The sequence below is a fragment of the Nelumbo lutea genome, chromosome 1 (genome assembly GCF_056320005.1).
Source record: "Nelumbo lutea isolate HS-2025 chromosome 1, American lotus-T2T, whole genome shotgun sequence".
In the NCBI taxonomy this organism is placed as follows: domain Eukaryota; kingdom Viridiplantae; phylum Streptophyta; class Magnoliopsida; order Proteales; family Nelumbonaceae; genus Nelumbo; species Nelumbo lutea.
This window is the reverse complement of record NC_142684.1, coordinates 3962549-4250906: the sequence shown is the minus strand read 5'-3', so window position 1 is coordinate 4250906 and position 288358 is coordinate 3962549. Positions and strand designations below refer to the sequence as shown.

General features: G+C 39.3%; 5 protein-coding genes, 3 long non-coding RNA genes and 1 other non-coding gene across 41 annotated transcripts in view; 5 read left to right on the top strand and 4 right to left on the bottom strand.

Annotated features, from left to right (window-relative positions):
* The window catches only part of LOC148873253 (protein VERNALIZATION 3-like), a 5513-nt gene extending 2454 nt beyond the window's left edge, over window positions 1–3059 (top strand). For both annotated transcript variants that reach the window (XM_088965425.1, XM_088965427.1), the window contains exons 2-5: window positions 1808–1988; window positions 2150–2211; window positions 2329–2369; window positions 2658–3059. In XM_088965425.1, coding sequence (XP_088821551.1) covers window positions 1808–1988; window positions 2150–2211; window positions 2329–2369; window positions 2658–2881 — 508 coding nt within the window. In that variant the 3' untranslated portion in view covers window positions 2882–3059. The remainder of the gene's footprint in view (window positions 1–1807; window positions 1989–2149; window positions 2212–2328; window positions 2370–2657) is intronic.
* A 2558-nt stretch (window positions 3060–5617) lies between these two features.
* Window positions 5618–15005, top strand: LOC148873252 (uncharacterized). 7 transcript variants are annotated; one of them, XR_016105264.1, is made up of 7 exons: window positions 5618–6226; window positions 6366–6435; window positions 6592–6652; window positions 6797–6883; window positions 7090–7187; window positions 14375–14464; window positions 14577–15005. It is a non-coding gene; the product is annotated as an uncharacterized LOC148873252 (long non-coding RNA). The 7 variants fall into 7 exon arrangements; XR_016105263.1 differs by having other exon boundaries at window positions 5624–6226; window positions 14415–14464; XR_016105266.1 differs by lacking the exon at window positions 7090–7187 and having other exon boundaries at window positions 5626–6226.
* Window positions 12876–24980, bottom strand: LOC148873251 (linoleate 9S-lipoxygenase 2-like). Of its 5 annotated transcripts, XM_088965420.1 has the most exons (9): window positions 24173–24964; window positions 23836–24084; window positions 22951–23231; window positions 20675–20915; window positions 18459–18803; window positions 16860–16945; window positions 16011–16390; window positions 14516–14779; window positions 12876–13889 (listed from the first exon to the last, which is right to left on the bottom strand). In XM_088965420.1, exons 2-9 carry the CDS (start codon window positions 23999–24001, stop codon window positions 13121–13123), a joined length of 2532 nt encoding a protein of 843 aa, XP_088821546.1. In that variant the 5' UTR covers window positions 24002–24084; window positions 24173–24964; the 3' UTR covers window positions 12876–13120. The 5 variants fall into 5 exon arrangements, with proteins under 5 accessions (XP_088821546.1, XP_088821547.1, XP_088821548.1 ...); XM_088965421.1 differs by lacking the exon at window positions 14516–14779 and having other exon boundaries at window positions 24173–24980; XM_088965422.1 differs by lacking the exon at window positions 23836–24084 and having other exon boundaries at window positions 24173–24963.
* A 6893-nt stretch (window positions 24981–31873) lies between these two features.
* LOC148873250 (FAD-dependent oxidoreductase family protein) lies at window positions 31874–71279 on the top strand. The gene is made up of 9 exons (XM_088964142.1): window positions 31874–32714; window positions 47305–47454; window positions 64074–64288; window positions 64376–64446; window positions 64522–64684; window positions 65331–65520; window positions 69929–70087; window positions 70260–70348; window positions 70940–71279. The coding sequence occupies exons 1-9, from the start codon at window positions 32297–32299 to the stop codon at window positions 71036–71038; spliced, it is 1554 nt and encodes a 517-aa protein (XP_088820268.1). The 5' UTR covers window positions 31874–32296; the 3' UTR covers window positions 71039–71279.
* A 5014-nt stretch (window positions 71280–76293) lies between these two features.
* Window positions 76294–195518, bottom strand: LOC148873248 (calcium-dependent protein kinase 24-like). 20 transcript variants are annotated; one of them, XM_088966744.1, is made up of 13 exons: window positions 194830–195463; window positions 154372–154489; window positions 143437–143560; window positions 143172–143315; window positions 142836–142988; window positions 126809–126924; window positions 126527–126694; window positions 115560–115793; window positions 115351–115449; window positions 94194–94309; window positions 93911–94079; window positions 76666–76882; window positions 76294–76552 (listed from the first exon to the last, which is right to left on the bottom strand). In XM_088966744.1, the coding sequence occupies exons 3-10, from the start codon at window positions 143558–143560 to the stop codon at window positions 94274–94276; spliced, it is 1074 nt and encodes a 357-aa protein (XP_088822870.1). In that variant the 5' UTR covers window positions 154372–154489; window positions 194830–195463; the 3' UTR covers window positions 76294–76552; window positions 76666–76882; window positions 93911–94079; window positions 94194–94273. The 20 variants fall into 20 exon arrangements, with proteins under 20 accessions (XP_088822870.1, XP_088822858.1, XP_088822867.1 ...); XM_088966743.1 differs by lacking the exons at window positions 76294–76552; window positions 76666–76882 and adding exons at window positions 93243–93691; window positions 154630–154742 and having other exon boundaries at window positions 194830–195479; XM_088966732.1 differs by lacking the exon at window positions 154372–154489 and having other exon boundaries at window positions 194830–195486.
* On the bottom strand, window positions 97637–97744 carry LOC148873249 (small nucleolar RNA R71). Its single transcript, XR_016106059.1, has one exon. It is a non-coding gene; the product is annotated as a small nucleolar RNA R71 (small nucleolar RNA).
* Window positions 195519–210620: 15102 nt separating the features above from the next.
* LOC148873247 (putative E3 ubiquitin-protein ligase ARI8) lies at window positions 210621–241484 on the bottom strand. The gene is made up of 15 exons (XM_088963528.1): window positions 240881–241484; window positions 239782–239906; window positions 239112–239220; window positions 238906–238996; window positions 232105–232277; window positions 231884–231988; window positions 231699–231787; window positions 229463–229570; window positions 228121–228211; window positions 227914–228003; window positions 219401–219448; window positions 216487–216558; window positions 214629–214728; window positions 213588–213714; window positions 210621–211313 (listed from the first exon to the last, which is right to left on the bottom strand). The coding sequence occupies exons 1-15, from the start codon at window positions 241034–241036 to the stop codon at window positions 211058–211060; spliced, it is 1740 nt and encodes a 579-aa protein (XP_088819654.1). The 5' UTR covers window positions 241037–241484; the 3' UTR covers window positions 210621–211057.
* Window positions 241485–255055: 13571 nt separating this feature from the next.
* Window positions 255056–271643, top strand: LOC148873245 (uncharacterized). Of its 3 annotated transcripts, XR_016105668.1 has the most exons (10): window positions 255056–255579; window positions 255918–256202; window positions 267373–267764; window positions 268095–268287; window positions 268443–268498; window positions 268822–268888; window positions 270254–270349; window positions 270474–270518; window positions 271003–271124; window positions 271459–271643. It is a non-coding gene; the product is annotated as an uncharacterized LOC148873245 (long non-coding RNA). The 3 variants fall into 3 exon arrangements; XR_016105670.1 differs by lacking the exons at window positions 270254–270349; window positions 270474–270518 and adding an exon at window positions 268960–269064; XR_016105669.1 differs by lacking the exons at window positions 270254–270349; window positions 270474–270518.
* Window positions 256297–257752, top strand: LOC148873246 (uncharacterized). The gene is made up of 2 exons (XR_016105671.1): window positions 256297–257200; window positions 257316–257752. It is a non-coding gene; the product is annotated as an uncharacterized LOC148873246 (long non-coding RNA).
* Window positions 271644–288358: the final 16715 nt, after the last annotated feature.

The window sequence follows — 288358 nt, the reverse complement described above, 5'->3', positions numbered from 1 at the left end:
TAATTCATCTTTTTGTTTACATTTATTTATGCTTCTTTAATATTTTTTTGCTTTAATGCACATATATTCTAGAGAAAATGTGACTTAAGAGACTTGAATTTTGACCATTTATTTTACAAACTTAAAAACAAGTCATCTATCCACTAGCATATTCCTTCCATTGTCACTAAAGGCATATCTTCCTGCCCACGAGGGTGAGTGTGGCATTGGGGCTTTTCTAAGACGACGAAGAAGTGCAGAGAAGAAAGCTACGATGGTTACAAATTGAATGAAGTCCAACTCAAAGTTCACTATAAGTGAAAGTTTTCTCCGGATTATAAACCACAGGCTTAGAATTAGTTATATTCTACATTTTGTAACAATGTTTTAAATTGACCTAGAACCCGAACCGCTTTGGCCACTGGTTTTCTGGGTCAATGTTTCGATCGTCTGGTTTGAATGGACAACCAGTTGTAATTAAAATAAAAACTGGCCAAAAATTGTTGTCTGGGTTGAACGGGGTTAACAATTTGATCACCTAGGTCAATGGATTCTTGACTAAGTCAATGGTTTTTGGCCAAAGAACGGGTTAAGGGGGAAATAAAACTGGTTGCCTGAATGGCTTCCTGGCCGAATAGTCCTAGGGCTTTTGACATGTTGGTCTAATACTTAGGAGGAGAGCTCCCTCCAGTAGCCCATGAAAGATATCATGGAAAAGGCTATGTGGGTTAGAGTGGGATCTAGAGAGCTGTAAGAGCACTTGCTAAATGGAGGTGGCTACTTTTCAGTAGAGATATGCTAAGAAAGGAGCTAACTATTTCTATAGTTAGAGATGATATCCACCATGAAAAGAGCATTCCCTCATTTTTTAAACGAGTCAAGAAAAAAGTTAATCTATTTAGGCCTCATTTATTTTTCAAAAAGCTATTTACCTAGGTAATAAGTGAATTTACCTATGTTCTTTTAGTTTTTAGGTAAATTATACAATAACTCTTTTATCCATAAAATGTAATCATTGAAATGGATAAAATTGTTTCTATACATTTTGTCAAATGCAAGAAGAAGATCTTCATGAACAAAGATGGAATTAGATCTAGTGAAGAAAGCCATATTTAATAGACCATCCACTACCTGGTTGCCTTCCCAAAGGATATGACTACAAGTGAAAGAATCAAGTCTCTAAATCGTATTATTTAGTTGTTCATACCAACCAAAGGTTACGTTGCAAGGGAGCTGTAACGAGCTGTAACTGAACCCAACAAAGGATCCAAGAATCAACATAACCCTCACTGCGAAATATACCAAGAGCCAAAGCCAAATCAATGCCCTCAAGAAGCTCCAAGGCTTCAGCTAACAAATTCGAGGAGTCAGCATAGAAATTTGCCAGATATTATAAGGGCTTGTATAGATAGACATAGAGTATAAGAATTGTAGGTCTCTTGCCAAGTACTTGCAAATATATTATGGTTCGTGAGAAATTGGATGTTTAGACTTAAAGCCATATCTCTAATAGATTGGCAAACTATCTTTCAGGTATATATTTGAACTCTATATAAGTGGTTGGTCCCAATTTTCTATTCACCATTCTCAGAATATTCATAGCACACACTTTTATAACCTATATATTATTAGGGTATGCTAGAAAGTAGATTCCTATTGTGAAAGAAAGGTAAAAGAAGCAGATTCCAGCATACATTATATTTGCCATTGCTAACAAGAAAAGAAAAACCAAAAAGAAGACTTTTTGCGCTATATATATAGCTACCACATATAGCCATGGATTGTAAACTATTCAGTATTCAGTTACAATGTCTGGGACGGGGAGAAGAGATCCTTTGGTCCTTAGTCGTATTATAGGGGATGTATTGGATCTTTTTGAAAGGTCCGTATCTTTTAGAGTCTCATACAGTGGTAGGAATGTCAATGGACGTGAGTTTAGGCCCTCTGCTGTTGTTAACCAGCCTAGAGTTGAAATTGGAGGCAATGACCTAAGAAAACTTTACACACTCGTGAGTATATATATATATATATATATATATATATACATATATATATAGTTAACCTGCTTTAATCCATGCTTTTTCTTGTTCTGTTTTAATTCAAGCAAAAATTCCCATTAATTTTCAAGTAGGAATTGCTAGCTGCATTCTGTGGGCTGATAATTTTGCAGGTAATGGTCGACCCTGATGCTCCAAATCCTTGTGATCCCACCATGAGAGAGTATTTGCACTGGTTATGTTCTACTCTCTCTCTCTCTTTTTTATATATATATATATATATATATATATATATATATATATATATATATCTGTGTGTACTAATTAGTTTCTTGTTCTTGTTAAATTCTAGGCTGGTCGTTGATATCCCAGAAGGAACTGACGCAACTTTCGGTACGTTAAACAAGCGTTGAAAATGTACCTAGTATTCGTTTAATAAGGGGCTCTCTCTCATGCATCTAATGCACGTGAAATTAAGCGCCGAACTCGAGAACAAAAACCTGTTTTATTTATGAAAATTTACATCTATCTTAAGTTATATATTACTTAATACGTCCATTTTTCTACCACTAGTGCATTGCTACTGAGCCTATATTTTGCACCTCGATTGCTCCACTGCATATATAGTTAGTTTATTAAATGGAGCCACAAGTAAAGCAGCTTCTGATCTCCTGTTTTCAGGCCAGGAGATAACAAGCTACGAGGGTCCGAGTCCAACAATTGTTGGGATTCACAGGTATGTCTTCGTGTTGTTCCGGCAATCTGGCAGACAGACGACTGGTGCTCCGGGCTGGCGCCAGAATTTCTGTACCAGAGACTTCGCTGAGCTCTACAATCTTGGACTGCCGGTTGCTGCCACTTACTTCAACAGCCAGAGGGAGGGCGGTTGGGGAGGAAGAAGGTAAATGACCGAGTATTTATCTATATAGATATCTACTGTTAAAATAATTAAATAAATGGATATATAGTTATACATATGCCTGGAATATTATACTTATGTTTAGCTCATGTTTCCTTCTTCGTGCACTGGCTTTTAGAAGGCATGAAATCTAAATATATACATATGGATCGATGTATGTATTACTTTCCATTTCACTTTCTGATGATCCCCTGTCTCCCTTACTCTTCACTGTGTTCTATCTGATATATAGCCCTTAAGGCTGTGTTTGGTTTGAAGGAAAAGGTAGGAAAAGAAAGGAAAAGGTAAGGAAACCTTTATAAACATTGTATAGTTTTCTTAACTTTCCTTTCTTTTCCCTACCTTTTCCTTCAAACCGAACATAGCCGAAGAGAACTCTGGTTTTCTGGGTTGCCTAGCTAACGGGATTTCTTACTCTATCCGTCCTAAATTGCAGCCATACAACACTCTCAATTCATAATAAAGATGTGTGGCTGCAATTCAAGGCGGATAGAAAGTGGGTAGGAAAAATGAATAGAAAATCTGGGTTCAAATTAACATTCGCCAAGAATTAGAATCCGAATCTTCTGCCCACGTTTATTGCAGTCACACATAGAGAACATCTCATCCTCTGCATAATATTGTGCAGGGGGAGATGTTCAATTCACAGGGGGTAGTGTGTTGTGGGTAGCGTGGGCAGTACTTCGTTATTCAAGGGATACGGCAGCACTGCTTTTATTGACCACCCCTAACTGTGACTGTTTTATTAATGAACTTATCTTGCCGAATAGCAAGTAAAGAGAAATATAAGAGGAAGAAAGAACAGCACGCACAGAGAGATTTACGTGGCTTTGTTTCTACGTCTACAAGGAGAAGAAATCCATCAATGAACAATAAAGATTTATAGTTATAGTGTCCACAGCCTCACACCAAGTCTCTCTCTCTCCCACGATTGGCAAGTAAAGAGAAATATAATAGAAAGAAAGAACAGCACGCACAGAGAGATTTATGTGGTTTTGTTTCTACGTCTACAAGGAGAAGAAGTCCACCAATGAACAATAAAGATTTATAGTTATAGTGTCCACAGCCTCACACCAAGTAAAGAGAAATATAATAGGAAGAAAGAACAGCACGCACAATAAAGATTTATAGTTATAGTGTCCACAGCCTCACACCAAGTCTCTCTCTCTCTCACGATTGGCAAGTAAAGAGAAATATAATAGGAAGAAAGAACAGCACGCACAGAGAGATTTACGTGGTTTTGTTTCTACATCTACATGGAGAAGAAATCCACTAACGAACAATAAAGAGTGTCTACAGCTTCACGCCAAATCTCTCTCTCTCATATCAGAACACCCAAAGTTCCCTCTTCCCTATATCTCAGACACTCTCTGGTTCACTTTTCGTAAGTCCTGGCTTTGACTACGGTATGATTTTCATCTGATTTGTGATTCCAAATACTTGCGATTTCCACCTGATCTAGGATGCAATATCCAAGTGATCTACGATTTCGGATACTTGCAATATCCACCTGATCTGTGATGCGATATCTAAGTTCAAATGACTCATCTTATTGAATATAATTCCTTCCGCTTTCACCATAGATGATTCTGAAATTTTGCCTATGGGGTTCTCAATTTTATTTGGGTCTGGTCATGGAGCGGATTTGCCAATCACCAACACAATAGTACCTGTTCATAAAGAGAGGAAGCTCTACGAAAAGTTTACTTTCAAAAGCCTAAACTCAATCGAGTTTAATCTTAAATGTGGCGGGATTACTAACTTGTGAACCCAATTAAAGAAATTGCTATTGATTTTAAATTTACATTTCATGTTGAATTTCTGAACAAAATTAGTCCAAAATGTAACCTTTTCTCATCACCTCACCTCAGCCACCAGTAGACCTGTTCATGGGCCGGGCCTGGCCGGGCTTTTAATCTTTATAAATAGGATTTTGTTAGGTCCAAGCCTGACCCTGGCCTGACCAATGGGTCTATAACATGGGCCTGAGTCTAGCTCTAATAAAAAGCCTGAAGCCCGGGCCCAGCTCAAAGACGACTGTGAACAACCATATTGAGTTAGAAATTCATTTCATGGCTAAAAATGGATTGGAGCCGCTACCCATCAAAACAAAGAACATAAAAGTGATGGGTCTCCCCTGTTTAAGAAAACAACAAGAAATGACTCGCATTGAAAAATAAAACTAATTTAGGTACTTTATAAGGGAGAGATGAAAGGTATTAGGCACTCCTCTCCCACAATTGATAAAAAATACCATTTCCCTAATTTAGTGAAAGAAAAAAAATAAACAAAAATAAAAACTAGAAAGAATTAAGTCTACAAAATGTTAGTGATTTTATGCATGAAAGATGGGGATTATCATAGAAGAGTCTTGTCTCAAATGACTTAACCCTTTCATTCTCAATTTGGGTGTGAAAAACCCTTGAAGGAGCAAAGGAATTGGCAACTACATGCCACTCTCCTTCTTTACCCAAGGTTCTCATCCTTACAAAGCAAATGGAAAAGGAAAAGTCACAAGTGATTCAATCCCCTATGAAAATCCCTCCTTATTGTTATTCCCAATATAAAAAAAAAAAAAAAATTCAAGAAAATAAGTTTTAACTTAGACTAAATCAAATTGAAAAGCCATGAAAGTGAATAAATTTCAACACTGAAACAAATTCAAATTCAACTCAAAATAAATACTACAAGGCATATTCATTCAAAGTGATTAACAAATTGTTCTAATGATTCCACATCTCCCCACCATGAAACTATTCAAAAAAAATTACATAATATCACTTAGATGAAAAATGTTACATGCGAAAATTAGAAAATGCATTTCTATTTTTAGAGGCTCTTCGCAGAGGCAGTCAAGAAAATCTGCCTCCATAACATATTAAATGAGGTAGCTTTAATGGATTATTACATAGGCAATTTTTAACGCCTCTTGACGTATAATTTTGGCCTTTCAATTTTGGCGGACAAAAAAAAGTAGTCGCTGATTTTAAGTTTGGCACTCAAAACCCATTATGCGCCTACACCCAAATCTCTCTCGAACGAATCTCTTAGTCTCTCCCTCAAAAGCAAATCCAGTTTCCTCTTTCATTTCATTCTCCTCTCTTTTCTTGCACGAACAATTCTTCACTTTCTTGCTCTAAGCAAAACCTGGGTTTCAAGTCGGCACAACACTTGGACTGGATATCTCCCTCGCGCCTCTTCCTCTTCGGATTTTCATCCTCTTCCCGCCCACTCTGTATTTCATTCTCTCCCACAGTCGTCTCTTTCTCTCTCTTATTCAAACTTCTCACAACCCTCGTGGACGGAACCAGCGGACGGCATCTAATCACCGGTAAATCTCTATCTATCCTCTCTCTCTCTGTATTCATCTCATATTTAATTTTCTTTGCCCTCTGATGACACCAACCAGCGACTTTATTCTCATTGTTTCGGTTGATGGGTTAATGTTCCCTGTTTTTTCCTTGTTACAGAAGCGTTCGGGAGTTTCTCCCCCCTGGATTCTACCTCCTCTCCACCTCCTCTGTTCGATGGAACAACGAGGTCGGTTGTATCTGAATTCATTCTTTTATCTTTCTACCCTAGTTTCTCATTTCTACAGTTTATTCTTGACTTAAATGTTTGTTGAATATTTAAGGAGAAAAATTGCCCTCTTTAGGTTATTTCTTGGTTTTCTGATGTTGGGTTTATTGCTTGAAGGCTGTATATATCTTACACATGCCCATATGCCCAGCGAGTGTGGATTACTATGAATTGCAAGGTTATTTCTCGGTTCTCTTCACGATTTGTTTTCTATTGGTTCAATTTTCTGGGAGTCTCGATCTTCAATAAAGTATTTGGCATAGTTCTCTGAGCTTTCCTCTCTACAGTTTTACTTTTTCTATTATAACTTTTCGATAAATAGGGATTGCAGGAGAAGATACAACTGATTCCTATTGATTTACAGAATAGGCCTGCTTGGTACAAGGAGAAGGTCTACCCAGCAAATAAGGTGACACGCTTTGAACCCATACATGATAATGATATTACCAACGTTTTCTAGACTTAAATAAGACTGTTGTTTCTCTCTTTCTGAAACCTCGTTGATTCTTGACTTAAGTTACATTACATGAAAAGTTATAACTTAAAACCAGTGCGTTCATGGGGTTAAGCTGAGAAGTCTTTTTATATTTCCTGTATTTGTTGTATTTGTTGCAGGTGCCATCATTGGAACATAATAATTAAGTCAAGGAGAGAGTCTCGATTTGATTAAATACATAGACAGTCACTTCGGAGGACATCCAGTTTTTACTAATGTGAGATTGAGATAACATATGTTGATACCATTTATGAAAACCCTTTTTCTATAGCTTCAAATTTTTAATAGAGGCTATGCTCAAATAAAAAAAAAAAAGAACGGTGGGATTCAACGAAGAAAAAGTTTGTTGAAGAGGTCAGGAACATTAGAGGATAGTCGATGAAGAGGTTGGGAAGTTCTTAGCGTCAGAATTCATTAGGGAAGTCCATTATTCGAGTTGGGTAGTTAATCCAGTTCTAGTAAAAAAGGCCAATGGCAAATGGCGTATATGCGTCGATTATACTGACTCGAATAGAGTTTACCCAAAAGATTGCTTTTCACTGCCCAAGATCGATCGTTTAGTGGACACGACCTTAGGGTATGAGTTGCTGAGCTTTTTGGATGCATACTCTAGTTACAACCAGATCAGGATGAACCCCGTTGATGAAGAAAAGACGGCATTTATAACTGAGCTCAGATTATATTATTACAAGGTCATGCCCTTCGGATTAAAAAATGCCGGGGCCTCGAGTAAATGACATGGTCGTGAAGACCCAATTTTCAAAATTTTTGTTAGACGATTTGCAAAGTGTTTTTGACATTTTACGAAAGTATAATATGAAATTGAATCCCAACAAATGTGTCTTTGGGATCACCTCGAGTAAATTTTTTATCTACATAGTCAACCGATGCGGCACCGAAGCCAACCCGGAAAAAATAAAGGCCATCTTAGATATGAGACCACCCCACAAATTAAAAGAGGTTCAGAGGCTGAATGGCCGGATAGCCGCTTTATGTCCAAATCGGTAGATCGTTGCTTACCTTTCTTAGCTAGTACAAACATCTAAGATAGATCTACTTGACCTGAGGAAGGGGATATTTTAAAGTTGTACCTCTTCGCAAGTGACGAGGTGGGTAGCTCGGTACTGATCAAAAAGGTAGATCGGGTCTAACAATCCATCTACTATGTTAGCAAAGTTTTGTAGGATGTTGAAACGAGGTACCCGGAGATCGAGAAGCTGGCATACGCGCTAGTCATAGCAACTCGCAAGCTTTGTCTGTACTTCCAAGCCCACACCATCATCGTCCTCACCAACAAACATCTAAGATAGATCTACTCAAGCCTGAGGTGTTTGGCAGATTGACGAAGTGGGTTATCGAACTCAACGAGTACGACATTCGATTTCATGGCAGAATGTACATTAAATACCGCAACTCTCGAGCTAGTCGAGCTCGAGCACACGGTGGAAGTTTCAACCGGTGCAACACCAATCCTGATTAGAGCGGGTCTGACCTGGGATGAGGAGCCTTGGATCCTCCATGTTGACGGCTCGTCCAACCAACAAAGAAGCGATGTGGGAATAATTTTGTACGGTCCAAGCGGGGTGATGTTGGAATACGCACTCCAGTTCGGGTTCCTAGCATCGAACAACGAAGCAGAGTACGAAGCATTGGTTACTGACTCACTCTAGCAAAGGAAGTGAAAGCTAAGCACCTCGACATATGCAGCGACTCTTAGCTCATGGTCAACCAAGTCAGCGGTGAGTATGAAGCCCGTGACCCCACCATGGTTGTTTATTTGGCCAAAGTCAGGGAGGTCCTGAGCGGCTTCATCTCTTACTTCATCAGACAGATCCCGAGATCCGAGAACGTTGAGGTCGACGCCTTGTCTCGATTAGCCAGCACAAGCAGCATTACCATGCGGACCGTGTACATAGAGGATTTACCTCGACCTAGCATTCTCGGGGGGGCAGGAGAGGTCACTCCTATAGCACAAGCAAAGCCGAGCCAGATCGATCCACTCGTGAGTTATCTGCTTCACAAGACCTTCCCTATAGAACGTAATGCGGCCCGAAGGGTAGAGCGCCAGTCGACTAAGTATGTCATTATAGACGGACAATTGTACAGAAGATTCTTCACGCTCCCCTACTTGCACTGCTTACGACCCTTAAAGGCCGAGTTCATTCTCCACAACACCCATGAAGGCTTGTGTAGCGGACACTTGGGGGGCAGGGCCTTCGCCTGGAAGGTGTTACGATAGGGCTACTACTGGCACACGATGAAGGCAGACGCACTCGAGTTCGTCAAGAAGTGCGATAAGTGTCAAAGGCACGCTAATATCCACCACCAACTTGCTACCAACCTAAAAATACCTCACCAACTTGTGGCTTTTTGCACAATGGGGAATCGACATAATTGGTCCATTCCCGCCAGCGACAAAACAGAAGAAGTTTCTAGTCTTGGCAGTAGACTATTTCACAAAGTGGGTGGAAGTTAAACCTCTAACAACAATCACAGCCCGCAACATACAAAACTTCTTTTGGAAAAACATAGTGTGTCGCTTTGGGCTACCTCGGGTGCTCATCTCTGACAACGGGAAGCAGTTTGAGGATATAAAATTTCAGAATTTGTGTGTTGAAATGGGAATTCAACAAAATTTCACCTCGGTGGCACACCCGTAGGCGAATGGGCAAGTGGAAGTCACCAACAGAGCCATACTCTACGGACTGAAGGCTCGCTTAGCTCGAGCCCAAGGATTGTGGGTAGACGAATTGCCCAGTGTACTCTAGGCCTATCGAACCACCATCAAGATTGCCACAGGTGAGATTCCTTTTAACCTCACTTACGGCACAGAAGCAGTGGTCCCAACAGAGATCGAGGTGCCTACACTACGCTTTGGAGACTACGACGAAGAGACGATGATGACGAGCTCCGTACTAACCTAGACCTGGTGGAAGAAGTACGAGACCTAACATACATCCGGACTACAGCTTACCAACAGAGAGTAGCTCAGTTTTATAATGCCTGAGTCATGAAGCGACACTTCCGTGTCAACGACCTGGTTCTTCGGAAGGTTATAGTACCTAAGCTCGATGTCGGTAAGCTCGGACCGAATTGGAAGGTCCATACCGAGTAAGATAGGGTATATGGGGAAGGTACGCACGAGCTCGAGACTCTGAAAGGGAAACAAGTACATCGAGCGTGGAACATCGGCAACCTAAGAAGATACTACTTGTGATCACCGAACTGGAGAGAGGACTGTGAGTCACTCCCAGAAGCCTAAGGGTCATGAGGCCGAGCTAACATAAGACCTCGGCACTACGATAAGTCTCAATCACCTCTTCGGCATGGGCGAATAAGTCCAGTCACCTCTTCGACATGGGCGGATTAGTCCTACTCACCTCTTCGACATAGGCAGACAAGTCCTAGTCGCCTTTTCGGTATAGGCAGACAAGTACTAGTCGCCTCTTCGGCATAGGCAGACAAGTCCTAGTCGCCTCTTCGGCATAGGCAAATCGGTTTTCATGCCCAAGGCATAGATAGCTCGAATACAAACCCTACGACGTCTAGCCCGCCTTGGCATACAACAGGTTGATCCCATTTGAGGTCAGGCCCGACGGCTCGACACTAAGGGATAACCAACACCTAAGCAAGTAGCCCGTGTGCAGACAGGTCAGGTATATACCCTACAATGTCCGCCCACCTCGACGTACAATAATGCGAAGTTACCCCTACTCGGAGTCCAACTCGTTAGCTCAACAGTTCGGGGTAACCAACACTTAGATTATCCCTACTCGTAGTCCAGCTTGTTAGCTTGACATTTCGGGGCAATCAACACTAACAAATTTTGCTCCTATGTGGTTTAGTTCGTCAATTCGGGAGTTACTTACACTTAGAAAGTTTTCACACAGAGATAGTCAAAATGCTTGCATTTCATTGACATAAAATTTTGAGTACAAAAAGGAAGAAACAAGAAAGAAAAAAAAAACTTTCACTATGAACTGAGCTCGGAGGCTCGGGGTATACATCATAAAGACCCAAGAGAAGACAAGACTCATGTATCCGAACTACCGGGCAGGTCAGTCTCCATGCGATCTTTCTCTGCGTCCTCTCGACCTAATGGGCCCACCTCGGGGACTTCATCGTCCTTTTCCTCTTTGGAGGAGCCAGGTTCTTCATTCGCCGCCTTCGCCACCTCGGGAGTAAGGTCAGACATAGAAACAACTCTGATGTCCAGTTTGGGAAACTTTTGCCGCATCAGATATTTACATAGCTTGAAGCCAGATTGGTAAGAGCTTGATTCGTACTCGACATGGAGATTGTAGAACTCTGGAGACTCCTTGAAGCTTTCGATGGCGCGCTCTTTCTCTTCAGCTCGCGCCTTTTGAATGGCGGTCTCAAAGATCTCAGTGCGCTCTTTGATCATCGCTTCAAGGTTCTCGTTCTCACGTTGAAGCTTCTCCTTCTCCTCAGTCAGTGCCAGGATCAGCTCCTGTTGACTCTGAGCTCCCTTCTTAGCCCTAAGAACCTCACCTCGAGCTATGTCCAGCTCGCGGTAAAGTTTCTATGCATTCTCCTCGGCTTCCCGAGCTTGCTTCAAGCGGACCTCGGACTGGTAGACCAACGAGTGAATGACGGAGTTCACCTAGCAAAAGGAAGCAGAGGTAAGTACACTTAAAAAGCAGACAAGGAAATGAAGTATGAAGTTAGAATACTCACCACCATACAATAACTGGCAGCCCGGCCTTTGAGTTGGCTTGTAGGCATGTCAGCCCACTTCGCGACCTCGACAGGAAATACGGCATCCTTACTCTTGGGGAGCCCGAGCCAAGGGGTCATTATGCTCTCCCTCGGGAGCTGAGGCTCAGGCGCGGTAGTGCTCTCTGATTCGCGAGGCGGAGCACCTTCGTCCTGGTCTTCGTCCAAGTACACTTAAAAAGCAGACAAGGAAATTCTCAAGTAGTATGCATGGCCTGAGGGTGTAAGTTGGGTTTGGTTGAATCTTTTATAAAACTTGTGTGTGTTGTATTTTCCTTTGTATTTTTTAAATCTATTACACATTATTATTCTTGCCACATGACTCTCTACATTATTATTTCCATAATACATCTATTTCGTCTATATTCCAAGTTTTGAAAAAATAGATTAGTTTGGATGGAAGCGTGTATAATCTAATTCACCCCTTTTTTGGGTTAGGCTACTTAGAGAGAGGATATAATGGTATTGTTGGTACCTAAAAAGTTTAATTGTTGTAAAGGTTTTCTTATAGTATTTAAGAAGCCCAACTAATTAGTGGAAATTCTAGAGGATGTAGGCTAGGTTTGATTCAATCTCTATAAAACTTGTATATGTTGTGCATTTCTTAATATTTTTGTATTTGTTACACACATTATTATTTTTATCACATGACTCTTTACATTATTTCTCTCTAGAACATCTGATCAATATTCAAAGTTTTGAAATATTGGGAAGTAAGAGTGTAAAACCCAATTCCCTATGAAGCAGCATACTTATTTCCAATAGCGAAGCAAATCCGCCATTGAGATCTTATAGTGAAAGAAACAAAAGACATTGATTGATGGTGTGATACTTGAAGAAATCTTAGGGTCCGTTTGGTTTGCAGGAATAGGGGTCTAGAATTAGAATTAGAATGAGCTATTCCGATTCTAACTGTTTGGTTGGGCAGAATTGGAATCCTGTTCCTATTCCTGCTGGAATGACATTCCCCCATTTGAGGGAATGGCCATGTCCTGCCCCTCCCTTGGGAATGAAATTCCATTCCTGCTGATTTTAATTCTTATTCTCATTCTTGTCTAAACCAAATAGATTATGGGAATGGACCATTCCAATTCCGATTCCATAGGATTTCGATTTCGACTACAAACCAAACGGATCCTTAGTATATTTAAGTGCTTACACCATGACATCAAGGTTTAAGAGTGTTTTCCATTTTATATATGAACATGGAAAGCTTTAATACATCATAGAGTCCCTTCTTTTTCCAATTTTGCTCTGTATTGCATGCAATATGGGTCTCTAGACTAGTATTGCGAAAAGGAGAAGAAGAATCATAAGTGGAAGAAGACGACCAAGGTGCCAATCTTTAGAAATAGTAAATGAAATTGGAAGCACTGAACCAACATAACACCAGATAGGAAAAAAAAAGAAACACTAAATAGAAACACTATTTGGGATGCCCTTCCCGGTGATTCCCCATGTTGAGCCCATATTCAGCGTATCAGGATACAACAATGTGTATGGAATCTTTGCAGGTCCAATCCTATTCTTAAGATTCGGATTTTTATTCCTCTCCAAGATTCTCTTCTCCACCTCTTGGAGATGCTGCCTGAACGTTTCAAATCTCTGGCGAATTTCTCCGCTATCTGTCCATTCCAATGACCGTCCCTGACCCAAGTAAGCCTCATCAGAAGTATGCCTAGAGAGGACCTCCATCAATGCCACACCCACCGTCATCTCAAATCTTTCCGGTAGCATCTTTAAAAAGTACTTATCTGGGTTCTTAAGAAACTCAGCGTATTCAAATGTTCCTTCCTCGGGGATGAATTTCTGGCAAAGCGTCGGACGGTTTGGTGGGTAGCCACCATAGTCGTATTGCCCAAAGTTCACAGAAGCATGGAGAGCCGAAGCAATCCATATAAGAGTTGTTAGAGTCTCCACCAGATCAGAGAGGTTGTCCATTTTGTACCACCATGTCTCGTTGCGTTTGTCACCGTGACCCACATCTCTAATCTCTGACCACCATGCTTGGATTTCAACGTCAGAGAGAACATCTTCATCGCTGCTATAGAAGATTGAGCAGAAATCCATTACCCATGTCTTGACTGCAGCCCATATCTCCAGGCCATCGACACCATATGGGTAGTCTTCAAAAAGGAGTCGGACCCCGTAGGGATGATCTGGGTCTTCACATGCCAAACCCCTGCAAAGTTTTCAGATGAGTCACTCAGATTTTACAAGAATTGGCATCGGCGCCCACACATCCCACAGTACATCTCAACCATGTATGGAGACATCTCACCCTGACAAGTACGGAAGATGTTCCCAATGCACATTAAGATGTGCATGTGGGGCACGTGTGGGATGCGTTAATTCTGTGGAGTATCAATTTGAACTCATTTTTTGCTATAGAGATAAATTGAGTATAATAATAAGGTGAATGGCATTTTCATTAAACAATTTGACTTTTAAATTTGCTCTTCATATCAATCTCTCAAAGGTAAATGTTCAACTTTAAACTCTTTTTTTTTTGTTTGTTTGTAAAATCTCTATTATTTATTCAATAAAAATCAATCTCAATTATAACTGTATGGATATTTTAGACATTTTTGTGCCTTTTGTTAGAGGATTCTAACAGAAAATATGTAAAAAAGTTAGTAAAAGGTAATTGCCATTAATAAATTTCAGTGAAATGTTGATGGATGGAATTTGGTTATGTCTTAACCAGCCGAACCGACCCAACCCAGCCCACAAATTGCACAACAATGCTCAATCAAGGTTATATTTACAAATGATCCAATCTCAAAGTCAAGGGAGAACAACAAATACCTTTTAACAAGATCAACAGGAAGTGCTTGTTTCCTGAAATTCCAGTTTCTGTATATTGCAGATGACAACTCCATGGAAATCTTGCCTGTATACATCGTCTTCTCTAGAATTCCTCCAGCATTTATGAGAATGCTCCTAGCTAGAGCATTTGTGTGCATGGTATCCTTGAAATGTGGATGTAGCAGTCGGTAAACTGGGTGCATCTCACTCAATTGCCTTCGCGTGGCGATAATGAATGGCTCGATGATGGCGTGAGTCTTTAACCTAGTTAAAAGAGGTAGCACAATATATATATATATATATATATGGTTTTTTATAAGTAATTTATAGTTTGAGGTGGATGTAAATACTGTTAAAGGTTCAAATCATCTTTGAGACACCGAAATGCTAATTACACAGAGTTAGGACATTTGGCCACTCTTAAGAGTTAATAACCTTTATAGAGATGTACTAAATCAATTCTTAAAATCTAATTAAATTTTAATCTAAATTTAATGCTCATTTGAAATGCCCGATATGATTAAACCATGATAATTATAGCTGAGCTAGGGCTGCAATCAATTTAATAGAAATGGAAATAGGTGGATCTAGATTTGATTTATTTATATTCGAATTCGAATTGGATGCATAAAATTCAAGGCAATCTAGGCAATAGGTGCTTTTGTCCCAATTCAGTTTGGAAAGAGTACAAATATGTATAATACAAATACATATAAAATAATACAAAATATAAGAATTTGCACTCTACATACTCCACATATTTGTATTTGTACTTCTTCCAAATGGAGCTTTTTGGAAGGAGTACAAATACAAATATATACAATACAAATATATATAAAATACATAATTTTGCACTCTATATATTTGCGTTTGTATTCTTCCCAAATTGAATCTTACCTTATATATATCTGCATTTATGCTCTTTCTAAATTGAGCCTTAGTCTCCTAAGAAATAAGCACTTTTATAATAAAAAATATAAATCCTAGGGTAATTCCCTCCTATGGGCTTGGGCCCATTTATGTTTCTCTTACTGTTATGTCTTATGTTTTATTATTTATTATTGTCTATAGTAATTGGATTTAAGTTATTAGGCCCATTAGTGCCTTTAAGTGATGAATCAACTTATGTCACTAATCAGGCAATTTAAACCAATGTTTTAAAAACTAATCTGGAACTGGAACCGCTTTGGCCATTGATTTTTGGATTAGCAGTTTGATCATTCAGTTTGAACGAATGGCCCATTCTAATTTAAAGAAAAAAAATAATTAAAATATAAAATGACAAAAAACTATTATTTGGATCAACTAGATTGACAATTAGACCACCCAGGTCAATAGGTTACTGATCATATCAACAGTTTTTTGTCAAGATTTGAGTTAAAAATGAAACAGAACAAATTGCTTAGACGATTTCCAGGCCAAGCGGTCCAACCATACAGGTCAATGACAGATTGAAAACCATGCTTTAAACGTTAATGCCCATGAAGATACTCACCAGTGGCTTATTAAGTGATGGTAAACTGAGTCATTAACAGCGACATGAGCTCTAGCAAACTGCCATAATGCTGCTTCTGTACCCATTGTTGCAGGAAAAAGCACCCTACTACTGCACCCAGGCAAGCTTAGTTCTATTGCTAGTGGCTTAAGCGTGTCATCGTTACTCCGAAACAAAAGCGTCCGGGATGCGTAAACGGACACCCCCTCCGAGTTGATTATTCTGGTTAAAAATGGCATGAGATAATCATGGTGGTCCAATATGAATAGCCTTCCTTGCAACCGTGCTGCTTCTAGCGTTAGACCATCCAACTGGGTCTCCTTTATATCAGAAGTCTTTATTGAATATATGTAGCCACTTCCATAGCCTCGAGGAAAATTCTATAAAACATATGAAAGATGTTAATTAGACAGGGGGAACAATTTGGCTGTCTTAAATTTGACAGCCTAGGCTGTCAATAAAACCATTTTTGCCGATTTCAGATCTGCTCCTCACACTGACTTCACTACACATTTCAGCTGTGCACTAAGGACATATTGTGAGGTCAGTGTGAAGCACGCTGTGTGAGGAGCAGATCAGATCTCACTTTTGTTATACTATGACAAAGTTTTAGTCAAACTTGTCTTATTATATTTTATAAACTTTTTTCCTAAGTGTAAAAGTTATTTATCCACTTGAGATTGACAAATTTTACTTGGGTAAATAAAATTGACTTTACAGTAGGTGAGGCATAATAGTTATTTCAAAAAGAACACTATAAAGTTTGTCGATGGGAAAGAGATACCCATTGACCAACTTTTCCCCCCTTATTTATCGGTAAGTAATTTTCCTTCCAGTTACATCACTCACCCACATGCATTGGATCAAGGAGGCATTAACGCCTGCAAGCATTTCCCGAGCAAATTCCGCATCATCCATCCATGCCAACTGGTTTCCTGGTTAAAGCAAATAATAATAAAAATCAAAGAAGTTTAAATGGAAAAAAAAAAAAAAAGTAGATGACCCAATGAGCATTATAAATATTTATTATGTCCCTATCTCATGTTTTAAGTGATCCTTTGACATTTGAGGTTTGAGTTGTATATTTTTAATGAATCCTTGTTATATTTTGGTTTTATGTAAAATGGCAACACACATGCTAAGAGGCTATGGCCTTGTATTTTAAGAAGCGTACACTTCTGAATCATTCCTCAAATTGGTGAGACGTATGCCTCACTAAAAGGAAAATTAATGAAAATTTATTATCTATAATACACCTCAAAGTTCAAGAGATATTATGAGTGATTTTTGAGCTTAAACTGATTTTGTTTTATGTATGCCAACCAAATAATTAGGCTCACTTTGGAAGGAGTACAAATACAAATATGTAGTTTAAGCTCAAAAATCACTCATAATATCTCTTCTAACCAAACATATCCCTTTGATTTTTTTTTTTTTTTGTCTCTTACTAAATATACATGTTAAAATAGCATCTCTATTGTACCACATGTAAGAATAGCATCTTCAATCACATGTTTACACATGACACTAATAGTAGGACCTACTAATTTACAAACTAAAAATAACATTTATAATTTTATTTAGCAAAAAAGTAAAAAAAAATCAATATAACAAAAATTTAATAAAATTGTTAATTAAATTATTTTTATCTGCACTCAATTATATATACAAACCGTTTAATTTAAATAAAGAAATTGTATATGATGAAAAATATACTAGGTTTCTTCTTGATGTCCAATTCCAATTTCAATTAAGTTGAAAAACTTCATAGATCCTCAACCAAACCTCCACCCCCCCTAAAAAAATAAATAAATAAATAAACTTCCTTGTTGATCTAGAGGCTCCAACAGAACACCCCCTTTTTGTTAGTATTAATTATTCATTGTTTATATTGTAAAAAAAATATTAGAGTGCATGTAGATAAAATCAAGGTATTATTTTATCCTGGTAGAAAAAAAATTATAAATGTAAAACAAATTAAAATAATATATTAAAAAGAATATAAATTAACTATGAAAGAAAAAAATTGTATCCAAAAATGTACAAAGAATTAATTATAATAAATTTATTTTGTTGTGTATATTGGAATCAACTAGGACCATGTGATTAATTAGATGGATCATTTTATTAAGGTAAATAAAAATTACACATAAAAACTAAAATTAATGTACACATATACATACATATGTCTTATGTCTTGTGTATTATATATATATATATACTTTGAGGCTAACACCTATATACATATATACGTAACAACTAAAAAAAATACATTATGAAACTCGAACCAATGAACCTTTGGTTGAAACACAACAACAAACCAACTATATGAATATATAAGCATATGCATTAAGATTGACCCATATTCGATCCAGTTATAAACAGATTGAATTCCGATCACCCTTACAGGATTCAACTAGAATTTGGTTAAGTGATATATGTACTCACCTTCTATGATCTGAGGCAGTGGAAATTTTCTTGGATTTTCTTTGCTTGCATGATTAAGTTCTTTGACAAAGTCTTGGGGAAGCAATGTTTTCATGCCCTCTTTCACCCATCCCTCTACAAGAAGATGACGATTGCTGGAATACAAATCCATTAACTGGGCGAATGATTCGAAGCTGCCAAAATCTTGGTGGAACAAGTTCTTTGCATCGGGGAGTATAAAATTCACGATTGCTTGGATCGAATTTCCGATAAACTCTGACATTTTCCGAGGACTGAACCTCTCGTCGGGAGGAACATAAACGTCTAATAAACCCCGTAACTCAGGTCGACTTTCAGTCAGTGGATCTAAACATGGGAAATATCAAGTAAAGAATGGTAAGTCATGGTAAATTCATCATTGTGAAAAAATTAAAAAAAAAAAATGGCCGTCTTATGTTCGACAGCCTGTACTGTCTATGTTTAACAGCTTGGGTTATCAACCACAGGGCTGGTTGTGCGTGTTTGTAAACATCTTTCTTATCCCACTAGAATCCTATTCACACCTACCCACAAGATAGTACAGCCGCACATATGGTAAACATCTTTCTTATTTGCATGTATTTATGGAAAGATGTTCCTAACATACGATTGTGCGTAAAAGTTAGGAACTTACCCATAGGACACTATAGTTGTACATTAGGAATATCTTTTATATTTACATATTATCTTTCATGGGAGATGTAAATATTAAAGGTGTTTCTAATGCATAGTTATAGTGTTCTGTGGGTAGGAGATCCGGATTCAATAATTAGTTCACCCAGCATGTCATAGTGCACTATGAGGTTGGTGTAAGGAGTGTATGAAGAGCAAATCCAAATTCTGCCATGCATCGAAAGCTTTGTTAACAGCTCACTGGGGATGATCATTTATGACCCAGCCCGGTCTGACTGTGCAGCCATATTTTTGTCAAGTCTGGCCCAGCCCAAACCTACATCAAGCCCACACATAATGTGGACTGGTCCCGTGTCAAGCAAGCCTTAGGCCTGGCTGGTTTGGCCATCTTATATAAGAAATTATATGACTCCGGAAAGACATGATATCAGAAATAAAGGTTGTGATCAATCAAAACTCCTCATAAATTTTGATGAATATCCACCTGATTGGTTACCACTTTTGTGACGTCGGTTGATTGGTCATAACTCATAAGAATTTTAGTCCAATACATCTTACATATATATATAATATCTTATATTTTTTGGGTAATAATGTATAATCATACATATATGTATAATATTTTCCTATATATATATATATATTTATTTATTTATTTAAATTGGCATGCATATATGCATATATGATATTTATTATATTTTATCAAATATATTTGACAATATATATGGTATTATATATTAATACATAAATAATAATTTTAAATATATATATATATAATATCTTATATTTTTTGGGTAATAATGTATAATCATACATATATGTATAATATTTTCCTATATATATATATATATTTATTTATTTATTTATTTATTTAAATTGGCATGCATATATGCATATATGATATTTATTATATTTTATCAAATATATTTGACAATATATATGGTATTATATATTAATACATAAATAATAATTTTAAATATATATATATATATATATATAATATCTTATATTTTTTGGGTAATAATGTATAATCATACATATATGTATAATATTTTACTATATATATATATATATATATTTAAATTGGCATGCATATATGCATATATGATATTTATTATATTTTATCAAATATATTTGACAGTATATATGGTATTATATATTAATACATAAATAATAATTTTAAATATGATTTTCTCTAATTATATATAGAAAACTAAAATTTTAATTTTAATTCATGCAGGCCAGCCCAGGACCAGGCTGCTTGGACATGTAATATCAGGCCCAGGGTGTGGGCCAGGCCAGGCCCGACAAGGCTTAATACTGTTGATAACCTATAAAAACCCGGTCCGGCCCAGCCCAGCCCAGCCCGGGCAATGATCATCCCTACAGTACAGCTCACTCTATTACAGGCTGTCGAATGAGAACAGACAGTTTTTATTTTATTTTATTATTTTTTTTTTTTGGGAAATAGAGAAAGAAAAGTACTTAGTTGTAACCAATTTTCAAGAGTAATCAACTACTTTCTTCATACGACTAATGAGAAGAAAACCCATGACAAGTTATACCTTGCTTGCTCGGAGGACGTCCTGTTCTTCCCCTACGTGGGTAAGGGTAAGCTTTTGATCCACCAAGAACAGGTCTCTCGTATTCCAAACCTTTATCAGGATTTCCGAGATCATTGTAGCAATCGTAGTCATATATCCGATCCCATTCTTTCCTTTCTCCGGCCCCATCCCCTCTCAAGCTGGCAAGCTCTTCTTCCCTTAACTTTTTTAGTGCTTCTGGTGTAAGGCTTGGAAGATAAATCTAGGTATTATCACCAAAACAGATTTGTCATAAATATAGGTCATTAATGGACTATTTTGTTTACCCTATTCTATATTTACTTCAACGGGTTCTCAAACTCAAAACTCAAGAAATTGGTTGGTTTATGGGGTCAAGCTTGCATGGGATGTCAATGGGGTTGGGTTAAATGGTAAACTTGTAATGACCCAATGCTATTGAGTTCAAAGTCAGGTCAATCATAATCAAGTTTTTGGATCAGGTTCAGATTAAAGGTTGATCAATGCTAAACCTTATCTGTTAATATTGCTGCAGCATTGAAAATATACATTTGTTCATATAGCCTTGGTTGGGTATAAATGGTACCATGTACCTGTTCAATAGGGTTTTTTTGTGGAGTTTGGATCTGCTCCTCACACAGCACTCCATACACAGATGCCATAAGCATATCTCATCATGTATCGGGAACATCATGCGCATATGATGTGCATTCTGTGCATTCAGTGGATTTTGGATATGTATGACGGATTTTGCGAAGATTGACACTACCCCTCAATTTTCAATTGTGACAAGACGCATCCTGAAGTTTCAAATTTTAGCCCTCTGCACCCATCAATAGTATTGCAATCTTAAAAATAAATAGATTTTCATGGGATTTTTGTATCAGATGACACTTGAATTTTGCAAAAAGGCCACTTTTGACTTTAAAGTTTCAAAAAGGCCAATTTTCATCCTCAAATTATAGTGTCAATTTAAGGCAAAAACACACGACCGTAGAAATGTCATTAACAGTTCCGTTGGACAAATAATAAAATAATAAGGCCTGCAAATGTGACGCTATTTAACTAAAAAAATGATTTGAAGCTCTTTCAACATGAATAATTTTAAGGGAAAAAACAAGTGGGTCTCACTTAAAATAATTATTTTATTTAATGTTTAATTAATAATAAATTATTAATAAAAATAATTATTTTGTTTCTATTCTTGGTCACAAGTGAACGTGGGAATTTTATGTAGGATCTATGTGTAATTTTTCAAATAATATTTTCACTTGAAAAACCACACCACCAAGTCCTATTATTTTATATACATAAAAATATAAAAATTATAGAAAAATTTAGAAAATACATATTTCGACTATCATGATCTAAAATTGTCCTGAACAAAACACATACACACTTGCTAGTTATCCAAAAAAATATAAAAAATATTCCAATTAAATCTGAATCTTATCAAGCTCCATGGAATTCAAATCTATACAGGATCCCTAGATTCAATCAGATTTATGTTTCAATTTTCAATAATCAGAACGCATTCGGATGTGATCGGATCCGATCCAAATCAAACCTTTCACAGCCCTATCTCAGATGAAAAGGTGCATCAAAATTATCTTAAACCATTGAAAGGCTAACCAGTGAAGACACCCATAAGACTATATGATGAAATTGTTTTTATGTCTTTTGTTGTTGAGCTAACCCACATTCCTGGGTTGCCCAGGTCAGTTGGCTGGTTTGATCAGAATAAACTAAATGCTCTGACAAGGTAGATATCCTTTAAAACGGTGTATATGCCCAAACGGGATTTCCTGTTCACTTTTCCTATCTACTCTCTAAGGTTCAAAATATCATCATATATTGGCCTGTACCAGCCGATACATATCATATTGAAGCCTTTTTGATATGTCCCTACAAAGGGTGTTTTGGGTCGGTGAGTGATTTAGGGGGTAGACCAGTCTTAGATCGGCCCTCTCTGAACCAGATTTAAAAAAAAAAAACAGTACCATGTATCGATATTTTGAAACTTGCTACTCTCTACCTACCATGACTTACATTCATACATCTCTATTATGAATTAAGAGATGTGTAGTTGCAATTCCATTGAATTGGGTTCGCATATGCCATTTCTGGAAGGAACATTTCACCAAAATTTTATCAAAGTGATGAATTATGTTGGTGATTCTATTGCAATATAATCAAAATGAGAGGAACAAAAAAGCCTACCAGAATTGACTTAACAAACACACCTACAAACTTTAGCAAAATGAGAGGGAAAAGCGTACCGTATTGGAGAAAAACAGGCGATCTGCTTTTGTTTTGCTATTTGGATAAACCCACGAGTTGCACTCGAAATGAACGATCTGATTATCGCTTAGTTGAAGAGTTGCAAACATCAGGAAGAATTCGTGATTATTCGGATTTTGTATAAGGAATGCTCCAGGAACTCCAAATTCCGGCAGAACCTCGAACGATGTACTGTAAGTAATGGTTTTCTCACCATTATGTTGGGTTTTCTTACCATGTTTGAGGTGTGCCTTCTCACTTAGTTTCCCTTTCCCAGTGTCTGAAAGCAACAGAACTGATCAATATATACCCTCTAATCTCCTTGTAATCCTAAAGGAAACAATTTTAAATATATCATGTTATGTGCCTCTGATTAAGTCTGGGGGGGATGTTTTTCCGGTATCGGCATCATAGTTGAACCGTCTTTAATCGGGAAATATATTATGTCGGAAAGACACCATACTGAAAAAGGCTTTGACCGATCACAATCCCGTGTGAGTTTTGGTGAAAACCCATCTGATTGATTCTTACAACTTAAATTGTATTTCTTGTTACTGGGCTCAAAAAACAAAACAAAACCAACTGGTTTGAAAACATATTGATTCTTAAAACTAAAACACAACATATTATTGGTATTCCTCGTTTCTTTGAATTTCTGGTATTTAAAAAACATGCTCCGATCATATGCTTTTCAAAAACAAAATCACAGTTAAAAACTTCAAACAAATGAGAACAAAACCATTTATATGCTGTACAATTAATACCCCTAAATCAAATAGCTCATATGTCTGAATTAATCGAATTAATCCTCTAGGAGAGTAGAGGGCATATTTATTAACAATAGCATAGCAGTAACTAATCATATTTCAGCAAAATATACATACTTGGATCAAATTTAGTGGCACTATAGAGCTGAACTGAGGCTGATTTTCCAGGGCAACATCTGCCTACAATCTGGCTAATGACAAATGTCCCCTTAAAGGCAGGTGATTGTGCTGCATGAGAGGAGCTTAGGTATTTGGAAAGGCTAGCAAACCAACCTTGACCCATTCTATTATTATTATTTTTTTTTTGTAAGTACAGGCATAGATCTCTTGAACTCTATCTCAATGACCTTTTATTTGTGCTCATCTCTGTATGGAGAATTTGGGTACATCAGGAATGCTTGAATGCAAAGAAAAAGTAAAACGAGATCTATGGAAAAGAAATAAATGTTCTTGCCTTAGACATTGGTTGTGCATCTGATTCCATTTCTTGCCGGTTACGGCCCATGCTCAGGCTTTAGAGTGACTGAAGATACGGAATACAAAATCCACGTGAAACCATACCCTATCTTAGGCCCAATCCCATGAAAAATCTTATATGTAATGAAAATAGACCTATCCATACACTAAAAAAATAAAATATATATATAGAAAAATTGGGTACATTTACGATATTTTATATTAATCATATTAAAGGAAAAGCATGATAAATAATTATTATTTTTATTAATGATAGATATGGAATACAAAATTTAAAATCAGTTTTGATGTCATAAAATATCTCTCTGGTTTTCCCTCTCTATGCTCAGAGAGAGTCTTCATCTTAGGGTTTCTTTGGTTACTTCTCTTCGTCCACCCTCCGTCGTTCTTCTTTTGTCTTCTCGTTTTTGGAGTGATTCCCCTCGTGGAGTTACCCCTATCCCCTTTCTTTTCTTCTCCCTCTCCCCCTCTCTTCTCCGCTCTTCTCCATGTCTTCCTTTCCCTTACTCCTCTCTCTCCTTGATTTTCTTGTTCCACTTCTCGTTCTTTCCTTTCACTCATTTTCCTCGTTTATCTTTTGTTTTTTTTTTGTTCTTTTATACAGGGATTTTGATATAAGAGGTTGACTCTTCCTTGAAGAATTTGGTGTTGGGCGGTGGCCTTCCTCGCTTTGTTGGCTTTCATCGCCAGTGGTTGTTTCTAGAGTGTATTTCACCGACGATTACATTTCTAGATGATTATAGTTCCAACGGTTACATTTTTAGATGGTTACAGTTTTGGCGGTTCTGGCGGTTATAGTTCCAACAGTTATAGTTTTGACGGATAGAATTCTGCCGGTTACAGTTTTGGGTAGCTTTAGTTTCTTGGTATGAATCATTACTATCTTTATCCCTAACTTTTGATGGTTGGAGATGCACTAAATTGTTTCTTTTGTTGGTGATTCTGCCTCGCCTTATGTTGGTTGCAGGAGTTCTTTTTTTGTTCTCCTTTATCCACAGCTTATATTTTGTTCTTTCTAAGGATTTGTTTCTGTGCTTTTTTGCTTGGCACTATGATTACTTCCCTGTGTTCATACAAGTTTCTTAGTTTGAACGAAATATGATTCATGCCTTAAAAAAACTTTGATGTCATAAATAAATAATAAAAATAGAAAAAGATAAAAAAAACATAAAAATGAAATATTACATAAATTTTGCAAAAAAAAAAAGCTTGGGCACATCTCTATATTGTATAGTTATCATATTAAACAAACATAATTTTGATAAATAAAAATCATTTTTATATACATCAAAATATACAAAAAATGCAGTCTAAGATAGTGGATTTGCACAAGTACATTAACATAACTCTACCAACTCAGCATAGGTTCAAGTTAAATTGGACCGTTTCATGCCAATTAGCCACTTAAACAAAACTACTTACAAATAATTCAAGAGTTAGAATTTACTAGAATAATAGCATTTAAAAATATGATAAATTTCTTAAACTGCCCTTATGATTTAGCTAATTGACTAAGTGTACCATTATTGTTTGAAAATTGACTAACGCTACCTTTACTATTTTTGACAATTGACTAACTCTATCCTTATCGTTACCATTTGTTAATACTCCTTTATGAACTATGCACATGTGACCTATAATTTTTTTTCGAAACCCAATATTACCCTCGTCCCTTAACCCCCACTCTCTCCATTCTCAGAACTCTCCCTCCGCCTCTGGTCTCTCTCCCCTTCTTTCTCGGTTCGGTTTCAATTAATAAAAACGTAGGAAAAAGGAGGTTTTCTTCTCCACGAGCGATCACCCCCATTTCTCTCTCTCTCTCTCCTTCTTAGTGTTCTTTCCGTACTTTGCTTCTCTAATTGAAACAAGGTGGCGAACCAGCTCACTATCGGTCTCTCCCTCCTTTTCTTCTTCTTCCCCTCTCTTCTCCTTCTCTCCTTTTTCTTCCTTCGTCTTTTATCTCTCTCTTTCTCCATTCTCTTCCCTTTTGATCGAATGAATCAGAGGACGTAAGAACTAGTCACCGTCAACATCTCTGCCCTGTTTTCCCTTCCTTTCTTCTGCTTCTTTCTCTTTCCTCTCCTACTCTTTTCTTCTTCCTTCCGCTTTCCCTCTTTCTCCTCCCTCTCCATTTCATCTCCTTTGGCTCCTCTTCTCCTTCTACCATTTATCCGCTCCTTTGTCTCCTCTCTCCTTTCCTTCTCTCTCTCTCTCTCTCTCTCTCTCTCTTGTTTCAGTTCATCTCTACCGTCAACTAGGATTGAGACCATCATCACTGAACATAACCCCTGCTTCGATTTCATTGTTGTTTCATTGAAACCAATCCAAACCCGACCTACCCATCCGTGTCTTGGTTGGGTGCCAATTCCTTGCTCATTGATCAAGTTCGAACGTAAAACTCAAACTATTGCAGTCCCGTGGTGCCTCTCACCCAACCATCGATGAAAAGGCAACATGAAGGGGTGTATTAGCCACCCTATCTTTCTTTTTCTGTAATGACAGATCGTCAAAGGAAGCCAGTTAGGGTGATTATGCTAGTTGTGGAAGCCTCCTCCAACGAATCGACTGGTTGGTTCTTCTTTTACTCTAGTTTGGTATTCCTTATCCTAATATCCTTCTATTCCTAGTTTATCTCATTTTTAACTGGTCGGAGAAGGGTTAAATAATAAAGTTGGCATTATCAAGAGCTCGAATCCGGATTTCATCCTCACAATTCGAATATGGATTTCATCCTAAAAAAAATATTGGTCCTTGCACTATCTTCACAACATTTTTCAACCGTGCACTGGCATCACAACTCCCAATTTCATTAAGGTTTTATGCCTCGAGACTGAGCAGAATGGGGGGAGAGAGATAACGAAGGGGACGAAGAGAGAAAGAGAGGGAGGGAGAGAGGTACACAGCTGCTGCGGCGGTGATAAAATAGGGGTGAGAGGGAGAGAGAGAGAGAACGAAGGAACAAGGAGAGAGAGAGAGTTGTAGAGAAGATTGGACTATGGCTTCATCCCTAATTTCTTCGGTGGTTCCGAGAAAAATAGAAGGGTAAAATAGTCCTATTATCTTATTATTAACGGAATATTAAGAGGTATTAACAATAAGGAAAGTATTAGTCAATTGTCAAAAACAGTAAGGATAGCGTTAGTCAATTTTCAAACTTAGTCAATTAACTAAACTATAAGAATAATTTAAGAAATTTACCCTTAAGAATATTCAAGAATAACAATTAAATGCATTTGCAAGGGCAAAATAGATAACAAGAAAATATGAAAAAGATTCTAGAAATTAGAGGTTTAAAATACTATAAATAGGACATATGGGGACTTATTATTAAGAAAACAACCCATTAACCATTATAGAGAGTGGAGCTATTCATGGGTAAAACTCGGGCTTGGCTTTTGCCAAATTCTGAATGGACCCTATTATTAAGAAGACAGCCCATTAATTCATTATCTTCTTCCTTTCTCCCTTCTCTTAACAACTACCACAATTTTGGATCTTTAAAAGTCAATCACCTTAAAGGCATTTGCAAGGGCAAAATAGATAACAAGAAAATATGAAAAAGATTCTAGAAATTAGAGGTTTAAAATACTATAAATAGGACATATGGGGACTTATTATTAAGAAAACAACCCATTAACCATTATAGAGAGTGGAGCTATTCATGGGTAAAACTCGGGCTTGGCTTTTGCCAAATTTTGAATGGACCCTATTATTAAGAAGACAGCCCATTAATTCATTATCTTCTTCCTTTCTCCCTTCTCTTAACAACTACCACAATTTTGGATCTTTAAAAGTCAATCACCTTAAAGGCATTTGCAAGGGCAAAATAGATAACAAGAAAATATGAAAAAGATTCTAGAAATTAGAGGTTTAAAACACTATAAATAGGACATATGGGGACTTATTATTAAGAAAACAACCCATTAACCATTATAGAGAGTGGAGCTATTCATGGGTAAAACTCGGGCTTGGCTTTTGCCAAATTTTGAATGGACCCTATTATTAAGAAGACAGCCCATTAATTCATTATCTTCTTCCTTTCTCCCTTCTCTTAACAACTACCACAATTTTGGATCTTTAAAAGTCAATCACCTTAAAGGCATTTGCAAGGGCAAAATAGATAACAAGAAAATATGAAAAAGATTCTAGAAATTAGAGGTTTAAAACACTATAAATAGGACATATGGGGACTTATTATTAAGAAAACAACCCATTAACCATTATAGAGAGTGGAGCTATTCATGGGTAAAACTCGGGCTTGGCTTTTGCCAAATTTTGAATGGACCCTATTATTAAGAAGACAGCCCATTAATTCATTATCTTCTTCCTTTCTCCCTTCTCTTAACAACTACCACAATTTTGGATCTTTAAAAGTCAATCACCTTAAAGGCATTTGCAAGGGCAAAATAGATAACAAGAAAATATGAAAAAGATTCTAGAAATTAGAGGTTTAAAACACTATAAATAGGACATATGGGGACTTATTATTAAGAAAACAACCCATTAACCATTATAGAGAGTGGAGCTATTCATGGGTAAAACTCGGGCTTGACTTTTGCCAAATTTTGAATGGACCCTATTATTAAGAAGACAGCCCATTAATTCATTATCTTCTTCCTTTCTCCCTTCTCTTAACAACTACCACAATTTTGGATCTTTAAAAGTCAATCACCTGAAGGGATGGGAGATCCATCATATGGATGGCCGAACCTTACAAGAAGGTTGAGTGAAATTTCAAAAATTTTTTGACTCTCATCCGGGAATTCTATTCCCAATTTAGAAAACTGCATTTTCAAGGTTCATTCTTGTAACCAAACTGAACCAAATCTGAAACCAAAATTAAGGAAGGATATACCTGATACGAAATCCACGCAAAAAGCTCATCCCAACGTAGGTGTTCACGCCCAAAAAGTGTACCAAATCCTCCCTCCATTGAAAATGACACAACTTAGGATGAGGCAGGATTAGTAGGTAGTTCTTCACCAAGAACTTGTGATTCTTCAGCAAGAATCGAATGGGGTAATGAGCACAACTTCAAAATTATTTCTTCTAGCAATAAACAATATCAAGATCAAATCTTGATTAGATCCAAGAACTGGAGACCGAAGAGGGTAGAGTGGCAAGAGCAGGAAGAAAAAAGAACTAAAGGCAAGATCAGTTTAACTGAGTTGTCTTCTCTCTATGTTGTGTTTGGTGTCTTTTTCAGGTCCGTTCAGCTCTCTATTTATAACTTTAAAGAGACAACCTCCTAATCTGATTAGGAGTTTCTTGATCCAAATCTTTATTTGGATATTGACTCTTTAAGTGATAAGGATAATTCCTAATCTTATATGCGGTTCAAAATCAGCTTATTCCTAATCAAATTTCGAGTTTTCTGATCCAAATCTTTATTTGGATATGGACTCTTTAAGTAGATAAGAATTATCCTCTTATCCTACTTTACTGATCCAAACCCAGATCTGCCCCTATTTAATTAATCCAATTAGCCCAGTTCGAAATGGGCTTTTAGGCCCATTAAGCTTTCAGACTCACTTTTTTAATGCTGATTAGCTTGGCTCTCTTTGTATGGCGTGGGACCCTAACATTGATCTACACATCAGCCACATGGGTTCAACATGGCCGAATTCACTACTGAATACAGTGAACCCCTGAGTCCATCACTATGGACTCTTAATAAACCCAACATTTACACTAAATGGTTATTGGGTCCAACCATCTTATGAAAGCCCAATAACCCTCAATGGTATTACACTTAACCTCTCAGACCTTAATGATCAAACATTGCCTGACAAGAGAGGACCTCTCCCTCAGCTGCAAGGTACAGTGCTGCACTCTCTACTCACATGGATCCCAGGAATTAAAACATCTTACATTTTGAAAACCATAATATATATATATTGCAAAACCAAATTTCAAATACATTTGAAATCCACTGCTAGCAGTTTAGGTTTCCATCAGAGAGAGTGCATCCCCGATCATTAATTTTGTCCGACAAAGGGGCTGATCCTATCACTATGATCACCTACTCAGATGAATTCTTAGACTGTCCCAACATACCCAGGTTTTGGCCTTATCTAAGGATCTCACTGATTGGCACATCAAAGACAGCCTAATCTGACACCTAGTGTAGTATCATAATCGAGTCTAGGGGTCAAGTGTAACATTCTAGTTTTGCCCGTTTATCTCCAAGGTCCAGGGCAATATTGGAATTTTGGTCCGATTAAGGGTTTCAAGAAAACCCACACTACATGTACCTTAAGTCTCACCCGACAAGCCACCCCAACCAACTTGATGGCACATCAGTGTCAGCCTTGGTAGGATAAATCTCCCGAAATCTATCCAACGGCTGTGAAGATTCTAAACTTACACGAATCTCATTAAGTGTCCAGAAACACACACAAAAATATGAATCAAATATGTACTTTATTCATTTACAATAAATGTCATAATGTACATCATGCTGATTGAGCTAAGGGCATACACCGTCTAACACCCCCACCATCACCTTACCATATTTAGTGGACTTACATGTAAAATAAATAAATACAAGTATAAATGAGCTTGATGAACTTTCTTCTAACTAAATACTTTTTTTTTTATTTAATCATTTCCTAATTCAAGTGCAAAAACATATTTTGAATTATTACTTGTCACCTCATTCAAATTCTTCCTATTTGGTCATATATCTAGGGCATTAACTTTCACTCTCTCATGATTTATATCCAATACTATTAACAATATGAATTTTATGTTATTTTTTAAATGATAATTGATGGATAAACATTTAATGGGGTTATGATTTCATATTATAATTAAATAATAAAGATTAAAGATAAATGCATAAATAATTATGACAAACATACATAACATTTGTAATGTACAAATATTAATATGATATATCGAAAAGTATGGACATGCCCAATGCGGATAGGGGTCCACGGTTAATCATAGTTCGGTTTTTCGATTTTTTATGTACTTAAAATAAAAAAATAACTAAAATTGTCGCAATTGGGGGTTGCTGTTGGTGCCGGTGGTTACTGTCGGTGCCGGACTGGTTGGTGCCAGTGGACTAGTGGTTGCTGTCGAGTGTCGCCTGAAGTAAGAGCTTAAGACTTGAGAAATGGTGCCTGCCAGAGATGGCGTTGCTAGTGAGACGACGATCGGCGTTGTCGCTTGGTGCTGTTGCCTGCCGTGCTACTAGTGGTTGGCACGAGCCACACGGTTGCTTGGTGGTTGTTGTCGAAGAAGGCAAGAAGTTAGAAGAGTTAAGAGAACTGAGACCAAGATGCAAAGAGGAGAAGTGAGGGAGAGAAGAGAGGTACAAATGTCATTGCCAGTGAGCTGGTGATCGGCGTTGCCGCTTGGTGCTGCTGGTGGTTGGCGCGGGCCACGTGGTTGCCGTCGAAGAAGACAAGAAGTTAGAACTTAGAAGATTTGAGAGAGATTTAAGAGAGTGAGAGAGAAAGGAGAAAAAGTGACTAAGAGGGAAAAAAGAGAAGGGTAGTTTGGACCCTAGGAAAAGACAAGACTGCCAGAAAGAGAAGGGGCAGCCAGTATGGGGAAAAGACAGACTGCCGATATTCAAAAAAAATAAAAAACAGTTGTCAAATTCGATTTTCAAAAAAAATAATAAAAAATTAATATATATATATATATCGGATAATTTAGTTAACCGCCTATTTTTTTAAATGGTTAACCAAAACTGAACCGACTGGTTCAGTTAACCATTTTTCGATTCGATTTTTCAACTTTTTTTTTCTCATCCTAAATGTAAATTTCTGAATTTCAGTGCAGATATGTAAACATTCAAAATCTTAAATACCCACACACACTATATGCACCAACGCCTGAGTCGTCATTCTCCCTTCTTATTTATAAACATTATTTCACGTACACATTTGGCAATTACAAATGTTCGAATGCTGCAGCCTGGTCGATAAGGTCGGGTCAATGCGGGTGTACCACCTAATCCGAACCACTTATTTCCCCTCTAAGAAGTTTCAATTGGACTTTTGGACTTCTGCTGGTACTGGTAGCAAGTGATGTCCCCTGCGATTAGCTGAAGTGCTGAACTGAGCTTACTTACCGTACAAAGAAGCTAATGGCGACTTTGATCGGTTCTTCAGATCCTAACCTTAGCATAAGCAACGTTTTCCCTTCTCAAACACCGAAAGCACTTCGCCCTCCTTCCGCCTTTAAATCTGTGAAACTTCACAACTGTACATTGTTTGATGGTTACGGGAGTACGATCAGACGATTAGGAAGAAGAGATCATTCATCTCAATCATTCATTCGTCGTTTTTGTCATCGAAGTGTCGTTTCGGGACCCAACCTGGCTTCATTGTCATCTTCTTCTTCTTTAAATCCGATCGTTGCTTCATCTTCGTTTGACTTCGATGTTGTGATCGTCGGTGCCGGAATCATAGGTTTGACTATTGCTAGGCAATTTCTTCTCCAATCGGATCTCTCCGTCGCCGTCGTTGATGCGGCTGTGCCGTGTTCCGGTGCTACCGGTGCTGGTAAGCTACATTGATATTTCTATCTTGTGAGTCCAGAGCGATGTTTCTTCTTCTTCTCCTCCTCCTCCTCTTCCTTGTCATTTATTACTGATCAAACAAAAATAAAACAGTAAAGATGAAAAGGAAGAGGATATTTGCACTGAGGCCAAGCTTAGTTGGTGACCTCGTGTGTCATATGATTAGTTTTAGGATGTCTGTTAGGTAGTTCTTTGATTTTGGAAATTGATAAGTAACTTGGTACTTTGTATTTTTGGTTTGTTTGCTAAGTGAGAACTGACGAAGAGTTCCTTATGATGATTAAAGTAGATGCAATTTTTATATATGTATTTTTTGGAGATGGTATTTGCTTATTGTCACCTATTATGATCACCAAATCGACAGGATATTTTAGGATGCCTGTTAGGTAGTTCTTTGATTTTGGAAATTGATAAGTAACATGGTACTTTTTATTTTTGGTTTGTTTGCTAAGTGAGAACTGATGAAGAGTTCCTTATGATGATTAAAGTAGATGCTATTTTTATATATGTATTTTTTGGAGATGGTATTTGGTTATTGTCACCTATTATGATCACCAAATCGACAGGATGCTTTAGGATGTCTGTTAGGTAGTTCTTTGATTTTGGAAATTGATAAGTAACTTGGTACTTTGTATTTTTGGTTTGTTTGCTAAGTGAGAACTGATGAAGAGTTCCTTATGATGATTAAAGTAGATGCTATTTTTATATATGTATTTTTTGGAGAAGGTATTTGGTTATTGTCACCTATTATGATCACCAAATCGACAGGATGTTTGTATATGGCCATTTTCTCATAAAGAAAAAGCGGATATTGGTGTTTTATTGAGTCTATTGACCACAAAAAATGCTGCATCTTTTCAATGAAACTCACGATGATACAAGCGAAAAAGACAAAAAGGGATATCTGCAATTTAGAGACCTTTGGTGGAACTCAAATTTTCATCATGAGGCACCTGACTGACTTCACCAGCCCATTAAGGGAAATTTATTACGAAGTGTTAAGTGGTCTTGATGCTAGGTTTCATTTTAATAAATTTATCATTTGAAGAGAGAAAGAGAGCTAAATGTGGGACCCCCCTCGCGGATGAAACCAGACTGAATTTTGATGATTGTAGTCTTGGTAACCCAGAGGAGTCAGTGTCAGCTGGTTGTAGATGTTGATGACTGCACTAAAATCTGCTTCCATGGCAATGGTGATGGACATTACTAAGTGGATCTGATTCCTGCAGCAGTAGTGCAGACAATCTGAAGATGGTTATGGAGATTGCTAAGCAGAGGAGATTCCTGCAGGTTGAAGCTAAGAGTTTTTCTATTTGAAGAGATGAGAGCTAGAGTTCAGAGTGCTCTGAAAGTCAGGGAAATGAAGATGGTGATGGTGTTGCAAGTTGGAAAAGAAGCAATAGCTTGGCTCAAGAATTCTGTAGGAGCAATTAGGTCTTGGGATGAGGTGGAATGGAAGAGTACACTTGGTGATGAAGGATATATCATGTAGAAAGGAAGGGAAGTACTAGAGGGGGTTTCTTGGGCAACTATGAATATTTTGGGAATGGGAGGAAGCAACTAATGTGCCTCCCTGAAGAGAGAAAAGGTGAAGGGTGGGAGATTGGATGATTTCCTCACACTAGAAAAAATGAAGATACACAGAAGGAAGCATTGGAAAATTTAGCAAGGAGGGAAAGAAGTACCGTTGGAAGGAAAGGCAGATTGGATGATTTCCTCACAATGGAAAAAATGAATAGCAAGAGTAGACTTGTTGCCATGACATAGGTAGAAGAATGGGAATGGAGCTTGGTGATTGAGGTGAAAGAACAAGTGCAGGGCTGGAGGAAGATTATTGATAACTTAAAAGGATGCTGATTGTTACTCCATTTGAGAAGCAAAAGGTTGTGCTTGATTTGGTGGGAGTAGTGATTTAAAAGGTGCGCCTAGACACTCAGGTGAGGCACATACCTCAAAATATGCCTCGCCTAGGCTTTTGGCACAGCACTTTCAAAAGGTGAATGCCTGGTGCACCTTGTGCTTCAGCCCTACCATGTGCCTTTTTTAATTTTTGCGCTTTTGTTCTTTTTTGAACCTAGTAGCTGGGTTGGGGGCTTTGCCCTTGGATCCCTGACCAAGCCCAAACAAGTCCATGCTAGGGTCTTAAATTCTTAATCTTACACAAAAAAATGATTTCATAATTTTAATTGCCTTTTAAGAAGATATTTTACAAGGATGAATGAATGAACAACATTAGCAAATAGGGGGGGGGTTCTCGAAGCTTGGTACATGGACTTGTTTTTGTAAGGATTAAGAATTTAAGACCCTAATATGGATTTGTTTGGGATTGCCTCAAGGAGCTTGGTACAAAGGCGGCTCATAGAATCAAGAATGCATAATGTTTAACATCATGTTAGCTATTTGAAGTAATGCATTTGTTTGGGATTGCCTCAAGGAGCTTGGTACAAAGGCGGCTCGTAGAATCAAGAATGCATAATGTTTAACATCATATTAGCTATTTGAAGTAATGTAATTGGGAAAGAAATAAAGAGATTTAGAATTTACATGCTTGAATATGTTTTATATGTTATGCTTGATTTTATTTTTAAATTTCCATTTTAAATATGTTTTATATGTTATGTTTATATGTTTATGTATTTTAATTTGAGACAATATGTTTTTTAAAGCATTTATTTTAAAATTTAAGTTTATATTTTTATTAATAATTTGTTTAATGTTTTAATAATTTGCATTTTTAGATTTTTTTTTTGCATTTTTGCACCTTGCTTCAAAAAGGTGCACGCTTTGCCTTGCGCCTCTGTCGCAAAATGGCCCTTGTGTTTTTTTTTTGTGCCTTTCGCTTTGTAAACACTGTTTCATCCAACCAAAGGTACAGTACTCATGTCCCACATCCCACATCAAATCTAGTAAAACTAATGAAACTTGGGTACTGTATTGATTTCCAGGGACAAAGTACTGTCTAGGAAGAAGCTGCTTTTGCATCCCATTCATTATTCAGTGTCCTGTGAGTGCTTGCAATTACCTTATGCCACAGCTTGTTGCTCTCCAGTTGGCCCACTTTTCTTCTGAAACTGTAGGCTGATTGTGAAGTTTCCACTTTCCAACAATGCTCTTTGTCATGCCAGTCCCCACAATAGGAACATCTTAATTTCCCTTTGTCCACCTTCTCACCCTTCCCTTTAGCATCCCTATATGGAATCGATATAGATCACTCTAAGGATATCATACCATACTGCTGCGTAGTGATCCTTCTACTTTCCTCATTGAACTTGGGCATACACTTGGTGTAAAGAAGGTAGCTCATCCCTACTAAGCATTTGAACCTGAACTAGCTAAAACTCAGGATTAAGACTAGAAAGGAACTCAAATATGCAAGTTCCCTCTATCTTACTCTTATATGCTACATTATCAGTCTTACAAGCTGGGATACATGAGTCATGATAGTGTAGCTCCTCCCACAGATGCCTTAATGAAGCATAGTAATTTGCAAGAGACCTCTCTCCTATTTATGATGGGAAATCTCTTGACTAAGATGATAAAATACTGGAAAAATTCTTGACTTAGGAGTATGTTTCTGCAACTGCATCCCAAACTGCTTTGGAAGTCTTCATGAACATAAAACCACTGCTAATATTTGGCTGCATAGAGTTCAACAGTAAGTACATGATCATTAGATTTTCTGCTTCCCATGTGCCAGGAATTGGATCATCTGCATCTTGATCAATTGTCTTCCCATTGAGCTATCCAAGTTTTCCTTTACCACCAATAAGCATCCTCATAGAGTGAGACCATTATCCCACCGAGTTTCATATTTATAACTTATAGTCCAATGTTTTCCAAAGTAGAAGAAAGGACATTAACATTCCTTAAGACCTCTCTGGAGGTAGAGCTATCTAAAGTACCACATCCCACCATATCAATAGTTCAAACTTTTCAAAAAAGTGTTTAGCTCCTGTAACCCAAGACACCAATAAGGGGAAAAAGCCAAATAACCAATCTTGGGAAAAAATGAGGCACAAACAGTCAAAGGGAAGGTTGCTATCTGATATCTTGCTACAAAGATGCTCTGAAAATGTTTAATGACTGAAATCAGTGAAGGGATGAGATATCCATCGTATGGACGCCCGAATCTTGCGGATTAGAATGGGCAAATTTCAAAAATTTCTCTCCATCCTACTTGGAATTGTATTCCCTATTTTAGAAAAGTCATATTTTTCAAGGATCAATCTTGAAAGATCTGAACAAAAGTAGTAGGAGAGGGATATACCTAATACAGAGAAATAGTATCTTCCAATGGAGGTGTTCACGCCCAAGGAAGGAACAAAAAACTGCTCCCACTGAAGATGGCGCAGTGCAGGATGGAGCAGAATCAACAGCGTTCTTCAAAAGAACCAGATCCTTCGCAAGTATCAGCTGGACGGCACGTGGGAACTTCTTCCAATCAGCCATTTCTTAAAGGACTGATATCAAGATCCAATCTTGATCACTCCTACTGACAAGAGGAGATCTAACTGGCAGATATGGTGGCGGCAGGAAGGAGGTGGCAAGAGAGATTTAGCGCAGTGATGCTGAATTCTCTCTTCTGTGATTTCAGCTCTGAAGAGGATGTGAATATGAATGTCTTCTAAAGGCTGCCGCCCCTCCTCCTTTTATAAGCTTAAAGGGGTTAGCTCCTAATCCCATTAGGAGTTGCGGATCCAAATCATATTTGGATCAGAATTCCCTTTAAGTGATAAGGGTAAACCCTTATCATATTTGTAGATTAGATCAGCCCCCTCCTAATCCTATTAGGAGGTTTCTAGATCTGAATCACATTCAGATCTAGAATCTCTAAGTGGATAGGGTTAAGACCCAATACTATCTGCCAATCTAATATCAGAATTCACCCCTCATTTAACTGATCAAATCAGCCTAGTTCGAAATGGGCTTTAGGCCCAATAAGGTTATGTGCTCACTTAGCCTTCCAAACTGCTGCCCAGTTGTGCTTCCTTGTATGGTGTGGGACCCAAACATTGATCTACACATCAGCCACATGGGTTCAACCCAACCTTTGTTACAAGGCCTGGCCGAATACACTGTTATGGACAGTGCACCCCATGAAACCCATCACATGGGCTCTATGGGCCCAACACTTACCTAAGTGGTCCTTGGGCCAAGCCACCTTGTAACACCCAGGGACTGTGGGTAGATGCACGATTAGCCCATCAGGTATTACCCTCAATGGTCTTACACTTAATCTCTCATCCCATAATGATCAAACACTGCCCGACAAGAGAGGACCTCTCCCTCGGTTGCAAGGAACAGTGTTGCACTCTCTACTCACATGGATCCCGGGACTTAAAACCTTTTTGCAAACGTTTGGAAACCATAATATATATATGTATATTAGTATATATTTTGCAAAACAAAATTTCAACGATTGAAATCGGTTGCCGGCAGTCTTGGTTTCCATCAGAGAGAGTGCATCCCCAATCATTACCTTTGTTCGACAAATGGGCTGATCCTGTCACTATAATCACCCATTCAGATGAATTCTCAGACTGTCCCAACATACACAGGTTTTGACCCTCTTAAGGATCTCACTGATTGGCATATCAAAGACAGCCCAATCCGACACCTAGTGCAGTATCATAATCGAGTCTAGGTGTCAGGTGTAACTTTCCAGTTTTGCCCATCAATCTCCAAGGTTCAAGGCAATACTGGAAATCTGGTCTGGTTCAAAGGTTCAATTAATCGTACACTGCTTATGCCTTGGGGCTCACCCTGGCGGTTGAGACAGACCACCCCAACATTTGGCAGCACACCAGTGTCAGCCTTGGTAGGATAAATCTCCCTAAACTTATCCAACGGCTGTGAACATTCTAAACTAACACGAGTTTCATAAGTGTCCAATTTAAGGGTATTACACAGAAACACGCCATAGGAACATGAATCAAATATGCACTTTATTCATTTACAATAAATTCATAATGTACATCATTCTGATTGGAGCTAAGGGCATACAACTGTCTAACAATCAGATCTTAAACACCTCAAACATAAATAGTCTTCTCCTTCCAAATATCAAAAAAGGCAATAGCACCCTCTCAACATTGTTCAAGACTGATGGTACAGTCCAAAAAAGGGAAAAATTGGTCTGGGCAATAAAATAGGAGAAAAAAACCATTAGAAATTCCAAATATCTCCAAATAATGTCAAACCACTTATGGTTTGAAGAAAATTTTGCCACACATCAACCATATCAAATCTCAACATTAAAAAACTTCCCAATCGAGCCCTGGAGGGACTTAAACACAAAACTAAATTTCTACAATTTTCCATGTAAAAAATTTGGAAAAATACCAACCTTCATATGATAGACATGAAACATACCCCAAAATACTCCATAAATCCTACTCTTATCAAGTGGTGATATTCCCTTCACTTAGTAGTAGGTCCCTGTACGACCACTGATGTCTTTCGTATGGCCTAATGACATTAGTAGGTCATATAGGTTTGAGAAAGCGTCTCCAACTCAGTGCAACACTGCTTTGATACCAAATTAGATTTGTTAGGTGTTCTTGAATTAGTAATTTAGGGCTCGAGTGCAAGGAAAAGAAAATAAATAAGAGAAAAGTAAGGAGAGGAAGAGTAGGGTTTGATGGGTTCAACCCAACCCCCTCAGTATGTTTTGTTCTAATTAAGAATTACATGTAACAGACACAGTACAACTCTGCCCTTACAATAAGAGATATATTTCCCCCTCAGCCCATTAAACATGAGATTGCCAAGATACCCCTTTTATACTAGAATACAAGATTCCCCATACTCCAAAAATATATTATCCCACCAGATGGGAATGTTGTAAAATGTAATGTATATGCCATAGGGGTATTAATGTCTTTTTGTCATTCATTAGGTTCTCTTACAATTATTGGCCCTTTCTGTTTTCTTTGGTCTTTCTTTTCTCGTGTTCCCTTCCTTCTCTAATTGACCGATTGCAAGAAACAAGCCAAATCCCAAAAACTAATGACTGCTTGTACAATTAGAGAGAAGAAGAGAGGACTTGTTGCTCACCTAGAATCAGTATAGAGTTTATAGGTATCACTAACCATAAGTACAATGTGCAAAAAAAATCATTCATCATGTTTTTAACTTGAAAATACATATTTACACTATAGGGGTAGCCAATCTTGATATAATTAAGAAAGGTAGAAATTACAGAATTCTATGATGCATTTCTTTTTACCGTGCTTTGATAATTTGGAAGGGAAAAAAGAACAATGCTTTTTCTTCAAGGAATAGCCTACCTCCAATAGATTTAGAGAAAATTTAGATGACTATCTGATGGTCTCTCATTAGTGTAATCCTCCTCCATCTACAGGGGGAAGGAAGGTAGCTCTTTGGACAACAACTCTAGATGCAAACTCTATAAAGTTAAGACTCAGTGGTTGCAGTAGGGGCAACCTAGGAGAACATGATGACACTATGTCAATCTCAGCAGAACTTCTGGCAATATTCCAAGGCTTGAAGTTGCAGAACACCCTAAGCCTAAACTACAAAGACATAGTAGTGGAAGGGGATTCAAGAACTATCAACTACGGTAGCGTGGAAAAAACAGCAAGATGGGCACATGACAGTATCAATATATACTGAAAGAGGTAAGAAGCCTCATGATGGAGTTAATAACATCAGTCAATTGGGTAGAGAAGTCAGCAAACTGTGTGGCAGATGCAATGTCCAGGAAAGGGATTGACTGAAGCTATATTGAGCACAACTTATTGTTTATTTTTCTTTCTATTTTTTTTTTCATTAGTTAGGCACCTATTTTATATCAATGTTTAGAGAACCAGACTGGGCATAAAACCAGAAAAGGGAGAGGTTCATGGGTCAGATGTTTAATTGAGGGTCACATATGTACTATATATGATATATTTTACAAATCATATCATACTTGAATGTGGTGGATAGATGACTAGTTTCCTAATTTTTTAAAGCAAATACAAGGGTTCAAACCTCTCAACTCACGTTTATTTGAAATACATGTGTTTAAAGCACTATATACAGTTATGAGAGAAAACTGTCGACTGATATTAATTCTTTGCTGAAGTCTGAAGATTGACTTCTGGATTGCTTTTCTGTTCCTCTCTTAGTGTTTCAGCAAAAAAGGACTCTTCTTCTTGAAGTTTTGTGACCTATTTTCAATCTACATAGTATGGAAAGGGTTGGAAGTGAGGTGAAAACACAAGGGGAAGGTTTTGGGACTGGTAACATGACTGAAAATTCATTCCAGATTACTACTGTTAGGTTTGATGGAACAAATACTTGGAATGAGCCCAATCGACAAGGATGGCCATTGGGGGCAGGGTAAAATTAGGGTATGTAATCGGAGACACAAAAGAACCAGCCAAAGAAGATATATCTCACCCAAGATGGGTCAAGAGAACTACTTGGTGATGACCTGGCTATGTAACTCCATATAGCCCCACATTAGCTGAAATTATCTCTGGGCAAAAACAGCCAAGGAGATTTGGGACAGCATAAATGAGACTTATTCCCATCCCCTCAATGTTGCTAGAGCTTATGAGCTAAAATGTGAGGTGAAAAACTTCAAACAAGGAGAGAGGCCAGTCTTAGTATACTTTTCTACCCTGAAATCCCTTTGGCATGAAATTGATCACTTGGAAACCATTGAATGGGAGAGTTAGTAGCATGCAGCAAAATATAGAAAACTGCTTGAAACAAACAGGGTTTTTGAGTTCTTAACCAGCCTAAACTCAGATTTTGATATTACAAGACAACAACTTCTCACTAGGGAGAGTGTGACCCTATCTCAGGCCTACTCATTAGTCCATAGTGAAGAAAGTAGGAGGAAGGTAATGCTATCCTTCCAACCCACATAAGCAGCCTCGGCAGCAAAGAAATTCAAAACTGGAGGAGAAAAGGAAAAGGAAGTTAAGAAGGAAGACAAATGGGATATTTTTTGTGATTATTGCAAGATGCCCAAACACACTAGGGAGACCTGTTGGAAGTTGCATCCGCACCTAATGCCAGCTAGACTCGGAAACAAGAAGGGAAGTGCTACTAATACAACAACTAATACTGACAGTGCATCATCTTCCAGCACAAGGACCACATCCTTGGATGCCTTGGCAGTTGTTCGAGTTGCACTGACACAGTTAGAAAAGGAAGTTGGTATTCCTGGATCTTTAGCTACTACACCAGCCCAGCCTACTTCAGCCCTTGCTCATATAGGTAAAAGAGCTATTGCATGTCATGCTTCTGTCCTAGGTGATACTAGATGAAGAAATACTTGGTTAGCCACGAGTGTGGGGTTCCATACCCACACTCAGGCTCTAGTGTGTGTGGTTTCATACCCACACCTAGTTGTTTCTAATTTCTTTTATTAGTAGGTTCTAATTTCTTTTTAGTAGTTTTTAATTTGTTTAGTTTATAATTTCTGTTAAGTTGGGCTGGCTGGCCTTATTGTCTCTATTTTTTGTTTATTTCCTATTCTTGTAAGGATCCTAAAAGCTATAAATAAAGGAGTGTATGGGGCAGAAGATCATTCACCATTGAACCCCTTCTTTCTTTTTTCCTCTCTCTCTCTCTCTCTCTCTTTTCTTCTCTTCAAACCTGTAATACAGTAAACAATTCTTCTTCTTCTTTCAAGTTGGTATTAGAGCCTTAGATCTAGGGTTTCTCATGTGGATTTAATTCAGCCGACCACATGAGAATTGTTTAGGGCTGAAAGTTCAGAAAGATCCTTATTTCGACTGATTCTTGGAGGTTGCAAGAAGGCTTTAGCAGCTGTCCTAAGATTGGAGAGAGCTTGTAATCAGGAAAAATCAGGCAGGAATTGAGTGATCAAGATCAATTCTTGATCAAGATTGGAGGTGCCGATCAATTTTTTTTTCTTGTTTCTTTGATCAAGATTCAAGTTGTTGACAATAATCAATTGATCAAGTTTGAAGACTGAAGGTAGCAATCAGTTTTCTGGGCTTTTTTCTTCATAAAGTAAGTACCTTTTCTTGAGATTGATACTCAAAAGGACTTTGATATTCATTCAGAGAGGTACGGATAGAAAATCTCAGGACTGATATCAATCAGTCCAGGACTGATATCAATCCCAGGATAGTAGTTGACTGTTTTCTAACTGCAAAATCATTGTCCTAGGTTGGCTATTATTAGCCTTGAAATACAATTTTTTTTCTTGTCACAGTAGTTTAAAGCCTCTTTTTAACCTAGAATGGAGTACAAGAACCAAGGGGAAGGTTCTTTTGGGACTGGTGGTTCAGGTAATATGATTGGAAACACCTTTCAGATTACTTCTGTTAAGTTTGATGGATCAAACTACTTGGAGTGGGCCCAATCAGCCATGATGGCTATTAGGGGTAGAGGAAAACTGAACTTCTTGCTAGGGGATGTGAAGGAACCCTCCAAGGTGGACCCTACTTATGCTAGGTGGGTCCAAGAAAATTTTTTGGTGATGACATGGTTGTGCAACTCTATGCAGCCACACATTGGCTGAAACTACTTGTGGGCCAAAACAACTAAGGAAATATGGGATGTTATGAAGGAAACTTACTCTCAGCCTCTTAATGTTGCTAGGGCTTATGAGCTAAAATGTGAGGTTAAAAATTTGAGGCAAGGAGAGAAGTAGGTCTCTGTTTACTTTTCAACCTTTAAATCCTTGTGGCATGAAATTGACTATCTTGAAACAATTGAGTGGAGAGTCAGAAAGATGCACAAACATATAGAAAGCAGGTTGAAACTAACAGAGTTTTTGAGTTCCTAGTTGGTTTGAACTCTGAATATGACATTGTGAGACAACTGTTGTTGACAAGAGATAGTGTGACTTTATCACAAGCCTATTCCCTAATGCATAGTGAAGAAACTAGGAGAAAGGCTATGTTGCAGCAACAACCCTCCGAATCAGCCTTGGTAGTATTTAGACCTAAATCTGGTGGGGATAAGGAGAAGAAGGAAGCTAAGAAGGACTTAGTATGTGAACATTACAAGAAACCTAAACATACTAAGGACACCTGTTGGAAGTTGCACCCTCATCTAGTTCTAACAAAGTTGAGAAATAAGAAAGGGAATGCTAATATGACTATCAACACTAATAGTACAACTTCATCAGGCATAAAAGGCACTCTTCTAGATACCCTAGTTGCAGTCTGAGCTGCTCTGATTCAGCTAGAAAATGAATTTAGTAATTCAGCTCAGCCTACATCAGCTCAATAGCCTACTTCAGCCCTTGCTCATACAGTTACAAGAGCTACTGCTTGTCATGCTTCTATCCCAGGTAATACTAGACCTTCCTGGGTAATAGATTCAGGTGCTTCAGATCATATGACTAGCATATCTACTCTATTTAACACCTATTGTTTATCCTCCAGGAGAGATAAAGTTTCTATTGTTGATGGCTCTCTTGTACTAATTTCTGGCAAGGGAGACATCAGATTATCAGATACCATCACCCTCTCCACAGCTTTGCATGTTTCCAAGCTTAGTGCTAACTTACTTTTAGTTAGTAGTATTACTAAAAGTCAAAACTGTTCAGTAACCTTTTTCCCTAGTCAGTGCATTTTTCAGGATCTGGAAACGAAGAAGGTGATTGGGATTGGCCATGAGATGAATGGAGTCTACCTACTGGAACATTCCCAAGGGGAGCAGAGTGATGTAGGGAAATTGTTTATTTCTCAGTCTTGTAGTAAGATTATGCTTTGGCACAACCGCTTAGGTCATTTATCTTTTGGGTCTTTAAAGAGTCTTTTTCAAACTTGTTTGAGTCAGTAGAAGTGTCTTGGTTAAAATGTGAAAGTTGTGAACTGCAAAATATAGTAGATCATCTTATCCTTTAAGTAATAAAAGAAGCAACCTTCCTTTTGAAATTGTGCATACCGATGTTTGGGGGCCCTACCATACTCCCACCATGGGGTGTATAGATATTTTTATTTGTTGATGATTATACCCATTTTTCATGGGTCTATCTTATGTACTCTCGAGATGAGGTCCCCTCTTTGACCCAAGCTTTCCATAAGATGATCCTAACTCAATTTGAAACCAAGGTCAAGAGTCTTAGATCTGATAATGCCAAGGAATACTTTGCAAAACCCTTGGCATCCTATCTCCTTGATCATGGGATCATTCATTAGAGCACCTGTCCTCACACACCTCAGCAAAACGGGGTTGCTGAGAGAAAAAACAGACATATTTTAGAGGTAGCCAGAAGTATCATGCTCAACTCCAATGTTCTCGTACGTTTCTGGGGAGATGCAATCCGTACAACCATATACCTCATTAACTGGGTTCCTTTATGGGTCCTAAACATGCATTCCCCGTTCAGTCTTCTATATCTCGATAAGGACCTATTCACTATTCCCCTCAAAACTTTTGGGTGTACTTGTTTTGTTCAAATCCTTGGACCTTATCGCTCCAAGTTTGATCCCAAAGCCACTAAGTGTATTTTCCTTGGGTATGCACAAAATCAAAAGGGATATTGCTGTTATGAGCCAGCTTTAGGGAAGCACTTTGTGCCCATGGATGCCACCTTCTTTGAGGATATGCCCTACTATCATATGGCTTCTCTTCAGGGGGGAGAATAGTGAGGAAGGGATTTCAGTTCCAGCTCTAAGAGTTCTTTTACCTATCCTGGTTGGGGGGGGAGTTGCGAAGAAGGTTGTCAAAAATGTAGGAAGTTGAGGGTGTATCACAGAAAGTGGTGGAGGCAGGTTGATTCTCATACAGGTTCAGTCAGATCACACTCTCTTCTTTAAGAAGACAGGTCCTTCCCTGACTCTACTTGTAGTCTTTGTAGATGACATTGTGATAACAGGAAATGACACTAGTGAAATTGAAACCCTTAAATAACACCTTCACAAGAAATTTGAAGTAAAAGACCTAGGGAAATTACACTATTTCCTAGGAATTGAGGTCGATCTAAGCATGGAATTTTCATCTCTCAAAAGAAGTATGTTCTGGATTTATTGGAAGAAATTGAAAAGTTAGGAGTGAAACCTGTTGATACTCCCATTGAGCCTAACCATAAGATAGTGTAGAAAGTGGAGAATTACTTGAGGATAGGGCTATGTACCAAAGGTTGGTTGGGAAACTTCTTTATCTCTGTCTAACTCGGCTAGATATTTCATATGCTGTTAGTATTGTCAGTCAATACATGCATTCTCCCAGGACCACCCACCTCCTTGCAGTAGAAAGGATTTTTGCCTACTTAAAGAGATGTCTAGGGAGAGGTATAGTTTTCAAGAATAATGGTCATATGAAAATAAGTGTATACAGATGCGGATTGGGCTGGATGTGTTGATGACAGGAAATCTACCTCTGGATATTGTGCATTTGTGGGGGGAAACCTTGTTTCCTGGAGAAGCAAGAAATAGAATGTTGTTGCTTGCTCCAGTGTAGAAGCAGATTACAGATCCGTGGCCAATGGTGTCGTAGAAGAGTTGTGGCTGAAATCCTTGCGTAATGAGTTGGAGATTGATTATGAGAAGCGCCTAATGCTATATTGCGATAATTAAGTTGCAATTAATATTTTCCCCCCAATATAGCATGATAGGACTAAGCATATCGAGGTTGGCAGGCATTTTATCCAAGAGCGAGTTGCATCTCAAGAAGTATGCCTTCTTTACATTGCCTTAGACATGCAGTTAGCTGATCTCTTCACCAAAGCAGTCACAAAAATCAAATTGGAGACAAATTTATGCAAGTTGGGCATGACAAATATATCTACTCCCAACTTGAGGGGGAGTGAAGAAATTAGTCACGAGTGTGGGGTTCCATACCCCCACTCAAGCTCTAGTGTGTGTGGTTCCATACCCACACCTAGTTTCCTAATTGTTTTTATTTTTCTTTTAAGATTGGGCCGGCTGGCCTTTTCATGTTTATCTATATTATATTTTGTCTTACTAGGATTAGGACTTAAGTATTTCTGTCCTATTATTGTAAGGAATTAAAGGTTATAAATAAGAAAGAATTTGGGGCAGCAGATATCAAGAACCTAACCCCTTTCTTGTCTCTTCTCCTCTCTTCTCTTCTTCTTCTTATCCTCTACTCTTCTTTTCTCTTTTTCTCTTTTCTGAATTACATTAGAACAGAAATCTACTTGTTTTATTCAAGTAACTCCATGCATGACTGGATAATATCACACCAATTGCCACCACCATTGTTTAACTCAATGAAAGTTCAATAACTCCTAAAGTAATGATTGTCATTTTAAACACAACTAAACTATGAATAGATGAAGCAAACTCTTAAGGCCAGAACCAATGGATACTATATAAAATGACTGAAACACACCTACTATTTCTAAGAATACAACAAAAAAAAAAAAATCCCTAGAACTTCATACCCGAGCTTCTTGCTCCTGCATCAAGATGATTCAGTGATTTCTTTGGAATCTTAGTTATGTTCATGGGTGTAACTCACTCAATTTGTGGGAAATCATAAGGAATTTGGTGAGTAATTGTAGACTTTATCCTTTTCTTCCTTTGAATGTTTTCATTACATTTCATGAACTTTTTCCTGCTTTAGGATTTCCTGACTTTCTATTTTTCCTTTTGAGCTGATGTCAGGCCAGGGTTATATATGGATGATCCACAAAACACCTGGAAGTGATATATGGGAACTTGCAATGAGAAGCAAGCAATTGTGGGAAAAACTGGCAGATAGTATACAACATCAGGGCATGAGTCCATTAGAAATATTGGGTTGGAGGAAAACAGGTACTACTGCTTTATGCTATTCTATAAAAAAAAAATAATCTGATTATTAATCATCTTATTACTTTTTTGGGAATTGTTTATGGAAAAAATGCCTAATCAGGTTGTCTGGATTTCTTTTCTATACTACCTATTGTATTTTCTGGTAGATTGTGCTGCAAGGGCACTATTGTAATTTTCCTTAATATTAGTTGTTGCCGTATTATATTTTTTGATGGGTAACAGAAAATATTTCATTAAAAAGCCCAATACTGCTCAAAAGCAGACAATAAGGCAAACTGGTTCAAAGTACAACCATCCAATCACCATGCCAGGTATCACACAAACATTAAAAACACAGAAAAAACAACTGATATAATTTTTTTGTTAAATAACAACTGATATAATTTACAGCTTATAAATTAGCACCTGACCCTAGACAACCCCATTCTTTGCATTCCCTACCAATCCTTGAGGTTTAAAATGTTGGCATCAGTGGAAATCAGTCATCTAAATATAGGAACCATGTCAGAAATATCATATGGAAATATTGTAAAATTTATTGACATGGTGGAAACATTCTAAAATATGCTAAAATATAAAATGCTACTTTATGAAATGATAAAAGAAGCATGGTCACACTTTTTTTTGATAAATGCATGGACACACTTTTTTAAATTATTATCTTGTTCCAAATCATTAAAAGCTTAGAAGCTAAGGTTATAGGCAAAATGAATACGTTCTGAAGTTGTGCTGTAAACCTTAAGATTTTGAAACTACATGATAGAATGAGTTAAAGCAAAAGTTAACCTTATAGAAAATGCAAATGACTCTAATAGATTAACCAAATAATCTATTATACAATGAAAAACTATTATTTAACTTAATGTATGAAATGAATATTGAGCTAGCTCAAAGTTTTAATCATGTAAATTAAGCGGGTAGTAATATTGCTACTCCACATATCTACAATATTGTCATCAACCTATGTTATAATACTATCTCTTGTACTCCACATAGTGCCGGTAGTCTTCACTGGGGAATATGAAAATTTTGTGTCAAACCATGTTGACAACAAATATTCTGTTTGTTGGAAGTCAGTGGTAATCTCATAGGTTTGCTTTGTTCTTGGCTGGGTGTACATAGAATGTTTCAGGCAGTGGCGGAGCCAGGAATTTTCTTTTGGATTGCTAAGTTAAACAAGCAAATGAGTTGGGGAGGAGTAGGGTTTGGGGGAAAATGGCCTGAGAAGGTTCTGGTTTATTACAGATTTTTTAAAGAAAAATAAATAATTTTTGTTTTTTAAATTTTAGGAGTTGGAGGAGCCTTAGAGAGTGATCCTTTACAATTTTAGTTCCTTTTTTTGTGTGTGTTGGGGGGGGGGGGCAAGAACCCACTTTATTATGTTTCTAACCCAGCCTCCACTAGGTAACCATGGTTTTAACAAAAAGTTTGGGTGACCAAGGACCCCCCACCAATATACTTGGCTTCTCCCCTGGTTTCAGGGTGTCCAACTAAGTTCTTTATTGCAAGCTTTCCCTTTTTAGGGATGACTCTTCTTTGTTTTGTATATTACCAATGTACGGGTTCTCATTGTACATGAGCTGATGTATTTTTGCTCTATAGTAAATCAATACAATATTGATACTTAAACCCTTTTTAAAAAAATAATAATTACTTCACCTGTTCAAAAAACTAAAAAAAGAGTGGGCTGTGGGTGATTAAATATGAAGGATATGTGAAGAGTCCCGATGTTGTACTATATTACTGTAGTCCCTGTTGTATGCTATTCTTTATTTGTTTCTTTGTTTTCTTCTACTTTAGCCCTTAAAGGGCTTTTCTGTAATTGTACATATATTGGCTCTTTTGGGGTGGGGTCGATTCATTCTGTGAAACACCCCTGATTTCTGGTGCATTCTATCTAGCACGCACTGGTTATGTGACATGGTATCAGAGTAGGTCGTGGATATCAGGTTGTAATCTCAGGTTCTTTTTCCAGTCTGAAGGGTTTTCGTTAGGCTTTCAATATCCATCTTTGAACCTTTGGTTGGAGGTCATTTGAAGGCTGTTTTGATCAGCACAAAACAGCACAGTTTTTTTCTAGAGAAATCACATAACAGGTTGGTGAATCCCCTTTTTTCTCAATCAGATGTTCCATTTTTCTTGGGACCCTAGATTTGGTGTCACCCTAGGGTCTTCTTGCTTCTCGGTTTCTTGGTTGAGGTTCTAAATTGGTTCTAAAGGGTTTTAATCCCTTTTCTTAGTTCAACAGTCCTATTACCCTACTGGTTTGGACTGTCAACACTAAGTATCAGTTGGTTGGAGCTGTTATGGTATTTTCTTGGAGGATTTCAATTCCTTTATAGGGTAGAGCATCTCTGTGGCTTGTCGAACCGAAGTTGATTGATTTCATTACTTTTTGGACTTGGTTTATCTTGTGTTTCTTGATAGTATCTTTTTGGCCTTGCTGTCAGGGGTTCTTTTCATGAGAAATCCCATTGTTTGGGTGTTGTGATATTGATTTCAGTATTTGGAGTGTTTCTTGATCAAGTTAAGTGATTAACAACCTTGAGGAATCAGTATTAGTGTTGTAGTTGGCTCCTACCAACTACGACACAGATGAAGGGAAGCGGGAGTTACAAAGAATAGTAAAGATAAAAAAAGAGGGAAAATGGAAAGAATGACAGAGAAGGATATAATATTACACTGTATGAACAAGTTGGGTGTTGGAATTTTTCAAATGAATGCTTCTCTACAAAGTCCTTGCCGCATGTAGAACTAGATGTTCGAATGAACAGGTGAGTAAAGATCAAAAAATGAAGGGAAATGTGGGATTTACAAATGAAAATAAAGATAAAAAAAATGGAGAGAATGACATAGCGGGAGGAAAGAGAGAAGGCTAGAATCTTACCTTGTCTTCCATTGATCGAATGAACAGGTTTGGTCTTCGGATGTTGCGTGGAAAATAGTGAGTAAAACTGGATGTTCGTCTTCTTCAAACAAACGCCAGTGAATGGAAGAAATGAAGAAGTTGGGAGGGGAGAGAAGATTAACGCCGTTGGGAGGAGATAGAAGATTAACTGTTTAACCGCGACGGAATGTTAGGGGTATTCCTGGGTTTCTCTATAGAGGGTCGAGAGTCAAGTGGGTATCAGGGGTATTTCGGGTATTTTTATAATATGACAGGATGTTGGGGTGACGTGGGTGTGGGTTAGTGGAGTTGATGGGAATTTGTATTTGCAGGGTATAAAAATTCGAAATTTCTAAAGTAATACATTGCTTTTGGAGGTATTTTTTATGCCCCTGGCTGGGCAGTAAATTTGCCTTTTTTTAAGTAAAAACATGTATCTTAAGGTAGTTCCCTAGGTTCCATAATCATATTTCCTTTATAAATATCCATAATTTTCATAAGAAAAGTATAAACTTCATGTTATAGAAAATCAACATATTCCAGCATATTCATTAGAAGAAAAAGAAGAAAGAAAAGAAAATTCGAAAAATATAGGTATAGGAAAGAAGAAAAGAAAAGGTGGAAGAAGAAGAAAAAATTAGTATACAAAAGCACAAAATTCGTAAATAAAAAGAAGAAAATGTGTTGATTGGGCAACATTTTATTTTCTTACTTATTGGTTCAGGTTTTGAAGTCTTTGACAGTTGAATACAGCATTTATGAATGTTTGTGTTGATTAAACCCTAACAAATAAGAAAATAACAAAAAGAAATTAGTATATAAACACACAAAATAATATTTTAGTTTAAAAATGTCTATTTTATAATTATAACCTCAAAAAATTAAGAATATAGAAGTTTGTTATAACATGCTATAGAAAACTGCTTGGCGATTAGGCAAGGTGAGACTCCAACGGCACCTTGTCGCCTAGGCAGGTCCCTAGGCGTCACCTTGACAACTATGATTCAAACACTTGGTTATCCTCCATGTTCAAACCCACAAGGCAATTCTTGTCGCAATTCACTTTCAAGTTTGACATTCTCTCAAATAAGATGACAATTCTCCTATCACTCCCATCGCAAAACAAAACGGTGTCATCCGTAAACTGAAGATGAGTGATAGGGATCTCTTCTCTACCAATCAGCCCTCACATCTGCAACCAAAGTGAAAAGAAAGGGGGATAGCGGGTCACTTTCTCTAATTCCCCTAATAGTTGGAAAGTGATCCAGTACAACAATTAACCAAAATTGAATAATGACAAGACATTAAATAACCTGAAATCCAACTACATCACCTATCACCAAAACCAAAATTCTTCATTACTTCTAACAAAAAACCCTAAGCAACCGGGTCATAAGCCTTCTCCAGGTCCAACTTGCAAACCAACCCCTTCCTTAAGAAGATCTCCTTTTGTCCTCGCCACATTCATTAGCAGTTAAGATATGATCAACGATTTTCCTATCTTGAACAAAGGCTCCTTGAGTCGGATTAATCAAAGAAGGAAGAACAACCCTAATTCTCCTGGATAGAACCTTAGCAATGATTCTATACAAGCTATTGATTAGATTGATAGGCCTAAAGTCCTTCGGATGCAATGCTTCAAACTTCTTGGGGGTGAAGTTAATAAATGTGGAGTAAAGCTCTAGATTGATAATACCTCTCCCAAAAAATTCAATTAACACCTTCTGCAAGTAATCCCTTAAAATTTCCTAGCAGTCTTGATAAAAATCCTTAAGGATCCAGGGCTTTGGATTTGAACCCCTTCCATCCAATCAGCATGCTTTTCTTCAATAGATATTGTTGAGGAGAATGGCCACACAAGATTTTCATTACAATCCTGAACAATATTAAACCAATCAATAAAGTCATCATATATGAATTCATTTGGATCTATACTTCTATGAAACTCTGGGAAGTCATTCTGGAGATTTGTTTCCCACTGCTTTGGGTTACCACTCGCAACTACAGCTACCTTAGTTGCTTCCTTGATGATTGTAAAGAACAAGTGAAAGAACCTCCATGAAACTTTGGGATCTCAATCTTGAGACCCATTTCCTGTCATTTCTTGTCACCACCCACAACTACAACTAATCTGGTTGCTTTCCTTGATGATGAAAAGGAATGAGTGGAGGCACTTGTGTCGGAGTTGCTATCCCTTGTTTCAGAATGAGAATGTAGCGATCTTAACTCTTGAGCAAGTGTGTCGACTTGTCTTTGTTGGACAGTTTTGTATGCCCTTAGCTTCAATCAGAATGATGTACATTATGAGTTTATTGTTGTTAGAATTAGCCGAATAAGGGTAGATTAGTCATCTCACCTTGGTTAAGTTATGAGCTTATGTGGCAGTCTTATTAGAGGTTCTCTGTCCCATACTTAAGTAGGGGCAGTTTAGTCCTTGCACATTTAATTAGAAGCCTAATCACTATTAAGAGGTCGACTGATGGGGTTTAGCTATCAAGTTCGATAGTTCTTTCATCTTCTTCTTCTTCTCTTCTCTTTCTTCTTCTCCTTACTGGTTCGGACTACAGTAGCTACAGTAGCTACAGTGCTATAGTGAAAACATGGTATCAGAGCGTGACAACTTCAGTTCGTGACCTGTTTCAGTTCGTGACAACTTCAGTTCGTGCTTCAATTCTCTCCTTTTCTTCTCTGGGCTGTCAATGGAGAAAAGTAATTCGTCCCAGGCCTGAAACATCACAGCTCTTTTTTTTTCTGGTGCACAGAACCTTCTTTCCTAAGAAAACAACTTCAGCAGTGAATGGTTGGCTGAAGCTCTCAAACGAAGGTTGGTTATCTCTCCTCTGTGTGCTGTTGGTATTTCTGGGTTGAAAATCTTCAAGAACTTGAGAGGACTAATCAGAACCTAGAGAACTAGGTTGGTTGTTGCCTTGGTTCTGGGAAAAATTCCAAGAACAGACTGTGTTTACAGTGACCAAATGGTGTAAGGGTTGCTACTGTAGGTGGCCGAATGGTGCAAGGTGTAATGCAATGGTACTAGTTGAGTTTTTGTTGGTCTTGTGGTGCCCTCTTAAAAGCGTTAAAGCAGGTTTGTATTGTGTGTGACAGCTATGGCTGTGTGGTGGTGCTTGTAATGCACAAATTCTTGACAGCAGTAGTGGTGTGACAGCTAGTTGAGTTTTTGTTGAGTAGTTGTAAATGAGCTTGCATGTGGTTAGTAAGTGCTGAATTAATGTCGGTGTAGTCTGTGTTTTTTTTTTTGTGAAATCAGTAGTGGTGTGGATAAGAACAAAGGCGTGTGTATCTATCATTGTGTTTAGGGACTGCTGTAGGTTTTGGAACATCAAACTCTTGACAGTAGCACTTAGTTGGTGATTGGGAATTCAGATTAGAGGCAGCATTGAAAGAGTATCATGGCAGCAATGGGAGATGGCTGTAGTGATTAGAAACCTAGTGTGGTGGTTTCCTCTGACTATCTAGGTGTATAGATGACCTCAATTAAACTGAATGGTGAGAACTATGTTCTATGGGCCAAGTCGGTGGAAGTTTTTCTCAAGGCAAAGAGAAAAGTGAAGCATGTGAAAGAAGATAAACCACCGGCTGACTCTCCAGGGTTTGATGATTGGGAACAGGAGGATGCTCAAATCATGACATGGCTATGGAACAGTATGGAACCCAAAATAAGTGCCAACTTCATGTTCTTAGATACAACTAAGGACATATGGGAACATACCAAGAAGCTGTATTCTGGGCAAGATAATACTACAAGGGTATATCAGCTCTATTAGGAGTACTTTGGTCTGCAACAAGGAAATAAAACCCTAGAAGAGTACTATTCCAGTATGAAGAACCTCAGAAATGAAATCAATGTCTATCATCCTCTCATTCCAGATATTAAGGTTCAGCAACAACAGAGGGAACAACTAGATGTCACAAGGTTCTTAGTGGGGTTGAAATCAGAGTATGAACCAGTTAGAGCCCAAATATTGGGGGGCTCTACCCTTTCTACACTTGAGGAAGTGTTTGCTCGGCTTCGCAGGATTTCTTTGGGACAGATAGAGAATCCCACACAGTCTGATAGACCAGCTTTTGTAACAGCCAGAGGAGGTGGACGTGGTACGAAAGGGGGAGGACATGCCTCCCGAGGAGGTCGTGGTGGCTCCATATTTGGCCGTGGTGGTGGTCGTGACTCAGGGGGAGGCCGTGGCAAAGAAAAAGGCAGCTCTCGAAGGAAGTGTACCCACTGTGGCAGGGAAGGACATTCCGTAAATTTCTGTTATGATCTTCATGGCCGCCCTCCCTCTAAATGGGCCAATCATGCTATTGCTGGTGGGGTTGATGTCAGTGATAATCAACAGGCAGACCTAACTCCTTCCACATCTACATCTGTTTCCGGAAGGGAGATGGTGAGTGTACCGCGTGATGAGTATGAGCGGTTCCTTCAGTCCACTTCACAATACACTACTGCTACTCTTGCCCACTCAGGTATAGCTTGCCTGTCATCTAAAACCTCTCCTTGGATTATTGACTCTGGAGCCTCTGATCACATGACCGGGACTCCAGGTGTGTTCTCTTCTCTCTCTGAAACTTCCACATCTCAAACTGTTACCCTTGCCAATGGTTCCTCCTCTCCCATCTGTGGTGTTGGCAATGTTGACATGGCTTCTCTTTCTTTGTCATCTGTTCTATATGTCCCTAAGTTTCCATTCAATCGTTTGTCTGTAAGTAAATTAACCAAGACTCTTAATTGCTCTGTTACTTTTTTCCCTTCCTCTTGTGTTTTTCAGGATCTCAGGACGGGGAAGAAGATTGGTGGGGGGCATGAAGCTGGTGGATTGTATTACCTTGACGGTGGTGGATCGTCAGTTGCACTTCAGACTTCACTCACTCCTCTACAATGGCATTGTCGACTGGGACATCCTTCTCTCAAGGCACTCAAGATACTAGTTCCGTCTTTGAGTTATTTGTCAGTGTTACAGTGTGAGTCGTGTCAGTTTGGGAAATACGTACACAATTTGGTGTTCCAATCAAAGTTCTTCGTTCAGATAATGGTCGTGAATATTTTCTAACTTCCTTTGAACAGTATTTAGAATAGCATGGCATCATTCATCAAACTTCTTGTGCATCCACTCCTCAACAAAATGGGGTGGTTGAACGAAAGAACCGTCATCTCCTTGAAACAGCTCGGTCTATTCTTCATCATATGAGTGTTCCTAAATGGTTTTGGAGTGATGCTGTACTTACTGCGTGTTTCCTCATTAATCGGATGCCCTCCTTTATTCTTCATGGTTGGTCTCCCTTCTCTATCTTATTTCCCACCTTGTCTCCCTTTCCATTAACACCTCGTATCTTTGGCTGTGTGCTTTGTTCACAATCTGAGTCCTGGAATAGACAAGTTGGATGCACGCTCCATTAAGTGTGTCTTTCTTGGCTACTCTCAGACTCAAAAAGGGTACAAGTGTTACAATCCCATTACTCGGAAGTGCTATGTCTGTCCTGATGTCACCTTTTTTGAGTCTGTTCCCTTCTTCTCAGGAACTGAAGCATCTTCGTCTCCACCTTTACTTCCTCTTCCTCTTCCGGTCAGTGATCCCGTTCCGGGTGTTCCTGTTGGAGTTGACTCGTCATCTCATCCAATGCAGATCCCTACTGAACGACCACCAATTCGGCAAGTGTATACACGTCGAACGACACCAGCCCCTCTTCCAGCTTCTACCTTGTCCGCGGATCCTGTCGTTGCTCCTGTTGCTGAACCTTCAGGACTTGACCTACCCATTGCCTTACGGAAAGGTAAACATAGTTCTACTCTCCATCCCATTTCCAATTTTGTTTCAGTATCTCGCCTTTCTGCCTCACATCGCCAATTTGTTTCACTATTGTCATCTATTTCCATACCTTACAATGTCCAAGAGGCTCTTAGTTCACCTGGGTGGAGGTAGGCAATGGAGGAGGAACTCTCTGCTCTTCAACATACTCACACGTGGGAGCTCACTACTCTTCTCTCTGGTAAGCATGTTGTGGGTTGTAAATGGGTGTATACTGTTAAATACTTGCCAGACGGTAGTGTGGAGCGTCTGAAAGCCAGACTTGTTGCTAAAGGGTATTCACAGTTGTATGGAGTGGACTATATGGAGACCTTCTCTCCAATGGCTAAGATTAGCTCTGTTTGTGTGTTAATTTCCCTGGCAGTTATGTATGATTGGCCCTTATTTCAACTTGACATAAAAAATGCCTTCCTTCATGGTGACCTTATAGAGGAGGTATACATGGAGCAACCACCTGGGTTTGTTGCTCAGGGGGAGGTTGGTAAGGTGTGCAGACTGAAAAAGGCAATTTATGGGTTGAAACAATCGCCTCGTGCTTGGTTCGGGAAGTTTAGTGAAGTGGTGAAGAATTTTGGAATGAAACAGTGCCAGGTTGATCACTCAGTGTTTAGCTATGACTCAGAAGCTGGAAAGATTTTATTAGTGGTCTATGTGGATGATATTGTCATAACTGGCAGTGACAAATTGGGGATCGACAAACTCAAGGTCTTTTTGCAAAATCATTTTCAAACAAAAGACCTTGGGACATTGAAGTATTTCTTGGGTATAGAAGTTGCTAGATCAAGACAAGGTGTAAACCTGTGCCAAAGAAAATATGTTCTCGATCTATTGGACAAAACATGACTGTTAGGTGCAAAACCGGCTGAGACTCCTATGGAACCAAATGTTAAGTTGAGTGGTGATACAAGGGAAATATTTGATGATCCTGGAAGGTATAGACGACTAGTGGGGAAGTTGAACTATTTGACTATCACGAGACCAGACATCTCCTTTGCAGTCAGTGTGGTGAGCCAATTTATGCAAAACCCTCGTATATCTCACTGGGATGCAGTTCTTAGAATTGTAAGATATTTGAAGGGAGCTCTAGGCCGTGGGCTATTGTATAAACCAGGAGGAAAACTTGAAGTAGTTGGGTACACGAGTGCAGATTGGGCGGGCTCTGTGTCTGATAGAAGATCTACTACAGGTTACTGCACATTTCTTGGAGGAAATCTTGTGACGTGGAAGAGTAAAAAGCAGACGGTTGTGGCTAGAAGCAGTGCTGAAGCCGAGTACAGAGCCATGGCACACACTACATGTGAATTAGTGTTGTTGAGGAATCTCCTACTAGAAATCGGGTTCCACATGGATAAACCAATGAAGTTGTACCGTGACAATCAAGTTGCGCTCCATATCTCATCCAACCTTGTTTTTCATGATAGAACAAAGCACATAGAGATTGATTGCCACTTTGTGAGGGAGAAGGTTCTTACTAGAGAGATAAGCACAAAACATGTAAGCTCAGGTGATCAGTGGGCAGATTTGTTTACAAAAGCCTTAAGCTCAGGGAGAGTGAACTATATATGTAACAAGCTGGGATTATATGATATATATTCTCCGGCTTGAGGGGGAGTGTTAGAGTTAGCCGAATAAGGGTAGATTAGTCATCTCACCTTGGTTAAGTTATGAGCTTATGTGGCAGTCTTATTAGAGGTTCTCTGTCCCATACTTAAGTAGGGGCAGTTTAGTCATTGTACATTTAATTAGAAGCCTAATCACTATTAAGAGGTCGACTGATAGGGTTTAGCTATCAAGTTCGACAGTTCTTTCATCTTCTTCTTCTTTTCTCTTTCTTCTTCTCCTTACTGGTTCGGACTACTGTAGCTACGGTTTAGCTATCAAGTTTGACAATTCTTTCATATTCTTCTTCTTCTCTTCTCTTTCTTCTTCTCCTTATTGGTTCGGACTACTGTAGCTACAGTAGCTACAATAGCTACAGTGAAAACAATTGTAAATGAATAAAAGTACATACTTGATTCCTGTTCCCTTGGTATGTTTTTGTGTAATACCTTTAAACTGGACACTTAATGAGACTTGTGTTAGTTTAGAATGTTCACAGCTAGTGGGTCGGTCTTGGGAGTCCTATCCTGATAAGGCTGACACTGATGTGTCACCAAGTCGGTTGGGGTGGCCTGTCTCAGCTGCCAGGGTGAGACCCTAGGCACATGTAGTGTAAGATCAATTGAATCTTTGAACTGGACCAGATTTCCAGTATTGCCCTGGACCTTGGAGATTAATGGGCAAAACTGGAAAGTTACACCCGACCCCTAGACTCGATTATGATACTGCACTAGGTGTCGGATTGGGCTGTCTTTGATGTACCAATCAGTGAGATCCTTAGCGGGGGTCAAAACCTGGGTATGTTGGGACAGTCTGAGAATTCATCTGAGTGGATGATCATAGTGACAGGATCAACCCCTTTGTCGGACAAAGGTAATGATCGGGGATGCACTCTCACTAATGGAAACCAAGACTTCCGGCAACCGATTTCAATCGTTGAGATTTGTTTTGCAAAATATATTTTATATGAGATATATAAGTATATATATACATTATGGTTTCTAAAATGTTTGCAAAAGGTTTTAATTCCCAAGATCCATATAAGTAGAGAGTGCAACACTATTCCTTGTAGCCGAGGGAGAGGTCCTCTCTTGTCGGGCAGTGTTTGATCATTATGGGTTGAGAGGTTGAGTGTAAGACCATTGAGGATAATACCTGATGGGCTAATCTTGCATCTGCCCATAGTCTCTGGGTGTTACAAGGTGGCTTGGCCCAGGGACCACTTAGGGTAAGTGTTGGGCCCATAAAGCCCATTTGATGAGTTTTAGGGGGTGCACTGTCCATAACAGTGTATTCGGCTAGGCCTTGTAACAAAGGCTGGGCTGAACCCTTGTGGCTGATGTGTAGATCAATGCTTGGGTCCCACGCCATACAAGGAAGCCCAACTGGGCAGCAGTTAGGAAGGCTAACTGAGCACATAACCTTAATGGGCCTAAAGCTCATTTCGAATTGGACTGATTTAATGAGTTAAATATGGGGCGAATTCTGAGATGGATTAGCAGATAGGATATGGTCTTAATCCTATCCACTCAGAGAGTCCAGATCTAAATGTGATTTAGATCTGGAAACCTCCTAATGAGATCAGGAGAAGGCCGATCTAATCTGTAGATAAGATAAAGGTTTATCCTTATCACCTAAAGGGATGTCTGATCCAAATATGATTTGGATCAGCAACTCCTAATTGGATTAGGTGCTGATCCTTTAGGGTTACAAAAGAAGGAAGGGGCGGTAGCCTTTAGAAGACAGATATTCACATCCTCTTTAGAGCTGAAATCACAAAAGAAAGAATTAAGCAACCTTGCAGAATTCTTTCTTGCTGCTTACCTTGCCAGTTCGATCTCCAGTTCAGTGGGAGAAGTCAAGATTTGATCTTGATATCAGTTCTTTGTGAAAGGACTGATAGGTTCTTGGAGAAGAACTCCGTTGATTCTGCTCCATCCTGCACTGCGCCATCTTCAGTGGGAGCAGTCTTTGGATCCTTCCTTGGGCGTGAACACCTCCATTGGGAGATATTACTTCTCCGTATCAGGTATAATTCTCTCCTACTGCTTTTGTTCAGGTCTGGTTCAGTTTATGGTTCAAGATTGATTCTTGAAAATATGATTTTCTAAATAGGGAATTCGATTCCCAGTTGAAAGGGAGAGAAATTTTTGAAATTCGCCCACCTTATTCTGCATGATTTGGGTGTTCATACGATGGATCTCTCATTCCTTCAGTCTTCTCAACTTTGCCACATCTTCTTGTGTTTTATTGTTGATTTCCTGCTCCATGATGTGAGCTGCTTGTTTCTTCTTAGTAGACCTGTTCATGGGTCGGGCCGGGCCGGGCTCGGGCCGGGCTTTTACTCATCATTAATGGAAATACGCTAGGCCTGAGCCCGAGCCCGGCCCAACTAACGGGCTTATAACTTGGGCCCGAGCCCGGCCCTGATAAAAAGCCCGAAGCCCGACCTAATAAAAAAAATTACAATTTTCCCTATTCAAATTAGAATTAAAAATTCAGATGGTTTTTTTTTTCTTATTTAAATGAATAGCGGGCCTACAAGATGGTTTTTTTCCCTTTCTTTTACGTTTTAAAACACAGTTTTACATTCTTAAATAAAAAAAATTATTCAAATGGACATAATCACATAACCCATTTTAAGTTTAATTTTAGGTCGGGTCGGGCCGGGCTATTTTGACAAAACCCGAGCCCAGCTCGAATTTATTGCAGGCCAGGCTTTTTGGCCCGAGTTTAAGCCCGCGGACCTATAAATATGTTCAAGCCCGCCCGGGGGCTGGGCCGGCCCGTCGGGCCACTCGACCCATGAATAGGTCTACTTCTTAGGAACCTCAATCCAAAGAAGGATTAAACTTGTGCTATGATACCAAATGGCGTAGTTTTGAAACAAATCACGTTTGGAGAAGCTTCAAAGAAAGGAACCAAAGCTGAAAGAAAACATGAGAAGAACAATTCTTTGCTGAATAATTAAGAGAAAATCAACCAAAACACCCCTAGCTTTGGTCTAGCTACTCTTTATATAGACTTCTTTACACCTTTTGCCTCCGACAAGAAAGTTTCCTAATCTAATTGAACACTCCTTATTAAAATGCTACTAAATCTCTTCTAAAAAGAAAGTGATAATTTAATACAAATTCGGAAATCTCGTTGAGATGCTAACTTGGTAAATGCGAATCAAGATAGATAAATCCAAAATCCTACGGTGATGCTATCTTGGTAAATACGAACTAAGATGAATTATCGAACTAACCCAGTAAATGTTTACTCAGCTGGGCCGAATCCCATACTGCATCATCAACCCCATTTGACTGTTGTCCACTGGATTATTCACTATGTTTGTGGTACTTTATCATAGGGACTATTTTTCTGTTCAGCCTCTCCTGTCCAATTGAGGGCCTATGCTGATGTTGATTGGGCAGGCTACCCTAACACCCGACCTTCCACAACAGGGTGGTGTGTCTTTATGGGTGCTTTCCTCATCTCATGGAAATGCAAGAAACAGCAAACTATCTCTAAGTCATCTACAAAAGTACAGTATAGGGCAATGTCATTGTGTGCAGTGTGGTTGTTTGGCTTCAATCACTATTTGAGGATCTTGATCTCCCTCTCTCTACGCCTATCCCTGCTGTAAAGATATGCAGGGAATGTGAAGTCTTGATGTTGATCTTCCTCTCACTATGGCTTCACTCACTATTAGATATGCAGATGAGATCTACATATCTATTTCTTGTAAGCAAACTGATGCTAATGAATTTGCATTAGTTTGAAGGGGAATGTGAATTCTTGATGTTGTATTGTGTTATATAGTCCCTTTGTATGCTATTCTTTATTTTCTTTTGTTTTCTTCTTCTTTAGTCCTATAAGGACTTTTCTGTAGTTGTACATATTTCATATACACAGACACACTGGCTCTTTGGGTGGGGTTGATTCATTCTGTGAAACACCCCTGATTTCTGGTGTATTCTCTCTAGTACAAACTGGTTATTTGATAAATTAGGAAGAAGGAGGTATGATCTTGCATTTAGAGTAAACAACAAAGAGTCAGATTGCTTAGAAGAAGAGAACTAAGAGAGATGGGGGAAAGAGAAAAAATTTTGGCAGCAACCAGGATTTTATAGACTCAACTTACTAACTCAAATGTCCCTTTACAGACTCCAATTTGGACTAGGAAACTGACCCAAAATCAATTTCTAAGCTTTGAAACTAAGAGAAATCCACAATTAACCCACACTGACTTAAATAAGGACTCCAACTCCTAAACAACTCTAATAAAACTTTTCTAATCCCACTAACTTAATTTTTTTTTGGTAAAGACATCAGAAATTACTAAAAATAGTAATCCATAGTTTATTAAAATATTAATTATGAGAATTGCTATAATTAGTAAGCCTGAAAATTATCATAATTAGTAATTTTCATTTTTTCATATTATATCATTAAATTTCACAGTTACTGATTAAAAAAACTTCTCTGGCAAAATTGAATTTCTATGATATTGGAGTCAGCTTTTATTGGTTTCAATCAAAATTCTTGCAGCATTGACTTTTTTTCCATATTCTGTTCATTTGATCTATTCTTCCAAACTTGCAGATTTTACCTCTAATAGCCCTGAAAGTTTGCACACACCTACATGAAGAGGAATGCTATTATGTTGATCGGTTGATCCATAAGAATTTCCTCCCTGAAAATTTTCTAACCATACCAGCCAAAAGAAACCAATGTCCTAACTGAAGTTGAGGATATCAGTAATAGCCACTTTCCATGGCTAACAGTCTCCACCAAATCTATATTGTCAAAAATGAACATGAATAACCCTACCTCACTATCAGTATATGCCTCTTTCCATGTGTAACACTGTAACCACCGAATCTATATTGTCAAAGATGAACAAGAATAACCGTGCCTCACTATCACTATCAGAGATCCTTCCTGATCCCATTCCTTCACAGCCCATGCAAACTTTCTATATCTGGATCTGCTCCTATAAACCTGCTGATCAAACAAGCATCCAGTAACTTGAGTCTCTAGCTTTCCAACATTACTTGCGATAACCATTGAAATTGAATTTTGCAAAACTCTAGGCTGATAGGAATCTTCCATCAGACCTCTATGGGGGCCAGAATTTAATCTTCCATAACTCTTGCCTAATGAACCTTGGTGGCTAACAACCTTTTTTTTCAAGGAATCTTGACGGAAGAAGAAAAGTATTTTTTGTTTCTTTTGGTGAAACCTTGTCACCTTTTGTAAAGTTTGTTTATGGGTTAAGGTTTTGTTTTGTTTTGGCTGCTTTTTTGGCTTTATGTTATGGGGGTTGAAGTTTGATCTTTGGTGTCTGGTTTTGTTTGGTTGGATTCTCTCTTGGGTGACTTATGGACCTCTTCATTGTATCTATTATTTTTTTTTTCTTTTAGTAAATTTTTATTTTATTTACCAAAAAACTAACCTTTAAGTATACTGTTCTTATGTTCTTCATATAAAATTTTCCCATTATTATAAAAGAAAATTCTTAGACCCGGAGAAGAAGGGTATGCTGTCAAACACAACCATCTGTGTTCTTTGTCAGAATCAGACCGAGTCAGTAAACCACCTCGTACTCCACTGCGTTTTCTCCTGTGAGGTCTGGAACAAAGTCAAGAATTTATATGAGGTGAACAGTTGCTGCCCTGAATCAGTGGCAGACTTTGTGAAGAGTTGGAGAGTCAAAGGTCTAACTAAAGAGATACATAAAAAAAAGGTCTAACTAAAGAGGGCAAATTGGATTGGAATCTGACTCCTGCTGTGGTTTTCTGGTGCATATGGAAGGAGAGGAACGCAAGGATTTTCAAGAACCAACACAGCTCCTCAGATACAGTATTTCAGAAAGTTGTGGGAAAAATGTTTCGTGTTTAGCAGTAAACAATGTTTTCAAGGACAGAAATTTTAATTCCTTTTTTACGGTTGGGAATCTTTTTGTAAATCGGGGTTTGGGGATCTAGCTCTGCTGGTGCAGTTTTTGTAAACCTCTGTGTACAGCTCCTTGTTGTACATGTTTTGTCTTTCTTACTTTACCTATTTCAAAAAGAAAAAAAAAAGAACTTAGACCTGAAGTTACTGATTCCAAAATTGTGTGTTTGCATGATTTTGATCAGCTGAACTTAGCATGCTTGAGTAATCCAGTTGTTGTAATATGTTGGGGCTTCAAAGGAACAAATTTGAGAATGCTTAATAACGACTTTCTTAGATCTTATAATGCTTTCTTATTTAATGATCTTTTTATATCCTTCAATACCTATAAAAATAGATGATCATGATATGATATTCTTAATTAATAGGAAGCTTGTTGATTGGTAGAGCACCGGAAGAGCTAAACATCTTAAAAGGTAGGGTGCAGCAATTAGCTGAGGCTGGTTTGGAGGCAGAGTACTTGTCTGGTCATGCATTACTTTCAGAGGAACCGGCACTTGAGGTTGGGAAGGAAAATGGAGCTGCATTTCTACCAGATGATTGTCAGTTGGATGCTTATCGTACTGTTTCATTCATTGAAGAAGTACGTTGAGGTTATAGCATTTGTTTAATTGGAAATGTACAGCCAACTTAGTGTTGGTTTTGCTAATGTAGAATGTTTAATATGTAGGGTAACAGGCATTTTGCCTCAAACGGCAGATATGCGGAATTTTATCATGACCCAGCCACTTATTTATTAAGGTCTGTTAATATCATCGGAGGTGATTTGAGATTGAAAATTTTCATTTGAGAGTGTAATGTTCATGTGTTAACCAGATCAGGTTGCAATGGAGAGATTCAAGCAATTCAAACATCAAAGAACACATTGTATTGTAGGAAGGCCATTGTAATTGCAGCTGGTTCTTGGAGTGGGTCTTTGATGCAAGACTTGGTTAGAGGATCAAATGTTGTACTGGACGTCCCTGTAAAACCTCGCAAGGTTAGAGGATCAAGTGATTTCTTAAAATGGCATTTGTCAAATGGACTTCTAAGCCTGTGAATTACTTCATTTATATTTTTTCTGTATTGAGGTTATAGCTTTACACTGATAAAATAAATTCCAGTTTTATAGGATATTGATGGAATCAATCAATGATTCTTATAAGTGTCTGTATGTCATTTTCTGATTGTATTATATGTATGCTATCATTTTTTCTGCTTTTACTTTTAGGGTATTCTGTTTGCTTGTCCTTGTGTGTGTTCTTATTATAGTACCCTAGAGAGATAGGAACTTTCTAGGGTTTCAATGAGCCAATTTTAAGAATCAGTTGCTTCTTTTACTTCCAAGAAGATAAGGGAGTCATTTCCATCCGATGGTAGAGCAATGGGTATCCAAGCAACCAGACCAATCAACATAGACATAGACTCTAGGAAAGAGGGAAGGAACACCACTCTTGATTGGGTTAAGAAGAATGGGAAGGAAATAAAGTTAGGGAAGCAACATCTCATTTTCTGTAGTGAAAAATGCCTCTTGGCAGACAACATAAATGCAAAGTGAAAAATGCCTCTTTGTAGAACTGTGTTGCATGAATAGTTTTCAGTTAATATCCTAGCTAAGACCATCTTTTGTTTTCTTTGCATCATAGGGTCACCTCCTTGTGGTTGAGAACTCCAACATGCTGCAACTGAACCATGGTCTGATGGAGGTTGGATATGTTGATCATCAAATGGTTTCTCAATGTTATACCAATAATGCAACTAAATTTGTTGACCATGATCAGACCTTGTCTATTTCAATGACTGCCACAATGGATGCAATGGGAAACCTTGTTCTGGGTAAGTGTTTTACCTATTGAATGTATTTTCTTTCAATACTCTGTGGTACAATAAGCTTTTTTTGACAAGTAGCTTAAACTTTATTGCTTTAACTGTATGTTGTACAAGGGTATATGCAGACTGTTCATATGTGAGTTACATAGAAAAATATGCCCCAGCACCCCTATCTTGGTTGATCGACTGGAAATAGAGAATAGAATGGGTTGAAGAGTGTCCTACATGGACCTAGATATGAGTCAGACCAATAGAAAATAGTAATTTGATCTGAAATTAGAAAGAAAATAGAGAAGAAATAAGAGAAACCAGAAGAGGAAGAAGAAGACGAGAGAAGAAGGGAGAAGAAGAGAGTTCTATCAGTCCTCTTCTTTCTGCTAATCACTTTTATTAATCTAATCTCAATGCCCTTATAACAAAGATGCCCTTAATGGGGCAACCAGTTCATAAACATAACTTAAAAGAATGAAAAATAGTTAACAGGCCCATATGGACAAGGCCCATTAACATAAACATAACAATTAAAATAAGACAAGAAATAAGAAGAAACTAGGACCCATTTGGCACAATCTCTCTACACTCCTCAAGCTAAGCATAGATGTCAATTATGCTCAGCTTGCTTATATAATGCAGTAGCTTCCGTTTTGAAACTCTCTTTGTCAAGGCATCTTCTAATTATTCTTTAGAATCAATAAATGGCAAGCAAACTTTCCCTGAAGCAACTCTCTCCCATATAAAATGTCTATCAACCTCAACATGCTTTGTTCTATCATGTTGGAGAGGATTATGTGCAATGCTTATGGCTGCTTGGTGGTCACAATATAACATCATCAGCTTCTCATAAACAATGCCCGGTTCCTCCAAAAGTGATCTAACTTAAAATAACTCTGAAATTCTATGGGCCATTGTCTTGTATGCTTTCTCAGCCGAAGATGTAGCCACTTCTTACTTCTCCATGAAACAATGTTCTGTACCACCATAGCATAGTTACCCGAGGTGGATCTCCTTCCATCAGTACAGCCATTCCAGTTTGCATTTATATATGCCTCCAGTTTCATATGCCCATGTTTAGTAAAAAGAATGCCTTAGCTTGGAGTATCTTCAGGCATTGTATTGAAAACTGGACTGGAATGGACAGTCAGACCATTTGACCTGGGAACTGGTCATGTCATCGGTTCCGTTTTGGCCCTGAACCTATCTTGAAAAAAATGTTGAAATGGTCAAAAACTTCTGTCCCGGGTGGTTGAACTGTTGATCTGTTCAACTCGGGCAATGGTTAGCAGTTTTCATTTGAAACTAAAAGAAATGAAAGAGACCTAAACACGGAAACACCTATTCAATAATTAGCCTAGGGTTTGTAGTTTTCTCAAGATTCTCGAAATCTGAACTCTCAAGACTCTCAACAAGTAACAACTCAATGGCTGGATTTGGAGTTTGCAATTCATTGTCGACAACCACAACTTGCAACAATGATCTAAAATTTGACTTTTTGTTCTTTCTCAATTCCCTGTAATTCAAAGCCTGTAACAGTGGAATATGATCTTTGCAACTCAGGGTGCGCCAGCAACATTAACCCTGTTGCAGTGGTGATTGAATCGACAACTACCACCTGCTCAAGATGCCTTTTTCCCTTGTCCTCACTTTTTTGGTTGCTATCAGACTTTGTTCACTGACGAAGACAAATACACAGCAGACAATGCAAAAGGATTGATGAGGAAGCTTATGTTTACAGGCTAGACGGCTCACTCATCTCTTTGGTTTCTACCTGAAATTGCTCATTAGTCTTTATAGATCACTACAAGGCCAGAAAATATCAACAAATCAAATCTATTGTCAGAACAACACACATTGCCATCATTAAGGGGGTAGGTCTATTGTTCCCCTTTTGTTCTGACAATCAAATATAGTCATTACAGATCACTACAATCCGTCTTTCCCTTTTGATTGGTATCCAGAAAAACTGCATCTATGCCACGTTCTTTCTTCTAATCAAGAGAGGCCTGAGTAAGAAACCGAGTTTCCTCTATTAATAACTCTTCAAGGATCATATCTGGGTCAGGTACAGTCTCGCTACTGAGTACGTTTCACCTTACTGTCTCATAATTAGATTGGAGACACACAACTTTCCTCTTATCAAAGTTCTTCTTCACGAAACCAGCATAGTACTCCTGAATCTGTTTCTCCCCTTGAGCACAAGAAAATATATGTAATTCAATCTGATATTGCGTAGACATGTTTGACTGTTAATAGACCTTTTCAAGGTATTTAAACATGTCATGTGCGGTTTTGAGTCCCCTCATTGATATTGCAACATCAACAATGACAGAGAATATGTCTAAAGCTAAGAGAAACTGATATTTGAAATCACAGTCTAGACGAGGAAAGTAGGTTTTCTTCCACCCAAGAGAGATGAACACAACACCTTCAGCACTTACCCCAAGCTGATGAAACTTCCAGAATATGAAGAATAGGACCAGGTGATACTTCAGTTGAAGTTTTATCACAAATTGATGTCTTTCAAGAGAGATATAATGAGATTTCTCTTGCTGGTTGCACAGAGTAAAGGAAGACAGATTGATCTGAATGTACTGAAAATAAATTAGAGAATAACCCGCTTTGGTACCATGTTAACCTTGAAGAGAGAGGGAAACAAGAAAAACTCTAAGATTGTTAGGGTTGATCTAACATCGATCAAACTTAAAAAAGATATATTTTTATTAAAAGATGAATGGATAAAATTTTCCTTACAAAAGAAATAAAGTACAGAGCTATTACAAGGCTGTACATTAATATACATGCCTAATAATATACATACAAAGAAGGTAAAGAGACAAAACTAGCCCTTCTCTTCTCTACAACGTACACTTCAGGCATTTAAATAAAACATGCCATAAGGATGAGTTTCCCCTGCTCAACATAGAGCTCCTCATATATTGTACAAATGTGCATGAACTCTATTCCTTCTTGGATGCATATAATGGTTACAATCAGATCCTTATGAACCCTGTAGATGGTTACAATCAGATCCTTATATGGTGATGCCTTTCAGGCTTAAAAACACTGAAGCCACTTACCAAAGAACTATGACATGTATCTTCCATGATATGTTGCATAAGAAGATTGAGTGCTATGTGGATAATGTGGTAGTGAAAGCTAGGCATAAAGGTCATAAAGGTTTTGAGAAAGGTGTTGGCAGTATAACCCGAGGATGAATCTTGTAAAGTGTGCATTTGGTGCAAAATTGGGCAAACTTTTAGGGTATTAGGTATACTGCTGCAGAGGAGTCCATCATGATGAAGCTAAATTTAAAGCAGTAGTAGACATGCCCCACCTTACCAATGAAAAGCAACTCTAGATATTCTTAAGTTGCCATATTTATGAAGATTTATACATGTACTTGCAGTGACTACAGTTCTACTAATGAAACTAACAAAGAACACCCTTTCCAATGGGCATTGAGCATGAAGAAGCATTTCAACAAATTAAACAAGCCCTAGCTAAAGCGCCAGTAATGGCATCTCTATTAGAGAGGAAGGAGTTTAGGTTGTATATTGACACGAGTCTTGAACCTGTAGGCTGTTTATTGGCCTAGGAGAATGAGGAGAGGCAGGAGTGCCCCATTTATTATGCTAGTCAAGTCTCAAAGGATGCTGAGCAAAACTACATAGATATGGAGAAGCAATGTCTAGCCTTGGTATTTGCAACACTAAAGTTCAGACTACCATTATTAGGATGAGTAGTTAAATAGCTCATGCAGCTTAGCGAGTACTCCATCAAGTGCATTCAACCTAGAGCTATGATCATTACAGAGGAGATACCAAGGGAGGTTCCATTAGTTGCTATGGTGAAACCACGGAAGAATCATAGTGGTTATTATATTTTGGTGGGTCTTTTACCGCAGTTGATGAAGGAAGTGCTAGAACAAGAATTTGATCTATAATTTTTGGTTCCAACTTATAAACCCGACCCTTTTTACCATTTGTTTTCATGTCCTGAACATGCTCATTGGCAATAAGAATTTGATTTGGTCTATAATCTTTGATACAATAAATATCTTATCTTGTTTTTATTACTATTTTTTTTCTTCTTTCAAGTAGATCTATCAGTATAGAGCATGGATGTCAGAGTCAGACACATTAAGAAACTTTAATGTGCAATATTAATATTACATTTTTTCAATAACAAAGATTTAAGAAAGTATGAGATTTGTCAGTACCCAACAACCAGATAGATCAAAGGAATCCTATCATGGCTTAATTTCTTTAAGCTACAAGATCACTTGTATGCCATACTTGTAAGGTTGCATGCATCAGTATACACAACATAGACATGGAATATGGCTGCCTCTCCTTATTCATGCTTGTTTCTTGTGCACTACTCTGCTCATTCATCTCCTAAGAAATGTGTTTTTCAGGGAGCAGCCGCCAATTTGCTGGATTTAACACTGAAGTAGATGATGTCATCATAAACCAAATTTGGTCACGTGCTGGGGAGTTCTTTCCCTCTATAAGAGAACTATCCTTGGCTGACTTCACTAAGAACAGGAAAGTGAGAGTAGGACTGCGGCCTTATAGTAAGTATCAATTATCAAGTTCCTTGTTGGCTTGCTATAATTGGAGAATTGTATCCATTTTTTATTAGCTTTTATCGCCTTTTCTCTCATATTGGAGAAAAGGACATGGTTTGTCTTTTCAAATATACCACTATGAAACTGATGAAGTGGTGTACCCTTACACTGATTTTAGTGCCTGATGGGAAGCCAATTATAGATACTGTTCCTGGTCTGCCAAAGGTCTTAATTGCAACAGGACATGAAGGTGGAGGACTTTCAATGGTAATTTTCTTATCCTTTGTTTCCAAAATATGCATCATCCTTGGGCAGGTTGACACACAAATGCAGGTAGGTTACCCTTTTACACACTTGAATTGAGGTTCATGTTGCAAGCATGAAGAAATTACTATTGGTCAGTGTTGCATGGACTCTTCTAAATGGATGAAAATGAAATGTTCATGTTGGAAACATCATATTCTAACACTCTTTGGGTTATTGAGGGTCACTTAAAATAAAATTTTTGTATCCTAATTTAACATAAATGTATGCCACCTTTCCTACAGAACACTATAAGCATTAGACAACAAATATAAAATTGTAGACCATTTTCCATAGGCACACGATGTTAGAATTAAAAAATATATGGATTTTTTATTACTGTATGCTTTTCTTTGGGTGCATCAAGTCTTTTTCTGGTCTTGTAAGTCAAACTCCTGGACATGATTGGCTTGTGACTCCTGCTATTAGCCCTAGTGATACATATGCCAACCTCTACTAGGTGACAAATTATTCAGAGATTTGGAATTTAGAGTAGCATTAGTTCCATTTCTAGTTGTCTTGTTAATTCTAACATATTTTTACCCACCTTTTCAGGCACTGGGAACCGCTGAGTTGGTTGCTGATATGGTATTGGGCAACACATTGAAAGTTGATAATGCACCATTCTCTTTTCAGGGTCGATGTTGTAGGTAAACATCGTGGTTCGTTTATTCTAAAAAAAACATCGTGTTTCCTTTGGGAGAGAGAGAGAGAGAGTTATTCATGCTTTCACAACCGACCAGGCGACCATCAGATAATGAAAATAAAATTATTGGAGAAGCAAGTTCTTGTCATGGTTTAAATGCTATTGTCAGCCAACTGCGTTATGGACGCATGCTGTGTAAACTTAAGCTACGCTTGATTTGAATCTACTTTTAAAATTTTGGTTTTTTTCCCCCAGGACCCCTTTTTATTTCTTCAGGCTGTCTTTGGTTTGAATGAAAAGGTAGGGAAACCTATACCAGGTTTGTACAGGTTTCCCTACCTTTCCCTTCCTTTCCCTTCCTTTCCCTACCTTTTCCTTGAAACCATACACAGCCTAAGGGAATTGATTAATGACCTGTGACTTGTGAATCCCATATGCACAACATTCAACTTATAGAATATAGGCGTGGTTTTGTATGAAGTGGCATAGAGTCATAGACAGGTCTTGAACCTGAGCAGTGTCTTTAAATCTCAACTTTGCGATGGTTGCAAGCATTAAGTAGGCATTTATCAATGGATCCAAAATGGAAAGAAGAAAAATAACGTGAAAAATAACTGGCTGGGTTTTGCATGCCCTGTCCCCAACCCCGAACTTAAATACCCTGCCCGAAAATCCATCAGTCTCCACAGAGAACTCGGATCTTTGAAGTTGTCCCACCTTGCCCCTGTTACTCTTGCATATTTGTAATTTTATTTTTTGAAACCTAACTAAAACTATTTCATATATATAATATAATATGTTATAATATAATATATAATATATTATAATATAACATAATATATATTAACATGTATTAACAGTTTTATATATATTATGTCATATAATACAGTCAAGGCGGGTTTGGGGTGGGGTGGGGTGGGCAAATACTATCCCTGCCCTGCCCCCGATCCCCAGATTCTTGGGTTTTCTGAAAACCCGCTCCAAACCCTGATGAGTGGTCAATAAGCTCACCCCAATCGGGGCGGGGCGGAGTCCCACGGTACAAGTCAAATTGCCATCTCTAGGGTTTTGTGTTTTCCTTGTTTCTGCTTTCCGGTTTATAAGTGATTTGAGTTGCCTTGTTTTAATTGCAGCTGACACTATTCACCTTTAGCATATGACAATGGCGTAGTACCAGCTCCAGAATAACAACTTTGCCCTATTTTCAATTCTCCATGTAACGCTTTTATCCCTAACATTTCTCACCTCCAACCAATGAAGATTGTCTATGCCTTGGTTTTACTCGCACAAGTGAGAAAACACCTGCGTTAGTGAACCACTTTCACTTTCCATTTTTTTCTCTCGGTTTTCCTCAGTTTACCTCTCGAGATTTTTTTCTGGAGTCCCTTCCCACCCTCAAACTTTTATTGTCATTTTCTTTTTGGGGAGCCCCACTGGGGCGATTCCCCCTCCCAGCGTCCTGCTCCGCCCCCCACCCTTCCCCTCTTCTACTTCATTTCATCTTTTTTTTTTTGGGTTTTTCCCGTCCTTATTCTATTCTGCTTTAATTTCTTATCTCCTTTTATCCTCTTGATACTTTCTTGTCATTTATAGTTTTCTTCCTCGTCTACTCAATTTCTCATCTTTCCTTCCCATTTTCCTTTCTCTTCTTCCATCTTTTTCCTTTTTGTTTTCCATCTATTTTCTTTTTGTTGTTTAATGTAGGTGGTTATTTCTCTATTTGGTGCTATATTTGGTGGATGGTTTGTTCTATTTGCTGCTGATGCTTGTGATTTCTATCGGTCATAGTTTCCATATTGCTGAAGATTGGGATTCACCGGTCATCTTTTGTACCGGCGGGTGGTTGTATTGCCCTTTTGTTTGCTGATTTATGTGGGCATGGTCCAACTTTTTCAGCCAATTTTGGGTTGTGGCTGGTTTGGTTAATGCCTTTTAGAGTTCTACCTTTCTACAGTTTTTTGGGTCTCTACATTCTTGTGGTTGGAGTGGTGCTGATTTATGCATCGTCTCTTGGTGGTTTGAGTACCACCACTAGGCATACCTCATGCCTCATGTGTATGTTGCTTGCAGGAGTCTAGTTTACTATTCTCCACCATTATGTTTTTTTTTTTTTCTTTTCAAGAATTTATATTTAGGTTCTCTTGCTTAGCAATTTCCTGCCATTTTATACTTGTTCTTGGATGAACGAAATCTGCCTTTAGGCCTTCTAGAAAAAAAAGGCACCTAAATTGCAGATGATATGATGGTAGGAAGAAAACATATAAGGTCTACTTTACATGTATGTAGATTCTCTTTTGAGCAAGGGTTTCCTCTTTTTTATTTTGTATTTTTTTTGGGATGTTACATTATGCACATTACAAGGGGTTCATGGGGTGGGGGCAATTAAAGTGCATTTTAGGAGTGAACAAATGGGTTGGTTCTACCCAGAATCAAATGAAATTGGCCTCGAATCAACCCTACCCCCACCCTGGTTGGTTCCAAGGGTTGGGGGCTACCCTACTTGAAACAATCTGAAGAATCGGCCTTGATTGACCTTGGTCGGTAATTTTCTTTAAAATAAATCCCAAAATACTTTGAGGATGTGAACATTTGCACCCGTGCACTCCTATATTTACAAAGATCATGGTTTCACTTGACCATTGAGCCACTAAAGTGAATTGATAATTTTCTTCAATTTAATATTTAAATATGTATATAAGTAATGTAGAAGGTAAAATTTACAAAGTTTAAATTATAATGTCTATACTATTGTAGAGTCATTTAAAATTTACAAACTATATATTATTATGATTACTATAAAGTCAAGTTTAAACATTTTATGATTGTGATTTTTAATCAGTAATATATCTATACCATTATAAAATAGATACTTGCCCTGATTTTGGTACAGATCATAAAAGTTAAATTTGAATATATAATATCAATTTATATCTTTACCTTTTACTTGCACAAGTTTCATAGAACATGCCACTACACTAATATTAATGATAACATTATCAATGATGCAATTTGTGATTATGTAATTATGTCACAGTTCCTATTTTTACTGTTAAGAATTCCATGGTAGGCCTTGTAACCACCAATGCCAGAACCAACCCTAGGAACCCACCCTAGAACTGATCTTGATAGGGTAGGTTCTAATTCCAAAAACTTAGAATCAGCCTATAAGGTGGGTTCCAGGTTCTACCTTTGAATTAAACCGAACTGACAATGCTTAACCCCAGTGCACGTAAGGTCCACCAACCTTAACATGGAGAGTGCGTATATGTGGGTTTGATCCTGCATCTCCTCTGAGAGGATTGCCAAGTGACCCACTAGATCATCAGTAGTAAGGTTCAAGCTCTAATGTTGTATTGGTTAGTGTTTTAAAAACTGACCTAGAGGGTGACCCATTTTTTCTTCTGGGTGGTGGGTCAGTAGTTCAGCCTTTTGGGTGGATTGACAGGTTTGGAGTTGAAGTAAATTGCCTTCCCTCCAAACGACAGGTTTAACAATTCGATTGTATGGGTCAATGACAGGTTGAAAACTGATGCTGTGTATTTTTTAAATGCATTTTTATTTAATTGGGTAAAAGACTTCAACCTCGAGAATTGTTATAAATACTGAAACTTATAAGGGGGTTAAAAATGGACAGATATTCCCCCCTCGAGATGCATGACTTCATCCATGCATTCCAGCATTGAAGCGTGGGGCTAGAAAATCCATCGAAAAATAAGCTAACAAGGCCAGCAGTTGTGGGAATGAGGGAAAACCTTTCTCTAGTATTCTCTGTTAACAGTCGTGGCTTTTAACGGACTGCAAAACCAATAACTCCATGTTTGCATAAAGTTAAATGCCAAAATTGATGATGCGACACAGCATACATAGATAACATTTCCACCAGAACTGCAAACTGGTGGATCACAAGCATTTGTCACGATGGTGTCTGAGTGTCTGTTGTTTATTGTTTTTTTTTTTCCAATGTAACAAGCGTTTACAGAAAGATTTGGTGGCGGAGATGGTCTAATCACAGGGGCTGGTGTATTTGATCTTTAGATAGACGAGAATTGAGCCAGCAATAAATAAATAGTTGAGGACATTCGCTGCATATCTAAGAATTCACGGTATTATTGAATCAAGGTTTTTAAAACCGACTCAGACAGCGAGTTTGTCAGAGGTTCGATTCCCATGCATGGCCCATTTTAACAAAAATAAATAAAAAATAAAAATCAACCAAACTGTTTAGTCGTTCAAATAGTTCGACTGCCCGTATCAGTAATTTGTTGATCAAATCAATAGTTTTGGATATATAACAGTTCTAGGGTAAAACACTGATCGGTTCTTGATTTTTTTGGTCTAACCATCCGGTCCAGTATAACAATGCCTCCGTTCATATGCATATATAAAGAACTCTCCGCTAGAGTTCACCTTAATTAAGATAAAGAAAAGCAGACCATACAGTAGCTAGCAGAACTAATGGCTACGTTATTGTAGCCTTGAGATCGAATCCCACCTAGGTTGGGTGGGGGGTTTGGGATTGGGGATGGACTACCCCTGTTATGTAGCCCCTTGGAGCAAAAAACAATGGCTACTTTATTTCAAAATCTTATGACCCTCCGGTGTCCCGACCCAAACCGGCATAAAATCATACCTTGACTCTTTTATCCATCCATCAAGGATTTTGATGGATATTAAGTGGAATGGATATTAAGTGTGTTTTAGTCTCCAACAACGTGGCCATCAACGTGATCAACGAATGGATATTAAGGGGTACTCATTTACTTAAAGAAATGGAATTACAGATGTTTGATGGATATGGGCTTCTTTGTTAATCGAGCTGAGCTTGAGTCCAGTGAAACTTGGCTCGTGAGGCTCATGAGTTTAATCGAGCCTAGTATAATAAATAAATAATTTTTTATTATATACATAAATACGTATACATATAAATATATAAATATATAAATAATAATTTTTATTAATAAAATAACATTTTATATATAATATTTTTATTTTATGTATAATGTAATTAATTTTTATAATCCTTATTTTTGTATGTAAAATAAAAACATTTTTATATGAATATATTTTGTTATTTTTTATATGTATAATAACAACTAATTTTTATAATTTTTAAATTTTCTATGTAAAATAAAATAATATTTTTATATGTATAACTTTTATTTTTTAGAAAAAAACTTGGCTTGCAATCGAACTCAAGCCGATCCGAATTCGAGCTTGAGCCCAACACAATTTCAGCGAACTGAGCTCAAATAGCCAAGTATTTGGCTCGAATCCACCCCTATTTATGGATATATGTTCAGTTCTAATATTAAGGTTTCCGAACGTGATGGAAGAGAACATCCACAAGAGGATTTTGGAATACTTCCAAGACATCTTTATTTTCTCGATTGCAATAATTCATCTATGAACAATTTGAGGCTAAGTGTATTTAACATTGCTCTTGAATATTGGTGAGATGACTTTTTCCAATCCATACCGGCTTTCATCATTGCCTCGAATTCTTCATAGCTGATTCGACCATCCTACAAAAATCAATAAATCAAACAAAACAAAACGGATGTAACCTGTCAGACAACAAAGAACTTTGCACGAGATTGTTATGAAGAAGATGTTTAACAGATGTTTCTAGATTCACCTTGTCTGTATCAACATCGGAGAGTATGTCTCGAATCACCTGCTCATTGTCAGGGCCAAGGTCATCCTCTAGTAATGCTTCTCTCAATAAACCCACTATCGTTATTGTTGAACAAATTAAAAGCTGCGTACAGATGTTCTTTACTTCTAATTCTTTTCAGGTGAATGGAGATTGTGACGAACTCACAGTTCAGAGTGCAACTCCCATCAATGTCCGCCTATGAGGATCATGACAGTGATTACTCAGGGTGGATGATAGATGATAAAAATATAGCTAAGTACAAGAAAAAGAAAGGTATTGCACAAGCTCCTTCAATGAAAAACAGAAAAAAGTCAGTATGGATGGCTTATAGAATCCCAAGTAACCAAAATGTGTAATGGAGTCTGAGCACAAGAATGTCAATTTAAAAAAGCCCACCATGGAAACTCGTCCAAGTTGCATGTGTTTGTGTATCACATTCGGTATCTAATGAAAAGGGGATGGAATATTCAATCTGTCCACAACTTAATAGAGTAATCTAGGGTTCAAAGCAATGGCACCAAAGATTTTTGCGAAGAATCAACAATGGGTCAAACATGGCACTCATCTCAATCCCATTACTTGATGAACAATGGTCCAATAAGTAGAGAATAGCGATGGGAGTTTTCATGCAGGGATCTTATCAACTTTCAATAATCAATCAGAATAGTTAATTATACAAAGGGGGAGATAAAGTCTCTTAACTCCCCAGCAGAGGCATGAACCCCCACAATGAGAAAACCAGAATTACAACTGAGCCCAATATATAGATTCCTTGTCCACCCCAAGCTTAGCTAACCCATCAACAAACGAATTAGCAGATCTCTTCACCCAACTGAACTTTATTTCCATGTCCTTAACTAGCCATCTGAATTTTCTCCTTTCGTTGTTGTATTTCCATAATCCAGCCTTGTTTTCTTGCAGCCACCCTACCACCACCTCTGAATCTCTTTCAATTTCAAGCCTTCTAATGTTCATATCCTTTGCTCTTTGGGCACCTTCTAAGACTGCAAAGATCTCAGCCCTGAGAGAGTCACCGCTCCTGATTGGGCCTGAGAATAGAGCTAAAACAGTCCCATTCTCATCCCTAAATATGCCCCCTATGCCTGACTACCCAAGATTCCCTCTACTACTACCATCAAAGTTCAACTTTATAAATCTAGTGGGGCAGGGGTCCAAGAAAGACTTTGTAGAGAAGATGAGCCGAATGGCCCATAAACTATCATTTCATGTTATGTTATGTTTCTCTCTGTTGTGGGCCTTATTCTGGGCCCATACTCTGTAATATTCTGTTTTTTGTATTTTCCTACTCACTCAAGGGCCTCTCTGTAATTTGTCAAAGATTAACTTATTAATAAGATGTTTAGAGTGTTAGAGAGAGGTTATGTTCGAACTTCTTACTCTCTAACACTCATTGCCGCCAGCTCTCTCTTCTCTTCTTCTCCTGTTTGTTCATTTTCTGGTTTGCATCTAATCTCAAACAGTTCCATACATCAAGTGGGCTGTTTTTCAACTTGGTATCAGAGCCAGGTTATTGCTTGGCGGGTCCCTCATGTGGTTCTAGTTCAGCCAACTACATGAGGAGGTTCTAGGGCTGAAAGTTTACAGTCATCCGCCTGGTTCTTGGAGGTCATTGGAGGGTGCCCAAGTTTCTATACACTTAGAGAAGGGTTCGGTGACCAGGAAGAATCAGAGAGCAAGTTGTTTGGTCTGATTTGAAATCAGAGAAAAGGACTTTCGAAGTTATCTTAGAGAACAAGTGTTCGGCCTGGTTTATAGTTCAAACCAGAGACTCTCTTGCTGTAAGTCTTTTCTCAGTTCTTTGCTGAGTTATTTTTTTGTTATTTGGGAGGACTGTTAAAGCATTCAAAACACCTCCATTCGGCGCACTGTTGCTGGACTGATTTCTGGGTTATTCTGGAAGTGTGGTTCGATTGTTATTGGGCTTCCAAACTGCCAAAAAACTGATCTAAATTGAGTGGTACAAGCCTCTACTTTAGTTCAGCTGCTTCTTGGACTTAGATAAAGTGTTATTGAAGTGATTTCTACTTGTTAACAGTGAAGTGTTGACTGTTGCATACATAGTGTTTGTAAAAAGTCCTCTTAGGTACTGTGGACTGTTTTCTTTGTTCTCCTTGGGAAATTATTGTTGGGAACCAAGAATACATATTGTTTGGAGGCCTACTGATTGTTCCTTGAAGGCTGAATCAGAGTTTCTCCTTTTTGAAAGTGCTGCCACCGAACTTGGTTCTCACGGCTGTCAGTTCTGAACTGAGTTTGTGTGTTGTTGTGTTTGCTATTGTTTCAACTCAATCTGAGTTCTTTGAAATCAGATCACTTTTAAAGGCCTCCCGAAACCCTAATTGAAGTTGTTACATAATGGACTTCTCAGAAATTGAGAACAAGAGCACTACTGAATATGGACATAATTTGGGAACTACAACTGATTCCTTGTTGGCTGTAACTACAGTTAAATTGGATGGAACCAATTATTTGGCCTGGTCACAATCCGTAAAAATTCATATTTGCAGTAGAGGAAAGTGGGGGTTTATCTCTAGGAGCAAGAAAGCTCCCCCAGAGGAGGATCCCTCTTATGAGAAATGGGTGCAGGAGAATTACACAGTGATTGGGTGGCTTGTGAACTCAATGCAGCCACAGATTAGCCAACATTACTTGTGGATGAACTCGGCTAAAGAAATCTGGGATAGTGTTGCAGAAACTTACTCCCAGAAGTTGAATGTTGCCAGAGCTTACAAACTGAGAAGTGATGTGAAGAATCTAAGACAGGGGGAGAAGTCACTTGCAGCATACTTCTCAGCCCTAAAATCTATATGGCAAGAGATTGATTTGATAGAGGCCGTGACATGGGATACCCCTAAGGATGCTGAAACATATAGGAAATTGGTTGAAAGGAATAGGGTCTTTGAGTTCTTGACAGGGCTGAATTCTGAATATGACATTACAAAGCAAAACATCTTGTCCAAGGAAGATGTTTCATTGTCTCAAGCATATGCTTTGGTCAGCAGTGAAGAAAGCAGGAGGCAAGTGCAGGTTCAAGGGGTCAGTATCAATGATCATTTTGCAAATATGGGAATCAAACCCAAAGGGATTACAGGAGCCCCCAGTGGCACAGGAAAGAAGGAGGTGGTGTGTGAATATTGCAAGAAGCCGAAACACACTAAGGACAAGTGCTGGAAATTGCATCCCAGTCTTGTCCCTATCCGATTCCAGAAGAAGAATGACAGTAGAAAGACAGGAAGTGCACATGCAGCCACAAGTACAGATGAAGAGTTTGAGTCTGCAAATGCACAATTGGCAGCCATGAAAGCTGATTATGAGAAGTTTGGAAGGATGATCAGCCAGCTTGAAGGTGTAACTTCATCATCCAACCCTTCTGGAAGTCCAGCCACCTCTGCATTTGCTCACTCAGGTATAAGGGCTTCTGCTAACCATGCATCTACCTCAGGTAATCCCAAGACCCCTTGGATCATTGACTCAGGTGCTTCTGATCACATGACCAACCTTTCCACTTTGTTTGTGTCATATGATTTGCTTCCTGGTCGTGACAAAATCACCTTAGCTGATGGTTCTCTTGCCCCCATTTCTGGCAAGGGAACTGTCAAGCCTACAGGCTCTTTACTTTTATCTTCCACTCTTCATGTACCTAAGTTAAATACCAACTTGTTATCTGTAAGTAGCTTGACCAAGTCATTGAATTGTTGTGTAACCTTTTTCCCTTCTCATTGTGTGTTTCAGGACCTGAAGTCTCAGAAGGTGATTGGGAGTGGCCATGAAGCGAATGGAATATACTTGCTCGACACCCCTGGCCAATGCTTTGATCATCCCAAGAATGCTGCTTTTGGTTCTACTTCTTCAGAGTCAGTCAGTCAAATTATGTTGAGTCATTGTCAATTGGGTCATTTACCTTTTTCTGCTTTAAGTCATTTGCTTCCCAAACTGTTTAAGGGAGTCAGTGTGTCCAGTCTCAATTGTGAGTCATGTCAGTTGTCAAAGCATTGTAGAAAAAATTACCCTGTGAGCAATAAAAGATCCTCTTTTCTTTTTCATATTGTACACTCTGATGTGTGGGGGCCTTACCACTTATCCTCTATGGGGGGGTACAAATACTTTATCCTGTTCATTGATGACTTTTCTAGATTCACTTAGATATACTTAATGAAATCCCGAGACGAAGTCCCGAGACTTGTGAGGCAATTTCATGAGCTTGTTTTGACTCAATTTGGTACCAGAATTAAGGTTTTCAGATCTGACAATGCAAAAGAGTATTTTGAGAAGAGCTTATCCTTGTATCTCTCTGACATGGGGGTTATTCACCAAAGCTCCCGTGTTAGAACCCTTGAACAAAATGGAGTTGCTGAGAGAAAAAATAGACATATTGTTGAAGTTGCAAGGAGCCTTTTATTTGCCTCACATGTTCCCACAAGATTTTGGGGTGATGTTGTACTTACTGCTACCTATCTCATAAACCGTATGCCATCTAGGGTTTTAGGGTTTAAATCCCCCTTCAGTCTTCTTCATCTAGATAAGGATCTCTTCCCAATTCCTCTTCGTGTGTTTGGTTGTACCTGTTATGTTCACATTCCAAGTGTGCAGAGACACAAGTTTGAACCAAAAGCCCACAAATGCATCTTCCTCGGTTACTCCCCCATACAAAAGGGTTATTGTTGTTTTGATCCAAAGACTGGCACCAGACATGTCTTTATGGATGTTACCTTTGATGAACTTTCTCCTTTTTATGGTTCCTCTCAGGAAGGACATTGTCAACAGGGGGAGAGTCTGTCACAAGTTTTTTCTCTTCCCCTTCCTGTCCCAGTTCAGTCTCTTGACAAATCTGTATCCTCACAAAATGAATCAAAGGAAGATCAGCCACTTCATTCCTCTTGTCCTAGTGCTCCTATTTCTTTACCTCCTCGTCCTACCCATAATCCCAAAGTGTATCAAAGGCAGAGATCCAGGAATGAGCAAATGGTTTCCCTTACAACAGATGAGGCTCATACCCTTGCAATCACAGATGAGATAACAGGTATTGCTTCAGCTCCCTTGGAATCCCCCTTCCCAGATCTTGATGTCCCCATTGCTATTAGGAAAGGAAAGCGGAAGTGTACTGCACACTGCATTTCCAAACACCTTTCTTATGACCTACTTTCCCCTTCATATTGTGCCTACCTCTCTTCAGTTGCTTCTAACCCCATTCCTAGGTCTGTATCAGAAGCTCTTGGGATTCCAGAATGGAGAGATGCCATGCAGGCTGAAATGGATGCTCTACATGAAAATGGTACTTGGGAGGTGGTGGATTTGCCTGAAGGGAGGGATCCAGTTGGATGCAAGTGGGTTTTTACCATTAAATACAGGGCAGATGGGACTATTGAGAGGTACAAGGCCAGACTTGTTGCAAAGGGCTACACACAGACATATGGGATTGACTATCTGGAGACTTTTGCCCCTATTGCTAAGATGACATCTGTGAGGGTTCTTTTATCTCTGGCAGCTCACTTTGATTGGCCTCTCTATCAGTTAGATGTAAAGAATGCATTTCTGAATGGTGACTTACATGAGGAGGTCTACATGTGTCTTCCTCCAGGAATGTATGGGAAAGATATGCAAGGAAAGGTATGTAAACTGAAGAAATCTCTTTATGGCCTCAAACAATCTCCTAGAGCCTGGTTTGAGAGATTTAGAGCTGCACTTGTTAAATTCGGCTATGTTCAGACACAGTCAGATCATACTCTTTTTGTGAAGAAAAGTGGGTCTCTAGCAGTGTATCTCATTGTGTATGTTGATGACATTATAGTGACTGGTGATGATGCCTCTGGCATTCTGGGCCTTAAGTCTTTCCTCCGTATAGAATTTGAGATTAAGGATCTGGGGGAGTTGAGATATTTCCTTGGCATAGAAGTTGCCAGATCCAGGGATGGGATTCTTATTTCCCAGAGGAAACATGTCCTTGATTTGTTGTCTGAAACTGGAAAATTGGGTGCAAGACCAGCTGCAACTCCTATTGATATGAGTCACAAACTTTTAGCTTCGGATGGAACTTTGTTGGAAGACAAAGGGGTCTTTCAGAGACTTCTTGGGAAGCTTTTGTACCTGTGCATGACTAGGCCAGATATCGCGTATGCTGTCAGTTGCATTAGCCAGTTCATGCATGCTCCTAGAGATACCCATATGGCAGCAGTAGAACGGATTTTGTGCTATCTGAAAGGCTCTCCAGGAAAAGGAATTCTATTTGCCAAACATGGTCATCTGAAACTTGAAGCTTATACTGATGTTGATTGGGCTGAAAATATTGATGATAGAAGATCTACTTCAGGGTATTGCAGTCTGGTGGCTGGTAATATTGTCTCTTGGAGGAGTAAGAAACAAACACTTGTGGCTCGATCCTCCGCAGAAGCAGAATATAGAGCCATGGCACATGGAGTCTCGGAATTATTGTGGCTAAGGTCCTTAATGGAAGAACTTGGGGTAGATCATGACAAACCCATGATGTTGTACTGTGATAATCAGGCTGCCATCAACATTGCTCACAACCCGGTACAACATGATAGAACCAAACATATTGAGGTTGATAGACACTTTATTCGTGAAAGAGTCTCCTCCGGTGAAGTGTGTCTTCCATTCATTACTTCTGAAGGACAACTGGCAGATTTTCTCACCAAGGGCATTTCCAAGGCAAGGCTTCAACATGACACTGGCAAGCTGGGCATGATTAACATCTATGCTCAGCTTGAGGGGGAGTGTAGAGAAGATGGGCCGAATGGCCCATAGACTGTCATTTCATGTTATGTTATGTTTCTCTCTGTTATGGGCTTTATTCTGGGCCCATACTCTGTAATATTCTATTTTTTGTATTTTCCTGCTCACTCAAGGGCCTCTCTGTAATTTGTCAAAGATTAACTTATTAATAAGATGTTTAGAGTGTTAGAGAGAGGTTATGTTCGAACTTCTTACTCTCTAACACTCATTGCCGCCAGCTCTCTCTTCTCTTCTTCTCCTGTTTGTTCATTTTCTGGTTTGCATCTAATCTCAAACAGTTCCATACATCAAGTGGGCTGTTTTTCAACTGACTTAAACCCGTTTTGACCTGGGCACTGCTAGCAATCTCTCTCCAATTCCTTAGGAGATCATCCACAGTAAAATCTGTGAATAGGTCCGGTGATTTCAGCCACTGAACTACCCTGATGTGAATCAGCTCTATCAAATTTTCAAACTGACTAGCACACCGCAGCCCTTAGACATCTCCACATAGTTCTGCCCCTTTTCAAATGCCACCTGATAAAAGAACAAAAAAAGTGGGATCTCCTCCCTTCCTAACCTCCACCCTCTTATTAAATCCTTTGAATCTACTCTATGAATCAATAGTCTTAGAACCTCAGCAATCAAGGTAAACAAGAATGGAGAGAGTGGATCACCTTGCCTTATTCACCTTATAGCTGGGATGAAATCTACCATTATCCCATTTACCAACACAGAGTAATGACAATTCCTAACACAACCCATGATCCATTTACACCATTTTTCCCCAAACCCAAAATTACCCATCACTTACTTCAAAAAAGACTAGTCCACCAATTCATAAGCTTTTTTTAGGTCCAATTTGCACACCACTCCCTTCTTTTTGATCTTTTTGAGATTTTCCACTCTCATTGGCAATTAATATTTGGTCAACTATCTGTCTACCCTTCACAAAGGCTCCCTAGTTAGGTGCAATAATATCAAGTAGAGCTTGCTTTAACCTCAAAGACAATACCTTTGCAATTACCTTATATAGATTGTTTACCAAACTTATTGGTTTGAAATCTTTTGGATGAGATGCATCTTTATTCTTTGGGATCAGAGCAATAAAGGTGGAATTCAACCCAAGATCAATTATTCCCCTCCTATGAAATTCATCGAACACTAGCATGAGATCCCTTTCCAAGATTTCCCAACAGTCTTGGTAAAAGGCCATTGTGAAACCATCCAGGCCTAGAGCTTTTGTTCTATCCATAGAAAACACAACTTCCTTTATTTCCTCCATTTCAAACCTCATTTCCAACCTTTGTCTATTTTCTGCCCCAACATCTAGCCACTCCAACCCTTCTAACCACACCCTCCCACTTAAAGGCCTTTTGAAGATGGATTTAAAGTAATCCGTAAAGGCCTTTGCTATCTCATCCTAGCAGGTCAAAATTGACCCCTCAACATCCAGTCTTGAGATAGAACTCTTTTTTCTTCTACCATTTTCCACCACATGAAAGAAGCCAGTATTTCTATCTCCCTCCTTTAACCACTTGCATCGAGATTTTTGTTTCTAGCTAACTTCCTCCTTGTAAAGACAATCCTCCAACTGCATTCTCTACTCCCCTCTTTGTTCCTTGTCTCCCTCTTCACATTCTCAATTCAGAGATGCTCCCTTCAAAAGCTATAAATAGAGGAGCAGGGTGAACATCCAATATGCAATTCTCAGTTCAGAGATTAAAAAGAGAGAAGAACCTGCAATTCGACTGCTCCTGCCTTCTGCTCTTTCCTGCTCTTGCCGCCATACCAGTTCGATCTCCACCTGTGGGAGTGATCAAGAAGTGTTTTTGATATTACCTTTTGGCAGAAAAGGTAATCAGAAGTTGTGCTCACTAGCCCTCCATCAGATTCTTGCTGAAGAGACCATCCTGCTGATTTTGCTTCATCATGCGCCGTGTCATCTTCGGTGGAAGCAGTCTTTGAATCTTTCCTTGGGCATGAACACCTTCATTGGAGGTTATTGTTACTTCGTATCAAGTATAACCCTCAACTCCCTTTTGGTTTCAGATCTGGTCGGGTTTAGGTTCAAAATTGATCATTGAAAATGCAGTTTTCTAAAATCGGGAATGTGATTCCCACGTGGGAGAGAGAAATTTTTTAAATTTCGCCCAACCTTCTTGTAGGGTTTGGCCATCCATATGATGGATCTCTCATCCCTTCAGTGGTATCAAAGCTAGATCAAATCTTGAACCAAAATTAACCAGATCTGGAACTGCGCAAATGGGCAGAAGGCGTTCTACCCGATTTGCACAGATTAGCGATTTTTTGGAAAATCGGTTCCCAGATTTTGGGCGATTAATCTAAAATTAAATATTTATAAATCTGAATTATATTTAGAATCATTCTACATATTTTTCTTGATTTATGGGTTGTTCGTACGGTGGAGATCGAAATCTTTAATGGCACAAGGAATCTGCGTTTTTGCTGTTCTTTTACATTCTTGGTCTATAAATAATTTTTTTTAGACAAAATGTATAGAAATTCAATTTAAATGTAATATTAATAGAAATTAGGTTTTCTATTTTATTTCATTCGAAATTGAAGCAGAAAATGCAAGGAGGATTTTCGCAGATTAGGGTTTGACTATCTGTAATTTGCAGTTTTGGAAACTGCATGCTGCAATCTAACTTTTGTTTTGCAGGGTAGCAGTCCTACGAACAACCCTCATACTGATTCTTGAATGTCTTGTTTCAGTAATTTAATTTCAGATCATGTTCTTAAATTAAATTTTGAATTAAAAATCAAACCCTAGACCCATTCGCACTAGATTGGACCAAACTGGTTGGACCGAATCAGTGGTTCGATGGGGGCTATTCTCAACCCTATTTTTTCACTAATGGGTCCAGGAGTTGATGGCTAATTGCAATATGCAATTCAGCCCACACCTGTAAAACCCAATTTTAATATGTTAAAACTGCTTTAGCCCATTTTCAACATACAAGCTATATGGGCCAAACTACTTTCTGCAATTCAGCCCATATACTTAGATAATATTAATCAGTAATATTATGAATCTTTATGGGCTTTAATTATGGGTTTACAGTTATTAATTGATTGGATCAATTATGTTGTTCCTACATGTGATGTATGGATGTGTGATGTGCAACGTTCATGGGCCATAAGTGCTTGGCCGATGTTGAAACGATAGTGGCTCTTGCACACACCATGGCTGAATGCACATCATTGCCATGGTGTCCTTAAGATCATTGGATGATCTCCCTTCGTGGTGGGCCCCACACAAGCTTCCTCCCCAAGAGGAACCGTGCGGATCCTTATCCGTTTAGGACCCATCTAAATCTAGCTTTATGAAAGCCAGTGGGAGCCACTCTGGTTATACCTAAATTAAACTAGGGTGTAATATTTCGTTCCCTCCACTGAAATATGAGTGCATGTGATAGGGAAATTCATATGATGAATTCTCTAAAGGCCTTCCATCATTCGCATGAAGATGGGTCATTCAGTAATGAGGAAATACACCATAAAATTAGGCTATCCATTTGTTGCTGGATCTGTTGGATTGTTTCATAAGATGATAGGGGCATCATAGACCGATGTGGGAGGGGCCTATCCTAAAATGGATGACGCTCTCATGGTACTTTGGCGTTCACGAATATGATGGGTGAGCTCTCACTGGACAGAAATGTTTAACCTAAAATGGCAATGAACCTTGTCTGACAGAAGCCAAAGGGAAAGCTCATAAGATGAGTGGATATGATCCTTCACAGAAAGGTGATGGGGTTATGCAGCTAAAACAATTGGCTCCATGCACCCTATATGATTTCCCACATTTCAAGAGACATAATTCGCAGTCTCCGTCACTGAGATAGGAGGGAAATCTTGGAGATGAATAAATGAAAATGGAACATAGATTAAAAGCCATATCTATGTAGATAACATGAATCAAATAAGGTTGTGGACTAATATTTGCTTTTTATCAGAAATGACAAATAGACAATTCACTAAATTGTTGGACGACAACAAACTTAAGGGCCCAAATTACGCTGATTGATACTGTAACCTTATGTTGGTCCTGACGTCCAAAAAATTGGACAAAGTAGCTACAAACCCTGCTCCGGACCGTCCAGGTGATAGGGCTTCTGAGGCCCATAGGAGGGACTATCAAGAATGGGAAGAGAAAAACTCCTTTGCCCGCTGCTACATCATAGCATCCTTAGACAATCCGATACAACGACAGTTCGATCAGATCGAATTGTCCAAGGATATCTTGGACAGTCTGAGGACGATGTATGAGGAGCAAAATCGTTCTACTCGTCAGAAGGTCTTGAAACAGTTCATGACCGCACAAATGTCACAGAACTAGCAAGTTCATGACCATTATCTTAAGACGATGGGATACATCAATGAACTTGAGGTTTTTGGATCCGGGCTTGATCATGTCACCAAGGTTGATGCCATCCTAAATTCTTTGCCTCCTTTCTTTAATCAGTTCATCATGAACTACAACATGAATAAACTAAATGTTAGCATCCAAGAACTCAACAATATGTTGCAGAAGGCCGAGGAACTGATAAAGAAGGATGAGCCTATTACCATGCTTGTTGAAGCAGGCAAATCGGGCAAGAAGAAGAGGAAGGCAAAGAAAAGGCCTTAGAAGAAAGCTACCAAATCCAAAAGGCAGAGGAAGGACAAAGCATCAAATGCTTGTCACTTCTGCAAGCAGGCCAATCACTGGAAGATGAATCGTCCTCAGTACCTGGAGACCAAGAAACAAGGTAATTTCCAATCCTTTGTCATAGAAACCAATTTGTTGGTAACTTCTGCTTCTTGGTGTATTGACTCCGGGGTTTCAACTCATGCGTGTAACTCACTACAGGGGTTCAGGACAAACAGAAGACTGAGTGACGGAGATGTGACTCTTTACTTGGGGACTTATGCAAGTTTTGCAACTACAACTATAGGAACTATAGAGTTAGCTTTCAGAGAAGGAATTATTGTACTGAAAGATTGTCTTTATGTAGCCACTTTGAGAAGAAATTTGATTTCTGTTTCAAAACTGTGTGTGGATGGATATTATGTTCTCTTTAGTAATATAACTACTATTAAAAGAAATAACAAATTCCTTGCATACGGGAACTAGAGAATGGTCTCTATGTTCTCCATCATTCTCTGTAAACTAACATAACTAAAATTATGTCGGATGATATCCCCAAGAAAAGAACCCGTGATACAGTTAATCCCACGTGCCTGTGGCATTACCAACTTGGCCACATCAACATAGATTGTATCACAAGGTTGGTAAATGATGGTCATTTGGATTTTCTAACTGTTGAAGATCTTCCAACCTGTGAACCTTGCCTTTAGGGTAAGATGACAAAGCGACCATTAAAGGGTAAGCCTGAAAGATGTACATGCACGCTTGACCTTATACATACTGATGTATGTGGTCCCATGAGTGTTAGAACATGTAACAACACGTTTATTTCATAACATTTACCGATTACTCACCGTATGGTTACGTGTACCTAATGAGACACAAGTTTGAATCATTTGAAAAGTTCAGAGAGTTCAGACAAGAGGTTGAGAAGTAGTTAGGGAGAGAAATTAAGACCCTTCGATCGGATCGAGGTGGCGAGTATCTCTCTGACGAATTCAGAGACTACTTAAAGGACAATGGGATAGTATCACGACTAGCTCCTCCTGCTACACCACAACTAAATGGTGTGTCAGAGAGGAGGAACCAGACTTTATTGAATGTGGTCTGATCACTTCTCGTATACTCAGAGCTACCCACATCTTTTTGGGGTTACACATTGGAGACTGTGATATACGTGCTGAACCGGGTTCCAACCATATCAGCTCCGAAGACTCCCTATGAGCTTTGGACCGTAAGAAATCAAGTATAAGACACTTGAAGGTTTGGGGTTGTCCGACACATGTTAAAAGAACGAGTACGGACAAATTAGAATCCAAGACCAGCCGTTGCCTATCCATAGGCTACCCCGAAGGCTCTGTGGGTTACTTATTGTATGACCCAGGAGAACAAAAGGTGTTCTGTAGTCGAAATGCCCATTTCTTGGAAGATGATTACATCCTGAGCAATCACCGTCAAGAAGTTGTTCTTGATGAGGAGAGCTCATGGGTAATGGGAGATGTCCCACAAGCTCCAGTTAATCACCAACCTAGAAGATCTACTCAGGTTTCCAGGCCTCCAATCCGTTTTACTTGGTGGAAGCCACGACCAGTGAGGAGGATCCTGTGACTTATATGGAAGCTATGTTGGACATAGATTCCTTAAAGTGGGTAGATGCCATGAGAGCTGAGATAGACTCAATGGAGACCAATAGAGTTTGGACTCTGGTAGATCTGCCCCTTGGGGTAAAAGCAATTGGTTGCAAATGGATCTATAAGAGGAAGAAGGGTCTCGATGGTAAGGTTGAGACCTACAAGGCTCGCCTTGTGGCGAAAGGGTATACTCAGAAAGAAAGAATCGGTTATGAGGAAACCTTTTTGTTGGTGGCCATGCTTAAATCCGTTAAGACCTTGCTAGCTGTAGCATCATACCATGATTACGAGATTTGGCAAATGGATGTCAAAACTGTGTTCTTGAATGGAGATCTTAGTGAAGATATCTATATGCAGCAATCGCAATGCGGGTCAAGAACACGTGGTATGTAAATTAAACCGATCCATATATGGACTTAAGCAATATTCTAGGAATTGGAACATCCGGTTTGACTCTACTGTCAAACAATTTAACTTTGAGCAAAATCCGGATGAACCCTGTGTTTATAGGAAATCTAGTGGGGATAATGTTACGTTCCTGGTTCTGTATGTAGATGATATTTTACTCATTGGGAATGATGTAGAAATGTTGACTATGGTGAAAGTATGGTTCTCACAACAATTCTCCATGAAAGATCTTGGAGAAGCCTCCTTACATACTGGGTCTTCAACTTTATAGAGATAGATCGAAGAGGATAATAGGATTATCCCAATTTGCTTATAGTCACAAAATAGTCAAGAAATACAGCATGGAGAACTCCAAGAAAGGAAATGTTCCTTTCAGGCATGGAGTCACTCTCTCCAAGGGTATGTCTCCCAAGACTCCCGAAGAGATTGAGGGCATGAAGGACGTTCCCTATGCCTCAGCCGTAGGGAGCATCATGTATGCCATGCTGTGCACTCGTCCTGACATCTCTCAGGCAGTGAGTGTGGTAAGCAGATTCCAATCAAACCCAGGGCAAGAGCATTGGACTGTTGTGAAAAACATACTAAAATACCTTCAAAGGACAAAAGAGTTTTGTCTATTATTCGATGGTAGTTCACTACAGATTCAGGGGTATACTGATGCTGATTTCCAATCAGATCCAGATGATAGAAAGTCAACATCTGGTTATATCCGCACGATAGAATCGCATGCTATGCCTGTTAGTTGGAAGAGCAACAAACAAGGGTCCTAAGTAGTAAAAATAATAGTCCACAACCCAAGCCGAACACATTTCCGTAAGTGAGGTTGCCTAATGAATGAAGGTGTTCATTCTTGAATTTGGAATTCAACACATCACTCATTCCACTGTTGTGTGGCAACACTGGATCTACGGGAGATTGATGTTAAAAGGTAGCATCAACGGAGAATGTGGCAGACCCATTGACTAAGCCACTAACATAGAAAGTGTTTGATAAACACGTGGAAAGTCTGGGACTTCGGCTTATACCCGATTGGACCTAAGTGCAAGTGGGAGGTGTTAGATAGTGTATGCCCTTAGCTCCAATCAGAATGATGTACATTATGACATTTAATGAATAAAGTACATATTAAATTCATGCTATTATGGTGTGTTTTTGCGTAATACCCTTAAACTCGACACATATGAGACTCGTGTTAGTTTGGAATCTTCACAACCATTGGATAGATCTGGGGAGATTTATCCTGCCAAGGCTGACACTGATGTGCCGCCAAGTTGGTTGGGGTGGCTTGTCTTATCTGTCAGGGTGAGACTTGAGGTACATGCAGTGTAAGTTTTCTTGAAACCCTAAACCGGACTAGAATTCCAGTATTGCCCTGGACCTTGGAGATAGATGGGCAAAACTGGAATGTTACACCTGACCCTTAGAGGGGTGATCATAGTGACAGTATCAGCCCCTTTGTCGGACAAAGTGAATGATCGGGGATGCACTCTCTCTGATGGAAACCAAAACTACCAGTAGTCGATTTCAACCGTTGAAATTTGTTTTGCAAATATATTTATATAAGCTATATATATTATGGTTTCAAAATGTTTGCAAAAAGTTTTAATTCCCGGGATCCATATGAGTAAAGAGTGCAGTACTGTACCTTGTAGCCGAGGGAGAGGTCCTCTCTTGTTGGGCAGTGTTTGATCATTATGGGCTGAGAGGTTAAGTGTAAGACCATTGAGGGTAATACACCTGATGGGCTAATCTGCCGATAGTCCTTGGGTTTTTATATGGTGACCTGACCCAAGGACCATTTAGTGTAAATGTTGGGCCCATTAAGAGCCCATGGTGATGGACTAAGGGGTTCACTGTCTCCTACATTGAATTCAGCCAGGCCTTGTAATAGAGGTTGGGCTAAGCCCATGTGGCTGATGTGTAGATCAATGTTTGGGTCCCACGCCATACAAGGATATCCAACTAGACAGCAGTTTGGAGGGTAAGTGAGCAGATGGACTTAATGGGCCTAAAGCCCAATTCGAATTGTCTTAATGAGATTAATTAAAATGGGGCGGTTATGGAATTTAGATAAGCAGATAGGATAAGGGATTGTCCCTATCCACTCAGAGAGTCCAGATCCAAATAAAAATTTGGATCAAGAAACTCCTAATTAGATTAGGAGGGTTGATCTTTATTTACAGATAAGATAAGGGATTATCCTTATCTCTTAAAGAGAGTCCAGATCCAAATACAAGAATTGGATTAGGAAACTCCAAATGAGATTAGAAGATGCTCTCTTTAAAGGCTATAAATAAAGGAGCAGGGCGAACCTCCAATATACAATTCTCAGTTCAGAAATTAAAAAGTGAGAAGAACCTGCAGTTCGATTGCTTCTGCCTTCTACTCTTTCCTACTCTTGCCGCCATACCAGTTCGATCTCCATTTGTGGGAGCGATCAAGAAGTGTTCTTGATATTACCTTTTGGCAGAAAAGGTAATCAGAAGTTGTGCTCACTAGCCCTCCATCAGATTCTTGCTGAAGAGACCATCCTGCTGATTCTGCTTCATCCTGCGCCGTGTCATCTTTGATGGAAGCAGTCTTTGGATCTTTCCTTGGGCATGAACACCTTCATTGGATGTTATTATTACTTCGTATCAAGTATAACCCTCCACTCCCTTTTGGTTTCAGATCAGGTCTGGTTTAAGTTCAAGATTGATCATTGAAAATGCAGTTTTCTAAAATAGGCAATGTGTTTCTCACGTGGGAGAGATAAATTTTTGAAATTTTGTCCAACCTTCCTGTAGGGTTCGGCCATCCATATGATGAATCTCTCATCCCTTCAGGGGTCAGGTGTAACATTCCAATTTTGCCCATCTATTTCCAAGATCCAAGGCAATACTGGAATTTTGGTCCGGTTCGGGGTTTCAACAAAATACACACTACATGTACCTTACGTCTCACCCTGACAGATGTGACAAGCCACCCCAACCAACTTGGCGACACATCAGTGTCAACCTTGGCAAGATAAATCTCCCAGATCTATCCAACGACTGTAAAGATTCTAAACTAACACGAGTCTCATATGCGTTCAGTTTAAGGGCATTACACAGAAACACACCATAATAACATGAATCAAATATGTACTTTATTTATTTACATTAGATGTCATAATATACATTTTGATTGGAGGTAAGGGCATACACTATCTAACAAAATCCACACAAAATTTTGCTGCTAGAAATACAAGTACAACATCGATTTGATCCAAATACTAGACCTTAGTGCTACAACACAGAAAGATCATTCCAGACCTACAAAAATCATATAAAAGGATCACACGACCGCACTAGGAGGGGTTGGAAGCCCTTTAAATTCTTCACACCATTCAGCCGAACCAGTTACAAGTATTTTTCTTGGTACACGACCAAAAGATAAGAGGAGAAGAACCCAAAAAATTCTCTCAGACCCGTCCGACAGAGTTTCTCTGATCTTTACTCAAAAAAGGGAAGAAGGAAATAAAGAATTCAGATCGATCTTGTTTTCAGGTCCAATAGACTTGTTCTGATACCATGTTAACCTGAAAAGTAATAAGAAAAGACGAGAACATATGGTGAGAGAAAAGACAGGGGAGAGAAGAGGAGAGAAAAGATTGAGGCAAAAAGCATGCTGGCAGTGCCAGCTCTCGTACTTCTATTAGGGCATCCCAAACATTAATTAAAAATACAAGAAAAATCAATAATAACCCTGCGCCACTAATTACATAAAAAGATAATTTTGCGAATTGGAATACACTCACAGCATCTATTAAGATCTGAACATTTGGATCAGGAACAGGTTGCCCAATCATATGGAGTCCATCCTTGACTTCTTCAAAGGTCAAATTTCCATTTTTGTTAGTGTCCATCATATGAAAGATCTTTTTAATACCAGCTGTTTTGATCCATTGGCAAGATATCTGCTACAACCTGTATAATGTAAACTCAAAAAGATTACAAGCCTTGCATTACTAAAAAATTTAATCAATAGAACATAGACAAATAGAAAACAACTTCCACGAATTCACTGAAGCTTTTACTTACTCTTAGAGCTCTCTTCTTAAATTTATTCATCAACGAGAACTGCTTAATCTTTGTTGTGACACATTCTCCTAGAGGAACATTCAGTACCTTATTGGCATTTTGCAGCCATGGATGTTCTTCATATAACATGTAAGAAAAAGAATTAACTCATTTATCATACAGTGTAATTTCACTTTGTGTGAATGAGAAATTGGGATTAGCAACAAATTCAAGTGTGGACTGATACCAAAATCAAAATAAAACTAAACTAAGAAAATAATTGTCAAAGAAGTCCTATTTGACAATATATGAAACATTTCCCAAAGTGTAGGAGATTTTCCAAAAACATTTTTGTTCCTCATCTTACCAGCACAAACATAAAATATTACCAAAAGATTTAAATTAGGTGAGACAGAAGCTAGGCGTCCATGATAGAAACTAAAAATAAACAAAAACTATGCTTGAAGAAAAGAGGTCTTAATAGAAATGTGATCCAGTCTGAAAATAGTTGAGATTAATAATAAATAAGAGATCTGTCCTGGTTCAAGTGAAAGAAGAGAGAAGAGGAGGGAAGAAAAGGACTGAAAACAAAGAGAGATCGACCAGAGGCTCCCCATCACTATCAGAAATCTTCATATTATGATCTATAAGAGTATCTACTGGTGTTTCTCCTAATAGACCAATTTCTTGTAAAATGACTACATCTGCTTGTTCTTTTCTTAAAATATCCTTAATTACTGATCTCTTCCTTGCACTCCCTAAACCTTTTACATTCCAACTTAAAATTCTCATCTCACCTACTTTAGAGACCCCTTTCTTTTTTAACCTTCTTCCTCGATCCTCTTTTCCCTTCCCTTCCTCCACTAAACTCTTTATTCCCCTCGATATCCCTTTTCAATCTTTCCACCTCACTTAGCTTTCCTCTTTCTTTCTTTCCCCCTCCTTCAAAGTTCCTTAGATAAGCTTTCAGGTCATTGGGATCTTCAATTCTACATCCAAGTTTCCCAAAAAGTTCAGCTACAGAGTCTTCTGATTCTTTGCTGCCCCCCTCCCAACTTTATTATTTTTTTCTCTCAAAGTAGTACCATTATCCACCCCTAAATTAGCTCCCTGCCACCCAAATTTTCTTGCAAACTTGTCACTTCTTTATCTTTTAAGGCCCCAAACAGGCAACTCATTAGCTCCCAAACCTTCTCCCTTCTTTCCTTTTCCTCTTCATCTACTCTTACCAACCCCACTTCCACAGGCTCCTTGTTACCAACACCTTTGCCATCTTTAGTAGTAGGGGTTCTGAGCTCAACAGAGTGTGTAATCACTGGAACACCTGTTTCAGGCATAGAAAAATTATTAGTTCTGCAAACTGAATTGACAAGAGTACCTGAGACCGAGGGGAAAAGACACGACTCCACCAAGTGAGCACTCTTTGTAGTCCCATCCAATTCAAGGATAGAGTTGCAACCTTCCAATGCGATTTGTTTGCTCTTGAGAGGAGTTGACATGTCATTATTCAACCTCTGATCACTTCAAAACCTCTCTAGTTCAGCCCCTAACGAAAGCATGAAAATGTATATCTAAAGTGTGCTCAACAATTGACATTTGTAAAGTAAAGAGATTAAAAGTAATATTTTTTCATAATAGTTTTATAAATATCAATTTTATTATTTATGCATTTTTTATGCTTAAAGAATTAATAATTGAATGGAGGAAAGCCCAAACATAGGTCCAAGAAACCCAAACCCAAATTCCATGACCAGGTATGAGTGTTGATTCGTTTCCCGCTTTACTCTGAATAGGGTCCGTTATTTTGGGCGTATCTTTCTCTACAAATGTCAAAATTCAATGATTCTTGAGGCTATGGACAGATAAGAGATAGGGCTATAACTCATCTGTTGATAACTTCCTCCAAATCAATCTCTATCCAGGCAAAAATTGGGGGATAAGACGCAGATCTGGGCTTAACAGATTGAAGAGCTTGACATCACAATAAAAAGGAAAAATCTGACCAAAAAGGGGGACGACTTGCAGAGATTATTTTGGCATTATTTTCTCAGTCTTTCACAAAGGAGAAGAGGGAAGAATGATGTCCAAGCGCGGCTGAAACTTCAACAAGGCTAGGGAGGATCTTGATCGATGAGTTTTACTTGTTATTTTACTTTGATTCCTTGAAAAATTTCAATGTTTAATTTTGTTTTGAGATATTTCTTTTATTATTTTGATGAACCCTGAAGTAATATTTTGAGAGATTTCCATATAATATTAATCATTCTCTTTTTATGTGCAATTTGTTGGAAAATAATTGATTGGTTAGATTTATTTTATGAGTTGATCCTTGACTGCAATACTATCAATCTGATATATTGTCATTCTTGAGTAGCTTATAAGAATAGATCATTATGTTTATTGAAAATTAATTCTCTCAAAACAAATACATTTATTCTTGTCGTTGGTTTCAAAATTATATTTTTCGATTGATTGTTTGGGATGTGAAACTTGCAATTGAGTAATAAATAGGAATCAAAGTCGAAACTAGTTAAGCAAACCGATCAAGTGAATCTTGAAGCCTTGTTCATCACATACTATTTTTCATCCTTTAATCATCGTTACTTTTATTCAAGTATTTTTGTTTTTCTTTTTATTTTTAGCAAATCATTTTTTCTAGGTTATTCACTCTTAGCGATAACTCATTTTGTTGGTTTAATCAACTTCTCTATGGATTCGACACCTAAAACTATGCTTCAACGATCACTTAGCCAAGGGTAATAATTTTGGGCAAGACATAAAATTTGGCACTGTTACTAGGGAAGCCAAACCAACAACTGAGTTTGAACATTCTTTAATTCTCTTTTATTTCCTTTGTTTGTTTCATTTTCTTTAGTTGTATTTTATTTTCTTGATCTTATTTTCCTTTTCTTCTTTTTGTAAACAAAAAAAAAAACTAAAAACAAAAAAATAGGAGTTGAGGGTGTATAAATAGACCAAGGTACAAAAGAGGGAGATTTGCTAGACAAATAAGAATAGACCCACCACCACTCCCTGAAAAAGTAGCATCTACTTCATCTAGTTCATCCTCTGATTCTGAAACCATGAGTCAACACGAGAACAACCCTGTTAGGTCTTTGAAAGACTACCTGCACCCCACCCGGATAGCCACACCATCATGCATCATGTTTCCTCCGAATACACCACAATTTAAATTCAAACCTGGAATGATCCAACTCTTGCCTAATTTCCATGGTTTAGACCGTGAGAATCCATATGTGCACATTAGGGAATTTGAAGAGGTAGTGGCCACCTTTCATAATCGAGCTGATATTGCAGACATTATTAGGCTGAAAAATTTCCCTTTTTCCCTGAAAGAGAGAGCTAAGAGTTGGTTATACTCCTTGAGACCAAGATCCATAGGTACATGGGCAAAGATGACCCAAACTTTCTTTAACAAGTACTTCCCGCACCATAAGACCAATAACCTTAAGAGACAGATCTCAACCTTTTCTCAAAACGATAGTGAAACCCTATACCAAGCCTGTGAGAGATTCAAAGGAGCTATAAAACCTATGTCCGCACCATGGGTATGAAAGTTGGAGGCTAGTTAGTTATTTTTATGAGGGTTTAACCAGCAGGGTGCGCCAATTCATAGAGATGATGTGTAACGGGGATTTACCATCCACTGATAGTACTAATAGGACACGTCCAATTGGAATTTACCATCTTAAGGAGGAAGACAACCTCAAAGCCCAATTAGAAGCTGTAACTAGGGAATTTAAGGCCTTAAAGATGAGAAGTAATAAAATCACCCACACGGTTGCCAGGGTAGAAACATGTTTTGTTTGTAGGGGATTGGATCACTTAGCTCAAGATTTCCCAACCTATGGTGAGACGAGAGAGGTTTACGAAGAACAGTGTAATAACTTAGGAATGTATAGGAAACATTTCTCACCCTATTTAGACACCTACAACCCTAGCTAGAGGAATCAACCCAATTTTAGTTGGAACACTGATCAGAACTAACCCACATCGTCCAACAATAATCAGAGTGTAGAAGCGCAACCATCCGGATTTCATCCTGCATCTCAATACAATGCTCGACCGAATAGGAATCCTTTAGAGGAAACACTTCAAGCATTTATGGAGGCACAGAATAAGACAAACCAAAAATTTGAATTTGTTCCATCTCAGCCTCAAACCAATCCGAAGGGGTCACATATGGTACAGGGATCCACCTCTGATCTGGAGAACATTAAGGGGGTCCACACCATGATTACTTGCAGCGGTAAGGTTTTAGATGGGCCTTTGCCAAGCCCACCTCGCATAAATGTCACTACTTCAAGCAGAACTGAAGATGCCCCCTCAAAAGAACTAGAAAAGGAGGCTACGATCCAAGTACCCTTTCCCAAAGCTCTCAGATCTGGAGGAAAATTTTCAAACCAAGGTGGGATTTTGGAACATTTGAAAGAAGTTAAGATAATCTACCTTCACCAGCTTATGCCAAGGTGATCAAGGATCTATGTACCACGAAAATGAGACACCATGTCAAGAAAACTGCATTTCTGACAAACCAAGTAAGTGCGTTGATTGAGCAGAGAACATTGCCAAAGTACAAAGATTCAGGGAGCCCCACAATTGCCTGCCATATTGGGATATAAGAGTTCGGTCAAGCTCTCTTGGAATTAGGAGCAAGTGTAAATTTAATGCCTTATTCGGTTTACTTGCAATTAGGTCTTGGAGAGATAAAACCCACGTCTGTGGTGTTACAGCTGGCTAACCGTTCTATTCGGAAACCGAGGGGGATAGTAGAAGACGTTTTGCTTCAGATTGATAAATTCTATTATCCTATTGATTTTTTTGTTTTAGATACTCAATCTGTGGTTGATAGTGAGTCAAAGATTCCACTTATTTTAGGAAGGCCATTCCTTGCTACAGCCAATGCTCTTATTAATTGTAAGAATGGCTTGATATATCTTTCATTTGGGAATATGACTCTTAAGGTGAATATTTTTCATGTTGGGAAGCAGCTCCGAGACGAGGACAAGTGCTAATCATACCTACATGATAGACTTGGTACAATTAAGTTTCCCTACTTTGCATTATCAAAAGAAAAAAAAAAGAAAAAAAAAATTGAAGAATACTTGGTACAATTAAGTTTTTCGTCAATTCAAAAGACAAACTTCTTTTCTCGGGAAAATGCTTTTCTCACTAGGTTCAATTTCTATTTATATTGCTATCATATTTGACTAATCGAAATCCTAAAACTGGTTGGTGGTAAGAATGGTGGAGTTCTAAACAACTTTCCTATCTTCTGATCAATGGTCGTTTGTTTGTTTGTCCGTAAATTTGGCATTTTCTTTGAGTGATTATCTGATTTCCAACTCCATGAGAGAAATCCTTCGCCTTAAAACAGTTTACCTGTGAGGATATGGAGTTGATGCTTTTACTTTGATTAATTCTCAATGCTATGTGTTGCGGTTTGTAGTATGAAGGTTTTGCTTAGTTCACACACATTCACTTTTGGATGTTACAATTGAAGTAATCTTGATAGCATTTATGATCTTTTTCCGACCTTTTTGTTTGAAATGCCTAGGGGGTTTTGCTGGTTGGGGGTTGTGACGAAATCATGAAAATGTATATCTAAAGTGTGTTCAACAATTGACATTTATAAAATAAAGAGCTTAAAAATAATATTTTTTTCATAATAATTTTATAAATGTCAATTTTATTATTTATGCAATTTGTATGCTTAAATAATTAATAATTGAATAGAGGAAAACCCAAACACAAGTTCCATGACTTAGGTACGAGTGTTGATTCGTTTCCCGCTTTACTCTGAACAGGGTTCGGCATTTTGGGCATATCTTTCTCTACAAATGTCGAAATTCAATGATTCTTGAGGCTATGGACAGATAAGAGATAGGGCTACAACTCGTATGTTGATAACTTCTTCTAAATCAATCTCTATCCAGGCGAAAATTGAGGGATAAGACACGGATCTGGGCTAAGAAGATTGAGGAGCCTGGCAACACAATGAAAAGGAAAAATCTGACCAAAAAGAGGGACGATTTGCAAAGGCTATTTTGGCATCATTTTCTCAATCTTTCATAAAGGAGAAGAAGGGAGAATGATGTCCAAGCGCTACTAAAGCTTCAACAAGGCTAAGGAGGATCTTAATCGATGAGTTTTATTGTTATTTTACTTTGATTCCTTGAGAAATTTCAATGTTTAATTTTGTTCTTGAGAGATTTCTTTTATTATTTTGATAAACCCTGAAGTTATATTCTTCAATTTCCATATAAGATTAATCATGCTCTTTTTATGTGCAATTTGTTAGAAAATAATTGATTGCACATAAAAAGATCTGATATATTATCAATCGAAAAATCTGAATTGATCCTTGATTGCAATACTGTCAATCTGATATATTGTCGTTCTTGGATAGCTTGTAAGAATAGATTATTCTGTTCTTCATCAAAAATTAATTCTCACAGAACATATACTTTTGTTTTTGTTGTTGGTTTCAAAGTTGTATTTTCCGATTGTTTGTTTGGGATGTAAAACTTGTAATTGAGTAATAAATAGGAATCAAAGCCGAGACGGTTAAGAAAATCGATCAAGTGAATCTTGAAGCCTTGTTCATCACAAACTATTTTTCATCCTTTAATCATCGTTACTTTTATTCAAATATTTTTGCTCTGCTTTTTATTTTTAATAAATCACTTTTTTCTAGGTTATTCACTCTTAGCGATAACTCCTTTTGTTGGTTTAATCAGCTTCTCTGTGGATTTGATACCTAAAGCTACGTTTCAACGACCGCTTAGCCAAAGGTAATATTTTGGGGCGAGACAGCCTCGATTAGAAAATTTATGTTTGGCCATTGGTTATCAAAAGCTCTGTAGAGATAATGGTTATGCTAGTATTTACAACAAAAGAATAAAAGAGATCATTGGGGGCTAAAGAGGGGTTTGGACTCTCTCTCTCTTCTTCCCTTTCTTCCATCTTCTTCCTTCTTATCTCTCTCCCAACTTCTTTAATCTTCTTCTTCTCTTCTGTTTTTATTTTCTTTATTTCAAATTATTGCATGTGGGATCTACAACTTGGTATCAAAGCCGGCCTTCTCTTCTCTTCTTCTTAATTCCATACAGGTTGTAGGGAGAGTTGATTGGTTAATTGATTAACAAGTACTCAACCCAGTTAGAGGAGGTTTTTCGAGAAGATTGCAATGCTGGTTTGGGGCCCAACACAGGTTCTTGGAGGGTTTCCCAAAAACCCTAGCTAACTGAAGAGCCTTTTGATTACAGGGTATAGAGGGAGTCTTTAAGTGGTGCTTGGGATAGAATAGAAGCATTCTAACTATCTTTGAGATTGATCCAAGTTGGAAAAGTTTTTGAAGCCTCTGGTAGGAGCGGTCAAACTTTCTCCCTCTCTCCCATTTTGTCAAGTCCAATGAAAACCCTAATTTGGCTATTTGAAGAGCAATTTTTGACTTAGGACAGTAACTCTTGACTAGTAACACCCTATTTTGATTTTTTTTTTGATAATTGAAATGATTTTATAAAACAACAATAGACAATAGTACAAAGTCCTTAAGGAAAGGTACGAGTTGCAACCTCTCCAGGCTAGTTAAGTATAGATTTCCAAATTAATAACAACTTACATAGAAGCACAAAAAGGATCTTTCCTAGAAACCCCCTGTTTGGTTAAAGCATCAACTAAAGAATTAGTAGACCTACAAACCCATTTTACCTCAACTCTCATATTACTGGTTACCACTTGAGAGTCCCCTTCAACTAGGAGATGCTCCACCCCAAGCTGGTTGGCGATCTGAATTCCTTGTACTGTAGCAAGGATTTCTGCCCTTGTGGAATCCCCCACTCCCACTGGTCCTAAGAATAGGGAAATTATGTTGCTGTCCTTATTTCTCAGGATACCCCCTATACCTGAAGGCACGGGGTTGCCTTGGCTACTTCCATCAAGGTTCAGCTTGATGACACCTTCCAAAGGTGGAATCCATTCTGACAGAATTCTATAATTCTTTGTTGAAGTGTTAGCTATTACTAGCCAATTTCTCCACAAATCATCAAAGGAAAAGTCATCAAAGATATCCACAGTTTTAAGCCAATGGATTGCTCTTGTTAGGATACAACCCTTCATTTCATCTAACCCTCTTTCCTTCTCTAAGAAAATTCTTGCATTCCTTTCCTCCCAAAGAGTCCATAGAGTGGCTGCCACATTTCCACATGACCTTATCTCTTCTAGTGTGCCAAACAAAGACAGATGGGATGAATAACAATCTTAAATTAGAAGGCAAAAACCACCTACCTCCAAATAAACAAAGGCTCCACCTCCATATAACTGTAGCAAAGGAGCAGGAGATTAGTAAATGGACACAGTCCTCATTCTCAGCCTTACACAAGGAACACCAATTTGGGGAAAGACAAAGCGAGGGTCTCTTTTTCTGTAAGTTTTCCAAAGTATTGATCTTCCCATGGAAGACTTCCTAGCAAAAAACAACAATTTTTTGGGAAATAGGTCGCGCCCAGACTTTTTTTACAGGGAATCCTTGGGAAAAAGAGGTTAGAACTGAGGGATTTTAGAAAAGAAGAGCAAGTAAAAGTACATTTTGGAAGAGGAATCCAAACCCTTTGATCAAAAGAAGTGGGGTCAAAGCAAACGGATTCTAGTAAACGAATTAGCTTAATAACACAATTTGACTCACCATTCCTTAACTCTCTACGAAATCCAAAGTCCCATTTTAAAGGTAAGGGGTTTAACGGGCTCGGGAGAAAAGTTGCAATTGGCTCATGTTTGTGAAGGAAAATGGAATAGAGCAAGGGGAAACAATCTTTGAAGGGTTGAGTACCCACCCAAATATCCTCCCAAAACAAAATAACATTACCAGAACAAGAATCATACCTGATGAATCTGAGGAAGCGAGGGAGAATACCATGTATAGCCTTCCAAGATGTAGTAAGGGTAGCTCGGCGAGATATCCCAGAATCCCAACCATTTCCTGCACAACCATGAATGCTTGCCACCACCTCATGCCATAATCTCTCTCTCGGGGCCATCTCCATAGCCACTTCCTAAGAAGGGCTACATTCTTCAGCACTATGTTCCCTATCCCTAAACCCCATTCTTCATTTGGTTTGTTAACTATCTCCCATCTGATCAAGTGATCCTTTTTCACCTCTCCTGGCTCCCATAGAAAGTCCCTCATGATGTTAACTCTTGCATTTTTTTCTTTCCACACTACCTAGATTATTGATACCCTAGCACTCTTCCACATGATGTTAAGTTGGATCAAAGAGACTTTTGATGTTAGTCGGAGGTGTCCACCTGCACTCAAATAAGGAAAAAAGCGATTCCCAAATGCTAGGAACAAATGGACAAGTAATAAACAAACGAAAGCAAATCTCACTATTAGCCTTACAAAGAATAGACATGTGTGGGGAAAGGCACCACTTTTTACCCTTCCTTTGTAGCCAGTCAAAAGTATTTATTCTTTCGTGTACAACTTCCCCACAAAAACCACAATCCTAGGTGGGATAGGCTTTCACAATACCTCCTTAACAGGAAAAGATTGAAGGGGACTAAGGGGAGGTTGGGTTAAAACTTTGAAGAATTGAGTTACAGGAGAACAGATCCGAATAGAAAGGTGTCCAAATTCCTTCATCAAACTTATCAAGACCAAGGAAAGTTCCTTCAAGGTTTTGGATAAAAGAGAGTACACTATCAAAGTCTAAATCCTTCCCCTTTTCACACGCCACCTGAACAAAGAAGGAGAAAATAGGCTCTGCAAATCTGATGGAGGGTTCCACCCGTGCCTAAAGAAAGAAAAAGCCTATTCCCAAATTGACTTTGCAAATTGGCACGACAACAGAAAGTGAAAGCCAGAAACCCTATCTGCTTTGCATAGAACACACCAATGAGGTGATAAGCATGTATTGTGTCTATTCTTTTGAAGCAAGTCACTAGTATTGAATCTTTTCAGATAGGCTTCCCAACAAAAACTACCAACCCTAGGAGATACTGGTCTGCACCAAATTTCATTAACCGGGAAAGGAAAGGATGTGAGATTGGTGGACTAACATAAGACTTTGAAAAAGAAAGCATAGGAAAAGGAGCCCGTGGGAGTCGGGGTCCAAGTTCTAGAGTCCACCTTTGAGGGGTCAATGAAGACATTATCAAGGAGGTCAAGAAGGCTCAAGACACTGTGGAAGTCAGAGTCCCTCACCACCCTCCTCAATTCCAGGTTCCACCCAAACCCAAAACTAGAGGATGAAGGTGTGATGAAAAAAGAAATTAGCTTATTTTTAAACACAAAGAGGGCATACAGGGAGGGAAACAGGTCCTTAAGAGGAACATTCCCCACCCAAGTCGTTCCCAGAATTTTATGCAAGTGCCAGAGTTCAAATCATACCTGATCAGTGGGGAAAAGGCTGGAAGCAAATCATGAATGGCTTTCCAAGGTGAGTTGCTTGTGGTCCTTGCTCTGATTCCAACATCCCATCCATTCTACTCCATCCCATGTATGCTTGCCACTATTCTAGCCCATAGATTCTCCTACTCCAAAGGAAACCTCCACAACCACTTTCCCAAGAAGGTCGAGTTCCTTTTTCCAATATTCCCGAGCCCCAAACCTCCGCAAGCTTTGCACCTAGTCACCATTTTCCAATTAAATCTATGGTCCCTCTTCTCCTCTCCCGGCTCCCAAAGGAAATCTGTCATTAATCTTTCCAATCTATTGGAAACCTTCCCTGGAATTTTCAACACTAAAAGGAAATAGATAGGTCTCCTCCACTAAAGACGACACAGCTTAGGATGAGGCAGGATCAACAGGTAGGTCTTCACCAAGAACTTTTGATTCTTCAACATAAATCGAATGGGATAGTGAGCACAGCTTCAAAATTGTTTCTTCTTAAGATCAAATCTTGATCAGTTCCAAAAATGGAAATCAAACAGGGTAGGGCGGCAAGAGCAGGGAGAGAAAGAACTAAAGGTAGAGATAATCAATACTGTATTTTCTGTGTTGTGAAATTTTCAGTTCTGCCCTGATCTTTATATATAACCTTAAAAAGATGATCTCCTAATCTGATTAGGAGTTTCTTGATCCAAATCTTTATTTGGATCTGAGACAAGCCACCCCAACCAACTTGGCAACACATCAGTGTTAGCCTTGACAGGATAAATCTCCCCAGATCTATCCAACGGCTGTGAAAATTCTAAACTAACACGAGTTTCATATGTGTCCAGTTTAAGAGTATTACACAGAAACACACCACAGTAACATGAATCAAATATGTACTTTATTCATTTACAATAAATGTCATAATGTACATGATGCTCATTAGAGCTAAGAGCATACACGGTCTAACATGTACAACCGTGCTGCATGAATAGTTTTCAATTAACACCCAAGCTAAGACCATCTTTTGTTTTCTTTGCATCATAGGGTCACCTCCTTGTGGTTGAGAACTCCAACATGCTGCAACTGAACCATGGTGTGATGGAGGTTGGATATGTTGATCATCAAATGGTTTCTCAATGTTATACCAATAATGCATCTAAATTTGTTGACCATGATCAGACCTTGTCTATTTCAATGACTGCCAATGGGAAACCTTGTTAGCGTTTTACCTATTGAATGTACTTTCTTTCAATACTCTGTGGTACAATAAGATTTTTTTGACAAGTAGCTTAAACTTTATTGCTTTAACTGTATGTTGTAGAAGGGTATATACAGGCTGTTCATATGTTAGTAACATAGAAAAATATGCCCCAACACCCCTATCTTGGTTGATCGACTAGAAATAGAGAATGGAATGGGTTGAAGAGTGTCCTACATGCACCTAGATATGAGTCAGACCAATAGAAAATAGTAATATGATCTGAAATTAGAAAGAAAATAAAGAAATAGGAGAAATCAGAAGAGGAAGAAAAGATGAGGGAAGAAGGGAGAAGAAGAGAGATGGATCAGTCCTCCCCATTCTCCGAATCACTTTTATTAATCTAATCTCAATGCCCTTATTACAAAGATGCCCTTAATGGGGCGACCAGTTCATAAACATGACTTAAAAGAATGAAAAATAGTTAACAGGCCCATATGGACAAGGCCCATTAACATAAACATAAATAAAATAAGACAAGAAATAAGAAGAAACTATGACCCATTTGGCCCAATCTCTCTACACTCCTCAAGCTAAGAATAGATGTCATTCATGCTCAGCTTGCTTATATAATGTAGTAGCTTCCCTTTTGAAACTCCCTTTGTCAAGACATCTTCTAATTATTCTTTAGAATCAATAAATGGCAAGCAAACTTTCCCTAAAGCAACTCTCTCCCATATAAAATGTCTATCAACCTCAACGTGCTTTGTTCTATCATGTTGGACAGGATTATGTGCAATGCTTATGGCTGCTTGGTGGTCACAATATAACATCATCAGCTTCTCATAAACAATGTCCAGTTCCCCCAAAAGTGATCTAAGTTAAAATAACTCTAAAATTCCATGGGCCATTGTCTTGTATGCTTTCTCAGCAGAAGATCTAGCCACTTCTTACTTCTCCATGAAACAATGCTCCGTACCGCCATAGCATAGTTACCCGAGGTGGATCTCCTTCCATCAATACAGCCACTCCAGTTTGCATTTGTATATGCTTCTATTTTCATATGCCCATGTTTAGTAAAAAGAATGCCTTAGCTTGGAGTACCTTCAGGCATTGTTTTGAAAACTGGACTGGAATGGACAGTCAGACCATTTGACCTGAGAGCTGGTCATGTTATTGGTTCCGTTTTGGCCCTGAACCACTATCTTGAAAAAAATGTTGAAATGGTCAAAAACTGCAGACCCGGGTGGTTGAACTGTTAACCTGTTCAACTCGGGCAATGGTTAGCAGCTTTCAATTGAAACTAAAAGAAATGAAAGAGACCTAAACACGGAAACACCTATTCAATAATTAGCCTAGGGTTTGTAGTTTTCTCAAGATTCTTGAAATCTGAAGTCTCAAGACTCTCAACAAGTAACAACTCAATGGCTGGATTTGGAGTTTGCAATTCATTGTCGACAACCACAACTTGCAACATTGATCTAAAATTTGACTCTTTGTTCTTTCTCAATTCCCAGTTATTCAAAGCCTGTAACAGTGGAATATGATCTTCGCAACTCGGGGTGCGCCAGCAACATTAACCCTGTTGCAGTGGTGATTGAATCGACAACTACCACCTGCTCAAGATGCCTTTTTCCCTTGTCCTCACTTTTTTGGTTGTTATCAGACTTTGTTCACTGATGAAGACAAATACACAGCAGACGATGCAAAAGGATTGATGAAGAAGCTTACATTTACAGGCTAGACGGCTTACTCATCTCTTTGGTTTCTACCTGAAATTGCTCATTAGTCTTTATAGATCACTACAAGGCCAGAAAATATAAACAAATCAAATCTATTGTCAGAACAACACACATTGCCATCATTAGGGGGGTAGGTCTATTGTTCCCCTTTTGTTCTGACAATCAAATATAGTCATTACAGATCACTACAATCCGTCTTTCCCTTTTGATTGGTAGCCAGAAAAACTGCATCTATGCCATGTTCCTTCTAATCAAGAGAGGGCTGAGTAGGAAACCGAGTTTCCTCTATTAATAATAACTCTTCAAGGATCATATCTGGGTCAGGTACAGTCTTGCTACTGAGTATGTTTCACCTTAGTGTCTCATAATTAGATTGGAGATGCACAAATTTCCTCTTATCAAAGTTCTTCTTCATGGACTTTATACAACAATCTGTAGATAAATCTCCAAAGTGAACCAACTCATATTCAGTCCAGAGATTCACGAAACCAGCATTGTACTCCTGAATCTGTTTCTTCCCTTGAGCACAAGAAAATATATGTAATTCAATCTGATATTGCCTAGACATGTTTGACTGTTAATAGACCTTCTCAAGGTATTTAAACATTTCATGTGTGGCTTTGAGCCCCCTCATTGATATTGCAACATCAACAATGACAGAAGATGTCTAAAGCTAAGAGAAACTGAGATTTGAAATCACAGTCTAGACGAGATGAACACAACACCTTCAGCACTTACCCCAAGCTGATGAAACTTCCAGAATATGAAAAATAGGACCAGGCGATACTTCAGATGAAGTTTTATCACAAATTGATGTCTTCCAAAAGAGATCTAATGAGATTTCTCTTGCTGGTTGCATAGAGTAAAGGAAGACAGATCGATCTGATTGTACTGAAAATAAATTAGAGAATAACCCGCTTTGATGCCATGTTAACCTTGAAGAGAGAGGAAGACAAGAAAAACTCTAAGATTTTTCGGGTTGATCTAACATCGATCAAACTTAGAAAAGATATATTTTTATTAAAAGACGAATGGATAAGATTTTCCAGATTTTCCTTACAAAAGAAATAAAATACAGAGCTATTACAAGGCTGTACATTAATATACATGCCTAATAATATACATACAAAGAAGGTAAAAAGACAAAACTACCCCTTCTCTTCTCTACAACGTACACTTCAGGCATTTAAATAAAACATGCCATAAGGATGAGTTTCCCCTGCTCAACATAGAGCTCCTCATAGATTGTACAATTGTGCATGAGCTCTATTCCTTCTTGGATGCATATAATGGTTACAATCAGATCCTTATGAACCCCGTAGATGGGTACTATCAGATCCTTATATGGTGATGCCTTCCAGGCTTAAAAACACTGAAGCCACTTACCAAACAACTATGACATGTATCTTCCATGATATGTTGCATAAGAAGATTGAGTGCTATGTGGATGACGTGGTAGTGAAAGCCAGGCATAAAGGTCATAAATGTTCTGAGAAAAGTGTTGGCAGTATAACCTGAGGATGAATCTTGCAAAGTGTGCATTTGGTGCAAAATTGGGCAAACTTTTAGGGTATTAGGTATACTGCAGAGGAATCCATCATGACGAAGCTAAATTTAAAGCAGTAGTAGACATGCCCCACCCTACCAATGAAAAGCAACTCTAGATATTCTTAAGGTGCCATATTTACAAAGATTTATACATGTACTTGCAGTCACTACAATTCTACTAATGAAACTCACAAAGAACACCCCTTTCCAATGGGCATTGAGCATGAACAAGCATTTCAACAAATTAAACAAGCCCTGAACCTGTAGGCTGTTTATTGGACTAGGAGTTTAGGTTGTATATTGACACGAGTCCTGAACCTGTAGGCTGTTTATTGGACTAGGAGAATGACGAGAGGCAGGAGTGCCCCGTTTATTATGCTAGTCAAGTCTCAAAGGATGCTGAGCAAAACTACATAGATATGGAGAAGCAATGTCTAGCCTTGGTATTTGCAACACTAAAGTTCAGACATTACCTTTTGGAACACGAAGTTCTCTTGGTCATAACGAGCGATCCTATTAGGTATTTCATAGACAGACTACCATTATTAGGATGAGTAGTTAAATAGCTCATGCAGCTTAGCGAGTACTCCATCAAGTGCATTCAACCTAGAGCTATGATCATTACAGAGGAGATAACAAGGGAAATTCCATTAGTTGCTATGGTGTAACCATGGAAGAATCATAGTGGTTATTATATTTTGGTGGGTCTTTTACCACAGTTGATGGAGGAAATGCTAGAACAAGAATTTGATCTATAATTTTTGGTTCCAACTTATAAACCCAACCCTTTTTACCAATTGTTTTCATGTCCTAAACATGCTCATTGGCAATAAGAATTTGATTTGGTCTATAATCTTTGATACAATAAATTTCTTATCTTGTTTTTATTACTATTTTTTTTTCTTCTTTCAAGTAGATCTATCAGCATAGAGCATGGATGTCTGTTATGGGCCCGCGAATAGGATCTCGTCACGGGTCGGTCCACGGGGAAAACCTCTTGTTTTCCCTTGTTCCTCCCTGCTCTTGATGAACCTATCTTGGCCACCCTAATGGTGATTTGTCCAAGAGATCACCAACTGTCCTTACTCTCTTCTTGACTGAATATTCGATGCCTTTATTCACTAATAGTGGCTCCATAAATAGGAGATTACAAGAGTCCTGTTCTTAGGGAGACTCCTTGCTGAATAGGGAGACCTCCAGCTCTATCTTGATAAGATAAGACTGATAAGATAAGATAAGTCTCTCTTAATCCTAGTCTAATAAGATAAGTCTCTCTTAATCCTAATCTGTAAGATAAGGCAACCTAATAAGATAAGATAATCTAATCTACTAATTTAATAAGATAAGATAAGAATAACAAGATAGTCTAATCTAATTTGCTGAATGGATAAGATTGTTGCTGCCGAATTGGATAGGATGAGAACACCGGATTATTGCTGCTGCTGCTCCCAATACGTGTCCACATCATTACTCCCCTCCTGAACTACGAGCTTGTCCTCAAGCTCAAATTCAAGATGGGTGTCTTGAAACACAGTCAAAGGAATCCCGGATAGGTGGAATGACTTTGCCCCCCTGGATTGGGTTCCAATGAAGAGGGTTCATCATCATCTTCCTCTTGTTTCACCAAGAGGCAGAAAAGTCTCTTGCACTTGTGCCCTGCTGAGTAGAGTTCATCACAATTAAAACATTGTCCCCTCGCCCTGCGTTCCGCCATCTTAGCTCTGGACAAGTGCTTAATAGGGGGTGCAACGACGCTGCTCCCCACACTGGATGCTGATCTGGAATTGTTGCTCGTCTGTGGCTTCCGTTCTTGGCTGGCTACTGAATATGGAGCCATTCCGAGTGGTTCCGGAGATGCCCATGCTGATAGAGGCCACCCCATACTGAAGGCTCCGCAGCTAAGTTGTAGCTTGAGTTCGAAGGCGCGAGCTATATTCATGGCTGTGACCAGGTTGGGGGGGTGTTGCATCTCCACATCCACCCTCAAGGGTTCTACTAACCTTGCGGTGAACATGTCTACCTGCTCGTCCGATCGTACCAAAGCTTCTCTGGCAAGGAGGGTCTAGAATTGGCGCTGGTATTTAGCCACCGTTCCCGTCTGTTTGAGGTTGATCAATTCACCTAAGGGGTTGCTTGTCAGTGGGGTCCCAAACCTAAGAAGGCAGTAGGATTTGAACTGGGTCCAACTAAGCCCGGGTTCTTCCTGTTCCAATCGATAGAACCAGAGTTGCGCTTCCTCCGTTAGGTGAAAGGCGGCTAGGCTTACCTTGTCTTGGTCGTTTGTCCGTTGATTGCAAAAAAATGCTTGCACCGGTACAACCAACCCAAGGGATCTCCATTGCCGTTGTACGACGGAAATTCCAACTTGCTGTACTTGGGAATGACCGCAGCCCCCTGGTTGACGATCTGCTGCTCGCCGGAAGACTCCGACAGATCCAGTCGGCAGCCGCCAGTGGTTGCCTCCCCTTCGGTATTCCTCTCCTTGCTAGAAAAGAATAACTCCATCAAACGCCGTAGCTCCCTGACTTCATCCTTGATCTCGCACACCTCCTTGTTGTTTTCCACGAGTCTATGCTCCACATCATGAACCCTAGACGTCAATCGCTCAAGGTCACCCATGACGCCTTGCTCTGATACCAAATTGTTACGGGCCCACGAATAGGATCTCGTCACGGGTCGGTCCACGGGGCAAACCTCCTGCTTTCCCCTGTTCGTCCCTGCTCTTGATGAACCTATCTTGGCCGCCCTAATGGTGATTTGTCCAAGAGATCACCAACTCTCCTTACTCTCTTCTTGACTGAATATTCGATGCCTTTATTCACTAATAGTGGCTCCTTAAATAGGAGATTAAGTCTCTCTTAATCCTAATCTAATAAGATAAGTCTTTCTTAATCCTAATCTGACAAGATAAGGCAACCTAATAAGATAAGATAATATAATCTACTAACTTAATAAGATAAGATAAGAATAACAAGATAGTCTAATCTAATCTGCCGAATGGATAAGACTGTTGCTGCCGAATTGGATAGGATGAGAACACCGGATCGTTGATGCTGCTGCTCCCAATACGTGTCCACATCAATGTTAGAGTCAGACACATTAAGAAACTTTAATGTGCAATATTGTTATTACATTTTTTCAATAACAAAGATTTAAGAAAGCATGAGATTTGTCAGTACCCAACAACCAGATAAATCAAAGGAATCCTATCATGGCTTAATTTCTTTAAGCTACAAGATCACTTATATGCCATAGTTGTGTGCAAGGTTGCATGTAACAATATACACAACATAGACAAGGAATATGGCTGCCTCTCCTTATTCTTGTTTGTTTCTTGTGCACTACTCTGCTCATTCATCTCCTAAGAAATGTGTTTTTCAGGGAGTAGCTGCCAATTTGCTGGATTTAACACTGAAGTAGATGATGTCATCATAAACCAAATTCGGTCACGTGTTGGGGAGTTCTTTCCCTCTATAAGAGTACTATCCTTGGCTGACTTCACTAAAAACAGGAAAGTGAGAGTAGAACTATCCTTGACATACAAATGCAGGTAGGTTACCCTTTTACACGCTTGAATTGAGGTTCATGGTGCAAGCATGAAGAAATGCAGGTAGGTCACTAAAAATAAAATTTTTGTATCCTAATTTAACATAAATGTATGCCACCTTTCCTACAGAACACTATAAGCATTAGACAACAAATATAAAATTGTAGACCATTTTCCATAGGCACATGATGTTAGAATTAAAAAAATATATGGATTTATTATTAATGCATACTTTTCTTTAAATGCATCAAGTCTTTTTCTGGTCTTGTAAGACAAACTCCTGGACATGATTGGCTTGTGACTCCCCTGCTATTAGCCCTAGTGATACAAATGCCAACATCTACTAGGTGACAAATTATTCAGAGATTTGGAATTTAGAGTAGCATTAGTTCCATTTCTTGTTGTCCTGTTAATTCCAACATATTTTGCCCCAACTTTTCAGGCACTGGGAACCACTGAGTTGGTTGCTGATATGATATTGGGCAACACATTGAAAGTTGATAATGCACCATTCTCTGTTCAGGGTCGATGTTGTAGGTAAACATCATGGTTCCTTTATTCTAAAAAAATGTTTCTTTGGGGGGGAGAGAGAGAGAGTAATGCATGCTTTCACAACTAACCATCATGTTTCCTTTGTGATGGTTGCAAGCATTAAGTAGGCATTTATCAAAGGATCCAAAATAGAAAGAAGAAAAATAACGTGAAAAATACCTGGCCAGGTTTTGCATGCCCTGTCCCCAACCCCGAACTTAAACGCCCTGCCCGAAAATCCATCACTGTCTCCACAGAGAACTGGGAACCCTGAATTTGCCCCACCTTGCCCCTGTTACTCTTGCATATTTGCAATTTTATTTTTTGAAACCTACCTAAAACTATTATATATATTAACATGTATTAGCTGTTTTATATATATTATGTCATACAATACAGTCAAGGCAGGTTTGGGGCCAGGGTTGGGGTGGGGTGGACAAATACTATCCCTGCCCTGCCCCCGATCCCTAGATTCTTGGGTTTTCTGAAAACCCGCCCCAAACCCTGATCAGTGGTCAATAAACTCTCACCCCAATTGGGGCGGGGCCGAGTCCCACAGTACAAGTCAAATTGCCATCTCTAGGCTTTTGAGTTTTCCTTGTTTCTGCTTTCCGGTTTATAGGTGATTTGAGTTGCCTTGTTTTAATTGCAACTGACACTAATCACCTATAGCAAATGACAATGGCGTAGTACCAGCTCCAGAATAACAACTTTGCCCTATTTTCAATTCTCCATGTAACACTTTTATCCCTAACATTTCTCACCTCCTACCAATGAAAATTGTCTATGCCTTGGTTTGACTCGCACAAGTGAGAAAACACCTGCGTTAGGGAACCACTTTCACTTTCTATTTTTTTCTCTCAGTTTTCCTCTCAGTTTACCTCTCAAGTTTTTTCTCGAATCCCCTCCCACCCTCAAACTTTTATTGTCATTTTCTTTTTGGGGAGCCCCCCCTGGGGCGATTCCCCCTCCCCATGTCCTGCTCTGCCCCCCCACCCTCCTATTCTTCTTCATTTCATCTTTCTTTTTTTTTTTTTGGTTTTTCCCGTGCTTATTCTATTCCGCTTTAATTTCTTATCTCCTTTTATCCTCTTGATACTTTCTTGTCATTTATAGTTTTCTCTTTTGAGGTCTACTTTACATGTATGTAGATTCTCTTTTGAGCAAGGGTTTCCTCTTTTTTATTTTGTATTATTTTGGGATGTTACATTATGCACATTACAAGGGGTCCATGGGATGGGGGCAAAATAAAGCGCATTTTAGGAGTGAGCAAATGGGTTGGTTCTACCCAGAATCAAATGAAATTGGCCTCGAATCAACCCTACCCCCACCCTGGTTGGTTCCAAGGGTTGGGGGCTACCCTACTTGAAACAATCTGAAGAATCGGCCTTGATTGACCTTGGTCGATAATTTTCCTTAAAATAAATCCCAAAATACTTTGAGGATGTGAACATTTGCACCCGAGCACTCCTATATTTACAAAGATCATGGTTTCACTTGACCATTGAGCCACTTAAGTGATTTGATAATTTTCTTCAATTTAATATTGGAATATCTAATATAAGTAATGTAGAAGGTAAAAGTTACAAAGTTTAAATTATAATGTCTATACTATTATAAAGTCATTTAAGATTTACAAACTATATATTATTATGATTACTATAAAGTCAAGTTTAAACATTTTATGATTGTGATTTTTAATCAATAATACATCTATACTATTATAAAATAAATACTTGCCCCGGTTTTGGTGCAGGTCATAAAACTTAAATTTGAATATAAAATATCAATTTATATCTTTACCTTTTACTTGCACAAGTTTCACAGAACATGCCACTACACTAATATTAATGATAACATTATCAATGATGCAATTTGTGATTATGTAATTATGTCACAGATTCAATTTTTAATGTTATCCATTCAGCTTTAATGTTGTATTGGTTAGTGTTTTAAAAACTGACCTAGAGGGTGACCCATTTTTTATATGTATAATTTTTATTTTTTAGAAAAAAACTTGGCTTGTAGTCGAACTCAAGCCAAACCGAATTCGAGCTTGAGCCCAACACAATTTCAGCAAGCCAAATCAAATAGCCAAGTATTTGATTTTACTTGGCTCGAATCCACTCCTATTTATGGATATATGTTCAGTTCTAATAATAAGGTTTCTGAACATGATGGAAGAGAACATCCACAAGAGGATTTTGGAATACCTCCAAGAACATTGATCTTGAATATTGGCGAGATGACATTTTCCAATCCATACCGGCTTTCATCATTGCCTCGAATTCTTCATAGCTGATTCGACCATCCTACAAAAATCAATAAATCAAACAAAACAAAACGGATGTAACCTGTCAGACAACAAAGAACTTTGCACGAGATTGTTATGAAGATGTATAACAGATGTTTCTAGATTCACCTTGTCTGTATCAACATCGGAGAGTATGTCTCGAATCACCTGTTCATTGTCAGGGCCAAGGTCATCCTCTAGTAATGCTTCTCTCAACTCTTCATACTCAATAAACCCACTATCGTTCTTGTCGAACAAATTAAATGCTGTGGACAAATGTTCTTTACTGCTAATTCTTTTCAGGTGAATGGAGATTGTGACGAAATCCTCATAGTTCAGAGTGCCACTCCCATCAATGTCCTCCTATGAGCATCATGACAGTGATTACTCAGGGTGGATGATAGATGATAAAAATATAGCTAAGTACAAGAAAAAGAAAAGTATTGCACAAACTGCTTCAATGAAAAACAGAAAAAAGTCAGTATGGATGGGTTATAGAATCACAAGTAACTGAAATGTGTAATGGAGTCTGAGCATAAGAATGTCCATTTCAAAAAGTCGGGGATCTTATCAAATTTTCTTTCCTTCTTTAACCATCTATAATTTGTTTTGTTCTTTTTCTTTCTTTTTTTATTATCAATAACAAAACTTTCATTAACCAATCAGAAAAGTTAATTATACAAAAGGGGAGATAAACTCTCTTAACTCCCCAGCAGAGGCATGAACCGCCACAATGAGAAAACCAGAACTACAACTGAGCCCAAAATATAGATTCCCTGTCCACCCCTAGCTTAGCAAATGCATCAGCAAACGAAATAGCAGATCTCTTCACCCAACTGAACATTGTTTCCATGTCCTTAACCAGCCATCTGAATTTTCTCCTTCCGTTGTTTTTGTTCCAAAATCCAGCCTTGTTTTCTTGCAGCTACCCTACCACCACGTCTGAATCCCTTTCAATTGCAAGCCTTCTAATGTTCATATCCTTTGCTCTTTGGGCACCTTCTAAGACAGAAAAGATCTCAGCCCTAAGAGAGTCACCGCTCCTGATTGGGCCGGACAATAGAGCTAAAACAGTCCCATTATCATCCCTAAATACGCCCCCTATACCTGACTGCCCAAGATTCCCTCTACTACTACCATCAAAATTCAGATTTATAAATCTAGTGGGGGAGGGGTCCATGACAGACTTAAACCCGTTTTGACCAGGGCACAGCTAGCAATCTCTCTCCAATTCCTTAGCAGATCATCCACAGTAAAATCTGTGAATAGGTCCGATGATTTCAGCCACTGAATTACCCTGATGTGAATCAATTCTATCAAATTTTCAAACTGACCACCACACAGCAGCCCTTAGGCATCTCCACATAGTTCTGCCCCCTTTCAAATGCCACCTGATAAAAGAAGAACAAAAAAGGCTCTGGACATCTGCAGGGGGGTTCCACTCAAGCCTGAAGAGGGAAAAGGCCCATTCCCAAATAGTTTTGGCAACCCGGCAAAAAATCAAAAGGTGAAAACCAGTCTCCCCATCATCTTTACAAAGAATACACCTATGAGGAGATAAACAAGTCTTGGGTCTCTTTCTTTGAAGCTGAACACTAGTGTTGATTCTATTCAGAAATAATTCCCAACAAAACCTTCCAACCCTAAGAGGAATTGACTTGCATCAGATCTCTTTAACAGGGAAAGAAAAGCCTATAGGATGGACTTTAAAGAAGGAAGCACAAGAGAAGGAACCTGATGAGGCGGGGGTCCAAATTCTAGTGTCTTCTTTAGTGGGGTCGAAGAAAACATTTTCAAGAATACCCAGGAGAGCCGAAGTGCTGCTCAAGTCTGCATCTCTGACAGTCCTTCTCAAGCCCAGGTTCCAACCAAACCCAGAAGTTGAGGAAGGGACAATGAAGGAGGATATGGGCTCATTTTTTAGGTCAGAGAGAGCATACAAAGACGGAAACTGACCCTTCAAAGGGGAATTCCCCACCCAAATCTGTTCCAAGAATTTTATGAGGCTGTCTGAGTTTGAATTATACCTGATTAAAGGGGAGAAGACAGGTAATAAGTCGTGGATGGCTTTCCAAGGTGAAGCACTTGTAGTCCTTGCCAGAGTTCCAACATCCCATCCATTATCCACTAGCCCATGAATACTTGCCACCATTTTAGCCCATTGCTTCTCCTTTGCTAAAGAAAACTTCCATAACCATTTTTCCAATAAGGCACATTCCTTTTTCTAATGTTCCCAATCCTTAAACCTCCTGACTCTTACTTCTAATCACCACCTCCCACCCCACTCTATGGTTCCTCTTCTCCTCTCCCGACTCCCACAGAATGTCTCTCTTCATCTTTTCCAACCTATTAGACACCTTTGCTAGAATCTTGAACACTGATAAGAAGTAGATGGGTAAATTGGCTAGGGTGGCCCTCTTAGGGTTGTCTCCCAAAGGTAAGCCAAGATAACTCAATGGTCAACTTGATATTGTGCATCCCAAAAGCTCCGCACATTCTCTGATCTCCCCATCCTCCATGTTAATTCCCACTACACAACTCTTCTCAAAATTCACTTTAAGGTTGGGCATTCAATGAGCTGTACTACCATTTTCAAATTCCTAATCCACCTCCACAGAAAAGTATTGTGCCATCTGCAAACTGTAAATGAGTAAGTGGGATCTCCTCCCTTCCTAACCTCCACCCTCTAATTAAGTCCCTTGAATCTGCTCTATGAATCAATAGTCCCCAAACCTCAGCAATCAAGGTAAACAAGAATGGAGAGAGTGGATCACCTTGTCTTATTACCCTTATAGCTGAGATGAAATCTACCACCGTCCCATTTACCAACACGGAGTAATGACAGTTCCTAACACAACCCATGATCCATTTACACCACTCCCTTCTTTTTGATCTTTTTGAGATTTTCCACACTTTCATTGGCAATTAATATTTGGTCAGGTATCTGTCTACCCTTCACAAAGGCTCTTGTTGGTTTGAAATCTTTTGGACAAGAGGCATCTTTCTTCTTTGGGATCAAAGCAATAAAGGTAGAGTTCAACCCAAGCTCAATTATTCCCCTCCTATGAAATTCATCGAACACTAGCATGAGATCCCTCTCCAAGATTTCCCAACAGTCTTGGTAAAAGGTCATTGTGAAACCATCCGGGCCTAGAGCTTTTGTTCTGTCCATAGAAAACACAACTTCCTTTATTTCCTCCATTTCAAACCTCATTTCCAGCCATTGTCTATTTTCTACCCCAACATCTGGCCACTCCAACCCTTCTAACCACACCCTCCCACTTAAAGACCTTTTGAAGATGGATTTAAAGTGATCAATAAAGGCCTTTGCTATCTCATCCTGGCAGGTCAAAATTGACCACTCAACATCCAGTCTTGAGATAGAATTCTTTCTTCTTCTACCAATTGCCACCACATGAAAGAAGCCAGCATTTCTATCTCCGTCCTTTAACCACTTGCATCAAGATTTTTGTCTCTAGCTAACTTCCTCCTTGTAAAGACAATCCTCCAACTGCCTTCTCTATTCCCCTCTTTGTTCCTTGTCTCCCTCTTCACATTCTCCCCTTTCCTCTTTCATGTCCAAGACCTCAATCTGATCCATCAAATTTCTCATTCTTCCTTCTAACCTACAAAACTCCAATAGGTTCCACTCCCTAATCTTTGCTTTCAAGAATTGGATTTTCTTATAAAACTTCATGCTTTCCCACTCCATTGAAGGATTACACTGTTCCCACCATTCTTTGATTTTCTTAGTGAACCCTAGGTGTAGTAGCCACATGTTTTCAAATCTAAACGGAGAAGGTCCTTCACTCCTCGCAAATCACTATCAACCAATGATCAGAGGTAAGTCTAGGAAGTACTCTAGATGCTAAGCTCCCCCAGTGTTCTTCCCACTCTATTGAGAATAGGAACCTATCCAACTTTGAACAAATCGGATTCGATTGATGATTGGACCAAGTGAAGGTCTTGTGGGCTAATGGGATTTCTTTAAGTTCATACGTGTCCACAAATAGATTGAATCTCCTCATACTTGTTGTCACCCTATAATTAGGGTTACTAGTTTCTTTTGTGAACCTAACCACATTAAAATCCCCACCCAAACACCAAGGCCCTTCCCATATTCCCTTAACATCACCCAATTCTTTCCACAATTCCTTTCTCTCCCAAAAATCATTTGTCTCATATACATCCGTTGACACCCACTCTCTACTTGCTTGAACTTCACAGATATTGAGTATTTACCAATTAATTACTCTACTCCCACAAGCACATCCCTCTTCCACATTGTTACAATTCCTCTCGAGGATCCCCAAGATGGAGCAGCCACCCAATTGATTCCCCTAGCTCTCCAAACACTTCTTTCCCATCTGCTATCAAAGTACATTCTTTTGGATTCCTAGATTAGCACCACGTCTGGCTTATACATCTTAATCACCTCTTTAATCGTTGTTTTTTTCCCTGCACTTCCCAAACCCCTCACATTCCAGCTAAGCATCCTCATATTAACCTTTTCCTTGCTTCCCAAACCCCTAGCTCTCCAAACACTTCTTTCCCATCTGCTATCAAAGTACAAGGACATTGATGATTCTTGAGGTACCAAAGAACCTTTAAAAAATTTGATATGAAAGCATTGTAGGTGAATATAACTCCGTAAGGAAGATAGAAATCCAGGTAGAATCCAACAATATACAAAAGCATGCATAAGGTAATCTCACTATAGAGACCACTGATCAAGAAGCGACTTATGGACCTTATGAGGTCAAGAAGCCTAGCTAGGAAGATGCCAAAGATAAAAGGCAGAAATTTATGATGACCTATAAACAAGAAATAATTGGATAATAAAGAAAAGGCTCAGGAAAAGCCCAAGACAAAAACCACTGCCATTAAGCCATCTCAACCTGAAACCTACTAACCAATACACAGTAAACACTGAATGACAAGTGGATCCCCTGGAGAAAAAAAAGACATTTATCCTACTGTAAGTGTGTGAAATAGTAGGGAGTGGCTACTAAAGAGCCAGGTGACAACACGGAGCAGGAAGCCAATCTTAAGGAAGATGATCTGTTGGGGTAGGATGAGGCAGAAAACAATAATACTAAACTAGTCCATGTATCCCATAAATGTTTGTGGTACTTGTAGGGTGATTATGATAGCAACCCATTGAATGAAGCCACTCCTTTTTCAAGTTATAGGAGACCAAGAAATTGCTTATGACCAGCATTTTAAAACCTGGCCTGGAGGCCATACCAGTGACTTAAAAGGCGCCTAGGTGCACAAGTGAGGCACATTTTAGGGTAGGCGCCTCACCTAGGTCCTAGATGCAACACTTTCAAAAGGCGCACGCTTGGTGTGCCTAGGCATGCGCCTCGGGGGGCATGGTACAAAGGCGGCTTGTAGAATCAAGAATGTAATATGTTCTACATCACATTAGCTACTTGAAGTAACACAATTGGAAAAAAAAAAAAAAAGAGATTGTGGGTTTTACATGCTTGAAAATGTTTTATATTTTTTATTTTATTTTTAAATTTTCATTTGAATACACTTAGCATGTTAATGTTTATGTATTTTAATTTTAGAGAATAGGTTTATGAAAACATTTATTTTAAAATTTAAGTTTATATTTTTTATTAACATTATGTTTGATATTTTTGTCGCTTTTTTTTTTTATTTCTTGGTTTTTTCATTATTTTTTGACTTTTTTATTTTTTATTTTTTTGTCTTTGTATTTTTGCGCCTTGCTTCAAAAAGGCACGTGCCTCACCTTGTGCTTCAGGCACAAATTGCCCCTTGCGCCTTTTTTGCACCTTGCACTTTTAAAATACTAGGCCAAACCATTTTTCCACTGAATCAACATTGTCACCAATTCAACTCTCCAGGCCAACAAGACAAGTGACACTATCAATATAAAATTTCATAAAAATACAAAAGAATAAAGATCTAGTAATCCACTGAATAGGTCAGATGGATCGTAGTTCAATCATTTGGGCCAATGAGCCATTGACTAAGTCAATGGGTTTTTGTAACATAGTGGGTTAGAGTTTGACTCAAACCGGGATTTTGTAGTCAAATGCTTTATTAACTGCTACATATCTTATCAATAGAATTCCATCTAGAGTATTAGATTTCAAAGTTCCTTATCAAATCTTGCTTCATACTTGTCCTATGTTAAGTTTGAGTACCGAAGCCTTTGACTGTGTGCTTCACTCATTTTCTGGGTTCTATTCAGTCTAACCTTGACTGAAGGCCGTTCATTGTATTTTCCTTTGGATACTCCACTACTCAAAAAGGTTATAAGGTTTATGATCTTGTCTCCAAGAAAACTTGTCTCAACAGTTACTTTTCGGGAGTTGGTTACTTCATTACTTCATGACTTCTTTTTAGGGGGAGAATACTGGTGAAGAGCAACAATGGCATGCCCCCCTTCTTTTACAAAGAGAACTGATAGAACAGTCCAAATAATGCATGGAGATTGATCTTGTGTTCTTATTATACCAAGGGAATAGAAAATTAAACAAGAAAATCCTGCTAGATGGAAAATACAAACTGCAGAAAAATTTGTTAAATATTCAAATGCCATAGAATAAAGAAATATGGTGTGCATCAACTCTACAAATCTCATTCCAAATAGTTTAGCTATTGTCCTCTAGGGTTTGACAAAACTGAGACTGATTTTCTTCTATTTTTGGAGTAAAAAAAATCCCAAAAGAGATATAAGTCCTCAATCTCCGGGTCTTGAAATTCAAATGCAGAATTAATCAAGGTCTATCTTCTGCTATTATTTTTGTTGAAGAAGACGAAAATGGAAAGAGAAGGAGAAAAGAGAGAACAAACAATTATGGGTATGTCATGCAACTGCCCACTTTTATATTTTATTAGATCCAAAGAATTGGGGAAAAGACATACATACCCCTCTACAATTGCATAATAACTGAATAGCCTAAAGTAAGCAGAAATAGCTAATCTTCCATTACATAGAGAGCTCAACAGAGAGTGGTGTAGCCAGGAATTTTATCTAGTGGGGTCATTCAATAACTTGTATCACAAATATTTTCATACATCAAATGATTTGACTAAATGTAATAATAATAATTTAAAATCTTCAAAGTACAAATACAAGGAAAAAGGTTTAGTACATTAATCACACTACTTCAACAAAGAAAATGTCATTTTACAATTGCCCTTGACAATTGTATATCTTAAAACACAAAGTCTAGATATAAGTAGAAAAGATACTTATAAAAATATAATTCTGGAAGGAAATTAATGTGGTGAGTTCTTGAATTTAACTTCACAACAAGTCTTGATATCTAATAGGGCTATTCGATTGGAATGGTAGCTTTCCTTTTAAGATTTGTCTTTTGTGTTTTTTATCCAACAGTTAAATCCCAAGTTTCTAGTCTCTTGATAGGCTAACCCACTCTTTAATATTTAAGTTACTAAATTGACCACCCCTTTAGATTTTCATTCAATTTCATTGGAGAGTGTGGGGTCAATATGGAAAAATGGCTCTTTGACCCATCTACTTTTAGGTGGCCAAGAAAAAGGGGGAGGATGCTTTGGAGATGTACAAGAGCTGCAGTATTATGGTTAATTTGGGAAGAAAGAAACCTACAAATCTTCAAAGAGAAGATCAGATGCGTATAAGTTGTGTATGAAGACATTATGGTGATAGTAGTGCATTGGGTAAAAACAGTGGACTTGTTCTCTGATTTTACAGTTGATGATGTTCTAGAAACTGGGAGGTGATTGCAGGTTCCTCTTCCTCCAAGAAAAAAACTTGTGCAACAGTGGACTCCACCATCAGCTGACTTTCTTAAGTTGAATGTCAATGGCAGAAGTTTTGGAAATGGCAGTTCAAGAATAGGGGGAGTCATAAGAAATGGCAGGGGAGAAATTTTGGGGATGTTCTCAGGGCCAATTGAGGATGGGGACTCCACTAGAGCCAAATTAAAGGCTGTCATGTATGGTTTACAAAAAGCTATGGAGTTAGGTATTCTTAACTTGATAATTGAAGGGGATTCAAAAGGGATTCTGAGCTGGTTGAGAAAAGAAGAAAAGAGTCCTTGGTGGTTCAGAAATGAAATTAAAAATTTTAGAATAATGACAAAAAATATGCAAATCTTAGTACAATGGGTTCCAAAGGTCGTATAACAGTCTAGCAGATCAACTAGCAAAACAAGAGATTAGAAGAGAACATGTTTTCTGGGCACAGTTGTAATCTTAAAAGCAAATTCCTGGGGTTATTACTGTTCTATTTCTTTGATTGTTATTTGGGTAGCCAAGGCTACACACTGCTGAAAATTCTGTTTTTCTTTATTAATGTAAGCATCTTCACTTTACTGACAAAAAAAATGGAAAATGCCTCAAAATAATGCCTATACTAAATTTTTTTTTTTCTAGTTCAATGGGGTCAATTGACCCCACTCTCATATATGTAGGTCTGCCCTTGTTAACAGGGTACAATCAGATTGAGAGGCAAAAATACTCTTGCATTCTCAACTCTCCCCCTCAAACTGAGCATAGTTATCTATAATGCTCAGCTTGCTTAAATTTTTGTCAAGTTTTGGCTTGGGAACACCCTTAGTAAGGCAATAAGCCAATTAATGACAACAACGAAATCCTCAAAGAACCCCTTTGGCTGCGAAAGCAACTAGTTCCCCCTTAGAACTATTCACCACATTTCTTTTACTTTCTTTAGACTGTACCAAAGCATATACTTCCTGGACTAAAGGTTACTTCCTAGATGTACCATGATAAACTTATACACTGGGTTCAACTCTAAAAGGAAAGCAAACATCTCCTGCTAGGAAACAAGAGACTTGTAAGCTTTGGCATCCTCATCACACTTCTAGCTGACACTCTTATAATGGTTTTACTCCTTCCAAATTAAAGTCAAATCAGAATAATAAAGCGAAAGACTCCTCTCCATGGTTTCAAATGTCGCTAAAGTCGCCCGACATATGTCGATATCGAGGCTCTCCGACATGAAAATGGATGGTAATATAAAAATTACATTATTTCGGTCGACACTTTCTATATTTCGGAAATGTCGACCAAATCGGTCCAAATAACCAAAAAAAATGCAGTTTTTCCTATTATGTCGACAAGATGTCGACTAATTTCGACAAGATGTCGACTAATGTACATTAATAATATTTCCATTAATAATTTCTATTTAATATTTCAAACAAAATATTTATAAAAAAGAATTAACAAAATATAAAAACAAAAGAATAAATTAATTACTTTATAACATAAAACATAAAATATTTTTCAAGTAATAAAATATTAACTAGTTAGTATTTTTTTAAATATTTATTAAAATCATAAAATGTTTATTAAATTTTATAATAAATCCTATTCTACATTTAATATAAAAAATCAGAATAAATTTAATAAATTTTATACTAAATCATAATAAATTATAAATTTAGTACTAAAAATCATAATAAATTCATTAAGTTTTATAAGAAATCAGAATTTATCATAATCTTAATACTACAAAAAAGGAGAATCAGTTTATTAAATTTATAATAAAACATAATGTATTATAACTTTAATATTTAAAAATCAGAATAAATGTATTTCTACTTACTAGTGTGAAATAAATATATTAGAATTTATAATAAAACAGAATTAAAAATAAGAAAAGAAAATATCAGATAACCTTGTAAAAACATCAAAATGCATAATAAATCAGTAATTACTAATTTGTTATTGATCTTAGTTTCTTAGCTTTATATAATTGTTGGGAATAAGATAATAGTCTACAAATATGTATTCATGCTTCTTTTATCATTTTACAAAATATCTTTGCATATTTCCACATATTTCATAATATTTCCACAATGTGTCTAATTTTTACAATATTTCCCCTCGACATTTCCGACATTTCCGACATATGTCCTATATTTTGGTAAGCGACATTTCCTCCAACATTGGCATTTTAAACCTGCTCCTCTCCCCATACATACAAGTGGAGGATTCAGCCTGTAACTGATGATCTTTGCATAATACCACTATTCAAAATAAGTAGAATTGGCTTGTTCCTAGATTTCATATGCAATGTCAGCTCACATAATGTTTCTTCTCACTTGGGCAGCGAAGACACTAGAAGCCACAAGTCCACAACATCACCATGCTGTTCTCATGGTTCCACTTATCAACACATTACTTCCAGATTTCAGTTCCTTAATTTTTCCATTTATTACCCCTATTTTCCCCTTGCAGTGATCTAGAGTTTAATCCCTTCTGGCCACTCTAGGTAATTGAGACCATCAAGGGGAATAACAGCCATTGGATAAAGAAAATTCATGTCTACCCCTCCACTCACTCCACTTTGATTGGAGGAGACACCAGAGACAACAGTCTTCAGAAGACATGATAGAAAAAAAAATGAATTTACCTAATTAACCACAAAACACTGTAAACGTAAAGGACTATCACTAGGTCACCCAGTGTACTATAAAGAAGCACTGAAAGACAGGTCAAGAAGCTCAAATCCACACAAAATTCTGCTGCTAGAAATACAGGTACAACATCGATTTGATCCAAATACTAGACCTTACTGCTACAGCACAGAGAGGTCATCCCAGACCTACAAAAATCACATAAAAGGATCACACAACCCCACTAGGAGGGGTTGGAAGCCCTCTAAATTCTTCACACCATTCAGCCGAACCAGTTACATGTATTTTTCTTGGTACACGACCAAGAGATAAGAGGAGAAGAACCCAGAAAATTCTCTCAGACCCGTCCGACAGAGTTTCTCTGATCTTTACTCAAAACAAGGGAAGAAGGAAATAAAGAATTCTGATCGATCTTGTTTTTAAGTCCAATAGACCTGCTCTGATACCATGTTAACCTGAAAAGTAAAAAGAAAAGACGAGAAGAACAGAGGATGAGAGAAAAGACGGGAAAGAAGAGGAGAGAAAAGATTGAGGCAAAAAGCATGCTGGCAATGCCAGCTCTCGTACTTCTATTAGGGCACCCAAACATTAATTAAAAATATAAGAAAAGTCAATAATAACCCTGTGGCACTATAATTACAGAAAAAGACAGTTTCAACGAGAAGTTTGAAATTGGAATACACTCACGGCATCTATTAACATCTGAACATCTGGATCAGGAACAGGTTGCCCAATCATATGGAGTCCATCTTTGACTTCTTCAAAGGTCAAATTTCCATTGTTGTCAGTGTCCATCATATGAAAGATCTTTTTAATACCAGCTGTTTGATCCATTGGCAAGATATCTGCTACAACCTGTATAATGTAAACTCAAAAAGATTACAAGCCTTGCAGTACTGAAAAATTTAATCAACAGAACATAGACAAATAGAAAACAACTTCCACGAATTCAAAGAAGCTTTTACTTACTCTTAGAGCTCTCTTCTTAAATTTATTCATCAATGAGAACTGCTTAATCATTGTTGTGACACATTCTCCTAGAGGAACATTCAGTACCTTATTGGCATTTTGCAGCCATGGATGTTCTTCATATAACATTTAAGAAAAAGAATTAGCTCATTTATCATACAGTGTAATTTCACTTTGTGTGAATGAGAAATTGGGATTAGCAACAAATTCAAGTGTGGACTAATACCAAAATCAAAATAAAACTAAACTAAGAAAATAATTGTCAAAGAAGTCCTATTTGACAATATATGAAACATTTCCCAAAGTGTAGGAGATTTTCCAAAAACATTTTTGATCCTCATCTTACCAGCACAAACATAAAATATTACCAAAAGATTTTAATTAGGTGAACAGAAGCTAGGCGTCCATGATAGAAACTAAAAATAAACAAAAACTATGCTTGAAGAAAAGAGATCTTAATAGAAATGTGATCCAGTCTGAAAATAGTTGAGATTAATAATAAATAAAAGATCTGTCCTGGTTCAAGTGAAAGAAGAGAGAAGAGGAGGGAAGAAAAGGACTGAAAACAAAGAGAGATCGACCAGAGGCTCCCCATCACTATCAGAAATCTTCATATTATGATCTATAAGAGTATCTACTGGTGTTTCTCCTAATAGACCAGTTTCTTGTAAAATGACTACATCTGCTTTTTCTTTTCTTAAAACATCCTTAATTACTGATCTCTTCTTGCACTCCCTAAACCTTTTACATTCCAACCTAAAATTCTCATCTCACACTACTTTAGAACCCCTTTCTTTTTTAACCTTCTTCCTCGATCCTCTTTTCCCTTCCCTTCCTCCACTAAACTCTTTATTCCCCTCGATATCCCTTTTCAATCTCTCCACCTCACTTAGCTTCCTCTTTCTTTCTTTCCCCCTCCTTCAAAGTTCCTTAGATAAACTTTCAGGTCATTGGGATCTTTAATTCTACACCCAAGTTTCCCAATAAGTTCAGCTACAGAGTCTTCTGCTTCTTTGCTCCCCCCTCCCAACTTTATTATCCTTTTCTCTCAAAGTAGTACCATTATCCACCCCTAAATTAGCTCCCAGCCACCCAAATTTTCTTGCAAACTTGTCACTTCTTTATCTTTTAAAGCCCCAAACAGGTTACTCATTAGCTCCCAAACCTTTCTCCCTTCTTTCCTTTTCCTCATCATCTACTCTTACCAACCCTACTTCCACAGGCTCCTTGTTAACAACACCTTCGCCATCTTTAGTTGCAGGGGCTCTGAGCTCAACAGAGTGAGTAATCACTGGAACACCTGTTTCAGGCATAGGGAAATTATTAGTTCTGCAAACTGAATTGACAAGAGTACCTGAGACTGAGGGGAAAAGACACGACTCCACCAAGTGAGCACTCTTTGTAGTCCCATCCAATTCAAGGATAGGGTTGCAACCTTCCAATGCGATTAGTTTGCTCTTGAGGGGAGTTGGCATGTCATTATTCAACCTTTGATCACTTCCAGACCTCTCTTGTTCAGCCCTGATTAAAAAATTTATGTTTGGCCATTGGTTATCAAAAGCTCTGTAGAGATAATGGGCTGGATGGGCCTTAGTTTCATTATTTTACTTTAAGTTATGTTTATGACTTATGTTAGTATTTACAACAAAAGAATAAAAGAGATCATTGGGGGCTAAAGAGGGTTTTGGACTCTTTCTCTCTCTTTGCAATGCTGGTTTGGGGCCCAACGCAGGTTCTTGGAGAGTTTCCCAAAAACCCTAGCTAACTGGAGGGCATTTTTATTACAAGGTATAGAGGGAGTCTTTAAGTGGTGTTTGGGATAGAATAGAAGATTGATCCAAGTTGGAAAAGTTTCTGAAGCCTCTGGTAGGAGCGGCCAGACTTTCTCCCTCTCTCCCATTTTGTCAAGTCCAATGAATACCCTAATTTGGCTGTTTGAAGAGCAATTTTTTACTTAGGACAATAAGTCTTGACTAGTAACACCCTATTTTGATTTTCATTTATCTCCATTTGGCCAATGGAGCAAACTGGAGGTAAGATGGAACTCCACCAATTTCGGGTTTGGCCTAGAAGAGTCTATGGAGACTCTATCAAGGACAATAACCTCAGTAAAGTTGGAGGGAGTCAAATTTTTAGCTTGGTCGCAGTCTATAAAGATTCATGTTTGCAGTATAGAGAAATGGGGGTATATCACTAGGACCAAGAAGAAACCTGTGGAGGATGACCCTACCTATGAGAGGTGAGAACTACAGTGTAATAGGTTGGTTAATGAATTCCATGCAACCACATATCAGTCAGCATTGCCTATGGATAGATACTGCAAAAAAGGTGTGGGACAGTGCTACAGAGACCTATTACCAAAAGTTGAATGTTGCTAGGGCCTACAAGCTGAAGAACAATGTCAATAATTTAAGACATGGGGAGAAACCTTTGGTTGTTTATTTTTCTATGCTGAAATCTCTTTGGTAGGAGATTGACCAGATAGAGACTGTTGTGTGGGGTGTACTAAAGATGTTGAGACTCATAGGAAGTAAGTGAAGAGAAATTTGGTCTTTGAGTTAATCGCTGGACTCAATCCAGAGTATGACATTGTTAGACAAAATATTTTGGCAAAAGATGAAGTTACCTTGTCCTAAGCTTATGCCATGGTTATCCGTGAGAAAAGTCGGAAACAGGTACAGGTTACAGAGGCCTCTACAGATCGTTTTGCAAATGCTAGGACGAAGCCAAGGGCTAGTACTAAGAAGAAAGATATAGTATGTGAGTATTGCAAGAAACCTAAGCACAAAAAGGATACCCGTTGGAAACTACATCCAAAGCTTTTTTTTTTTTTTGGGTGAATATAAGATTACTTCATTGAATTTAAAAGAAAGTGTACAAGAGAAAGTGGAAGAGAGACAAGCCCTCTTATCTCTCCCCTTTAACTTTAGTTATAATTAAAATTACATTTGTGCCCAAAATGTTTGAATTCTCCCAACCCCTTGCTTGGCTAGTGCATCAACCATCAAATTAGTTGTTCTTTTCACCCACTGTATTCTTAGTTCCATGTCCTTTATGATCCATCTGAATTTTTTCTTCTCATTATTGTTTTTCCACATCCTACTTTCCTCATCCAATAGCCAAGCCACTACCAGTTTGGAATCCCCTTCAATGATTAGCTTTCTAACATTCATGGTTCTAGCCCTTTGCACCCCTTCCATAACTTCCATTACTTCTGCTCTTAGTGAGTCTCCTTCACCTGTTGGGCCTGAGAATAATGCACACACTATACCCTCCCCATCCCTGAATACACCTCCAATTCCTGACCATCTTAGGTTTCCCATGCTACTTCCGTCAAAGTTAAGCTTTATAAATCCTCTTTCAAAAGGGGCCCAGATAGGAATAACAGGCTGCTTATTGACATTTGAGTTTTCCACTACCTTCCAGTTTCTAATGATGTCATCAGTGGATATAAATGAGAAGCTTTCTAAGGACTTCAGCCATTGAGCCACTCTAATCAGTATTGATTCAATCAAGACCTCCTTTGTTCTTTCCTATTCTCTAAAAACTATTGCATTTCTTTCTTCCCACACTACCTAGATTATTGCCACCCTAGCACTCTTCCACATGATGCTACCTATCTTCCTCGGCCATGGACAGGAAGTTGGATCAAAGAGACTTTTGATGTCATCCGGAGGTGTCCACCTGCACTCAAATAAGGAAAGCAGACATTCCCAAATGCCAGCAACAAACAGACAAGTAATAAACAAATGAAAGCAAATCTCACTATTAGCCTTACAAAGTGTTAGAATGCTCGAGTCAAGGGTATTTTGGTCATTCTGGTGTATCTTATTGAAAGTGAAATTACTATTGTATCTGAGTTTAAGTTATGTGTCCCATCTTATATGAGGGACAAAATTGTCTTTCTTGTAACTCAAGTTTTTTCATGAATAAAAGTCAAGTGGGTCAGCTAGGAGAGTGACTTTTGAACATCCTCTCTTCGAGTCTGGACGAACACTCTTCTCCTCTCCTTCTTCTTCTTTCTCTCTTCTTTCTTCTTTATTCTTCTCTACTTTGACCTAGAAACAACTAGGGTTTATTCACATGGTATCAGAGCATTAAGGTTTGGTGTTCGTTTTCTTGCTGCTGTCTACTTCCTGGGTTCGCCGCCAGCTTCACAGTAGGTTTCATCATCCTACAGCTGATCTAATTGAAGACTCGATAAAGGGCTGAAAAGGAGTTGTCATTTTGAGGGCATGGAGGTGAGAATGCCTCTGGCCAGTGCTGAGGTGGTCGTTGAAGTGGTATACTAGACCCTCTATTCAGTGTACGAAGAGGGCTGGTCGTATACAGGCATGGACACTGCTGTTGTGTGTTCAGAAATGGACTGTGAATGTTAATTTTTTTTGTGCTTCAAAAGTTAGTTGTTGTGGTGCTGGGTGAAGCTGATACACATATCAGTCATGTCCTTTTTTTTTGTGTTTTCTTGCTCACATGTGTGCTGAAAGAAGAGTGGTAGACTGCTGATGTCCATGACAGCAGTGGTGTGGTGTTGATTGTGTTGTGGTGGCTGACATATCTATGTTTTTTAAATACTTGAAAGTGAGACCTTGTGTGTAATCAGTTCTGCAGTATGCAGAACAAGTGTTCGATGAAATGACAGTAATTTCAGTAGTGGTGTGTTGGTGGTAAATGGTCCTGCAGTGTGCAGTCCAAGTGTTTGATGTGTTGACTGAATGATTTCAGCTTTAGAGTGTAGTGTGTAATGTGCAGTTGAAGAAAGTGGGTTGGTGGTATTGTAAGTGAGATAAGTCTTGTGACAAGTATGAGATTGTAGTGTATATTCAGAGGATACAGGCCAAGAGGAAAGTAAAACATGTGAGGGAGGAGAAACCTTCCTCTGATTCTCCTGGGTTCAGTGATTGGGAACAAGATAATGCACAGATAATGACATGGCTTTGGAACAACATGGAACCAAAGATTAGTGTAAACTTCATGTTCCTAGATACAGCCAAAGAGATCTGGGATCATGCTAAAAGGTTGTACTCTGGACAAGACAACACAACTAGGGTATATCAGTTATACCAAGAGTACTTCAATTTGAAACAAGGAAGTCAAAGCTTAGAAGAGTATTATGCAAGTATGAGAAACATCCGCAATGAGCTAAATGTGTATCACCCTCTAACATCAGATGTCCAGATCCAACAACAACAACGTCAACAGCTTAATATGACTAGGTTTCTTGTGGGCTTGAAGGCTGAGTATGAGCCTGTCAGAGCACAGATATTAGGGGGAACAGCTCTCCCCTCACTTGAAGAAGTTTTTGCCCGTCTTAAGAGGACATCCATTGAGCCAGTGGAACACTCTTCCATCTCTGATAGATCTGGTTTGGTAGTGACTAAAGGGAGTAGTCGTGGAAGTAGAAGTGGTGGTGGCAGCAGTGGTCCTCCAAGCAACCGTGGTGGACACATGTTTAACCAGGCCAGTGGCCGGACTGGAGGTCATGAGTCAGGGGGAGGCCATGGAAAAGGAAGGGGTAATGCTCAGAGAAAATGTACACATTGTGGCTTAGAGGGGCACACAGTTAATTTCTGCTATGATTTGCGTGGTCCACCCAACACTTGGGCTAACCATGTTACATCTAAGAGTAGTAGCACAATTACTGAAAGCCAGCAAACTGCACCAACCCCCTCCACACCCACTTGTGCTTCCGGGCAGGAAATGGTGAGTGTACCACGGGATCATTCAAGTATGACTTGTTTAGCTTCCAAAGCCTCACCCTGGATCATTGATTCTACCGCCTTGGACCATATGTCTGGGACTCCTGATGTATTTTCTCCCCTTTCTCGCACCTCCACATCTCAGACAATTACACTTGCTAATGGTTCGACATCTCCTATTTGTGGTGTTGGTGATGTTGATCTCTCCTCATTGTCTTTAGCATCTATTTTATATGTTCCTAAGTTCCCTTTTAACCTTATGTCTATTAGTAGATTAACCAAGTCCCTTAATTGTTCTGTAACCTTCTATCCTTCTTCTTGTGTGTTTCAGGATCTCAAAACGGGGGCGAAGATTGGTGGAGGGCATGAAGCCGGTGGTTTGTATTACCTTGATGGTGGTGGCCCTCCAATGGCTTTTTAGTCGTCTCTTACTCCTCTCCAATGGCACTGCAGACTTGGTCATCCCTCTCTCAAGGCTTTGAAGCTGCTAGTTCCTTCCTTGAGTCATCTTTCATCATTAGATTGTGAGTCATGTCAGTTGGGAAAACATCATCGAATCTCATTTAGTCCAAAAACTGATAGTCGTGTCTCAAGTCCTTTTGCTTTAGTTCATTCTGATGTATGGGATCCAGTTAAAACAGTGTCATACAATGGGTTTAAGTATTTTGTAATCTTTGTTGATGACTTTTCAAGGATGACATGGATCTATCTTATGAAAGACCGTAGTGAATTGTTCTCTATTTTTCAGAAATTTCATGCTAAAATACGCACTCAGTTTGGTGTTCATATGAAAATACTTCGCTCCGATAATGCCAAAGAATACATCTCCTCATCATTTCAGCAATACCTAGAACATCATGGAATAATTCATCAAACTTCTTGTGCCTACACCCCGCAATAAAACGGTGTAACTGAACGGAAAAATAGACATCTTCCTGAAACTGCTCGGTCCTGGATGATCAATATGCATGCCCCAAAGCACTTTTGGAGTGATGCTGTTCTTACATCCTGTTTTTTAATAAATCGGATGCCCATGTCAATCCTTGGAAGTCAATCCCCTTTCTCCGTGTTGTTCCCCACTCTGTCTCCCTTTCCTCTCACCCCAAGAGTCTTTGGCTATGTTTGTTTTGTTCAGCACTTGGGGCCTGGAGTAGACAAGCTAGATGCTCGGGCTACGAAGTGTATTTTTCTTGGCTACTCAAGGACTCAGAAAGGGTACAAGTGTTATAATCCTAAGTTTCATAAATCGTTTGTGTGCCCTGATGTCACCTTCTTTGAGTCAGTTCCTTTTTTCTCCAATGCTGGGGTCTCTTCTTCTCCCTCTGTGGTTCCTCTTCCTATTCCGGTTGTGGACCCCCTTCCCGTTGCTCCCACTCCTACTGCAAATGCACATCATATGCCAGTTACTACAGAGAGGCCGCCAATTACTCAAGTGTATACTCGCAGAAGTGCTTCGGCTCCTCCTCCACTTCAGCACCCGCCGACAGATCCTGCTACTACTCCTTCTCCCTCAGATCTTCACCTCCCTATTGCTTTGCGGAAAGGTAAACGTACTTGTACTTCTCATCCCATTTCAGACTATGTTTCCACTGCGCACCTTTTTGCTTCTCATTGCAAGTTTATATCATTACTCTCATCGGTTCCCATTCCCAAGACTGTACAGGAAGCCCTTGCCTCTCTAGGGTGGCGGCAAGCCATGGAAGAAAAACTCTCTACTCTACAACATAATCATACGTGGGAACTCACCACCCTTCCTCCTGGTAAGCACACTGTTGGGTGTAAATGGGTCTATACAGTGAAGCATCTTCCTGATGGCAGTGTAGAACGATTGAAGGCAAGGTTAGTAGCCAAGGGCTATTCTCAGTTATATGGTGTGGACTATATGGAGACATTCTCTCCTGTGGCTAAAATTGGTTCAGTTCAGGTGTTGATCTCATTGGCTACTATTTATGATTGGCCTCTCCTACAACTTGACATCAAAAATGCCTTCCTACATGGTGATCTTGTTGAAGAGGTATATATGGAGCAACCACCAGGGTTTGTTGCTCAGGGGGAGGCTGGTAAAGTGTGCAGGCTCAAAAAGGCAATCTATGGACTGAAACAATCTCCTCGTGCATAGTTCGGCAGGTTCAATGAAGTGAAGGCCTTTGGGATGAAACAGTGTCAAGTTGATCATTCCGTGTTCAGCTAAACTCAAAAGATGGAAAAATCTTGCTAGTCGTGTATGTAGATGATATTGTCATAACTGGAAGCGACAACAATGGAATTGACAGGCTAAAAAATTCTTACAAGACCACTTCAATACGAAAGATATGGAGAAGCTAAAGTACTTCTTAGGAATAGAAGTTGCGAGGACAAAACAGGGGATTAACCTATGTCAGAGGAAATATGTTCTTGATCTACTTGAAGAAACAGGGTTGTTAGGTGCTAAACCAGCAGAGACTCCTATGGAACTCAATGCCAAGTTAAGTGTGGATGCAAGTGAAGAGTTTGATGATCCTGGAAGATACAGAAGGTTGGTGGGAAAGTTGAACTACCTGACCATTACCCGACCAGATATATCATTTGCTACGAGTGTGGTGAGTCAGTTTATGCAACATCCTCGGGTTCTTCACTGGGAAGCTGTTTTGAGAATTGTTAAGTACCTAAAGGGTGCTCCAGGTCGTGGTTTGTTATACCAAAAAGGAGGACCTCTTGAGATAGTAGGGTACACAGATGCTGATTGGGCTAGCTCTATATCAGACAGGAGGTCAACCACAGGGTATTGTACCTTCCTGGGTGGCAATCTTGTAACTTGGAATAGCAAGAAGCAAACAGTGGTGGCAAGAAGTAGTGCGGAAGCAGAGTACAAGGCTATGGCCCATACCACATGTGAACTAGTATGGCTGAAGAACCTACTACAGGAGATGGGTTTCTCAATTGACAAACCCATGAAACTATACTGTGATAACCAAGCTGCTGTTCACATCGCATCCAATCCTGTCTTCCATGAAAAAACTAAACATATTGAGGTGGATTGTCACTTTGTGAGAGAGAAAGTGATAAGTGGGGTAATAACTACATCTCATGTGAGCTCAGGAAACCAGTGGGCAGATATCTTTACAAAAGGATTGTCTCGGGGAAGAATATATTACATTTGTAACAAGCTGGGACTATATGATATATACACTCCAGCTTGAGAGGGAGTGTTAGAATGCTCGAGTTAGGGGTATTTTGGTCATTCTGGTGCATCTCATTGAAAGTGAAATGTCTATTGTATCTGAGTTTAAGTTATGTGTCCCATCTTCTATGAGGGGCAAAATTGTCTTTCTTGTAACTCAAGTTTTTTCATGAATAAAAGTCAAGTGGGTCAGCTAGGAGAGTGACTTTTGAACATCCTCTCTTCTAGTCTGGACGAACACTCTTCTCCTCTCCTTCTTCTTTCTCTTTTCATTCTTCTTTTTTCTTCTCTACTTTGACCTAGAAACAACTAGGGTTTATTCACACAAAGAATAGACCTGTGGGGGGAAAGGCACCACTTTTTACTCTTCTTTTGTAGCCAGTCAAAAATAGTTATTCTTTCGTGTACAACTTCCCCACAAAAGGCCACAATCCTGGGTGGGATAGGCTTCCACCATACCTCCTTAACGGGAAAAGATTGATGGGGACTAAGGGGAGGTTGGGTTAAAACTTTGAAGAATTGAGTTACAGGAGAACAGATCCAAAGAGGAAGGTGTCCAAATTCTTTCATCAAACTTATCAGGATCAAAGAAAGTTCCTTCAAGGTTAATAGTGTACACTATCAAATTCTGAATCCCTTAATCCCCTTCTAAAGCCAAGGTTCCACTCAAAACCATTGATTGGGTTTGAAGAGACCAAGAAAGTAGAAATGGGCTCACTCTTGAAACATGATAAAGAATACAAAGAGGGGTATAAATCCTTCAAAGGGGAGTTCCCATACCAGATTTGATCCCAGAATTTGATTAGGTTGCCAAAATTGGGTTCAAACATTACAAGAGGCAAGAAACAAAGTAGAATCGCTTGTATGGCCTTCCAAGGTGAAGCACTGGTAGCCCGTTGCAGTGAACCAGCATCCCATCCATTATCCAATAGACCGTGTATGCTCACCACCACCCTTGCCCATAGTTTCTCTTTCTTTCGGCATTCTCTATAACCACTTCCCTTGTAGAGAAAAATTTCTTGTTTGGATATTTCCTATTCCAAGACCCCCACACTTTTTACCTCTATTGACTATCTCCCAGCACACCTTATGATCTCTTTTCTCTTCTCCTGGCTCCCATAAGAAATCCCTTATTAATTTCTCAATTCTCCTACTTACTCCCACCAGCATCTTGAAGACTGACATATAGTACAAAGGGAGGTTTGCTAGAGCTGACTTTATTAGGGTGATCCTACCTCCTAGGGAAATGTAGCCCCTTTTCCAACACGCTAGTTTCTTTGACACCTTTTCTACAACCGGATTCCAAAAGCTTGAATCTTTTGGGTTGGTTCCTGAGGGTAATCCTAGGTAGCTTAAAGGCCAATGAAAGACATTGCAACCCAAGATTTCAGCACAAACTTCTAACTCTCTATCCTCTATGTTTACACCTGTAATGCAACTCTTCTCAAAATTGACTTTTAAGTTGGATGTTGAAAAGGGTTCTGGTGATGAGAAGTCAGAAGAGGAACAACTAGCAACTGCCAAAGCAAAGTATGAGAAGTATGGACGACTCATTAGCCACATAGAGTCTATTACTACAGCTAGTACATCTTCAGGAAAAGGCTCCTCATCTACATATGCCCATTCAAGTATTCGTGCTATTGCAAACCAATGCTTCCATCTCAGGTAATCGTAGAATCCCTTGGATAATTGATTCTAATGCCTTTGACCATATAACTAGTGTGTCCATTTATTTTCTACTTACCAAATTTTATCTGGCCGAGATACAATCTCCCTTGCCGATGGCTCCCTTGCTCCTATGTCTGGCAAGGGAAACATCAAAGCTCCAGATACCCTCACCTTATCCTTAGTTCTTCATGTTCCTAAACTAAATTCTAACTTGCTTTTAGTTAGCAATTTGACAAAATCCTTGAACTGTAGTGTGACCTTTTTTCCTTCTTACTATGTTTTTCAGGACATGAAATTTCAAAAGGTGATTAGGAGTGGCCATGAGGCAAATGGAATATAACTACCGGATTGGACAAAGTCAAGTATCACTTCCGAGAACAACTTTCGGTTCAAATGTGTCGAAGTCAATCAATCATATTATGTTATGTCAATATCGTTTAGGTCATACTTCTTTTTCTTCGTTGAGTTTGTTTCCAACTTTGTTTAAAGAAACTAAAGTGTCAATTTTACATTGTAAATCATGTAAGTTCTCAAAGTACTGTAGACGCTCTTATTCTGCAAGTAATAAAAGCTCTTATTCTGCAAGGAACATTATCTTTTTTTTTTTGATCAATAACAACTTCAGTAATTTTATTAAAATTTGATAGGAATAGTTACATCAAGGAAGACAAACACTCTTATCTTCCAAAGACAACTTAAGTCCTCAAAGAAAGAAAGGAAAAAAGAAGCAAATTAGTTACAACTTAGCCCAAAACATTACATCCCTTTCTATCCCCTATTTAGCTAGCCCATCAGCTATAGAGTTAGCTAATCTTTTAACCCAACTCAGCCTGATTTCCATTTCCCGCACCAGCCACTTGAACTTTCTTTTCTTATTGCTGTACTTCCATAATCCACAGTTGTCTTTCCTTAGCCACCCTATGACCGCCTCCGAGTCCCCTTCAATTATGAGTTTTCTGACGTCCATTCCCTTGGCTTTCTGAACACTTTCCATAACTGCCAAGATCTCAGCTCTAAGAGAGTCCCCCACTCCAATTGGACCTGAGAAAATGGCTGAAATGACCCCATTCTCATCCCTAAAAACACCCCCAATCCCTGACTGTCCAGGATTCCCCCTACAACTCCCATCAAAGTCCAGTTTTAGGAATCCAGTAGGTGGGGGTGTCCAAGACATCTTCACAACTGATTTGGACTTCATACAGCTTCCAATCTCACCCTACTTCCTTAACATGTCATCCACCGTGTAGTCTGTGAATAACTCAAGAGATTTCAGCCACTGTACAGCCCTGATATGGATCACAGCCCTGAATTCTTCAGCCCCTCTCTCCTTATCCAAAAAAATTCTAAGATTTCTTTCTTCCCATAAGGACCAACATACTGCAGCCCTCAGTCCTGTCCACATTGTCCTTCCCCTTTTCACGTGCCACCTGAACAAAGGAGAAAATAGGCTCTGAAAATCTGATGGAGGGTTCCACCTGTGCCCAAAGAGAGAAAAAGCCCATTCCCAAATTGACTTTGTAAATTGGCACGATACCAGTAAGGGAAAACCAGTCTCCCCATCCGCTTTGCATAGAACACACCAATGAGGAGATAAGCATGTATTGGGTCTCTTCTTTTGAAGCAAGTTACAAGTATTGAATCTTTCCAGATAGGCTTCCTAACAAAAACTACCAACCCTAGGAGGGATTGGTCTGCACCAAACCTCATTAACCGAGAAAGGAGAGGATGTGGGATTGGTGGACTGACATAAGACTCTAAAAAAGGAAGCACAGGGAAAGGAGCCCGTGGGAGTCGGGGTCCAAGTTCTAGAGCCCACCTTTGAGGGGTCAATGAAGACATTATCAAGGAGGTCAAGAAGGCTCAAGACATTGTGGAAGTCAGAGTCCCTCACAGCCTTCCTCAATCTCAGGTTCCACCCAAACCCAGAATTAGAGGATGAAGGGGTAATGAAAAAAGAAATTGGCTTATTTTTAAACGCAGAGAGGGCATACAGGGAGGGAAACAGATCCTTACGAGGAACATTCCCCACCCAAGTTTGCTTGTGGTCCTTGCTCTGATTCCAGCATCCCATCCATTCTGCTCCATCCCATGTATGCTTGCCACTATTTTATCCCATAGCTTCTCCTGCTCCAAAGGAAACCTCAACGTTCTAAATTTTTTCTTGTATTTTTGTACTATTTATTTATTTTGGTATGAAACAGGGGCTCTGTCCCCTTATTTTCCTCCTTTTTTGAGCTGCATTCTACCTTTTTATTGGCCTGAAACAGACCTTAAACATAGTCCAAGTCGTCCTATTATTCATGCATTTTTATTTTCTTATTTTTTTAAGAATTTTCTTTTCAAAACGAAACAGAGCCCCCTTATTATGTAAATGATGTATTTATGATGGCATGTTTTTTTGTATGAAATTTATAGTTAATTGCTCATTTGAATGCTTTTATTAGTATATAGATATGTTGGTTAGTATAAAAAACTAGTATAGTAACTTAAGTAGAGATCTATAAATTTTATGCTTTCATATTCCATCGCCTAGGCACCTAGGCGCCTTGACAACTATGCTTTTACAGCCTCAGAGCAACAATTAGCAGATGTTTTGACCAAGCGTGTGTCCCCAAGGAAAAGTTACAACATTGTGTAAGCAACCTGGGCATGATTGATATCTATGCTCAGCTTGAGGGGGAGTGTAGAGAGAATGGGCCGAATGGGCCTTAATTTCTTTATTTTTCTTAAAGTAATGATTATGACTTGTGTTAGTAGATAGAGGACCTTAGTTATGAACCTATTTTTTCTTTTTACTTTTTTTGTTGTTTTATTGTTGTCTATAGTGATGGATGCCCTACTAAGGGCACTAATGTAATTGCCCTTATTTTTTATAACAAAAGAATAAAAGAGATCATTGGGGACTGAAGATTGGTTTGAACTCTCTCTTCTTCCTTCCCTTTCTTCCATCTTCTTCCCCCTTTACTTTTCTTTCTCCCGTCTCCTTCTCTTCTGTTTTTCTTTTTTTTATTTTAGACTATTGTAGGTGGGATCTACAACTCTATCTTCTCACCTATTCTTGAAATCTCCTGTAAAGTGGGTCCAAATATTACTCCATCCAGAGCAACAAAGTCCTCCATTTCCATCCTTGGCACTATTGTGTCAAAACTCTCTTTCATGTCTGAAAGAGAAAGGATAGGGGTTGGTTTAACATCACTGCTGTCTTGCCCAAATAGAATCTCTGTATTTAAATCATCAAGCACTGCATCACTCACTCCTTTTTTTCCTCAAATATTGCCAATGGAAGACCTTTTGTCTGAATACAGATCCTCACTATCTAAAGCAACACAGTTACCAGCCCTCATCATCGTCTTCCTGATCCTCTGATTTGGTCCTAGAGTATCTAGGAATTAGGATTAGGTCTATCTGCCACTTGACTACTTGTAGATTGTCGCTGCTGCCATTGGAGGGTGCTTTGTGACGATGGATATTTGTGGAGAGCAGAACTGTGTCAAGCTTGAGTTGAATAGGAAGAAGATAGACACAAGCTTCGGTATATAGACTTAACTCAGTTCGACCCCTTTGCAAAACCGCCTTGACTTTGACCTGTTGTAGACTTGATCAACACCTGGCACATAGCTAATTGCTTCAAATTGCACACCACCGCACTGACTGAGAGTATGATTTGACCATGCCATCGTATTGGCTTCGGGTGGTTTGGATTTCGTAATACAAAAAGAATTCTACCCTAGACCTTTTTGACTTCTAGAACACTATTCTTCCAGATTTATGCAATTTCTAAACTCTCCCTGGTTGTCAACTTGTCGTGGTAGTCTTCCTGTCAATGATTTTGCCACATCATCATCTCTTCAGGCAAGTCAGTCCTACCACCACTGGGCTTCGACAGAGAAATCCAACCAAACATTGAAAATGAATCCTTCAAAAGAAACCTCTAACCTGCACGGAATCTCTCTTGTTTTTGCTCCTACCAGTTGTATCCTTGCAGCTCTGTGGTTAGAAATAGTAGAGGAGGTTAGTTCTCCTCCGTTGAACATTGCGATCTTCAAGATGTCCTTAGACCAAAGGTCAAAAGGTAATCCCAAGACCATAACAGTTATACTTATCGTCGGGTCTACAATTTTTTCATTGCTGGAAAAGGACGATCTCTGTATTGTAACCAGCCCCTATTTTGTCATTTGCCATGTCGGTGGAGTCTCCTGACTGGGTTACACCTTCCTTCTTTTCTGAATAAAACTTCTTAAGTTTTTTATGAGTTCTTGAGTTTGTGAGTGCTCCTGTAAGGCCTTAGCCATGATTGTCCATCCTGTAGCTCCTCTTCCTTCTGGAAAGAGTGTACTGTTTGAGACCTCCATAGTACTCATAAACACCTATGAATCAACCCTTTTTGTTCTCCTTTCTTTCCACAAAGTACTTCCTCTCATCTTCAATATGATAATCCAACCACACAGCTTTTCCTGCCAGTATGAAAGAGGCCTTTCTCAGTTTGACAATCTTCAACACTGTTGCTTTCCTTGTCCAAACTTATTCCGAGATGAAAGCCTTTGCCTCTGTCTTCAGGAACTTCCTCCATCTTCTTGCAAATGAAAAACCCTCTCCATCCACCATACTTCCTCCTCAATTGCTATTGTTATTGCCTCTGCTGCTTTCCTTTTGAATTACCCTAACTTTTTGCAAGATTACAATGAGTGAACATGAAATAGGGAATCGAACTGGTTGTGGGTTGTCAGACGAGTGAATATGAAATAGGGGAAAGGAAAAAAAAAAAGGTTCAATAGAACTAAACATACTTCACAGACACAAATTGGTAAAACATACAAGAGTTAAGAGCACAGATGCATAAAAAGTAATTAATGTTTTATTTTTCATTCCTTTCTTTATTTCAAATATAAAGTGAAATCGGATTAAATCCAAACCCAATCCAAGTCCGATAGGATTCAAATCCAATCTGATTGGATTTCAGATCAAATTCAGATTGAAGATTTCAATTAATCGGATCAGATTCCGATATTGCCGAATCCAATCCAAATCTGCCCTGATTACAGTGTTACTTTTAGGGGACATATGGTTTGAAGAGGTCTTCGCATTCAGTTTGTCCACCATATTCGAATCAAGTTGATGGATTAACCCCTGATGAAGCTAAAAATCTCATATAGCTTCAATTAGATCCTCTTTTGAACAACTTTATTAGTATTATTTCCTGACTTCTTGATTATCTTGTAAGAAAGAATTGGTGAAATTCAAATTTTCTAATTGGAAGATTCCAAAACATGGTTTGAAGTCAGAAGATGGAAGATACCCATTGAATAGCAGAAAACTATCAAGCTATTATGTATTTAATTCCATCAGAATTGTTTTCTTTAAAATTTACAAATTTATCCAAATTTTATAGGATAATGTTATGTTAATAAAATTTGATATAACTATAAAATAATTTCAACAAATAAATTCATCAATGACCTGTTTTTATAGAAGATTGCATGCTACTAGTAGGAGGGAATACCAAGAACTTCTTTAACTGTCAAGCGGCAGTATGGATTTGGATCGAGCATGCCTCTTACAAGGTCTTTTGCATCTTCAGAAACCTTTGGCCAAGGATCTCTAATAAAATCTATATCCAATCGGACAATTGCCTGTGCAATTCCTTCTTCAGTTTCTGTACTAATATAGCAAAAGCCCGCTCATTAGAAACCACTGAAGAATATTCGCAGATGATGTTTTGGACAAACTGAAGTTTCAAATATTGTGTCTGAAATAAAATATTCTCAAAAGCTTCATGTCTGAACTCAGTGATTTGTAACATGAAATTCAGCAATGATACCAATAAAAAGTAATTCACCTGCCCAGAAAGGTGGAACTCCACACAACAAAATGTAGAGGATAACCCCTGCACTCCATATATCTACCTCTGGTCCATAATTCCGTCTGAGGACCTCCGGAGCCATATAAAATGGGCTCCCAACAATTTCATTGAAACGCTGGCCTTCAGCCAAAAATTACCAAAGATGCAGTTCAGTCATGTGAATATAAGACAAAGATATCACGGCATCATGAGAACTGAAGAAACAATGGCAAAACAAGAGGAACAAAACTGAAAGATATACCAGGCTCAAAAAATATGGAAAGACCAAAATCAATTGCCCTCAGTACAGAATCTTCAGTTCTGTCTGTAAACAAGAAATTCTCAGGCTTTAGGTCCCGATGCATCACCCCATGATTGTGGCACATCTATGATAAGACAAAACATTCAGAAAAACAAAGACATCTAATATTGATATTCAAAGTTTCAAACAAACAGAAGAAAACCTTTGAGAAAAAATATATCGCCCACAATTATATAACTGAAGGGGTGAAATAGGCATTAAGCATTTATAATGAAATAAAATAATCTAAAGCTGGAACTTTTCTCTTCAAATTTGTCCAAACATGAAAAATTCATGCATGAACAAGAAGCAATGAGGTAGATGTAAATCCCACCTGTAATAATCTGAAATAAAGTAGAAAAGAAGAAGATAGAAGAGAAGAAAAAATAGAGGAAGAAGATGGAAAAAAAGGAAGAAAGGAAGAGTCAATCGAACCTCTCTCCAGTCCCCCCACTATTGTATTTTAGTCTTTGATTGTAAAAGGAACACAATTACACGAATACCCTTAGTAGGGCAGCCAGCACTAAAAACAATGATAAAAGAAATAAAACAGGCCCACTAATAACATATATAAAGCATAAACAGAAATAAGTAAACAATAATAAACTATAGCCAATTTGGCCCATCATCTCTACACTCCCCCTCAAGCTGAGCATAGATATCAATCATGCCCAACTCGCTTACATAATGTTGTAACTTTGCCTTACGGACAACCTTGGTCAGAATATTTGCTAACTATTGCTCTGAGGCAATGAAAGGAAGACAGACTTCCCTAGAAGCCACTTTTCTCTTATAAAATGTCAGTCTACTTCAATGTGTTTTGTCTTATCATGTTGAACTAAATTGTGAGTTATGTTAACTACAGAACCTAGTTATCACAATACAACATTAATTGAGATATCAAGCCATGTCATGCAAAGGTATAGCAACTTCCCCAAAAGTCTCTAGAAGACTCCCTATGGTTGGCATCCATAGGTGTAGAGGCCATAAAGGGATTTCTTCAATTTGCACACCTTGCCCTACATTTCCTTACCATACATGCCTAAAGGAAGTGGCATATAAATCTATTCAGTTATGTCCCCATTTAAGAATGCATTCTTAACATCAAACTGATATTACAAACATGTTAGACAGTTATGCCCTTAGCTCCAATCAGATTGATGTACCTTTTGACATTTATTGTAAATGAATAAAGTACATAATTGATTCGTGTCATTATGTTGTGTTTCTATGTAATACCCTTAAATTGGACACTTATGAAACTCGTGTTAGTTTAGAATCTTCACAGCTGTTAGATGGATCTGGGGAGATTTATCCTGCCAAGGCTGACACTAATGTACTGCCAAGTTGGTTAGGTGGCTTGTCTCAGCTGCCAGGGTGAGACCTAAGATACGTGCAGTGTGGGTTTTCTTGAAACCTTGAACTGGACCAAAATTCCAATATTGCCCTGAACCTTGGAGATAGATGGGCAAAACTGGAATGTAACACTTGACCCCTAGACTCGATTATGGTACTACACTAGGTGTCGGATTGGGCTGTCTTTGATATGCCAATCAGTGAGATCCTTAGAGGGGGTCAAAACCTAGGCATGTTGGGACAGTTTTAAAATTCACCTGAGTGGGTGATCACAGTGACAGGATCAGCCCCTTTGTCGGACAAAGTGAATGGTCAGGGAATGCACTCTCTCTAATGGAAACCTAAACTGTCGGCAGTTGATTTCAACCGTTGAAATTTGTTTTTGCAAAGTATATTTATATAAAGATATACATATATATTATGGTTTCAAAATGTTTGCAATTGGTTTAAATTCCCGGGATCCATGTGAGTAGAGAGTGCAGCACTGTTCCTTGCAGCCGAGGGAGAGGTCCTCTCTTGTCGAGCAGTGTTTGATCATTATGGGCTGAGAGGTTAAGTGTAAGACCATTGAGGGTAATACCTGATGGGCTAATCTTGCATCTGCCCACAGTCCTTGGGTTTTCATAAGGTGGCTGAACCCAAGGACTATTTAGTGTAAATGTTGGGCCCATTAAGAGTCCATAGTGATGGGCTCAGGGGTTCACTGTCTCCTACAGTGAATTCGGTCAGGCCTTGTAACAAAGGTTGGGCTGAACCCATGTGGCTGATGTGTAGATCAATGTTTGGGTCCCACGCCATACAAAGAGAGCAAACTGGGCAGCAGGTTAAGAGGTTAAGCGAGCACATAAGCTTAATGGGCCTAAAGCCCAATTCGAACTGGGTTAACTAAATTAATTAAATAGGGGCGGATCTGGGTTTGGATCAGTAGATAAGGATAAGAGGATAAGTCTTATCCACTTAATAAGTCCAGATCTAAATAAAGATTTGGATCAGGAAACTCCTAATTTGATTAGGATTAAGCTGATCTTAAAATGCAGATAAAATAAGGGATTATCCTTATCACTTAAAGAGTCCAGATCCAAATAAAGATTTGGATTAGGAAACTTCTAATCATATTAGGAGGTTGTCTCTTTAAGGCTATAAATAAAAGTGCAGGGCGGACATGTAAAACATACCAGACAAGACACAGCAAACTGCAGAGTTCTTCCCTGTTCTTGTCGCCCCTACCCAGTTCGATCTCCACTTGTGGGAGTGATCAAGAATTGTTCTTGATACTGCTTCTTGATAGAAGAAGCAATTTGAAGTCATGCTCACTATCCCTCTACTCCATTCTTGCTGAAGAATTCGGTTCTTGCTGAAGAGTTGTCCTGTTGATCCTACTTCACCACACACTGTGTCATCTTCAGTGGAAGCGAGTTTTGGTTATCTCCTTGGGCATGAACACCTTCATTGGGAGTTATTGCTACTTCTATCAGGTATACCCCTCTCCTCCCTTTTGGTTTCAGATCTGGTCCGTTTTGGTTCAAGATTGATCCTTGAAAATGCAGTTTTCTAAAACAGGGAATGCGATTCCCAAATGGGAGAGAGAAATTTTTGAAATTTCTCCCAACCTTCTTGTAGGGTTCGACCATCCATATGATGGATCTCTCATCCCTTCAAAACAGTCATAACTCACTGCCAAGGACAATAAAACTCGTTTTTTGAAGGGTAAAGAAAAACTCATTAAAATAAAAAAGAGAATACAAAGGGAAAGATGACAAGAAATCACCCAAGAGAAAAGACAAAACTAATTAGACAAATACTTCCAAAGAATTGACATACAAAAACATTCAAAACAAAGAGAATACTCCAAAATGAACACTTGCACCCTGCTTCCTTTTCCATACCTAAAGATTACGAAACCCCATCGATCTTCCTTTCTTCTTTTAATTTTGTTTGGGGAAAATCTATGATGCGGAAAAGATATGGTATGGGAAGAGTTTTGACCAATCAAAACCCACCCATGAATTTTGATAAATAACACCTGACTGGCTACCACGTTTATGATTCCAGTTGACTGGTCAAAAATTTTTAGATATCATATATTTTCCATATCATAGTCGAACCCTTTTGTTTGAGGAGATTTTGTTCAGACTCCTCCGCCTAAAACCTTGTGAACATTTAAAACAAAAGATACTCCTATTACATTTTAAACCCAACATTCCAAGTGGACTTTTGGGCTTTCGAAATTTGGCCCTAGAGAAACTAACGGGCTGCTCCTCATACAGATTCAAAGATATCTGAGTACTTCCCTTGTTAGGCCCCATCCCTTTTAGCTCTTGAACTGCCAAGTTTCCTTCACTTTCAGTCTTCCCTCCATCAACATTAAAGTTTGAATCACATAGGCCACCCTTTTTTAATTCTTCCAACATCGAGTGGTCCCCACCTTTCAAAGCCTCTTTCGAAATCTCCCCCAATTCGCCCCTCGTCACCTTCCCAAAACATCGAAAGTGGATCAGCCCCAACTCACCGACCACACTTTCATCATTAGCTTGATTTATTCTAGAAGCGCCCTCTCCATCAACCTCTGGTTCCTCCTTAGCTTGGAGCCTATTCGACTTCTGCAACTTCAAACTAGTTGAATGAGAAGAAGTGCTCCACTCCTCCCTCTACAAATCCATATTGTCTAACAACTACCAGGATTGGACCCTTCCACCACCACTCTTACATCATACGGTTCTCCTCCAAAATGGAGCAACAAAGAAGTTGGAACAAGATGGATTTCCACCACCTCAATAAGGATACGAGCAGAGACGAGGTTCTTCCAGTCAATGGTCCTTGAATCAATGAACCTAAAACTGCCACAAGCATCTCCAACTGCCCTGAAAGTTTGAAAACACCAGGCATGCAACAGAATGTCATAGACATTTATCCAAACGAAACTCGAAAGCCCCAAGTTTCTTAAAATCTCAATGAGAGGGTTTCATCTCCCCAAACTTAATTCTAGATAATGACGCTTTTCTTGATCGTGATTAAGAATATCAAGAGCTTCAGCTTCACAACTAAAGGAAAAAAGGAAGAATCCCACATTGAGTCCCCTCACCTAGAAGTGATTGCTCGATTTCCATTCAATGATTGCCCAAGTCCGCACACTGAGGTCATTTTGGCAACTGGGAGAAAGTCTCCAAATAAAAAATTCCATACACCTATGTATAACCCTTGGCAACTAGTCGGGCCTTATACCTCTCAGCGATACCGTCAACATGATACTTGATGGTGAACACCCACTTACATCCCACTAGTTCCTCCCCATGAAGCAAAACTAATATCCCAAGTATTATTTCTATGAAGTGCTTCTATTTCAGTTCTCATAGCCTCCCTCCATTCTAGCTTAGACAAGGCCTTTTATATTGACTTGGGTATAGGTTAAGAGGAAATAGAGGCTAGCAAAGAATAATATGATGGTGACGACAAGCCATAAGAAAGGTGTTTGGAGATAGTGTGTTGTACATTTTCTCTTACCCTTAATCCCAACTATAGGTAGGTCTAAGTCTAGGAAGGAAGGTGCTAGAGCAGGTGGTAAACAACATGTTCTCTCTTTGGGTGATGGGAGTGTCTTTGGCTCAATTGTAGATGGGGGAAAAACTTGTTCATGTCATAACCTTTGTGTTTGGTACCACCTCTAAACAATAGGATGAGTAGTGAAACTAGAGGACTAGTAAGTAGAGAAGGAGCAGGAATAAGAGAATTGGGAGATGAGGAGACCACCAACAAGACAAAAGAAACTATAGAGGATTCAACCCCAAGGTCAACAAGAGATGGCAAAGGAAGTGGTGAAGCAAACAACTCTATAAAATGCTTCCCCTCAGAAGAATGACCATAAAAATGAACTCAACAAAGGTGATTGTTAGACAGTTTATGCCCTTAGTTCCAATCAGATTGATGTATATTATGACATTTATTGTAAATGAATAAAGTACATATTTGATTCATGTTATTGTGGTGTGTTTCTGTGTAATACCCTTAAACTGGACACATAATGAGACTCGTGTTAGTTTAGAATGTTCACAGCCGTTGGATAAATCTGGGGAGATTTATCCTGCTAAGGCTGACACTGGTGTGCCGCCAAGTGTTGGGGTGGCTTGTCTCAGCTGCCAGGGTGAGACCTGAGGTACATGCAGTGTAGGTTTACTTGTAACCCTGAACCGGACCAGATTTCCAGTATTGCCTTGGACCTTAGTGATTAGTGGGCAAAATTGGAAAGTTACACCTGAGCCCTAGACTAGATTATGATACTGCACTAGGTGTCGGATTGGGTTGTCTTTGATATGTCAATCAGTGAAATCCTTAGCGGGGGTCAAAACCTGGGTATGCTGGGACAGCCCGAGAATTCATCTGAGTGGGTGATCATAGTGACAGGATCAGCCCCTTTGTCAAACAAAGGTAATGATCGGGGATGCACTCTCTCTGATGGAAACCAAGACTACCGGTAGCCGATTTCAATTAATGAAATTTGTTTTGCAAAATATATTTTATATACAGATATAAATATATATATTATGATTTCAAAATTGTTTGCAAAAGGTTTTAATTCCCGGGATCCATGTGAGTAGAGAGTGCAGCACTGTTCCTTGCAACCGAGGGAGAGGTCCTCTCTTGTCAGGCAGTGTATGATCATTATGGGCTGAGAGGTTAAGTGTAAGACCATTAAGGGCAATACCTGATGGGCTAATCTTGCATCTGCCCACAGTCCCTAGGTTTTTATAAAGTGGCTTGGCCCAGGGACAACTTAGTGTAAGTGTTGGGCCCATTAGGAGTCCATGTGATGGGCTTCAAGGGGTTCACTGTCTTTTCAGTGAATTTGGCCAGGCCTTGTAACAGAGGTTGGGCTGAACCCATGTGGCTGATGTGTAGATCAATGTTTGAGTCCCACGCCATACAAAGAAGCCCAACTGGGCAACAGTTTGGAAGTAGTTCGAGCACTTAGACTTCATAGGCCTAAAAGCCCATTTCGAACTGGGCTGATATGATCTGTTAAATAAAGGGGCGGATCTGGGATTAAATCAGCAGATAGGATAGGGTCTTACCCTATCCACTCAGAGAGTCCAATCTGAATACAGATTCAGATCTGGAAACCTCATAATGAGATTAGGAGAGAGCTGATCTAATATGTAGATAAGATGGGCTTATCCTTATCTCTTAAAGAGGACTCCTAATCCAAATACAGATTTGTAATAGGAAACTCCTAATGAGATTAGGAGCTCTCTTTAAGGCTATAAAAGGAGGAGGAGGCGAACCTTCATCCCATCCCAAAAATCTCAGAGATACAAGATCTCAGAGCACAAAGAGAAGTCGAATACGGTGTGACTGCGCCTTCTCCCTACGTTCTCCTCCTGTCACCGCCATACTGCCAGTTCGTTCTCCAGTTTTGTAGGAGTGATCAAGTTCAGTTCTTGATATGAGTCTTTGGAGAAAAACTGATTCGAAGTTATGCTCACTGCCTCCATCGAATTCTTGCAAAGGGTTCGGTTCTTGGGAAGAACAGTGCTGATTCTGCTCCACCCTACACTGTGTCATTTTTAGTGGGAGCAGTCTTTGGAGATTTTCTTTGGGCGTGAACACCTTCATTGGGAGATACTATTTCTTTGTATCAGGTATATCCCTCTCCTTCCTTTTGGTTCAGATCTGGTTCGGTTCTTGGTTCAAGATTGATCCTTGAAAAATGCAGTTTTTCTAAAACAGGGAATGTGATTCCCACATGGGAGAGAGAGAAATTTTTGAAATTTCGCCCTACCTTCCTGCAGGGCTCGGCCATCCATATGATGGATCTCTCATCCCTTCAGTGACAACCATTGAGACCATGGAAACAAAATGGGAGCCACTAGTGGGATCAAAACAACAACCCTTTTGTGTGGAGGCATAACCTAAGAAAATACACTTTTGAACCTTGGGTTCAAATTTATGACTCTTAGAGCTGGGAACATGGACATAACATGTACAATCAAAGACACACAAAGGAATAAGGAACACCTTCAAAAAAATACGCAAAGCACAAAGTACATAAAATACTTCCATTTTAGCTCTCACTTTATCCCTCCATTCTAGTTTAGATAATGCGTTTAGCAAATTTTTGGGTATGGGATAAGACGAAGCAAAGACTAAAAAGGAATAAAAAGAGATAGATAACAAGCCATAAGAAAGGTGCTTAGAGATACAATGTACAGTACACTTGCGTTTACCTTCTCTCATGACAATGGGAAGTTCAAGGTCTAATATAGTGGATGAAAGCAACATAAAAGGTGCCAAACCCGTTGCCCCATTAGTAATGGGAGGTACAAGAGCCTCTTGTGAAGTTGTGATAGCGGGAGAACCTGCCCATGTGTGTGCTGAAGATAAATTCTCATCAACTAGGTGGTACTGTGGTAAACAAAGGGTAACACCATGGGGGAAAAGACAACATCAGAGGAATAAAGAATTAGATCCTAAGAAGAAGAAAGAATTGGAGAATTGGGAATAGGAGATGATTCACTAGAGATGTCACAAGGGTTAGGAGCTAGAAGAGGAATATCAAAAAGAGGAGACTTCTCCCATAAGAAGGAACTGACTTAACAAATGTGGCATCCATGAAAATAAACCGGGTGCCTCTAAGAGGATCATAACAATAGTTACCCTTTTATGTGGAGACATACCCAAGGAAGATACATTTCCTTAACTCCAAAGTTGTCAAGATAAGCAGAGAGGCCCTTCTCAAAATACTTAGCATTATCAGATCGGAAATCGGAATACCTTGATACAGGTTTTAAATTGAGTGAGAACAACTTGATAAATTAACTTTGGGACCTTATCATGAGAACACATCAAGTATATCCATGTATATCAAGAAAAATCATCAATAAACAAAATGAAATATTTATAACCCCCTCCCCTAAAAAAGTATATGGTATGGCCCTCATACATCAAAGTGCACAATACCAAAAGAAAATTCAGATCTTTTATTACTTAAGGGATAAGAATTTCTACAATGCTTTGACAATTGATATGGTTCAAACTAAAGACTAGAAGGACTAACACTTTTAAACAATTCAGGAATTAAAAGACGTAAAGAAAAGGATAAATGTCCTAAACGAAAATGAAATAACAAAATTCTATGAGAAAATTCAGACATAGTTGACTCCAAAGCCACCCTTTGTGATGATAATTGGTCCTTCTTAGGCACATCAAACAAGTACATAGAGGAAAGAAGGTAGGTTAAGGGTCTCAATGGTTATAATGTCTTCCTTTCTAGAAATAGGAGCAAGAGAGCCATCGGCAAGGGAAATCCTGTCTAGGTAAAAGCTAATAGAAACTCAAGGATATTCTTAGAAAGGGAGAGGAGTATTGGGAACTTAATAGAGCTGATCCATATAAGGGTGGCACAATGGCTGAAATCCTTTGACCTATTCACAGACTTTACCTTGGATGATCTGTTGAGAAGCTGGAAAGAGATGGCAAATTCTGCCCATATTAACAGGGTCACAAGTCCTTCTTGGATCCCTTCCCCTGCTGGTTTCATAAAACTGAATTTTGATGGCAGTAGCATTGGGAATCCAAGGCAGCCAGGTTTTGGGGAAGTTTTCAGAAATGAGGAACATGCTTTAGCTCTGTCCTATGGCCCAATTGGAGAGAGTGGCTCTCTCATGGCTGAGATATATGCGGCCATGGAGAGAATCCAAAGAGCAAGCAACTTGAACATTAGGAGGCTGATTATTGAAGGTGATTTGGAGTTGGTGGTATGATGGTTAAAGGAAGATAAGAACTGCTAATTCTTTTGCTGATGGGCTAGCTAAGCAAAGGGTGAATAGGGATTCCTTGTTTTGGGCTTATTTCTAATTATGTTTTTTTTCGTTGCTTGTGGAAGAGTTAAGACAGTTTGCCTCCCTTTTATTGTTTGTAATCTATTCCTAATTGAAATTCAATGAAGCTTCTTGTTATTGATCAAAAAAAAAAGTTAATAGGAACAAAAGATGTTAGATATGCTAATCATGTGATCAGATGCACCAAAATCAATAATACAAAGGATACAATGATTACCTGAAAAAGATGCATGATTAGCAGTGCATGAATACCTGAATTGCTTGCAGAGTTGGAACCAACTTCCATTTCCAAGTAGTTGAGTTTCCCATACTTTTCAAATTCAGCCCTCATAACTGCCAGTTGCTCCATAGTGGACTTCTCCTCACTGGACCCCTTCTCACTATCCAGTACAATAGTTGCATTAGCATTTCCACCTCTCTTATTATTTCTGAACATCACTGCCATCAAATGAGGATGCAATTTCCAACAAGTATCTCTAGTATGCTTAGGCTTCTTTCAAAAATCACATATGGCGGCATTCTCCTTATCCTCACTACCACTTGACTTCATACCAGCATTAGCAAAATGATCAATAAAAGAATATGAAGATGCACTTATAGAGCATTCTATATGTCTCTACATTCTTGGTGCTCTCCCACACAATAGTTTCAAGTAGATCAGTCTCTTGCTGTAAGGATTTCAACATAGAATGGTATACTACTAGAGGCCTCTTCCCCTATCATTTTTTAGCTTGTATGCCCTTGCAACATTCATCTTCTGAGAATATATTTCAGCCACACCATCTCATATTTCTTTGAGTGTATCCATCCATAGCTAGTGCTCACTAAGATGTGGTTGCATAGAATTCACAAGCCACCACATAAAATAGTATATTATAGAGGCCTTTCCCCTATCTTAAATTTAGCTTGTATGCCCTTGTAGCATTCATCTTTTGAGAATATTTTTCATCTTTTGGGTTGCCCTAGCACAAACACAATAGATGGCACCACCAACCTAACTTTTTGCTCTCCAAGTGGACCATTAAGGTGGTCCACTAGCTGAAGTCATCATATCTCTTTAAGGATATTTCTGAGGGCAAGGTGATGAGGAAAGGGAGGGAGGTAGCTGTTTCTTCCCTCTTTAAGGAGGTGGTCAGGCATGTTTGGTCCCCACCTCCTAGAGAATTTATTAAGCTCAACTTTGATGGCAGCAGTGAAGGCAATCTAGTTATCTAGGTCCATCTGGCATTGGAGGAGTCTTAAGGAATGAGGAGGGAAATGTCATTGCAATCTACTCAAGTCCAATTGGAATAGGGGACTCCTTGAAGGCTGAAATTCTAGCTATTGTGGAAGGAATTCAAAAGTCTAAGGAGCTAAACAAGGAGTGGGAAGGAAAAATTTATTTTGGAACATGTTGTAACTGCATTTTCTGTTAGGGAGGGTTAAGTGAGTATTTCCCTTTCCCTTTTCTTTCTTTATTCTTGTACTAAATTTCTTCATAATTAATGAATTTGATTTATTATTAATCAAAAAACTACATATAAGAGACATGACTTGAACCCTAAATATCAGAATGAATAAGTTCAAAAGGACTCAAGACTTTTATTTTCTCTTGGAAAAAATGATACTCTATGGTCTTTACAAAACTCGAAGATTCACGCTATAAATCTTTAGCTGACTCGAAACAAGGAACTAACTACTTCAAGACAAAAGGAAATAGATGACCTACCAATGGTGCCAATCATGAGAAGTGTTGAATGCTACGCATTCTAAGAACCACCACCACCCAAATGGTACAACCCACCAACTTCATACATGCCATCAATCATCCTCCCCATATTAAAATCCTGAAAAACACAGAACAATGAAAAGAATGAAACACAGCAACTTAAGGTCTTTGTTAAATTGCTTACAAACATAAGACTAAATGGGAGCCTAGGAACATATAAAACTGAAGGCAAAGTTTTGGGGATAAGAGAAACATTACCAAAACCTATAATTGAAGTGGTGGTACCATCAGTTGGGGTTTAATAGTTATCTTGTTGTCTTTCACAAAGCTATATGCATTCTTGTCCCCATATGAATAGTCTTATGACCACACTGCCATGGGCAACCCAAAAGAAAATGGGAATTTTTTTTTTTTTATCAATAACACCAGCTTCATTAAATTAAAAGAAAAGAGGGAATATGGATACAAAAGGGGAGATAAAATATCTTAGCTCCCCAAAAACAGAAAACAAAGGGAAACAAATATACAAGTATTAAAAGATCAAAGGAAAATGTATGTACAAGTATAACTTTTAAAGCATCCCAATCTGAGGCATGAGATGCATCCTCAAAGAGAAACAAATAAAGTTACAACTGGGCCCAAAATAACTGATCCCTGTTCACCCCTTGTTTAGCCAAGTAATCTGCTAACCAATTTTCCAACCTCCTTTTCCACTGAATCTTGATTTCCATATCAGTAGACAACCAATTAAACCTCCTGATAGCCTCCCCTATAAGTCCATCTTACATTACTTGGGTATTTCAGCCACCCCACCACACTCTTAGAGTCCCCTTCAATAAGAAAGTTGTTAATATTAAAATTTATAGTCATTTATATCCCTTGTAGTACTGCTTAGAACTCTGGATTGACCGAGTCACCCACCCTGCTAGCCCTCCAAATAAAGCAACAATGTGCCCATCCGCATTTCTGAACACCCCCTATTCCTGATGGCCCCAGATTCCCAAAAAAATCTTCCACCAGAGTTAAGCTCAACAAACAAACTTCCAGAGGTGTCTACACTGAGGAGATTTTGCTTGTTGAACTTTCTGATACATCTTGGCAATTCTTGTAAATGTTATCATGGGAGAAAGAAGAGAAAACATCCATAGATTTGATCCAATTTATAACCCTGTACACAATATAGTCCACTATTTCAATCTCACCTCTTTCCTTTTCAAGGAATAGTCTTGCATTTCTCTCCACCCAAATTGTCCAAATTACCGCAGATCTTACACCCCTCAAGATCCTTCCCTGCATCTTTGCCCACACAAAGGTAGAAGGGTCAAACAGTCTACTAACCTGAAAAGGCAAAAACCACCTACACCCAAACATAGAGAATCTTTCCTAAATACCATCAACAATAGGATAGGAGATTAAGAGGTGGTAACAACTCTCATCATTGGTTTTGCAAAGAATACACCAGTTTGGGGACAAGCACAAAAATGGTCTTCTTTTTTACAAGAAATCCAAAGTGTTTATCTTCCAATGAAAAACTTCCCAACAAAAAGTATCAATCTTGGAGGAATAGGTTAACACAGAACAAACTTGTTTGACTGGGAGATTGAAAATTTAGAAGATATGCTCCTCCATCTGCAGAAATTCTAGCCGATCAACACAGACGAGGACAGTAGAATTTCAAAATGGAATAAGAAGGAAATTTTCTCAGGCAATACCAAGATGCAGCATCTCAATCTAAATGGACCCACTTTCCCTCATAAAGTTGTTTGGGCACGGAAAGTGCCATCATAAGTTGCTTTCCTAGTCTGGACTGCAGCCCATGGCAAATACCTCACTAAAGATAAGCTAAGTAGGCAAGGTATTCCCATTTACTCCTCAAACTTTCCTCTTTGCAATGCTTCTCAGGGGACTGCAGGCCACCTTTTTCTGCATTGCCCTCTTAGCAGAGCCATTTTCTGGCTAATCTGCACTTGTGTTCCTGTGTGCCAATTGGATAACACCTTCAAGTTATTTTTTACGTATCAATTCAGGTTTTGAAGTCCTAAAGGGTTCAAGAATATATCACTACCTTGTGTCTTGATTGAACCCAAATTAATTCTTCCTTCCATCACTCCTCAACTTTGTACACAAACTAAAGATGATTAAGCCACATATTTTCAAATCTAAACAGTGTTGGGACTCCCAACAACAATTCTTGACCTAACCTACAGATAATCTAAGCATGTCAAAATCCCCACTCAAACACCAAGGACTATCCCATAAACTTCCTATTGCAAATAAATCCTTTCAAAAATCATTCATCTCCAATATAAGAATTAGGCCCATAAATGTTCATTAGTACCCAAGTAAATCCATGCTCCAAACTTTTAAATTTGACTAATACCAGAAACCTACAATTAGCTCCTCAAAACATTCCAACACCTGATTCCTCCACATAGTCACCATGACCCCTGAGGCACCTCAAAAAGGTGCACATTACCAACTGATTCCCCTATAGCTCCAATCCTCCAAGACATTGTCCTAGAGTCAACAAACCTAAAGCACCCACACGCTTCCCCCACTTCCTTGAACAACTAAGGGATTCCATCACATGGTTAAAATGTCCCAAATTTCCCTAATACTTCCACAACATATTTCCATTTCCATAGGTAGCAATACGAAATTTCACCAAACTTGACATATTCCCCAATGAATACTACAAACACTATATGGAGTACAAGAAATAGTTCCCACGACATATTTCCATTTCCACTTCCATGGGTAGAGACATGAAATTTTATTAGAATCAACATATTCCCCAATAAACATTACTAGCACTATGTAGAGTACAAAAAACAGCATAACATAAGTTGGTGAAAATATTGTAGATATGTTGAGTAACAATGGTATTTCCCGCATAACTTACATGGTTACTACTTTGAGCTAGCTCAATGTTCATTTCAAACATGAAGTTAATTATTAGTTTTTGTTTGTGTAATAAATTATTTGGTTGATCTATTACAACCATTTCCATTTTCTATGAGTTTATATTTTGCTTTAACTCATTCTATCATGAAGCTTTGAATCTTAGGGCTTTAGAATATATTCATATGTCTATAATTCTAGTTCCTTAGCTTTGTTTAATGATTTAGAACAAGATAATATTCATCAAAAGAAAGAACAAGATAATAATTTAAAAAGGTGTCTATGCTTCTTTATCATTTCATAAAGTATCATTCTATGTGTAGAGAACACTGATGTGGGCCCCACTCTGTCCGTAGGGTAGAATGTACCCTAGTCATCCTACGGTTAGCTGATGGTCAATCTGTTATTCTAGTTGTTATTTATATTATATTGTTTTATGTGTCATGTTAATAACAAGGGACAGATTTGTCCTCTCATGTAACTAGCATAACCTATAAATATTAAATAGAAGTGGCGGTGGCAGAACCTTCTGATTCTGTCCTTCCTTTCAATTCTTGTGTTCTACTGCTCACTCTCTACTCTTTCTCCTCTCTCTATACTTTTTCTCCTTTTTCGAACCTGAAATTTATTAGGGTTCAAGACTGATACCAGTCTTGAACATCTACTTGGTATTAGAGCAAGGTTAGGTTTTCTCATGTGAGTCTAGTACCAGCCGATCACATGAGAATCCCCTAGGACTGGAAGCTGAAAAGGTGGAGTTCTCAGGCTGATTCTTGGAGATCGCCAGAAGGTTTAGCAGCTGTTGAAGGCTTGTCACGGTTGCAAAGTCTTCGTGATCAGGAAGAATCAGAGAAGACTAGGGTTCGGGTAACCTTGGAAGGCAGTGAACAGTTTTTTTTTCTTGTAAGTTATTTATTTTCTAAGAGAAGTTCTATCAGAGAAGATAGGTTGGACCTATCTGGAAAAGGGCGGCCGAACCATTCTAGGGTTTTACAGCAAACCCTACTGTTGGGCCGAACTACCTTAGCTTTAATTCTCCTACTCTAGGGTATGAAAGTGATCTTGCGGCAAGCCCTAATGTTAGACTGAACCTTGTGATTTACCTGGAGCTGTCCTCAAGTTTTTTTGTTAGCACTGATCAGATTTTAGGGTTTCAAATTAATCCTACTACAAGTCTATCTGTACGGTACTGATTGGAATGTGCAACTGAAATGTTCTCTTTAAGGACTGATTAAAACCCTAATTCTGCCAAGCATATCAGACCTACTTCTAAGCTGTTTTTTCAGATCCTTTTGGGGTTTCCGAACTCTCTTAAGGGGTGAGAACTGTACGGACTACTGCTGTTGTGTTTGCTAATTGGTTTCAGATTAGAGTTATACCTGTTTTGTGCACAAACACTATGAATACAGATTGATCCTACACTGTTTTGATTGTGACTGGTAGTCCAAGTGCTGTTTTTGAGACTTGACCGAGATGGAGTTTAAAAATCAGGCAGAAGGCAACTTTGGGAACATCAGTTATGGTAGTGTTTCTGAGACGGGTGGTCAGATTACAACCGTAAAGTTTGATGGATCAAACAATTTGGAATGGGCCCAACCAGCCGTGATGGCTATTGGGGGAAGAGGTAAATTAGGGTACCTCTTGGGAGATGTGAAAGAACCCCCCAAGGGAGACCCTACGTATACCAAGTGGATACAAGAAAACTACATGGTTATGACATGGCTGTGTAATTCTATGCAGCCTCATATTAGCCGAAATTACTTGTAGGCAAAGACAGGTAAGGAGATATGAGATGTTATAAAAGAAACTTATTCCCAACCCCTTAATGTTGCCAGAGCATATGAAGTGAAATGTGAAGTGAAAAACCTTAAAAAATGACAGAAACCGATTTTAGTATACTTCTCTACATTGCAGTCCCTGTGGCGTGAGATTGATCACTTAGAGACTCTTGAGTGGGAGAGTCCTAAAGATGCACAGATATATAGAAAGCAGGTCGAGACAAACCGGGTGTTTGAGTTTCTCGCGGGCCTAAATTCAGAGTGATATTGTGCGGCAACAGATTTTGACTAGAGACAGTGTGACTCTCTCTCAGGCATACTCATTCGTACATAGTGAAGAGACCAGAAGGAAAATTATGATGCAACCTCAGCCTCTTACACCAGCCTTTGTAACTGTCAAACCCAAATCAGGGGGTGATTCAGAGAAGGACAGAAGGAAGGAAGACAAAAAGGATGTGGTATGTGAACATTGTAAGAAACCCAAACATACAAAAGAAACATGTTGAAAACTGCATCCTCACTTGGTTCCGGCAAAGGTGAGAAGCAAGAAGGGCACTACTCATGTGGCTGTGAACACTGATTCAGCATCCTCATCTGGAACAAGAGGAACACCTTTAGAGACCTTAGCTGCAATTCGGGCCACCCTAAAACAGTTAGAAAAGGAAGTTGGAAATTCAGCTCAGCCACCACAGTCACCATCAGCTCCTACCACATTTGCCTTCGCACATTCAGGTACTGGAGCTTCAGCCTACCATGCCTCAGCTCCAGGTACTACTGAACCTTGTTGGGTAATAGATTCAGGTGGACCCGACCACATGACTAGCTTGCCTTCACTGTTTACCACTTACCATTTGTCTTCTGGTAGGGATAAAGTATCTATTGCTTATGGCTCCCTGGTTCCTATTTCTAGGAAGGGTGGCATCAAGTTATCAGATACTATCTCCCTGTCATCTGTTTTGCATGTTCCTAAGCTTGATACTAATCTTCTTTCAATCAGTAGTATTACCAAGCATATGAACTGCTCGGTAACCTTCTTCCCTGACCTATGTGTTTTTCAGGACTTGGAGACGAAGGTGATTGGGGCTGGCCGTGAGAAGAATGGGATCTATTTGCTCGGGGAGAGGTCCCGTCAGGAAGAGCCAGTAGGGAAGATGTCTTTTGTTTCTCAAAGTGTGAGTCCAGTTATGCTTTGGCATAACCGATTAGGTCATTTGTCCTTTCGGTCTCTAAAGAGTCTGTTTCCTGCTTTATTTGAGTCTATTGAGTTGTCTCAGTTACAGTGTGAAAGTTGTGAGTTTGCTAAGCATTGTAGAAAGTCTTATTTATTGAGTAATAAAAAGAGTAATAATTTTTTTGATATTGTGCATATTGATGTTTGGGGGCCCTATCACATCCCTTCCATGGGTGAGTACAGATATTTCTTTTTATTTGTTGATGACCATACCCGTTTTTCTTGGGTTTATCTCATGCGTTCACGAGATGAGGTCCCTGCCCTGACCCAAAACTTTCACCAAATGATCCTAACTCAATTTGATGCCAATATCAAAGTTCTTACATCCGATAACGCAAAGGAATACTTTGCTAAACCATTGACATCTTACCTTCTTAATAATGGGGTTATACACCAGAGCTCTTGCCCTCATACATCTCAGCAGAATGGAGTTGCAGAAAGGAAGAATAGGCACATCTTGGAGGTGTCTAGAAGTCTCATGTTTACCTCCAATGTCCCTATTCGCTTCTGGGGTGATGCTATCCTCACGGCGGTATATCTTATTAATCGGGTTCCTTCCTGGGTCCTTGATATGAGATCTCCTTTTTCCCTTCTATACCCAAGTGAGGAGTTGTTTTCTATTCCCCTTAAAACATTCGGTTGTACCTACTTTGTTCAACTTCTCGGACCCCATCACTCCAAGTTCGAACCCAAAGCCTCCAAATGCATTTTCCTTGGTTATGCACAAACTCAAAAGGGTTATTGCTGCTATGATCTTGTCTCAAGGAGGAAGTTTGTCTCCATGGATGTCACTTTCTTTGAGGAGACACCCTATTATCCTTGGGTTTCTCCTCAGGGGGAGAGCAGTGAGAGTGGGGGTTTGAGTCCTTTTTTTCAGGGGGAGAGCAGTGAGAGTGGGGCAGTTCCTTTACCTATTCCATTGGGCGATGAGAGCTGCAATGGTGAGGGGGGTCAGAGGGATCAGGAGTTGAGGGTCTATCACAGGCAGTGCAGGCAGGTTGATCCTGGTCATCAGCAGTCCAAGCCAGCTCCAATCTCATTTGCAGCTCCAAGTCCAGGTATTACAATCCCAGGGCCCACAGAGACTTCCCCTATTGTTACCATTTCACCTCCTACAAATGACCGACCTTCCGATTACTGTCTGTAAAGGGAAACAACATTGTACCACATCTACAGCCCACTATATTTCCCAATTTTTATCTTATGATCGCCAATCTCCTACCTACAGGTCCTACCTTAGTTCCGTTTCCAATGTCCCTATTCCAAGAACAGTGCAAGAAGCCCTATCCGTCCCGGAATGGAAAGATGCAATGCAGGTTGAGATGGATGCCCTGTTGAAAAATAACACCTGGGAGCTAGTTGATCTGCCCAAAGGAAAGAAACCAGTTGGCTGCAGATGGGTATTTAATGTGAAGCACAATGCAGATGGATCCATTGAGAGGTATAAAGCTCGGTTAGTTGCAAAAGGGTTCACCCAGACTTATGGCATAGATTACTTGGAGACCTCTGCCCCGATAGCCAAGATGACCAACATTCGAGTCCTATTATCCCTTGCAGCAAGTCACACTTGGCCTTTATACCAAATGGACGTGAAAAATGCTTTTCTGAATGGAGACCTACAGGAAGAGGTTTACATGCGTTTGCCTCCTGGATTCTATGATGCAAAAACAGGTAAGAAGGTCTGCCGGCTCAACAAGGCTTTGTATGGTTTGAAGCAGTCACCTAGGGCTTGGTTCGATAGATTAAGACTAGCCCTTGTGAAGTTTGGTTACATACAGGCCCAATCAGATCATACTCTATTCATCAAGAGGGTAGAGTCCTCCTTGACACTACTTGCAGTATATGTTGATGATATTGTGGTGACAGGTAATGATAGCCATGAGGTTGAGTCCCTTAAACAGCTCCTTCATCAAGAATTTGAGGTGAAAGACCTTGGTGTACTAAGTTCTCCATTCGTCTGTTGAGTCCCTTAAATACAAGTAGTTCTTTCTCGGCACTAAGTTTTCTCACCTAGAAAGAACTACTTGTTCTCCATTCATCTGTTGACCAAATCCACACTTCTTCCACATGTGATCAAAGTTAACAAGTCATCCCACCAAACATTTTTATAAAAATCTAATATGATCACATGTGCTACCGGTCAAAGCCACAACCACCTCCTTCATTTTATCCCCTGCACTACCGCTCTTTGATAAGCCTTGCAAGTGTATGTTGTGTCTAGTTCAGCCTTGGAAATTATCCCCATCTACCCTCCCTTCTCAAGTCAACCAATATCGCTTTACCAGTTCGAACAAGAAAGAGAACACAAGAAGTCAGGGATGTCTTGATGAATTAATCAACCCCCACCCCCAAAGAGCCTTTCATATATTAGAATATGTACAATTACAAGAAAGCCCTCATAGGGCTGAAAGAGAAAAATAAAAGAATAAGGTACAATACAACAAGGACTATTATAATATGACACATAAAAACACTCTACACCCCCCTCAAATGGATGTGAAGTCATAAGCATCAATTTGTTTACAAGAAAGAGATGTGCTTTGAGTCTCTTGACCTCATCATAGCCTTAGTACAAAAAACATCAACAATCTGCATATCTGAGGCCACATGAGGAAGTGAAATAGAATAAGCAAGAAACAAGTCTCTAATAAAGTGACAATCCACCGCTATATGTTTAATTCCATCACGAAAAACTAGATTTGAGGCAATCTTGATAGCACTAGTGTTGCCATCATAAAGACGAATAGGGGTAGGAAGATGAATACCGAAATCCTCAAAGAGAGATTGTAGCCAGACAATCTCACTACAAATAGATGGCATAGCTCTATAAAGTGGTTGATGGGGGCAGAGACAAACTAACTAAATTCAACCGCATGGGAGATGTTAGGACAAGTCATAATAAGATAAGGAAAAGGCCTACAAGTTGTCGCAAAAGTGTGGCATTAGGAAGTAATGAACCTTCTCACCTTGACAAATTGCCATTCAGCTCTAAAGGAGTATCAACCTACTTGTCATCAATAAGACGATTTCAATGGTTCAGATAAGTCCTGTTCAAAGAGAGAGAGAGAGAGAAGGAGAAGAAGTTGTCGAACTAGAGAGTGCAATCCCTCCTAGTTGACCATAATCTTTATTATATTAGAATTAGGGTACAAGGTCAAATACACCCCTACTTAAGTATGGGACAACCGGACAAGTGAACTAAAAAAGACAAAACAAAATTGCCAGAACATTACATAACTTAAAATATAATGAAAGGACTAAGCTACCCTTACTCGACTAACTCTAACACTCCCCCTCAAGCTGGAGAATATATGTCATATAATCCCAGCTTGTTACATATATAGTTCACTCTCCCTGAACTCAAACCTTTTGTAAACAAGTCTGCCCATTGATCACCTGAACTCACGTGTTCTGTGCTTATCTCTCTAGTAAGGACTTTCTCCCTCACAAAATGGCAATCAACCACTGTGTTTTGTTCTCTCATGGAAAACCGGATCAGATGAGATGTGGATTGCAGCTTGGTTGTCACAGTACAATCTCATAGGTTTGTTCATTGAGAATCCAACCTCTTGCAGAAGATTTTTCAGCCATACTAATTCACATGAGGTGTGTGCCATGGCCTTGTATTCAGCTTCAGCACTACTCCTTGCCACAACAGTCTGCTTCTTATCTTCCACGTCACTAGATTTCCTCCAAGAAACATGCAATAACCCATAGTGGATCTCCTGTCAGACACCGAGACTAAGCTCTAGCTTTCTTGGTTGACAAACTCCAGCTTTCTTCGAGACTAAGGCAATAAATGTTGAATTCAAACCCAGATTTGTAATCCCTTATCAAAAAATTCATCAAACAATTTAATAATATCCTACTTCAAAATCTCAAAACAATCCTGATAGAAAGCCATAATGAACCCATCCAGCCCTGGTGCTTTGGATCTGTCCATTGCAAATATAGCTCCCCTAATGTCCTCCTCTTCTAACCTCCTTTCTAACCACACCTTGCCCTCCGAATCACTGAACCCAGGAGAATTAGAGGAAGGTTTCTCCTCCCTCACATGTTTTACTTTCCTCTTGGCCGTCAAAAACACTTCCACAGATTTTGCCCATGGTATATAGTTCTCACCATTCAACTTGATGGATGTCATTTGAACACTTATATAATCTGAAGAAAGCATGATGCTGGTTTTGTTGTCACTCCCATCTACGGAAGAAGCCATCTCCATTATTTCAACTTCAAGTATACAAAACAACCACACACTCTTTCACACAGCTTATCTCACTTATAGCACCACCAATCCCAGCTTTAAATACACATTACACACCACACACTAAGGCTGAAATCACTCAGTCTTCACATCAAACACCTGGGCTGCACACTGCAAAACCATTCACCACCACACACTAAGACTGAAATGACTCAGTCTTCACATCAAACACTTGGGTTGCACATTGCAGAACTGATTACACACAAGGTCTAGGACCCAACCACCACTACCACCAATCACCACGACACAACCACCACCAAACTACTGCTGCTGTGAACCTCAGCAGTCGACAACTCTTCTTTCAACATACATAGGAAGAGGAATGCAGAGGAATACGACTGAAATGCATATCAGTCACACCAAGCATCACCACAACCAACTTTTGAAGCAACAAGAAAACATTTGCAGTCCCTTACTTGGACAAACAACAGTAGTGTTCATACCTGTCCACACTCAGCCCTCTTCGATACTGAATAGAGGGTTTAGTATACCACTTCAACAACCACCACAGCAACGACTGGAGGCATTCTCACCTCCAGACCCACAAAACGACAGCTCCTTTTCAGCCCCTTATCGAACCTCCACTCAGGTCAATCGAAAATGAAGAAGACGACTGTGAAAGCTGGCGGCAAACCCAGAAAGAGAACAGCAACAAGAAAAAAATAAGGAGATGACCTTACAGCTCTGATACCATGTGAATAAACCCTAGTTCATTCTAGGTTAAAGCAGAGAAGAAGGAAGAAGAAAGAAAAGAGAAAGAAGGAGAAGAATGTTCGGCCAGACTAGAAGAGAGAAAAGTGAAAGTCACACTCTCCTAGCCAACCCACTTGACTTTTATTCATAAAACTTAAGTTACAAGAAAGACAATGTTGTCCCTCATAGAAGATGGGACACATAACTTAAACTCGGATACAATAGACATTTCACTTTCAATAAGATACACCAGAATGACCAAAATACCCCTGACTCGAGCATTCTAACATCTACAAAATAAAAAAACAGTTCCCTTCCATCTTCTTTTTTGATTGGAAAAATATGGTACTATTATCATCCATATGAAAACTGAATAGAAATTGTCTGCTTTAAGGTTATTGTGCCTTCAGAGGAATTGACAATTGTTGTATATTGACAAAAAGTTAATGTGCTTTCCCTTTACCCGATAATCATTTGTTGGCTTTGCAGTTGTTAGGCTTAAGCCTCTGCTACAGCAAAGGCTTGACCTAAGAATTTTAAATTGTGTTGGAAAGGTGTAGAGAACACTGATGGGGTCCCCACTGTGTTCGTATGGCAGCAATATTTCTGTTAGTTATGATAGTTGTTAGAGTGAGCCAAATAAGGGTAATTTAGTAATCTTATGTCAGTTAAGTACTTTGCTTATGTGGCTGTTTTATTAGAGTACTCTGCCCCACACTTAAGTGAGGGCAGTTTAGTCTTTGTAAGTGTAATTAGAACCTAATAAACACAAGGGGGTCGACTGAATGGGAGACTAATCAGTTCAACTAAACCCTCCTGTTCTCTCTTTCTCTTGTCTTCTTCCTCATCTTCTTCTTCCTTCTTCACTGGTTCGGACTACTGTAGCTGCTCCAAAACATGGTATCAGAGCAAGGTTTCTGACCTGCTTCCGCTTGCAAAGCATCTCAGCTGTGTTCGTGACACCCTCCTCTTCGTTTCTAGTTGGTTAATGGAGAGAGCTGGTTCGCCCTAGGTCTGAGACATCACAGTTCGTTGCTCTCTGCTGCGCACAGTTTTCTTCATCAAGGAAGGTGATTTCAGCAGTGAATGGTTGGCTGATACTCTCAAAGGAAGGTTGGTTATTTAGTCCTCTTGTGTTGCTGGTATTTCTGGGTAGGAACCCTTCAAGAATCAGTTAGTACTGATTAGAACCTAGAGAACTAGGTTCATTGTTGCCCTAAAAAGGGCTGTGTGTGCAGTAGCCGAATGGTGTAGGGCTGCTGTGAGTTGTTGAGTGGTGTTAGGGCTGCTGTAGGTGGCCGAGTGGTGTAAGGTGGAATGCAGTGACCTTGCCAAGCTCCTTGTGGTCGTGTAATGCCCTCTTAAGTGTGTTAAACAAATCTAAACTGGGTGTAGCAGTTTGACTGTGTTGTGGTGCTTGTGATGCGCAATTTCTTTTATTGAGTGGTTGTAAGAGGGCCTACTGTTGTGTTGTGGTGCTTGTGATGCTTATGAGGGTCGTAGGTGTGTGAAGTCAGCAGTAGTGTAAAGAAGAACAAGTGTGTGCTCCCACTGTTGTGTTTGGGGGCTGCAATAGGTGCTGAAGTATCAAACTGTGAACAACATCAATCAGCTTGTAGCTGAGAAGTAAGGTTAGAGGCAACTGTGAAAGAGTACAATGGCAGCAATAGGAGATGGCTACAATGATCAGAAACCTAATGTGGTAATTTCCTCCGACTACCTAGGGGTACAAATGACCTCAATTAAGCTGAATGGGGAGAACTATGTTCCATGGGCCAAATCAGTGGAAGTGTTTCTCAAGGCAAAGAAGAAAGTAAAGCATGTAAGAGATGAAAAGCCATCGGAGGACTCTCCAGGGTTTGATGATTGGGAGCAAGAAGATGCTCAAATCATGACTTGGTTGTGGAATAGTATGGAACCTAAAATTAGTGCCAACTTCATGTTTCTTGATACGGCTAAGGATATATGGGAGCATGCTAAGAAGCTATATTCTGAACAAAATAACACAACAAGAGTGTATCAGCTTTATCAGGAATATTTTGATTTACAACAAGGAACCAAAACACTAGAAGAGTACTATGCCAACATGAAGAATATAAGGAATGAACTCAATGTCTATCACCCCCTTACTCCAGATATTAAAGTTCAGCAACAGCAAAGGGAGCAACTAGATGTTACAAGATTTTTAGTGGGGCTGAAGTCGGAATATGAACCAGTTAGAGCCCAAATATTGGGGGGCTCTACTCTTCCTACACTTGAGGAAATTTCTCAAGGCTTCGTAGAATCTCTTTGGGACAGACAGAGAACTCCACACAGTCTGATAGATCAGCACTTGAGACAGCTCGAGGGGTTGGATATAGTACAAGAGGGGGAGGTCATGCTCCCCGAGGAGGCCATGGCAGTTCCATGATTAGTCGGGGTGGTCGTGACTCAGGGGGAGGTCGTGGCAAAGGGAAGAATAACTCTACAAGGAAATGCACTCATTGTGGTAGAGAGGGACACACAGTGAATTTTTGTTATGATCTACATGGCCCTCCCTCTAAATGGGCTAATCATGCTGTAGCGGGTGAGGTTGATATCAGTGACAGTAAACCGGCAGACCGAACTCATCCACATCTACATCTACCTCTGGGAGGGAAATGGTGAGCGTACCGCGTGATGAGTATGAACGGTTCCTTCAAACTACTTCACAGCATACCACTGCCACACTTGCCCAATCAGGTATTGCTTGCATGTCATCTAAAACCTCTCCCTGGATTATTGACTCTGGAGCCTCAGATCATATGACCGGGACTCCAGGTGTGTTCTCTTCTCTCTCTGAAACCTCCACATCACAAACTGTTACACTTGCCAATGGGTCCTCATCTCCCATATGTGGTGTTGGTAATATTGGCATGGCTCCTGTGCCCTTATCATCTGTTTTATATGTCCCTAAGTTTCCATTCAATCTTATGTCTGTTAGTAAAATAACCAAAGCTCTTAACTGTTCCGTTACCTTCTTTCCTTCCACCTGTGTTTTTCAGGATCTCAAGACGGGGAAGAAGATTGGTGGGGGGCATGAAGCTGGTGGACTGTACTATCTTGACGGTGGTGGATCTTCAATTGCTCTTCAGACTTCACTTACTCCTCTACAATGGCATTGCCGACTGGGACATCCATCTCTCAAGGCTCTCAAGATTTTGGTCCCGTCATTGAGTCATTTGTCAGTTTTGCAATGTGAGTCATGTCAGTTTGGGAAACATCGTCGTGTGTCCTTCAGTCCAAGAGTTGAGAGTCGTATGTTGAGTCCTTTTTCTTTGGTTCATTCAGATGTTTGGGGTCCAATCAAAATAGAGTCTTATAATGGGTACAAGTATTTTGTCTCCTTTATTGATGATTGTTCAAGAATGACATGGATTTACTTAATGAAAGAAAGAAGTGAATCGTTTTCTATTTTTCAAAAATTCCATGCTGAAATACGCACACAATTTGGTGTTCCAATCAAAATTCTCCGTTCAGATAATGGTCGTGAATACTTTCTTACTTCATTTCAACAGTATTTAGAACAGCATGGCATTATTCATCAGACATCATGTGCATACACCCCTCAACAAAATGGGGTAGCTGAACGGAAGAACCGTCAGCTTCTTGAAACTGTTCGGTCTATTCTTCACAACATGAATGTTCCTAAACGTTTTTGGAGTGATGCTGTACTCACTGCATGTTTTCTCATTAATCGGATGCGCTCCTTCATTCTTCATGGTCGGTCCCCCTTCTCTATCTTGTTTCCCACTTTATCTCCATTCCCATTAATTCCTCGTGTCTTTGGTTGTGTGTGCTTTGTCCACAATCTGAGCCCTGGAATAGACAAGCTAGATGCACGCTCAATTAAATGTGTCTTCCTTGGCTACTCATGGACTCAGAAAGGGTACAAGTGTTATAATCCCATTACCCGGAAGTGCTATGTCTGTCCTGATGTCACCTTTTTTGAGTCAGTCCCCTTCTTCTCAAGTCCTAAAGCACCCTCGTCTCCACCCGCAGTTCCTCTTCCTCTCCCTGTCAGTGATCCAGTTCCAGATGTCGTTGTTGGAGTAGACTCATCACCTCATCCCATGCAGATCACCACCGAACGTCCACCAATCCGGCAAGTGTATACACGTCGAACGGCACCGGCCCCTCCTCCAGCTTCTACCTCATCTGCGGATCCTCTCATGGCTCCTATTGTTGAACCCTCAAACCTTGATCTACCCATTGCCTTACGGAAAGGTAAACGCAGTTCTACCCTCCATCCCATTTCCAATTTCGTTTCATTATCTCGTCTTTCTACATCACATCGCCAGTTTGTTTCCCTTTTATCCTCTATTTCCATACCTAACAATGTCCAAGAAGCTCTCAGTTCACCTAATTGGTGGCAGGCAATGGAGGAGGAACTTTCTGCTCTTCAACATACTCAAACGTGGGAACTTACTACTCTCCCACCTGGTAAGCATGCTGTGGGATGTAAATGGGTGTATACTGTGAAATACTTGCCAGATGGTAGTGTAGAGCGTCTGAAGGCCAGACTTGTTGCTAAAGGTTACTCCCAGTTGTATGGAGTAGACTACATGGAGACATTCTCTCCGGTGGCTAAGATTGGTTCTGTTCGTGTACTAATTTCCCTAGCAGTTATGTATGATTGGCCTCTGTTTCAGCTTGATATCAAGAATGCCTTTCTCCATGGTGATCTTGTGGAGGAGGTATATATGGAGCAACCACCTGGGTTTGTTGCTCAGGGGGAGGATGGTAAGGTATGCAGATTGAAAAAGGCAATTTATGGGTTGAAACAATCGCCGCGTGCTTGGTTTGGGAAGTTCAGTGAAGTGGTGAAGAGTTTTGGAATGAAGCAGTGCCAGGTAGATCACTCAGTGTTCAGCTATGACTCAGAAGCTGGGAAGATTCTATTAGTGGTCTATGTGGATGATATTGTCATTACTGGCAGTGATAAATTGGGGATTGGCAAATTAAAGGTATTTTTGCAAAACCATTTCCAAACAAAAGATCTTGGAACATTGAAATATTTCTTGGGAATAGAGGTTGCCAGGTCAAAACAAGGTGTAAATCTGTGCCAAAGAAAATATGTTCTTGATCTATTGGAAGAAACAGGACTGTTGGGTGCAAAACCGGCTGAGACCCCTATGGAACCAAATGTTAAGTTGAGCAGTAATACAGGAGAAGTATTTGAAGATCCTGGAAGGTATAGACGACTAGTGGGGAAGCTGAACTATCTAACTATCACGAGACCCGACATATCCTTTGCAGTCAGTGTGGTGAGCCAATTCATGCAGGACCCTCGTATACCTCACTGGGATGCAATTCTTAGAATTGTGAGGTATCTGAAAGGAGCTCCAGGCCGTGGACTATTGTATAAACCAGGAGGAAAACTTGAAATAGTGGGGTATACAGATGCAGACTGGGCAGGCTCAGTGAATGATAGAAGATCTACTACGGGCTATTGCACATTTCTTGGAGGAAATCTTGTGACGTGGAAGAGTAAAAAGCAAACGGTTGTGGCCAGAAGTAGTGCTGAAGCTGAGTATAGGGCCATGGCACATACTACCTGTGAGTTAGTGTGGTTGAGGAATCTTCTACAAGAAATTGGGTTTCACATGGATAAACCTATGAGACTGTATTGTGACAACCAAGCTGCACTCCATATCTCATCCAATCCTGTATTTCATGAGAGAACAAAGCACATAGAGGTTGATTGCCACTTTGTGAGGGAGAAGGTCCTTGCTAGAGAGATAAACACAGAACATGTGGGCTCGAATGATCAATGGGCAGATTTGTTTACAAAATCTCTAAACTCAGGGAAAGTGAATCATCTATGTAACAAGATGGGATTATATGACATATATTCTCCAGCTTGAGGGGGAGTGTTAGAGTGAGCCGAATAAGGGTAATTTAGTAATCTTATGTCAGTTAAGTACTTTGCTTATGTGGCTGTTTTATTAGAGTACTCTGCCCCACACTTAAGTGAGGGCAGTTTAGTCTTTGTAAGTGTAATTAGAACCTAATAAACACAAGGGGGTCGACTGAATGGGAGACTAATCAATTCGACTAAACCCTCCTGTTCTCTCTTTCTCTTGTCTTCTTCCTCATGTTAGTTGGTAGTTATTTCAGCTTTATTATTATATCTTTTTATTCTATTTGCCATGTAAGCAATAAGGGCAATTCAGCCCTTTTACAATTAGTCAACATATATAAATATAAAGAGAGGGTCGGCAGATGTTATGACCATCCCTCTCTCTTTTCTGAAGTTCTCTTCGTGTGCTTCTTCTCCTCTTCAATTTCTGCATCTATTTTTTCTTTTGATTCAAGACAGGTTGTAGTCTTGATCGACTACTTGGTATCAGAGCCGACCTAGGAGCTCTTGTGCTAGTCTAATTAGGCTGACTACATGAGAATCTCCTAGGTTTGGAAGTTTTTTCAACAAAGAAGGTTACTGGTAGTGTGAGACTGCTACCAATGAGATTGTAGAAGTCTGGGAGAGTTCCAGTAGTCAAGAAGAATCAGAAGAAGCTTCAGATCCTCAAGATTAGGGTTTTGCATCAGATAGAAGGTGGCGGCCAGAGATTTTCTTCATAAAGTAAGTTTTTTTCTTGAGATTAACTTTAGAAAAAATCATCTTGGTTTATTTTGAGAGGTGCAGCTGGAAAATTTTTGTTTTTTTCCTGTGTTTTCTTTGGGGTTTTGAGAGAAACCCCTAAAATTCAGAACTGTTGTTGGTTTCAGATCAGAATTTGAAATGGTTTCATTTAGAATTCTGTTTTTTTCTGTTTTTGGTTCTTTGGAAGACCTAGGCCGGCTGTTATCAGTTGTTTGGGTGTTGTTCTCCTATTACAGTAGTTAAAAAAATGTTTTTTTTTATTAATTCTTGATCAAGAATGGAGTTCAAGAATCAAGGGGAAGGTGTTTTGGGGACTAGCAATTCTGGTAACATGTCTGAGAATACTTTTCAGATTACAACTGTTAAGTTTGATGGATCAAACTACTTAGAATGGACTCAATCGGCCAAGATGGCCATTGGGGGTAGAGGAAAACTGAGCTACTTGTTGAGAGATGTGAAAGAACCAACTAAGGAGGACCAAACTTATACCAAATGGGTTCAGGAGAACTATTTGATTATGACATGGCTGTGCAACTCTATGCATCCACATATCAACCAGAACTATTTGTGGGCAAAAATAGCTAAGGAAATCTGGGATGTCATGAAAGAGACCTACTCCCAACCCCTCAATGTTGCTAGGGCTTATGAACTGAAATGTGAGGTTAACAACCTTAAGCAAGGAGAAAAACCCGTCTCGGTTTATTTCTCTACCTTGAAATCTTTGTGGCGTGAAATTGACCACCTAGAAACACTTGACTGGGAAAGTCGGAGGGATGCACAGTCTGTTACCTTGAAATCTACCTTGAAATCATAATTGTTCAGTAACCTTTTTCCCTGACCGATGTGTTTTTCAGGACTTAGAGACAAGGAAGGTGATTGGGACTGGCTGTGAGACGAATGGATCTATCTGCTTGGAGAGAGTTCTCATTGGAAAGATAGTGAAGATAGGAAGTCTTTTGTTTCTCAGTCTGTTAGTCAGGTTATGCTTTGGCATAATCAGTTGGGTCATTTATATTTTTGGTCTTTGAAGAGTTTGTTTCCTAATTAATTTGAGTCTGTTCAAATGTCCAATTTGAGATGTGAAAGTTATGAGCTTGCAAAGCATTGTAGAACATCTTATTCATTGAGTAATAAAAGTAGTAATCCTTTTGATATTGTGCATACCGATGTTTCGGGCCCTTATCACATCACTGCTATGGGGGGATATAGAAATTTCTTGTTGTTTGTTGATGACTATACCCATTTTTCTTGGGTTTACCTTGTGCGTTCTCGAGATGAGGTTCCTGCTTTGACCCAGATCTTTCATCAGATGATTTTAACCCAAATTGGGATCAAAATCAAAATCTTCAAATCCAATAATGCGAAGGAATACTTTGCCAAACCATTAGCCTCTTATTTGCTTGATCATGGAATTATCCACCAGAGTACTTGTCCTCATACACCACAGCTAAATGGGGTTGCTGAGAAGAAGAATAGGCACATATTAGAGGTGGCCAAAAGCATTATGTTTAACTCCAATGTGCCTATTCGTTTCTGGGGAGATGTTATTCTTACAGTAGTGTATCTTATCAATCAAGTTCCTTCACGGGTTCTTAACATGAAGCCTCCATTTACCCTTCTATATCCTGATAAAGAATTGTTTATTGTTCCCCTTAAAACCTTTGGTTGTACTTGCTTTGTTCAGATTCTTGGACCTCATCGTTCCAAATTTGATCCTAAGGCCTCCAAATGTATTTTTCTCGGTTATGCACAAACTCAAAAGGGATATTGTTGTTATGAACCAACTTCTGGGAGAAGATTTGTCTCTATGGATGTTAATTTCTTTGAGGATGTACCCTATTATCCCAGGGTTTCTCCTTAGGGGGAGAGTAGTGAGTGTGGGGTTAACTCATCAGAAGTTCCTTTACCTGTTCCATTGAGTGATGAGGGATGTAATGGGGAGGGTTGTCAGAGGTGTCGGGATTTGAGAGTTTACCACAGGTGGTGGAGGCAGGTTCATTTCAGTCATCAGCAGTCCAGGCCATCCCCAGTTCCTTCTGCGGAACCAAATCCAGGTACCACAGTCCCTTTATTAGATCCAGGTTCCACTGAGATACCTTCTACTGTTGAGCCCTTACCTCCTTTGGATGACCTTGATCTCCCCATTGTAGTCCATAAAGGCAAACGACGTTGCACCACATCCACAGCCAACTGCATTTCCCAGTTCTTCTCCTATGATCACCTGTCCCCCACTTATAGGTCCTTTCTCACATCCATTGTTGATATTCCAACCCAGAACAGTGCAGGAAGCATTGTCAATTCCTGAGTGGAAATATGCAATGAAGGTTGAAATGGATGCTCTTCTGAGGAATAATACTTGGAGGCTAGTTGACCAGCCTAAAAGGAACAAACCGGTTGGATGTAGATGGGTATTTACTGTGAAACATAATGCTGATGGTTCCATTGAAAGGTATAAGGCCCGGTTAGTTGCATAGGGATTTACTCAGACTTATGGTATAGACTACTTGGAGACTTTTGCTCCAGTAGCAAAGATGACCACTATTAGAGTTTTATTATCCCTTGCAACCAGACTAACTTTTGTCAGCCAGTATATGCACTCTCCTAGAACTATTCACCTACTTACAATTGAGAGGATATTAGCATATTTGAAGAGGTGCCTAGGTAGAGGTATACTATTCAAGAATAATGATCACATGAAGATAGAGGTTTATACAGATGTTGATTGGGCTGGGAGTGTTGATGATAGAAGGTCTACCTCTAGATATTGTGCTTTTGTAGGAGGTAACCTTGTCTCCTGGAGGAGTAAGAAACAAAGTGTTGTTTCTCGTTCTAATGCTGAAGCTGAATATAGATCCATGGCTAATGGTGTGGCAGAAATCCTATGGTTGAAATCACTATTTGAGGAGTTGGGTATTGCTTATGAGAAGCCCCTAATGTTGTATTGTGATAATCAAACTGCTATTAATATAGCTCACAATCCGGTACAACATGACAAAACTAAGCATACTGAAGTAGACCGACATTTTGTTAGAGAAAGGGTTTTGTAGGTGTTCAAGACTGCTATCAGTCTTGATCACTAAGAAACTTCAGGTTCGAAGAGAAGAGAAAGTGAAGAAGAAAGAGGAGAAAGAGTGGTGAGAGAGCAGTAGAACACAGGTTTTGAGTAGAAGAACAAAATCTCAATATTCTGTCGCCGCCACTTCAATATAATATTTATATGTTATGCTAGTTACATGAAAGGACACATCTGCCCTTGGTGTTTACATCATAACACATAACAATATAAAACTGAAAAGTAAATGACAACTAGAATAACAGAATAATAAATTGACCATCAACTATGACTAGATACATTCTACCCTACGGACAGAGTGGGACCACAGCTATGGGGCCCACGTCAATGTTCTCTACACTCCCCCTCAAGATGGGAGTAAATGTTCATCATTCCCAAGGTTGATCCAAGGAAGAACTTAGAGGCAGACCTATGCAAGTTGGGAATGACAAATATCTATTCCCAACTTGAGGAGGAGTGTAGAGAACACTGATGTGGTCCCCATTGTGTTCATATGGCAGCATTATTTCTATTAGTTATGACAGTGTTAGTTGATAGTTATTTCAGCTTTATTATTAGTTATCTTTTTATTCTATTTTCCATGTAAGCAATAAGGGCAATTCATCCCTTTTACAATTAGTCAACATATATAAATATTAAGAGTGGGTTGGCAGATGTTATGACCTTCCCTCTCTCTTTTCTGAAATTCTCTTCGTGCGCTTCTTCTTTTCTTCTCCTCTTCAATTTCAGCATCTATTTTTTCTTTTGATTCAAGACAGATTGTAGTCTTGATTGACTACTAAAGGACAGGTAGAAACTAATACAAGCTGGTTTTGGGCATTGTTTCTCTTGTGCTTATAGATTTCCAAATTTGTATTAATCTGTTATTCGTGTTACAATATGATTAAAGAAAAACCTCAACATGCAAAGTTAGGCCTTCCCTTTCTTGCTTTTTAGATTATAAAGCTACCTATTTGAGTGTTAGTTGACACCCACCTAATGAAATCCTTTTGTTTGTAAATTATTCATTAATAGATATGCAGTTTGAGTTTAACTTTATCACAGTGAACAAGTTGATTAATAATACTTATAACTAAATGTGCAAATTGGACAGTTCAATTCATGCTTTCTTGAAAGATTTTTTTATTTGTATTTATACTTTTGAAGTGTATAATTTAGATGTGCAAATCGGGATAGTACTTATAAAAAAGAATTATGATAGTATTTGATTATTGTAACTGCACACGGATAGAGAGCCACAAACTTGGGGGAGCATTAGTCGATTAAAAACTTAGTCCTCTAATTAATGCCTCATGCTTGGTTTAGCATGAACGATAAAGCTATTTCATAAATTAGAGAAAAGGAAGAAAATAGACTTGATCTGAACCTTAATAAACAATACCTACATTCTAATGCCATGAATAAAGTTGAGTAAAAGTACGAGGGGTCAAGCAAACAGTTACATGACATTCATGCACAATTTATGAATAACTGATGAAAACAAATTGGAATTAACATAAATGAACATTATTCATAGCAGTAGGAACAATGTTTCTAGTGCTAAACCAAATAAGGGGAGAAATGATTATTCTTATGCTATGATTTTTGCTAAATGTATCATTTGTGGGGAAGCATTCTACACCTTATCTATATGTTAATTCTATCTCCCTTGCTTTGTTGATGTCAAAAGGGGGGAAGCATGTCCGCAAAATACACTTAAATCGAGATATATTTGGTTATTTACTATCGGCTTATATGCTTGTATTTTGAGCTGGTGGTTTGTCATCATAATAGAGGGAAAATGTTGACCTAGGGTCAATGTCATTTGTGCTTTGATGATAACAAGCTCACTGAAAATTTGTGCTAACAATAAGTTGAAGTCTTGCAGCCCTAACCCCTAAGCATTCTTAGCTGTGCAAATCCATTACCAAAGAGCTTCAAGTTCTACCAAAGAAAAATAGTGCAAGCAAAGGAGAATGGAAAGAAAACATAAAGTGTCTCAAGACTCCTCTGGCTACACAGCCATACAAATGAAAGGAGAGAAAGGAGAAAACATTGTTCAGATTCTAACCATTGTAAAATACAAGAGTAAGCAGATGTCAAAGTTGTGCTCCAGCAGCAAATCTGACCACTTAAGACCATTCAATGTAAATTAGTTCATGTGCCCAGAAACAGAAGCTCAAAACATCTTAAGGATAAGGTGCCATCTCCTAAATGCACAAGAGGCATCTCACGAGAGAAGCTCTATTTTCTTCTTATTGTTTAAAACCCGCATTAAATTCCCTGACTCAGTATCAATCACTTCTGAATTTCAATGGTGGAAAAAGCATTTAAAGCACTAACAACTAAGCAATGATAAAAATCTTTAGGAAACTATAAAAGTCAAATTAGGTCATTTTGTTAAGAGAGGTGGACCTTGGCTAAGAAAAAAGGGGAGCTAAAATCTAATGCTAAGAAATGGAAACTGGAAGAGATGAAAAAGGCATGTATTGAATCTTGTTAAAGTCAGCTAAGTAGGGTTATTTTTGTCTTTCCTCTCTTATTTATTAAATTGTCGTTTGTCTATTTTGTTTTACTTTGAGTTACATGTCCCATACTTAAGTAGGTGCATAATAGTCTTTGTATTCTTTGGCTAATCTATATATAGTTGAGGTCGGCTGGGTTGAGAGTTCATTCTCTCCAGTTTAGACAATTTTTTATCTTCCTCCCTCTTCTCCTTCTCTCTTCTTCTCTTTTCTTTCTAACAATTCATTAAAACACGGTATCAGAGGCATAAAAAAGGAAAGCAAGGCTGTGATTCCGATTCTTGAAGATTAAGATTATGATAGCACCTCTTTCTTTTTTTTTTTCTTTTGGGGTTGGGGGGTTGGGGGGGGGGGGGGGGGTGTTGTAGAAGGCTACTCTTTATTTTTCCTTTTCTGGGATGCGATATGAGACAAGAAGCTGTAGAAGGCTGCAGAAGCCCTACTCTAGTATTCTGTGGACTGCTGTTACTATGAGTGACAGCCCTAGTGCTCGTGTGGTGCTTTGAACTCTCTATTGAGCAATTTCAAGAGGGCTTTCTTTGATCAATTAACAGTAATGATGTTGGTAGAGGCTGGGACTGAATTTCTATGATGAAGGCTGCTGAATGTGTCTAGGGTGCTGTCCAATGTGTTTTCCTTGCTATTTGAATGGGAAGGTGCTGTGAAGTGGTGAGTGGACCGCTGTACTTACAGTTGGTTTTGTGTTGATAACTGCATATTTGTAGTGGTGTTGATAGTTTCTTGAGTACACAACATGATGGCAGCAATAGGAGAGACTAGTGGTGATCAAAAATCTAGTGTGATGGTTCTCCCTGACTATCTAACTATGCAGTTGATATCAATAAAACTCAATGGTGATAATTATGTTTCATGGGCCAACCGGTGAAGGTTTTCCTTAGAGCCAAGAAGAAGGTGAAACGGTTAAGGATGAGAAACCATCGGATGAATCTCCAAGGTTTTTTTTTATCAATAACAAGAAACTTTATTAAAGATATAAAACTATGTGAAGCTTAGGTACAAAGGGGAGGTAAAAAGACTTAACTCCTCACCAAAGAATACAAGGAAAATTCAAAAATTAGCCCAAAAAGTCAAAACCCTATCCACCCCTTGCTTTTCTAACCCATCAGCAAAAGAATTAGCAGTCCTCTTAACCCAGTTGTAATGAACCACAATATCCCTACTCAGCTAGTTAAATTTATTCTTCTCATTGTTATAACTCCATAATCTGCTGCCTCCCCCCTTTAGCCACCTAATCACCACCTCCGAGTCACCTTCAAGAACCAAACAACTGATGTTCAACTCCCTTGTCTTTGGATACCTTCCAGAGCTGCGAGGATCTCAGCCCTAAGAGAGTCTCCTTCCCCAATTGGGCCTGAGGACATATCAATAATAGCCCCCACCTCATTCCTGAATACTCCCCCCAATCCCAAAAGGCCCTAGGTTCCTTATACGGCTACCATCAAAATTCAATTTTATGAACCCAGAAGGAGGAGGGGACCACAAAGGTCTACAGGTCCTCTTACAGAGGGCAGAGGAGGCTATCTCCTTCCAATTTCTCACCGCATCAGCCACAGAATAATCTGAGAACAATTCCATAGTTTTCAACCAATGTGCCACCCTTAACAGGATTAGATCTAATAAGTTTCCAATGGTTCTTTCCTTATCTGAAAATATTCATGAGTTTCTTTCTTCCCATAGAGACCAACACACTGCAGCCCTAATGCTTCTCCACATAGTCTTCCCTCTCTTCTTCGGCCATCTAAAAAAAGAGGGAGAGAACAAGCTTTGGACACTCCCAGGGAGAATCCAAACACACCCAAAAAGGGAAAAGACCCACTCCCAAACTGATTTAGCAACCGAACAAGTGACCATAAGGTGGTAACCAATTTCCCCATCATCTTTACAGAGAGTACATCTATTAGGAAGTAAACAAGAGTTGGGTCTCTTCTTCTAAAGTAGGTCATTTGTGTTAATTCTTTCTAGGAAAGTTTCCCAACAAAAACTACCAACCCGAGGAGGAATGGGCCTACTCCAAATTTCTTTAACCAGGAAAGACAACCCAATGGGATCAGAAGGCTGAGTTAAAGTCTCGAAAAGTGAGGCACAAGATAAAACACCTAAAGAGGAGGGAACCCAAAATCCAGTGTCCTTAATGGGATCCAAGAAGACATTTTCAAGGATGGCTAACAAAGACAAAATGTGGTCCAAGTTTGTGTCCCTAATTGCCCTTCTCAGCCCTAGGTTCCACCCAAACCCTGAAGGAGAGTCTAAGGGGGTTAAGAAGGAAGAAATGGGTTCATTTTTCAAATAAGAAAGAGCTACAAAGAAGGGAATTGGTCCATTAGAGGTGAGTCCCTAACCCAAAGGTGTTCCCAAAATTTTATTTTATTACCGGGGCTAAGACCATACCTGATACAAGGGGAGAATACTGGAAGCAGTTTGTGTATGGCTAACCAAGGAGAAGCGGTTGTAGTCCTTGCCAAGATTCCAGGTTCCCAACCATTGTCTTCCAACCCATGTATACTAGCCACAATCTTTGTCCACAACTTGTCTCTTTCCAACGGAAACCTTCATAGCCATTTCCCCAACAATGCCATGTTCCTCTTCCTAAGATTCCCAATCCCAAGACCTCCTAGCTTTTTACCTCTAGTTATCACCTCCCAACTCACCCTATGGTCCCGCTTATCCTCTCCAGGCTCCCACAAGAAATCCCTCATAAGCTTTTCCAAAGTGTTAGAGACCTTTGTGGGGATCTTAAACATTGATAGGAAGTACACAAGAAGATTAGCTAGGGTTGATCTAATCAAAGTGATTCTCCCCCCCAAGGAAAGATAATTTTTCCTCCAAGAGGCAAGCCTTTTCCCAAATCTCTCCACCACCGGGTTCCAAAAGCTTACCTTCTTAGGGTTATCCCCCATGAGGCCTAAGTAAGCCATCAGCCAATCCTAAGACATTTGCATACTCTCTAAGCTCCCTCTCCTCCAGATTCACACCCACCAAACTACTTTTATCCAAATTCACATTGAGATTAGATACCCGCTCAAAGAGTTGTATTGCCAACTTTAGGTTCAAAATCCACTCAATTTCCCCACCTTCACAGAAAAGGATAGTGTCATATGCGAACTGTAGATGAGTAAGAGGTATCTCCTCCCTTCCTACTCTCCATCCTTTTATTAAATTCCTTGAATCTGCTATCTGAATCAATCTCCCAAGTAAATCAGCAATCAGAGTGAATAGGAAAGGGGATAGTGGATCACCTGGTCTTATTCCTCTCAAGGCAAGGAAGAAATCCACCATAGTTCCATTCACCAAGATAGAGTAGTGGCAACTTCTAATACAACCCCAAATCCAATTACACCAACTATCTCCAAAGCCAAAACTTTTCAACACCTCCAACAAGAAGGACCAATCAACCAAGTCATAAGCTTTCTCCAAGTCCAGTTTACACACCACTCCTTTCTTCTTGGATTTCCTAAAACTCTCCAGACTCTCATTTGCAATCAAGATTTGATCAGTAATTTGTCTTCCCATCACAAAAGCACCTTAGTTAGGTGCAATTATAGAAGGAAGAACCTTCTTTAACCTTAGAGGCAACACTTTTGCGATTATTTTGTACAAACTGTTCACCAAACTAATAGATCTGAAGTCCCTTGGTTGTGAAGCCTCTTTCTTCTTAGGAACTAGAGCAATGAAAGTGGAGTTCAAGCCCAGGTTGATTATTCCCCTTCTATGGAACTCCTGAAACACTGACCCAATATCTTCCTCCACAATACCCCAACAATCTTGATAAAAAGCCATTGTGAACCTGTCCAGACCTGAAGCTTTTGTTCTATCCATTGAAAAGATTGCTCCTTTATCTCCTCCAAATCAAATATCCTTTCTAACCACTCTCTGTTTCCTGGACTTAAGAGTTGGCCAATCTAAACCCTCCAACCAAATCCTTTCATTTAAAGGTCTTCTGAAAATAGATTTGAAATGACCAACAAAGGTTTCTGCTATTTCTACCGGGTGGGAAATAATTGTTCCTTCGACTTCCAACTTTGAAATGAAATTCTTCCTTCTTCTACCGTTTGCCACTAAGTGAAAGAACCTGGTGTTTCTATCCCCCTCCTTCAACCACTTGTACCTAGATTTCTGTCTTGACTCCCAGAATATTTGGTTGTATGCGTTTCGTTCATAATCTAGGCTCTAATTTAGACAAGTTGGATGCATGCTCTACAAAGTATATCTTCCTTGGCTATTCTAGGAACCAGAAAGGGTATAAGTGTTATAATCCTAATACTCAAAAATCATTTATTTGTCCTGACCACATTTTTTGAGTCTATTCTGTTTTTCTCTAGTCCTAATGTTTCCCTCTCTCCTCTAGTGGTTCCTCTTCCAGTTCCAGTTGATGATCCCATTCCGATTTGTGTTTTGGCAATGCCAACTAATGATTCAACTATATCCAAAGTCATTGGAGGTTAGAATACAGTCAGTCCAGGGGCTGAAATCTAGGGTTTCCCTATTGCTATTACTGTCCTTGATGGACTGAATTATTTAGAGTGGTCGGAAAAGAGACTGTTACAGCTTGGACATTTGTCCAGTGATGTTGCTCAATCAAAAGAGACTGGTACAGCTTGTAATAAGTGGGGCCAAGACAATTATTTGATTATGTCTTGGCTTGCAACCTCCGTTCACCCTAGCCTAAGGAAAAACTTCATGTGGGTTGATACAGCAAAGGAGATTCAGGATCAAGTTAAGGTTATTTTCTCTAAGCAAAGGCACTATGCTCATATTTATTAGCTACAGGTTGAGTCATCCAATTGTAAACAAGGGGAGAAAAGTTTGTCTTCCTATTATTTTTCCCTTACCTCAATGTGGAAGGAACTTGATTATTATCAAATGGTTGACTGGAAGAATGAGTCCGATGCAAAAGAGTACAAAAAAACTTGTGAATCAATAGTTAAGTGTTTACCCTCTTGGCTGGTCTTAACCCTAGTTATGAGCCCATTCAGGTCCAAATTTTAGGGAGTAAGGAACTCCCATCACTTCAGGAAATGTACTCCTTGGTTTAGTATGAGGGAAGTAGGAGGATGGCCATGAATCCTCTACAGAGGGAGCAGCAAGTTACTCTCTTTGCTAAGGGAGGAAGTGAAAATAAAAAGGGTGGTGTAGGGATGAAGAAGACTGAGGAAGTTGACAAAGATAAGTTAAGATGTACCCATTGTGGTAGACCCAGATGTTTTAATGCATACTTTTAGGCTGAAATGGGTGTAACGGCCCATTGTAACTTCTCTTAAAAACTTTCTATTATGATTTCAATTTGAATTGTTGTAGCTAGACTCACTCCATTTGAGCCCACAAGTAGCAAATGAATAGGGCTAGTCGAATTGCTATTACAACTTGGTGGGCCCAATGATGTTTTAATGCATACTTTTAGGCTGAAATGGGTATAACAGCCCATTGCAGCTTCCCTTATAAATGATTTTGGGCTGAAATGAATGCTACGGTTATTAATAATAGTTGAAATTTTAAGGAAATTTGTTCACACACATGCATTTTCTCTAACAAGTTCAAAGATGCTTAAGCTACCAAATTGATTGATTTACAAACACCACACATCCTTGAAATTAAGCTGTCGTTAGATTAATTGGATTTACACTTAGGCATAGCCAAAGCAACATCAGTGTAAATCGTAGTAGGAAACCACACTATTTACAAGTTGGATCTAATTGACAAACTAGTGATCACGTGGGCCCAAGGTCAAATGGTTACTAGGTTGGCAATTGGATGGGGTGAAATAGATGTGAGTTAATTAATGGATGGAGCTATCTCAAATGCCCAAATGTACGGGACCTTCATACTCAAATTAACCAACACCTAGTTCCACATTAGGTGGTTAGCCACAATGCAATTGGGTTGGATGCCCAAAGTTAAAACTTAATTGTGTTTTCAAAAGTTCTTATAATTTGTTTGCTTTTGTGGCAACTAATCTTAACTTCCTTGACCTTAGTTCAATACCTTTACTGGAACAACTTCCAAGAATGGAAAGAGAGTTTTCTCTTAGTCTGGTCGAAAGGTTTCATAGATGGGGCCATCAACTCTGGTAAGGTGATTGGATGGACAAATTCTTTGGCTGTACCAGGTAAGAAATATGTAACAGAAGTGAAAAGAAACAGAAAGGGTTGGTTTATATCTGTGGTGGAGTTTTTCGGAACAAGTGGAAAGCAACTACTGTGTGTGCCAGAAGGGAGGCTACGGAAAGGGTGGATGGATTTTGTGAAGGTGCTACAGTCTTTTCTTGTAGCCTTGGAAGTGAAGAGAGCAGAGGGGGTGAAGAGAACTGGTCAATTCTCCAAAGACCAGGGTAAAAAAGCTCAGGAAGGGGCAGTTTCGGTTAGTTCCTCTGGGAGCGTAGAAGTGCAAGGCACTCCGACTGAAGTGGTGGTTGCTTGCGCGTCTAGTCCTCGAAGATTATTGGTAGGAGCAGGGAAGGATGAGTGGAAGAAAAGAAGGGTTTTAGTGGCCGATAGAGGAGTGACAGACTGGAGAAGGGTTCTGTGTACTGTGGCAGGGGAGTTAGGATCTGGGAGTGAAGCTTTGTTGTTCCCTTTTGCAGAGACGAAAGCTATGCTTGATGTAGGCGACCAGGAGCTAAGTTTTAAAGCAGTAGTGGTGGATGGAGTTCTGATACAGGTTCAGAAATGGAGTCCATTTTGCAATGAAGCCAAAATCCAAGACGGTTGTGTCCGGCTGAAGCTTGTAGGCCTTCCATTTCACCTCTGGCGGAACTCTGTTCTTGAACACATTGTGCATTGTCTGGGAGGCATCTTGATGAAAGCTGATAAACGATTTCTGGTTGCCGTGGAGTTACAGCTTGCTGGTGTAAGGCACGAGAACTTGCCGAGGGTCATTGAAATATGCTCGGATGATGTGTGGTACAAGGTGTGGATGGCCTCTGAAGTTGAATGTTCGTGGGGGGGGAGGTGTTCCTAAGGTAGAAGATGATGAGCTGGCGGGGTGGTGGACACGTGGAGGGAGTTTGTTGGAAGTCAAAAAGGTGGAGCAAACACAAGGTTTTTTTGGGGTTACTGAGCTGGTTGGGGAAAACCAAATGACAAGAAATCCCATTAAGGAAAATTTTTCAAATAGGTTTGAATTAAGCAAATTAATGGCGGAATTCTCTTCCTTTGCTGACGTGACGAAAGGGCTGGGTGGGTTGGGGAGCCAAAAGGGTTGGCCTGAGCCGTTGAAGGTGGGGGGTGGGTCGGGCAGGGTGAAGGTTGAGCCGGGACAGAATTGGAAGGGCCCACGTGACAACTTAAAAGGTCAGCGGGCAGGTCGGGTGGGCGTAACACTGAAAGGGGAATCCGGTTGAAGGACCCACGTGATAACTTAAGTTGTCACGTGAGTCGGGGCAAAGAGGCTTCTCTTGGGGCGCTGATAGACGGTGCTAATGGTCTATCATCGTCCCAAGTCGTGAGAAAGGGGGGATCTTGTGCGCAGCGGCGAAAGCTGGAGAAGAAATCGGTGTTGCAGTGGGTTTCCCGGCAATGTTTGGAGGAGCATAGTCAACTGCGACGCTCCTCAGAAAGGCCGAATCCAAGATTCGATAGGGACAGAACTGAAGAGAGGGAAGAGAAGGATGAAGGATGGGCGCAATGCAGTGAAGGAGATGAAGAAGCGGAGGACCTTTCTACTGATGGTACTAGTGTGGGCAGTGTAAACGACGAAGGTAGTTGTGCTGATGGTGGCGTGGATGGGTGGAATATTGCTAGCTTATTTCAGAGTGTAGGTCGCAATCGGGTCAACTCATTTCCAAGTCTACAGAGTGTGCAAGGAGTATCAGAAGGGGTAAACCGGGAGAACAGGAAGCTGAGCAAGAACACGCCATCTAGGGGTGAACCAGGGGTAGAGGGGAAAGATTACCAGGTTGGCCAAAGGACAGAAATACTTTCCAACCAACTAAGGGAGACAAATGTTTACCAACCTCTGGAATATGAGAGGGAGGCCGGGTGCAATCCTTTACTAACATGTCCACCAATCCCAAGTAACCCAGTGAATTCGGTTTGTGCTACTAATGTGTTTCTTGTGTCCTTGGTTCCAGATTCCGTTCCTGTTCCATGTCCTGTAGCCCATGAATATGCAATCGTGCTAGAAGGTGGGCTCTCCGAGGAGGGGGAGAAGGGGATGAAGGAAAGTGGGAAGGTGAGGGAAGGAAGGTTTAGGAGTGAAAAAGTGTTTAAGGAAGTGGAAGGAAAATTGATTTGAAGGAGGGAAGGGGAGGAAGGAAGAGGGGAGGGGCTAGTGGAGAGGAGGGAAAGGTTTGAGGGTAGAGATGGAGGGAAAGGAGCAGGGAAGGAGGGAAGTAATAGGAGAGGGAGGTTGGATGGAGAGGAAAGAACAAAGGTGGGACCAGGGGAGAGGAAGAACGGGCAGATGGGCAGAGATAGAGGGGTTTCTGTAGGAAGGGTAGGGGTGGAGGACTCGGTGAGAGAAGACTTGCTAGCTGAATTTATAGAGAAGTTGGGCTGTAGGTTGGAAGATTTGAATGTATTGAAAGAAAATTTACAGAAGAGGAAGAAGAGATCAGAATAAAGAAGAGGAGATTGAGTGAAGTTGAGAGATTGAAGAGAGATGTAGGAGACAACAATCTCGGGGTAAAAGGAGATAGGAGAAAAGGGGGAAAGTAGTGAAAGGTGGCAAGGGGTTTAAATAAGAAGTGGAATGAAGATAGTCAGTTGGAATGTGAGAGGAATTGGGAGTGCAAGGAAGAGAGCGACAATAAAAGAGGTAACAAAACGGTTTGACCCAGACATTGTGTTGTTACAAGAGTCTAAGAGAATGGAGTTTAATAGCAAATGGGCACGGAGTGTTTGGAAAGCCAGGGGGTCAGTTGGGTGGCTGCTCCCTCTTGGGGTGCATCCGGGGGGATTGTAACAATGTGGAAGCGGGATGTGGTTGAAGGCCTGGAGGAGTTGACCGGAAAGTTCTCGATTTCCGTGAAGTTTAAGCAGCTTGAGGGTGATTTTACGTGGGTTCTCACAAATGTTTACAAACCGAATGACTACAGAAAGAGAAAGGAGTTGTGGGAGGAATTGGTGGATGTTAGAGGGTTGTGGGATGGGCCCTGGTGCTTGGGTGGGGACTTTAATGTGATTAGATTCTCGGAGGAATCCAATAAGGTTAACCAGAGAGTGACAAAAAGCATGAGGAAGTTTAACAGCTTTGTGGAGGACTTTGAGCTTAAAGAGATCCCCTTAGCTCATAAGACATTTACTTGGTCAAATCTCCAATCTAGACCCATTTGCTCTAAACTGGATAGATTCCTGTTCTCTTTGGATTGGGAAGTCCATTGGGGAACCTTGGCTTCTAGAGCTCTTCCAAGGGTGACCGCCGATCATTGGCCCATAGTGTTATGTAAGGAGGAAAGAAGGCGTGGAGGTCCTACCCCCTTTAGATTTGAAAATATGTGGTTACTCCACCCAGGCTTTAACAACAAAGTGAGGGAGTGGTGGTTTGAGTGTAACCCATTGGTGGAATGGGAGGGGATGAAATTCCATAAGAAACTTCAATTTTTGAAAGCAAAAATCAAGGAGTGGAATTTGGTGGAATTTGGGAGGATAGAAAAAAGAAAGGGAGATTTGCTGGATAAGATTGAAAGCCTTGACTCTAAAGAAGAAAGGGGAGAAGTTGGAGAGGAAGACATTGAGCTCAGGAGAGATTTAAGAAGACAGTTAGAGGATTGCCTGCACAAGGAGGAAATTAGCTGGAGGCAAAAATCTCGGTGTAAATGGGTGCAAGACGGGGACAGAAACACTAGGTTTTTCCATTCTCTAGCAGAAGGCAGGAGAAGGAAGAACCTGATCTCCAAATTGGTAGTAGATGGAGTTGAGCTAGTGCATCAAGAGGAGATTGTCGGGGCTTGTGTGGAGCACTTCAAATCTATCCTAAGAAGGCCTGTGTGTAGAAGGGTGTGGGTAGAAGGTTTGGACTGGCCAGATGTAGGGGTGGAGAACAGGAGAAGGTTGAAGAGAAGCTTTAGTTTAGAAGAGATCAAGGAGGCTGTATTTTCAATGGATAGAACAAAAGCCCCAGGGCCGGATGGGTTCACAATGGGTTTTTATCAGGACTGTTGGGACATTTTGAAAGATGATCTTTTGCAGGTATTTGAGGAGTTTTACAGGAAAGGAATTGTCAATCCGGGTGTGAATTCCACATTTATAGCCTTAATTCCAAAAAAGAAAGATGCTTCCCACTCGAAGGATTTTAGGCCAATTAGCTTGGTTAATAGCTTGTATAAGATCATTGCAAAAGTGTTGTCTTTGAGGCTGAAGAAGGTTTTGTCAGATATCATTGCACACTACCAAGGAGCTTTTGTGAATGGAAGACAAATCACTGATCAGATTTTAATTGCTAATGAGAGTGTGGAGAACTTTAAGAGGGATAAGAAGAAGAGAGTGGTTTGTAAGTTGGACTTGGAAAAGGATTATGACTTGGTGGATTGGGAAAATTTTAGGAAAGTTTTGACTAAATTTGGGTTCGAGGCTAGATGGTGTAATTGGATCATGGGTTGTGTCCGGAATTGTCATTACTCAGTGCTAGTGAATGGGACAGTGGTAGACTTCTTTCCGGCCAGTAGGGGTATAAGACAAGGAGACCCCCTTTCTCCTTTCTTGTTCATTCTAATTGCGGAGGTTTGGGGGAAATTGATTCACAGAGCAGATTCTAGGGGGCTCATTAGAGGCTGGAGAGTTGGGAGGGCGGAAACCCCTCTTACTCACATGCAATTTGCTGACGACACGATTCTTTTGTGAAGGCGGTAATGTGAGCTTTATTAGGAATTTGAAGTCGGTGATACAACTATTTGAGCAAATATCCAACTTGAAAGTTAACCTTGGGAAAAGTTGTGTTGTGGGGGTGAATTTGGAGGAGGGAGAGATCAGGGAGAGTGCGGAAGTATTGGGGTGTGAAGTCTCGGGTTGGCCTTTGAACTACTTAGGGTTGCCTTTAGGGGATAATCCCATGAGAGAGAACTTTTGGAACCCAGTGGTGGAAAGGTTCGAAAAAAGACTAGTGTAATGGAAAAAGAACTACCTCTCTTGGTGGGAGAAGTACTCTTATTAAGGCCACGCTTGCTAATTTACCTATCTTTTTCCTGTCGGTGTTAAAATCCCAGTGAAGGTTGCTAATAGATTGGAGAAGTTAATGAGAGATTTCCTGTGGGAACCGGGAGAGGAAAAGAGGGATCATAGAGTGAGCTGGGAGATAGTTTGTAGGAGTAAGACTTGTGGTGGCTTGGGGCTTGGGAATATTAGGAGAAGGAATATGACTCTGTTGGGAAAGTGGTTGTGAAGATTCCCATTGGAGAAGGAGAAGCTTTGGGCTAGAATAGTGGCAAGTATTCATGGGTTGGAGCATAATGGATGGGACGCTGGAATCAGAGCTAGGACCACAAGCAATTCTCCTTGGAAAGCCATTCATGACCTACTACCAGTTTTCTCCCCTAATATCAAGTATGATTTGAATTCCGATAACTCCATAAAATTTTGGGAACAAACCTGGGTGGGGAGTGCCCCTCTAAAGGATCAGTTTCCTTCTTTGTTTGCTCTTTCTGATTTGAAAAATGAGCCAATCTCGTCTTTTACCACCCCGTCCTCTTCCATTTCTGGGATTGGGTGGAACTTGGGTCTAAGAAGGAGTTTGAGGGACTCAGACTTTGACATTATTTTGAGCCTTATTGCAATTCTTGATAACATTGTCTTAGACCCCACTAGGGCAGACTCTAGAATTTGGACACCTTCTCCCAATGGCATTTTTACTTGTGCTTCTTTCTTCAAAGTCTTAAGTCAGTCCACCAGTCCTACCTCCCCTCCTTTTCCTGTTGATGAGGTTTGGTGCAGAGCAATACCTCCTAGGGTTGGTAGTTTTTGTTGGGAAGCCTATCTGGAAAGAATCAACACTGGTGCTTTACTCCAAAAGAAGAAACCCAATACTTGTTTGTCACCTCAGTGGTGTGTTCTTTGTAAAGCGAATGGGGAGACTGGTTTTCACCTACTGGTGTCTTGCCATTTTGCGAGGTCAACTTGGGAATGGGCTTTGTCCCTGTTCGGTTGTTATTGGAACCCCCCATCAGACTTGCAAGGCCTTTTTTCCCCTTCTTTTTTCAGGTGGCGGATAAAAAGGGGAAGGACAATGTGGAGAGGACTAAGGGCTGCAGTATGTTGGACACTTTGGGAAGAAAGAAATTCCAAGATATTCTCAGAAGCTCAGAGAGGAGCAGTAGATCTGAGGGCTATCATTCATATCAGGGTGGTACAGTGGCTGAAATCTTTGGAGCTTTTCACAGATTGCACTGTGGATGACATGTTGAGGAAGTGGGGTGAAATTGCAAATTGCACACAAACTAAGTCAGTAATGAGTGTGGCTTGGACCCCTCCACCTAGTAGATTCGTGAAATTAAACTTTGATGGGTGTAGCAGGGGAAATCCGGGACAATCGGGGATTGGGGGTGTTTTTAGGGATGAAAATGGGGTCATTTCTACCATGCTCTCAGGCCCAATTGGAGTGGGTGACTCCCTTAGAGCTGAGATCTTTGCAGTTATGGAAGGAGTCCAAAAAGCTAAGGAGTTGAACATCAGGAAACTCTATATTGAAGGGGATTTAGAGGTGGTGATAGGGTGGCTGCTTAAAGATCACAATGGCTTATGGAAGTACAATAATGAGAGGAGGAAATTCAAGTGGCTGGTGCAGGAGATGGAGGTTAAGATACGTTGGATTAAAAGATCGGCTAATTCCCTAGCTGACGGTTTAGCTAAACAAGGGGCAGAAAGGGATTCACTTTTTTGGGACAAGCTGTAACTTTAGTGTGTTTTCTTTCTTTTCTCTTTCTTTTTTCCTTTTCTTGAGATTCTTTGTTGCTCTTGGAAGATAAGCGTGTTTGTCTTCCTTTTGTAAATCTTCGATTGATGAATTAATGAAAGTGTTATTGATCAAAAAAAAATTTGGAGTTTTTGTCTATGAATTATATTTACCAGCCCGGGTTGTGTTCTTATTATTGTAATGTGCACAAGATAGACAGGTGTGGGACTGCAAGAACTAGAAAACTTGATGGTTGACATGTGTCAACACAAATTCTGTAAATGAACCAACAATTCCCGTATTTCTAACATGCATTGTAAACAAATTAGGGAGCAACCACTTAGCCATCAAATATGCAATCATGAGTTCAGTTCTTACATGCTTGATGATGATTTTCCATTCTTGCACTTTGTCCCTCACTACTAAGTAATTTAAGTCAATATACTACTTTGACTACTACTCTTGTTGTTCTTCAAAAAGAACACAGTTGCAGAATTATCACAAAACAACTTTATCGGTTTATCCACATAATTGAGCACTAAGGTTGAGTTTATGATGAAACTCTTCAACAAAATTCCATGTGTCATGGCACCGTGACATCCTATGAATTCTGCTTTCATCATGGAGGATGCTCTAAGCTTTTATTTAGTACTTTTCCATGACACGGCTCCTCCTGCAAGCAGAAATGTACCCTGATGCAAAACTTTTACCATCAGGGCACCCAATAAAATCCAAGTCTATTACCCAACAACTCAAAATTGTCTGCTTTTCTGTAAGTGAATAAGTGGTCCCTAATTCCTTGCAAAAACCTAAATACCTTTTTGACTACTCTCCATTGTTCTCTTCCCGGATTACTTTGAAATCTGCCCAACACTCCCACTATCAAAGCAATATCAGGTCTTATGCACACTTGTGCATACATCAAGCTTCCTACTGCAAATGCATAGGAAACTCTCTATGCCTTTCTTTTCTGTAAGTGAATAAGTGGTCCCTAATTCCTTGCAAAAACCTAAATACCTTTTTGACTACTCTCCATTGTTCTCTTCCCGGATTACTTTGAAATCTGCCCAACACTCCCACTATCAAAGCAATATCAGGTCTTATGCACACTTGTGCATACATCAAGCTTCCTACTGCAAATGCATAGGAAACTCTCTATGCCTTTCTTTTCTGTAAGTGAATAAGTGGTCCCTAATTCCTTGCAAAAACCTAAATACCTTTTTGACTACTCTCCATTGTTCTCTTCCCGGATTACTTTGAAATCTGCCCAACACTCCCACTATCAAAGCAATATCAGGTCTTATGCACACTTGTGCATACATCAAGCTTCCTACTGCAAATGCATAGGAAACTCTCTATGCCTTTCTTTTCATATTGGGTCTAAGGGCAGCCATTTATACTTGCTTGTCTCCTTTATTAATTGGTACTACACTTGGTGTGCAATTCTCCATACTAAGCCTTTGCAAGATCCTATAAATGTATGCCTTCTGGGATAAACCCAATGTCTTGCAGGATCTATATCTGTGGATCTCAATGCCCAAGACATAGGACAATTCCCCCACAACTTTCACATCAAACTGTTCAATAAGGATTCCTTTGGTTTGATTAAGCAAGCCAGTGTTTCTACTGGCTAAGAGTATGTCATCCACATATAACACCAAAGTTGCTCCCACTAACCTTAAGGTATATACAGTGGTCAAACATTATTTTTAAAGCCAAATGATGTTACAACACTGTGAAATTTAAAATACCATTGATGGGAAGCCTGCTTCAAGCCATATATTGACTTGCTTAATTTACACACCAAATGTTCATTTCCCTTGGCTATGAAATCCTCCAATTACATCTCCTCTTCAAGTTTCCCATTAAAAAATGTTGTTTTTACATCCATCAAATGTCATTCCATATCATAGTATGCCACTAAAACCATTGTGATTCATAACAAATCCTTATTTAAAATTAGAGAGAAGGTTTTATTATAATTCACTCCTTGTTGTAGGGTTCTTTTAATTTTGAATATCCACTTACTCGGAATTACTCTTTTATATGCTAGTAGTGGTACAAGTTCCCAGACTCCATTCATGACCATAGAGTTTAGCTCATTCTTCAAGGGCTTCTAGCCAAAGCACAAAGTTTGAAACATCCATGGCTTCCTTAAAAGTGAGTGGGTTAACTAATATGTGAACCATCATTTATCCAAAAAAAAACTAATATGTGAACCATGGGTTGTAATGTCCCATCAATCATTAACCTTTTCAGTTTGTCAACTAATGTGTGACCCAATCTTCTATGCGACAAGACTAGTGAGTTCTCTTCTTGAGCACTCCTTTTAACACATGTATCACAATTTAGAACCAATTTGGTCTCACCCAATGAGCAGTCTAATTTACAAAGGTTGTCAACTAAGAAACCATTTCCAACTAATCTATTAGGTTTAAATAAATCAAATTTTGAACCAAATAAAAAGTAATTTAAAACCATCCAAAGTCAACTTGGAAACTGAAATAAAACTCCTAGAAAACCTAGGAACAAAAACAATTCTGTTCAAAAATAACACAACCAGTGGAAAGTAATAATTTAAAGGTTCCTACACCCTTCACTTCGAGGCGGCCTCCATTTCCGAGATAGATGTACTGTTCACTTGGGCTCAATTCCTGCATCTTTAGAAACCCCTGTAGGGTGTTTACAATATAGATTGAGGAACCGGAATCAATCCACCAAGAGTCTCGTTGAACTTCCATTAAATGCAATTCACAAACAAGGGATAGATTTATACATGCATTCTTTCCCTTCTAATCATTTTTCTTCTCTAACCACTTCTTGGAGTGGGTGAAGTCACTCTTAAAGTGACCCTTTTTCTTATAGAATAAGCACATTAGACATGTCCTTCCCTTTTCCTTGGTCATCTTCTAACATTTGCCCTTTGTGAGGCTTACTTTCTTTTTGCCCTTTAGCACCAAATTCATTGTTTCCAGCTTCTCATGCTTTATTTTCCTCCTGGACATGCATTGTTAAGAACCTATTGAAATTCCATGACCCTTTTTGTGTGTCATAGGCAGTGTTTTAAAAGCGCAAGGGCCAACTTGCACCTAAGGTGCAAGTAATGTTAATAAAAATATAAACTTATATTTCAAAATAAATTATTTAAAAAACCTAATATCTAAAATTAAAATACATAAACATAACATCCCAGCCATTAGACTCAAAAAAAGCTAAAAGCGCAAAATTTTAAAAAGGCGCACACCTGGGCTGAGGCGCAAGGCGTATCACTAGGCGTGCGCCTTTTGAAAGAGGTTCACCTAGGACCTGGGCGAGGCGCATACCCCAAAATGTGCCTTGCCTGTGCGCCTAGGCACACTGGAGGCGTGCCTTTTAAATCACTAGTCATAGGAGACCTTGAATGGTCCATACTCTACAGGCAGAGAGTTCAACATGAAGTACACTAGAAAGGCTTCTATAACGATGAGCCAATGACACCCAAAACGTTTAACTTGTCACTTATGTCCTTCACCGAAAAAATAAAGTTTTCAATGCAAGAGGCGGAAGTAATAGTTTAAGTATTTCAATCTAAACAATAATCCATCCATTTTATAGGGAATCAAATTTTCCATCAATTTTATAAATCCACTCTTACGATACCACAAAACTACACAAAGAGTTCAGAACTTACTTATGCTGCATTGGGTAACCTAAAATCTTACATTTTTGTTCAACTTGTTTGAGAGGCCATGGAATCCATGACCCACCAACTAATGATGGTTCAGTTGGTAAGGTCCTTGGTTGGATAGGGTAGGGGTCTGCTACCAACAGAATGCTCCCAACAGGCCACTGCAGCCCCATTGGGGACATCTCCTTGAGTCCAGACCTGCTCCTCGTACCGACCTCACAGCATGCACCAGCCGCACATCAGTAACATTTCCCATATTTGTATGTTATTATGCATGGGAGATATTCCCAATACACGGTGGGATGTGGCAGTGAGGTCATTGTGAGTAGCAGCCTCAATTCCATCTCCTTTGTCATTCATGGGGAGATGTTAGATGTCCCCAATGTGTGACTGCTATGACTAGTTGGGACGTGTTGGTAGCAGATCTGAACTTGGCTGGTTATAAAGGAGACTTGGGATCAAATCCCGCTGCCTCCAAGGCTGGGGAGGGAGGGGTTGGGTGTGAGGGATTAGCTGTCACTCGTTGTGTAGCCCCATCAACCAAAAAAATAAAAAATAAAATCCATGACTCATAGTCACAATGAGAGGGAGATTTTATATTTCAGCCGGTAAGTCAGTAACATATTCAGTCTAATATCCTAAATTTTCAGACCATTACCTATCAATATTATCATCACAATTGTTCCAGTAGGGGTTTGTCCACATTTTGCAACCGAAGCAGCTTATAAGGGTTTGTCCAGAATTATTCCATTTAAAATAAGAAAAGCAATACTAAGAGGAAAAAAAAAACGTCTACAGATTCTGATCGTCACATGTAGTGAAAGAAAAAAGAATGATAACCAATATTGAAAATGCAAGGAGAGTTTCAAATGAAACAACTACCTGGACGACCTCGATAATCGTTTTGGTGACGACGGCAGCAGCTCCCTCCGTATAATGTCCACGGGCAACAATACGATCAAAGAGCTCGCCGCCCTCGCAGAGCTCCATGACGAGATGAACGGCCTCTTCATCCTCATAAGACTCCTTCAACCTAACAACGTGCGGATGCACAGGCAAACGCCGCATGATCTCCACTTCCCTCCTGACATCCTCCACATCGATCTCCGAACGAAGCTTATTCTTTGAAATCGTCTTGCAAGCTAGTTTTTCTCCCGTCTCGATGTCTACGCATTGACGCGTGATCCCAAACTCTCCTCTCCCGAGCTCGCTCCCGAGGTGATACCGTTTCAGAATGTCGTTTCCTGTGGGCTCCGTGAGAACCGCCGGTAGGACGACCTTGGGCACCGGCACGACCACAGATTTTCGGGAGACATCATCGACATCCTTTTTGTCACCCTTGGCGCAAGGTTTGCGATGGTTAGCTCTCTGGGAGAGAGTTGCGTTTGCAGAAGAGAAACACCCTCCCATTGCAAAGTCTCATAAACAACATCCCATGGAGAGTGTGATAAACGAGGTTGAAGAGAGAGGGAACGGGAGACGGTGAGGGCGAGGGAACGGAGGGAGCAACTCTAATGAGCCCTGGCCGTACTGGTTCGATATTAGAAGACTCCATTGTTTCAAAAGACGTTACAAAGTTTGGCCATTCGATCCCGCCTTTTTCTATGGACAGTTTTCTGTCACCAATCACCACTCACTATTATTCAAAAATTATTCTTTCCCAAATGTAAAGAATAAATGAAAGGGTAAATTACAACGATCCCCCGTACAATCGGGTCAATCCGTCGTCCGTCGTCCGTCGTGAATAAGTAATTATGATAATTCTAGATAATAATAATATATCTAAAATTTATATATATATATATATTATTTATTTTTATTTTTTGTTTTTTATTATTAATGAAATGTGGATTGAAAAAATTAAATATCATTACATAAACATCAAATATATGTTAATTAGATCAATTGTGAAGTTTCAAGTATCATTGATGGGCCATAAGGATGCTTACAGGTCAGTTTATCAATTTAATCAGTTTATATAACAATTAAAATAGTTTTAAACAATCCAATGTGAACACCCCTGGTTGGTTTGGCACCAAGATTCCAACAGGCAACATGAAGACTCCAACTGCAAGTATCAAACAAGTCCGGATCTCTTGCCCACAACTTCCTACCCATGTCTCTACCCATGTCATAAATTTTGGACACATGTCTATTAACATGTGCCTCTTCTTCATATGTGCAGAATTGTATGTGAAGTCAAAAGGATGTAGACAGATGTTAAGTCCATCCCGTCAGAACTCAGAATTCACCCATTACCCCAATTAGTTTTTAACCTAAAAATAATTACTTTCCCCTCCCAAGAACCCTAATAGTGTTTCGTTCTCTTCATTCATTCTCTACAATGTACTGTTCCAAGAAATTTTACAAGCAACCAGCAATTTGTTCACCGGCATCTTATTCTCTCTATATTCCATCAGTTAACCTTCTTCTTCTATTCTCCACAACGTCCTATTCCAAGAGATTTCACCAACATCTCGCAACTGGCAATCGAGGACGTGCTCACTGATACACCGGTGGTTAAGTAACCTCAACCAATACGAAAAATATTTACTATATATACTCATCACTCAGAAGTCGGAACCACTGATTGATTCTATTTTATTTTCCGGCCCGCAGCCATCTCGTGTAAAGATCAGCGATGTTCATTTCAAGAATATCAGAGGCACCTTGGCATCAAAGGTTGCAGTCAATATCACGTGCAGCAAACAGGTGCCTTGTGAGGACGTTCAACTGTCGACATCGATTCAAAATACAACAGCACCAAACCCAATGATTTGGCTCCCTTGGCCTTGTGTTCTAATGCTCAGCTAGACTTTGGGGGAACCTAGATGCCAGCTCCTTGCAGATAAATTGAGCTCTCTATCTGATCAATTGTATTAATTAACTAATTAATTAAATCCTCTCTTCCCTTGGTCGAGGTTACTTAACCACCGGTGTATCAGGAGCACGTCCTCGATTGCTAATTATCAAATGTTGGTGGAATCTCTTGGAATATGACGTTGTGGAGAATAAAAGAAGAAGCTTAACTTATGGAATATGGAGAGAATAAGATGCCGGTGAGCACGTCGCCAGTTGCTGGTTGTCGGTTGCCTATGAAGTTTCTTGGAACAATACGTTGTAGAGAATGAATGGAGATAACGAACCACTATTAGGGTTCTTGGGAAGGGGAAAGTAATTATTTTCAGGTTAAAAATTAATTGGGGTAATGGGTGAATTCTGAGTTTTGACGGGATGGACTTAACATCCGTCCCATTATATCCTTTTGGCATCACATGCAATTCTGCACATGTGAAGAAAAGACACATGTTAATGGACACGTGTCCAAAATTTTTGACATGCGCAGGGACATGGGTAGGAAGTTGTGGGTAGGAGATCCAAATTCGTATCAAACACTCACTTACCAATATTTCTTTAACCTCTCTTTTTGTTCTCTTTCCAAAACAAAAGAGTCAAGATTCAAACAGTCCGAACACCCAACGTGTTTGTCCATTACAAGACTCCTTGAAAGCAATGGTTGCTTGTTTCCAAAAAACGCAATGGTTACTAAACCCAAAAACATAAAAAGCAAACTAATATAGGTAATAAATAACTTAAATTTTAAGTTAAATATGATAAGGAGTAAGTAAGGATTAAGCACTACCAAGTGGGGACTAATTAGTAATTACCTAAACATGCAGGGTTGGGTCAGTTTGGTTTGGTTCAGTTTTATACATGAAAACCGAAACTAAACCAAGTTGTTAGTTTATTTTCTCACACAAATTGAAACCAATCAATGGTTTTAAAAAACCAACCAACTCATATAGGGTCAGGCCGGATTGGTTGGTTTGACATTTAATGTGAACACCCCAAATAGGTCATTCTATTTGGCTAGATTCTTCTTTTTGTAGTGTTTTATCTTTTTGGCATATTTTTTTTATTTTGTTTATTTATCAAAAAAGTAAGATTTAAATAGAGGGAATTGAATGAGGTAAAAAGCAGTAGTTCAATTTACAATTTAAACCTTACAATTAAATAGGGACTAAATTCAAAATAAGTCTTTTAGTCAATGTTTTAAAAATCCGACCAAACAAGACGATCAAATTGTTTGGCCCAGGAACAAATTAGGTCACTAGTTCCATTTTTGGCCCTACACTACTATTTTACAGAAAAAAAATATTGAAATGGCAAGACAACCACTAACTTTGATGATTTAACCATTAAAATGTTTGACTTGGTTAATGGTTCTCAAGTTGCTTTCAAACTAATTCCAAATTTTTGTTTTATTTTAGAATAAAAATTAGAAAATAAAAAATAAACTTTAATATGTCATAATTAGATATGTTCATGTGTCAGGCTCAAGCTTGGCTTTTTCCAAATTTTGAATGGGCCCGGCCATGAACATGTCTAGTCATAATCTTGTTTGCTTGTTCCTATTGACTAAAATTAGTTAAGGTTTTAGTTTTTCTATTTTGATTTTGAGTTTTCTTATTTTTATGAATCTTTTTATGTTGTAACAGTAAAAAAAAAATTGTAACTCCAATAAAGAAATAAAAAGAATAATGGAAGATATGATAGATTAAACATCAATCTTATATTAAAAATTGAGATATACAAATGAAGCAAGCAATCTGGGATTTGAGAGAGATTTAGAGAGATGAGAGATATGTAAGAAAAGGGAAAATGGTGTTGTAGAGGTGGTGATGGTCTTCATATTCTTCTCAAGGCAAAACAGTTCTACAGCAACAACCAGTGAACATAGTGAAAACCACCTCCGAAAACACTTCATTCCTTCCTTTTTCTTCTTCTTTCTCACTTATTAGCTTTAACCAGCCACCTCATTCTCAAAGTCTCACACTCCCATTTCATAATAATGTATATATGCAGTTGACTTTAATCTAATCCTAATCTGACAATCAAAATAAAAAGTTACATTATATTTTACATCTTACCAGTTTGACCCGTTCAAACTGGACGGTTGAACCATTGACCTGGATACTAGAAGCCAAAGAGTTTTGGTTATGAGTCGGTTTTTAAAACCTTGATTTTAGTCAAAAGAAAGTTCTACAATCTTATTCATATTTTAATAATAGTGTAAATATAGAATCATAAATGTGTTCAATTTTTTCTATAATTTTTTTTGTATTTTTTGTGTATAAATAACTATGATATATCATGTGTGCTTTTTGTTTAATATGATAAGTACATGATATTATACGTGCCTGAGAGCTTTTTTTGCAAAATTTATGTACTTTTTTCATTTTTGTATTTTTATAGTTGATTAATTTTTAGTATTTATTTATAACATTGAAGGTTAACACATTTAACCCAAAAGTTGAACTATTTATTATTATTTTTGATAGTTATAAATTATGTATTTCATTTTCATTATCAATAAAAATATGTGGGTTGAATTGCTTAGCCATTAATTGGATAAAGAATATTTTTGTTTTTGAATCAATTTTAAAATATATGGGTTTATATTGTTAATTAAAAATATTAACATAGATCTAATTAGTAACATTTATTACTGAAAAATAACTCAAAATATAGGATTTAATAAGAAAAAATGGGATTTAATACCTTAAGTATAAAACTTAATGAGACGGGATTAAATGAGGTAGAAAGTAATAATTAAAGCTACATTTTCAACCATTGCAATTAGAAATGGATTAAATACACAAATATAATCATTATAGTACCCATTAAATGTGACAAAAAAGCTATAATAAAATGACTTTTATACTTATTCTAGAGATTAATTTTATTTCAAAAGAAGTTTTACATTGCACTCACACTTTTATATATATAATAAATTTATGAAATCATCTTATTTTTTTAACACTTTATACTATTCATACTTGAGTGCTTGCCTTGGGACCAGAGTGAAAACATTGGTCGACTTAGTTACAAGAATTGAGATTGGAAGAGGAAATCGGGAATGAGATTAAAAGAAGAGCAGAGGAAAGGATGGAAGAAGAGAGTGAGAGGTAGAGAAGAATGGGAGGAGAGAGGAAGGAAAATGACAGAGGAGAGAGCAACGGATGTCATCACCGCAACTACTCGTAGCGGCAGTGCTGCAAGGTGCAAGATTTGGTAATGACAGGCAAGCAAAGAGACGATGATAAAAGGCGCAACCTTGAGAGGTGGTGAAACGGCAGGCTTGGCCAAGAGCAAGAGTACCAGTTAGGCGAAGAATCTTGTTGCGTGTTATTCAAACAACGTCCTCACATTTGTACTCCTCCTCTAGGAGACACTAAGCGATAAAAATAGCAACATGGTAACCTGGGTTCAATCTCATGATCTCGCTTGTTGTAACTAGCCAATGTAACTTTTCCACTCTGCCACCTGGCAGTTGTATTTGTTGTATTACCAGTGTTGTTGCATCTATGGCCTGGCAATTCCCCATCTCTCTATCTCACTTTTCTCACAAAACGTGGAGAAGAAGAAGAATAAAACCAACAAGAAGAAGTGTAAGTTGTAAGAATGAAAAAGCAACAATATTATTTGTTAACTTTGGGGTCGCAGAAGGTGGTCAGCATCCAACCAATATAATTTGATAATTGGTGTTGATGGCTATATGTATCATAATCAGAAAGTAACAATGTCAACCTCCCTTCCCTGGTAAAAGTCCCAACCAACATTTGATCATTCTTACCATGGTAGTAGTATGGCTATGGCTTTCTAACCGCTAGCGTTGATGAGCCTTTAAATGCTCATCATCATTCCTCAACCAAGTAGGAATTAGAAAGTAAAAACAAATTAAACTACCCATAACCTACTATATTGTATGTACAATTGCACCATCAATGGTGGGTGATGGGCAGCACTGTCCCTTGGATGCTGGTATGATTGCCACGTGTCATTATTCCACAACTGTTTATATTGGATAGCATCAGCATGTTATGAGAGAGAGAGGTTCTTCGTTGCCTATCAATGAGTTAGAGATTCCATGAAAATAAAACCATGACTGTAGCTCTAGTGGTCACATCTCACACGCATGCTTCGACGACTCCGGATCTATTGCCCACAAGAACTCTGCCCACCCCTACCCACAATACACTACCCCCGTGAATTGGGTACATCTCCCCCTGCATAATACTATGCAGAGGATGAGATGTTCTCCACGTATGACTGCGATAAATGTGGGCAAGAGATCCAGACTCCACTTTGAAACCCCCCCCCAAAAAAAAAATAAATAAAACAACACACTAGCTTCAGTGTTTATTGTGTGACGGTGTGAGTCATGAGACATTTCGTACTGCACTCGTTGCATTTTGTGCATTGCGTGTATGCGACCATTATTGTAAATTTTTAACTATCTCTTTTCTTTTCCTTAGAGAGAGAGACAAGGAAAGAAGCAGAGAGAGATGAGAGGACGTCACCAATGAACGTGTCAAAGATTTTTTCCTTTTCTTGTGACGATCATAGGTGAGAAAGTCTAGATTTCTCATTGATGGAGATTTCTCACCAAAGAAAGTCTAATTTTTTTCCTTTTACGACGAAGATTAAAGGTATTTTGGGTCAATTAGGTTTTAAGAGAGGATGACAAGAAAAAGAAAATAGAGAAAGCTTAGTGGGGTATTTTGTTAATTCAACGCCTTCTATCATCTAGTTTAACGGACAAGGGGGTATTTGTCGCAACGTAGAAATTCAGGGTGTCTTTGTTGCAACTTAAAGTATAGGGGGTCTTTGTCACTAACCCTACAGTACAAGGAGGGTCATTGTAATTTACTCTAAATAAAAAACCTGATAGAAGGTAGGTACATAGTAATTGCAAATGGGACAGGTTCGGAGAGGGTTTTGGAAATTCTATACCCTACCCACCCCTTAAACCTCCAACTCATAGTGAGTTGGATTTTGAGAATCCAAATCCTATCTTACATGAAAATGCAAAATCCTCACCATCCCTACTCTGCCTGCATTCAAGGGTAGGGCAGGTTGGATTTACAACTTACATCTAATTTCCTATTATTTCTTGCTACATATAAGCAATAAATGAGTAAAATAACATAAACGAACGACAGATTTCAATTTTTTTATCAAGATATGTAAAAAAAATACATAAACTATCAATTATCATTCACATAAAATTCAAAATACTATTAAATTTAACACCTAATACACAAAGCTCATATGCTTTCCAACAATATACAGGTCAGGGAGGGTCAACTTTAGCCTAATAACGTATCCTATCCATACCCCTATAGGTTGTAGAATCACAAAACCTATTCTTGTCCCAAAATCCATCCTTCAAGCAAAAAAAAAAAAAGCCGCATAGAGGCCAATACCAATAGGCTAGGGTAGGAATTTTCATCATTATTGGTACATAGGAGTTAGTGGATCTATCGCAAAGAAAGTTAAGGCAATGCCAGTTGCTAAGGGGTTCATGAAAAGGGAAAACATTACTACAAAGAAACATTTTCTCATGTGGCACAATTAAATATGATAGAAATTCTCCTTTCCCTGGCTACAAATTACTCTTGGAAGCTTCACCAATTTGATGTCAAGAATGCATTCTTAAAATAAAAAAAAAAATGCCAAAAAGAAGCATCTATGGATCCCTCCTTTAGGGTATGATATGAGAGGAAAGGTGTATAGATTGAAACAATCTCCAATAGCATGGTTTGAGAGACTCTATATGGCTCTGAAGAATGTGGGATAGAAGCAAAGTAATATTGATCATACTTTGTTCAATGATAATTAAAATGACAAGCTAACTAGGCTCTTTTTACCTTTGTATCCACTAATCCTTATTATCCTGAACCACTATGGGATCATCAATCAACTAGCCTCTGATGATATTATGATTATGGTTAGAGCCATCTCTACTTCTTACCAATGGGGTCCAATTCACCCTAAACCCATTTAGAGCTTGCTTCCCCTCAAGACCCACTTGTTAGGTGAATAGTGATGATACTTCAAGGGTCGGACAAGATGAAGATTTTTGGGCAGGTTCTATCTTCAATGCATCATTTAAAAGAGTCAATACTTCTTCATGTCCTATTGCAGAGGGCAGACCCCTAAGGACAAGGTAGGGGAAGCCTAACCTCACTTTTTGAGTAAAGAACTTGGACACTCAACACCGAGGGGAAGGTCTTGCTGATCCAAATGCAGCTTGGGAAGACTACCATCAATTAGTTCCTTGTTAAGGGAGCTCTAGTGCAAGATGGCTTAGTCCAGAAAACCTCGACAAAGCCACATTCTCAATGAAATTTTTGTTATTCATAAAGTGGATGATAATGACTATGACCTATTTATTTGTGTAGATATGGATCTCATCGAGAAGAAGAGAGTGGCCATGGCTACCAAGAAGAAAGATAAAGTTGAGGCTATAGCAAAAAAGGCCAAAGTTGACAATGCTCAAAAGAAGGCTGAAGCATTGAAAGGGAAAGCAATTGCCACTGAGATGACCAAGAAGAAGAGTGCCAAGGTCGGGACCGACCAACAAAAGAAAAAGGCTTTTGCAAGCAAAAGAATGTCAAGATAGGTTGTAGTAAAGAGCCATTAGAGAAAACAAGCAACAAGGCCAAAACTAGAGAGAGCTACCAACTGAGGTGAGGGATCATTGGCCACCACACAACATACGTCTCATTGCGACCTTGCTCCTCTCCCCATAAACTCATCTGAGGTGAAATGGTTGTAGTATCACAACAAATGGCCAATAAAGGAGGTGAAATTCATCTGTAATAAGGTGACCAAGGAGCTGGTCATGGGTTGCATTCTGCCCATAGATAGGAAGACTTTAACTAATGAGGAGAGCAACCCCTTGATCGACATGGCATTGGAAAAGGGAGGCAATGTAACAATGACTTTGTCTAGTGCTTTCAATTTTGCTCCATTTTAGCCAGTGATGACAAGTTCTCTTTGTAGATCCTCTTGGCGATAATGGGAATCTACGATCGTGTTTGGCCATTGGATGAGGTGTCCAATAAGGTAAAGGACAAGGTCAAGCAACTATCTTAGAAGAGGGACATGTGAAGGTCCATCAAGTTGAGGAGGAGGGCGAAGTCTCTCGGATGAACGGGCTACTACTAAGGCCAATACGGAGATCCAGCATTCCCAAGGTGCATGTAAGGCAAGGAAGTAAGAGCACTCAAGGCCAAGATCAAATAACTAATGGAGCACCAAAAGGAGTATAGCGAGCAAGTCAATGATGAGTTATCTAAGTTTCTGAAAGTTACAAGAATGACTAGGATGCCTATGCCAACAAGTTGTATGTTGAGGTTTTCCAACTCTCAAGAACATGTGTAGACCATTGCTCCAGACTATGCCACTAGCAAGTTCAGCGTTTATGCCGATGCCGAGAATAATGATAAAGGGAGGTCTGAATCCAAAGACAGATGGTTTAGGAGAGGTAAAGGCTCAAGGAAGTAAAGGCAAAAATGGTCATGTTGGTGGCTCTGGTGACGGTGTTCTTGGGAGAAGTTGCAATAGTGGAGGAAGTCGATGTCGAGAGGAGGGTTGTGGATAACAGGTCATAGTTTTTGTTAATGATTATCATCAATACTAGGTGCCCTTGTATTTACATTATGTCTTGGGCCAATGAGTTGATAATGTAAGGCACTTAGACTTAATAATGTGTAAGAACTTTTAGGCCTTTGTTGGACCTTGGACGAGGCTCATTCTTTTTACAATCAGTCATCATGTGTGATCAAGCTTTTGAACTGAGGTGATTGAGGATCCATAAGTCATATAAGCCATTAATTTAGAGGGTACAACTAGTGAAGCGATGATGTTTCTTATCCAATCAAGCCAATCTATTGGTGTTTAACCAATAAGGTAGTATGCTTGAGATTTTGATTGTGTTCGACCAAGGTTGGGGTTTTAAGGAACTAAAATGGCATTGAGGTGTTACACTTGTAGAAATTAGACATGAATGAACAAAAAAAAATTTCACTAACATTAGGGTTACATCGGTGTAAATTAGTGATAATACATTATGAGGATTTTCATGCTCCAAGTATAAGGTTTAGGCTTCTCATTGCATGCAAATTTTTTTCAAACAAATTTTGAGGATGAAAACTTTTCTAATAATGGGATCACCTTCTCAAATCTGAGCCCTCAAACCTGGGAGTTGTAGTACCAAGCAACTCTCTATTGGTAAGTCCTGACTTTAAACTAGTCATATTTTGATCTAAGTTCCTCATTGTTTTCTACTTCACTATAACCATAGATTCTTAGGATTGGATGGCCAATCTCTATTGGAATGATGACCTTGATACCGAAAACAAGGTTGAAGAGTGTTTTACAAGCGGTAATCTGTGGCACCATTCTATAGGCCCAAAGTACATTGTGGAGTCCTTCGGCCCATAAGCCTTTAGCTCGACCAATTATACTGTTTAGGACATAAAATATGGTTTTGTTAATCACCTTGGTCTAGCAATTTGTTTATGGATAGTCGATCATGGTGAATTATTATTTTACTTGTGAGGTCTATATAGAAACCCAAAAACTTTGAGTTGTTAAACTGATGACCATTGCCTATAATCAAGATATAAGGTAGGTTGTAGTATATGATGCTTTTCCATAAAAAAATCTAAATGTTTCTCGTTGTAATCTACATTAAGGGATCATCTTTAACCAACTTTTTGAAGTAATCAATAGCCATTATTAGGAATTTTCTTTGACTTGAGTTGCAGAAAATAACCTTGATCATTCCCCTTTATGCAAAAAGCCATGAACTACTAATGGAGATAAGGGAGGTTGTAGGCTAATGTGGTACATTAGTGTGCCTTTGACATTAATCATATTTTTGAATGAGCCAAACTGCATCCACTTTCATAATATGCCAAAAACAGCCCTGCCTAAGAGCCTTATGAGTATCATAGAGGTGTATATCTCCTAGAGGATAATGTCCCCATCATCAAGTCTTAACCACCCTCAAGTGGATAGAGTAGACTGATACAACCATTATACAACTCTTCAAGCTTCAACTTTGTTATCGTGCAAGTGTCCAGGGCCTAGGTACTCTAAAATTGGATCCATCTAACTCGGTTTAGACTGAATAGGGTAGACCGGCTTGTCCATTACTCCATTCCTGGGATGCAATACCTTTTCTATGAATACCAACTTATAGAAATCTGATCTACCTGAGCTTGCCAGCTTTAATTAGGCATCGGGTTGGGTGTTCTCCAACTGTGGGCTCCATTGAAGAGTGAAGCTTTGAAAATGTGTAGCAAATTCTTGGATCTTGCTGAGATATTTGGATAGTATTTGCTCTCTAGCCTTGTATTCCCCATTCACATGATTGATGACCAATTGTGAGTGACTAAAAGCTTTGACTTGCTTTTCCACAACTCCTTAGATAAAGAGAGACTGGCTAGCAAAGTCTCCTACTCAACTTCATTACTAGAGGAAGGGAAATTAAACCAAAGTGCAAACTTATTTGTTATGTCATCTAGGCTTAGAAGGATGAAGCCAACTACAATCCTCTAAAGATTTGAGGGCTCGTCTATATGCAAAGTCAAAAGCAGGTCAAAGTTCATTCGGTTGAGGTGTGCTACTACCACAAAAGGTACATTTGACAATGAAGTTTGCTAGTGCTTAAGCTTTGATGGCTGACTTCGACCTATATATGATATCAAATTCTCCAATCTCTATGGCCCACTTCATCAAACGACCTATGGTCTCAGGCTTTTAGATGATTTACCTTAAGGGTTAGTTGGTTAAGACCACCATGATATGGGTTTGGGAATCAGATCTCAACTTTTGGGCCTGGGTAACTAGTGTGAATTCTATATTCTCTACGTCAGTATACCTTGTCTCAACGTCATCAAGGATTTTGCTAACATAATACACTACCTATTGCACCCTTCATCTTCACAAACAATTACCAAGTTAACCACTACCTACTGATAAGTATAACTCTTCTCTTAACTTTGGTTTACTTAGCAACAATGGGGAAGCCAACAGCTCTTCAAAGTCGCTACGACACTTCCATTCACTAGAAATCCTTCAAATTTTTAATTGCTCAAAAGAAAAGGAGGCACTAAAATATTGTTTAAGACGTAAACTTGTTGTTACGGGCTATTATTCGGCCGATAAGCTTCTGCACTTCCTTGGCCGACCTTGGAGGTTCCCGAGGATGTATTGGTTCTTCTTAGAGCTCACCACTATGCCTTGTTGTGTCACCATGAAACTAATGAACTTACCCAAGGTCTTGCAAGGGTACACTTAATTGGATTCAATCTCATTTGATATTTGCATAGGACTTCAAAGACCACATCAAGGTAGATAACTTGTTGGTCAACTGGAAGGGTCTTCATGGCCATGTCATTCACATATGTTCCAACATTATAACCGTTATGATCATTGAAAATCTTGTTGACCAGTCTCTAGTTGGTTGCCCTAACATTAACCTAAACAGCATCACCTTGCAACAATACATGTTAGTCTCCATAATGGAGGTGGTCTTCTCTCCGTCGTTTGGGTGTACTTTTTTATCTAATTATATCAAGAGAAGGCATCTATGAAACTGAGGAGTTCATTCCTTGAGGCGGTGTTGATGAAGTGATTAATCCTTAGCAAGAGAAGTTGTCTTTAAGTCAAGTTTTATTTAAATATGTGAAATCAATGCAATGACATAATTTCTTATTAGCCTTTCTTACCATAACCACATTAGCAACTATTAGTGTTGCTAATAGCATTGTTAATGAGTAATTGATTATACATCAATGCAGGGAGACCCAAAAAACTAATTGAAGAGGTGTGTTGTATGTTAAGACATATTATGGACACAGTAGTGAAGGGCGTTCATCTTCATATGGACTGATTATTCTTAGACATGTCCATTTTCCTTCAGCAACAAGATCTAAAAATTCATCATTAGCAGGTAGAGATACTTGCAAGGAATTAACAAGATGGTCTGAAATCTGTGTCAGGTGCTTCTACTTCATCCACTTTAGTAAAAGAAAATTTGTCCTGACTATTCATCACACTCAAGTTCAACTGATCCTTACGGTTATAGCAACACGGGATACCTAGGTTATTGTCACAGTTATATACACGGGATATCTATGCAGGTATCTACTCCTCTGTCCCAGCTTATTCTTTTGTAAATGTGAATTACACATATATCCTCTCTCGGCTCTTTATATGTATCCAAGATGATGGGGTATATCATATATGGTTCCAAGAGATTACCCTTGAGCAACCCAAGAGAATATCCATTAAAAGAAATCTCATCTTAGCCCTACATAGTTAAAACTAATCAAAACCCCCCACCAACCCTCTCATCCACAAACCAAACTCATTAATCAAACAGTACATAAAAACAAAAGCTTACTAGCAATTCCAACCATCCGAAAAAAATGCATTCTGCTTTTTTTTTTTTTCTCAATTAGTTTTCATCCTTTCTACAGCAAGATCTCCGGTGGTTTTTGCATAATGAAGATGGAAAGCCTACAAATTGTAAAATGTGCCAAAAAAATTGAAACCAACAAATATAGCATATTCTGTTAGCACATAGTCTATATCAGTCCATATCAACCAAGAGTCCAATACAAGTTAGACGTACTCCAATATAGACTGGCATGTCTGAAATGAATTGGCACAAACCCCTTTCCACCTGTGCCATATGTCGGCTTATATGGAAATTGATACAATACACCCAATGAAATATTCCAAAATCTCTCATGTTGTTACCCGATTGTTTCATCTCTCTCTCTCTCTCTCTCCATGTCTTGTATTTTTTTAAGGATTTTAGATTTTCAATAAATTACAAGTAAAAATGAAGATGCAATGTTTGCAACCGGTTTATATTTAACAGGTCTAACGTGAACAGATGGTTTTTACTCCAGGTGACAAATCAGGAGTATGGACTGGCGGTTTGGAAACATCAGCTTTAAAAGTAGTGGACAACATGCTGGACAATGGAGATGCTAGACTGCTAGTCTTTGTCAAAATCCCGCATTGCACCATTACAAAGGAAAAGTAAAAGTAAAGCATCATAATGCATAATTCTTCCAGTTTCGCCTTAATGGTAGAGGCAGGTGCTTATATTTAGATTTTAGACTGAAAATAATCAGAGAATTCAAGAAATTTTCAAATTCATAAAATATAAGTTTAAGCATAGAATGATAAAAATAATTTATTGAGAATGATACAAAGAAACCTGGCTCAAACCCATAGATCCATTGAATCGGAATTCGGAAATCATTACTCCAACATGTATCAAATACTTATCGGTGCATATCTTACAATGCATATCAATTTCAGGGTCACGGACTTGTAAAAAAAGTTTAAGGTCACTGATTATAAATAGGAGTTAGTAGGGCAGGCAATTTTTGACTCATACCCATTGATCACCCACACCTACCCATTTGAGTAGTGGGTCAAGTCACCCATTTGGGTCATGAGTCCGGATCTGTTCCTCACAAAACACACCTCACACTGACATCACAGCATGTCCTAGCCGCACATCGTGAACATTTCTGTACTTGTATTTACTATTCAAAGGGAGATGTTCCCAATACAAGATGGAATGTCTCTGATGTCGGTGTGAGGCACACTCAGTGAGGAACAGATCCCAATTCTTAGGTCATAAAATAAGGGTAAGGGTGGATTGGGTCAAGGGTACCTAAGAGGGAGTTTACTTTTGCAGTTGGGGGCCAAAAGCCTGTGCTGTTGAGAGTGCTTTCTATCTTTTTGGACAAAAGGAAAATGGGCCAATTAATATTTTACCCCACTATCAATGTAGCGCAGCATTCCCAAAAATGTTCTCAAACAGCATAGCAGCAAAAGCTTTTTCCATAGGGTCGGGCACCTCTAACCCATCGTCAATTAGATGCTTATTCTTGACTCCACCAAATTGTAGTTGCAGAGGATAAAAATCTGCTAGCAGTTATTGCTATAGCGATCATTGATGGACATCTCGGTATGTCTTTTTGCTTTTACTTCTCCTTCCTCTTCTTATTCTCATGATTCATGGAGGTTAGGAAATATTTGAGGGTTTAGGGTTGGGGGAAATAATACTTAGCAATGGCAATTACAGCAGGAATGGGACAGATTTCAATTTGGGTTGGAACTTGGAAGTATTGCAGCTTGAACAGTTGCTTCAGGAAAAGACGCACGGTTGGGTTGCTTTTGACAAAAATGCACAGAAAAATATTAATCAATGCATCATCTCAAGGAAATGGGGATCCATGGATCCCATTTAGGGTTGAAAACAGAGGAAATAATACTTAGCGATGGTAATTACAGCAGTAATGGGACAGATTTCAATTTGGATTGAGTATGGCAGCTTGAACAGTTGCTTCAGGAAATGATGCACGGTTGGATTGGTTTTGACAAAAACGCACAGAAAACAATGGATCAATGCATCATCTCAAGGCAGGGGATCCAGGGAATCCATTTAATCCACTTTAGAAAAACTAAAAATGGTTTTGAATTTTGGAGGCTTTCTCGATGTATTTGTAAAATGGGGACCGATTTGTAAAAAGGGTCTGGAATGATGCAATGAATGGGAATGCTGCATTACGCCAGGGATGATGTGATCGATTGAAGATGCAATAGTTGAGGATAATGCAATAGTTGTGATCGTTTGAAGATGCAATATTTGTCACTCCTTTTAAATTGGTAAAAACTGCTACTGCCCTCTCTTTGCTCTTTAACATAGTTTCTTCTTTTATTATTTGTCTACTTCTGGTAGTTAATAGGTTGGTTGATTTTTGTCTACTGCTACACTTGGAAGCTCCGGTAAGGGATCAAGTCCATTTACATTCCATCGTTAAGTTCTTCAACAGGTTACAGATTTTTTTCTACTGAATATGTGCAGAAAGATGCAAATGGCATTGGCCATCTGCCAATGTTGTCTGCCTATTATATTATGATTAGTTCACAACCACTTCAAGCACTAAGAGAGAGAAATCATTATATACAATTAACTTTTAGTAAGATATCTTACTAAAATTTTACCACTACAAGTCCACAACCACGAGAATGCTTGGCTGGTTTCTTTCCTTCCCCGTATGCTTCTTTCCCTATACCAAGACTTAAGAGCCTCATAGTTGTCTGACCGAGTAATACCATCCTCGCAGCAGAGCAGTTCAACCACTGAGAACAGCCAAGGATATGAAAAAAGGGTCCCTATCAGATGGAGGGCAACCGCTTAACTTATGTAGATCACCACCTACCGGTGCTGGTGGCACATCTGACAAGTATCTGCAGATTTAATATTGGCATAGGTGCAATGCTCACAGGACCAGTGACCTGAATCATCCAATCGACTGGGACCTCGGGATGTTGTTCCTTTGCCTCTCCCTCCCCTTCCTTTGCCTCCTAAACTCTTTGAGCTTGCCGTTCTGCTGCAAGCAGCATGGGAATCCACATCCGATAACCCATTCTCCAGTGCCTGTACCAGGTTCTCGAAGTAATTCCGAGTTACACTGTCAGATAAAATAGAAAGAGATCAGTTACAAATTTGAATTATCTATTGTCAATAAATGCTGACACAAGGAAAAAGAAAAGAACCATAAGGAATGTCGCAAGACTGAACAAGGTTTAACCAATCTAGAGCAGGAATCAATTTAGCTGATTATGTTTTTCCTTTGAAAAAGTATTGTATTAACAACAGAAAGGAAACAAATATAGAACATTTACACCCATTTGTTTACACAATTTCTGATCGCAAGATATTCCCTTTCAAAAAATCTGTAATATTCTAGCCGTCTGAATTAACAAAATGGAAACAAATATAGAACATTTACGCCCATTTGTGTACAGCTACGAGTGAAGTACTTCTCAACAGAACCTGGTCATCAGACCTCAAGCTTTTAAAGATCCCCAATATCTCTTTCACCCCAAACACACCAAAATACAGCTATTGGAATCATACCACATGATTTGCCCTCTCTTGTTCAACCTTTCACATGCCAACTCAAGGAATGAATAAATGGACGGGGAAAAACAACCAACCCATCCTATGTATCAAGGACCACAACCCACACATTTATAAATATTAAGCTGTTTCCATCCCTTCAGAACAGAAAAGACATCCTACCTGGTTCAACACCATTCCCCTACTTAATAATTTAACACAGCTCAGACACTTTCTCCAAGGAAGCTATCCATACAAAGAACTTAATCTTGGAGGAGCACCACTAATACCAAATTCTACTGGCAGGGAATTCACCTAGTTCCTCCCCATTTGAAGCACCTCCAGCAGCTGAACCATGTCCCAGTCATTCAGGTTTCTTTAAGTTGGGAACCAATTAACTAATCCACTGAAGATTGAGTAGCAGTCAGAGAATAGACCATTGTTATCACTACACCACCTTCTCAAGTCAGACATGCTCACTTGAGGAACATGAGACTGAACCATTTGAAGCACCTCCAGCAGCTGAACCATCTCCCAGTCATTCAGGTTTCTGAAAGTTGGGAACCAATTAACTACTCTATTAAAGATTGAGTAGCATCCAGAGAACAGACCACTGTTCTCACTACACCGCCTTCTCAAGTCAAAACATGCTCACTTGAGGAACATGAGAGTATGAGACTGAACCCGAACCATATCTCAATCATTCAGGTTTGTTCTGAAAGTTGGGAACCAATTGACTACTCCGTAGGAGACTGAGTAGCAGCACCTAACCAAATATCCCTGTCCTGAGCATCCAAAAAAAAAAAAAGAAATGGAACACAGATGCAACAAAGGATGCTCTGCCCATACCATTTGTCCACCCAGAACCTTGTTCCATTGCCATCTCCAGTCTTAACTCTAAATCCTCGAAGGAAAGAAGGGTATGCTTTTCCAATACGTTTCCAGACCAAAATGCCATCCCATGCCCATAACACCAAATGTAGCTTTGATCACTCTTCTCCACAGGTTGACAGGTTCCTCACTGAAGCACCAGCACCATTTCCCAATCAAGGCCAGGTTGAATTTCTTCAGATTTCTGATCTCCAAGCTCCCAGCCTTCATCAGTTTGCAGACCCTGTCCCAGCTCAACAGATGGAATTTTAACTCTTCATTCCACCCCCTCAACAAGAAATCTCTCATTTTCTTTTCCAAAAGATGAGCCAGACCTGAAGGAATCCGGAAGAGCAAGAGGTAAAATGTAGGCAAAGCAGCTGAACACTATTAATAAGAACCACCTTCCTTCCACTGGATGGATACCTTGTTTTCCACAAGGCCAACAAGAACCAGCTTTCTATTTCTTATTAATTTAGCTGACAATTAAAATAGTTCATTTATAATATGATATTGAAGAACTAATATCACTGCAACCTAGGTGACCACATCACATACAACACAACTCAAGCTTTATCCCAACTACATGGGGTTGACTAGTGAATCCTGCTTTGCATTCCACTCCACATAGGGCTATATCCATGGAATATGATAAATAATGCAATAACTAAAAAAGATATGACTACTTGATCAGTTGAAGTAAAAGGCAGCCAACGAGAGGAATTAGTTCTACTCCAGAAAACTCCATTCTCCCATCCAATAAAAGATACTTGAATGAAAATGCAATAACGGCCTTGCACGAGAGGAATTAGTTCTACTTCAGTTTGCTTGCTTGTTTCAAGTAGGGTTGTTTCGTGTGAACTTTGTTAAGACAGAAAACATTTAACCTTGTAGGATGAAGCAGATCATATTAGGCACATGAAACCACACAAAAATGTGTTCAGTTCTAGAAGATGAATTTTCTAATAATTACCTGGTTAGTCCAGCAAGCTTTGTACGGAATTCATTGAAATCTTCTGATGGGCCCTCTGCATTCAGATAAACTTGCAATTCCTTCTCAGCACATTGATGAAGCCGTTCTAACCCAGATTCAGCCTCACCTACAAAACAAGAAGATATATCTTACATATGACTGGAAAAAAAGAGGATAACGAGAGAAGCAACTACTAATCTACCAATAGGGGTGCAACTCAGGTTGGCCCAACTTGAGCCTTTGAGCCAAACCCAGTGTTTTAAAAGCGCAAGGCACAAAAAAAGCGCAAGGGCCAATTTGGGCCTGAGGCGCAAGGCGCAATTAAATAAAAAAAAAGATAAAAAATCAGAAAAAGGTCAGAAATTTCAAAAAAATGCCAATTTTTTTTCAGAAAACGCAAAAAAAAATCAAAACAAAAATATTAAACCTAATGTTAATAAAAAATATAAACTAAAATTTTAAAATAAATGTTTTAAAAAGCCTATTATCTAAAATTAAAATACATAAAGATAAAATGTAAAGCATATTCAAATGAAAATTTAAAAATAAAAGCAAACATATAAAGCATTTTCAATCATGTAAAACACACAATCTCTTTTTTTCCTCGATTGCATTACTTCAAGTAGCTAATGTGATGTAAAACCTATTGCATTCTTGATTCTATGAGTCGCCCTTATACCACACCCCTCAAGTCTGAAATTCTTCTCACATAAAAAATAATGATTTTATAACTTTCAAAAACTTTTAAGAAGATATTTTATTGCAATGAATGAATGAACAACATTAGCAAATAGGGGCGTGGTCGGGTGTCCGGGGACGGAGCCCCCGGCCAAGGCTAGGCTGAGGCGCAAGGCGCTTCAGGCGTACGCCTTTTGAAAGGGGTGCGCCTAGGACCTGAGCAAGGCGCATACCCCAAAATGCGTCTCGCCTATGTGCCTAGGCGCGCCTTTTAAATCACTGGCCAGACCCATTCAAAATTTTGACAAAAAACAACCCAAGCCCACCAAAGGTGCACACCTATCTACTAACAAAGAAAATTACCTTGCAGATACTCAAAGAACTGCCTTTTAGCATGTTCATGTTCAGGTAGGTAATATCCATAGGCATAAGTCCACTTGAGCACTCGCCTACATTCGACTATCTGCAACAAAAAACCAAATTCAGTAAGGGGAGAACAAGGTTTGAGTCTGACAATGTGCACTCTGTGCAAGACTACTGGTCGCTATTAAACCTAGGGAACTACCCTACAATTTAATTTTCTTTTTATTATAAAAAGCCAATCACATAGGCAATGCCCAAGTGAGGAATCCAGATTTTCTCCTCACAGAGTGCTCCTCCCACCAACCTCACAAAACTTTCAGCAACACATTTGAAACATCTTCCATATTTATATATTGTCATTCATGGGGAGATGTTCCCAATGCATGGCTGTGATGTGCTGTGAGGAGCCAATCTGGTTTCAAAAGCAGATGCCTAGGTAACAATAGTTTCACCTTTCTGCCTTGAAAACTATTGACTATACATCAATATTTTCTTTTCTTTTTTTTTCAATTTGATGCTGTCTAGTCTCAGAGCACTCACCAAATTGAAGCGTGAGGCATACACCTCACGTAATTTGAGGCATAGACCTTGCCACATGAACAAGGTAGTTTGGCATATGCCTCACTGGCTTTTAGAATCATAAAATAAACTTCAGCTTAGAGCATAAACATAACAACAGACGTTTTATAATAGTAATTAAATACAAAAGGATGATATGTTCATAATGTTTATTATAAACATAGAAACACAAATTTTGATTTTGCTCAGGAAAGGAACAGTTTGGTGAAAGAAAATTATTTTTTTGTAGATCGCAAAGTAAATATGGAGACCCTTTCTAACAAGACATTTGAATGATTGGGAACCTATGATCATTGAACTTCTCCAAGCCTTAAGGAAAGTGGAGACTAACGTGGAGAGTGAGGATAAAGGGTTGGGGAAGTGGGACATCAGATCAGACAGGTTTCCCTCAAAGTCTTCTTTACAATCCCAAAGCAGGACTGGAGGTTATTCTCTTTCCAGCTTCTCTCATCTGGACTTCAACTGTCCCCCCCTCCCCCACCAAGGTGTCCTTTTTGGTTTGGAAGGCAGCATTTATTAAGTGCTTATACAAGGTAAATCTGGTAAGAAGGGGAGTAGCTGAAAGATGAAACTAGCATTATGTGCTATACCTCACAATAGACAACCGATCACTTGTTTATTCACTACAAGACTTCAGAGGTACTGTGGGTTTGGATGAAAAAGCTGTTCGATGTGAGTGTCATTCCTTTTCTCAGAAGCTGGGCCAGCTGGCAACCAAAAGAATTGAGTAAAGAAGGCTCTATTGTGTGGAAGGTCACTTTTCATGCTGTCATGTTGACTGTGTTTGGTCAGAAAGAACTTTAAGAATTTTGAAAACAAGTTTGAATCTGAAGATAAGCTGAAAGCTATTCTAAAGGGGAGAACTGTCTTGGGTTGGGGTGCATAGACTGTTCAAAAGAAAGTCTTGTCATTTTCTTCATTTTGATTCCGACTCTTTTTGTAAATTAAAGGTCTGTCAAGTAAATTCCCATTGTATAGAACCTTGGTGCAGATAGGTTCCCTTAATGGTTGAATGAATATGCTTTAGCTTTTCAAAAGAAACATCGAATCAAAATGGGACATTGGAATTTGAAAGATAACAACTGCAGTTACATGTTTTCATTTGATGGATTTTGTATATGATACCATGATCTATCATATAGGATGACACATTTATAATCTTAAAAGTTTAATACCAATATATATTAATTCATCTTTTGCCCTTGCATGGGTATCACCATTTCTGCCAAGGCTGCTATGTATCCAAAATATGAGGTAGATGACAAAATTTAAGATTTACCTGTAACCAAGCCTCTGTTATGAATTTAAGCTGTGATTCTGGTTGAGATTGTTTATCGCTTAGCTTCTCAATCTGCAGATATCAAGAGAAATGTCAATCTGTATGCAATATGGCAATATGATAGTAACATAAACAAAAAAAACACATCTTTTGCCAAGGCTGCTATGCATCATAGCAGGAATAGAAGTCCAACCCAGGAAATCTTACCAGGCAAAAAACCATCTTGACCAAGAGGATTGATTCAGAGCAATGTTTTAAAACGCGGAGGCACGACGCAAGGCGTTCCAATACCTAGAGCGTGAGGCGTAATTCAGAATGTAAGAGGCATAAGCCTCCTGAACACAAGGAGGTGTAAACCTCCATAAGAGGAGAGGAGGATGAGGAGGAACGCCTCCTTCCTTTCCTTTTCTTTTCTTTCTTTTTTTTTTTTTGATGAATGATAATAAATTTATTAATTCAGAGGCAGACTTAGAGTAAGTTCATACAACATCCCAGGGAGAGGCGCGAGCTGCAGCCCCTCCTTGAATCTTACAAGTAAACTAGGAAAGAAAGGCAAGAATCACAACTGAGCCCAAATTCTTCCCTATTTACCCCTTGCTTGGCTAACACATCTGGCAAAGTATTTGCTGATCTCCCCACCCACTGTACAGCGACCAACATATTCCTTGTCAACCAACTAAATTCCTTCATTTCATTCTTGTAACGCCACATAGCCTCTTCAGGATTTTTCAACCAACCCACCACCGCTTTGGAGTCCCCCTCGATTGTTAGGTGTTGTACCCCCAGCTGGTTTGCAAATTGCACCCCTTATACAGCAGCTAAAAGTTCTGCCCTGATGGAGTCCCCAATTCCCAAGGGACCTGAGTAGAGCAACAAAACTTCTCCCTTCTCATTTCTCAAAGCACCCCCCATTCTTGATAATCCTAGATTACCCAAGCTACTTCACTCAAAGATCAACTTTAGTGAGCCTTCGGATGGAGGAGACCAGCTTGTAATTGATTTGTCCTTTAGGGATGAGCACCTCGCTACTGCTGACCAATATCTCCAAAGGTCATTAAAGGAGAATTAATGAAAATTTTCCAAGGTCTTCAGCCAAGGTATTGCCCTATTTAACACAGTCTTTCAATTCCTGACTACTCCTTTCCTTTTCTTGAAAAATTCTAGCATTCCATTCTTCCCAAAGAGTCCAAATCAAGGCAGCACGAGCACATCTCCACATAATTCTCCCTATTTTTGTAGGCCAATAAAAGGTAGAATGGTTGAAGAGCATGTGAACTTCTGCTGGTAGACTTCAACTGCTCCCAAACAACGAAAGTAGCCAAGCCCAAAGGTCTGTAGAAAAGGGACAAGATATTAATAGGTGGTAACAATCCTCACCGTGAGCTCTACAGAGGATACACCAATTAGGAGAAATACAGAGGAAAGGCCTTCTCTTTTGTAGGTTATCTAGAGTGTTTACTTTCCCATGGAATACTTCCCAACAAAATGCCATAATTTTTTAGGGAACTGGCCTGCACCAAATTTTCTTTTCTTTTTCTTCCCCTTCCCTTTCTTTGACTTTCTTTTCCTTTCCTTTCTTTTTTTTCTTTTTTTTCCGTCTTTTTACATGAAGTGTGCAAGAGGCGTACGCCTCTAGCACGACTCATGAAAAAAGCATATGAGGCGTATGCCTAAGAGGTGTCAGTGCTTCTGGCATACGCCTTATGGCATTTTGGGGGCGCCTCACATGGAGGTATGCCTCCAGGCGTACACCTCCTACGCCTTTAAAAACACTGGTTCAGAGGAAGCATATGTTGAACGTTACGAGAATTTTATTCAGAGCAAGCATATGAATTTATAGCTAGCATCCACAATTTGGGGAATGCATATACTGAGATGGATAGGTGGAAAAATTAGCTCCAATAGATGATAAAACCAAATCATTCAAAAGAACCTATGAAGTAGCTCCAAGGGATGATAAAATGTGAGGTGAGGAAGTAGACTATGATGGTTTCATCACATGCATAGAAGACCACCAACAGCACCTGTAAGAAGAATTGATCTGTTGCAAGTTGAAGGGGCCTAAGGGTGGACCAAAAAGAACATGGATGATGATGGTCCACAATTTGGGGAGATCTTTTACGCTATAATGCCCAAATAAGGATAGGGAGTTAGGGGCACAAACACATAGACAACTCTCCACTTACAAAAATTCTGGACAGAGGTGCATTAGGCATTTACAGGCATCTCGGTATCATGTTTCACCTACGACTACCCTCAGTTCCAGCAGAAGCAATCATCACCATGTGAAATCTGTAACTGCAATTTTGTTCAAATTCACCAGTCATGGGAAATGTTTCACCATGGAGCTACTTTCAATGACACCTGCTGAAGAATGAAGACTAATCCCAAGCCTTCAGAATGTGATCTCCATAGGTTTCATACCTTAGCGAAGTCAGGTTAATATGGAGATTGATTCTATGAAGCCTTTTCTATGAACGCTTCCTTTTTAATTCAGAACAGCCTTGACAATTGGCTAAAGAAAATTATAACCTATTAACAGTACGAGTTTGCAGCAGGTGGGCAATTAGGAGAAATTCTATGTCCCGTGGAAGCTGAGTTTCAATCTATTTGGAGGGCTCTTCCGTTAGCTTCTGACGAGGATGAAAGGAAATCACCATCATCTCTGATGCTCATTTAGTTCTGAGGATTCATTTAGTTCAGTTTGTATACAAACCTCGTACTTTAACTAAGACAGCCCATGCTATAGCCCAAAACGTTAAGCAAATTGGCAATGTGCCTTTAGTATGCAATACACAAAGGCATAGGTAGCTCTTATATATTAAGATGTTATGCCGCATTGGCATGCACTTCAAAAGGTTAACAGATTCACAAGCCACCTAGATCATATTACAATTAAGAGAAATTTGTATACCTGCACAGCTTGCATTTGCTGCAAATCTGCAAGAGCCTTTTGCCTCGACTGTGAGTAAACAAAAACAAAAGAAAAATTTTAGATGCAAAACAGGTAATGCTTTTTTATCAGCAACAAAAACCAAAATACTTTATTAGTATAACATACAAAAGCTTCCCACTCTGAAGTCAAAAGGCAAAGACAAAAATAAAGCACAAGAACTAAATTTTTTATGAAGTCTGAAGATTTTGAACATCAAACTAGCTAAGCATAACCTTTCAAGGATTTTTTTTGTTCCACCAATAACAATCAACTTTATTGAACTATTGAAAAATTATGTACATGAAATGGTGACAATATGCTTTCCCTAATATCAGGCCTTGTAGAGCTGCCTCCAATTCTGCCCTTGTACAAGTCCAACCCCCAAGTCCAATTGACTAGTTCCATGTCGGCTTGGCCCATGTTACCTTGTTCTTCTAGTTTAATAGGATTTACCTTTTGATTTTCAGTTTGCATTAGTAGGTACAAGGATATTGAGTTTCTTGATCCACAAGATGGGCAGTACATCTTGTAATTATAATGAACAGTATTCCAGGCGACACAAGTTACTCTATAAATAGATGTATTCTCTTCCATTCGAAGCTAATGAAGGTTTTTTTTTTTTTGCAAGTTTGTTATATGGTGTGATATCTACAAACCCTAGAGTGATTCTAGGCCCCATGGAGTGATTCCTTGGGGTTTCTTTCTTTTCCTCTTTCTCCTATCTCCCTATACTTCTCTCCTCTCTTTTCTTAGTTTATTCTAGCCCTGCGGCATCCCCTGTCCATTGAAAAAACAACATTTTTTATCTCTTCAACATCAAATTTCCTTCCCAACTATTCAAGAAAAGTCCCATCCAAAGAAAGCCAATCTAAACCAAGTACCTCGACCCTATCAGTCTCAGGTCTTTTGATTTTAAAACGGTCAACAAATATCTTTGCAATTTTCTCCTGATTTGTGATCTCTTACCAGTCTTTTATCGATTTGGATATAAAATTCTTTTTCCTTCTTCTATTGGCTATTGCATTAAAAAACTTTGTATTGCCATCACCCTCTTTAATCCACCTATGTCTTGATTTTTTTATCAATAACTTATGTCTTGATTTTTGTCTCCAACACACCTCTTCTCCAAATAGGGTTGCATCTAGCTCCTTCAACTTCTACCTATGAAATTTTTCATCCTCACTGTTCTTGGGCTTCCTTCCTATCGAATTCTTCAATTTGAACAGTTATATTTTCCTTTTTCTCCTCTACCTTCCCAAAGTAATCCCTAATCCACTCCTTTATTTTGGATTTCAACCATTTTACCCTCTTGTGAAATTTTACTGCTTTCCATTTAAACCAAACCAGCTCTTCCACCACTCTTCTACTTTATGCACAAACTCAAGGTGAGTTAGCCACATACTAAAATCTAAAGGGTGAAAGACCTCCCACAACTACTTCCTAACTAACCTAATTGGGCAATGGTCTAAAGTTACCCTACATAGGGCTTAATCCTACCCAATGAGATTCCCAAACTAAAGAGAAAAAAAAATCTAACCAATTTTGAACAGGTTGGGTTGGTTTCATAATTGGACCATGTGTAACTAGCATACAATAGAGAAAGCTCCTTGAGCACACATGAATCGATGAACTATTAAAATGCCTCATACAGTGGTTACTTGCTAGTGGGATCCATAGTTTCATGAGAATACCTAATGACTTTTTTGATAAATGAAAAATACCTAAGGACTTTTTTTATAAATGAAAATACCTAATGACATTAAAGTCTTCACCCACGCACCAAGGACCATCACAAAAGCCTCTATTTGCAAAAAGCTCCTCCCAATACTCACTCCTCTACCCATACAAATTAGGTCCATAAATATTAGTCAAAAACCCATGTGCATCCATATTCCAAGCTTTTAAGTTTAAGTGACACCATGGGAATCTCAATTAGATCAGGAATTTGAAACTCACTACACAGCTTTTTGAACAAATGTCAAATCTTAAAGTAAATTTTGAGAAAAGCTGTATGGTAGGTGCAATGTTTTAAAATGTGGAAGCATGAGGCATAGTTCAGAATGTAAGAGGCGTAAGCCTCCTTAAGAAGAGGGGGGTTAGGAGGAAGAGGAAGGGGGATCTCATTTTTTTCTTTATTTTTGATAAAAATCTTTTATATAAAGAAGAATAAAAATGCACAACACTAGTTGAAAGGGGGTCTTGTCAACCTAACACAAAAAAAGGGCTGCATTGAAGGTGGGGTGGGGTCTGGAGGTCAAAGCCACCCAGCCAAAGGGACCAAGGCAGACCACTTTCTTTCCCCTGATCTTTTCTTTCCCTCCCTTTCCTTCTCTTTCTTTCTTTTATTTTCCTTTTTTTCTTTTTCCTTCTTTTATCTTTTTATACGAGGTGTACGCCTCTAGCATGCCCCATGAAAAAAAACGCATGAGGTGTACGCCTCAAAGGTGTCAACACCTCTGACATATGCCTCAAGGCATTTTGGGAGTGCCTCGCCTAGAGGCACACCTCCAAGCGTACACCTCTCATGCCTTTTAAAACACTGAGTAGGAGTTAATTTGGGGGAAGGGGAGATTCTAGTGTGTTGATATCTTGGGGTGTGCAGTGTCTAACTGACCTCTAAATTACCTTTGTTTGCCATTGGGAGATAATCCTCAGAGAGGAGGGTACTGAAATCTAATTGTGGAGAGGTTTGAGAAGAGACTGGCCTCGTGAAAGAAAATTTATCTCTCTCTTATAGAAAGAATCACCCTAATTAGGTCTGCCTGAGCTAACTTGTCTATTTTTTGTCAGTTTTCAAGGTCTCAGCAGGAGTGGCTAGCAAGTTAAGAGAAATTAATGAGGGATTTCCTTTCAGAGCCAAGGGAGAAAAAGTACCATAGGGTTGGGTAGGAGGTGGTATGTAGGAGTAAGAAGGATGGAAGCCTAGGCATTGGGAACATAAGGAAGAGAAATTTGACACTTTTAGGGAAATGGTTGTGGAGATTCTCACTAGACAAGGAAAAGTTGTGGGTTAAGATAGTGGGTAGTATTCATGGGATCACAGAGAATGGATGGCACTCTGGTATTCTGGCAAGGACTACAAGGGCTTCTCCTTGGAAAGCAATCCAAGATGTTTTGCCTCTATTTTCTCCCTAGATGAGGTATGATTTGAAATCTAACCACCTCATTAAATTCTAGGAACAAGTTAGGGTTGGGGATTATCCTTTAAAAGACCAATTTCCAGCTCTATTTGCTATTTCTACCTTTAACAATGAACTGGTATCTTCCTTCCTTGCACCTTCTCACTCGACCTCTGGGTTTGGTTGGAATTTGGGTCTGAGAAGAGACATCAGGGACACAGAATTGGACAATACCATATCCTTATTATCCATCCTTGATAGGGTTTTCTTAGAGCCAACAAAGGTAGATTGTAGACAGAAGAATTTGGACCCTCTCTCCATCTGGTACTTTTTCTTGTGTTTCCTTCTTCAAAGCCCTCATTCAGCCAGTTGTCCCTCTTTGTTTGTCTTTTCCTGTTAAAGAAGTGTGGTGTCTACCTATACCTCAGAAGGTGGGAAGTTTTTGTTAGGAGGCCTTTCTACAAAGTTATTGGTGAGTCTGGGTATCACTTAGTAATTTCCTGTCAATTTGCAAACTTTATTTGGGAATGGCATACTTCTTTGTTTGGGTGCAGGTGGAACTCTCCAATGAATGTGCAAAGCTTGTTTAATTCCTTACCTTCTAACCGGCCAACGAAAAGGGCAAGGATTGTGGAGATGCGTTAGGGCTGCAGTATGTTGGTCTATTTGGGAAGAAAGAAAAGCAAGGATTTTCTCAGAACAGGAGAGAAGTATGGAAGTAGTGGTAAAAGTGATTCACATGAGAGTATTTCATTGGCTGAAAACCTTGGATCTGTTTGCAGAATTTTCAGTTGATGATCTGAGTAGGAACTGGAAGGAAATTGCAAATTCATACTCAGCCAGGAAGGTCTCTAGCGCAAACTGGAATCCACCACCTCTTGGGTGTATCAAACTGAATTTTTATGGCAGCAGCATGGGTAATCCAGGGCCTTCTGGAATAGGGGGAGTCGTGAGGGATGAAAAAGGGAATGTAATTGCTATGTTCTCTGGCCCAATTGGATTGGGAAACTCATTGAGGCCTGAAATACTAGAAGCTTTGAAAGGGGTTCAAAGGGCTAAAGCTTTGCATATAAACAAACTGATCATAGAAGGTGACTTCAAGACTATAGTGAGCTGGTTAAATGAAGACAACTCAAGACTCTGGAGCTACAGCAATGAAAAGAGGATATTTAACTGGCTGACAAAGGACATGAAAGTTTGGTGCACTTGGGTAAAGAGAAGTTTGAATGCTTTTGCAGATGGTTTAGCTAGGGAAAGGTTGAATAGGAATTCGGTTTTTTGGGCCCAATTGTGGTTTTTTTGTATCTTGTGTGTCTAGTGACAATTATGGACAGTTAAGATAGTTTAGCTCCCCTTCCTTGCATTATTTTCCCTAAATTTTAAATGAAATCTCTGTTATTGATCAAGAAGTAAATTAAGTGACACCAAAAATCTCTATTAACTCCACACACTCCACATCATTTTTCCACAAAGTAACAAAGCCATTTGAAGCCCTACATGATGGTGCTAAAGACCAACTTATACCCCTAGAGCTCCAAACACTCCTATCCCATCTTCTATCCACTTTTAGCTAAAAAAAATATGTGCATGAGTGGCTGTTAAATCATGAAGAAATAGCAGGAGATTCAAAGAAAAACCTCGTCGTGATTTAGTTTGACAGCAGTGGTAGGGGAAATCCAAGGCAATCAGGTGTAAAGCCCAGGGATGAATGATGTAATGTAGTTGGAATGTTTCCAGGGCCAATTCATAATGTTAACTCAGTGAGGGCATAAGTTATGGTGGTGACAGAAGGGATTAGAAGAGTAAGAGGACGAGATATACAGAAATTATTTATAGAAGCTGATCAAAGATGGTAATAGCATGGCTGTTAAATAATGAGGAGGTTCTGTCGACTTATAGAAACAAAGTTAGGAGGATTAGATGGATGACAAGGAATATGACTGTTTATGTGCAGTGGGCTCCAAGATCAGCCAACTCTATGGCTGACACTCTAGCTAAGCCAGTGTTTTAAAAGCAAAAGACACAAAAAAGGCACAAGGGCCATTTTGCACCTGAGGCGCAAGGCGAGGCGCACGACTTTTTGAGGCAAGGCACACAATTTAAAAAAAAATCAAAAAAAAACAAAAAATTATAAAACATAATACTAATAAAAATATAAACTTAAGTTTTTAAATAAATGTTTTAAAAAACCTATTATCTAAAATTGAAATACATAAACATAATATGTAAAGCATATTCAAATGAGAATTTAAAAATTAAATCAAACATATAAATCATTTTCAAGCATATAAAACCCACAATCTCTTTTTCTCTCAATTGCATCAAGTAGCTAATGTGACATATTACATTCCTAATTCTACGAGCCGCCTTAGTGCCATGCCCCTCGAGGCAAGGAGCAAGGCACACCAGGCGCACGCCTGGACTAAGGCGCAAGGCGCACCAGGCGTGCGCCTTTTGAATGGGCTGTGCCTAGGACCTGGGCAAGGCGCCTACCCTAAAATGTGCCTTTTAAATCACTGAGCTAAGCAAGGGGCTGCTCAGAGAGAACAAATTTTGGGCTTCGTTGTAATATATATGAGAGGGTGAGGGACCATTCTTTGTAAATTAGAATGTAAAGTTTGTATATATTATTTTCTTTTCAATGAAATTTATGTTATTCATAAAAAAAAGCAATGTGTATGAGCATATGCCAATCACCATACCCATCTAAACAAGCTGTTCATAATGGTGTTAGTGATCTTACCTCCTTTCCATCTTAGTGGCTGCGGACCATCCAAATGGCTTTTCTATAGGAAATGGTAACTTTCATTAATTCTCATAATTATAGAATTACAAGTGCCACCTTCCAAAAAGGTGACCCTCATAACATAATCAATTTACAAGTGTGCCCAAAATAAAGTCTCCCTAATAACCCCTTGCTTTGCTAAAACATCAGCCAATCAGTTTGCTGGCCTCCTAACCCAGTTAAATTGTGCTCCTAGCTCCCTTGTCAAGTTCATTATTTCCTTTATATGCTAAGGGGGCAAGCGCCCAAATTATCCACCCTGGGACCAATTTTGAATCCCCCTCCACTTCTAAATGTTGGAAACCCAACTGTTTATCCCATCTGAGCCCTTGAAGGAAAAACAGATTTCACAAATTATGAGTTCTACGAAGTTGTAATTTAAGCATCCCATATCCCAACCGTTTAAAAAGCTACCCTATACAATCTTACCATCCACATTAATAGCGTAGTAGCATCTCATGACATGTCTAACCCACAAAAACATAGAAGATCTTCACATTAATCTATCCCATACCAGCTATCACTACAAAAAAAAAAGTATCTTCACATTGAGCAACTAACTTTCTAATATGATCATATACTTTTGCAATAACTTTCCATATGATTAAACCATAAAACTCGAGTATCTGCAGCTCCCAATACACCTCCACCATACTTTCATTTATAGCTTTGGCCACCATTATTTTCTGTTTTTGTTAAGATGTTAAAATCTGAAGTCGCACTACAACTAGCAGTTGATTTTGGTTTAAATATGTAACTTTCATCAGATTGATTACATTTTTAAATGTCTTCCTATTAACAAAGATATAATTCTAAACAATGAAAATAAAAATATATATAATTCCAAGCAAAACCAGATCCCTTACACATTTGGGTGCATCAAATTAGCATTAAAATCTACTAAGTCCATAGTTGCAGGCATAAATGAAGGCTATAAAAGCAGAATATATAAGAGGCTTCCCACAAAAGGTATGCTGTACAGCAAGTTCAAGTTCAATGTCCAAGGAGAGTTCAAGATTAGAGCAAGCAAAGAACAAAAGGTTCCTTAGCCATAGAGATACTTGTGCTCTTAATTAGAGGAACCTCTAATGGGAAAAAGGCACAGGCATTCCAGGAAGAAAAATAATAATTTTAACTCTACTTTTAACAAGATTGCAATTCAACGATGCTAAACATGAGTGAAAAAAGCATGAAAGATAAGTTATAAAGAAATCAATGTTAAATATCAAGCCAATACCCAAGAAAATATAATGAGTTGATCTATAGCACTGGTCCTCTGATGGCTTTCTGTATAGAAGTAGTTTTAAGTTACCCTAGCCCTCATCTTTGTTTTGGACTCTCCTTGTGCACAATTCAAATTCTTACTTTTTGCTTCTACATTTTTTTAAAACCTTTCCATATAAGGCCATACTACGTATTTATACTTTCTGAAGCATTAAATAAAATAGAAGAAATCAGCGATTTAAAAGGTAGGCGCACAGGCGAGGTGCATTTTAGAGTAGGTACCTCACCTAGGTCCTAGACGCAGCACTTTCCAAAGGTTCAGCCCAGGCATGCGCCTTTTTAAAACTTTACACTTTTTTGCTTTTTTCAACCTAGTGGCTAGGCCGGGGGCCAGACCATAGTTACTTGAAGGGCTTGGTAACAACGCAGCTCATAGAATCAAGAATGCAATATGCTCAACATCACATGATTCACATTAGCTACTAGAAGCAATGCAACTGAGGAAAAAAAGAGATTGTGGGTTTTACATGCTTGCAGTGATTTAAAAGGTGTGCCTCAGACGCGCCTAGGCGCACAAGTGAGGCACATTTTAGGGTATGTCCAGGTCCTAGGCACACCCCTTTCAAATGGCGCACGCCTGGTGGGCCTCAGACCAGGCGTGCGCCTTTTTTAAATTCTACATTCTTGGATTTTTTTCGAGCCTAATGGCTGGGCCAAGGGCTCCACCACCAGACCCCCAACCACAGCCCTTAAGGCATGCCCAAACGAATCCATGTTAAGGTCTTAAATTCTTATTTCTCAAAAAAAAAAATGATTTATACAATATCTTCTTAAAAGGCAATTAAAGTTATCAAATCATTATTTCTTATGTGAGAAATAAGAATTTAAGACCCTAACATGGACTTGTTTGGGCTTGCCTAGAGGGGCGCGGTACAAAGGCAACTAGTAGAATCAAGAATGCAATATGTTTTACATCACATTAGCTACTTGAATTCATATAATTGAGGAAACAAAGAGATTGTGGGTTTTACATGCTTCAAATGCTTTATATGTTTTATTTTATTTTTAAATTTTCATTTAAATATGCTTTACACGTTACGTTTATGTATTTTAATTTTAGATAATAGGTTTTTTAAAACATTTATTTTAAATTTTAAGTTTATATTTTTTAATAATATTATGTTTAATATTTTTTTGAATTTCTGACATTTTTGGCATTTTCTTGTATTTTTGTGCCTTGCTTCAAAAAGGTATGTGTCTCACCTTGTGCCTCAGGAGCAAATTGCCCCTTGTGATTTTAAAACACTGCAAGAAACAATTTTGCACCAAGTGAGAAAGAAATGGCTTAGTTTAGCTGAACATACCGACTGATTGGTTGCCCATCTTTCATAATAATGAGTGTATCTCTCCAAGGAATTCTTAGCCATCTCTCTTCTTTTTTCAGTTTCATCATACTATAAACAACAAAAGAGAAGTTACTTTGATCCTCAACTAGAGATTCAAATTAAACTCAGAAGCATAGAGAAAATATTGCTTGGATTGTAACAGAATGGCATAAACATGTAGCATACCACTCCCTCTTGCTTTGCCGTCTCATACCGATTACATGCATAGAAACCACCTGTCCTCTCACCATGATCTGACCATGCACCGAGGCACAGCCTGCAAACATTTATATCATGCATTAACAAAATAAACATCATTTCTCTTGTAACAACATATTCTCTGCATAAAAAAGTATATAACAGAAGATATAATGTACCATGGAAGAGTATTCCATGTACAATCTATTCATTATTTACTTTTTTTTATAATTGAAAAATATTTAATAAATTAATAACCAAAAAGAGACAACTGTTACAAGCATCCCAGAGTAAAGCACAATGTGCAGCCTTACTCTAAAATAAGGCTAAAAACAGACAACAAGAAACAGAGAAAAAAGTCTATTACATTACAGCCCACAACAATGTATCCCAGTTAACCCTTGTTTGGGAAGTGAGTCAGCTATACTGTTTGCCAATCGATCTTCTCACCAATTAGCATCTCACATTCATGGATCTTGTTAGCCAACTGACTTTCTTTATAATATCACTTAAAACCCATGCAACTGCGTCCAGAGACAACAACCATCCAATAACCACCTTAAACCTTCAATTATTAGATTTTCTACACCAAGTTGACTAGCTAGTTGAACCCCTTGTAATACTGCCATTATTTCAGCCCTGTTAGAGGTGCCTCTTCCCATAGGTCCCGAAAACAAAGCAAATATATTGCTATCCTTATCTTTTAGAACCCCTCGGATACCAGACAAATCAGGGTTACCTTGACTTGAGTACAATTAGCTAATTGTTTACAATTATTTTTTGATCAATAACAAATAACTTTTCATTAATAAAGATTAAGACTTGTTAGGGGAGATAAGCTCTTAACTCTCCCATCTGAAAAAGAATGCTGTCCAAAAATTCCAGATTACGTTACAAGTGAACCCAAAATAAAGAAACCCTATTCACCCCTTTTAACCCATATAAGTTTTATATCAATTTCCTTTGTTAGCCATTTGAACCTCTTAATTTAACCCATATAAGTGTTATACCAATGTCCTTTGTTAGTCAATTGAATCTCTACTTTTCATTACTGTAAAGTCCATTCATTTCTTCCTTCAGTCTGCCCACCAACACTTTAAAGTCTCCTTCTATGATCAATTTTCAAATGCTTAGCCCTTTAGCTCTTTGTACTCCTTCTAAGACTGCCAAGATCTCAGCCCGAAGGGAGACACCTATACCAATTGGTCCTGAAAAAAGAGCAACAGAATTCCCTTCCCCGTTCCTTGGTCTACCCCCAATGCCTGAAGGCCCTCAGTTTTCAACACTACTTCATTATTTACAAATTACAACATAAAGATAAAAATCTTACCAGCAGAACTCAAATTTACAAGGAGGTGTGCATGTGATATGCATACAACCTTGATTCTTCTCAATAGGACGCTTGCATTTAGGGCAAGGCTTGGAGTTAGCTAATATCCTGGACATCACCAAATGAACAAAATATGTTAGTATTAAGCAGAAATATAGAGAAATAAACAGACACAAACACAAATTGTTTTTTGTGGTTTTAACTAAGCGGAAAAGGGCAGTATTAGCAATGATATGCACCACTAGGACAGGATTTTGATATAACAGCAGACACATTAGGAAGCAGGAGAAAAGATGAACATTTTATCAATAGGAAAAAAAGATACATAATTTTTTGTAAGTAAAAAAGTTATGGTAAAAGAAAATTCTCTTATGAAGCAGGAATTATCTGTTTTCTGAATCTCACTTGTTTCTGTAAGTTGTATTTTATGTGTTGCCATCCCTGTGCTGTTTATCCATGCAACTATCAATAATATGGAAGGTAGGGTTTTATCATCATTAATAATCTTCCTTGACCATTGTTGCAACTTGCAATAAAAAACATATATTGATGGGCTAGCTGTAAGAATGGGCTTTAAGATGGAAAATCCAAAGGCACTTAAATCCTACGCTGGGAAAGGTAAAGGGGTGAGAGTGAAAACAAAGAGAAAAATGAATGAAGTGGAGAGACTCATTAATGATGTTGAAGGGGATAGGAAGTTCAGTGCTAGGGGAGAGAGAAGGAAAGGAGGGTTGTAGATTGGTAGAGGTTGGGGTTGTAATAGAAAGATTGTCATTAATATTATTAGTTGGAATGTCAGGGATCTAGGAAGTGCTACAAGAAGGGCAATTAAGGATGTTTTCAAAAAGGGAAAACAGGATATATTGTTGGTCCAAGAATCCAATTGCCAGGAGGATGACAAGAGATGGATAATAAGTGTTTAGAGTGAGAGGAACATTAGCTGGAGCTTTGCCCCATCCTGGGGTGCCTCAGGTGGTATATTAAGTTTATTAACTGTATGGAAGGAGAAAACAGTACAATGCATGGAAGAACTGATTGGAATTTCAAAATATCTGTTAAGTTGAAAAATGCCCAAGATGGATTTGTGTGGGTTCACGATCATCTATAGGGAAAGCAACCTTGGTAGGAAGAACTCATATAGGGAGAGACTTGGTGTGGGAACTGGGAAGAACTTGCAGATGTAAGGGGGGGCTTGGGAGAGAATTTGATGTCTAGGAGGAAATTTCAATGTAATTAGATTTGCCAGTGAGTCAAAGAGTATAAGACAGAGGGTGACTACCAGCATGAGAAGATTTAATGATTTCATAGAAGCTTTTGTGCTGAAAGAAATGCCTTTGGGATAATTCAGGGTCAGATGGTCAAACTTCCAGGCAAACCCTATATGCTCCAAATTAGACAAATTTCTAGTATCCTTGATTGGGAAGAACACGGGAATGGCCTTTTCGGTAGTGTTCTACCTAATGTTTTAAAAGGCGTGGGAGGCATACGCCTGGAGGCGCGCCTCCAGGCAAGGCACTCCCAAAATGCCTTGAGGCGTATGCCAGAGGCACTAACACCTTTGAGGCTTACGCCTCAAGTGCAAGAGGCGTACACGGTACACCTCATGCACTTTTTCCATGAGGCATGCTAGAGGCGTATGCCTCATGTACATCTTATATAAAAAGACAAAAAAAAAAACAAAAAAAAAGGAAAGGAAGGGAAAGGAAAAGAAAGAGAATGAAATGAAAAAGAATGAGAAGAAAAGAAAGAGAAAAGGAAAGAAAAGAAAAGAAAAGGGGAGGAAGAAAAGATAATGGGAAAGAAAGTAGTTTGCCCCCTGCCCCTTTGGATCCGCTTTGAAAAGACCCCCCTTTCAACTAATGCTATGCATCTTTGTTCTTCTTAATATAAAAGATTTTTATTAAAAATAAGAAAAAAAATTGAGAACCCCCCCTCTCCTCTCTTAAGGAGGCTTACACCTCCTTGTGTTCGGGAGGCTTGCGCCTCTTGCATTCTGAACGCCTCACGCCTCTAGGCAGTGGAACGCCTCGCATCACACCTCCACGTTTTAAAACATTGATATAAATAAATTAGAAGACATTCTAATATCTAATGAAGCAGAGGAAATTCCTTTAAAAATAATTAGTGTGTAAATATTAAAGAATATTAGTTCTAATCTGAAGCCGAGTTGGCCTCAAGATTTAATTTAATTATGGGAGTCAAGTTTACTTATAAGGAGGGCTATATATTAATTTACCAATTCATATTTTCAGATTCAGCACTATTCTTCAGAATCCACTTGGCTACAGTGCCACAGCCCACTGGACGGTGAGCTTCCTCAGTACACTGCACGTTCAGATTCAAAAGATACTAGTTTATCATGTGAAAAGAACTGAAGAAAAAAAAGCAAATGAATGTTTCTAACTACCAAAGGGTACTTACATTCCAACAAAAGCCATATGAACATTTGCACATAACATCGTAACTCCCACTACCAACAACAAAATCTACAGCATAATCACAGCCTGGTGCAGGACACCATTTGGTCTACAAACACCAAAATAAAGAAAAAAATTAAACAACCATGAATAGAAATTGTAATAGCACTTGCAGAATAAGAATTTGTTAAATGATGTATGTTGTAATTCAACCCCCAGATATACCTTTCTATTGTCTTCAATATAAGATCTAAGTAGGTAACGGGAATATTTCTCCTTATCTTCATTAGGTGCCAAAATGTTGATCATATCTTGACCAACAGCAGCACCACAAGATGGATCAGGACATCGCAACATCAAACATCCAGGACCATCATTAATTGAGGTGCTAATATAACCTGTGCAAAAAGAAGATTATTGTAATTTGCTGAAAGTATTAATAGATTCTTCAATTCTTTTTCTTTTTTTTTTTTGATAAATATAGATTCTTCAATTCTTCAGTTCAAATGAAAAAAAAAAAAAAGATCAATTAGAAGAACCAATGAGAGAGAGAGAGAGATCAAATAACAGGAAACTTTACCAGCATAGCAAAAATAGGGAAAAAAAAAAGAAAAGGGAGAGAAATAGAAAAGTAGGAGGATAAAAAAAATCAGATATTAAAAGTCAATTAAAAATATCATGAATCAGTGATATTTTAATTAGACATCATTTGGGTAAGCTTTGGCTTTTTAACTTTTTAAAGTCCAAAGTAGAAAGCTAATTACAATTGGAAGGAAGTGGCTTGTTCAGCTCCTAACAAGAATTTTCCTCATCCATTGTGGTCTATTCCAGGGTCTGGTTTCATAAAGCTTAATTTTGATGGCAACAGTGAAGGAAACCGCACCCTTCGGGCATTGGAGGGGTCTTTAGGAATCAGGAGGGCGAGATTATTGCTATGTTTTCTAACCCAATTGGGAAGGAGATTCTCTCTGAGCTAAAGTGATAGTTTTCTTGGAAGGTGTCAAAAAGGCAAAGGAATTCAACATAAGAAGTTTGATTATTTAGGGAGACTCTAAATTGGTAATAGACTGGCTGAAAAAGGAGGAGAGTAGCATGTGGAGTTACTTCATACTTGAATGAAAAAGGAATCTTTAAATGCTTGGCGATAAGATAGTGAGTTTACAATGGGTCAAGAGGTGTGCTAAGAGAGTTTTACCTCGCCCCTCCCTTTGTACAAATCTCTCATTTTCCTTAATGAAATGTCCATCAAAGAAATAATAGATGAAACAGTCCATTAATCATAAGATCATCCTTTCCCATCCAGTCCATCAAAGAAATAATAGATGAAACAGTCTATTAAACATAAGATGATCATCCTTTCACATTCAATACACCAAAGAAATAATAGATGAAATAGTCCATTAGCATTCTTTTTTTTGGAAAGATAATATAAAGATTTCATTGAAAAAACACAGAAAATACAAGGGGAAAGGTGATAAGATATCACCCAAGAGAAAACAGACTCAAAATCGAAGAGCACCAAGCGAACAACAAGACCAAATACTCCAAAGACTGATGACATAAAGTTTAAAGTAAGTGACCACAAAGCAAACACTCAAACGCCGTTCAAACCCAAAAACAAGAGTCACAAGACTTAACCGAAAAAGAAACAAAGGGGCCCCCAAATGGTCACCCTGATCCTCCTCTTCAAAGGCTTCCTCCTGACCCATGTCATCCTTGTTCCAAATTTCTCCTCCTCGACCTACTATGGCCTTAGACCTCTCTTCCCACCTCTTCTTCTGAAACTCCTCAAAGACTTTTCTGGCAAACTCCTTCCTCCCCAGAAAAGCAGCACAAGACCCCTGCCCACCTCCACATCCCTGTTAACAAGATCTTTAATTGGCACACTCCCTTGCCTCAACCCCTCATCTCTTGAGGACAACTCCTGACCTTTCGTTCCAGGATTCACCCCCTCCCCCCTTCTTTCCCCTTCTAAGACGAGAGTCCCAAACTTGGGATGGGCTACAAATGAAACTTGAGCATCCCCACAATTCGACTCAGACTTCAGCACCATTGGCTTCCTCCCACTTCTCTTAAAAATCCTCTTGTATCTATTCGTAGGCCCTGCCCCCCACTAAACCATCCTTAAGCTGCAAGAACAAGGTTCAAAATTTCAATACAGGCCGATATGCCAGTTGGGCCATATCAGCATGTACCAAGGCTCGCATTTATTTCTTTTTTAGTTTTTTTTTTTCAAACTGGTTCAGAGGAGTCAGTTTAAGGCCCATCTACCCCCTGAACCAGGTCAAGCCCCAAAAGACCCACTGTAGGGGCGAATCAAGAGGCAGAGATACGAAATGTATCAGGAATATCATTTTCAAAAAAAATATCATTCTCAAAAAATCATAACAGAATTCAGACATGAGAAAATAAGAGATAACAGAATTTCTGAAAAATAAAAGTTTTCCCACTTCAAACTTCAAACTTGAAGCTCCAATCATCCAAAAACCAAAAGGGTTGCCGACTTGCAGGCTTGCATCCGTTAAATGATTAAATCACTAAGGGATAACAGAAAAATTAGAAAAACAATATAGAATAGAATGAAAAGGCTGCTGTTTGGATGTAAATCGCAGTATCGCACTATATATTAGAATTAGAATTTGAGAGTTTTGAGTATTAGAAAATTTAAAAAAAAAAAACAAAAATGAAATGAAAACTTGTCCAACAAAGAGGCTAAAATATTGAATGTAAATCATCCAAAACTCCAGATCCGATTGCAGGTCGCCGGAGATAATCATTGTAGTTGCTGGCACTAAATCTCTCATTCAACGATGGTGGAATCTCTGTTCTCTTCTTCTGAAAAACAGAAACTCCAGATCTGATTGCAGGTCGCTGGAGATAATCACCGTAGTTGCCGGCGCTAAATCTCTCATTTAACGATGGTGGGATCTCTGTTCTCTTCTTCTGAAAGGCAAAAACTCCAGATCTGATTGCAGATCTCCAGAGATAACCACTATAGTTGCTAACACTAAACCTCTCATTCAACAATGGTAGGATCTCTGTTCTCTAATTCTAAAAGACAGAAATTCCTCTTTTGATTCTTCTCAACAAAACCCTAAATTGAAAAAAGTAAAAGGAGAAGGAAAATAGGGTTGGGGTCGAGCAAAGGGTTAGGACATGACTGGCATTTTCAAAAATTTTAGACCCAACCGTCACCCGCTAGCAGGGTCGTCCGGGTCAACGATTTGCTGACTTGGTTAACAGTTTTTCATTAAAAGATGGGTTTTAGTGAAACCGGAACCAAAAATGTGGCCAGACGACAGTTCAAACGGTTCGACCGTTTAGCTCACCGATGGGTTAAAAACATTGGTTTAAAACATAATAGGGATATTGTTTCTGTATGAGAAAGTGTAGACTACAGCCAAATGGAGGGGGTGTTAAGATACAATCAAATTGGTGTTTTAACACATAACGTTATACATACGAATGGGGGTTTAATATAATAAAACACCCTATAATACGAAAGGATGGGGGTTTAATAGAACACAACATAAACATTCAAATAGGGATTTCATAGAACATGATAGAAAACATGAGCATGGGGGTTTCACACAACAAATGCAAAAAAACAAGGAATAAAAGGGTTTTAAGATGCCATATTTGGGAGTGGAATCGAAAGTTGGTTCTATGACAAACTAGTTAGGGTTTCTTTGAAAAGAGGAATGGACTTACCGTGGAAGAGAGTTGAGAGAGATGAAAGTGACAAGATAGTCGAGAGGGTCGAGTCGCATTTCGGTCAAAAAGCCCAAAGTTTTTCTTTTTGAAGGTAAAGTAATAATTTTATTGAATCAGAAAACTCAGTACAACAAAAGAGCAAGCCACAAGTAGCTGCTCAGTTTTCAGGACAAGTTACAGATCCCAAATCGAAGTAGACTTAACTAATACAGGAACATTTAGCTCTTTAAAATCAGGTGTAACAACCACCCAAGAAATCAGCTTGCTGATCGCCTGCTGTACTATCTCCTCCATGCTCTTAGCTTTGTTGCTGAAGATTCTTCTATTCCTTTCAGACCAAATTACCCACACCACTGCCGCAGGAATAGTTCTCCAAATTAAACTACCTTTCTTCAAACCTTGGAGGTTCCAGCAAAGCAACAGATCTTTAATTGACTTTGGCATAACCCAATTAAGACCAGCCGCTCCAATGAAATGGTACCAGACTTTTGAGGAGATAGGACAATGTAAGCACAGATGGTCGGTAGACTCAGGCAACAAGGCACACAACCCCTTCTGTCTAGGTTGAGTCTTGAGAGACATTTGTTCAGCACCATAGTCCAAACAAGGCATACAGACTTTGAGGGAGCAGAGGACTTCCATACTTGCTGGTAGGGGAACTCAGTAATACCCGTACTACTAAGCTTCAAGGTAAGGGATTTGACTGAGAAGCAGCCATCCTTACTCCAGGACCAACTCCATTCATCTTCACCTGCAATGTCTATCGTCTGCTCCTGTAAAATCTGCAGAAATTGCATCACACCTTCTATTTCCCAATCAAATAAATCACTTCTGAACTGAGGGTTCCAGATCACTGAGTTGTTAGAAATCACATAAGACTCTGCCACTAAAATTTCTTGATGAACTGCACATTGAAACAGAAGGGGAAACGCCTCAACTAAAGGTCTGTCCATGCACCAGGGATCTTTTTCCAGAATTTCAGCCTATTTCCACTTCCCACTTTTAGTCTCACTCCCTCATACATCACAGGAAAAGATTTTAGAATCCCTTTCCAAACCGAACAAGCCCATGTCGTGTATGGATCCTGAGATTTCCAATTACCCCAATCCACACCAAATTTTGTTGCAATTAAAGTCCTCCACCAAGAGGATCTTTCTGCTGCAAATCTCCAACACCATTTACTCAATAAAGCCAAATTGACCACCTTTAATCTTCTAAGACCTAATCCACCATCTGCCTTAGGAAGACAAACTTGATCCCAATTCACAAGGTGCATCTTATTCTCTTCTTCCCACCCTCTCCAGAGAAAATCTCTCTGCATCTTCTCAAACCTTCTTTGTAATTTTGGATGCATAGGAAACATGGACATGAAGTAAGTAGGAAGGTTGGCAAGGGTACTATTGATAAGGACCACTCTCCCTCCTATAGACAGATATTTTGCCTTCCAGGATGCCAAATTTTCCCCACTCTGTCAATTACTAGATCCCATAAAGCAGAAGAATAACATTTGGCACCTAGTGGGAGGCCAAGGTACTTACCTGGCAAGTAATCCACCTGGCAGGCCATCAATCTAGAAAAAGAATCCAGATTAGGAACAAGGCTCAATGGGGTTATCTTACTTTTATGAAGAATAACTTTTAGGCCTGAAACAACTTCAAACGAACAAGGAATATCAAGTAGAACATCCACCTGGTCAAAAGAGGCATCAAGGAAACAGAGAGTGTCATCAGCAAACTGCAATAAATTAATTTTTTCTGCATCGAAGCAATTGCAAAACCATCCCACAAGCCATTTCTGCTGCCTTTAAAGAGAATTGAGTCAGGATTTCTGATATACAGATAAAAAGAGCAGTAGAGATGGTGGATCCCCCTGTCTAAGACCCCTCGTACTATCAAAAAACCCTACTGACCGTCCATTAATCAACACCGAGAATTTGGGAGAAGAAACACAAACTTTTATCCAATTTCTCCATTTCTGACCAAAATCCATTCTCTCCAGAACCTGATCCAGACACCTCCAATTTACATGGTCATATGCTTTTTCTATATCCAGCTTTACAACCAGTCCCAAGGAACCCTCCCTTAATCTCGAGTCAATAAGCTCATTTGCAATCAAGACAGAATTAGGGATGGCAATTTCCCCGTAAAACCAGGGCCCCACCCCGCCACGAACGGGGCAGGTTTTCCCCAACCCTAAACAGGGACAGAGCGGGGACGGGGAAAATATTTTTCCCAAACCAAAGACAGGGCGAGGACGGGTTTTATATATAATTCCCCGAACCCGCCCCAATCCCGAAGGTAAATTAGTAAAACATCTCTAGGTTTAATACTGATATTTAAAATATCTCTAAGTTTTCTCTAAATTCTTAAAATCCTCGGATCCCATAATTTTATTTTTGAATTACCCCTAAAGTATTATAATTCAATTCCTAAAATACCCCTAAATTCCTAATATCCTATGTATAAATTGTTCATAAAATAGATAATTTTTAAGTAGTTGCCTTGGAGCGGGGAAAATTCGGGAATTCCCCGTCCCCGATGGGGAATGGATGCCCCGCAAACAAAAAGTAGATCTCTTTTGAAGAAGCTTGGGATTTCCAACCAATTTATTCCCCATAACACATTGAATCTTCAATGATACAACCAAGACATATTGATGACAAGTGAACTCAAATGCAGAAGACCTTTAATTGATACAACAATTTCAACTGACAAGATGCAATAATAACTACTGAAACCCAATATCTTCAACTTCAAGTGATATAACTCTGCCTGGAAGCAGGATCTGGGAACTTCATAAGCACAAAAGACAAAAAGGATAAATAGGGTTCAACCGAACACCAAGTATCACCAAAAGATCTCCCTTGATGTTTTTTCTCCTACTTAAGAGATATGAGCATTCTCCTTAAGAGAATAAACAACAAATAAAGATTTTGAAAAGTATATGCTCCATCAGCACACAAAAGATTTGCATTAGCCCTCCTTTTGTTTAATAATGCAAATGTAATATGGGTTATAAGGGTCAAAAGGCCAGGAGTACAAGAGAAGATAGGAGACAAGACAAGGAAAATGAAAGAAGCAAATCAATGGAGACTCCAGATCAAGACCTCTCCCCTTTTCTTTGAAGTTTGAACCCTATGAAACTACCAAAGAACCAGAATAACAGAATACAGTCATTTATCTTTAGAGTAGAAGCCAGAAGATTATAACTAATAATCTTGTCAGAAAATTCTAAGTTAAGCCAAACTACAGTGTAATAAACCTGTCCAACATGTGCTACAATAAATTCAGCCAAATCACAAATATGACAAACCTGTCCAACATGTGCTACAAAATGGATGACCACAAGCAGCAGCATGCATCCTATCACGAGGATACATCTCAAAACAGATTCCACAAGTCAGCTGCCATTGTCACCCATGCTATAATTAGTAACATCCTCAAGGCTTTACTGTGCAATCAAGCTTTCAGTCCAAGTATTAAATAATAATTTGCTCTATAACAATGCAGGATGCTTACTTCTCTAACATTTTTAGGAATGTGAACCACTGGTTTCTCCAGCAAGCCAACTGCCTTTCGTACTATTTCCTCATCTGCAAACCATGCATCATGCACTTTGCTGACACTCCTGAACAATCCAAAAGCATAGTTCCTCAGAATATGATGATAAAAGGATATCAACGAACTTAGGAAGACTAGGTCAGTAGCATATAGAATGTTCTCCATTCTCCTTGGACACACATGGTTATCAAGCATTCAAAAATGATATATGAGCAAGAATCAATGCCAACCTTAACAAGACAAGAACTCAAATGACTGAGAAGGATTATGAATCAGCCACCTAACTAACAAAAACATTTCATCATCAACACTTTGATGTGCTCACATGATAGACATGGACGAACTGTCAAAAAGAAAAACGTTCAATTTAGGATGTATCTCATGTTTTCAATTATTATACTAATAAACTTTCTACATAGACCAACTATTTCTAATTCCAATCTTTTTTACACAACACTAGCAAGAACTAAACCGTGTGACACTAATTAAAAAATCTGAACAAAGAGCCTACATTTTTATTTTTTTCCAAATTGACACATCCATAAATATTTGTCACACTGTTGCATCACAAAATGATTGTTTGGAGTCGAAGTTGATTGGAGGTAGAAAAATAAAAACAGGCAATTACCAGTTATAGTGACGGAGCAGAATGCTAGCTGAAACTTTTGGTATAGAAAGCACAGTAGATATTACTGATATATCTTCCTCCTGACGCTGATGTATATCATCCTCATTCAAAATAGTATAGTTTTGCTGAAATACAGAAAGCCCAACATGTTAACATAAAAGGCAATAAAAAACATCCATGGCAAGGTGTTTAAAACATCCCCCCATTTAACAGATAATAACCAATAAAAACAACCATGTGTGCTACACCCCATAAGGGAACTTCATAATAGCTGATATGTACGCACAATTAAACATTTAAAGAAAATGCCCATGAAATTTCCATAGAAGCATTTTTGTTTTCTTTTTGTTTTTTATTAACAAGTTTCCATTGAAACATTTTAAAGATGATGGAGAATCCACTTGTTTACAGGAATTTGCTAGAACCCACTAAACACAAACAAAAGTTCTTGCAATGCTTAGACAGTTAGGCTTTCTAAATAAGCCACTTAGTACCTCACATGACCTCACATGACGTAGGCTTTTATGCATTATTTAAGTTTTCCATTTATATCATTAAAAATGATCAGAAGAGATTGTATTAAAGATGCAAAGGGCCCTTACTACCAATATGTACTAGAAGGGAAAATAAACAAACAAGTTCAAAAACATCATATAGTGATACAGAGATGACAAAAACAAAAGCAGGAGCTGACGATTTCTATAAAGCAACACAAGATCGGAATAACCTAGGAAAGATTAATCATAAATTGATTGGATATCGCCAATTAGGTTAAAAAAACACATGTTTGTATGGATATTGAATCTGGGTTTTTTACATATTAGAGTAAAATTCAATAAATCATTCATACATTACATGATATGGGTGGAGAATTAACAGACTGTCAGCATAATCCACTAATCCCAGTATAAACACAAAAGCTATCTGGACAAAAAAAAAATCAAACACTGATATAGCAGAGCCAAAATAGCATCAAAACACTACGATCAACAAAAATTCCAAAACCAGAACAAACTCCAACAAAACCGAAAATCACTTCTCATCAAATGCTCAGCCCTTTAAAACTTTCAAATTTTTGGCCCCATCGACCGGAATTCACCTGCTGCCGATGCGATGTGGTGTCATCCGAATCATCCGTATCATTAAAATCGTAATCCCCATCATCATCGTCACTCGCCATCGCCGTCTCACCACTGTAGAAATCATCGAGGGATTCCACATCGTTCGCGTCGTGCATATCGTCTTCCGAATCCATTCAGCCCACCAAACCAGAAACTCAAAACCCCCAAAACCCTAAAATTCTTCAAGGTGCACACCGACCTGTCGTTGGACCAAAATACACAACTCAACAACTGCGAATTAGGGCACAGAAAACGCGCAAAATCGGACGAATTTTGAGTCCAGAAACGAAGAGAACCGGTCCAACAACTGCCAATACGATCAATTTCGAAAGGAATTGAAGATTTCGAAACAAAATGGATTTTGGAGCGAGAACAAACGGATACCAATCAATGAAATGGGGTGTGGCTTTGGTTTCCACGGTTCTGGTTTGGTTTGCGCTCTTCGCCCAACAGACAAGCATCCATAGGTTTATACTTTATAAAATATATAATTTAGAAGAAAGGTACTATTTGAGCCAACTTTTGAGTTCTAAGTCCACTTTAAGTCGATCAAATAGTGTAACTTAAAATACATTCTTCTTTATTTTTTTAAGAGTTGATTGTCCCTGAATACACCTGAACTTTCAGCATTATGACTTATACTACCCTTCTGTCATTTGTCCGTCACATTCCCTTCACACGTCATATCACGAGAAACTTTTAATTTTTAGAAAAACTTTTGCCCTTACCATTGACCTACCATGAAGAAGCTTTATGCAAAATTTCTCGAAAAGAGAGAGAGATTTTATAAAAACGAAAAACAAAAATGCTTATTCTAATTAAATAATTATTAGATATGGATGAGATTTGTAAGGAAAAGTGTAAGGAATGTATTCGGGTTATGGTTGAGCTGGCCCAGACGCTACGTGTCACGTTCATGGTCATTTTATCTATTCAACCATGTTAGCGCCACGTCACTTCCACGGCCCATCTTATCTCTTTGGCCACGTTAGCACTATGTCATGTGGATAACTGCGACCAGTACAAGAGATCAACGTATGGATGATGACAACTCCACTCGAGATTATGACTTATCCTGAGAACTTCGACAGGCAACCTCATCTCGACAACCCCAAAAGTCTCATCCAATCAGGACACGAATCTTCGGCTATAAAAAAGTACCTCCCACTCAAGGTAAGGGATAGAACCTTTAACTTCTATATTGTTACTTTGCTCGAACCAGCACCATTCTCTAACTGCTCGGCCCGACTGACCACCTTTCTCGACTAACTTGAGCGTCGGAGTACCTACCCGGGGATAATGCATCGGGCCTCTGATTGTTTTCTTGATTTCAGATCTTGAAGTGCGGCTTCATCCTTCCACCTCAGCTCCGCCCAGTTGGTAGGATTATCTGACTGCGATCTCGGTTCAAGAACCACCTCGGATCGAACAGCATCAGATTGGCACCATCTATGGGAAACACACAAAAGCATTTCCAAGGTTCTCTTCTTACCGTGCAATCAAGAACAATGCCAAGGAACACATCTGAACGCTCAACAGGTCTTAGGGATCCCACTCTCACCGCAGTGCTCTGCACTACAAAACTCATCAATCTCAGCAACAAGTCGCGGTCGACCCCGCCTAGTTCCAAGCAATGCAAGAAAAGGTCGACCATATCTTGGCGATGATGTAGTCGTTGGGGTCTACAGCACAGCCTTAGACCGTCCCCCCTCCAGCTCGATGCATTTTTAGGCCGAACCTTGCCCTAAGGACCCCCAAAAGTGTCGGTCGAACAAGGATAGGACGCGGTCCGACCAAGAAAAACAAATTTCAAGAAGATCGTGCTCCTCGGTCCGGTCACGTGAATGTGACAACCGCAGCCGAACACACCAATCTGCCTGAATTCCAACGAACGAAAAGGCTTAGTGAATGGATGTCACAACAACCAATCTCCGTCACCGAATCCAGTTCGGTCAAAGATCGCCCAACACAAGAAAAAAGGGACACACCTGTTGCGCCCCGAGACAACATGGATACAGAAATCAAAGAACTCCGACAATGCCTAACCGAGTTGGAGCGTAGCCAAGCTGGAAGGAGCACAACCCCTCCCATGATTGAGCCGCCCTTCACACAGGAAATTGTGGACGTGCTCACCCCAGCCAGATGGCGAGCGTTGCAGTTTGAGAGGTAGGACGGATCCATGGACCATAGTGACCACATCGAAACCTTCAAAGCCCATATGATGTTGCAAAGCTCATCCAAGGGCTTGATGTGCAAAGCGTTCATGGCGACTCTTAAAGGAGTAGCTTTGACTTGGTACTCCTCCCTTCCCCCACGCTCTATCCCCTCTTGGGAACAGCTCGAGAACTAGTTCCTGGCACAATTCACGACCAGTAAGAAGCACTAGAAAACTTCGGCAAGTTTCATGCAAGTGCGGCAGAGGAAGGGAGAGTCCCTCAGATAATACCTCACTAGGTTCAACACCGAAGTCTTATAAGTTCGGCCATTAAACTAGTCGATGGCCGTCACATCCATTTAGCACGGTCTGCGCCCCTCGCCATTCAACTTTTCAATCTCCAAATACCCTTCTCAGACTATAGCTGCGTTGATGAACCACACCCAAAAAATACTTCAACGTTGAAGAAGTGCAAGCGCATCAGAGGAATGAGGAGTAGCTCGATAGGAAGAGGAGAGATCCAGACGACCACAAGGTTGAAAGGGCGAAGAAGGACATCAAAAGAAAAGATTACTAGTCAGATAGAAGATTGAGGTCACCATAGCCGACCTACCGAAATTTCACGCCATTGAACACACCGCAGTCTGAAATTCTAATGCATATTCGTGACTGCAATTATGTCAGATGGCCCAGGAAGATGAAGTGACATAGCAACAAGAGAAACTGGGATGAGTACTACAAGTTCCACCGAGACCACGACCACGTTATTGACAACTGTTATGATTTGTGCCACCACATCGAGGGCCTAGTCAGGTGCAAGGACCGTGGTGGGTTCATCAACAACAAGGACGAAAAGGCAAATGAAGACCAGCGCCTAGCGCCCAAACCTCCAGCCCAGGCTCCTCCAATCGGGGTCATCGTCGTGATCTCAGCAGTGCGGTTGCTCAAGATTGACGAAAGCAAGCAGAAAAAGGCGGGAGGACCCAATCACCTTCACAGAGGATGACTTCCGAGGTGTCCAAACCTCACACCAAGAGAAGGAAAGCTCAGACCGAAGTGGGAAAGACCTTACAAGTCACCAAAGTGCTCGAACCTGGTACCCGTAAACTAGAAGACCTAGACAGAAGGCCTGTACCGATGAGTTAGAATATTGGGATTCTGAGAATGTACTATCAGTGAATCTACAAAAATAAAGAGAGCATTTTCAACAATCAGTTGTTCAACGCACGCGACATATCATACACTGCACACATGACACAACAAATATTGCACAGTACGCCCTGCGCGATGAGCACTGCCCACCCGCCCCCTAATGGTTGGACCATTCACGCACCAATTCTAAAATTTGTTTTACTAATCAACTCGTATCATAAATGTGGTAGTCAATCAAGTGTTATTTATCAAAATTCATTGGTGTATTTTGATTGATCAAAACTCTTATGATACCCTATCTTTCCCACTGAAGGGATGAGAGATCCATCATATAGATGACCGAACCTTGTAGGAAGGTAGGGCAAATTTTCAAAAATTTCTCTCTCTCCCACGTGGGAATCACATTCCCTATTTTAGAAAATTGCATTTTCAATGATCAATCTAGAAACTGAACCAAAACAGAACTGAAACCAAAATGGAGTGGAGGGTTATACCTGATACAAAATAATAGTAATGTCCAATGAAGGTGTTCACGCCCAAGGAAAGATCCGAAAACTGCTTCCACCGAAAATGACACGGTGCTGGACGAAACAGAATCAGTAGGATGGTTCTTCAGCAAGAATCTGATGGAGGGCTAGTGAGCACGACTTCATATCATCTTTACTGCCAGAAGATGATATCAAGAACCCACTCTTGATCGCCCCCACCGGTGGAGATCGAACTGGTATGGCGGCAGGAGCAGGAGAGAGCAAGAGCAAAAGAAAGAGGCAGTCAAACTCTATGCTATCTTCTCTCTTGAATCAGTAGACTGAAGGGTGAACTGGAGGTTCGCCCTGCTCCTCTATTTATAGCCTTAAAGGCAGCATTTCCTAATCCCATTAGGAGTTTCCTAATCCAAATTGTATTTGCAAAACAATTTTCAATGACTGCTATCAGTTTTGGTTTCCATCAGAGAGCGAGCATCCCCGATCATTCACATTGTCCAACAAAGGGGTTGATTCTGTCAATATAATCACCCAATCAAATGAATTCTCGAACTGTCCCAACATTCTCAAGTTTTGACCCCCTCTAAGGATCTCACTGATTGGCATATCTGGTTAGGTGTAATATTCCAGTTTTGCCCATCTATCTCCAAGGTCCAGTGCAATACTGGAATTCTGGTCCGGTTCAGGGTTTAAAAAAAACCCACACTATATGTACCTTAGGTTTCACCCTACCAGCTGAGACAAGCCACCCAACCAACTTGGCGGCACATCAGTGTTAGCCTTGGTAGGATAAATCTCCCCAGATCTATCCAATGGCTGTGAATATTGTAAACTAACACAAGTCTCATATGTGTCTAGTTTAAGGGTATTACACAGGAGTCTCATACTTTCCACGTGTTTCCCAAACACTTTCTGTGACAGTGGCTTAGTCAATGGGTCTGTTACATTCTCCGCTGATGCTACCTTCTAAATCAGGACATCCCCTCTTCCAACTATCTCCCGCAGTACATGGTACTTTCTCTAGATGTGTTTCGATTTCGAGTGGACTCGTGGCTCCTTAGCCTGAGCAATAGCTCCAATGTTGTCACACAACAGTGGAATGGGTGATACGCTGGATGGAATTACTCCCAATTAATGAATTAACTTCTTCATCCATACGGATTCTTTGGCAGGTTCACTTGCGGCAATGTATTCGGCTTCAGTTGTAGAATCTGTCGTGGACCCCTGTTTGCTGCTTTTTCAACAAACAACACACGATCCTATCGTGAAAACATACCCAAATGTAGACTTTCTATCATCTGGATCTGACTGGAAGTCATCATCAGTATACCCCTGGATCTGTAGTGAGCTACCATTGAATAACAGAGAAAACTCTTTTGTATTTTGAAGGTATTTAAGTATGTTTTTCACAACAGTCCAATGCTCTTGCCCAGGGTTGGCCTGAAATCTGCTTACCACACTCATTGCCTGAGCAATGTTAGGATGAGTGCACAGCATGGCATACATGATGCTCCCTACGACTGAGGCACAGGGAACGTCTTTCATGCCCTCAATCTCCTCGAGAGTCTTGGGAGACATGCCCTTGGGATAATCCTATTATCCTCTTCAATCTATCTCTATAGAGTTAAAGACCTAGTATATAGGAGGATTCTCCAAGATCTTTCATAGACAATTGCTGCGAAAGCCAAACTTTCACCGTAGTTAACATTCTTACATCATTCCCAATGAGTAGAATGTCATCTACATACAGAACCAAGAACGTAACATTATCCCCACTGGATTTCCTGTAAACATAAGGCTCATTCGGATTTTGCTCAAAGTCAAACTTTTTGACATTAGAGTCAAATCGGATGTTCCAACTCCTATAAGCTTGCTTGAGTCCATATATGGATCGATTTAATTTGCACACCATGTGTTCCTGACCCGCAGCTATGAAACTTTACAGTTACTGCATATAGATATTTTCACTAAGATCTCCATTTAGGAACGCGGTTTTGACATTCATTTGCCAAATCTCGTAATCATGGTACGCTGCTACAGCTAACAGGATCCTAATGTATTTAAGCATGGCCACCGACGAAAAGATTTCTTCATAATCGAATCCTTCTTTCTAAGTGTACTCTTTTACCACAAGACGAGCCTCGTAGGTATCAACCTTACCATCAGGGCTCTTCTTCCTCTTATAGATCCATTTGCAACCAATTCCTTTTACCATAGGGGTCGGATCTACCAGAGTCTAGACTCCATTAGTCTCCATTGAGTCCAACTTAGCTCTCATGGCATCTACCAATTTTAAGGAATCTATGTCCAACATAGCTTCCGTATAAGTCATTGGATCCTCCTCACTGGTCGTGGCTTCCACCAAATAACTTTCTTGGTCTTAACCAAAATGAACTGGAAGTTTGAAAATCCGGGTAGATCTTCTAGGTTGGTCATTTACTGGAGCTTCTGGGACAATTCCCACTACCCCTAAGTTCTCATCATCAAGATCTTCTAGGTTCGACGATGATTGTTCAGGTTGTAATCATATTCCAAGAACTGGCATTTCAACTATAGAACGCATTCTGTTATCCTGGGTCATACAATAAATAACCCACAAAGCCTTTGGGGTAGCCTATGAATAGGCAACGACTGGTCTTGGATTCCAATTTATTCACACTCGTTTTTTAACATGTGCCGGACAACCCCAAATCTTCAAGTGTCTCACACTTGGTTTTTATCAGTCCAAAGCTCATAGGGAGTCTTTGGAACTGATTTGGTTGGAACCCGGTTCAGCACGTATATCACAGTCTCTAATGCGTAACTCCAAAAAGATGTGGGTAACTCTAAGTGTACAAAAAGTGATCGAAAAATATCCAATAAAGTCCAAAGCTCATAGTATTTTTATATACTACCTTTATTCTTAATATTTTTTTACAATACAAAAATAACACTGATTAATTTTATCTAGGGTTGTTCAACAAATTGATGAAATCGACCAAACTTACCAACTTGAACCAAATTGGTTGGTTTTCTAGAATTCTGGTCGGCTTTGGTTAAACAATTTACCAACCTAACTAGGTTGGATCAGTTTCGCTTTGAATAGCCAAAGACTATATTTTTTGTGTTTTGATAAATATTTGAAAATTATTATGTAATTTTATTATAATACGTAAACATTTTTAAATTTTTTAAATTCAAACTTTTTTTAGATAAAATGTAGGGGAGAGGATAAATAGGAATTATAGACAATTTAAGAGATGGTGGGGGATAATGCCATATTAGGTGAGGTAGTTTAGGAGAAATGTTAGGCGATGATATTATTTAGGTTATTGGGAATGTGCAGTGAGAGAGAGAGAGAGAGAGAGAGAGAGAGAGAGAGATTAATTTTAGTTTTTTTATGGGGAAGGAGAGCATCTCCTTGGCTATTTAAAATTTTACATGAAATAAGAAATAAAAATAAAAAAAGGAGAAACTTTCTAGACTGGTGTCTTTTAGCATGTATATATATATACATATTAAATACATATTATATGTGTGATATTATTTATATCATATATGTATCCAAATATCTTTAAATTATTATTTATATTTTAACATTTCATTTAATTTAAGTAAATTTGTTTTTCAAAAAATAATGTCAATTGAAAAAAATGGGGATTTGGGTCCCCACTTGAAACCCATCTTTGCCAAGGATCGGAGGTGGAGGATAACTTTTTATCATGGGAGTTGGATTTAGGGATGAGAATTTATTTCAGAATTAGGGGTGTGGTTGCGAAATATTATCCCTACCCCGTTGCCATTCCTAAGTTTAGGGGCTACTTAGCTTGGTCCCTACTCATTAGAGCTATCAATCGACTCTAAAAGTCCACTACTTGATTCAACTTTGAGTCTGATTAGCTTGGATTTTGGTGTTAGAACTTGCATCCAGTTAATAATTGGATCGAATGGGGTATCCAACTAAAATACAAGTCCAATAAAAATTATTATTTTATGTACATATGTTGTATAGTTATATAAGCATGTAGATGTTATGTATAATTATATAAAGTTTATAATTGACAAATTTAATATTTTATATTTATATATCTTTGTTATACATATATACTTAAAATAATTAATTTTTTTATTATTTTTTGTTATTTTAAACACATTATGATGGTTGTAGATTAAATCCAATTCCGATAAAAAATCCGACATAATAATCTGATGCAGGTTTAGTGTGAGTCTAGATATTTCATATCGAATGCAAATGCATATGTAGTTGAATCCAATCTAAATCAATTTCGTTTATGGTCCTATTACTTGCATTATTTTTTAGCTTATTGTAGATCTAAGCTATAACTAGCACATAATAAAGTAGTTGCTTGAACTTGGAAATCTGTAGGGCTAAGTAGGTTGGACTAAGTTATAAATGATTATCCATGAGTATTATTTTATTTCTAATTTTTATGTGAAATATAAATATTTATTTTTATTATTTTGAACAAAATTTTCACTTCTTATTACTAATTTTAATTATGATAGTAATATTAATTGTTAAACTCCCATATCAAATGAATAAACTACTTAAGTGATCTAAGGTTAATCTATACGTAACAATTGATTGTCTCAAATGCAATAGTCAAATAGCTATGACATTCAAGATTGGTGTCACTTAGTAGTTACAAGTTGTGAGAGCCTATCTTGGTGTCACACTGTCATCACTCAGTAGTAGGGGTGATCATTTCAGCCCGGCCCAGAATGTCTTTGTCACATGAATGAGTCTAAAATTATATAGTGTTAACTAGTGGCCTATAAAAACTCTAGAGTCTAGACTTCCTTATCACCGAATGTCTTTGTCACATGAATGAGTCTTCATTTAGCATGTCATTGGTATTTGAAAATCTATTTTGAATTTGATATTCACTATAATCCAATTGAATTCGAATACTTTGAACATCTAATCGGTCAAATTCGGATATGACCTAATTCGATTCGATAAATATCTGAAATCGACTGATTATTTAATTCTTATATATAATATATAAAAACTTTAAATGCTTTATATAATTTATATATACAATAATTAAATTATATAAATAATTTATATATGGGTAAATTTCTTAAACTACCCTTATGGTTTAGTTAATTGACTAAGTGTATCCTTACTGTTTGAAAATTGACTAACACTATCCTTATTGTTTCTGACAATTGACTAATGTTTCCCTTATCGTTAGTGCCTGTTAACAAAAAGATGAAAAAGACTATTCTACCCTTTTTTATTCTTTACGTTTTCAAAATAAAATAGGAAAAAATGGGAAAGAAATGTACGACTCTGGTCTACATCCGTTGTCTTCAACAGATGAACAGGGATGAACTGTACAATTCCACTACACACTACCAATAGGGTTGTTTCGTCGGTGGTAGTTCTCTGTTCACCACCAAGAAGACGGTGAACAGAGATGAAGATGGAGGAAGGAGAAGAAGAGGAAGAAGGAGAAAGAGAAGAAGAGGGGGGAAGAGCAACCTAGATTGAATCTTAGTAGTATTGACAACAAAATCAACCCATATTGAATCTTAGTGGAAGAATTAGCAGGGCGTATAATGAAGAGCAACCCAGATTGAATCTTAGTGGTCTTGACAACAAAAGCAACCCAGATTGAATCTTAGTGGTATTGACAACAAAAGCAACCCAGATTGAATCTTAGTGGAAGAATTAGCAGAGCATATAATGAAGAGCAACCCAGATTGAATATGGTTCTCCCCAGGTCTTTCTATCTTTCTCATGAGAAACAACAGACTGACTTTGTTGAGGAAGCTTTGGCGCAACTACATTTCATATCTAGAGCGAATGAGCCAATCAGAGATGGCTAGTCTAGCTTTGCTTGCAATAGCCCTGAGAATTGAGGAACTAGGATGTCTTCCCCTATTTGGTGCCTGTCTTACAGAATATCCAAGACATAAATGCAAAAGATATTACCGTTTGGGGTATGAGTAGGAGTAACAGTTCCACGTTTGAAAATCACTTTAATTATTATACGCTAATGACGAAGGAAGATGACACCACCACTCATGGCCGCTGCCGCCGAAGGAACACCACCACTCTCGGCTGCCGCCAGATCCTCCACCTACTCAGTTCTAATAAACCAGTGGGATGACACCACCACTCACGGTCGCCGCCACCGAAGGAAGATGACACCACCACTCACGGCTGTCGTCGGATCCTCCACCTACTCAGTTCTAATCAACCAACGGAATCTCTCACCTCCACTTTCTCCTTCTACTACTATCGTCACCGGTTCTATCTGCACAATTCATCAATATGAATCAACAACCATATGGGAATTTTAACGCCTCTATGGCCATCATCATTATCGTTCTCATAAGAGCATTTTTATTCAGGGGTTTCTTCTCTATTTACATATGCCAATGTGCTAGAGACCACAATAGTGTTTTTCTGGTTATCTAGAAAATGAGTTCGGGACAAGGGAGGGGTAACATTGGGTTTTAAAAAATTTAAACATCACGTGGTCTTAAGTGTATATGGGTTTTGAAGGAATAATAAAAGATGCTAACAATAAGGGAAGTATTAGTCAATTGTCAGAAATAATAGGGGTAGCGTCCGTCAATTTTTAAACAGTAAGGGTACACTTAGTTAATTAGTTAAATCATAAGAGTAATTTAAGAAATTTACCTTTTATATATTTATATACTTTATTTAAATAAAATATTTATTTATTAATTACATAAAATAATTAATTAGTCGAATTTGAATTGAATTGAATATTTGAATATTTAATCGGATTTGAATTCCAATGTTTTCATGCTTTATATAGTTTTTTTTTTAATTTTAATATATTGATTATGATGCATTTTTTATTCTCATGTTAATTGTAATTTATTTGCATATAGTTATATCAATGGCCAATCAAAACAATGGTGACAATATTAATCATGCTGTTGAGCACGTAGATATGGTTGTTAATGCAATTATTGATAGACCACAGAAAAAGAGTAAATCAATTGTTTTGTAAGAAATTGAAAAACTTCTAGCAATGACAAGTTCTAAGCAAATGGTTAAATGTAAGGGTTTTAATCTAATCATGTCAACTAATTATAAAAGTGGGACTAGTCATATGTTAAGGCATTTGAAGTTATGCAATAAATGCAAAAATCAATATGTAAAACAAATGATGCTTACATCTTAAGTAATTGGTAATATGTTGGTGATGATGAAACTACTATTTAGTTTTTTTGATTCACCATATTTTAAATTAACCATGCAAATTGCACGCCTAGAGTTTAAAATGCCATCTAGACATATCATCAAGTGGAATATCATGAATCAATACAACATAGAAAAACATAATTTGCATGATTTGTTACAATCAATTAATGGAAGTGTATGTTTGATAGCATATATGTGGAAATATAGGGTAGGTGATGAGTATTTAACTGTGGCAACATATTTTGTTGATAGTTCTTGAAAGTTACAAAAAAAGGATTTTGTGTTTTCATTGTTGCACCCCTCCTCCACATATAGGTTTAGCAATTTATGATGCTATTATATCTTGCTTGTCTAAATGGGAGATTGAAAATAAAGTATTTTCCATTATTTTGGATAATTGCAGTGTGAATGATATAATGAAAAAATAATTTGAAGTGTCATTTGTTGAATAAATATGGTATTGTGTGTGATGGTAAATTCTTTCATGTTCGTTGTTGTGCATATATATTAAATCTGATTGTTCAAACTGGAGTGAATGGGTTGATGGATCTTGTTCATAAGATAAGAGATAACATTATATATGTGAAGACTTCAAGTCCAATAAAGAAGAAATTTGATGACATTATTGCACAATTCCGTTTAGATTCAAAGAGACATATCCACTTGGATTGTTTTACAAGATGGAACTCAACTTACAACATGGTTCAGTCTGTTGTGTATTTTTAACAAGCATTTTCTTACATGGGATCTCGTTACTCAAATTTTTAGGTTGCTCCATCTAAAGATGAATGATTTAAAGCATATCTTTTATGTGATTTTTTGAAGGTATTTAATGACTACTAATATCTTTTCTAGGTCTAAATACCCAATTGCCAATTTCTATTTCTAGTTTGTGTACAACATAGAGACATGTGTTTGAGGAAGAGTATTGTTTGTGTACAACATACCCAATTGCCAATGTTAGAAAAATTTGAGAAGTATTGGGACAATTATAGATTGATCTTGTCAATTGTTGTTATTTTGGATCCTCGTTTCAAAGTAAAATTGCTAGAGTATTGTTTTCAGAAAATTTATGGTTCAAGTGCTGATATATATTTTGATGAGGTTATGGATACTTTGTTTAGAAAATATACAATTCTTACAAGTTCAACCCCTAATTTCACTAAAAGTAGTAATGTTAGAAGTAGTGATGGTGGTGAACAAGGATGGGGATTGTAGATGAAAAAGAGTATTTGAATTTTGAGAGTCATAGGTTCAGAGTGCAATCAAAGAAATCCATAATAGATATTTACTTTGATGAGCCAGTGCATAATATGATAGAAGAAATGAATGTTTTGGAATGGTGGAAAGCGGGTGCTTAAGATATCAAGAACATGCAATATTGGCACGTGATGTTTTGTATATTCCAATTACAACTATATTTTCAGAGTATGCATTTAATAATGAAGGAAGAGTGGTGGAACAATATCGAGCTTCACTTAAACCAAAAATTGTTCAAGCATTGATTTGTCTCCAGGATTAGCTACGCGGACAACAACTCAAGGTAATTAAATTATAAATTTTCTAATAAGTATTTATTTTCTTTTAATGCATTAATTAATATTTAGTTTTAATTATTATCTTTTGTAGATGTTCATGGAGAAAAGACGAATATGAAGTTTAGAGTGGTTGCATGTTTTGGATAAGTTTGAAACCATTTTCAATATTTTATTACTAGTTTATTTACATTCATTTAAACTATTTATTCTAAATTTGTTAATATTTTTTTTATTTCACTTTTTATTTTTAGGAGTTCAACGGAAGATGGAGCCCCTTATAGATATGTTTAAAGTTGTTTTGTGGATATTTAATGACAACTGATGGTTATTTTTTGATGGATATTATAGGTTATAGGTTGATTTTTGTTGATAGAAGAATTGGTTTGTTAAAATTATCATTTCAATTGAAACATATAAATTACATGGTATAATTATTTAATTTCTTTTGTTATAAGCTTTTATCTTTATATTAAGTTTAAAGTTTCTTACAGGCCCGAAATATTTTATATAATAAGCTTTTATCTTTTATGTTAGGCCCAAAATCTTTTACATTATAAGCTCTTATCTTTTATGTTAGGCCCAGAATCTTGGCCCTGCCTGGCCCGGGCCCATGTAAGGCTGGGCCCGGGCCTAGCCTAAGCCCATTGTTATGAAGACAAAGGCCGACCCGTGATCACCCCTACTCAGTAGTCAATTATCCAAAAGGCAACAATTGACTTAGTGTAGTAGCTAAGGCCGCAATTTACCTAATAATCAATTATAGGAGAAAAGATTCCCTCGTGTAAGTAGTAATTGTTCTGGTCGATCTATGGCCTTACCCAAGAGGGGTGATTTAGGTGTAGCTTAAGAACCTAAAAAAAAAAGAAATAAAAATAGAATCTAAGCATTCTAAGATAAATGAAACATATGGCTACGAAATGAAAGACTTATAGGCATGAGAGGAACTAGGAGTTTTCTTTTTCGTTTTTGTTTTTGTTTTCGTTTTCTTTTCTTTCTTTCTTTTTTTTTTGGGGGGGGGGGGGAGAAAAACCCAAAGAACGAACTGACCGAAACCAAACTGAAAAATTGATTAACTAAACTGGTCATTCGGTGATTAAAAAAAACTGAAGGTACTGGTTCGGTGTTAGTTAACCAATTTAAAAAACCGGTGGTTAACCAAACCAACTGGTATACATGTTTTTATATATATTTTTATATATTTATGTATATTATATATTATAAATTATTAAATATGCATTATATATAATATATTGTATAATATTTATTATTTAAAATATAATATTTTATATATTTATAACTTTTTATTATATATATATTTATAATAAATATTATAAAGTCAAAAAACCAAAAAACTGATGAACCAAACCGGTCAACCGATTAGTTTTAGTTATCGATTTTCCAAAAACCGGTACTACCAATTCGGTCTAAAAAAAAGGCCACGACTCGGTTACCCAAACCGTGAGCACCCCTAATGGGGAAGAGAAGAAGTAGGATTTGGAAAGGAATAGAGTTGTAAGGAATATATATACATAGATATATATCAATTAGAAAGTAAACCTTAATATTTTAGTGGGACTTTCAAGTTTGGTGGGAGGACCCCCACTAATATACTTGGATCCTCCGTTGCTTAGGGGGGGGGAATAACACTACAAGAAAAACCGCCGAAGGTGGCGGTCTAGAACCGGTGTTCTTTAAGACCGCTGCTACAGAGAGAAGTAAGGCGGCGTTCTCCAAGGAACCGCCACCTATAAGTGGAAAATGAAAGTTGGGCGACAGTCCTATACAGGTATAAAACCTCATTATATTCTGGTCGACAATTTGACAAAACCCAACCCGCCAAAACCTCTGCAAAATCTTCAAAGTTGCAGCTTCGTGGGATTTTTGTGATGAAAGCAAACAAACAGAGGAGTCCTCTGAGAAAATGGGGAAGAAGAGGAGTCCTCCGCTAAGCCTTTCGATCGGTGGGATTTTTCTGGGATCAAATGATAAAAACAGAGAGCAGAATCTTCGAATCGGGCTTCCCTTCATCTTCATTCAAACCAACCTCTCTTGGTTATCTCACCTTGCTGCTCGATCCTCATGGTAATAGTTCTTTCGTTTCTTCCTAAAAATTTCTTCAAGTGACCAAGAGGGCTCCTTTTGTCTATTAGGATGAAAGGTATTATCTCATCAACTCTTCTCTTCTTTGATTTGCATATTGTCATTCTACGTGCCTAGGGTTCCTTTTATTGCTTTTTGATGTTCATGGTCCTCCATTAGTGACTGATTTATAAAAATTAATCTTGAGGAGATTCATGTATCTATTATTGAATTGCTGCATTTTCTCTTACAAGTGTTTAATATGATAGGGTTGTGAACTAATTGATTTTATTTTTGTGGATGCCTTACGATAGATACTTCGTGTTTTTAGTTTTGTTCATATGTTTTTCTTGTTATTTTCCATCGTTTATTTGTCTAGTACTTTCCATGTTAAAAATTGATTTATCATGTATGCAGGTTGAGGAGAAAGGATTAACTATTGAAACAACAGAAAGAATTGGCACTTTTGTAAAGAAAAGGGGATTCCCATTGGAAATATTGTTTGAACTGAAACAAGATGGCAGCGAGTTTCGAAAAAACATTGGATCTGTTCTAGCATTGAATGAGTTAGAGATTCTATTTAAAGCTCTAGAAAAATCGAATAGCATATAGAAAAAAGTGGTTTTTGACTTGAGTCTTGCAAGAGGTCTTCATTATTACATTGGAGTTATTTTTGAAGTTGTGTTCAAAGGTGCTATGTAGGTAAATATTGACATTGTTGTTTGATCCACACCCTCCTGGATAGTACAAATAGGGTTTTTGGAACATGGTTATGTCAAAGGTTCACTTCTGAACCTTTTTTTTTTTTATTTTTGAAATTTGATTTATTACTTTGTATTTTGTTTTGCATTATAGATCACTAAGATGTTAGTTAGCAGAGTGTGACAATCAAACCTAAGTATGGGTTAAAAGTTTGATCTCACTTAAAATATGCAAATGTTAAGATGAACTTCAGTGATGATATGTGATGAAGGAAGATTTGGCCCGACCTCATAGTTATGCGACACGTGGCAAAAACAACAATTCGGCACAAAAGCAAGCCTAAGGCGCGAACACCAAGGGGAGACACCAGCTGACCGAACTCCCTACTGGGGCCCCGAACTCACCCTTGGCCCAAAACCAGAAAGTAATCCGAACTGGCCTACCTTCAGTTCGGGATATACCTCGTCGAACTGGCCAACCTTGTAACAGTTCAGGATATACCTCGCCGAATTGGCCAACCTTGTAACAGTTCGGGATATACCTCGCCGAACTGGCCTGCCTTGTAACAGTTCGGGATACACCTTGCCGAACTGGCCTGCCTCGTAACAGTTCGGGATACACCTCACCGAACCGACCTGCCCTATAGATACCTCTGAACTCAAGACTTTGCCTCGCTCACCACTCCGCATCACCTTCTGGGCACCAAAACCAAACAAGTCGTACCATGCCTGACACTGAGGAAGTCCGTACCCGAGGGCGCCGCATCTGGCTGACTTGGGATCTGACGCTTGACGGCCGCACTCTAAACGGCCACCTGCCACCGCCACCTGACACCGCCATCTCCAGTTAAAGAGACGGTTAGGTAGTGACGGTTCTGTCCCAGCAGAAAGGACGACGGCCGAATTGACAGACGCAAGGGTAATCATACCCGACCTGACAAGGGCCTCGGAGCGAGTGCATGAAGTGATTATAAGAGCCCCCTGCCCCCAACAAACAAGGTATGTGAACTTTGTGCCATCTGGTCTACACTTTGCTTTTGAGAGATTACTGACTTGAGCTTCGGAGTTATCACACTGGGTTCCCCCCAGAGTTTCCTCATTTTTCCCGTTTCAGGCTCCCCGACGCTCCAGCTCAGAGGCGAGTTCGTTGACAGCTAAGACCGACCGGATTGCGCTCCATCAATTGGCGCCGTCTGTGGAAACGCTTCTAAAAGCCTCCCTCTAAATATCTTTTACCTACCATTCTTTCAAAAACTCCAACACCCACTCCAACACCGAAATGGGCTCCTCCAGCAGTGCCGGACGTGGAACCGAAACAACCACTACTGGAGAGCAACTTCAAGTTCCGGCGGTGTGCATCGGGCAGTTCACCATCCCCCTTTCAGTGGATGGGATCCCAAGTTTGAATGCGCTACATGCGGTGGCACCTCTGAACACTCCCTCGCTGAACATTCCTCTCCCACTCCCCATCGAAACGAACTTCGCGGAACCAACTGCTGTCCCACTGGCAGCCCGCCAAAACCAGATAGATGATCTGATGCAATGCATGCGGGCAATGCAGGCCCAAATGCAGCAATTCCAGCAGCACCAACTCTAGCAACACCAGGTGTTGCACCACCTCTCCCAACACCATTATCAACAACAATTCCCTCAGCTACCCTTGAAGGTTGACGACCTCACCAAGGAGAGGCTTCCCGACCGCAGAACCCCCCTAACAGTCAGGCCTCATCCCCGGGCCGAAAGCAAAGAAAGATCACACCCGCCTCGCAGCCCGCGGGTGGGTCAAGAACCTCGCCAACAAAGTCACCTCGGCGCTCCAAGCCCGAGTTCCCACTCACAGAGAACCGCTTCAGCGCCCTAGCAGCAGGCCAGCAATCTGGGCCCATCGAGCTCGGCAACACAGAGGCAAGCAGCGCCAGCACCAGGCCCACTCAAAGAAGGCGCCGGTGAAGTCGCCGAACTGCTACCCGCATGCTACCCGAGCTCAAAGGCAAGGAAGAAACGAGCTCGGGCGAGGTAAAAACCGTCCCCATTCTCTCGGTTCCTTCCCCCTTTCAGCAGAACTTTTGGCAGTCCGCCTAGAGATTTTAAACTCCCTTCTCTGGACAAGTATGATGGGTCTTTTGACCCCAATGACCACGTCAACGCGTTTCAGTCGCAAATGCACCTCGCTAGGGCAAGCGAGTCGTGCATGTGCGTGGCCTTCACCACCACCTTCAGAGGGGTGGTCTGCACATGGTACCGAAACCTAGTTTCCAGGTCAATAAGAAGCTGGCCCCAGTTCGTGCAGATCTTCACTGCGCATTTTGTTACCAGCAAAAGGTGTCCCAGAACCGAGGAAAGTATCTTCGAGGTGATCCAAAGAGAGGGAGAACCCATCCGGAGCTACATCAAACGGTTCAATGAAGCATGTTTGCAGATCCCTCGGTTAGACCCCATGGTACATCTCGCCGCGGCCGACTTCCTCATGGTGGCCAGCCAGCCATCAACCGTGGCCGACTTCCTCAAGCTCGCGGACAAGTTTATGAGAACAGAGGAAGAGATCAACCAGAGAAACGAAGGCGGTGTTGAAAAAAGAAAAAGAGAAAGCGAGCCCTCCAACCCCGGCGACAGAAGAGGCCACAACCGAGAGACGAAGCCAAGCCAGCCGTCCCGAGCTCCCCTAGCAGTTCGGACGGATTACACGCCATTGAACACAAGGCGGACCGAGATCCTGATGACGATCAAGGACGCCCCTTACGTAAAGTGGCCACCTCGCCTGAAGAGCAACCCCAACGAGAGGAACAAAAATTTATATTGTAGTTTTCATAAAGATCACGGTCATAGCACCAAGCAATGTAATAATCTCCGCGATGAGATAGAAGGACTCATCCGTCGCGGGTACTTAAGAAATTTTGTACATTATGACAATAGTAATAAAGCAGGTCGGCAAGGGGAACACGGGAAGGATGTCCCCGAGCCGAGCAACAGACCGGTCGAAGCCTTGTAGTGGCCTCCCCCAGAAGAAAGGCCAGTCCGGGGAACCATCCACGTGATAGTGGGCGGTTTGGTGGTGGCAGGATGCACTTCGGCGGCAGCAAGGACGTCAGTTCGCGAAGCAGCCCGAGAGGAGCAAAACCCTCCCAAGAGGCCAAAGAAGGAAGAACCGATCTTTTTTACAGAAGACGACGCGCGAGGTGTTCACTATTCCCACGATGACGCGCTCGTCATAAAGCTAAGGATCAGCGACTTCGAAGTCTGGCGCGTGCTGGTAGACTCAGGCAGTTCGACGGACATACTATTCAAATCGGCGTTCGATCAATTACAGTTGCAGAAAAGCGATTTGAAACCTGCTCACACTCCTCTGGTAGGCTTCAGCGGAGAGGAAGTCAGGCCCTTGGGAAAAATAACAGTACATGTGGAAGTCGGCACATGGCCGTGCGTGGTAAGACTCAACCACGATTTCCTGGTGGTCGCGACCCCCTCCCCATACAACGCCATAATAGGGCGACCAATTATGCATATTCTGCGTGCAGTGGTCTCCACCTATTATCTGGCAATGAAGTTCCCCACGGACTTCGGTGTGGGGGTAGCGTGGGGCGACTAACTCGAGTCCCGCAAGTGCTATGTTGCCGCCCTAAAGGGAAAAACCAAGGTAGCTGACGAACTCAAACTATAGTGACCTGCGGAGCAGGGCGGGGAACGAGCTTCGCCCATTGAGGAAACAGTCGCAGTCCCGACCTCGGCTACAAATCCGACGCGAACTCTACAGATCGGCGCCTCCGTCAAGGAGCCTTTGCGAACTGAACTGGTGAGTTTCTTACTCCAAAATTTAGATATTTTTGCATGGTTCGTGGCAGATATGCCCGGTATTGACCCTGGCCTCATAACTCACAAGCTTAACACTGACCCTGTAGTCAGACCCATTAGATAGAAGAAACGCAACTTAGCCCCGGAGCGCTGGAGGGCGGTCGACGAAGAAGTCGAAAAGCTCCTCACAGTGGACTTCATAAGGGAAGTTCATTACCCGAGCTGGGTAGCCAACCCAGTGCTGGTGAAAAAAGCCAACGGCAAGTGGCGCATGTGCGTCGACTACACTGACCTGAACCGAGCTTGCCCAAAAGACTGCTTCCCCCTACCCCAGATTGACCGCCTGGTGGACACGACCTCGGGACACGAGCTGCTAAGCTTCCTGGACGCCTACTCAGGCTACAACCAGATTAAGATGGACCAGTCCGACCAAGAAAAACCAGCTTCATTACCGAGTTCGGCCTGTATTATTACAAGGTCATGCCCTTCGGGCTAAAGAATGCTGGTGCGACCTTTCAAAGACTTGTAAATAAACTTTTTCGGCCTTTAATTGTTACGAAAATCGAATGTTATGTAGACGACATGGTCGTCAAAACACAATTTTCGCGAGAATTAATAAAAGACTTGGATTCTGTCTTCCAAATTCTGCGTCAGTATAACATGAGACTAACCCAAACAAGTGTGTATTCGGTGTCACCTCGGGTAAGTTCCTAGGGTACATTGTCAACCGGCGCGGCATTGAGGCCAACCTAGACAAAATAAAGGCCATCCTTGATATGAGACCACCTCGGAAAGTAAAAGAAGTTCAAAGGCTAAACGGCCGCATAGCCGCTCTGAGTCGCTTCATGTTCAAGTCGGCAGACCGCTGCCTGCCTTTCTTCAAGGCAATCAAAGGCAAAGGGTTCGATTGGACCCGAGATTGCCAGCTCGCGTTCGACGAGCTAAAGACTTACCTCTCCACCATACCAACCTTAGCCAGACCCGAGGAGGGCGATGTCCTAGAACTGTACCTCTCGGCGAGCGACGAAGTGGTCAGTTCGGTATTAGTAAAGCAAGTAGATCGGGTCCAACGACCCGTCTATTATGTTAGTAAAATTCTGCAGGGAGCAGAAACAAGGTACCCGCAGATAGAAAAAATTGCCTACGCACTGGTGATATCAGCTCGGAAACTCCGCCCGTACTTCCAAGCTCACCCCGTCGTTGTCTTAACCGACAAACCCCTAAGACAAGTTTTGCTGAAGCCCGAGGTCTCCGGTAGGCTGACGAAATGGGCCATCGAACTCAGCGAGTACGATCTCCAATACAAACCCCGGATCGCAATTAAGGCCCAAGCTTTGGCAGATTTTATCGCCGAGTGCACTTTCAGCCACGAAGCCCTACAGGTCGAGCCCGAGGTCCCCAGTTCGGGCGAACCCGGAGCTCCTGAGCCAATAGAGTCTGAACCCCGTGAAGTAGCAGCCAGTGTGGCATCTCTCATGGTCAGGCGAAACGCGAACTGGGATGAGGAGCCCTGGATCCTTCATGTGGATGGTTCCTCGAACCAGCAAGGCAGCGGGGCTGGAATAGTCTTATGCGGCCCGGGCGGCACAAAATTAGAATACGCACTACGCTTTGAGTTCGCGGCATCCAACAACGAGGCAGAGTACGAAGCACTGATAGCTGGGCTGGACCTAGCGCGAAAGGTAAAGGCAAAGTACTTGGTCATCTGCAGCGATTCCCAGCTCGTGGTCAACCAAGTTACGGGCGATTATGAAGCACGCGAGCTCTCCATGATCGCATATTTGATGAAAGTAAAAGAGGCCCTACTCAACTTCCAGTCACACTTCATCAGGCAAATCCCGAGGTCAGAGAACACTAAGGCCGACGCTCTGTTCCGGTTAGCCAGCACAAGTCACAACAACATGAGAACCATGTACATAGAGGACTTACCTCGGCCTAGTATTCTCGGGGGGGCAGAGGAGGTTGCTCCCGTCCTGGAAGCAGAGCCGAGCTGGATCGACCCATTCGCGAGCTTTTTGATAGACGGAACCCTCCCTGCAGAATGCAATGCGGCCAAGAGGGTGCAGCGCCAGGCAGCCAAATACGTCATAATAGATGAACGGTTATACTGACGGTCCTACACGCTCCCCTACTTGCGTTTCCTGCGACATGCTGAAGCCGAGTTCGTACTTCGCGACACTCATGAAGGCCTGTGCGGCGGACACTTGGGGGGCAGAGCACTCGCCCAAAAAGCACTTCGACAAGGATACTACTGGCCAACGATGAAGGTAGAAGCTGTCGAGCTCGTCAGAAAATGCGACAAGTGTCAGAAGCACGCCAATATCCACCATCAACCTGCCTCTGACCTCAAATACCTCGCCAGCCCGTGGCCTTTTGCACAATGGGGCATCGACCTCCTTGGGCCATTCCCACCAGCAACAGGTGGAAGAAAATTCCTAGTTGTTGCAGTAGATTACTTTACGAAGTGGATAGAAGCCGAACCTCTGGCAACTGTTACGGCCCGAAACATACAGAATTTCTTTTGGAAGAACATAGTATGTCGCTTCGGGTTACCTCGGGTACTAATTTCCGACAACGGCAAGCAGTTCGAGGATATCAAGTTCCAAGAGTGGTGCCAGAACATGGGGATTCGGCAAAACTTCACATTAGTCGCGCACCCGCAGGCAAATGGTCAGACGGAAGTAATGAACAGAGCCATCCTGCACGGACTGAAAGCACGTCTGGATCGAGCTAAGGGATTGTGGGCCGAAGAGCTACCAAGTGTCTTGTGGGTTCACCGAACTACAGAAAAAACTGCCACGGGAGAAACCCCCTTCAACCTTACCTACAGCACTGAAGCAGTGATCCCGACGGAAATCGAAGTACCGACATTGCGACTAGAAACATACGACGATCGGACAAACGGAGATGAGTTACGTACCAACCTTGACCTATTGGACGAGGTAAGGGACCTCGTGCACATCCGGACAGCGGCATACCAGCAGCAGGTAGCTCGCTACTACAATGCCAGAGTAAAGCAACGAAGCTTCCGAGTCGGCGACCTGGTCCTTCGTAAGATTATGGTGCCCGAACCCGGCGTGGGCAAACTTGGACCAAACTGGGAAGGGCCCTATAAAGTAAAGAGAGCGCTCGGGGGGGCATACGAACTCGAAACCTTGGAAGGCAAACAAGTACCTCGAGCGTGGAACATCGTGAACTTAAGGCGATACTACCTATAAACCGCCAAGCGAAGTGGACGAAATCAGGTCCTATGGGCCACGATGCAGAGCCAAGAGGAACCTCGGCGTAAACAAGCAAAGAAAAGTCGGGCATATTATCAGCTCGGCAAAAAATCAGTTCGCTGCAAAAGCCTTCGGGGAAAAACAGGTCGCGGAAGTATAATAACCCGGACAAGAAAGTGGCATATTCAGTTCGACAAAGAATCAGTTAGGGGAAAAGGAACACTTGGGCAAAAAGTTTATCTATTCCGTTGCAAGAAACAGGAGTACATTGGCCATCAGAAGGGACTTACAAAAAAAAAAAAGAATATCTTTACATGCTCGGAGCTACTTCTTCGCCATCAGAAGGCACTTCAACAACACCCGAAGGCCCTGCCTCTCCTTCAGAGTCCGGCTCGCCATCGACAGCCTTGGCCATCTCCTGAGTTATACGCGAAGTGGATATGGCACTAACATCGAGGTCGGGGTACGTGTTCCGGATCATCCACCTGCTCAGTTTGAACCCCCTTCTGTAAGAATCCACCATCAAATCGTCAAAACGCGGAGAGGCAATGTAGTCTCCAACGGCCTTCTTCTTGGCGTCTTCAATGCCTTGGGAAAAAATCTGTGTTTTCTCCCTGATGTCCTCCTGAAGTATTCGACTTGATGCTGCAAATCCAACTTCAAGTCCGCCATGTGCTTGACAACTACCCCCATGGCCTCGGCATCACGCTGAGACCTTGCCTGCCTGGCCATTGCGATGCGAGCAGCCTCTTCGGCAGCATAAGCGGCCGCCTCAGTTGCTCGGGTATTCGCCTCTGCAGCACGAAAAGCCTCTTCAGCAGCATGGGCGGCAGCCTCAGCAGCTCGCGCCTGTCGCGAGCTCCTCTCCACTTGGGCTGCTAAGGCATGAATTGAAGAATTCACCTACCAAAAGAAACAAGTGAGCAATAACAGCAAAAGCGACAGAAAATTATAAAGGCATACGAAATCTGACTTACTACCATAGCATGTGTTACGGCGCGGCAGGCGACCTGATTCAAAGGAAGATCGGTCCACGCCGCGATCTCCTCAGGGAAAGTAGCCTCCCTACTCTTCTGAAGAGCGTAGTTCGGCGTCAACACGCTCCTGAACTCCCCTTGAGCTCCTGAACCCGAGGGCCCAGCCCGCATATGAGCTGACCCAGAGTGAGCAGGAGCACTTGAGTATGTAGGAGCGCCTGTATAAGTGGTCTCAGCGTAAGGCACCCCGGCAGCTTCATGCATCGGTGGAGTCACCTCGGGCTCCTTGGGCAGATCCTCTGGCATGTGGTCTGGAACTTGAGGTTCCTCATCCGGGGGCAGCTCGGTACGAGTTCGCTTGGCGACTCGCTTCCTCCTCTTCAAACCTTGGAGCAGACGCCCCCCACGAGTTCTCTCCGCGTCCATCACACCTGTAGAAACGAGTTCGACATCAGAAAAAATGAAGGAACAAAGCAAGCAAGAAACCGCATAACTAGAAACCTACCCGAACTCAGGCCGGCCGCAATAAGCTTGGCCTTCGTTAAGTAGTGATGGCACTTTAAACCTTGCCGTGCCCATTGCCGGAGGCCCTTCACCGTCTCTTTGTCGAGAGTAACACCTGAATCAGGAGCGGCCTCACCCCGCCCGGTCTGAAAGGGCCATCCTTGTGCACTTCGCACACCGAAGTAGTCCCGCTTCCACGCCGGGACCTTATTAGGAAGATCGTGCAGAAGCTTAAAGCCCGGGTGAGGAGAAAGGTAATACGCCCGTCTTCCCCCAGGAAGAGAACCCGCCTGTCTCTTGAGCATCAAGATGGAGGAGAATATCTCTAAGTCTAAAGGGAAATTCTGCTCGCAAAAAAGGGAAACTGTCCCCACCAGGTTCCGAATAGAGTTCGGATGAAGTTGGCCAATGGTGACACCGAAGTGGTTTATGACTTCGACGAGAAGGGGGTGGAAAGGAAGTCGCAACCCCGCAGCGAGCTGCTCTTGAAAAATCACGATCTCATCAGGACCGTGTTCCCAAGGAAAGCTACCCGAAGGAATAAAATATGTATACCCCCCAGGAAGATTGTAAGACATAAGTATAGATTGAAGCCCCTCAGGCGTCATGGTCGAGGGACCAAACCTGTCTAGCATCTGACCTCGGCGAGAGGTAGACGCCAAACTGCCCGAAGCGGCTCGGCCTACTGGTTCATAGTCCTTGAGTTCCACCTCAGGATCACTGAGGCAGTCGGGGGATACGGCTCGGTTTGTAGAACCTACGTCAGTCCTACTTGAAGAGTTGTCTGAGCTATCAAAGCTAGACATTGAGGAAAAGAGGTGGATTCAGGAAGGTACTCATTGGAAGAAAGTTTTGAAGGCTCCGGAGACGGGAACAAGCCAAAAAACCTTGGAGGCTATGTAACCAGCCTAGACGCGAGCTGAAAAAACTTGGACGCGAGCTGAAAAGTTGGACGCGAGCTCAGTAGGCAAACCGCAGAAGTGACAAATCGACTGGGGTCCCCCACTATTTATAGCTACAGTAACCAAGAACTGACCGTGCAGATCAAAGACGATCCGACGGTCCACATTTGCGCTGACCGCACGTCCCATGAGGTCGAGACGTGATTGGCGCACGTCTTTCCGAAAAGAGCGAAACGTCAGCGCACGTCTTCTTGAAACCGACGTCGCGCCGATGCACGTCTTTCTGAAACTGACTGCGCCGCACGTCTCCCTGACAGCTGGCAGCGCACGTACATCAGTGGCACGCTTTTTTCAAGTTTGAATGACCCGTTGTCATGTCCCATCGGCGTGAATTTTTGAAATTTAAAACGCGCGCTGTCACAACCATCAACATTTATGAGTAGTAGGCACGTTTCCCGCCTTCTCGGTAACCGAAGAACCCTAGTAAAAGCAACTCGCGCAGTCAAGATTCGAAGGACGGGACAAATCCACCTACCACCTCGCGAAACTCCCCACACCAGGGCAAGACCCTTGGCGCGAGGAGTGGGGGGCAATTGATGAAGGAAGATTTGGCCCGACCTCACAGTTATGCGACACGTGGCAAAAACAACAGCTCGGCAAAAAAGCAAGCCTAAGGCGTGAACACCAAGGGGAGACACCAGCGGATCGAACTCCCTACTGGGGGCCCGAACTCACCCTTGGCCCAAAACCAGAAAGTAATCCGAACTGGCCTACCTTCAGTTTGGGATATACCTCGCCGAACTGGCCAACCTTGTAACAGTTCAGGATATACCTCGCCGAACTGGCCAACCTTGTAACAGTTCGGGATATACCTCGCCGAATTGGCCTGCCTTGTAACAGTTCGGGATACACCTCGCTGAACTGACCTGCCCTATAAATACCTCCGAACTCAAGACTTCGCCTCGCTCACCACTCTGCATCATCTTCTGGGCACCAAAACCAAACAAGTCGTACCATGCCTGACACTGAGGAAGTCCGTACCCGAGGGCGCCGCACCTGACTGACTTGAGATCTGACGCTTGGCGGCCGCACTCTAAACGGCCACCTGCCATCGCCACTGACACCGCCATCTCCAGTTAGAGAGACGGTTAGGCAGTGACGGTTCTGTCCCAGCAGAAAGGACGACGACCGAATTGACAAACGCAAGGGTAATCATACCCGACCTGACAAGGGCCTCGGAGCGAGTGCGCGAAGTGATTATAAGAGCCCCCTGCCCCCAACAAACAAGGTATGTGAACTTTGCGCCATCTGGTCTACACTTTGCCTTTGAGAGATTATTGACTTGAGCTTCGGAGTTATCACACCGGCTTCCCCTGGAGTTCCCTCATTTTTCCCGTTTCAGGCTCCCCAACGCTCCAGCTCAGAGGCGAGTTTGTTGACAGCTAAGACCGACCGGATTGCGCTCCATCAATATGTGTTCAATGTTTATACATATCATAATTCCGTCACATAAGTCCAGCATTCAAATTTCAGTTTGAACAAAAACAAATTCATTTATTTTTTATTCCTTCATATTGGTAGTTTGAGTGTCAACTTGAATAAAATGAATTGAGGAAAAAATGCTTCTAAGGGTTGTGGTAATGGGCTATTGCATTTTATGGAAGTAGGTATCAGTCGCATCTAGATTCTAGACAAGCTTGTTACTTTTTTTGTTTTTTAAAATTGCTTCTTACTTTATGTGATGATAGCTATTTATGTGAACAATTTTATGCTTACAGAAGTTGTGGAGCTGTTTTCACAGATGGAAAGAAGTGGAATGGAACCTGATGCAATTACTATTGCTAGTGTTCTTCCCGCATCTGGGGATCTCTATGCTCTTGGGCAGGGGAGAAGGATTCATGATTATGTTGTTAGGAAGAGACCACTCCAAATCTTTTCCTGGTGAACACATTAGTTGACATGTATGCTAAATGTGGGTGTTTACAGGATGCAAAGGAAGTGATGTTGTGTCTTGGATTAGTATGATTTCAGCTTATGGCATGCATGGACAAGGCTGGGATGCGGTAGCTCTGTTCACAAAAATGCAATACTTTGGTCTTACCCTGGGTCACATTGCATTTGTGTCCGTTCTCTCAACTTGCAGCCACACTGGTCTACTGGATGAGGGATGGTATTACTTTAAAATTTGGTTAACAATTATTTATTTATCTATTTATTTTGGTTGATTGATAACAATGAAATTCTATTCTATTAAAGATTAAATGTGGAGATAATAGTGGAACATGCCTCAAGAAGAAAGGAAAGAAATAAATAGCCCACCACATGCTGCCTTGGTCCAGCTTAAGCCTTTTGACTGTAAATGATCACAAAAGTAGTCAATGCCCAAGACTAACGTTGTCATTGACCAAACTGATTGTTGATGATTTGCATCATATGTATAATGTCTTATGTTATTACTATGTTATAGCTTTATGAATTGTTTTAGTTTTATATAATGCAGCAAGTGCCTCCCCTCCAATGATCAGTATCATTAGATGAGCAATTTCCCATCAATGAGGTCTGGACCCATTTCCAGCAGTTCTTCTAAGTGGATTATTATAGAAGACTTTGCAGCTTTGGTGTCACTCAGGACCATGAAAGATAGGATCAGGCTTCTAGCTTGACTTAATTATTGTACCTGTAACCAAAACCAGGTTAGATTTGTAACAAAAAAGGTAAAAGGAATCCAAATCCCCATGAGCACTTGCTGTGTCAGCTAACTTCATTTTCTTGTGTTGTTTTTGGTTGTTTTGTTTACATGTTTGCCATGTATACAATTATGGAGTTTTGCTATTGGAGTTTCTCATAGGTAGAGTTCCAGTTGACATAAAAAGGCCTCCTGGAGAAGATGTTCTGGTATCTTGGGTATGTTCTTAGCTGTTCGTGTTACCTACATTTGTAGTTATGTTCTCTACTCAATTTTCTTTCCTGTTTTAATCATACTATTTTAAACCAGGAATCTAGTAGCATTCTCATTTATTTAGAAGAGAAGCATTCCATTCAAACACGCCAAATGCTAGTGTAGTTTGCAGCCTAATTGGCCTTGATGCTAGACGTGTATCAAGTGTCAATTCTCGTGTGGGTCAAGACAATTCTCGAATGCCTTGCTGCTTATATTTATTACTATATTATATATTATAATGTGGTCTCCTTCATTGCTCACCTAATTATTTATATTGCAATTTTAGGTATTACCGGTTTCAGATATTAACTCAACTCTTTGTCTGCTCTTTGAAGGCTTCCAAGGACTTAATGGTATGGGTTTTTTCTCTTTATTGTAGAATTTATTGTGGTTATCGTCTCAATGATTTTGAAATATCTTCAAGCTTGTGAAGGCCAGACAATGGTGGATAGAGAAACAGAGGAAGCAATAGAGAATGAGACCAGTCCATTATTCCTGGAGAAGAGAATTCAATTTTCTTATGCGACAGGTGAAGAAGAAGTAGTAGAGAAAGTAATGCATGAGTGCTAAAAGAAAGCACAAAGAAGTAACTTAGCACAAATAAATATACTGTAGTAGTTTTGTAAAAGCTTAATAGAAAGATATTTTCTAAAGACATAAGATGTCTAACTAATTCAAAAAATTAAGGGAAGATAGAGATTACCTATGCAGTGGCTGGAAGAAGCTTTCCAGAAGAGTCCCTTACAGCAGTAGAGCCACCCATAGCAAATATACATGGAGAGTTTCATATGTTTCTCCTTGGGTGCTACCATTAATAGGAAGTTCTAGTGGCCTTTTGAAAACATAGAATAGTTACTAGATGGTTTCAAATGATTGTCCTGAACGGCTGAACCTTGTTACCTTCTGAAAACTATTTGTCACTGCTCTAATTTAAATTTAAATGAATGATCATGATGATAAAATTAAAAAGGAATTACCTTTAGTTTCCTTCTTTTTTTAATTTACCTTTAATTACCTTGGGTGCTACCATTAATAGGAAATTCTAGTGGCTTTTTGAAAACATAGAATAGTTACTAGATGGTTTCAAATGATTGTCCTGAATGGCTGAACCTTGTTACCTTTTGAAAACTATTTGTCACTGCTCTAATTTAAATTTAAATGAATGGTCGTGATGATAAAATTAAAAAGGAATTACCTTTAATTTTCCTTCTTTTTTTATTTCTTCCCTCTTGAAATTCTTATTGACAGTACCATACAAACATCTTAGGTTTGGTCTATTTATTGACATATGTTGTCTAATTTGCTAAGTGAATTAAACTTGTAGGTCATGCTCTTGCAAAGAATGATTTTTTTTTTTTTGAAAAGGTATTTGGTTACCTTAGGTTGGTTTGTTTTGCTTTCTATATTCAGTGTTTTGGATCCTCTTAAACCCAATTTTCATTTATCAAAAATAAATCTTTGATTTCTACTTTCAAGTACTATATAGATTCGTAGTCATAGATGGAAAATTGAAATTCTGATTGGGTGATCCCTAGGTTCATTGTTCAGCGTCTTCAAAACTTCATTTTTGGTAATCAGTGATCACATATCTGACTGTAACGTAGAACTAATCGCCCCTCTTTTCCCTATTTTTACACTCTCCTACTTTCATCTTAAAATATGTGGAAATAATCTGATGCTGAGAATTGGTAAAAATGCATTCTTATACAACACTCAAGAGGAAAATCTGCTTTGATTTTTTGCTCCACCAAAAAAGGGAGCACAAGAAGCTTCACTCAGTCTCTCTCAGTAGTCATTAAATCAACACAATACTTGTAAGTCGAAGTGTTGAACTCTATTCATATTTAGATTTTAATTCTTCTGAGTTATAATGATCAAAGAGTACCATGAGTAACATCATATTTAGACACTAAATTTTTTTTTCCCTTGTTCAACAAGGGGAAAGGCCTTGGTGTAAAATATGATAGGTCCTTCATACTACAGGTATGTCATATCTCACAATCTTTAGAATCAGTTAAAATAGATTTCCTTCCTTGCATTAGGAATATAATGGAGCTCCTTGCATATTCATTCATAAAATTTAGAAATAAGATAAAATTATTTGGTCCAATATATTCATCTAAGTCTAACTTTTTATCTCTCTCCTCCATGACATTTCTCTTTGACTAAGCAACTTGTATCTATGGTTAATTCCTTTTTGTAATATACTGTCATATCTCACAGTCTTTAGAATCGGTTAAAATAGATTTCCTTCATTGCATTAGGAATATAATGGAGCTCCTTGCATATTATTCATAAAATTTAGAAATAAGATAAAATTTTTTGGTCCAATATATTCATCTAAGTCTAACTTTTTATCTCTCTCCTCCATGACATTTCTTTTTGACTAAGCAACTCGTATCTATGGTTAATTCCTTTTTGTAATATACTTAGTTTTTACATATAGTCTATGCATTGCTATTTACAGCTATGGTAAAATTTGAATTAATGGAGGCGTTGAAGCAAGAATTCACTGAGAATAAGACTTCCAAAAAGATGAACTACTTTAGTTCCTGTAAATGGGGAGCAGTTAGAAACCACTGTGGAGAGGTGAGCTTAATCTAAGTAGAGCAAATGCTTGTCTCTTTGAATCTCAGATAGTTGGAGGTGGATGAGGATTTTAATAGATGGTAATTGGGTGGATGAATGGAAGGGAATTCATAGGTGGCAATTGGGTGGATGAATTGAAGGGAAAGAAGTACATTGGGTGTTTGGACTTGCTAAATGGCAATTTATAGGGATTTAAGACCTTAACATGGCATGTAGGGAAATGTTTGAGCTGCTATAAATGATTAATTCATTCCTTTAGTGATTTCATTAAGAATTATATTTGATATCTCATTTACTTTACATCATCTAACAATTTATATGTTATGATTTGCAGGTTAAACCATTATGTCAAGTGGATTTGCATAGCAAGAAGTGTTACATTATTCAAGAAGACTTTTTTAAATGTCTTGTACTTTTGTATATGCCAATTGGATATTGTATTTAAGCAATTTGTTTTGGATATTGTAATAGTTAATATTTAATTAAAAGTTATATTTTTATTTGCATTTTTTATTTAAATTGATTTTTATGTATTATCTGCCATGATATTTGTATTAAACAGGTACCCAAAAAAATGCTGAAATCAAATTCATGTAAATAATTAAAAATAAAAAAACAAAGGCGGCAGTCATACATCCACCGCCTTAGACATAAAAAGATCTAAGCCGACGGTCCAGACTGCCACTAAAAAAGGAAGAAACATGTTAACTGACCTAAGGCGGTGGTCTAAAGAGACCTAAGCCGGTGGTCCAGACCGCCACCAAAAAACGGAAGAAACATGTTAATTGACCTAAGGCGGCGGCCTAAATAGATCTAAGCTGACGGTCTGGACCACCGCCTTTATTAATGCTGAGCCGGCGGTTTTGATATACCGCTGCTTTAGGGACGATTGAATTGCATCGGACCAGCCGCCAAGGGCAGTGGTCTCTTATGTTTAAGCCGGCAGAGGTTTAGGGGGCGGACTAAAGATTGCCGCCTTAGATCAAAGCCGGCGGTCTTAATGCCTAAGCCGGCTTAGACCGATTTTCTTGTAGTGTAATAGCAATTATTTGAAAGATTAAATAGTATAATCAAATAATTATTGACTATAAATTGCATCTAAAGGTAAATGAGCAATGAATAAATATAGTAGTTATAAGTATTACCATTTAAATTGATTAGAAAAACTGAACTCAAATAACTATTGAAAGTGAATGGTAAGTAAAAGTATATCAATGATAAATAAGCGAACAACTACAATGAGAGAGAGAGATAGTGTGTGCGTGCGTGCATGTGTCTGTGTGTGCACTGGCCGAGCTGAAGTGTAACTAATGCTACCTTGTCGGAGGACAGCTTGGATGATGTGTTATGAGGTTGGCGAACCGATACGCAAGAGAGACGGAATCAGAGTGTTTGATGATTTGGACCTGGGCTGAGCACATTGATGCTTAAGTTGGCTGAGCTGAAGTGAGCAAGAAAGCAGAGGATAATCGAAAGCTAAGAATGATATTATTTGCACTTAATTGCGTATACTTGCAAAGGAATGTTGAGGTCCTTTTATAGGCTTCAGAGTTCGAGTTCCGTATCCAGTATATCCGAGAGTGCTGAGTCTTATCCGTCCATTATCTTTGGGGTGTGTTCATCCCATCCCATGTGGGCGGTGATCCTTATCAAGTCTCTCCGAAACGTGTTCGAGCAAGGATCGTCCACGCCAAGTAGGTAACATGTCACTGCCCAACTTGGAGCCAAAAGGTATACTACTCCGAATAAGGGTGTCCTGCCACGTAGGTTGGTAGCTTAGTACCCCGTAAGTTAGCTGGCTAATAAAGTCTTTGGCTACTAATGTTGGGTAGGTCAAGCCAGCCTCCGATGTCCTTTGGGGGATCGGCTAATCTTTCCCTAGTGAAGGTGCAAGTATGGCAGGTTGGTTTAGGTCATCTTGGCTCTACCCGACATGCCCCACGCAGTGCAGGGATGCCAATAAGACGGTTCAGACATGCCACGTGTTTCTTTATGGTTGGTCCGCCAAATCACCCCTCATTAGTAAGTGCAAATTTGAGATTCAAGCAATCAATTAAAAAGCGAAGTAAAGGACAACTAAGAGGAACCTTAAGGATAACAAATAATTGTTTAGTAATAATTGAATAACAAAAGTTTACTATTTAATAATAAACGTACAAAATAAAAATAATAAACTGGAAAAATGTAAATGTAAAGCAGGTAAAGCAGTTATATGTTAGTGGCTAGAAATTAGTATAGGTTTATGGACAATAAAGCACAGTAACAACTAACAATAAATGATCGGTACACTTAATAAAATGTTAATGATGTTAGTAGGTCTCTAACTGCACCAAGATATGAATATGTTGCAATTGAAAACATAATAGAAAAAAAAGTAAATAACAAGAACCACAAGATAACCAAATATTCAAATTTAGGTTGTTAGCAATATGTTAGTAGACAAATAAATGCAGGAACTTGAAAAATATATAATTAAAATTGACCTGTGCTAAAAAACGGAGTGCCTGCAAAATGTTAATAAACCTAAAAAGGGTAGAAAGATGAATTATCCATGCATTGAAGTTACATACTTGACTAAGTTGACTTAAATGAGTTTGGCTAGGAAATTGGAATTGAAAACATTAAAGATAGTGGATATGGATGGAGAAATGTTCATCGAATGATAACTTCAAATAACTAGTTTTTGACGAACGATCTATGTAACTTTCTTGCCAAATGTGATTCACAAAAATTGATTAACTCCCACACAGAGGAAGAGGAAATTATGGAATTATCCAAAGTCCATACACTTTTTGTACGGTGAACAGTTTTTGTACAATCTATACTGAAATTTGCTATGAAGGTTTCTAATATATATGTCTAGTGAAACCTAATGGTAGGGAGTAGTCTAATTGTTCTCCATCACTTTGCTTATATGGTTAGTGATTTGGTGAGTTGAGCCATTGAGGCAGTAACTCCATTTCGAAGTTCTACAGTCCTGATTTGGAATGAATGAATTCTGAATTGCTGCAATCCTGAATTTGAGGTAAACTCCAATTATTTTGTTAAAAGTGAAAAGGAGATCATGTTATGCCATTGTTGAGCTTCATTTTCTTTTCTAGAATGATCAAAGCCAGAAAGTTGTTTAGCTTTGGAGGGTACCTTTAGATAAGCACAACATGAAGCCAATCCTACTTAATTATAATTGTGCAAATGGTCAATTAGTAACTTCTCTAAAGAGGCATTATATGTTTTGTTTTTGGTATTTCCTAAGTTGGGACTTTTGGATTTAATAGTTTTTAAGTGTGTTGAGTCTGACATAGTTCTGCACATTATTTTCTAAATGTCATGTTTATATTCTAGTACAATGAGCTTTGCGTCAAGGACAAAAGTGAATGTTGATGCATTTTGGGGTTGAAGACTTGGAGTTGCTTTACATGAGCAAATTTCTTTCTTTGATGTTCACTTTTTCTATAAGATAATTATCGAGACTTGGTGCTTATACAAGTCAGTCAAATCTGGTTAGAATTTAGTGAGGTACATTGTGATTTGTGAGTCCGACAAGAATCTCCAAAGTAATTCTGTTAATAAGAGTTGATAAAGACAATCATCAATAGCATCTAAAGGAGTTGACTGTCTGGAAGTATATAGATAATGCCAGCCATTGGGATAGAGGTAATTTATGTTAGACGAACATTGTTAGGGCCTTAGGGGGGGTGGACAAATGTTAAGCATGATTTATCAGAATTGCTTTACATGATACATCCATGCTTCACGGGGGAGGGGGGATGCTAGTTGTAAGGTATCTAGGATGATGGTAAGCATAATAGAGGTTAATGAAAATGACACAATAGAAATGATTGATTTGTTGGCTATCTTTGTTGCACCACCTTGAGGAAAAAAAAAATAAGTGGGGATTTTACCATTATAGCAAGTAATGGCCCCTCCCAAGACTCCATATGGTGGCCAGCATTGGGTAATGATCCTTCTACAAGAATGACAAGAAGCATACCAGATTCCTCGGACTTCTTGAGACTAGTCTTAGTAAGGAGGCATTAAAGGCAAGATCTGGCGGGAAATATGACTTTGTAGCATGCTAGTGCTGGGGCTGGCAATTTCTGGGCAATAACACCATGAGGAGCGATGAGGAAGAGAGAGCTAGAGGAGCTTTAGAGGCCATGGTGGTGGTGCTGTTGATAGTGGCTAGCTGGGTGGTGAGTAGAGTAGGAAGGGTTATGGGATAAGTCTGTAGAGAGTGGGGATATGTTGGAATGAATTGTCTATAGAATTGAGTCAAGACAAACCACACTCACCAAAGGGAATATCCAAGAGGAAAAGGACAAATAAAGAGTTAAATGGTCAAGTAATTCTTCTTACTTAAAGTTTACCTTTTTCTCTCATTAATTATTGTTATTCTTTCAGTTCCTACCTAACTGTCTTCCTTGTATTTCTATTTTTTATGTTTTTTGTTGGCATTAATTCCTAAACATTTGTGATCTCTAGTATTTAAGCATTGTTTAAAATCCATACCAATGGGTCGAGTTCAATGGTCTGTGTCAATGGGTTAATCCATGATGTCATTATCATAAAAAAATAACAACTGTACAGGTTAATTAATGGTTCAAGTGTTGACAAGCCATTGATAACACTAGCATGGTGACCCTAGAACCAGCAATAGCATTCCATGGATGGAGCATTACCCAAGTTCAGAAATTTACAGAGGACTGTAATCTTCTCATCTGGAGTTAAAGCTTGTGAATTGTGACAAAGATCAAATGAATGCAAGTAGAGTGAGTTAGCACAATATCTTCTAGAGCTCAAGACAAAGATCAAATCAGTTATTATAAGAAAATTGTTGCTTACTAGTCATACTTGTACTAAAGCACAAGGGAGATATGTTCTACTCATTTTCATAAGCAGCAATATGTTACAACTAACAACCTAGTGAGTCTTAAACTTTATAGCTTGATTTGCTGCCCTCATGCTTTAAGCTATTGTAATGATGTTAAGGCTCTTCTGCTTTTAAATGTAGTGGTTAACTACATATTCATATCTATGTCAATAATACCATATCCATATCTATGTCAATGTTAAGTTGATGTCTGTAGTTGGTTTAGTTTTTGTTGTTGCCTTTTCTTGTGTTAGGGTGTGCTTAGGTTTGTGTTTGTTGGTGTTGTTATTGCTTTTCTTTGACTATTTTGTAGTTGTTTGTTAGTTCGACCTGGTTTAATGAACATGTTTTCCTTTATCGTTTAACAGGAAATGTAAGTATAGTTCATGCTCTGGGTCTAAAGACAACCATCTCATTCTTGCAACATGACTCCATCTTTCACTTACTGAATGGTTTTGAGATTTCAAGAGTGGTTCTATTCATTCCTACGAATTCAGTTTCTGAGTTATTAAGTAGTCCCAGCTGCAATAGGAGTTAGCTTTAACACTCCTTACTATCTAATACTCTCTCAGTTCTTCCATGTTGCTATGTTGAATTTCACTACATACTTTCCTAGTCCAGCCACACTTGTATCTTGATTATAAATCGTTTTGTATTTTCAGCCCTAGTAATCTTTCTAGGAATCCTATTTATTTAACTCTTCCATTCTCTTTTTGATAGGCTATTTTTCACTAGTTACTGATTAGAATTGAAGGGATGAGAGATCCATCATATGGATGGCCGAACCCTATAGGAAGGTTGGGCGAAATTTCAAAAATTTCTTTACTCCCATCCGGGAATCCTATTCCCAATTTAGAAAACTGCATTTTCAAGGTTTGTTCTTGTAACCAAACCAGACCAAATCTGAAACCAAATAAAGGGAAAGATATACTTGATACGGAATCCACGCAAGAATGCTCCTCCTAACATAGGTGTTCACGCCCAAAGAGAGTACCAAATCTTCCCTCCATTGAAGATGACACAACTTAGGATGAGGTAGGATCATCAGGTAGTTCTTCACCAAGAACTAGTGATTCTTCAGCAAGAATCGAATGGGATGGTGAGCATAACTTCTAAATTGTTACTTCTATCAAGAAACAATATCAAAATCAAATTCTGATCCAATCCAAGAACTGGAGATCGAACAGGGTAGTTCGGCAAGAGTAGGAAAAAAAAGAGCAAAAGGCAAGAGCAGTCTAACTGTGTTGTCTTCTCTCTTTATTTAGCGAATGTGTCTTTGGAGGTTCACCCTACTCTCTTATTTATAGCCTTAAAGAGGCAATTTCCTAATCCAAATCTTTTATTTGGAGGTTCACCCTACTCTCTTATTTATAACCTCTTATTTTATTTGCAGATGGAGATCAACCTTCCTAATCAAATTAGGAGTTCCTTTGATCCAAATCTTTATTTGGATCTGGACTCTTTAAGTGGATAAAGATAATTCATTATCATATATGCTGATCCAAATCCCAGATCTGCCTCTATTTAATTAATCTAATTAACCCAGTTCGAAATGGGCTTTTAGGCCCATTAAGCTTTCAGGTTCACTTCCACTTTAATGTTGGCTAGTTAGGCTCTCTTTGTATGGCGTGGGACCCTATCATTGATCTACACATCAGCCACATGGGTTTAGCCTATCATCTGTTACAAGGCCTACCCGAATTCACTGCTTAATACAATAAACCCTTGAATCCATCACTATGGGCTCTTAAAGGGCCCAACATTGACACTAAATGGTCATTGGGTCCAATCATCTTATGAAGGCCCAAGGACTGTGTGCAGAAGTAAGATTAGCCATCAGGTATAATCCTCAATGGTCTTACACTTAACCTCTCAGCCGATAATGATCAAACACTACCTGACAAGAGATGACATCTCCCTCGGTTGCAAGGTGCAGTGTTGCACTCTCGACTCACATGGATCTTGGGAATTAAAATATTTTACAAATATTCTTAAACCATAATATATATGTGTATATCTCTATATAAATATATTTTTCAAAAACAAATTTCAACAGTTGAAATCAAATGCCGATAGTTTAGGTTTTCATCAGAGAGAGTGCACCCCCGATCATTCACTTTGTCCAACAAAGGGGCTGATCCTATCACTATGATCACCCACTCAGATGAATTCCTAGACTGTCCCAAAATACCCAGGTTTTGACACCCTCTAAGGATCTCACTGATTGGCATATCAAAGACAACCCAGTCCAACACCTAGTGTAGTATCATAATCGAGTCTAGGGGTCAGGTGTAATATTCCAGGTTTGCCCATGTACCTCCAAGGTCCAGGGCAATACTGGAATTTTGGTATGGTTCAGGGTTTCAAGAAATCACACACTACATGAACCTCAGGTCTCACCCTGACAGTTGAGACAAGCCACCCCAACCAACTTGGTGGTACATCAGTGTCAGCCTTGGTAGGACTAATGGGTTCGGATTGTTAATTGTCGTATCAGAATGACTGCCATAGGGTAAGCCACAATTGGTTATATTTGTTGGAAATTTTTATAAGGGCTTCTCTTGCTTTATTGCTGTTTTTTTGTGGTTGTAACTTCTTTTAATTTTCTAATACTCCCCTTGGCTTCTACAGGCATTGCCACTTCCATGAGATTGCATCATTGGGGCAGATTCAAACGTTCGAATTGGAGTAGTAGTCCGTCGAGGCCTTGCATACGCTGGAGTCCAGAATAAGTCACTCTAACCCATTTCTTCTATATTCACTTGTAAACTATTTCTTGTCCACCTATTCCTGATTAGATATTCTTGATAGGTGAAGGGCGTGAGTGCAAAGGAGACTCGGAAGCGATACGGATGCGGAAGCTGTACAGGTATGCGTTTTTTGTACAATGTCTGCATACCTAAATTATATCATTTTTGGAAGACAAGATCTGTCGGTCGTGGCAGTGGCTATAACATCCTTGGGTCTTATGGGTGCAAGTACGGAGAATGCTCGACTTGCAGGCAAGCTCTGCAAGCTCTCACGACTTTACTATGAGGAAGCTGGTCCAATCTTCCGTATAAACTTATCAAATCTCCACTTCATTCTATGTCTTCTTTTGGGTGTATGACTTTCTAATTCTCTCTGGTTAAATGCGTAGTTTTGGACTCCTCGAGGCGTTGCTACTTTGGGGAGGGCATTCTGACTATATTGCACCATACTATTGTTTCCACTTTTCATTAATAATGTAAGTATATCTGACACATCCCTTGCTTAAAGGACTTCCATTTTCTTTTAATTCCTTCGGATAAGTGACTGACTATTTGTCGTCATACTTTGACTGGTGGCTCGACCGAAAATTGGCTGCCATTCAAGATAGGGCAGTCAACAGGTGGGATCTGGGTCCGATCTAGGTAGAAACACTTCCGAGTAGATCATTAATTGAGACAAAACCTTCGACCCAAAACTGTCCATTTTAACTTAAAATTTAGGTAGAAACAAAAACATAGGTTTAAAATAGAACCATTTCAGCTAGTAAACACCACTTTTCTTAATTAAATCGCAAACTAAAATTTAAACTTTAATCATATATTGTTAATAAAATTGATAGAAAAATACTAAGTTACTTATATGTTAAAACATCAGACACCTTTACTTATCTATCTATCTATCAGACTTGACACTTTAAACCTATGATAAGAGAAAAACTATAAGAAACCACTTTTCTTAATTAAATCGCAAACTAAAATTTAAACTTTAATCATATATCGTTAATAAAATTGATAGAAAAATACAAAGTTACTTATATGTTAAAACGTCAAACACTTTATTTATCTGTCTATCTATCAGACTCGACACTTTAAACCTATTATAAGAGAGAAAATGTAAGAAAATGAAGGAAATAATGTATATGGTTAACAAAATATTCGGTTTTGGACATGAATCAATTTGGGAGGGGCGAGTACCGAAACCGACCCAATTATTTATTTCAACATAATCATGGAGCCGGATCCTTTATAAATGGTTGGGTCGATTAGGGCCAGCCGGGTAGACTTGAACCGTTGACAGCCCCTTCAAGAACATGAACGATGATAGCGATTGTGCTACAACAAGGTTGGTATCCCTTTCTTTCTCCATTCGGACCTGTACTTTGAGGTAAGGACCTTTCAAAACCGCACCCGATGTTCGTACCTTTGTTATTGAGGCAGTCATTCTGCCTTGTCATTGCAGGAACATTCTAATGGGTTCGAATCGTCAACTGCCGTATCAGAATGACTGCCATAGGGTAAGCCACCATTGGTTATATATGGTGCAACTTTTTATAAGGGCTTCTCTTGCTTTATTTCCGTTTTTTGTGGTTGTAACTTGTTTTAATTTTCTAATACTCCCCTTGGCTTCTACAGGCATTGCCACTTCCATGAGATTGCGTCATTGAAGCAGATTCAAACGTTCGAATTGGAGCAGTAGTCCGTCGAGGCCTTGCATACGCTGGAGTCCAAAATAAGCCACTCTAACCCATTTCTTCTATATTCACTTGTAAACTATTTCTCGTCCACCTGTTCCTGATAAAATATTATTGACAGGTGAAGGGCGTGAGCACAAAGGAGGCTCGAAAATGATACGGATGCGGAAGCTGTATAGGTATGCATTTTTTGTACAATGTCTGCATACCTAAATTATATCATTTTTGAAAGAAAAGGTTTGTCGATCGTGGCAGTGGTAATAATATCCTTGGGTCTTATGGGTGCAGGCACAGAGAATGCTCGACTTGCAAGCAAGCTCTGCAAGCTCTCATAGATTTACTATGAGGAAGCTGGTCCAATCTTCCTTGTAAGTTTATCAACTCTCCACTTCATTCTGTGTCATCTTTTGGGTGTATGACTTTCTAATTCGCTCTGGTTAAATGCGTAGTTTTGGACTCCTTGAGGCGTTGCTACTTTTGGGGAGGGCATTCTGACTATATTGCGCCATACTATTGTTTCCGCTTTCCGATAATAATGTAAGTATATCTGACACATCCCTTGCTTAAAGGACTTCCATTTTCTTTTAATTCCTTCGGGTAAGTGACTGACTATTTCTCGTCATGCTTTGACTGGTGGCTCGACCGGAAATTGGCCACCATTCAGGATAGAGCTGTCAACGGGTGGGATTCGGGTCCGGTCTAGGTAGAAGCACTCCCGAGTACATCATTAATTGGGACAAAACCTTAGACCCAAAACCTGAAAGAAGGGTAGGATCCATCTAATGGACGCCATGAAGGGTGCGGAATGGGTGGGCGAATTTGAAAAGTTTTCCTACCTTCTCCCAACTGGGAATCATATTGCATAAATTTAGAATACAATATTCAAGGATTCTACTTGAACCATAATCAAACCAGATCTGAACCAAAAGAAAACAGGAATTATTATACCTGATCCGGAGAAACAATATCTCCCAAAGTTGGTGTTCACGCCCAAAGAAGATGCCAAGATCTGCTCCTGCTGAAGATGACACAACTGTTGATGGAACGGAACCAACAGTGTGCGTCCTACACACTGGATCCTTCACTAGAACCCACTGGAAACTCTGAACACTGAATCCTTTTCAGTCTTTTCTGCAAGACTGATGTCAAGAACTGATTTCTTGACTTCTTTCTCCCACAAAGATCGAATCTTGCAAGAGGGGTTGGTGGCGGCTGGAGGAGAACTCCTGGGACGAAGATGGCTGAACAACTTTTCTTCTCTTTGGAGTTCTTGAGATCAAATCTCTGTTGCAGAAGACTTTCTTTTTTCTTTTGGATGGAAAAACTTGGTTCAAAATCTAGTATATTCGAACCCCATTTTCTCCTCCTTTCTTCTTGATTAAGAAATCCTCCTAATTAGGAGTTATATCAATCCAAATCAATATTTGGATAGATGATAATCTTAATCCTATCTGCAGATTAAGTTAGTTTACTCCTGATCTTATCAAGAGGTTACCAGATTCAAATCTGATTTGAATTTGGTCTCCCAGAGTGGATAAGGTCATAAGCCCAATCCTTTTAACTAACATTAATCTCAGATTCGCCTCATAGATGGGTGATCATATCAGCCCAGCTCGTAATGGGCTTTTGGCCCATTAAGTATTCAATGTTCAATTAGTTTCCAATCTGCTGCCCAGTTGGGCTTCTTTGTATGGCATGGGACCCAAGCATTGATCTACACACCAACCACATGGGTTCGGCCTAGCCTTTATTACAAGGCCCATCCGAATTCACTGAAAAACTCAGTGACCCCCTTGAGCCCATCACATGGACCCTATGGGCCCAACACTTACATTAAGTGGTGCCTGGGCCAAGCCATCTTATAAAAACCCATGGACTGTGGGCATGTGCAAGATTATCCCATCAGGTATTATCCTAAATGGTCTTACACTTAACCTCTCAGCCCTTAATGATCAAGCACTGCCTGACAAGAGAAGACCTCTCCCTCGGCTACAAGGAACAGTGCCGCACTCTCTACTCACATGGATCCCGGGAATTAAAACATTTTGCAAATCTTTTGAAACCATACATATACATTTATATATATATATATATATATATATATATATATATATATTAATTTTGCAAAACAAAATTCTAATGATTGAAATCAACTGCCGACAGTTTGGTTTCCATCAAAGAGAGTGCATTCCCAATCATTACCATTGTCCGACAAAGGGGTTGATCCTGTCACTCTGATCACTCACTCAGATGAATTCTTAGACTGCCCCAACATGTCCAGGTTTTGACCCCCACTAAGGATCTCACTGATTGACATATCAAAGATAGCCCGATCCGACACCTAGTTAAGTGTTATAATCGAGTCCAACGGTCAGGTGTAACTTTCCAGTTTTGCCCATCTGTCTCCAAGGTCTAGGGCAATACTCGAAATCTGGTCCGGTTCAAGGGTTCAATCAATCCCATACTGCATGTGCCTTGGGTCTTACCCTGATGGCTGAGACAAGCCATCCCAACACTTGGTGGCACATCGGTATCAGCCTTGGCAGGATAAATCTCCCCAGACTTATCCAATGGCTATGAACATTTAAAACTAACACGAGTCTCTATAAGTGTCCAGTTTTAGGGTCTTACACAGAAATATATCAAACAACATGAATCAAACATGTACTTTGTTTATTTACACTAAATGTCAATAGTACATCAACTTGGATTGAAGCTAAGGGCATACAAAACTGTCTAACAAAACCTTCCATTTTAACTTAAAATTTAGGTTGAAACAAAAACATAGGTTTAAAAACGAACCATTTAAGCTAAAAGAAACCACTTTTCTTATTAAAATCGCAAACTAAAATTTAAACTTTAATCATATATCGTTAATAAAATTGATAGAAAAATACAAAGTTACATATGTGTTAAAACGTCAGACACCTTTATTTATCTATCTATCTATCAGACTCGACACTTTAAACCTATGATAAGAGAGAAATTGTAAGAAAACGAAGGAAATAATGTATATGGTTAACAAAATAATCGGTTTTGGGCATGAATCGATTCGGCAGAGGTGAATACCGGAACTGATTCAATTATTTATTTCAACATAATCATGGAGTCAGATCCTTTATAAATGGCTGGGTCAATTCGGGCCAGCCAGGTAGACCCGAACCGTTGATAGCCCCTTCAAGAACATGAACAATGATAGTGACTGTGCTGCAGCAAGGTTGGTATCCCTTTTCCTTTTCCCTTTGGACCTATACTTCGAGGTAAGGACCTTTCAAAACCGCACTCAATGTTCGTATCTTTGTATTTTTGGCTTAAGATTTTGTCCTACGAAGTTGGTTTTGGATTCGCACGAATTAATAAATTCTGCTAATGAAATTTCTGCCTTGTCATTGCAGGAACATTCTAATGGGTTCGAATTGTCAACTGCTATATCAGAATGACTGCCATAGGGTAAGCCACCATTGGTTATATCTGGTGGAACTTTTTATAAGGGCTTCTCTTGCTTTATTTACGTTTTTTGTGGTTGTAACTTGTTTTAATTTTCTAATACTCCCCTTGGCTTCTACAGGCATTGCCACTTCCATGAGATTGCATCATTGGAGCAGATTCAAACGTTCGAATTGGAGCAGTAGTCCGTCGAGGCCTTGCATACGCTGGAGTCCAGAATATGCCACTCTAACCCATTTCTTCTATATTCACTTGTAAACTATTTCTCGTCCACCTGTTCCTGATAAAATATTCTTGACAGGTGAAGGGCGTGAGCGCAAAGGAGACTTCAAAGCGATACGAATGTGAAAGTTGTACAGGTATGCATTTTTGTACAATGTCTGCATACCTAAATTGTATCATTTTTGAAAGACAAGGTCTATCGGTCGTGGCAGTGGCTATAATATCCTTGGGACTTATGGGTGCAGGCATCGAGAATGCTCGACTTGCAGGTTGGATACACAACATCCTGGGAAAAACTGTAAGGAAACCGATCAACTTTTCGGTGTAATTTTCTTAATGTAAGTAAAGGAAACATCTCGTGTTTAATTCAGTTATGCTTTCTTTTAATTCTGTAGGATAACTAAATGGACGTTTCTTGTGGGTGTATGGGTTTCTAGTTTTTCTATTGCCATTGTTCTGCTTGCCACGTTCATGCATTGCCACGTTCAGGAGCTTGCATCCGCGGAGCTGATTCAAGCGTTCGAATTATAGCGGTGAACAACCATGGTCTCGCATACGCTGGAGTCCAGAATGAGCCACTCTAACCCATTTCTTCTGTATACACTCTTAAACCTTTCATTCTCCACCTATTTCTAATTAGACATTCTTGGTAGGTGAATGGCGTGGGCGTGGAAGGAAGGCTCGGATGTGATACGGATTCGGAAGCAACACGGTAATGTGTTTGTTGTAGAATGTCTACATCCTTAAATTTTAACATTTTTGGAATATATGGTTTGCCAGTTGTGGAGGTGACCATAATATCCTTGGTTCTTATGGGTGCAAGCACGAAGAACGCTCAACTTGCAGGCAAGATGCGCAACCACTCGAGGCAATACTATAAGGAAGCCGATAAACTCTTCGACGTAAATTTCTCAAATCTCCGGTTCATTCGTTGTTCTCTTGCGGTTGTATTGGTTCCTAATTTGCTTGGGTTATATTTGCAGTTTTAGATTGCTCGAGGCATTGCAAATTTTGGGGATGGGCTTGCCGCCTCCTGCGCCTACCTATGATTCTGGTTTTCTATATCGATGTAAATATCTGACACATCCCTAGCTTAATTGAGTTCATTTATCTTTTAAATCCGTAAGATGTGTGACTGGATGTTTCTTGTGGGTGTGTGGGTTACTAATTGCTCTATTCCTGTCGTTGTGCATGTAACTTTTCTTAAACTTTTAATACTCCTCTTGACCGCCATATTCCGACGTTTCCGCTTTTAGGAAATTGCGTCTGCGGAGTTGATTCAATCGTTTGAATTGTTGCAGCAACCAGTCATGGCCTCGCATACGCTAGAGTCCAGAATGAGCCACACCAAACCATTTCTTCTGTATACGCTCTTAAACATTTTCTTCTCCACCGATTTCTGATTTGATATTCTTGACAGGTGAATGGCGTGGGTGCGGAAAGGAGACTCGGAAGTGATACAGATTCAGAAATGGCATAGGTATGTGTTTGTTGTAGAATGTCTGCATTCCTAGATTTTAAGACTATTGGAATATAAGTTTGTCGGTTGTGGAGGTGGCCATAATATCCTTGGTTCCTATGGGAAGGCACGATGAATGCTCGATTTGCAAGCAAGCTCTGCAAGCTCTCACGACTTTACTATGAGGAAGTTGGTCCAATCTTCTGTGTAAGCTTCTCAACTCTCCACTTCATTCTGTATCCTCTTTAGGGTGTATGGCTTTCTAATTCGCTCTAGTTAAATGCATAGTTTTGGACTCCTCGAGGCGTTGCTACTTTTGGGGAGGGCATTCCGACTATATTGCGCTATACTATTGTTTCCACTTTCCGTTAATAATGTATGTATAACTGGCACATCCCTTGCTTAAAGGACTTCCATTTTCTTTTAATTCCTTCGGATAAGTGACTGACTATTTCTCGTCATGCTTTGACTGGTGGCTCGATCGGAAATTGGACGCCATTCGAGATAGAGCTGTCAACGGGTGGGATTCGGGTCCGATCTAGGTAGAAGCACTCCCGAGTAGATCATTAATTGGGACAAAACCTTAGACACAAATCCATCCAATTTAACTAAAATTTAGGTTGAAACAAAAGCATAGGTTTAAAACCAAACCATTTAAGTTAAAAAAAACAACTTTTCTTATTTAAATCGTAAACTAAAATTTAAACTTTATTAAGATATCGTTAATAAAATTATAGAAAAATACTAAGTTACTTAAATGTTAAATTGTCAGACACCTTTATTTATCTATCTATCTATTAGATTCGACACTTTAAACCTATGATAAGAGAGAAACTGTAAGAAAACGAGGGAAATAATATATATGGTTAACATCATTGGTATGTGATTGTTGTTGAATGTGTGCATCCCTAAATTTTAAAATTTTTAGAACAAAATGTTTGCCGGTTGTGGAGGTGACAATAACATCCTTGGTTCTTATAGGTGCAAGCACGAAGAATGCTCGACTTGCGAGAAAGATGCACAACCTCTCGTGGTAATACTATAAGGAAGCCGATCAAGTCTTTGACGTAAATTTCTCAAATCTCTGGTTCATTCGGTGTTCTGTTGTGGTTTTATTAGTTATTAATTGCTCTATTGCCATTGTTCTGCTTGTAATTTTTCTGAATTTATTAATAATCCTCATCACCGTCGCCTTCATGCATTGCCACTTTTCAGGAGCTTGCATTTGCGGAGTCGGTTCGAGCGTTCAAATTGTAGTATTGAACAGCCATGGCCTCGCATACGCTGGAGTCCAGAATGAGCCACTCTAACCCATTTCTTCTGTATACATTCTTAAAGCTTTCCTTCTCCATCTATTTCTAATTAGACATTCTTGACAGGTGAATGGCGTGGGCGTGGAAAGAAGGCTCAGAAGTGATACGGATTCGGAAGCGACACGGGTATGTGTTTGTTGTAGAATGTCTAAATCCCTAAATTTTAACATTTTTGTAATATATGGTTTGCCAGTTGTGGAGGTGGCCATAATATTCTTGGTTCTTATGGGTGCAGGCATGAAGAATGCTCGATTTGCGGGCAAGATGCACAACCTCTCGCGGCAATACTATAAGGAAGCCAATCAACTCTTTGATGTAAATTTCTCAAACATCCGGTTCACTCGATGTTCTCTTGCAGTTGTATTGGTTCCTCTTCATTTTGTTTTTACTCTCAGCAAGGAGAGCTTGCAATCAGGTTTTATATTCTACGTTTCTACTCTTGAACTTACGGTATTTATTGCTCAAAAGTAAACCAAACTATTGGTTCCCTTCATTGTTTTTATTTGTTTCTAACTTTATCAGCTGATATGTTCTAAGACTTGTAGATGGTTTGGGACCCTGATACACCATGCGTGCCATTGGTTTCATAGGAGACTGCATATATTATAATCAACCTATGCATTTCCAGGTATCCCTTAAGTTGCAGTAGCGCTCTTTCTCACCAGACAAATGAACCCAATAATATGTATATAGTTTCCTATTCTGTTTCAAAAATAATATGTATATAATTACAGGTTGGCAATCCTTGGATTGGCTTATTATTAGCCCATCCATTCTCTGAAGTTGGTCCCATTCAATATGTGTGCACATCTGCTAGGCTGCTACACACATCTCAAATTGTTGAACTGCCTAGATTGTATTATGGATCATTTAACAACCCCCACCCAAATCTGAAATATTGCTTATTAATTCTGTTCTGGTATCTTGCTCTGTGGTTGCCTAGGTGATTTTTTTAAGTAAAAATTATCCTAGGGTAGCTCACTAGGTTCCATAGCAACTAGCAACCGTATTTCCGTGATAATTGACCATGATTTTCGTAAGTTTAAACTTAATCTTAAAGTATAGAAACTCAGCAACGAAGAATAATTTTACATTGAGTAAAGTAAACAAAGATTGAAAGGATGGTCAGCCTCAACTAACCTTCAAATTCAGGTTCATTGTTAAGTACAAATCCCCCTTGTTGCATTTCCCAAAACATAGAACTCGTCACCCCCTGTTTTTCCAGCAATTCAACTAAACCATGGCCCCAGAATGATTTGTTTATATGCTTAGCAAATATATTCATGGCCAGATTGAGCAATCTCTTGTCTGTGGGCAGAAATTACTGTCTATTCTTTCACATAAATATGCAGACAGTCTGAATGTCTGACCATTCAATATTCATTCTGATTCTTAAGAAATCCTATACAAAATTAGTAGTTGGATATGTTAATGACGGTGATTTGATGGTTATTTTATTTTTTTGCATTAAAATATAGAATG

Bases quoted from the DNA above. Each gene is read 5' to 3' on its own strand.
- LOC148873251 (XM_088965420.1), bottom strand. From the start codon at position 24,001: ATGGGTCAAGGTTGGTTTGCTAGCCTTTCCAAATACCTAAGCTCCTCT. The intron at 18,804-20,674 runs GTATAACTTGTC...TCCCATGTTTAG, and splicing joins ACGTCCTCCGAGCAAGCAAG to ATCCACTGACTGAAAGTCGA. The intron at 16,391-16,859 runs GTGAGTGATGTA...TATGTTTTATAG, and splicing joins CCTTGATCCAATGCATGTGG to AATTTTCCTCGAGGCTATGG.
- LOC148873250 (XM_088964142.1), top strand. From the start codon at position 32,297: ATGGCGACTTTGATCGGTTCTTCAGATCCTAACCTTAGCATAAGCAAC. The intron at 32,715-47,304 runs GTAAGCTACATT...AGCTGATGTCAG, and splicing joins TTCCGGTGCTACCGGTGCTG to GCCAGGGTTATATATGGATG. The intron at 70,349-70,939 runs GTAATTTTCTTA...CCACCTTTTCAG, and splicing joins AAGGTGGAGGACTTTCAATG to GCACTGGGAACCGCTGAGTT.
- LOC148873248 (XM_088966724.1), bottom strand. From the start codon at position 195,357: ATGGGAGGGTGTTTCTCTTCTGCAAACGCAACTCTCTCCCAGAGAGCT. The intron at 126,925-142,835 runs GTATTCCCTCCT...TGTTATATGAAG, and splicing joins GACAGTTAAAGAAGTTCTTG to AACATCCATGGCTGCAAAAT. The intron at 115,450-115,559 runs GTGAATCTAGAA...TGATTTTTGTAG, and splicing joins CCGATGTTGATACAGACAAG to GATGGTCGAATCAGCTATGA.
- LOC148873247 (XM_088963528.1), bottom strand. From the start codon at position 241,036: ATGGATTCGGAAGACGATATGCACGACGCGAACGATGTGGAATCCCTC. The intron at 239,907-240,880 runs GTGAATTCCGGT...TCTGTATTTCAG, and splicing joins CCACATCGCATCGGCAGCAG to CAAAACTATACTATTTTGAA. The intron at 231,989-232,104 runs GTATATCTGGGG...TGGTGTTTGTAG, and splicing joins ATATTGAAGACAATAGAAAG to ACCAAATGGTGTCCTGCACC.